General features: G+C 39.3%; 4 protein-coding genes and 1 non-coding gene across 9 annotated transcripts; all 5 read left to right on the top strand.

The window, feature by feature from the left end:
* The first annotated feature begins 15,033 nt into the window (after positions 1–15,033).
* LOC125110987 (ubiquitin-conjugating enzyme E2 L3-like) lies at positions 15,034–15,812 on the top strand. The gene is made up of 3 exons (XM_047752706.1): positions 15,034–15,060; positions 15,156–15,291; positions 15,565–15,812. Exons 1-3 carry the CDS (start codon positions 15,034–15,036, stop codon positions 15,810–15,812), a joined length of 411 nt encoding a protein of 136 aa, XP_047608662.1.
* Positions 15,813–29,903: 14,091 nt separating this feature from the next.
* APOD (apolipoprotein D) lies at positions 29,904–48,695 on the top strand. 2 transcript variants are annotated; one of them, XM_047789238.1, is made up of 5 exons: positions 29,904–30,160; positions 33,682–33,831; positions 42,339–42,460; positions 46,336–46,424; positions 48,206–48,695. In XM_047789238.1, exons 2-5 carry the CDS (start codon positions 33,709–33,711, stop codon positions 48,442–48,444), a joined length of 573 nt encoding a protein of 190 aa, XP_047645194.1. In that variant the 5' UTR covers positions 29,904–30,160; positions 33,682–33,708; the 3' UTR covers positions 48,445–48,695. The 2 variants fall into 2 exon arrangements, with proteins under 2 accessions (XP_047645194.1, XP_047645185.1); XM_047789229.1 differs by lacking the exon at positions 29,904–30,160 and adding an exon at positions 30,311–30,389.
* Positions 48,696–75,663: 26,968 nt separating this feature from the next.
* On the top strand, positions 75,664–104,243 carry PPP1R2 (protein phosphatase 1 regulatory inhibitor subunit 2). 2 transcript variants are annotated; one of them, XM_047789209.1, is made up of 7 exons: positions 75,664–76,099; positions 90,965–91,072; positions 93,970–94,047; positions 94,576–94,670; positions 99,753–99,920; positions 100,317–100,363; positions 102,712–102,830. In XM_047789209.1, the coding sequence occupies exons 1-6, from the start codon at positions 75,978–75,980 to the stop codon at positions 100,361–100,363; spliced, it is 618 nt and encodes a 205-aa protein (XP_047645165.1). In that variant the 5' UTR covers positions 75,664–75,977; the 3' UTR covers positions 102,712–102,830. The 2 variants fall into 2 exon arrangements, with proteins under 2 accessions (XP_047645165.1, XP_047645172.1); XM_047789216.1 differs by lacking the exon at positions 100,317–100,363 and having other exon boundaries at positions 102,712–104,243.
* Positions 104,244–133,861: 29,618 nt separating this feature from the next.
* ACAP2 (ArfGAP with coiled-coil, ankyrin repeat and PH domains 2) lies at positions 133,862–288,015 on the top strand. 3 transcript variants are annotated; one of them, XM_047789177.1, is made up of 24 exons: positions 133,865–134,172; positions 187,411–187,468; positions 198,653–198,772; positions 199,637–199,690; positions 225,898–225,956; positions 227,734–227,917; positions 234,089–234,133; positions 237,331–237,426; positions 242,272–242,346; positions 248,874–248,986; positions 253,775–253,795; positions 257,322–257,373; positions 259,115–259,215; positions 259,882–259,987; positions 265,739–265,947; positions 266,289–266,358; positions 267,964–268,055; positions 269,914–270,098; positions 271,257–271,349; positions 272,535–272,722; positions 273,288–273,397; positions 274,684–274,794; positions 277,426–277,487; positions 283,546–288,015. In XM_047789177.1, exons 1-24 carry the CDS (start codon positions 134,120–134,122, stop codon positions 283,644–283,646), a joined length of 2,358 nt encoding a protein of 785 aa, XP_047645133.1. In that variant the 5' UTR covers positions 133,865–134,119; the 3' UTR covers positions 283,647–288,015. The 3 variants fall into 3 exon arrangements, with proteins under 3 accessions (XP_047645143.1, XP_047645133.1, XP_047645152.1); XM_047789187.1 differs by lacking the exon at positions 253,775–253,795 and having other exon boundaries at positions 133,862–134,172; XM_047789196.1 differs by lacking the exon at positions 271,257–271,349.
* Positions 243,380–243,540, top strand: LOC125114441 (U1 spliceosomal RNA). Its single transcript, XR_007131801.1, has one exon. It is a non-coding gene; the product is annotated as a U1 spliceosomal RNA (small nuclear RNA).
* Positions 288,016–288,358: the final 343 nt, after the last annotated feature.

The following is a 288,358-nucleotide window of genomic DNA, read 5'->3' as shown; positions in this document are numbered from 1 at the left end:
AGGTGCCCTTTCAGCCTCCCAGGGGAGAGAGTGTGAGGAGCAGTTAGGTAACATGTATGCAAGCATTTTGTAAACACTGAAGCACTGCCCAGGGGTAAACAATGATGAGGGAGCAAATGCTTGAAGGAAAGGCATTGTCAGGCAGGAGCACATGGTCACCTTTTTCACTTTTCCACTTCCCTTCCCACATAACACAGTCTGCACCTCACCAGTGGGTTTTCATAAATAATTAGCATCAATGAGGATACTCCACATATAGACCAAGCCCTGCCCACAGTTTGCCTTCATATAGTTGTTAAGTTCCTTGAAGGCAAAGGACCTCCAATTTTCTGTATGCCCATGGTTCCTAGCACAGTGTCTTGCATATATGAGCCATTCAGTGAGTACAGCGTTGCTTTTTTAATTTGTTTGTTTTTTAGAGCTGCACCCACGGCATATAGAAGTTCCCAGGCTAGGGGTCAAATCGAAGCTTCAGCTGCCAGCCTACACCACAGCCACAGCAACACAGGATCCAAGCCACATCTACGACCTACACCACAGCTCATGGCAACACCGGATCCCCAACCCACTGATCGAGGCCAGGGATCAAACTCGCATCCTCATGGATACTAGTTGGAGTCATTTCTGCTGTGCCACAGCAGGAACTCCCAATGTTGCTTTTTAAAAACAAAACATAATGGGCTTGATAGGTGTTTATATGATAATGTTAGCTGGCCATGAGCCTAGCATGAATCAGATGGTTAAACAAGTAAATGTGCAATGACTAGCAAAGGAAGAGATGCACACATGCCATGACTCAGCCATTCCCGTCACAGCTACTGACCCTAGAGAGACTCCCGCACATGCCCACAAGGAGTCAACAGTGTTGACAGTGTTCATGCAACATTGTCTGTATTGGAAAGTTGGAAACAACCTAAATGCCTATCGCCAGGGCATGAATAAACACATTGTAAAAAATTCAACTGATTGCTAAATGGTAGTAAAAATGAATCAAATCTGAAAAGTTATAGAAAAATACATATTGTGTCACAATTTACTTGAGGTTGGAAACTTCATGTAAAACAATGCTATATAGGCATCCTCACTGTGGTTCAGGCAGTAACAAATCCGACTATCATCCATGAGGATGGGAGTTTGATCTCTGGCCTCACTCAGTGCGTTAAGGATCTGGCCTTGCCATGAGCTGCAGTGTAGGTTGCAGATGCAGCTTGGATCTGGCGTTGCTGTTGCTACAGCTCTGATTTGACCCCTAGCCTAGGAACTTACATATGCCATGGTGCAGGCCCCCCCCCCCAAAAAAAAGACACCCTCCCCCAAAAAAAACAATGCTATGTATTATTTTCTGATTCATGCATTTGATTGTACACCAGCATGCATAGGAAAGATTAACAGGGAGTTCTGATAATGGCTTCTCCAGGGTAGAGTGGGAAAGGAACGTGAGAGGGGAACCTAGGGGGCATCAGTTGTAGCTATAATATCTCAAGCACATGTGGCTGAAAAGATGACTTTTTTTTTTTTTTTTGGTCTTTTTAGGGCCACACCCGAGGCATATGGAGATTCCCAGACTAGGTGTTGAATCGGAGCTGTAGCTGCTGGCCTACACCACAGCCACGACAATCCTTAACCCACTGAGCAAGGCCAGGGTCCTTAACCCGCTGAGCAAGGCCATGGATCGAACCTGCATCCTCATGGATGCTAGTCAGATTTGTTTCTGCTGATCCATAACGGGAACTTCTGAAAAGGTGACTTTAAAAATCTGAAGCAAATGTGGCATCATATTAGATGGCCAAAGCAGAGGGGTGGGTGATTAGGTGATTATTTTACCCACTGCTTTTTATATATCTGATGTATTTCCCAATTTGGAAAGTCATTTGTCAACAAAGGTTGGGAGAGCTTTGGATGAAGCTTAGACTGCATTACTAAAAGCCATGTGCCCTAGAAGAGAAATGCTATCAGTTTCTCAACGCTGCCACATGGTGGCACCGCACTCCCCAGGGAGCACTGACAAGCCAGATCTCAAGGGGGGAGTTAGGGAGGGGGTGTGGGGTAGGATGCCTGAGGGCCTGGGAAACTTATAGAGTGAGGAAAGTTAAAGGAACAGGAAATGTTTAACTTGGGAGAGAGAGGATGCAAAGGGACATAGGACCACAGCCTACAAATAACTCAAGTGGAGCAGGCAGCCCACACAGATGGAAATGGGATAGAAGCTGGGAGGGAATATCCCAGCTCATCCTCAGAGCCACTGCTGCCGGACACTGGACCCCCTGCCGGGTGACATCTGAGCATCTTTGTCCCACATGATAAGGTGAAAAAGCCTGTATTCCATGCTCTGGGGATGCTGCAGAGAGGAGTTCTGCTCCGTGTCAGAGGCTGACCGGCTAACCTACAAGATCCTTTCTAGTGCTGAGAACTGTACAGGTTCAAATTTATATGAGCCTATCTGTAGTTGTAAAACTGTAACAGCATTTATTTTTCATGTTGACATTCCAAAAGGTAGCAATAACAAATAGTATTCTATCATTGTTTGTCACCTCTTCTGAGAGTTTCTATTCCTTTTTCCTTTCTTTCCTACTATTTTTCTCTGCATGTCTCTGTTGCTGATTGATTTGTCCCCTGTGTTTATGTGTCTGTCTGCATCTCTGGTGTCTTTGTCTTTCCTTTCTGGTTCTCTGTCATTTTCTCTTTGTTTCCCACTCCTCACCCACCAACGCTCAACCTTCCTCTAGCTTATTTTTTTTCAGGTAGCATTATCTTGTGTATCTATATTTTAATCAGTTTTATTGAGATACAATATACACATGTAATAAAATTCACTCATTTTCAGTTGTCAAATGTATCCATTTGGGAGGCCACCACCAGCCCAAGACAGCATTTCATGTTCCCTGCTGCCCTCTGCAGTGGGTCCCTTCCCCCACCCCCTGGCACTTGGCGACCACTGATTTGCTTGCTGTCACTATTGTTTTGCCTGTTCAAGAATGTCATATAAATGAAACAACAGGTAGTTTTTGCACTTGGCTTCTTTCACTTAGCATAATGTTTTTGAGATTCATCTGTTCTGGTGGGTGTCTGTATTTCATTCCTTTTTGATTGAGTAGTTTTCCATCCTATGGATTTATCACACTCTGTAGTATTCAGCACATTCATCTAGTCACCAGATGATGGCTATTAGGGTTGTTTACAATATGGGTTGATAAAAATAAAGCTGCTGTGAACATTCATGTAGCAAGTCTTTATGTGAATGTATGTTTCTCTTGGGTAAATACCTAGGAGTGGAATTGCTGGGTCATATGGCCTATGTGTGTTTAACCTTAGATGAAATTGTGAAACTGCTTTCCAAAGTGGCTACGCTATTTTGCATTCCCACCAGCAATGTCTAAGACATTCCATTGCTCCACATGCTAACACTTGGTATGGCAAGTCTTTTTAATTTTAACCATTCTAGTGGGTAAATGGTAATATCTCATTACTTTTTTTTGTCTTTTTAGGGCCATACCCATGGCATATGGAGGTTCCCAGGCTAGGTGTCCAATCAGAGCTATAGCCACTGCCTATGCCACAGCCACAGCAACATCGGATCCGAGCCATGTCTGTGACCTACACCACAGCTCACGGCAACGCCAGGTCCTTAACCCACTGAGCGAGGCCAGGGATTGAACCTGTGTCCTCCTGGATGCTAGTCAGATTCATTTCCACTGAGCCACCACGAGAACTCCTCATTGCAGTTTTAATTATATTTTCCTAGTAACTAATGACATTTTTTCATGTGCTTATCAGTCTTTCATGTAACTTCTGAGGAAGTGTTTGTTTATTCTTTTGTCTATTTCTTTACTATAGTTGTTCTTTATATATTTAGTGTATAAGACCTTCATCAGATATATTTGCTGGTATTTACTTCCTAGTCTGCGGCTTGTCTTTCATTTTCTTAACAACGTTTTTTTGAAGAGCAAATTTTTAAAATTTGATGAAATCCAATTGATAATTTCCCTTTTATGGCTCATATTTTTTGTGTCCTAAAAAATTGACCTAACCCAAGGTCTCAAAGATTTTGGCTTAGGTTTTCTTCTAGAAATTTGGCTTAGGTTTTCTTCTAGGAATTCAGCCTAGGAATTCTAAGATTTGATTGGACTAAATCCTGACTCTCTCACATGGACGCATGGGCCTCCCTCCACAAGAATTGGGAATTTCAGGTTTCCCATAAGCCACAGCCCACAACACCTGGCGATACTCCTCTTTCTAAATCTGCCAATCTAATCCATGTAAAGTGATGTTGCTTTGTCATTTTAATTTGTCCTGCTCTGCTGACTTATTTTAAGTCAGTGTGCCTTTTATCAGTGTGACTCCCAGTTGATTTTTTTTTTCTCGTGTGTCCTCAATTGAAAGTGTTTCCCAGGCCCTTTTATAGAGCTTCCCACAGGTATCATTTGGTCCTTCTGCCTTGTTTATTGTCATCGCTGATGGCAATCAGAGGTAACCAGAGGCAAACTAATTCTTTCCTGCAGTCATTAGCTCACACGGTGAATGGTGTCATGAACATGCAGGTGCCTGAATTTTAGGACGAAGCTTCTGTCAGCAGGGCTTTTGCTGCCATAGCATTTGTTTTACTTTTAATTGCCACAAGTAACTAAGTAGCCAGACTTTTTTTTTAGTCATCATATTGGGGGCTCTGTACTCAAGAAGGGAACCCATTCCTTTCTCAAAATGTTTGCTGCTTACTAATAACATCAAAAAATCATCTGTGAGAAAGACAGATGTGGCCACATGAATTATCTGGTTTAGAGTCCAAGGCTATATCTTGAATATGCGTGATTCTGTGAGGAGGGTCAGGCCTATGCTGTGGAAAAAAATTGGCTCAAAGTAGAATTTGGAAAACAAATCATATTCTGCCCAAACATTCTCACAATAACAAGCCAAATAAAAAAATGCTATTAACTTCTTCTAAGTACACTAACATTTCTAGACAGCATTTTAAGTATCATTCTAAAATGCCAGTGCTTATAGCACTGCAGGCTAACTGCACAAGTTATGCAGGGTCAAGATCAAGCTACATAAACCCCTCTAGGGGTGGCTTCTTCCAAGATCAAAAGTGTAGTCAGATTTCCTTTTGACAGTCTCTGGGACTCCTATCACACAACATCTCAGAAACTGTCGCAAGTATGGGCCATCAATTTCTCTGGTCATCTGTCAACGGCATTTTCACCCTGGATATTTTCTAGTTCTACCTACATTTTCACAGTATGGTCTCCTTCTCCTTCTGGTCTGGTCTCCTCCCCTGCACAGATGGCCACATTTTGCTACTAGATCAACTACTTGTGGCAAGGACAACCTAATGCTTTAAGAAGCAAAAAGGTGCCTCTCTACACCTCATCCCCATGGATGCACATCACCTCAGCTATGGATACATTGAGAGGAAAGGGCTGTCTTGGTTTCAGAAGAATAATTCATTGGCCTCCATCCGTGTTTAGTAGCCGAAAGGAAGTGTGTGTCCAGGGCTACCATATATGGTTGTATGACTTGTGCACTGCACATAAAGGTCCAATAGAGCTGATGAATGGGGACTGAAATCCAAGCTGTGTGTCCTGACTTAGAGCTGGCTCTTCCCAAAAAGGGTTACACAAAGTTGCCCAGAGGCCCCCACAGGATCGGTGTTGATCCCAAAGGGCAAGACCCAGAGCTTAGGGAAGGATGAGAACATGCTAAAGTTGTGGTTCTCTTGCACCCTGTAGAAATGAAAATGCTTAGGAGGCTGCCAGAAAGATTGCACATGAGTGCCTTCAGATCCTGGGGGAAAAGGGCTGCATCCGTGGTTTTCGATGGAGCAAGGCGGGGTTGCCCCAAATGGACACTCAGCAACATCTCAAGGTGGTTTTGATTGCCATGATTGTGGCTACTGGTGGTCAGAGGCCAGAGATGCTGCTAAATATCCTGCAGAACTTACAGGACATTCTCCCACATTAGAACAATCTGACCCAAAAGATAAGTAGGGCTGATGTTGAGAAACCCCGGGCAAGGTCAAGAGAAGAGGAATGGGTTTCCTCTGTCAGTGGATTGTCGGTAATAATGTGGTTCTTTTAACCTATATTTAAGCATGGCCAGTTCCTCCTCCACCCCAATCCTATCCCATCCCTTCCTCGTTTCCTTCCCACCCGTGCCCCTGGGGCCGTGGGAAAACATAATACTCAAAAGAAACTCCCACATAATGATCGTGCGAGTGTCCATGTGCACAGGTCTGCGTGTATGAGAGACACCGAGGCACACAGAGAAGCAGAAAAAGACACTTAGAAAGACAGTAAGAGGAGTTCCTGTTGTGGCTTAGTGGGTTAAAAACCAGACGTAGAGTCCTTGAGGATGTGGGTTTGATCCCTGGCCTTGCTTAGTGGGTTGAGGATCTGGCGTTGCTGTGGCTGTGGTGCAGGCTGGCAGCTGTAGGTCCAATTCAACCCCTAGCCTGAGAACTTCCATGTGCCTCTGGTGTGGCCAAGAAAGACAGACAGACAGACAGAAAGAGGTGTGTAGAGAAAGATAGTGAGGGAGTCAGGTGAGAGGTAGTTGGAATGAGAGGACTGACCTCCAAAATTTTTTTTTTTTTTTCAACAAATCCTACCTCCACTATGCCAGAGCCTAGGAATTCAGTGATAACAAGACCAGGTCCCTGCATGCCACAATCTCTCCAGGAGACAAAGGCCACCAGCTGTCACACGTGTGGAAAGTGGAAAGCTCACGGTGAGTCATAAACAAAGCTGGAGGGGAGATGGAGAGGGGGTGGAATTTCTGCTGGGGGTGGGGGCGCGGGGACACTTCAGGGGAAGGTGACCATTGAGGTGAATGGGGAGGAGAAGCATTTGTGGGAGGAACAGAAGGAGGAGTGAGGATTCTGGGGTGGGTTTGGGACATGGCGGAGGGCTGGGAGGTGAGGATGCAGGGCAGACCCAGGCAATGGAGGGCAGAGGGAAAATGAGGTTGAAAGGGCAGGTATGACCCCTGTGATCCCCCAGGGCAGGATTAGACCTTGGATCCATGCTTAAAGTTGTAGACCTGAACGATGCCTGGAGTTTCTTGTGTAATATTTCCTCACCTCTTTCAAGCCTCTGCTCAGGTCTTGCCCTTTCAGCGAGGTCCACCCTGACAACCCTGTGAAAAGTCTCACCCTACCTCCCCAGCATCCCCAGCCCTCCATCCTTTCTGTACTACTCACCACCAGGTAACATGCCATGTATAAATCATTTATTAATTTTTTTATTTTTGTATTTTCTAGGGCCACTCCCATGGCATATGGAGGTTCCCAGGCCGGGGGTCTAATCGGAGCTGCATCTGCAACCTACACCACAGCTCACGGCAACGCCAGATCGTTAACCCACTGAGCGAGGTCAGGGATCGAACCCACAACCTCATGGGTCCTAGCCACAACAGGAACTATTCATTTATTGATTTAATGTTTGTATTCCTTGACTAGAATATAAGCTTCGTGAGAGCAGGGATTTTCTTTTGTTTACTAGTATGCGTAGTAAATGCTCCACAAATATTTGCTGAACGAATGAATGAACATGGGAGCTGGAAGCATACCTCCAGCCAGCAGCCCCTTCCCAGAACTTTACCTTTCTGACAGCTGCTCCTCAAGCAGTATAATAGTTTTCCAGTGTTGTGTAACAAATTACCACAAACTTACGGATTTGTTTAAAAATCCCGTGGCATGTGAAATTTTCCAGGCCAGCAATTGAACCCACATCACTGCAGCGACCCAAGCCGCAGTAGTGAAAATGCTGCATTCTTTTTTTTTTTTTTTGTCTTTTTGCCATTTCTTGGGTCGCTCCCGCGGCATATGGAGGTTCCCAGGCTAGGGGTCCAATGGGAGCTGTAGCCGCTGGCCTACACCAGAGCCACAGCAACATGGGATCCGAGCCACGTCTGCAACCTACACCACAGCTCACGGCAATGCTGGATCTTAATGAATTCCTAGTCAGATTCATTAACCACTGAGCCACAATGGGAACTCCAAATGCTGCATTCTTAATCTGCCGTGCCACAAACTTAACCTGCTGAACTCCAGACTGAGGGACTTAAAGCAACGCATGTGTTTTATCTCACAGTTTCTGTAGGTCAAGAGTCTCAGCAAAGCTTGCCTGGGTCCACTGTTAGGGTCTCATGAAGCTGTGACCAAGGAGGTAGCTGGGACTGGGTCTCATCTGAGGCTCTGCCGGGGAAGGTTCCGTGTCTAAGCTCCCTCAGGTTGTTGGCAGAGCTCACTTCCTGAGTTACAAGATAAAGAGCTTTGGTTTCTCGCTGCCTGTTGGCTAGAGGCTGTCCTCAGCTCCCGGAGCACTCCTGCAGTTCCTTGCCCCATGGGGCTCCCCAGCGTGGCCACTTGCTTCTTCAAAACTGGCAAGGGAGGAGTTCCTGTTGTGGCGCAGCAGAACCAAATCCAACTAGTAACCATGATATTGCAGGTTCGATCCCTGGCCTTGCTCAGTGGGTTAGGAATCTGGTGTGGCTGTGGCATAGGCCAGTGGCTGCAGCTCTGATATGACCCTAGCCTGGGAACCTCCATTTGCCACAGGTGCAACCCTAAAAAGAAGAAGAAGAAGAAGAAGAAAAAAAAAACTGGCACGGGAGACAGAGACTCTAGGGAGATGACACTACAATTTTATGTACAAAATAATGTAATCACATACACGTATAATCACCCACATTCCTGTCACCTCTGCCACATGATAGAACTAAGCAAGTCACAGGTTCAATCCACACTCAGCAGAAGGGGGTTGATCATACAAGGGCATGAACACCAGGAGGTAGCATCTGTGGGGCCATTTTAAGAGAAAGTCCACCACAGGAGGTGACAACTGGAAGTGATACTTCTGCTTTGAATGCAGGCAATCCCTTGGTCTTAGGCACACCTCAACCTCTGTGCCATATTAGGGTTATTTCCATATATGTCTGTCTCTCCCATGAGATTTTGGGCAAGAATTGCTCCCAATCCTCTTTAGAGTCAGCTTTGAGCACCGAGCCTGGCACATAGTAAGTAAGCACTTTGGAATGAATGGGTAGAAGGATGGATGGATGGGTGGTTGGGTGGCTGGCTGGCTGGGTGGATGGATAATGGATGGATTTAGGATGGATGGATGCATGAACGGAAGAAAGGCAGAAAAGAAGGGGACATGTGGTAATAAAACAAGGTGAAGGCAGAGCATCTGGACAGAAGGTGTGTGGCCCTCACCTGACAGCAGGCCACACACTGTGAAGTGAGGAGATATAAGCATCAAGGGATGGATCTGCCTATAGATCCAGCCTTATTCCTGGAACTGCCACTTGGAGTCTTCCTATCTGGGCAGCCAGGAGAGCAGAAGCAGACAGCCCCCCTTTCCCAGATATTCTGTTTTCTCTTCAGGAAATAGGAGTAGAAAAAAATCATGAGGGATGTCCAAGTGTTCCATGTGTGAAGACACCAGTGACATCCTGCAGCTCTTTGTGACTTTGCCAGGTCTGGAGGTAATTTCCTAAGAAATAAACTGAAGGGAGAAAGCATTACTTTGTAATCCTCTCTGAGGCTCAAGGGAAAGGCTCTTGATAACAAAGGATTTTATTTTATTTTTTTTTAGGGGCGCACATGCGGCATATGGAGGTTCCCAGGCTAGGGGTCGAATTGGAGCTACAGCTGCCATCCTACACCACAGCCACAGCAATGCCAGAGCCGAGCCACATCTGCCACCTACACCACAGCTCACGGCAACACCAGATCCTTAACCCACTGAGCGAGGCTGGGGATCAAACCCACAACTTCATGGTTCCTAGTCGGATTCGTTTCTGCTGTGCCAGGACGAGCGAGACTCCTGATAACAAAGGATTTTTAAAGTGCTTCACGCAATAAACATTGTGTTTTGAGTGGAACATCTTTGAGTTCCCTCTACAGTAACAGATGGTAAATCCAGACCTTGGCCTCTGATCTAAGAAAAAAGCCACAGGCACTGCTGGTGCTGGAGGTGGGGTCTCAGGCTGCAGTTCTGCTGTCAGAACTGTGAGCCGGCTGCCCCTGGGTGGGTTCACCTCATGATGCTTAGTGTTTTCCACCTGTAATGCCTCTTGGGAGGAAAGACTATGACACATGTTCTGGCTGAGAGCTTTGGACTGGGTGACTTTGGGTTAAACCTTTACATATGCATACATTTTTCCCACTTTTGCTTGAATTTCTATGATTTTTTTGTTGTTGTTGTTCACCTGATCCATGACAGGTAATTTGTTTTATGTCAGGTAAAGGCCATTAATAGCCAAGGTGAGTAAATGGTGACAAGGTCACACCGGAGGCTGTACTATTTATGTCTTTGCCAATCAGGGCCAAACAGTAAGGCTAAGGTGGCAACTGAGCCTTTGCATGGGTCCATGCTTGTAAAAACCTGTGTGAGAGAAATCTATGAAATGTTTGGGGCTCCGTCTCCCAGGGGTTGATAAACCACAGAAACTCTGCATATTCTGACCCATGTAAAGAGAGTGTCACATTCCAGGTCAAGGCACTAACATTTTTTTTTCTTTTTTAAAATCTAAAATGGAATGTAATGCCATCTAGGAAAGGGTAGATATTTATGGGTGTTTTGAATTTATTTATGTATTATTTATTTTTTATTTATTTTTGTCCTTTTTTGCCATTTCTAGGGCCACTCTCGCGGCATATGGAGGTTCCCAGGCTAGGGGTTGAATTGGAGCTGTAGCCACCGGCCTACGCCAGAGCCACAGCAACTCAGGATCTGAGCTTCATCTGCAACCTACACCACAGCTCACGGCAACACCGGATCCTTAACCCACGGAGCAAGGCCAGGGATCGAACCCGCAACCTCATGGTTCCTTGTTGGATTCGTTAACCACTGAGCCATGATGGGAACTCCCATATTTTGAATTTAGAAATAATGGGATATATGGAAAGATATATAGAGACTGAATCAAATGGTAACCTCAAGGACCCTAACTTTTAAATAAACATTTTAGCCTGGATTTCTCTTCCTGGGTTTTCTTTATAACCTATCAGCCCAGCACCACCAAGCTCGAGGAGCTTAAAGCAAATCTAGAAGAGCTGATGAATAACAGTGGGGTCTTGGAGTTCCTGTTGTGGCTCAGTGGTTAACGAATCCGACTAAGGACCATGAGGTTGTGGGTTTGATCCCTGGCCTTGCTCCGTGGGTTAAGAATCCGGCGTTGCCGTGAGCTGTGGTGTAGGTTGCAGACGTGGCTCGGGTCCTGAGTTGCTGTCGTTCTGGCGTAGGCCAGCAGCTACAGCTCCGATTAGACCCCTAGCCTGGGAACCTCCATATGCTGTGGGAGCAGCCCTAGAAGAGGCAAAAAAAACAAAAACAAACCAAACAAAACAAAACAGTGGAGTCTTATTTGCTAAAATTGCCCTGAGAGCAAAACAGTAAGGAGACCTCAAAATTTCCCAACACAGTGTTCATCCTTGTTTTCAAAGCAGTGTCCTCATTTGAGAAGAAAGGGGCTTTAATCTGTGCCTCATCACATGGGCTCATCTCCTGGCTCCTTGTTTGAGTTCTTCCTCGCATCTGTAGAATTCCAAACAGGAGGAACATCGTTCCCCTGGATCTACAATCAGGAACTTGACCTGGAAGCATCATGAGAAACATTAGAAGACAACTAGTTCCCTGCTGAGGTCTCTGAGCCCTGAGTCCACACGTTAGGCCCCGACCTTTAAAAAGCTCTAAAAGCTGATGTGGCGCCGGTGGGAAGCTTTCATATAAAGGCATCCGTTAAGTACCCATTTTCCTGCTGGATACATAGCATGTCACTTAGCATGCAGAAGGGACACAGAAGGATTAGCATCATGGCTCTTACACTCTGGTGACAGATGTGACTTATTCCAGGGCCAGGGGACTGACTTAACTGGGGAGCATTTCCCATTCAGGTAGCACCAGGTGTTCACAGCCTGTCTGAGTGGATTCATCCTGGTTTCCTGGGTGGCTTCAAAGAAAATACAGAGCCATCACCTCATTTCCCCAGAAGGGGCTGGCCTGGCAGGTTTTCTCTGTAGGAAAATGTGCATCACATCACACACACACAAACATACAAACATACCCAGTTGTTCATCCCAAGCAAGTCCTGCATGTTCTCTCAGGGTCCACCTTGTGTCCCATCCTCCCCCCGACTCCTGCCTTAATGGAGGGGTTTTTGATGGCACAGCCTGGGCTCACTCTCAGTAGCTCATGCTTAGTAAATCGTCTCTGTTAGAATGAAAGACTTGCTTTCCATGTGGTCCCCCCCTTTCAACATCAGATCAAAAGGAAAGAAAAAGTTGGGACTCACCATCTCCTCTTCTCCCACTGAATCACATATGACTCTTTCCTCCTCTTAGTTTTCCATCTCTACTCATATTTCCTCTTAAAACATTTAATCTCAGTGGAGTATTTTCCAAATGAATGAACACTTCTGACAAAAACTGCTTTCTTAATGGGTGCATAACCTCTTGACCGTCCAATATTTAAAAATGCATTTGGATACAAAGGCTTTCCCCATCTATTTTACCTGGAGCAGGTTCTAACCTCCTGCTAACCCTGGCCCACTTTCTTCTACTTATGCAGCCCCATTCATTCATTAAAAATTGAATTTGTTTGTTTATTTGAATTTTTGGTCTGTCCTCCGTTGGACTGTAAACTTCATGAGGATGGAGACCACATCTCTTCTGCTCTCCAAGGTACCCCCAGCACCCAGCAGCTTGTTGGCCATAAAGGAGAATCTTGTTGAAATACCTGTTGAATGGATAAAAAAATAAAGTGGAATGTTCATGATAAGTGATATAGCATTTAGCTAATTAAACTTAAGGTTAACAATTTTAAATACATTCCCTTAGCTAATTAAAAGTGAAAAGGGAGAGTTCCCATCGTGGCTCAGTGGTTAACGAATCCGACTAGGAACCATGAGGTTGCAGGTTCGGTCCCTGGCCTTGCTCAGTGGGTTAAGGATCCAGCGTTGCTGTGAGCTGTGGTGTAGGTCGCAGACGAGGCTCTGATCCTGTGTTGCTGTGGCTCTGGCGTAGGCCGGTGGCTACAGCTCCAATTCAACCCCTAGCCTGGGAACCTCCATATGCTGCAGGAGCGGCCCAAGAAATGGTAATAAGACCCCCCCCCCCAAAAAAAAATAGTGAAAAGGGGAGTTCCCATGGTGGTTCAGTGAAAATGAATCTGATTAGTATCCATGAGGACACAGGCTGGATCCCTAGCCTTGCTCAGTGTGTTAAGCTTCGGGTGTTGCCGTGAGCTGTGGTATAGGTCGCAGACACAGCTCGGATCTGATGTGGCTGTGGCTGTGGTGTAGGCCAGCAGCTACAGCTCCGATTGGACCTCTAGCCTGGGAACCTCCATATGCTGCAGGTGCAGCCCTAAAAAGACAAAAAGACCAAAAAAAATTTAGTGCAACTTGTTAGACATGCAAGTCTCTTGTGACCCACCCAGTCCAAAAACATACAGGAAAGGAAAATGTAATGCAGCCTAACCCAGTTAACACGTTACAAAGCTACTATAGTAGACACTATTTATAGAATGAATGCTTGAATGAATGAATGATTGGTTGAATGAGCTGGCATAGCTGCAAGAGGCATTTGGCCATCTGGACTCACCAGCATGAGTGCACCATAATGAGTGCACCATTTTTGCCTGTTTCATTCATGGTTGAATCCTCAGTACCTAGAGTGGTGCCTGGCCCATTGGGTGCTTAGGACAATTTTGTCGTATGAATATTGAAGGGGTCTGGCCCCAAATCAAAGGGACTTTTATGGAGTCATTAGAAGACACAACTGGGAGTTCCCGTTGTGGCTCAGTGGGTTAAGAACCCAACTAGTATCCAAGAGGATGTGGGCTCAGTCTCTGGCCTCACTGGGTTAAGTATCTGGTGTTTCAGTGAGCTATGGTGTAGGTCGAAGATGAGGCTCAGATCCTACGTTGCTGTGGCTGTGATGTAGGCTGGCAGCTCCAATTGGACCCCTAGCCTGGGAATTTCCTTATGCCACGGTTGTGGCCCTAAAAAAAAAAAGAGAGAAAAAGACACAACTGAATGAAGAGTTTTCTTTGGTACAGAGCGTGGGAAATACATGAGGAGCCACTTTATACATTTGGCGTAGATGGGCATGAAGTGAAACAAAGGAAAAAACACATTTCCTTCTCTTACAACATATCAAGAGAGTACAATATAAAACCACTGTAGTAACAATGAGCAAATATCATAAATAATAAACCAATTACAGAGAAGCTTGGCAACTGAGAGCCAAGCATCCTGGCTAAGGGGAAAATAAGGGGAAAGGAAAAATGAGTTAGAAGCATTTTATTCACAGCCTTCCTCCAGGTCCTTATGAGAAATTGCACAGCAAAGTCAATCCTAGAAGGGGCCTTGACCCAACAGGCCATGGATACCCCAGGGCCAGAGCCATTCAGTTAAAACCAGGCTGTATCCTGAGACAGCTTCCTAGTACTTAGTCCTGGGATGGTTCAAGGTTTAGCTCAAATGTTCTATTCCTCTGTTGGAAGGTCTCTATCAGAAGGTCTCTCATTAACTCTTAACAAAACTGCAGCATCTTGTCTGCATTTTTGTCTCCTTACCCCTCCTACAGATTTCATTTTTGCTTCAAAAGATATATGCCTCTCTATGACTCTTCTACAACTCTGTCTCTATATATCAGAAGTACCAAATGTTAACCATGGTTCTCTGGCTGGTGGAATTACTTTTCTTCTTTGTGCTTTCTTGCGTTTTCCACTTTTTCTGAACATGAATTGCTTCTATAATCACACACCCAAAACAATTACAAAAGTGCTTGTAATTGGTACTGAATTTCACCAGATGTAGCACCTTGGGGAAGTTTATTCTTAGCCAAATGGTTTCCAACTTGAATTAGACTTTCTTTGATCTGCATGCCTCATATAAACTAAGAGACTCTATACTTGTCCATCAAAATGCAATAAATAAAATAAAAGATCACTTTCCATAATATGAAAAATCTGCAAAATCGCATATCTAAATGTTAAAGATGTCAAGGAGCCAATGCCACCAAGATCCAAGATGGCAGCCAGCAGGAGGCTGATGAGGGAGCTTGAAGAAATCCTCAAAGTGGGATGAAAAAATTCCTTTACATTCAGGCTGATGAAGGTAATTTATTGACTTGACAAGGACTTATTGTTCCTGACACCCCTCCATATGATAAGGAGGCCTTTGGAGTTGAAATCATTGTTCCAGCAGAGTACCCATTCAAACCACCGAAGATCACATTTAAAACGAAGATCTCTCACCTGAACATCAATGAAAAGGGGCAGATCTGGAGTTCCTGTCATGGCTCAGTGGTTAACGAATCTGACTAGGAATCATGAGGTTTCAGGTTCGATCCCTGGCCTCGCTCAGCGGGTTGGGGATCCGGCGTTGTGGTGACCTGTGGTGTAGGTTGCAGATGCGGCTTGGATCCTGTGTTGCTGTGGCTCTGGCGTAGGCTGGTGGCTGCAGCTCCGATTCGACCCCTAGCCTGGGAACCTCCATATGTCGTGGGTGCCGCCCTAGAAAAGGCAAAAAGACAAAAAACAAAAAACAAACAAAAAAAAGGGCAGATCTGTCCACTGGTAATTAGTGCTGAAAATTGGAAGCCCACAACCAACACCCACCAAGTCATCCAGTCCCTCATAGCACTGGTGGATGATCCCCAGTCTGAGCGCCCCTTTGGGCTGACCCAACAGAAGATTATTCTAAAGGACTGTAAAAAATTCTGTGAGAACGCTGAAGAGTTTATAAAGAAAGAATGGGAGAAGGTGACCTGTGGATTAAAATTTGCCGCGATTGATTCCTGCATGTGAGCATAATCTCTCAGCACATTCAGACAACCTGCCCACAAAACAGGACTCTGTGGAAAATTGATCCGTGCCATGGCCTGGCATCCACTTATGGAAGTTGCTAATTTTCTACAGTTTTCTTAAACAAAAGTGGTCTAGGTAACCTATAAAGAAAGGGTTAAAAAGTTAAGATCTTAAAAAAAGGAAGGAAAGAAAAGATATCAATAAATGGTGTCGATAAACAAGAAAAATGCAGTTACCATTGTGTCATGGATCTAAATTAGTATAAAGGAAAGAAAAAAAAAGGGGGAAAGAAAAAAAACTGAACTGAATATTTGGCTTTAAATTAAAACCAGGGCGTATCTGAGGACTAAGCTTTATGATTCATCCCTGTTTTCATAGCTGGATAAAATCCACTGACAAAAAGTATCAAAGTTTCTCCATCCACATTTCTTCAAACAAATCACTAGAGGTGTCCTCACTAAAGTAGATATGGAAGATTCAGGGAGTTCCCTTCGTGGCTCAGTGGGTAATGAACCCGACTAGGAGCCATGAGGTTACGGGTTCGATCCCTAGCCTTGCTCAGTGGGTTAAGGATGCAGTGTTGCTGTGAGCTATGGTGTAGGTCGCAGATGCGGCTCAGATTCCACATTGCTGTGGCTGTGGTGTAGGCCTGTGGCTTCAGCTCCAATTTGACCCTTATCCTGGGAACCTCCAAATGCTGCAAGTGCAGCCCTAAAAAGACAAAAAATAAAGTGGATATGGAAGATTCAAATCATTCTAGACTTTGGAGAGATAAATTTTATATTTCCTCCTGTCCTAATTCTTGGGAGAAATGAGTCAATAAGAGGAAAGCTCATTTCTGTCCCCAAGTCATAGCCCTGGTCTTCCTCTGCCTCTCTGCTTCTCTCAGACTTCCTTATTTTATCCCCGAGTTCAGTGGTTCAGCCAAGCAAGGCTCAGGGTCCTCTTAAGGGATGAAAGCTTAGAGTGGGGACAAGTTCACTGCCTTCTTCTGTCATTTGTGTCCAAGCAAAAGTAGGTGCAATGAGCATCAAGGGCAGCTTTGGGCAGGGTGTGAAGGATGGAGATGGACGGAGAGTCACAAGAGGGCCGGGCTGCCAGAAGCATGAGGAGGGGGATGAGCAGCCCTCGTGGACAGATGGGAAGAATTGGGGGAACGCTGTGTCTGTGTCTTCGTTCTGAGTTTGGTTTGCACTAGATGAGAGAGTGACTTTTTTCCCCACAAGGAAAGCCTGTCCAAAATTAGCCAGATACGGGAATACCCTCATGGTGCAGTAGGTCAAGGATCCAGCCTTGTCACTGCTGTGGCTCTGGTTACTGCTGTGGCATGGGATGGATCCCTGGCCCAGGAACTTCTGCATTCCACAGGTATAGCCAAAAACCAAAACAAAACAAAACAAAATCAGCCAGGTATTTTGTTCTACCCTTTCTAGATCAGCTCAGGACTCTCACTAACTTCCCAAACCTGGTCTGATCTGACCACCAGAGGCTTATCATAAAAAGTCTGCCCTTCTCCTGGAGTCCATGGACCTCAGCTCTAAGCCACACGCTTAGCCATATACCTACAATAAACCCTCCTTCTCAATCACTTCTTCAATTTGGTGGAAGAACCAACCAGACCACTTGGGTCCTGCAAAGAAACTAACTCATGGAATCCTGGAATGTTTCATTCTCAGCCAGTTCTTTTGTGCTGGAGAAACAGACTTTATATTCACCAAGTGTCCCCTAGACTGGAGCGCTAAACAAGTTCATAGGGGTAAGACCGTGAGAACAACACCCAGAGGAAATTCTTCTGGTGTCAGAACAAACTCCGTGAGAACAAAATGTACTTGCAGTTCAACCCCATCTCTTCTGTCTCATGGTGGGTTACTACAGTTCATCAGGAAAAGAGTTTGGAATTTGCAAAATCTCCCAATCCTGCCTCAGGGAGTCTCTGCCTCTTGGCTTTCTCACTGCTCTTTCATGACTGTAAGAGAGCTTTAATAATAACACTCTGGGTTGCACAACTGTTATTATACCCATAAGAGAAACATAATGCAGAAAAGCAGAATCTGTGTTTCATGTCCTGTTTCAGATAAACAATCTCATCTGAAGGGAATAGCAGATGCTATGGACCCATGATGCTAGTCCTCTCCTGGTGCTCAGGCTGGAGGGCCTGTAGCAAATGGCTGCAAAACAGAAGCATCTCCACATGCCCTCCTTTCTCACCTCGTAGCCTATGTCTCTGGCTCTCTGCCCCCATGGCGGGTGCATATGTGGAAAAGAGAGGGGGACCCAATGAGTCCTGGTGCTTGTTAGAAGGCCCACAGGTCCTGATGAGAGCTGACAGTTTGGAATCTATGTAGAGTGTAGACTTAAAAACTCAGAGTTATGCAGGGGTCCAAGGATTTTCTTTCTTTCTTTCTTTTTTTTTTTGTCTTTTGTCTTTTTAGGGCCGCACCCGCGGCATATAGAGGCTCCCAGGCTAGGGTTCTAATCCGAGCTGTAGCTGCTGGTCTATGCCAGAGCCACAGCAATGCCAGATCCGAGCCGCATCTGTGACCTACACCACAGCCCACAGCAACGCCGGATCCTTAACCCACTGAGCAAGGCCAGTGACCGAACCCGCAACCTCATGGTTCCTAGTCGGATTCGTTTCCTCTGCGCCACGATGGGAACTCCAGTCTAAGAATTTTAATGGTTCCTAAGTTAATACGACCTCCCCTCACTTCCCTTTCTGGCTCCCCTAACCTGCCTGGGGTCCTGTCTTCTCTCCATGCTAGGTACCAAATCCCAGTCATAGAATGTTAAAGTAGCAGGAAAGGACGGACTTTGATCTGGGCAGAGGCAGTGCCTTGCCAAAGTTAGCCACAGACTGATGACAGAGCTGAGCCTAGAACCCTCCGGTCTTGATTCACAGACCTCTGCTCTTTCCAGAAGCCCCAACATGCAGGGGATTCTTTCACTGAGCTGTTATGGAGAGTCTCACAGATTCTTGGCTATAAATAATAATGACCTGTCAAGACACCAAAACCACAGTAAGACAAAGCAGGAGCAACCTTCACTGGCTATGACCTCATTGAGAGCTGACTACAAACTCCCTCATCCTGAGAGTCTCAGGGATCTGAGTGGGGTCCAGTGTCACAAAGAATAAATTCGGTCACATGAATCCTTCCTTCTCTCTGCTGTTCTACCCAGGGACCAGTCACAGCATGCCTCATCTCTACCATGTTTTGCTGCAGGTCTCTGTAAAATTATAGACGCTAAGGAAAGGAGGGGGCCTTAAAGAGCATACAGAATAATGCACATCTGTGTGCCTGGAAGATCATGTGTTCGAAGCAGCTGCAGATTTGAAGGCAGCCAACTGTGCCTGTGCCCACTGATCCTGGTGGGACTTGAAAATTTGGCGGGCAGCTGGTTGGTTCATCTGAACAGGTAGCAGTTAAGCTGTATATTTCAAGCCAGAATATTGACTATGGCACTTGCCTTATCCTATTTGGCAGCCTACATGGCAGGACTCCTAAGAGGAAAATAGAAATTCCCCTCCACTTATCCAATTTTCCTATCTAAAGTCCTGAGGGTATCCCTGTGCTCTGCAGGATGTCCTAATGTAGCCATTTATCCCCTGGGCCATTTCCTTGGCCCATGCTGTCCCTGGACCAGAGACGCGCTTCCTCCCAACCCAACACAGATGCTGTGGGAGGCCTGGTACAGCGACCTGGGCTGGGCTGACTCCGCCACTCCATCTGCTCACAGGAACAGTGCTTCCTTTGTGCCATTGTTTGGTGGTTTTTATGTTTGGGTTTTTTGTTGTTGTTGTTGTTGTTGTTGTTGTTGTTTTTACTTTTCCTTGTCCCCAGTTTCAAACCCAGTCCCTCAGGGCCTCACCTGAAGTCATCCCTGCCCACGCACATCCCCACACCAGAATTGGTACTTCTTCCCCAATCAGGCCCTGGGTAGCTTTTCAAATGACCATCCTGAGGTGGGAGGGTCCTAGGAAGTCCAGTCACTTTCCCTCAAATGGAGGCACTGGGCTTCTGGAAAATTCCACAGCCCTGAGCCCTGGCAGGTGAAAGAAAAGGGGAAATGATGAATTAGGTTGATGCCTACATCTTTAGGTCATCTGTGGGGTTCTTTTGAGTGAGTTAGGGTGAATCACAAGACAGTGAAATTCTCAAGCTGGAGTCGTTACTCTGACAACATGAAGATCATCTCAGGCTAAACTGTAGAGAAAAAAAGGCAAAAGTGTGTGTTCCTGCCTTAGGGTTGTGAGGCGGGACCCTCCTTCGGGCCCAACAGACTTTCTTTCAACCCCCCTCCTTGGCCCTTTTAAGAAAGTCACAGGCCTTCTGGTCATGATTGAGATTTCCCAATTTGAAGCAGATTTGATGAGCCAGATCCTTCACATATTTTTCTTTTAAAAGCTGAGTTTGTTTTTCTAAATTTTTCTTATTCTAACTACCTCAAAGCAGCCCAGTCTAAAGACACAGAATGTACCAGGAAGGCAGACACTGGATCGTTAAAGGCAAGTGTATATAAGGCATGTTTACCTGAGAGTTCATGATGCCAAATATAAAAGGAATCCTAGCTGACAGGTCAACAGGCATTTTTCCCTGGCGACCAGGGGTCCCCTGTGGTCCCAAGGTACCCAGGGTGGTGTTGCCACTAGGGAAGGAGAGAGTGAGTGAAACAGAAATTTAGGAGGCTGGGAGTTCCCATCGTGGCTCAGCAGTTAACGCATCTGACCATGAGGATGCAGGTTCGATCCCTGGCGTTGCTCAGTGAGTTAAAGATCCGGCATTGCCCTGAGCTGTGGTGTAGGTCGAAGACGTGGCTCGGATCCTGTGTTGCTGTAGCTCTGGCGTAGGCTGGCAGCAGCAGTGCCAATTCGACCCCTAGCCTGGGAACCTCTATATGCCGCAGGTGTGGCCCTAAAAAGACAAAAGACAAAAAAAAAAGATATTTAGAAGGCTGGATGGAGACAATTTGGAAACTGAAAGTACGTAGGTGTGGAAGGAAAGTGACTCAAAGTGAAAATCATGTAAAGACAATATCTACTTCACAGGGTTGCTGTAAAGACACAGAGTCCCTGGAATAGTATTTGAGCACCATTGGGTAGATTCTTTTGTTTTTTTAAATTTTCTTGCTAATGTATTTTTTACATTTTTTAAATTAAAGTATAGCCGATTTACAATGCTGTGCCTATTTCTACTGTACAGCAATGTGACCCGGTCATACTTATATATACATTCCTTTTATTCTCTTATCTTCCATCATCGTCTATACCAAGAGATTGGATGTGGTCCCCTTTGCTATACAGTAGGACCTCATTGGGGTAGATACTTAATAGAAACAGCTTCTCTCCTCTTCATCATCTCTCTCCACTTTCATTAAAGGTAAAACCTTCCCATCTGGAAACCTCAGAGGGCCCACCCCAAGAAGGCTCTGCCAGTGGTGTCTTTATCTGAATCTCATGACTAGAGGTCACAGACACACCCCTGCCCCTACTGGTCCCCATTGAACAGATAGAAATAAAAATATCTCTCCAGAGCCGCATCAGGAAAATCCTGAAAGGCATTCTCTTCCAGTCAGAATGTTTTCTTTGTTCCTCTGAGACAAAACCAACATCTCTGTAAGGGACAAAGAGGCAGCCTGACTCGTAAGCCATGCAGACACTATGGGTTGAGTGATGGCTGTACAGTGGTAGCTGGAGCAGAGCCCTTGAGATTTCAGGACTTGTTGTGATGTATGTTGTAACAACCTGCAGGAGATCTTTTTAAAAACCAAACACACGTATTTCTGAATGTCAGGTTCACATTCAGTCTCAGACCTTTCCAAACACACTCATCCTATGCGCTCCTGATATGTCTTCAGGGCCTTCAGGGAACTGGGACATGTGGACTGGACATGTGTCTGGCCACATTTCTGATTCTTTTCCCCCAAATAGTTTCATCCTCTCATTTATTCAACAAACATTTACCAGGCTCCTACCTTGTGCCAGGCGCTGTGCTAGAAGCTGGAGCTTCAAAGAAATATGGCCACATCCTTTCCCACACACAGCCTTGTAGGGAAGACAGACAAACCACAGACTAGAGTGTTAGGTGATGTGTTGCAAGAGTTGGTGCAAGCAGCCCTGGGAGCACAGAGGAGGCCACAGAACCCAACCAGGGTTTCAGGGAGGACCTCCTAAAGGACCACAAGAGTTGGCCAGGTGAAGAGGGCAGGGAGACCTTCCAGGTAAAGGAGCATCAAGTGGCATAACCAAAGAAAAGCAAGGCCGTGGCTCGGTGATTCTCACTTCCCTGCACATTGAGATCATTGGCAGAGCTTTTAACAGTTACTGAGGAATCTTTGGAGGTGGGGCCCAGAAAATCAGTCTTATGAAAAGCACCCCAGTATATATAACCAGAGTTAAGGATCACTGGTCCAAGGAGGAGTCACTAACACAAGTTGTTTGGAAAAGAAAAACACAAAGAATACTATAATAGGTCACTCCATCAATAATTCTAAAACAGTAGCTCTTAGACCTCCGTGCAAAGGATGCCAGACCAAGGGATGCTTTGATCTAGTCTCAGGTCTGTAACAGGTGGACCATACAGCCCCCACTCAAATCCAGAAACCAATGAAAATCTGTGGTTCTGAGTCACCTCCTTTCCCCCATACCCATTCCTCTGCACGCCCACTTGCCCCCTCCAGGAGATGTAGCCCATGCAAAACCACTTGCCCTTCTTAATGGAGTGTGCTGTGGTTTTCAAAGCCTGTAATACTCTGCTCATCGCTGTAATGAGGATCTACTTATAAATACTAATTTCAGAAAATTTTAAAGGAGGCTTCCAGGCCAAACACAGAACTCTAGACACAGTACAACAATACCACTTCTGACAAAGTAAATAATGAGTTAATGATCAAACATGGCCATTTTCTTAGAGACTTAAATGAAAGTATAGAAATCCTATTCTCTGAAGTGGGGCATGGTTCAGTCTGGGAGGGAGAGGGACTACCTTGGACCAAGAGACTGGCCAATGGCTCCCATTTACAAGAAGAATTCACAGGTGGGTGTGGATCCCAGTTCAGCTGGTCACTGCACCATGCCAGGCAAGATATTTAACCTCTGTGAGCCTCCTCTCTGCTCCACAAAATGGGCTGTAATCACATCTACGTGTTGTGGTTGCTCTTGGCTTAAAGGGGATAATATTTGTAGAGTACCCAGCATAACAAGTGTCCAGTATCCAAGAGCTGGCTCCTCCGTCAGGGGTAACTCTTCACCAGAATGTCTTCTGGCATCACTTTATTATCAGGTACCGTGTTACAGGAGAGAAGGAACGCAGGAGGTAGAAGGATGGGCCAGGGTGTGGTTGTCCTCCTGCTGCCACTCTCTCCCTCCCTCTAGCTTCTCTCTCGGGGCAGCACGTGGCCCCTGGGACAGCTCAATCTGCAGGCTGCTTCTGCCTCTTGGGGTGCAACGCCTGAGTGTGTGGATGGTTCAGCCCCTCTCCCCAGATGACGATAGCATGTGAGAGCCTGAAGCCTGGGTCTCTCCTCTGCCACCTGGGCCCCCGCCTGTGTGTGATGCTTCATCACTTCCTTTACTGGCCCCTCAGACCAGCTTTGGGAAACCACCCTTCGCTCCTCCGCACTCAGCTGGACCTTGTGAAAAGAAACTTCTCTCCTGGAAGGTAGGTTAATAGCAAGTATGTCAAATCAAGCAGAGACCCCAGAGATCCTCTGGCAGGGTTTTGTGCCTTGGACCCATTGGCAGTTTGGCAAAACTGTCCATAAACGCATAAAACAAAACAGGATCACAAAGAATTCAATTTTATTGAAATGTAATTCTACCAACTTCCCATGGAGATCCATGGAGTCCATATCATAAACACCCACCAGTCAAACCCCAGACTGAAAGCCTGGGAAACTCTCCAGGGTCACCCAGCTAAGAACTTAGAGAGCCAAGGCAAGTCCCCCATCTCCTGATTCTTGGACCTGAGCTCTGTCCTCCGATCTATTTATTATCTTAGAAAGTTTAGGGGAAAAAAGAGAGAGAGAGATTTTATTACTTCCACATTAAAAAATCCTGAACTTTGGTCACGTTGGAAGACATGGAGGTGGCCCTGAGTGCCCTGTGTATATTCCTAAGAACTGGCCTCACTTTATGCTGGATTATAAAACTGGACAAAGATTGTTTTTCCAGCAAACATCTGGAAAGGCTTAAGACCACAATAACTTGACTGAGAATTCATTTAGTGCACAGGTAATTGGTAGCAGATGTCCCAGCTCCTGGAATATGTTGGACGACAGTGTTGGATTGTGGACAAGATAGATATGTTCAATTCCTCTGCTTTCAGGCGGGCTTCATCAAGGAGCCCAGGACACTAGTGCAGAAAACTCAGCCCTCCCGCTTGCCTCAACATTTCTCTGGAATTAATAAGCAGTTGGTATCATCCTTCTCTGCTAAGAAGTTTGGAAAGTATTAAATTCCCAGCCAATCTCCTTGTGAACCCTTTCACCCATTTCTGTTGCTGGGGCCATAGAACATGATGGTTACATGTATGGGTTTGGAGTCACACATTTGATGTTAAATTCTTGCTTCATTACTTTACAAAGGTTGCATGACCCCCTCTTCCCACCTCGGTTTTTTCATCTCTCTACTGGGAACAGTACTAATGTCTGCCTTGCAGGATGTGTAACAATCAGCACTAATATATGGAAAGCACTGACACAGACCTGGCGTTGCAGTGTTCAGTTGTCAGGAGCTTTATGACAATGAGTGCTCCACCTTCCCCACTATGGCCCTTAATGAATGAAGCCGGTGTGAAGGCAGGTGTCATTAGCAGAGTGACTCTATTCAAAGAAGCCCATTCACCATAGTCAGGGCAGACCTGTTTAGTTTCTCCAACAGATCTCAGCAAGAGGAGTGACTCGACCACAGTCACACAAAGAGAAACCCCCAAATCTTACCACCAAATTGACATACCTCTCCGCCTCTGTTTTCCTCCCCTCGGCCTACCCTCCTGTTTCTATGGACCCAGAACCCTTGCTCCTCTCAGAAGCCAGCCTCTCCACCTGTGCTCTGGATCCCAGCCCCCCCTCCTTCTCAGGATTGCTCTTGTCTCTCCTGCCTGGTCAATATTCCTCCTCTACAGGATCATCCCCAGGCGCATGCTCTGAGCATCTTCCTCAACCTCCATGTCTCCTTTCAGCTGCTAACTCGTTTCTCTACTATCCTTCAGCTTCACAAGAGAGTTGCTGTCTCCATATCTCTTTGTCAACACACTCACATTACCATAGAGACACCACTGACCTCCACTTACTAAACCTGGGGAGTTCTTATCTTCTTTGAATTTTCAGCAAAAGTTGATTACCTCCTCCTTCTTAAAGGAAACATTTTCTTCCCTTGGCTCTGTGATAGCCCATTTCCCTCTTTTTCTTCTGTCTGCATGATTGGCTCCTTCTCCTCCTCTCAGTCTCTCTAGGTTAGAGGGTAGCAGGGATCTGCCCTGAGCATCCTTTTCTCCCATTACCGTGTGCTCTCCTTTTGTAACTCCATCCAACCCAATGGCTTTGAGGACCATCTATGTGCTCACGATTCCAAAATCTCTACCTCCAGCCCTGGCTTTTCCCCAGATCTTGACTTGAATACCCAGTTATCCTCTTTACATTTTCACACAGATATCTAACAGGCAACTCAGACATAATTTATCCATGAAGAACTCGAGTTTTCCTCCCAAACTGGCTCCTTCCACAGACTTCCTAGCTTTAGTTATTAGCATGAGTACTCACCCGGTTGTTCAACCTGTAACTCTAAGTCAGTCTATATTCCTTTCTTTCTTTATATTCAATGTACACGCAAGTCTTGTCCGCTTTATCTCCAAAGCATATCCCAAATTCATTCACTTCTCTCCATTTTCATTACAATCACTCTGGTCTAAGCCACCGTGACCTGAGTGACTACAATAGCTTCCCAGCTCAAGCCTCTGCAAACATTCTCTAATCCAGTCTTGACAGGGCATTCTGAATGATGTTGTCACACTCTTGCTGAGAACCCTCCAATGCCTTCCCATTGTTCTTGAAATACAATCCAGATTCCTCAAAGCAAGATGTAACATGGCTTCTCCTACTGCTCCAAACTCATCTTGAGCCACTTTCCTCCTCACTCTCTCCACTCCAGCCACACTGGTCTTTCTGTTCCTTGAAAATGTGAAATCTGTCCCCACCCTAGGACTTTTGCACTGGCCGTTCTTCCTGGAATGCTCTTCCCCATGATCCTCGAATGACTCTTTCCTTTTGATCATTCACATCCTCAGCTGAAAGTCAGTACTCAGAGAGGTCCTTCCTGACCACAACACTGAAGTAGCCCACCAGTCACTCCCTGTCACATCACCCTAGTCTCTTGGATAAGATTTCCTGTCTGTGTGTCTGACTCTCTTCCGCGTGGTAAACTCCTCAAGAGCTTGGACCTTGTCTTCCTTCTTCACCATTACATCTGCAGAACTTAGAGCAGTGTTGAATGTGGCAGTGCTCAATATATATTGTTGGAAGAGTAAACCAATAGATAAATGGATGAGTAACAAGGCTAGGATCAGAGCCCAGGACTCCTGCCGTCCAGTTCCGTGTTCCTCCCCCCATGCCATGTCAAGTTGTAATTCTTACCGGTTTGATTGCTTTCATGCTGTCTACCAGATGATTGGCATCCTTCAACTCTCAACTGGTTCAAAGCTCCTGGAGATAAAGGAAATGGCCACAGGGAGCAGGAAGGCGAGAAAAGAGGGCATCTGAATAAATCAGAAAGTACATGGTACTCCCCACAAATAATGAGAATTAGTCAATCACCCAATAACTTTCAGTAAACACTTATTCTGTGCCGGGCATTATGCAATTTACCAGGGACAAAAAGACACACCGACTCTGAAGGACCTGACAATCTCCAGAAGGAGACGGTGGGCTTTGTGGCGATGCCCATCATGGTGTGATGGGCCTGAAAACAAAGTAGCACGTGCTGTGGGAACACAAAGCAGAAATGCTGGGGGCTGCATGGCGTGGGCAAGAAATCAGGAAGACCACCAGCCAGTGGAATTTTTGAACTGAGTCTTAAAGGATGAATATGTGTTATCAAATCTCTTAGTCTGAATTTTCACCTGACAAGTACTGTTGTGTTTCCCCTTCATTTTATTTTATTTTTTTAAATTTTTTTGTCTTTTTAGGGCCACACCCATGGCATATGGAGGTTCCCAGGCTAGGGGTCAAATCAGAGCTGTAGCCGCCAGCCTATATACACCACAGTCACAGCAACAGCAGATCCGAGCCGCATCTGAGATCTTCACCACAGCTCACGGCACCACCGGATCCTTAACCTACTGAGCAAGGCAGGGGTGGAACCCATGTCTTCATGGATGCTAGTCAGGTTCATTTCCACAGTGGAAATTCCACCCCTTCATTTTAACTGACAAAAGAAAAAAATCGCTTTAGAAGGGCATACAGAATGACTCTGGCAGTTGAAAGATCCACTTATTAGTAAAGAGAGAAATGTCTATTAGGGAAACTTTTTTAGAGATGGAATAGTTCTCTATTTCTTGCTATAAAAAATCCACCAAACAATTTCATCTTCCCTGAGGGTCTCAAAGTGAAAACACTGAGGCAATTACCTATATGATGAAAGATCACCCAACTGCAGAACTACTTCCCTATAAAACCACAGGCCGTCTCCTTGAAGAAATGTGCTGTCAGGTAAAAGCAAGGTTTCCCATCAGGTGAAATAATGAAGTGGATCTGTGTGTACTGATACAGAGAGATTATTACCTGAAAACAAGCAAGTTTCAGAACACTGGATATTGCTATTATTGTTATTATGTTGGAATCCGTTTAGGAATACCTAGAAGAATAAATGCGGGAGTTCTCACTGTGGTGCCTCAGGTTAAGGGTCCAGTATTATCTCTGTGGCAGTGTGCGTTCAATCCTGGGCCTGCTGCAGTGAGTTAAGGATCCAGCATTGCTGCAGCTGTGGTATAGGTAGCAGCAATGGCTTGGATTCAATCCCTGGCCTGGGAAATTCCTCATGCTGCAGGTATGGCTGAGAAAAAAAGAAAAATGCAAATGTAACAATCTCTGAGATGTGGGATTATGAGATACACTTTCTGAGGCCGACATTTTGGTACTATTTTCATTGTTTACAACAAATGTGCACCATTTTGGAATTAAAAAATAAGGACTTGCTCCCCGGCCTTGCTCAGTGGGTTAAGGATCCGGCATTGCCGTGAGCTATGGTGTAGGTTGCAGACACGGCTCGGATCCCACATTGCTGTGGCTGTGGCATAGGCCAGTGGCTATGGCTCCAATTAGACCCCTAGCCTGGGAACCTCCATATGCCGCGGCAGTGGCCCAAGAAATGGCAAAAAGACAAAAAATTAAAAAATAAGGACTTGTTTAGAACACAGGTCCTATTCGTTTTATGATGCTTAAGAACTTGTACGTGGCTCTACATTCCAGAAACATCTAAAGAGAGGATTTCTCTAAATTATATAATTTGCCAACATTTACAGGAAAAAATAAACCGAGACCCAAGAAGGTAAAGTGATGTTTTTTCTCATGCTGTGACTCCTAGGCTAGTACCTTCAGCTCTAGAGTTCTTGATTTAATGCTGATGATTCCAATATACAAATAGATCAATCTTAACTTACACATTTGGAAATTTAGCAGCATTGCTTTGTGGAAAACCGTGCAACTATTTAGAATAATAGTTACAGGCTGGCACTTTCCCTGGAAAACGGTTCAAATAGAAGTCGCTTGAATATTATCTCTATCTCTTTTTGCACGTCTTAGAAGACTCAGTAAATTCTTTGAATAGCTAGGTCCCTTCCATTAAGTTTACAAGTGGTTATTGAGCACTTATTCCATGTTCTGGCCACTAAGGGTATAGTCGTAAGTCAATGAGACAAATCCTCCGCTCTTGTGGAGCTTAGATCCCAGTGGGGAAAATGATAAGCAAGAAAAAGCATAAATAAAGGATATAATATCAAAAAACAACATGGAAAGGATATAAGGAAGCATGTAAAAGGATAGTGCTATTTTCGAAAGGTCAGAGAGGCCTTTTAAAGGAAGTGACATTAGATCAGGGACCTGGAGGTAGAGAGGGAGCCAGGCAGAGGTCTGGGGGAAAAGCGTTACAGGAATACAGCAAGAGTCGGTGGTCTGAACTGGAATAAGAATTCCTTCTTTCCCTGAAAAGGTAAAAAATATCGCAAAAAAAGAGCTCTCAGTTTGGTATGTGAAGGTTCTGGTATGTGACGGTGTGGTTTGTTGTTGCGTTCATAAGGTCTAGTGCTGAAAATTTCACTCTATGGCTTACAAATGTGAGCGTGAGTTTTATTTAGGAATATAAGTCTACTAGAAAAGTACTGTCTTATTTATATGCCACTAAAGATGCCTCCTGCCTTTCACAAAGGCATAGGCTCCAACTCCTGAGAATCATCTCAAAACTGTTCATTCCACAGAGAGATCAGGCCCAAGCAAAAGTGCCCCTGGGCTGAAATCTGTATCCCTACACACACACACACACACACACACACACACACACACACACTCCCCCACCCCAAGCAAAGCAAGGCTGCCTAGAGTATGTCTCTAGGAGGGTCATCTGAGGCACAGAGAGGGGAGCTGCAGAAGATGCCTTTGGCATTCAGCTTGAGCCCTGACTGTTAGAGAGCTGGTATCTTCCCTACACACCCAGCTCGGGTGGAGACAGAAATGACAGTCTCTCCTTCACAGTGAAGAGGCTGTGGCTCAGAGACGTGGGTGGCTTGCCCAGGACCACAGAGACCACCAACACTAATTCCTAACCTTTGCTCTGTTGCCTGCGTCCCATTCCAGGCCAGGGACCACATGGGTGGATTTCATGCTCTGTTTTCAGGAAGTGGGATTGTTGATTTTTCATTTACACAAAAATGAAAAATAAATAGCAGATGTTTGAAAACATGTTGCCAGTCCTCTTACTGGAACTTAAAAGTGCGTTCTGAGAAAATTCGGTTTGAAAATGCGCAGAGCAAAAAAAGATGTTTTGAATGAAACACACTTTGTCTTTTTCTCTCTCTCTCTCTCACACACACACAAATATCTCCTTGTTTCGTCTTCAGGGAGCAGCTGTGAAGGAAACTGGGGGAGGGAGTTGAACATAACATCCCATCTTTGTGTTTCATACAGAGCTCAGCTTTTAGGCCGGCCTTTCTGAACTGTAAGGGGTGTGGCATGCATTAAAATTAAACATCAGTGACCCCGAGGAAGCTTATAAAATAGCTTGGGAGAAGCCAGTCACCAACAGAAGGCATCTCACCTTGGATGATTCTGCATGTGGAAACTTCTTTCATCTTGATTTAAAAAAGGTATGTACTGTAGTCTTAATTCTCACTTACGATAAATAATGCTTAAAATAGAGACAGTCTTGACTTTTCATTGCCCCCCTTTCAGCTAAAAATAATAACTAACATGACTGATGGCCTTTGCAGACTTGGTCTCATTTTTTCCAAAAACAACCTTACAAGGGAAATGTTGTCAGTGGCGTTTTTCAGGGGAAGAAACCAAAGTCCAGATATCCTAAGCAACAGGCCTAAGGTAAGATCACCCACAAATGCCAGAGCTGGGGTACCAACGTGGTGTTGACTCACCTCAAAGTCTTCAGCTTGCCTTATGCACCCCCTTCTATACTATACAAGACAATGAGGAATTTTTCCATACACCAATACCATGCTAGGTGAATTCTCAGGGGGCCGTTATCTGGTGTGCATGGCAGTAAAACTGACCCAAAAGTGCTTTGGAATGCATTGGGCAAATAGAAAATGCATGTCATATTAATATTAATCGAATTAACTATTAAATTAAAAGTTAATATTAATAGAACATGCAAAAATACTTTCTTCAGAAGATATGTTTTCTTGTTAGATTCCATAGTGAAATGGTTTTTAAGACCCATTTACTTGTGGGAATGCATCTCATTTTATCATGTGTAATCTACAAAGCTCGTCCTTAAGGTTCTGTGGTTCCTGGAGACCCAGGTAGATGCTGAGACACAGATGTGTAGACTCTTAGGAGACTTGGCCTGAGTTCTGGCTTCACAGCCTATTTTACTGAGGTCACAGAGAATGTCAGTGTAGGACCCTTCCAGCGAGGGTGTTGGAGAGATTCAGGCATCTGTGAAATACTGAGGCCAGGGCTTCTCCCTGAAGAAGTTCAATGAGCATGACCAGTGATTCATAGAGTCAATTTTGGCCCAGTGTGGATGCACCAGAACCTTAGTAGAATTATGTTTTAATAATTTAATATTTGGTTAAAATAAAATTGAAGTTATGTCTATTTTTTAAGTGTGTGAGCTCACCTCGTTAGGACCATCTTCTCATACTAGTGGGAAGATGATACAAAAATAAACCATATACACCCACGTTCACAGATATATGTTAATAATGCGATTTACCTTCAGAAGGTGGTAAGTTTTGGATGAGTTAGAATGTAAGGGGCACTAAAAAACATTACGGCTGATAACAGCCCTTTCTGTCACACACAAAAATTGAATCCTAGGAATAAAAGGACTGCAATAAAGAGGCATCTTTGAGAGAGATGCAAGCAAGGGCAATTAGTTGTGCTCTGAAAACCTCCTACAGAGCCCAAGAACATGTTTCAGCCCACAAGAGAACATTTTATAACAAGGTATTTGTCAGAGTAAGACATGGGGGAACTGACTTTTGGTGTAACTGTCACATGGTGAGACAAGATTCATCTGGTACAAAGGTAGGTGTTTGCTGAAGCCACTGAAGGTGGTGCACAGAGGAAAACACGGCTCAGAGGTGCAGTAAAAGGAAGAGCTGGAGATGGGACCTGAGCCCCAGCCCTCTGCTCCTTCTGGGCCTCAGCTTCCCCATCTGTACACCGGAGAGGAGGGTTTGGGTAAAGGACCTCTAAGGTTCTGTCCAGTTTGAGGGGCTCTATGGAATATGCATAACGTGTGGCCTTTATTGAGGTTAGAACTCCTGGGCAAGGTACTGAGCTTGGAGCCTCCTTGGGCCCAAGGGTAGAACTGTAGTGGTTCTGAGAACATCTTAGAAATAGATGCAAATTTTTATGGGCTCAGCCTGGGTTTTGGCAAATCCATCATCCCCCGCAGAGGTTAAAAGACAGCTAAGTATTGTTTACCTGGTGGTAGGGGCTGATGGAGAGTGGAGCCTCAAAGACTAGGAAAGTGGTCCCTCAAGGTGGGGACCCAGAGACCACTCCTCCAACACCCACGCCCCCACGCCCCCAGACCCTGCATCTGCTTTTACTCATTATATAACTGTTCTTTTGAAAAACAGGCAACAAAACCTCCAGAAGAAAAGCTATTGATTATTAAAGGTTATTTTGAGGTTCAGAGATTCCTAAGAAAGTGGCTATAATTATTCCTGTTATGACACATCCTTTTAAATACTCAAATCTGAGAACATCTTGCTTTGAGTCGGTCCTCTTCATCCCAGGGAGAAAGGCAAAGAGCTGGAAATAACTCTTGTGCGGCTCCAGGCAAGGAGTCACAAGGAAGAGAACAGACTGAGAGCAAGTCAGTGAAAGAGGTAGGGAGCAGCCCAGGCTCCCACCCTGCAGCCCCCACCCCTGCCCACTGCCCCTCCTCAGAGCAGCTTCCACACCCAAGGACGCTGGGCTCAAATGCCTGTGGGCACAGTCACAAGTCAGCTGCTGGTCCCTCTTTGATTAAATGTATATCATCTACGAAAAATACCCACAACAAAAAGAAGGAAGGAAGGAAGGAAAAAAGAAAAGGAAAGAAATTTGGGGGGTTCCTGTCATGGCTCAGTGGGAACGAATCCAACTGGGAACGATGAGGTTTTGGGTTCAATCCCTGGCCTCACTCGGGGTTAAGGATCTGGCGTTGCTGTGGTATAGGTTGCAGCAGATCGGATCTGGTGTTGCTGTGGCTGTGGCGTAGGCCAATGGCAACAGCTCAGGTTCGACCCCTAGCCTTGGAACCTCCATATGCTGCCGGTGCGGCCCTAAAAAAAAAGACAAAAAAAAAAAACAAAACAAAAAATGGGAAACAATAATTTGTTTCTGCTTTTCATAGTAATAATAACTAGCATTTATTGGGCATTTTCTCTGTGTCAGACACTGCTCTAAATGTTCTTAATATTTTCTCATTTCTTCTCATGGAACTTCATGAGGTTGGATGATTATCATTCCCACTTAACAGCCAACGAAACTAAAGCACCCAATGGACACAGTTATCCTTAGTATGTGCAGAGCCAGAGTTCAAACCCAGTCACGGGGACCCAGGGAGCGTGGTGCTTCCTGTGCAAGTTTCCAGGCCTGCTCTTGGGTTGATACACAGCCCAGCAAAATGGGGACAGGGTGGAGAGGTGGAGAGAGGGAGGCATTTCTCTGATGAATCACACAGGTCACTAAATGTAGCACATGGGTTGTTTTCCATTTGTTTTTTCCCTCACTGTTCACTTGGTGGCTTCAGTCTCCCCGTTGCCTACCGCGCCCCCTCCCCCACCACACACACATGGTTTCTGTTCTTTCCACAAGTATCTACTGTGCCTGGCACTGCAAGGTTCTGTGGCTGAGTCCAGGGAGAATCAGACAGATATTCATCTTTGGAAAACTCACAATTTGGTGTGTGGGGTCAGGGGCAGCTCACAAAATAAATCCAACAAATGCTAATACCAGGCAGAGTGTGTTCTAACGGAGGTACAGAAAGTTCTAGAGAGGCTCCTGGGGACACTGATGGTTCAGGGGGCCTGCAGGGTGGTTCCAGAGGCAGAGGAGGGGGCTGCTCGTGGAGGGACTGGCCAGCCCTGACATCTTCCTCTGGGGACTCAGTGTCCTCAGAACGCCTCCAGCTGCTTTGTTGTCCCCACGCCAGGTCCATCTCCAGCCACCCAGCCCCAAGATGGTGCCGACGCTGCTGCTGCTTCCCGCCCTGGCTGGCCTCCTTGGAGTGGCTGAGGGACAAGCCTTCCACCTCGGGAAATGCCCAAATCCTCCAGTGCAGGAGAATTTTGACGTCAATAAGGTGGGATAAAGGGCAAACTCCCACTTGTTTTGCTGTCTCTTGTTTAAATAAGCATCCTACCAGGTTCAGTTTAATGATTCCGCTTTGTTGGCCACCACAAGCCTTATGGTAGGTACTTACTGGGGGCTCCCCCAGAGCAGACCCCGAGATGAGAGCTGGGGAGCAGAGAGGTTTTGGAAGCATGAGCGGGCATGTGGGGAAACCGAGACAGAGAAACAGGAAAGCAGTTGAGGGTGAGTTGAGAAGCAGATTGCTCTGGGAATAGCCAAGGTCAGTCCTGCTAGGGATCCTCTGCGGAAATGTATAGAATGTGTCTGACTGCCCACGGAGGCAAGTGGGCAAAGGGGGCTCCCCGGCACCGGCCAAGCGTCTGGCAGAGGAGACACAGGGGCTCGAGGTGGGAAGCTGGCCGTGTGTATGGGAACTGCCCACCATGACGGAGGTGAGCCCAGAGCTGGGCTAAGAGGGCGTGGAACAGGGCATCTACAGCAGCTCCTGCAGATGAAGATGTTGCATGTCAGAGAGCTTGCAACCTATCTGCTCAAGTCACACAGCCGCAAATGTCAGGTAGGATTCAAAACTAGGCTTCCAGGAGTTCCCGTCGTGGCTCAGTGGTTAACGAATCCGACTAGGAACCATGAGGTTGCAGGTTCGATCCCTGGCCTTGTTCAGTGGGTTAAAGGATCTGGCGTTGCTGTGAGCTGTGGTGTAGGTTGCAGATGCAGTTTGGATCTGGCATTGCTGTGGCTCTGGCTCTGGCCAGTGGCTACAACTCCGATTCGACCCCTAGCCTGGGAACCTCCATATGCTGCAGGACTGGCCCTAGAAAAGGCAAAAAGACCAAAAAAAAAACACAACAACAACCTAGGCTTCCCTGTAGGGCAAGACCCCCGTGGGTTACTCAGACAGGGCCTAGAAGAGGACAGAACTCTTCCAAGGGGCTTTCTTGTTACCTACATTAAACAGCAATATAATTAGCTCACCCATATACAGTTCTTCTTCCTCAAATCAGGCCCAGCCTTAACTTTATATGACGAGGAGTGGGGTGGGGCACTGAGTAGCAAAAAGAGGCAGCCTGACTTAGAGGCTCCCATTGCTCCTAACTCATGCCTAGAATTTCCCCATTAAGACATATTCTCTCTCTCTCTCTCTTTTTTTTTTTTTTTTTTTTTTTTTTGTCTTTTTAGTGCTGCACCCAAGGCATATGGAAGTTCCCAGGCTAGGGGTCCAATTGGAACTATAGCTGCTGGCCCACACCACAGTCACAGCAACGTGGGATCCAAGCCGCGTCTGCGACCTACACAGCAGCTCACAGCAATGCTGGATTCTAAACCCACTGAGCAAGGCCAGGGATCGAACCCGCATCCTCAGGGATGCTAGTCAGATTTGTTTCCACTGAGCCACGATGGGAACTGCAAGATGTATTCTCTTTCTGGAAAGTTTGGCTCTCTTTTAAGAAGCAACATGTTATAAGCAATATTGAAGTTGTCATCGGTTATTCACATGCCAGTGTGAATGTGTGTTGTGAGCTCTTGGGGATGGATTAGGTAGGGAGCTTAAAACCTGACAGGGTGGGGAAGGAGCACCATCAATGTAGAACTGACACAGGTGAGGTAAGAAGGGGAGATATGGTACCCTGGAGTCTACACTGACTTACTCCATTAATTCTAAGGGCTGATCCCTTTATTTAGGTAACCTGGAGGTCCACAGGAGACTTTCCAGAAAAACTCCGGGGAACTGGAGCTATGTTTCAGTTTTAGGGTAAAAGTCTCAAGACACTTTGGATATTATAGTTGATCTGCATTTACAAAAGTCCTTTAAGGAGTAATTCAGAATTTTTAAAACAGGAGTTCTTGTCATGGCTCAGCGGTTAATGAGCCTGACTAGCACACATGAGGATGCAGGTTCGATCCCTGGCCTTGCTCAGTGGGTTAAGGATCCAGTGTTGTGGTAATCTGTGGTGTAGGTTGCAGTCATGGCTCAGATCCCGTGTTGCTGTGTCTGCAGTGTAGGCTGGTGGCTGTAGCTCCAATTGGACCCCTAGCCTGGGAGCCTCCATATGCTGTGGGTATGGCCCTTTAAAAAAAAAGATTTTTTAAAACAGTTCTATTGAGATATAATTCAAATACTACGTAACTCACCTGTTTATAGTTGTTTTCACTTTCAAAGGTTTTTAGTATATTCAGAGAGTTCTGAAACTGTCATCAAAATCAATTTTAGGACATTTTCTTTTTTTTCTTTTTTTTTTTTTTTTTGTCTATTCCAGGGCCACACCCGAGGTATGTGGAGGTTCCCAGGCTAGGGGTCAAATCAGAGCTGTAGCCGCCGGCCTATGCAAGAGCCACAGCAATGCCGGATCCAAGATGCATCTGCGACCTACACCACAGCTCAGGGCAATGCCGGATCCTTAACCCACTGAGCGAGGCCAGGAATCAAACCCGAAACCTCATGGTTCCTAGTCAGATTCATTAACCACTGAGCCACAATGGGAACTCCAGTTTTAGGACATTTTCTATAAATCTGAATATCATTCCAGAAAGAAACCCTATGCTCATTAACAGTCAATCTTCATTTCCCCCCAATCTTCCCTGCTCCAGGCAACCAACTTTCTGTCTCTATGAATTTGCCTATTCTGGACATTTCATAGAAATGGAATCCTACAATATGTAGTCTTTTGTGATTGATTCCTTTTACTCAGCATAATGTTTTCAAGGTTCATCCATGTTATAGTGTATATCAGTATTGCATTCCTTTTCATTGCTGAAGAATATTTTACTGTGTGGATTATGCCACATTTTATTTATCTGTTCATCATTTGGATTATTTCCACTTTTTAAAAAAATTTATTTATAATGATTTTTATTTTTTCCATTATAGCTGGTTTACAGTGTTCTGTCAGTTTTCTACTGTACAGCAAGGTGACCCGGTTATGCATACATGTATACATTCTTTTTTCTCACATTATCATGCTCCATCATAAGTGACTAGACTTAGTTCCCAGTGCTACACAGCAGGATCTCATTGCTAATCCATTCCAAAGCAATAGTCTGCATTTTTTAACCCCAAGTTCCCAATCCCTCCCACTCCCTCCCCCTCCCCCTTGGCAACCACAAATCTATTCTCCAAGTCCATGATTTTCCTTTCTGTGGAAAGGTTCATTTGTGCTGTATATTAGATTCCAGATATAAGTGATATCATATGGTGTTTGTCTTTCTCTTTCTGACTTACTTCACTTAGTATGAGAGTCTCTAGTCCTATCCATGTTGCTGCAAATGGCATTATTTTGTTCTTTTTTTATGGCTGAGTAGTATTCCATTGTGTATATATGCCACATCTTCTTAATCCAATCATCTGTTGATGGACATTTAGGTTGTTTCCACGTCTTGACTGTTGTGAATAGTGCTGCAATGAACATGCGGGTGCATGTGTCTTTTTCAAGGAAAGTTTTGTCCAGATACATCCCAAGAGTAGGATTGCTGGGTCACATGGTAGTTGTATGTATAGTTTTCTAAGGTACCTTCATACTGTTTTCCATAGTGGTTGTACCAATTTACATTCCCACCAACAGTGCGGAAGGGTTCCCTTTTCTCCACACCCTCTCCAGCATTTGTTATTTGTGGACTTAATAATGATGGCCATTCTGACTGGTGCGAGGTGGTACCTCATGGTAGTTTTGATTTGCATTTCTCTAATAATCAGGGATGTTGAGCATTTTTTCATGTGCTTGTTGGCTGGCTGTATATCTTCCTTGGAGAAATGTCTATCCAGGTCTTTTGCCGATTTTTCAATTGGGTTTTTTGCTTTTTTGCTGTTAAGTTGTTTAAGTTGTTTGTATATTTTAGAGATTAAGCCCTTGTCTGTTGCTATTTCCACTTTTTGACTCTTAAGAATAATGTTGCTATAAGCATTCATATACAAGGTTTTGTGTGTTTGTTTTTGTGGAGTTTTTTGTAGACATATATTTTCAGTTCTCTGGGATATATGCTTAGGAGAAGAATTGCTAGGTCATGTCATAACTGCATGTTTAAACTTTTGAGAAACTGCCAGCCTATTTTTCAAGAGTCAAACCATTTTGCATTCCCACTGATAGTGTATCATTCTGATTTCTCTGTATTTGACAACACTTCTTACTGTCATCTTTTTGATTGTAGCCATTTTTAGTAGGTATGAAGTGACATCTCGTTGTGGTTTTGATTTGCATTTCCTTAACAGTTAAGGATGTTGAACATCTTTTATATGCTTCTTGTCTATTTCTATATCTTCTTTGGAGAAATATCTTTTCAAGTCCTTTGCCCATCTTTTAACTGGGCAGTGTATCTTTTAAGTATTGAGATGTGAGTTCTATATATATTTTTAGATACAAGTCCCTTATCAAATACAAGATTTGAAAATATTTTATTCCATTTTAAAGATTGTCTTTTCACGTTATTGATGTGTCCTTTGAAGCATGAAACTTTTTAATATTTATGAAGTCCAGTTTATCTGTCTTTTTGTTGTTGTTTGTGCTTTTGGTGTCATATCTAAAAAAATTTTCTGCCTAATCTAAGGTTATAAAGATTTACTCTTATATTTTCTTCTAAGTGATTTATAGCTGCAATTCTCACATTTCATTCTTTGACCCATTTTAAGTTAAGGCTTTTTGTTTGCTTGTTTTTTATGTTTTGGGGGCCACACTTGCAGCATATGGAGGGTCCCAGGCTAGGTCAAATCAGAGCTACAGCTGCCAACCACAGCCACAGCCATAGCAATGTGGGATCCACAGCAACCTATACCTCAGCTCATGGCAACGCCAGATCTGTAACCCACTGAGTGAGGCCAGGGATCGAACCTGCAGCCTCATGATTCCTAGTCAGATTCATTTCCGATGCACCATGACGGGAACACCTGAGTTAGGTTTTGTATATAGTGTGACATAGGAGTTAAACTTCATTCTTTGTCATGTGATGATCCAGTTGTTCCAGAACTATTTGTTGAGAAGATTATTCTTTCCCTATCAAATAGGCTTGACATCCTTGTTGAAAATCAATTGACCATATGTGTAAGAGTTCATTTTCAGACTCTCAATTCCACTGAACTATGTGTCTGTCCTTATACCAGCATTATACAGTCTTGATTATTGTACTTTTCTAGTAACTTTTGAAATCAAAATACATGAGTCCTTCAGATTTGTTCTTCTGGCTATTCTGGCTACTCTGATTTCTTCTGGTTGTCCTTCGGATTTTTATATAAATTTTAGGATTGATTTGTCAATTTCTGCAAAAAAGCTGGTTGGAATTTTGGTAGAGACTGTATTGAATCTGTATGTCAATTTAGAGGGTGTTGCCTTCTTAACAACTCTGTCTTCTAATCCATGAACAGAGGATATCTTTCCATTTACTTAGGTCTCCTTTAATTCATTTCAACAATGTTTTGTAGTTTTTGGAATATGTTTTATGTTTCTTTGGTTAAATTTATTCATAAGAATTGTATTCTTTGGATGCTATTGTAAATAGAAGTTTCTTAGTTTGCAAATTGGTCATTCTGCATATCGAAATACATTTGTTTCCTCTATATTAATCTTGTATCCTTTAACCTTGCTGAATTCATTTATTAGTTTAATAGTTTTGTATGTGTATTTGTGTGTATTCTTTAGGGTTTTCTATATACAAAATCCTGTCATCTGGAAATAGAGATAGTTTTACGTCTTCCTTTCCATAATTATTTTTAAATATTGCATTCTCCTTAAATAGAGAAAACGAGACCCAAAAAAGACAAAAAGATCCTCATAAAAATAATATAATATCATGAGGGAATATGACTTGAAAAGCAATCTTCCACCTCTGAGTTTCCTTTTTTCTGGAAAATCATGCTTCCTCAGTTTTCACTGTGGAGCACTAAAGTCACTTTAACAATAATAGAACTATTTTAAATGCATTGTATATAAAGGAGCTTTTTCTGATGATGCCTTTGAAACGAGTTGACCTCTAACCTTATTCTTTGGTGCTTTAAAAAAAATAAGTCCAGATGAAAACTATTACATTCAGAATGGATAAGTAATAAGATCCTACTCTATAGCATAGGAGTCTATATCCTGTGTCCTGGGCTAGACCATGATGGAAAAGCATATTTTTTAAAAGGAATGTGTATAAATATACACTTTGCTGTACAGCAGAAATTGGCACAACATTATAAATCAACTATACTTTAATAAAAATTTTACAAAAGAAAAAAATTTTTTAAATAAGTCCAGGAGTTTGCACTGTGGTGCAATGGGATTGGCCACATCTTGGGAGCCCTGGGATGCAGGTTCAATTCCCAGCCCAGCTCAGTGTACTGGGGATCCAGTGTTGCTGCAGTTGCAGCTTAGGTTGTAACTGCAGGTGGGATCTGATCCCTGGCCCGGGGACTCCATGTGCTGTAAGGCAGCCAAAAAAGAAAAAGAAAGAATAAGCCCAGTGATTTCAGTCGAAAGCTATGCTTTAATAAATGAGTGGAAAACTTATGTCATAAAGGTGGGCATATATTCTAGCAGAGAGCCATGTGACCGAAGCAATACTGCCCCCTGTTTGCAGTATGTTCTCATTTCAAATTCTGACTTTTCCAAAGTGACTGCATCTCCTTGATTTTGTTTGGTTGAGTAATATATTTTCAAATTTCTAAATTATTTCAGTTAATACTTTGACTACATAAATATATTCACATCATTCAAAATTCTGAAGATGCAAAAGAACATGCAGTGAAAACTTTCCTCTCCACCTCTATATCCCAGCCTCAGTTTTCCTCCCCAGTAGCAACCAGTAAAAACAGCTCATAGTGTATTTTTAATGTGTATGTGTATAAACAAGTACTTGTATAAAAGCAGTAGGCAGCATGATGTCCATGCCCTATCCCCCAGAATCTGCAGATATGTTTCTTTACATGGAAGAGGGATTTTGAAGATGTTATTAAAGTTATGGACCTTAGTATATATACTGTTTTGCACCTGGCTCTTTTCCATTAAATATATCTTGGAGATAATTGCATGCATCTCTCTCTCACTTTTTTTTTTTTTTGTGGTCTTTAGGGCTGCACCCGCGACATATGGAAGTCCTCAGGCTATGGATCGAATTGGAGCTATAGCTGCCAGCCTACGTCACAGCCACGACAACTCAGGATCTGAGCCGCACCTGTGAACTACACCACAGCTCACGTCAACTCCAGATCCTTAACCCACTGAGTGAGGCCAGGGATCAAACCCACATCTTCAGGGATACTAGTGGGGTTCGTTACTACTGAACCATGATGGGAATTCCTGCATATCTTTCTTTTAAAAGAGGATGAATGGATGTGCCATCATTTATTTACCCAGTTCCCCACTAATGCTCATTTAGGCTGTTTCCTGTCTTTTGTTATTACAAATAGTACTGCAATGAATAACCATATACGTACATCATTATCAGATACCTTCTCAGAAGTAAAATTGCTGGGCTGGAGTAGAGTATGCATGGTTTTAGTTTTGCTAGATATTGCCTAATTGCCCTCATGAAGGTGGTAGATTGGACCACCATGCAGGGCAGTGTGTGGCAGCAGGAGTGTGCGCCTGTCTCCCCTCACCCTCACCCTTGATGGGGACATGGCTCGGATCATCAGTGTCAGAAAATGAGACACGTGAACACGGGGAGATCTTGACAAGCCTCTTTACTTCTGCAGAAGGGCCCGGGTACTCAAAAAGGGCACACAAAGAAGAAAAGACCCTCCCTATTTATCCCTAATGCAGGTGATGTACCTGTCCCCTTCCCATTGGTCAGGTCAGAGGGCACGTGCTTCTGGGTTGGCTAATTTGAAACAAATTGTTACTGGGAGAAGGGGTGGGGGGTTCTTAGGAAGGTGGTTCAGCCCAAACCATGGAGTAACCAAGATTTCCTTTGATGGAAAAGACATTATGCTACTTTCCACACCCTCACCGCTGCTCACTTCTTTAAAAGTTCACTCTGTGCAGGGAAGATATGACCCAAGAGCAAACCCCAAGGGGAAGAATAATACAGGTCTCCTAAATCCTGATCACCTGCCAAAAGCCTTGGTGACCAACTCCCTCTGTGGTGGTTGGGGGTGGGGGGCGTCTAGCTAGGAGGAAAATTCAATCAACTCTGGAGCCCCCGCTCCCTACAGTAAACATATCTGACTTGGCACATGATTTGAAGATGAGTTGTTGAATCATGAAATATTTGAGGTGGCACCTTACATCATCTAAACCCATCCCTTCTTTTTACGGAGTTTAGAATTTCACATAGATTTTGACTGAAGGGGACACCAAGAGCTAAATAAGGAGCACTTTAGGAATAGACTGTGGCATTCGACCATTGCCTACACATCCAATTCACTTGTTCTCATTTGAATCAATATCTTACTCAGTAGCTGCTGGGAACAATGCAGCCCATTTAGTCTGGTTTCCCCAGGAAAGGGCTCTGCTCTGAAAGACAACAATGGGGAAGAGTTTGCAGGTCCCCAGAGAACCACAAGTTTTGCTCTGCTTGTCGTTGTCTCTGCAGTATCTTGGAAGGTGGTATGAAATTGAGAAGATCCCAGTGAGCTTTGAGAAGGGAAGTTGCATCCAAGCCAACTACTCACTAAAGGAAAACGGAAACATCAAAGTGATAAACAAGGAGTTGAGGTGAGTGGCCATGGTTTCAAAAGTAGTGCACGTCCCAGAGGCAGCCCCGAAGAGAGCTGTCCTGAGGTGACTGGTGTCTTTGCCATGTGGGGAGGTTGCAGACATCGCTGGGTCTGAGCTGCCTGCTCACCATAGGTCCTGAGAGGAAAGCTTTGGCAAATAGGATGGTAGGGACTAGGAGTCACTCATTCACTTCCATGACCACTTGTGAGCCCCTTATTGTGTCCCAGACCCTATGAGGGGACCTAGGGATTCAATGGTAATGCAAACTGCAAGATTCCTGCTCTCATAGCAGAATAGACCCTCTGGTAGCCGAGGACAGCAGGGATCCTCTTGTCTGACCTCCAAACCAAGAGAGAAGTCCTTACTATCGCATCTGCTAATTGAGGACATTTAGCTTAGCTTGAAGCCCTCCAGAAACTGGGAGCTCATCGTTTTCCATGACAGTTTATCTCATCTCTGGACAGTTTTAACTGTTAGAAAACTCCTTTTCTTGTTAAGCAAGAATCAAATATGTATCTCGTTACACTTTAGGTTGTGTGAACGGGAGAGCCTACAGAAATATACTTATCTGTTATTGACGGCTTCTCACAGGTTGATATGTGATCCAAAAATTCATACTTTAGAAAGCATACTTTTATTTTATTTTATTTCATTTTATTTTTGGTCTTTTTACCTTTTCTGGGGCCGCTTCCTGCGGCATATGGAGGTTCCCAAGCTAGGGGTCTAATTGGAGTTGTAGCCGCCGGCCTACACCACAGCCACAGCAACGCAGGATCCGAGCTGCATCTGCAACCTACACCACAGCTCATGGCAACGCCGGATCCTTAGCCCACGGAGCAAGGCCAGGGATTGAACCCACAACCTCATGGTTCCTAGTCAGATTCGTTAACCACTGCGCCACTACAGGAACTCCTAGAAAGCAAACTTTTAAAAAGAGCCCTAGCAAGAACTCCAACCCACCTGCCATCAACAAAGATGAAAGTAACAATAAACAATGGTAGCTAATATTAATAGGCATTCTCTGTGGGCAAGCTTCAGTTCTGTATGTGTATGTATATAGGTGTAGGTATGCATGTATATATATGTATATATTTATGTGTGTATATGTAAATGAACATAGATATTTATTGAATCCCCATAGCAACCTGAGGTAGGTACTATTATTAACCCCATTTTTATGGATGAGGAAACTGAGGTAAAGGAATTTGCTCAAGGGTCATACAGTTTATACACGACGAAGCTGCAAGATTCAAAACCAGGGAGAAGTGAAATGGGGAAGAGACTAGAAGACATGTGAAAGAGGCTGAGAAGGAAAGCTTGCCATTCCTGTTCCCTAGGTTGTCTAAGAACTCTGTTCAACTCCAAGAAAACAACTACAACTCAGCCTGGAAGTTACTCAGACTCAGAGAGGCTTTGTGTGGCCATCCTACTGCCTGTTAAGCATCCTGTGAGCCAAAACACAGAAGGTTGACCCTCTGATCTTGCATAAGCCAAAGCAACAAAGTAAGAATCTTGAGGAGCTGTAAAGGAAACTCCTGCTCATTTCAGAGCCCAGTAAGGGCTGCAGGAATTAAGATGCAGACCCCTAGAAGATCTTGCAGGAATTTTGTAGGCCCCAAAGTTGCAATGACTTTATTTTAAATATTTGTTCCATTCTAAGGCCAAGAGTCAGACAATGAAACAAATCCCCAAACCCATGAGACGCCCCTAGCTCTCCTTCCGAGTTGGCCAGGAGTCTCTTTAACTGTATCCCAAATGTTAGGTCACTCTGCCTCTAAGGTCACTCCTACTTAAGAGCAAGGGCACATGGAAGGTTTGTTTAGTTCAGGAAAATGGTATAGTTTCTCCTCCCAGATGTGCTGCGGAACAAGCAGGGGACATGGCAGGGAATGTAAGCAAAGTACCCTTAGGTAGTGTTAGAATGTGAGGGCCAACGCAGTGGCAGAGGCTGGGGGCTGAAGGACTCAAGCTTTGGAGTTAGGCTGCCCAGTTTCAAAGCCTCATTCTACCACTTACTAATGATTTGATGGTAGGTTGGTTATGACAATTTTCTAAACCTCAGTTTCTTCCTCTGTAATATGGCAATAATTATAGTCCCTCCTTCCATAAGGCCGTGTGAGGGTTAACTAAGGTAATACATGTACAGCACTTAAAACAGTGTTTGGTATGTAGTAATCACTGAATATTACCTATTATGGCTAATCCACTTCTACTGTTGAAAATGCAAATGTGTATTTCCTATGAAGAAATTGTGAGTTTATGATCAGACACCAGTGTTTTGAAAACTGTTCTGGAGCCAAACATAAATGAAGGTGGAAAGGGGAAATGTCTGTTGGGAGGCACCTGGTTCGTTGCTAAGCAATTGCATGCAGATAGAATGAGATAGGTTGAGATCCAGGTGAGAGAGCAGGGCATGGTCTCCAGCTCTACTCAGTAATAAACAGAACCTGTAATCCAGGAGCATCAGAGAACACTTCCCATGCCCCCTAACCTGCTACTTATTGTCTGGTTTCTAGGACATCCATCCCCACTAACCATAGCTGACTTTACTGACTTCCTAACACAGGCCATGGCTTTAGTTTTAGATTGTCTGCCCCTCAGAGGGCTGGTGAATTGGCAGCTCCTCTGCTGGCCTGCTAGGAAGAGCACCCTGAATCCTGAGCGCCCTGCTTCACAGCCTCAATCCTTAGCCCTTTCCACTTGCCCCTATGTCCACGGGGTCTTAGGAAATTATCCAGAAATGAGACTAGCTCCCTTCAAAAGAGTAAAAGAATTTCATCCATGCAAGCAAAGCACATCACTTTTAAGACACACCACCACTGGGTGTTTCCTGGTGGCTCAGCAGGTTAAGGATCTGGTGTTGTCACTGCTGTGGCATGGGTTCAGTCACTGGCCTGGGAACTTCTGCATTCTGTAGGCTTGGCCAAAGAAAAAAATTAGACACACCACCATTTTATATACCACTGAGAAAGAAATGACACTAACATTTGTAAGGTGGCATTAATTGTAAGATGCATATTCACATTTAATGGCTCTGAGATCTGGATGCCTTGGAGAATCCCTGAAGTGAAGTAAATGTTTCCTCACTGCCTGCTTTGAGGAAACCTGGCCTAAGTCAAAACCTCCCACCCTCAATCAGGAGTTCTCTTCTGGCACAGCATGTTAAGGATCTAATGTTATCACTGCAACAGCTCGGGTCACTACAGTGGTACAGGTTCGATCCTGGGCCGGGAACTTCCATATGACATGGACGTGGCCAAAACAAAACAAAATACCTCCCACACTCAATCAGAAGCTTGCTGAACTGGAATAGGTCTCAAGGCTCAGGCACATGAACCCCTTTATGGGACAGATGATGTCACATGATCTCACTGAGGCCCAAAGAGGGGGAAAGTTTGCATATCTCCAGACTTCATGTTTTGCAAGATTTTCAGTAATCTAATCAGTCCTTATTTTTCCCTTTGGCCCCTTCTCATTTTTAAAGAAGTGAGTCTTCTCTCTGTGTTAGGTTGTTTCATCTGCTTGCTTTTGCCTTCCTTTTCCTCCCTCTTGATTTGGAGGCCGGGAGCAGGAAATGGCCTTGCAGGCCACTGCACACACTTGACGTGCCAGGGCCTCACATATGATCCAGTCCTGGGACACTGCAATTGTTGCTTCCTATCACCCCAAAGCTGCCTGCCTTCCCTTCTCAAGACAAGAAGAAAGCAAAGGGGAGGGAATGGAACTAAGACCCAGCCAGCCTTCAAGAAGCCCCTGACCAGAAATTGTAATGTTGGCCACCATGGTCATTCGTGTCACAAATCTTGCCTTTCGCTGATTTTTGGCTTTTAATGAGTTCAGGTTTTTGGTTTTTTTTTTTCAACCCATTGCAGAGCTGACGGAACTGTGAATCAAATTGAAGGTGAAGCCACCCCAGAAAACATCACTGAGCCTGCCAAGTTGGGAGTTAAGTTTTTCTGGTGTAAGTATACCGGTCCCTCAGGAGGTTATCAGGGACAGGACATATCCCAACTGAAGGCTAGCGCCCTGGGTCGGAGCACCCCTGTCACATCTGAGTGTCACCCATAGTGAATCAATGCATACTTATTTGTTCTGCACCTACTACCTGCCGTGTGCTGGACTAGGCACTGGAGATATAAAAATGAGCAAGACAGAGCTGGCCCTTGTCCCTACAAGGCTTACGTGTCAGTGTGGATACCAAGAAACACCCAGGGATTTACTATAAAATTACAGTAAGTGTGTCCATAGAGGAAGCGCAGATTGAAGCACATTGGGCCTGAAAACCCAATCCCCCCTTATTTCCCAGAGGAAACGAATCACTGAAAAGTTTGTAGTTATTAGCAGAATAGCTAGCATTGTGAAAGCTTGGAGGCCAGCAATAAGAGAGAAGGTAGGTTGGAGTCCTGGCTCTGTCTGCCACTTTCTAGCCACATTGTTGGGGTCTGATGTGGGTCCATCTTCCACTTAACTTGAACAAGCTGTGCAATGAGGTTTCCTAGGTGTTGGGAGGTGGAGTTATTGAATAACATCCTCTGAATGGAAGGGGAACTTTGAGACCAAAAAATGAAGGCAGCTTCATAAAGTACAATTATGAAATCTATTGTGGGTACCTTAGATGCAGGCAGAATCAGGTGAATAACCATAAGAGGCATTCGCAGCTGCACCGCACATCACGAAAGGGGTACAGGGGACTTAAAGGGCAAGGCTAAAAGTGGAGTCTGATTACGAGGGAGAAGCACATCCACACTAATTGGAACTAAGGGTTTTTCCCCCACCCCACCCCCATCCCACCCCCAGGGTCTCATGACCATGAACCATCTGTGTCAGCAAGTCATTCTTCCGTTTTCATTATCAGATGAAGTGTAAATGTTGATGGGGAAGTTATCTGGCTTGGGTGCATTCTTTGTGAGTAGATTTCAGCTCAGTCATGCAGACAGGGAGAGGTGTGGTGGGACTGGGGGCCTAAGAAGGAGCTGACAAAATAGAGTCAGCGTGGTTCAGCCATACTTTTGGCTTGGACCCTGACTGTGGATGTCAGATTCACAGAGGAAGTTTCTGGATTCAGATGGAGAAAGTAAATCCTCCATCTTTCTTCTCAAGGACCCTTTTAATGTTGAGTTTTTGATACTATACAGATATCAATGGATGAATCTTTATAGCTCTTTGAGAGGAAGTGTTTGTAACCTGTTACCCCCTGAATTACTATAGTCTTAAGCCTGGAAGGATTTTCGAAGGTCAGGTGAGAAGAAAAACAAACAAACCAATTTAGCTGCTTCGTCCTCCCTTAGGCAAGTTCTAGAGGAAGCTGGGTGGCACAGACTTGGAAAGACCTTACATTCTTGATTCTGCTTCGCTAAGTGATGGCTTCATGTGCACTAGCGTTAAGGGCCGCCTGTCAACCCAGAGGGTCCAACCAAACCCACAGCTACTATGGGCTTTCAGGCACCAACCTGCAGTCAGGGAGTGGGGATCCAGAATGATGGCTCTGAACTCTGGCTGCACATTCAAATCACTGGGGAGCTTTCTAAAGTACCCACACCTTCCAGTTCAGAATCTAGGAGTTAGGGGTTGGGGAGGTGGGTTTACTGTTTTTCAAAATTCCCATGTGATTCCCACACGAAGCCAGAATTGAGAACCACTGATGCAGAAGAACTAGGACCCCAGAGCCTAGCTCCCAGGATCCTGGAGAAGAAGGTGTCTCTTGCCTGGTCCCTCCTAACACTGCCCTCCTCTGGTTCTCAGTGATGCCATCAGCTCCATACTGGGTCCTGGCCACCGACTATGAGAACTACGCCCTTGTGTACTCCTGTACCACAATCATCTGGCTTTTTCACCTGGATCATGTTTGGATCTTGGGAAGAAACCCTTATCTCCCTCCAGAAACAGTGACCTATCTCAAAGATATCCTGACCTCTAATGACATTGACATTGAGAAAATGACTATCACAGATCAGGTGAACTGCCCCGAGTACCTGCAATGAGGCTTTAATGGGAGGATCCATGTTCTTTCTTTTGCTTTGCGTCCCCCTACCCCACCCCCGCCCCCCAGCCACCCCTCACAAGGACACACCAACCCACCACGGCAGATCTGTGCAAACACCAGAAGGGAAATGTGACAGCAGAAGCTGGTGGAGAGGAATTCAAGGCAAGTTGACCCAAACACTTAGCCGTGCACCACCGTGTTCCTTTGCAAGCCTGATAATAAACTTGCTGCCGACCTGCTGTTCTCACAGTAGATTCCAAATTGGACTAATTATTATGGGGTTTTAATTACAAGCTTTTGTTTGAAAATCCTTAAGCAGTTGTGTTGAAAAAAAAAAAAAAAAAGCTAAGCACTGAACAATTTAAAGGTAACAGTCCCGTTTCTGGAAAGGGAAAGCTGATGGCCAAGACACATTCCAGGTGACCTGAATCCAGGTGTCCCCACCCTGCAGTAGGCATTCCTTGAGGGGAATCATTTGGAGTTTTTGAGTCTCTGACAGTCAATTTCCTGGAAGCATTTACTTTCTCATCAGGAAATCTGCAGAGTCAGGCTGAAGAATAAGCCATCTTGGGTCTGTGCAAGGAGGAAGAGAATCCATAAGGGAGAAGCTGTGGGAATATTTTTAAGAAAATAAAATTTACTGGGATTTACTGGGACCCAGTTGCATTCCAGGCACTGAAAAAATACAGAATCCCTGTCCTCCCAGAGAAGCTTACAGACTAGAGAGGGAGACTGACAAGTAAAGATGCAATTTGGGAGTTCTCATTGTGGCTCAGTGGAAAAAAATCCAACTAAGAACCATGAGGTTGTGGGTTCGATCCCTGACCTTGCTCAGTAGGTTAAGGATCCAGCATTGCTGTGAGCTGTGGTGTAGGTTGAAGACCCGGCTTGGATCTGGCATTGCTGTGGCTGTGGCGTAGGCCAGCAGCCTTAGCTCCGATTTGAACCCTAGCCTGGGAACATCCATATGCCACTGGTGCAGCCCTAAAAAGCAAAAGAAAAAAAAAAAGAAAAGAAAAGACACAATTTGAATCCAAGCTTAGGGGTGCAAAGGTGGAGGCATGTGAAGGGAGCTGTGGGAGCTTTGAGAAGATTTCTACCCCTGCAAGGCACAGGTACCTACAGGGTTGTACACGCACGCCTTGGTGTGTTCCAGCTTCATGGGGTCAGGAACCTCCTGCAGTTTGTTGTTTTGTTTTGTTTTGTTTTTCACATGTTGGCTATTAAAGTCAGAACAGCCTCAGAATTATCATCCTGCAATTGCTCTTAGCTCACATACCGTTTGTAATTGACGAATGTTTTGGGAAATGAATAGAAAATGAAGCCAGTTGATTACATTTTTGCATTTTCAGCATGAATATAAAATATTAATTTCCCCGAGCACTTGAGACTCTTTAATGCTTTATAGTAAAGGCTACAAAAAGTCAGAGAAAACTGAATATGTATAATTTTCATTTTACTAAATAAACATGACCTCAAAATTTTGAATTCGAAATTCCTAAAGGCTGGGGTTCCTGTCATGGCTCAGTGGTTAATGAACCTGACTAGCAACCAAGAGGATACAGATTCGAGCCCTGGCCTCGATGCAGTGTTGCCGTGAGCTGTGGTGTAGGTCGCAGACGCAGCTAGGATCCCAAGTTGCTGTGGTTGTGGTGTAGGCTGGCAGCTACAGCTCCGGTTGGACCCCTAGCCTGGGAACCTCCATATGCATGGGTGCAGGCCAAAAATACCAAAAAAAAAAAAAAAGAGAGAGAGAAAAAAAGAAAAGAAATTCCTAAAGGCTGAAAACCACTGGACAAAAAGGCAGGGAGGAGAAGGTAGATGTTGAAGGAGAACCTCTTCCCACAGGTTGGCCTGCTGTTGCACCCAGCGCTCTACCACACCGCCCGCTCCAGCAGAGGACACCGGGCTCCTCTTCTAAAATACATTTCTTTCCAAGAGCGTTAAGATGCCTATCTACCTCTTTCTCATGGTACAAGATAAGTTTTGATTGTGTTCCTCGTAACAGTTGTCTGGTAGCATCTAAGACAATGAACATGGAGTTCCCTTCATGGCTCAGCAGAAACAAACCTGACTAGCATCCATGAGGATGCAGGTTCAATCCCTGGCCTCGATCAGTGGGTTAAGAATCCGGCATTGCTGTGAGCTGTGGTGTAGGTTGCAGACAAGCCTCGGATCCTGCATTGCTGTGACTGTGGTGGAGGCCAGCGGCTGTAGCTCAGATTTGCCCCCTAGCCTGGGAACCTCCATGTGCCGTGGGTGCAGCCCTAAAAAGACAAAAACAAACAAACCAAAAAAATTTAAAAAAAAACAAAAAATAAAAATAAAACAATGAACATGGTTATAATTAACCATGTCTTGTCAAATATATAGGCTCACATTTCTTCTTCGAATGAATTACTGAATTGGTGGATAGATGGATGGACTTGAGATTTGGAGAAAAGGAAGCTATGAAGCAGGTATTGGGGTAATTGCACCTGAAAGAGGGAGGGGCTCAGAGGGCAGCATGGTGACCCTGGGTCTCTAGAGGAAACATGGGGGAAACAACCAAAACGTTCAGAAGGGAAAGCAAAAGAAGGGAAGGGGAAGTAACCAGCAAAATAGAGACAGAAGTAAATGCCCCTGTGCCCATAAATAAATGAACCCCATGGCCCCATCCTCAGCTCCACCAGTCATCAACATAGCACCAATTTTCTTTCTTTTTAGGGCCGCACCTGTGGCATATGGAGGTTCCCAGGCTAGGTGTCGAATCGGAGCTGTAGCCACCAGCCTACACCACAGCCACAACAATGACAAATCCGAGCCGCATCTTCGACCTACACCATAGCTTACAGCAACGCCGGATCCTTAACCCACTGAGCAAAGCCAGGGATGGAACCCGCAACCTCATGGTTCCTAGTTGGATTCATTAACCACTGAGCTACAAAGGGAACTCCACCAATCTTCCTTCATCTATCACCCACCCACCCACCCACTCACCCCCTTTTTTTTTCCTAGAGTGGTTTTGAGACAAATCCTAAATAGCACATCTTATTATTTTGCCTGTTGACGATCTAAGGATAAATCTCTAGCAAGTACAGACACTTTTTAAACAAACAAACAAAAAAATGCAAGTTTATGTTTTATATTCTGAAGGTGCTCAGAGAATGTCATTTAATCTATGTAATTAAAAAAATTTATTATCCAGATGAAAGGGAAGATAAACGTACAAAAATGTCATCATATTTTTATTCGTAGCAGCCCCCAAACTGAAAGGAGCTAAACTAAAACTAACAGCAGAGCGGAGTTCCCGTCGTGGCTCAGTGGTTAACAAATCCACCTAGGAACCATGAGGTTGGGGGTTCGATCCCTGGCCTTGCTCAGTGGGTTAAGGATCCGGCGTTGCCGTGAGCTGTGGTGTAGGTTGCAGACGAGGCTTGGATCCTGTGTTGCTGTGGCTGTGGCATAGACCAGTGACTACAGCTCCAATTAGACCCTAGCCTGGGAACCTCCATATGCCACAGGAGTGGCCCAAGAAACGGCAAAAAGACAAAAATAAATAAATAAATAAACAAATGATGCTTGGTTATAATCCACCTTCTTCCAGAAACTGCCTCATGCATAGAAGACACTATAATACATTGGTTAATGGAAAATGTAGATATAAAAAAATAAATAAAACTAACAGCAGAGGAATGGGATCATAAATTATGGAACAGCCCCTTGATGTAATGTGGTGTACTCATTAAAATTCGTGGATATGGGGAGTTCCCTGGTGGCCTAGTGGTTAAGGATCCAGCATTGTCACTGATGTGACTGGGGTTCAATCCTAGGCCTGGGAACTTCTGCATGCTTTGGGCACAGTCGAAAAAATTCGTGGTTGGAGTTCCTGTCGTGGCGCAGTGGTTAACGAATCCGACTAGGAACTATGAGGTTTTGGGTTCGATCCCTGCCTTTGCTCAGTGGGTTAAGGATCCAGATGTTGCCATGAGCTGTGTTGAAGGTTGCAGACTCGGCTCGGATCCGCATTGCTGTGGCTCTGGCTCTGGCCAGTGGTTACAGCTCGGATTTGACCCCTAGCCTGGGAACCTCCATGTGCCACAGGAGTGGCCCTAGAAAAGGCAAAAAGACCAAAAAAAAAAAAAAATTTCATGGTTATAAAGACTGCAAGGCCACTTGGGAGCTGATACCTGCCCGCCCACATTCACCCCTTATGAGGGGAGGAGGTTGCAGCGGGGAAGGGCAGAAGGAAGAGGAGGGGTCCCTGCTTGTGACCTTGCTGCTGAGATAGGGTCTGGAACACCATCTCCCCAGCCACATCTGATAGGACCAAGGTGTGTCCACCTGAGCTAGTGACAGCTAATCCATAGGCTGAACAGAAACTTCTGATTTTTGTGGCCTACCTGGACAGAAAAGATAAATTAGGCCAATCTAATCAGAATCTGACTTTAAAGGATCTAGAGAGAGGATAATGGAAAACTCTGCAAGTCATGAGGTCATGTAGTTTGGGGTGGCCATTTTTTAGCAATGCACAACTGAAGTTATGAGACTGCAGATCAGAAATGCAAAGATAGGAGTTCCTGTTGTGTCTCAGCGGTAACAAACCCGACTAGTACGCATGAGGATGCAGGTTCGATCCCTGGCCTTGCTCAGTGGGTTAAGGATCCGGCGTTGTCCTAAGCTGTGGTGTAGGTCGCAGATGCAGCTCAGATCCACCATTTCTGTGGCTATGGTGTAAGTTGGTAGCTACAGCTCTGATTAGACACCTAGCCCAGGAATTTCCATATGCCACTGGTGTGGCCCTAAAGGATGAAGGAAGGAAAGGAAGGAAGGAAGGAAGGAAGGAAGGAAGGAAGGAAGGAAGGAAGGAAGGAAAGAAAGAAATGCAAAGATAAGCTCAGACTCTACCCAAGGCCCCAACAGAGCAGCTTTAGTAGCTGACAGCTATCTGAATCCTGGCTCCAATTCCTGTAGAGCTTAGCTGGCTTAGGTTCCTATCCTTGAATTTCTGTGAGATTAGCCTCACACACACACACACACACACACACACACACACACACACACCTTTTTTCTGAGGTAATGTAACTGAGTGAATGTTCCTTGCAACCTAAAATAGCCCCAAGACAAAAGCGTTCACAATATAATATTGAGTGAAAAAAGAAGGCAACATAAGTTGTAGTTACATAAAACGATGGCATAAAATCAAGGACTAGAAATGAAAGAAATATGCTAGAATGGGAGAATTACAGAGAGATTTTTCCTTTTTTATTTTTGCTGCTGGTGTTTGTAGTGTAGGCCCTAAAACTTTAGGCCCTAAAACTGCCTCCTAGTTCAGCCTGACCCTCTGGCAAGTTGAGTGCCAAGCCCCAAAGAAATCGGCTTCTTCCAATAATTACCTCTGGCTTCGAGACCTTTCTGGATTCCCATCCCACTGCACTCCCATCACATCTGAGATGATGGCTTGATTTGTGAATATAGGACATGTTATTAAAACAATTTTTATTTAGTACCAACAAGGTCCTCTGTACACCTGCTTCTAGGAGACATGAAGGGAGAGAAGTCTTTGAGAAAGTTTTTATTTTCACAGTGGGCTAAACATCGTGTTCTTTTATTTTAAAAATTCCTCCAAAGCAATGGTTTTCACCTTGATAATTAGGAGCGACTATTACCTTTTTGAATATCTGTTAAATATGGTCAACTTTTATGCTAAAATCAATATTTTGACTAAATACCTAATACAAGACAAAAATAGGTTTATCAAATCTAAGAATCTCCAGCAGAATAAAGTGATCTGAACTAATTGGCGGTGCTAGAGGCAGTGTGCTGGAAAGCTCTGGAAGGGGACCCGGCCCTAGTCCCTGCTTCAGACCGTCAGCCCAGCTTCCCCCTCCTTCTCCCCCGCCCCCCCCCCACCCCCACCCCCCACCTCGCCCAGCCTGTCTCCGCACCTGCAAGCCTTCAAAGAACTGAACCAGATGAGGTACCTCTAAGGACTCTTCCAGGTCAAACATTTATAGTCCTGTACATCATATTTTGGGAGATTTTTTTGTTTGTTTTTTGTCTTTTGTCCTTTTAGGGCTGCACTAGCGATATAGGGAGGTTCCCAGGCTAGAGATCAAATCAGAGTTGTGGCTGCCAGCCTACGCCACAGCCACAGCAGCATGGGATCCAAACTGCGTCTGCGACCTACACCACAGCTGAGGGCAACGCTGGATCCTTAACCCACTGAGCAAGGCCAGGGATGGACCCCCAACCTCATGGTTCCTAGTCGGATTCGTTTCCGCTGCGCCACTAGAGGAACTCCAATCATATTTTCATACATGATTAATAAAGTTAACGGCGTATGTGTACCTTTATAAAGAAGCCCAATCCTTTGAATTGTTTTGTGTCTCCTAACCCTTAGCAATGTACACACACACACAGACATACAGGTTATACATTACTCTTTTTTAATTGATACATATATCTTTTTCATACTATACAGTATTTGCATACATTTGTCTATAGGGATATAAACACACATTACTCACATAATGTGTTATGTTCTATAAATGCATTAGGAGTATTATATTTAACTCTCTTGAATTAGGCTGCTAATTATAATTCAAGTATAAAGATGCCAATATGAAGTTAACTTTTTTTTTTTTTCCTATTTTAGGGCCACACCCGTGGCATGTGGAGGTTACCAGGCTAGGGGTCTAATCAGAGCTACAGCTGCTAGCCTATGCCACAGCCACAGCAATGCGGGATCCCAGCTGCTTCTGCGACCTACACCACAGCTCACAGCAATGCCAGATCCTTAACCCACTGAGCAAAGCCAGGGATCGAACCCCCATCCTCATGGATATTAGTCAGGTTCATTAATCGCTGAGCCACAAAGGGAACTCCCTGAAGTCAACTCTCAAGCCTCTTCAGTGACCCCAGAGACCCAGGGAGCAATAGCTCATTGAATTATTATTATTATTATTATTATTATTATTATTATTATTTTGGTCTTTTTGCTATTTCTTGGGCCGCTCCCGCGGCATGTGGAGGTTCCCAGGTTAGGGGTCTAATCGGAGCTGTAGCCACCGGCCTACGCCAGAGCCACAGCAACGCGGGATCCGAGCCGTGTCTGAACCTACACCACAGCTCATGGCAACGCCAGATTGTTAACCCACTGAGCAAGCGCAGGGACCGAACCCGCAACCTCATGGTTCCTAGTCGGATTCGTTAACCACTGCGCCACAACAGGAACTCCTGAATTATTATTTTTTTAACCTTGCAATTTATTTTATTTTACTTTATTTTTTATAAAGATTTTTATTTTTTCCATCATAGCTGGTTTACACTGTTCTGTCAATTTTCTACTGTACAGCAAGGTGACCCAGTTACACATACAAGTATACATTCTTTTTTCTCATATTACCATGCTCCATCATAAGTGACAAGACTTAGTTCCCAAAGCTATACAGCAGGATCTCCTTGCTTATCCATTCCGAAGACAATAGTTTGCATCTATTAACCCCAAATTCCCAATCCATGCCACTCCCTCCCCCTCTCCCTTAGCAACCACAAGTCTGTTCTCCATATCCATGATTTTCTTCTCTGTGGAAAGTTTCATTGATTATGAAGTGACCCTTCAATGAGCAAGGTTCGAAGGGGATTTGAGACAAGCAAGAAGCCAAAGCTCGACACACATGGTCAGATGTGCAAACGTTTATACCCAAATCTCTTCACCCAAGCTTGCTGAAGCCCCACGATGCCTCTGGATACCTGCAAAGAGGTAGGTGCTCGGCTTCTCATTTTCCACGCCCCTCAATCTACATGCACCCTCCTGGCCTGACATCTCAGTCTCCCAGTGGCCCCCCAGCCCAGCTTTCCTGTCTCTCTTCTCTTTGCCCCTTCTCAGGCACCCAGTCTACTGGCTCTCAACCAGAGCAAGCCACAATTTCCTGAGAGAATACAGGCATCCCTTGGGAAGAGAAAGTGGGCAAAAGAGAGCGAATTTTACAAAAACATTCCCCCAAGCAATTCAGATTTGCTTTCATGCCTCAACTGAGAGCTCTTGCTCTGTCAGAACTAACTACTTACCTACCCCTGTGTCTCCCATCTCAGCCCTTTTGGTATACATTATTCCCCTTTCTGAAATCTCCTGCTGTCAAAATCCCACCCACCATGTGTGCATCAATACTTTTGCAGAGCAACTTGGCAATAGCTAGCAAAGTGGAGGAGGACACGACCTTTGGCCTAGTAAATCTATTCTCTAGTAAATATCCTAGAAATACTGCTGCCCATGAGTACGAGGAGACATGCAAAAATGTTCACTGCACCCCTGCCTGAAAAACTGAGAAACTGAGAACAACTTCAATGTCCACCAATGGAAGAATTTATTTTAAAATTATGGTACTGACACACACAAACACATACACACACAGAGAGAGGAATAGTATGCAACAGTGCAAATGAACTAGAGCTACATGTATCAACACATATCATTTATAAAATATATATTAACATATGTATAAATTTAAATATGCAGAAGGAGAAAAGCAAAAAGCAATGTGCAGAAGGATAGAGTATGATACTATGTATATAATGGCATATCATTTCAGAATATATACAAATGCAAGAAAAGTATAATGAAGTTCAGAGAACATTAAGCAACAAATTCCAGGTTACCTCCAGAGGTTGCAGAGAGGGGATTACAATAGGGTAGAGCAACACAAGTAGCTTCCATTACATTGGTAATTGTATTAGTTTCCTATGGCTACTGTAACAAATTGCTACAAAATTTGTTTAAGACAACAGAAATTTATTCTCTCACAGTTCTGAAAGCCAGAAGTCCAAAATATGAAGATGTGAGCAGTGCCATGCTCCCTCTCAAGGCTCTAGGGGAAACTCTGTTCCCTAACCTCTTCCAGCTTTGCAACCTCTGGCATTCCATGGTTTGTAGCCACATCACTCCAATTTTCAAATCTTTCTGCTCTGTCGTCACAGGACCTTCTGGTGCAGACAAGGGTGTGTGTGTGTGTGAAATCTCCCCCTGCCTCCCTCTTGAGACACTTGTAATGGCATTTGGGGTCCATCTGGATAATCTAGGATAATCTTCCCATCACAAGACCCTTAACTTTTGTTTGTTTGTTTGTTTGTTTGTTTGTTTTGTTTTTAGGGCTATACCTGAAGCATATGGAACTTCCCAGGCTAGGGGTCCAATTGGAGCTGCAGCTGCCAGCCTATGCCACAGTAATGCGGGATCTGAGCCATGTTGGGATCTGTGGGATCTGCGGGATCTGCGACCTACATCACAGTTCACAGCAACACCAGGTCCTTAACCCACTGAGCAAAGCCAGGGATCAAATCTTCATCCCCATGGATACTGGTTGGGTTTGTTACTGCTGAGCCGCAACGGGAACTCCACAAGACCCTTAACTTAATCACATCTGTAAAGACCCCTTTTTCCAGATTTAACATTTACAGGTTTCAGGGATTCGGACCTAATATGGTTGGGAGGGGGTGCATTTTCAGCTACCACAGCAATGTTTTATTCTTAAGCTGAATGGTGGGAAACAGCAAACTTGGGCTCATGACTCTCGACCTTGATTACGGTTATCCGTGCCTGTGCCTGACATCAGACACAGATCATGAACCCCGGATGGAAGGAAAGGTCTCCAGGAGGCTGAAGATCGGTTGTAGTGGGAGTAACTCAGCGAGAAGCTTAGAAGACTAGGAGTCATGCTCTAAGAGTAGGGTGTATGAATTTCATGTTAGGGGCGGGGCAGTTCTTGCTAAGAAACCCAGGGTATGACACCTATAAACTGACTCTTGCCATTTTTAGAATTTTTGTGAGTCTCTTTTAAGATGTTAAATTAAAATGTTTAAAGAGTGAGCCCTCCTCCAAAAATTAAGTCTTAGAGTCCTACAGGCTAAGAAAGAAAGAAAAAAAGAGAGAAAGAGAGAGAAAGAGGGAAAGAGGGAAAGAAGGAAAGAAGGAAGGAAAGAAAGAAAAGGAAGGAAGGAAGGAAGGAAGAAAAGAAAGGTGCGGGGAGCCGAGAAGATGCAGGGACTCAAAAAAAGGACCTTGCCTGATGGCAGAAAAACCTAAAGACAGGTTCCTAACCAAGAAAGGGAGCTCACCTGAAAGGTACAAGCCGAAGGTGGGCTTCTGGTCAGGATGAAAGCCTGCCTGCACGGTACAAGCCGAGGGCAGGCCTCAGGTTACACAGCTCTCACTTTGATGTTGATGGGGAAGAATTGGGGCTTTCCTAGGAAAGCAATTTCCATGTTTGCACCAGAGAACATGGATTGTTTCTCAGGTGACCTAGTCTTTCCTGCTGTTTTATTTGTTATTCAGTTTTCCTCAGTCTTTCCTGATTATTTACTTATTATTATTTTCCATTCTTATTTTCCTGTGGTGATTTGTGATTTAACAAAATTACAACAATAATATAATAAGAATTTCATCCTGAAAAACTTTCCCCTATTTTAATCCAACTTAGTTAAAACATAGTGTTTATCTATTAACTAGTTATATAGTAAATTTTAGAGTTAGGATCTTAATGAGGTTCATAGAAGTTAGCCATATATTATCCAAAAACCTAGCTGTGAGTTTTGTCTTTGATTTTAAAAGCTTTTAAGTGAGAGCTAGTTTAGTTAAGTTGGTTTATATTTACTTACACTATCTCCCTGCCATAACGCTTTGAAGATAAGCACCCGTCTACAAACAAGGTTTGTGAATACCAAATTCTTGTGTCTATGGCCTCTTCAAAGTACTCACTAAGTTTAGTTAAGATAGAGACCTTCAAACATGATGTATAGCTGCTACACCACGTAATAGTTAACCGATGTACTTTTAACACTGGGATGTAATCTGTAGTGAAAAACTGTCTATATAATCAATCACTGTTGCCAATAAACTTTGAGCAGTCCAGCGCCCTGAAAGAAGGGACAAAGAGGCTGTCTCTGTTGCAAAAGCCGACGTCCATCCATCTTCTTCGGGAAAGTGTACACTCCCTGGCCGCCGGAGCTGGCCTCCGGCAACAGAAAGGAAAGAAAAGAGAGAGAAAGAAAGAAGAAAAAAGAAAGAAAAAATGAAGGAAGGAAGAGGGAGAGAAACCTTTCAAAATCTGAGTGGATTAGATGCTAACTTCTAGCAGTGGAATTTCCGGCATCAAGGACAGGTCGAGGAGAAAAAAAATCCAGTCATATTACATGGGCAGCCATCAGCTCCACTTGCTTTTAATCCAAGCCTTTTGTCTCCAATCCTTCCCAGGACAAAAGAACTACCTGTGCTCTGTGAGTCTGCTCTGTTGAGGTGACAAATGCACTCAGGAGCTCCCTGGCCAGAATGTACAGTACTGGAAAAAGCAGGGGGCCACTCCTTTGTCAGCAGAGTTCAGCTGTGACTAAGCACATGTTCATTCTTTGCCAGCAGCCTGGTCAGAACAGGACTGGTGAGGCCAAAGCCTGTTCCACGGAGTCAGAGCACTCCTTCCATCTGCCCTCCCTAAATGGGGGAGTGGTTGGTAATGACCAGGACCAACTCTAGTAGAGGATACTATGGAAATCTTCAAAACTGAGGCTGACATGGCTGTCATTCTTGCTTGGGGCATTGTGTCAACAAAGCATTTTGCGCATGGGAAACAGTCCAGATGGGTCATTTTTGCACCTATGAGTTACTAATATAAATAACCTCTCTACCTTGGCAGGCTTAGAAGCTAAGGCTGTTGGCATTTCATTTGGCATTCATTTCTCAGCTCAGATGGCATCTCTGCAGGCATGTACCTAAACGGATGGCCCCAATTACCATCCATCCCATTATACTTTTTTCTTTCTTAGCACTTTTCACAATCTGTGTTTACTCATTTGCTTATACATTTATTGTCTATTTGTCCCAAAATGTAGGCTCTCTGAAGATAGGAGCCTTGCTGTTTTATACATTCTTAGATTCTCAGAGTTTAGGATAATGCCTGACACTCAAGAAATTTTTATTGAATGAATGAGTGAACAAATGAATGAATAGATTCAGAGGCTGAATAAATGCCCTAGGATACAGAAAGAATCAGTCATGGAAGTGAAAACAGAGCCCAAATAAATAAATTTGCTACTTTCATATTCATGTTCATTTTCCAAATGGGGAAACAGATGCCAGCGAAGTGAAATGACTTGAACAAAACTATGTGGCTAGTTATGGTTATGACTTGTACACTAATGTCTATCAGAGAAAGAATTTACTCATAGGATAATTTGGGGGGTTTCCCTCATTCTGTTTCCCCACCTCCCCCCAAAAAACCAACAAAACACTTGGGAAAAAACTGTTTTTGTCTCTGTGAGACCAAAAAAAAACCCAAAAAACCACAACAACAAAAACCTGTGGTACAAAGTCAGTATTACATTTGGCGAGTCAATAACTCTACATAGGAGGATATAGTCAAGGAATAATGACTAAGGGGGTAACTTTGGCTAGGCTTGGTGATACTCTGTGTTATGAAAGATGAGTGAGAGGAGGACATCCTGCTCCCCAGGACTACCAGACACATGAGATGTCAACAAGGTCTTGGACTCAGACTCTGGTTATTTTTAGCATTAGGAATATGATTTCATATGGCTAAGAGGCAACTCTACCTGGATGCAGGGGACTGACTGATTTCATGAGACTTCACAGCGTCTAGAGCCATCTGGACAAGGACAGTACAGGAAGCAGGAAGAATAGGAGCTTTTAATGCCCCTCCTCCCATGAAGACTCTGCTGCATCCTTCTGATTTGAGGGACAAATGCAGATTGCTTGTACTTAATGCATTAATTGAGAGACCAATTAATTTCTTACTAAGTGTGAATGCTTTATCTGTGTCCAGTTCTCATTTTCCCTTTGGGTGTTATAGAACGTATATCCTAGTTCATTCATTTATCCTTACTTTTTTGTCTTTGAAAATGTCTCCCGTTCTGAAACTTGTTTTCATTTATAATGGAAAAGTATCACTGTCATTGAAAAGAGAAAGAATTTTTTTTTCACTTCAAACAAATAAAAGCCTTGAGGTATCATAGCTTCTCATAAGTTCACTGCCAACTGACAGCAAAAGAGTTACCCATAGTAAAGGGAGACTCTAGAAAGACAAGATTTACCAAAAAACAGCCTTTCTTGGGAGAATCTTTCTTAGCTCTGAAACCTCATCATTAAACTGATGTTGTTTATTAATTATGTCTAGTATGGTGACAACCACTTCAATCACCATCTTAAAGAAAGGCATCTCTCTTAAGTCACAAAGAACAGCCAATGGGTAGCTTCCTGAGAGACAATTTTCCATATAGAATGACGGTAACCCTAAATGCTAAATACAAAACTGAAAAAACAAATTGCAAAGCAGTTTAAAATGAAAAAATGTATTATTTCAGGACAATAAAAGAAAGCTAAAAGGAAACTCTTCAAGTAGTAGATCACCTCTGTTTAAACAGGATCCAGAGAACATCCAAGAAGACATTAGAGGAGGCCAGCAATTTCAACAGGATCAAGCAACAATATGATAGTTTTCTGCCTGAGGGACAAAGACTGGTAACCTGTGCAATCTTTCAGTTCTCTGCTCTGAGGACTGGTTTGACTCATTATCTGAACTATGCCTAAGAATGCCAACAGCTCACATATTAGCTTTGGCAGGAAGGCAGTTCTTCTGTCCTTAAAATTACTGCCTCCAAAGATAAATGCATCGTGTCAACTCTAAATCTCCTTCACTCCTAGCTATTGGTTGGTCAGCTGATCTTTCCCATTAGATGATGAGGACCTTAGGGCAGGAAAAATGTCATTCATTTTTGTAACCCCCACGTCTAGTACAGAGAAAGGAAGTTAACATACTAGTAGGTGTGGTGCCTGCCTCAAAAGTCAATCCCCTTTAAAGTACTTTTACATTTTTATCTGTTCTACCCTTTATTTCTATTTTTTTTTTTTAGTATTTTAAAGACTTTTTAAAGTAGTTTGACCAAAAGCACTTGGGAATTTTTACTCCAAATTAGCTTATAATAGATTTGCAACATGTTAAAAAGGATGGCGTGTTAGTTCCTTTGTGCCTGTTATTTTTCTTTTATTTGCTATAAATCAAGATCTTAAAATGGCTAAATAATATTTTGGATTCTGAAGCACTAATTATAAATCCTACAAATTATAAAAGCTAACTTGGGAGTTCCTGTTGTGGCTCAATGGGTTATGAACCCAACTAGTATCCATGAGGACTCGGGTTTGATCCCTGGCCTTGCTAATTGGGATCCAACGTTGCTGTGAGCTGTGGTGTAGGTCAAAGACCTGGCTCAAATTCCACATTGTTGTGGCTGTGGCGTGGGCTGGCAGCTGCAGCTCCAATTCAGCCCCTATCCTGAGAATTTCCATATGCCAAGATGAGGCCCTAAAAAGCATTAATTAATTAATTAAAGCTAACTTGTGGGAGTTCTCTGGTGGCTCAGCAGGTTAAGGATCTGGCATTGTCACTTCTGTGGCACAGGTCTGACCTCTGGCTTAGGAACATCTGCATGCCATGGGTATGGCAGGAAAAAAAAAAATTGTGCCAAATATTGAGTGACTGAGAAAGCAAGTTATTTTAAATATTTACAATTGGGAGTTCCCGTCATAGTGCAGCAGAAATGAATCCAACTAGGAACCTTGAGGTCGTGGGTTCGATCCCTGGCCTGTCAGTGGGTTAAGGATCTGGCATTGCCATGAGCTATGGTGTAGGTCGCAGACACCCCTTGGATCTGGTGTGGCTGTGGCGTAGGCTGGCAGCTATAGCTCCGATTAGATCCCTAGCCTGGGAACCTCCATATGCCTTGGTGCGGCCCTAAAAAGACAAAAAATAAATTTTTTTTTTTAAATCAAGTATTTACAATTGGGATCAACTTACAGACAAGTCTTTGAGTCTCCATATGGTCTCCACATCTCATCCACAACAGTGTTCTAAGTGCCCTATCCCCGTCTCATTCAGGCTCTGCTGCTCAGCTTCCATCATGGGTAAAGCCAACATTACCCATTTGAAGGGGGTTGCCTTAGAGTCCACATCTGATGTCTGGAAATCTAGCAATTCTATCAAGAGAAAGTAAAGCAAAAAGGCCAAAAATTAGGGCCTCCCCATAAAAAGCACAGGAAGCCCCCAGAGATGCCAAAAGGGCAGTACATTTGTTAGGTACACTGCTATTAGGAGAACTGACCTGAAGTCCGCTCACCTTCTCACAATCTAGAGGGGAAGATAGACAAGAAAATCAACCATTACAAAGTGGGATTCAGAGGCCGCACAGGATTAGGAGATGCAATTGAGGTTAGAATTGGGCACTATGGGAGCGCCAAGGAAGCTCACCTGATGCCAGTCTAAAGAGTCAGGGAAGGTTTCTCTCAGGATCAAATCCTGATCTGCATTTGGAAGCGCAAGATGAAGTTAGCCAGAAATAGAAGGGTGAGGAGGCGGCATCCAAGACAGAAGAAAGACTGTCACACAAAAGAACTCAAAGGATTCAGTAGCATCCGGGGTCCAGGATCTATAGAGGGGCTAGGTAGGTGGCCAAAGTCAGACCACCCACAGCCTCATAAACCATGACAAGAAGTGCATCTGAAAGTGGAGGGGGGGTGATCGAAGGATTGAAATTTAGGAAGTAATTTAATTTGCATTTAATAAATAAAATCAGAAGACCAACTTATTAATTGGCAGTGAAAAAGGTCCCTGAAGAGTAAAGGTCCCCCGCCTTCAGTTGGTTGCAGGGGTGCCAGGGTCTGACGAGGAAGGGGCTGGTGAAATTCAGGCAGCAGCCACCTCAACCATGACCAAGTGGGCATCCACCTACCACCTGTCCAGACACCTTCCCCCCAGGGAAGGGTGCTGTCCTGAGCTGAGCGATGGCTCTGGCAGCAAAGGAAGGTGCAGGGGAGCGTGAACGTGGGAGCATCCACGAGGTGGCTGTTGCGCTAATGTGTGATGACAATGCCCTGAACTAAGGCAGTGGGGATGGGAAGGGCAAGGCAGATGTAGGAGATTCTGAGGCAGCGGAGTCCGGTGAGCTTAAGGACCAGCTGGGTGGAGGAAGTTATGAGGGAGTACGAATCTAAGACAAATGGTTACCAGGAGCCAAAGAGGGAGAGCGAATATGTGAAGACGTGTTTGTGTGGGAAGATAATTGGATTCATGACCTGCTTCCCACCACATTTCAGGATTATCTCTTGCCACAGATGAGCCTAGATCCTTCACACCTGCCAGACTGGACCACTTGTAATTTCCCAACGGTGCCTTGGTACCTTTGTACGCATCGCTCCGGATGACATGACACTGTCGTCCTCTCCTGCTCTACCTGGATGACTCCAATTTATCAGCTCACCAGTGCTGTCCAACCAGCCTTCACTGGCCCTTCTCTTGCTTTCCTTGCCACCCAACTGTTATAGATTGAATTGTGCCCCCGACCCCAAAGATGTGTGAACATCCTAATCCTCAGTACCTGTGAATGTGACTTTATTTGAAAATAGAGTCTTCGTGTAGCCATTCTCACTGTGGCAAAGCAGGTTAAGGATCCGGCATTATCTCTGGCTGCACGGGTTAGATCCCCAACCCCACACAGCTGTGGCCCGTATTTGCTCCCTGACCCGGGAACTTCTACCTGCCACGGTACAGCCAGAAGAAAAAGAAAAAAGGGGGGGGGGGAAGGAAAATAGGGACTTTGCATGTTTAATCAAATTGAGATGAGGCTATTAGGGTGGACCCTAATCCAACATGACTGCTGTCTTTATAAGAAGAAAATGCCATATGAAGACAGAAACATGCGAGGAGAACCCCATGTGACCACAGAGGCAGAATGATGCAGGGGCCATTAGGGAAGGCCAAGGATTAACAGCCAGCACCAGAAGCTCTTCCTTGGAGGAGCCAACGAAGGATTCCACCCAGAGTCTCAGAGGGAGCATGGCTGACACCTTGATTTCAGACTTCTAGTCTCTAGAGCTATGAGGTATTAACTTCTGCTATTTTAAGCTACTTGGTGATACTTTGTTATAGCGGCCACAGAAAACTAATATACCAACCACTACCATGTACCCATGGTTTCATGTTTATATGCTGTATGTTCACTCAGGCATTTGCCATCTAGTCTGCTGAGTGTTTGTTTTATATTTGTTCTTTAAATTATGACCTTATCTTCAAGGACAAGGATCATGTCTTACACATCTTTGTGCATATAGCCCACTGGCACAGTGAATGTTTAATAATAACTTTTTTTAAATTTTATGATTTTTATTTTTTCCACTATAGTTGATTTACAGTGTTGTCAATTTATACTGTAGAGCAAAGTGACCCAGCCACTAATATTCTAAATATTCTTATGTTTCCTATATGAAAGAAAAATGAGCCAAAGTCTTGATGAAATTTGAGACTGGCAGGAACTTATGAGGTGACAGCAACTGAAAGGGGCAGACTGGGATACATAGTAGCTGATGGGAGCCTTAAGAAGCAGTTTTTACCTTGGGATGTGAGTCAGGGTAGGGGGAGTGATGATTGTAGAAGTAGTCTTGAGAGTCAAGGGGAAAGGCCCACCCCTTCCCAGCCCTGGGCTCCAGGGCACAATGGTGAACTGCCAGCCATGATTTCTAAGAGCTGCATGGGTGAGAAAAACCAGAATTCTCGTAAGGTGAGGAATGCAGGCAACACTCTGGGGAGTCCTCTGCAATGTCGGGCTGATCCTTGGCCTGTGTGCCATCGCAACAGCCCACTTGGTAAGGAGCCACTCTTCTGAGCCTCCAGAATGCTCCCCATCACTTGGCCATCCTTGGGTCCCCCCATTGAGCCCAGAAACTAAAGGAGAAACACTCAGTACAGCAGAGGCCTCCATGAATTATATGAACCCACACCTGAGTGATGGCCACTTTTCTTTCTGCTGGGTTGGGGCCAGCCCATGCCCTTTTGGTTACTGAATATTCTGAATGGTTTATTTGGAGGAATGGAGGCTGGAGCGCCAGCAGAAAGGGCTGAGGAGGACTGAGATGCCTGATGATGGCAGTAAGGAAAAAGGTCGCATGTCCAGGGAGGCTGAGGGTGAGAGGGTAGGGAGGCCTAGTGAGTGGAACTGGCCTTAGGTGTGAAAGTGCTGATCCGTCGAGCCACTTGAACTCTCTGAAAGCTGCCTGAGCTAGAAGAGAAGCACAGTTTCAGCTGTGACCCTGAAAAGAAAAAAAAAAAAAGTATGCTAACTTGATTAATCAGAAAATTTTATTCCCGCCCACTCTGTATAAGTTTTCTTTATTTCTATGTCCATCTATTGAGCGAGATGAAACGTGAAACAAAAGCAGTTAATGTTTTATGTGTTCTGTTTAACCCTGAAAGAGTTGGAGGGAATTTATCCTGCAGCCTTAATTTGTTGTTTCCTATTTAGAGGGATTTAGCAAGATCAAAGTGAGTTTCAGCTACAGTCATCCAGGAAGGCCCCCAATCCTGCCCTGCAGCCATTTTAGTATAGAATCAAATATGCTTCTGGACTCTCTTCTGAGATGTGGCAAATAGAATTCATTGCCTTTGACAAGCACATCTGAGTAGTGTATTAAGAATGTTGGAGTGTTAGGGATACAGTGGACTTTCAAACAATTAAGATTAAAATTAATGTTTGCTAAGGCCTATCTCAGACACAGTTGGGTTTCCAAGTAGGCAAACCATTCATGACAGGCAATTAGAAAGAACATTCTAGTTAGTTGCTAAGAATACAACAGCACAGGTGCCACAGTTAAAAAACAAAAAAATTCTAGGGACAAAACTAGTATTCACTTTGGCTTCATTTTTTGTTCAATTCAGTTCAAGAGGCTGGCTAGAAAACCTCATATATGAGAAAATATGAGGAGCAAATTCCTTTGGGCCCTAGAATGTTCTTGATAGGAGATAGTAAAAAAAAAAAAAAAAGATTATTGGAAACCTTCAGCATTTCTTCCTTTGTTTCATAGATGAGTATACATGCGCTGAAACCACCCACCAACATGGCACCCTGCTGCTGGTTTCCCAAGCCTGAGTTTTTCTCGAAGTCTCTCCTAATCTGCTTTCTCCCGGCGACCAAAACAGCTAGACCTTAGTTGCTCCTGCGAGAGCTTTGTGGTTCTAGTGAAGGTTCCTCCCACCTGCCTTAGCCACAGGAGAAGGCAGAGGGTCTGGACTCTTATCGAGAGCACAGGCCCGCTTCATAAGAACGCCTGATGGCACAGGTTAGACTTACCCTTCATGAGAACAGCAACACTGCTCTCACACAACACAGACCCAAAGCGCAGAGAGACCCCATTAAAACTGGATGTGTATGTGTGAAATTTTTTTTTTAGAAAGGGTTCTGAACCCAAGATGAACAGGGAATGGCTGTTTTAGTTTAATTTATGAAACCAAGCAACCTGTGGTAACTTGAAAAGGACCTGGTGCATAACAAGCCCTTCAGTGAAGATTTTTGACAGACTGTTGTTGACAGACACTGCTACTCCCTGCCTTTAATGCCTCCTCTGCTTTGTTCAGCAGGCTTTCTTTCTTTCTTTCTTTCTTTCTTTTTTTTGTCTTTTTGCCTTTTCTTGAGCCGCTCCAGCGGCATATGGAGGTTCCCAGGCTTGGGGTCTAATTGGAGCTGTAGCCGCCAGCCTATGCCAGAGCCACAGCAACGCAGGATCCGAGCCGTGTCTGCGACCTACACCACAGCTCACGGCAATACCGGATCCTTAACCCACTGAGCGAGGCCGGGGATTGAACCCACAACCTCAAGGTTCCTAGTCAGATTCATTAACCACTGAGCCACGACGGGAACTCCTCAGCAGGCTTTCTTATTTCTCCTGTTTCCTCTTCCAGGGTTACAGCTGGTTAATAACTCACCCTGCCACGTAGAAAAAGATATACAAGCTGATAGTTTTCCAAGAAGTTGATGTGTTTAAGGGAACCATTGATTGGGAAAGGATTTCAGAGGTGCTTATTTATTCACTGATTTGACCAACACTAATCAAGGGCTTTTCATGGAAAGACACAGCATTCATTCATTTTATGCTGTTGGGGAGCTGAGAAGAGAAATGCACCAGCTGCCAAAGAGGCCACCGTGGGACAGACAGACAGAGAGAATTATGATACCATGATACAAACAGTTCCTCAGGATCCCAGTGGAGGAAAAGACTAACTCTGCCTGAGTGGAGTGGGAAGGAGATGACCTTTGAACTGGGGTAATTCCAGGGCACAAATAGGGGACAGCACTTCACACAAACTAGAAAAGCGTGAAACGGGAGTTCCTGTCATGGCTCAGTGGAAACCAACTAGGAACCATGAGGTTGCAGGTTTGATCCCTGGCCTCACTCAGTGGGTTAATGATCTGGTGTTGCCATGAGCTGTGGTGTAGGTTGCAGACACGGCTTGGATCCTGCATTTCTGTGGCTGTGGTGTAGGCCAGCAGCTGTAGCTCTGATTTAACCCCTAGCCTGGGAACCTTCATATGCCACAGGTGCAGCCCTAAAAAAAGCAAAAAGAAAAAAAAAGCATGAAAAAAGTGAAAGAAGAACATGGGGTGGTCTTTTTATCAAACCAGATTTGTCTTGCCTGATGCACAGCAAGCTAAAACACAGAGACCCTGACACTTGCAGCAGAGCGGCTTTATTTACAAAGCAACCAAGAGAGAACAAGTCTCAAATCTGCCTCCCAAATGCATGGGGCTCAGGGTATTTATGGGATAAAACAGCAGGGTGCCTTGAACTGTGGGGAGCATAGGGTAAGGTGATTGAAAGAAGGTACAGTAACTGTCATTCTATGAAAGTGTAAAAAAGCCACAGGCTTCTGTAAGGTCAAAAATGGAGGCTCAGCAGGATCTGAAGGTAGACGTTTTCAGCTCTCTGATGTCAAAATGTCACCAAATGGACACTCCCGCATGCCCATTTGGAGGGTTGGTGGTCCTATCCAGTCTCAACCAGCTCAGCTCAAACTAGACACAGCTGACTCCAAGTTCCTGGAAAACTACTCAGGCAAACATCGTATTAAGCTTTTGCTCCTTGGAGGTCATGCAAGTCTTAAAATGACCTTGATTAGTGAAGGCAGGTGAAACAGATTTGACTCATGGCCCATGGTTTCTCTCTGGGACCTTGAGAATGCTATGGGACTGGCCTGATGAACATGGGAAGAGAGAAAGTGGATGTGAAAAGACAGGGAGCCTAGAATAACAGATGGGGCCATATTGTGAAGGCCCAAGGTGTCTGAAATTTATCTTGGGCAGGGAGCAGTCACTGAAGACTAAGATCCTTGAGTAAAAGATGAAAAGGCAGGAAGGGTCTAGTTAACCGTTTGCTTCATACCTAACATCGCATCTGACAAAGCAGAGTTGATTTTATAAATTAAGCTTCATTACATAACTCTGGTTTTGTTTTGTTTTGTTTTGTTTTCAGTACAAGAGCAGTATGAAGACAAATGGACAGTGAGAAAAAATGAGATTGTTCCCTAGGCCAATCTAGAGATTGTTACAGTCAAATGAAAATAGTTAGGTTAGGAGTTCCCGTCGTGGCACAGTGGTTAATGAATCTGACTAGGAACCATGAGGTTGCAGGTTCAATCCCTGGCCTTGCTTAGCGGGTTAAGGATCCGGTGTTGCTGTGAGCTGTGGTATAAGTTGCAGACGTGGCTCAGATCCCCGAGTTGCTGTGGCTGTGGTGTAGGCTGGCAGCTGTAGCTCCGATTAGACCCTTGGCCTAGGAACTTCCATATGCTATAGGTGTGGCCCTAAAAAGGAAAGAAAAAAAAGAAAGTAAGAAATCTTCCTATTGTAAACAATTGCTATATAGTCTTCAAAATCCATTTAGTGTTTTCCATAAAGTACCACAGCACATGTACTCTGAATCAGTTTATACTCCTTATTCCATTATGGGTTCATAGAATAGTGAAATGCAATATGCAATAGAATCTGGCAATATTACAATGAAATTACAATATATAGCATTTGCTTACTTACTACTTGCAATAATTTACAAACTAGACCAGTTGACACTTATGGAAAATTTACAGTCACAAAAAGCTGAGAGATTTTTTGGCAGGCACAAGATAAATTTGTAGTTTAGCCAAGAAAATAATTCACATTTACTACTTACGATTCCAAGGCTCTTCACACTATTTATCCTGCCTTCTTTCCATTTTTTGACTGATAGATTTTGAAAAGAGTGCTTCTCTAGATTTCCTCAATTTAACTAGTTTTTAAAGGGTCAAGAAACATCTAGGAAATAAACCTTTGTATACCTGACAGGAGTACCTATGCTCTGTGGGTCTTCTCAGAAATGTATTTTGGCAGTGTTTTTGGGGGGAGGGTAAGGAATCTTTTTTGGTACGTGTCTTTGAAGAGAAACAGTGGAGAGTTGCAAATCAAAGCCATTTTTCAAACAGAAAATGATTAATCGGAGTTCCCGTCGTGGCGCAGTGGTTGTGGGTTCGGTCCCTGCCCTTGCTCAGTGGGTTAACGATCCAGCATTGCTGTGAGCTGTGGTGTAGGTTGCAGACGCGGCTCGGATCCCGCGTTGCTGTGGCTCTGGCCTAGGCCGGTGGCTACAGATCCGATTTGACCCCTAGCCTGGGAACCTCCATATGCCACGGGAGCGGCCCAAGAAATAGCAACAACAACTACAAAAAGACTAAAGACAAAAAAAAAAAAAAGAAAATGATTAATCTTTGTCCTTGGCTTTCTCTTTCTCTTTTTAATACGTTTGTATTTTTGTTTAAATAATCTGTCCCTTGCTACCATGAATTGCCACCTCGTACTATAAAATCTGTGATTTTTCTTGTTCTATGGAGGGATTACCTAAAAAGGGAAAGAACAATGGCTATTCTTGGCAAGCCAAGAGCTGCTGCTGACTCAGTAGTCATTAAGTTCTAAGCTTTGGGTATTTTTTAATACAAATCTTATTGGAGTATAGGTGACTTACAATGTTGTGTTGGTTTCAGGTATACAGCAAAGTGAATCAAAGTGAATCATACATACACATATATGCCCATTCTTTTTCAGATTCCTTCCCCATATAGGCTAGCAGAGTATTGAATAGTTTCCCCAGAGCTATATAGTAGGTCCTGGTTACCAATGAATTTTGTGTATAGTGGTGTGTAAATGCCAGTCTCAACCTCCCAATCCCTCCCCTCAAGGTTTCCCCTTTGGTAAGCATAAGTTTGGTTTCAAAATCTTTGAACCTATTTGAGTCTTTCGAGTCTGTTTCTGTTTTGCAACCTTTGGGTATTTTTCCAGAGACTGGGGGTGGGCACTATAACTTCTCTGCTCAGTAAGCCCTGGCTGATGACTTAGGTGGACCAGCCACGGAAGCCATTTCTCACCTGTTCTTGGTGAGCAACGAAGTGATGTTGCCTACTCCAAAGAGCAGAGAGCCAATTGGCTCAGCCACATAAGGAGGTACAACTGATGTCTCTTCTCTTCCTCTCTACATGTAGCATTGAATCAGGCAGCCATGATGAAGTCTTAAAAAGGAGAGCAGAAACACAAATAATTCTTAAACTTGTATGTATTTTTAATATTATGATTTGCCTTGAGCTCAATATCTACCTCCAGAAACTGAAACCGGAATGGAAGATTCCATCCACAATCCATCTCTTGGCAGCCAAACCCTCAACACACAGGAAATATAATACAAATTCAGCCAAATTCAATGCTTGGGCTGTTTGGTTCAGACGACTTCCTGTAAGAGAGGATCTTAGCAGAGGTATAGGAGAGGAGCTGTGTTTAGAAGCATTTGGAAATCTTCTTTGGGCAACAGTAAGTTTTAAAGTGACTCAATTCTTCTTCTTCTTTTTTTTTTTTTTGGTCTTTTTAGGGCTGCACCCATGGCATATGGAAGTTCCCAGGGTAGCGGTCAAATTGGAGCTGCAGCTGCCAGCCTACACCACAGCCACGGCAACTCCATATTCAAGTCGCATCTGTGACCTACACCACAGCTTACAGCAATGCTGGATCCTTAACCCACTGATCGGAGCCAGGGATTGAACCCACATCCTCATGGATACTAGTCCACCTTGTTACCGCTGAGCCACGGCAGGAACTCCCTCAATTATTCTAAAATGCAAAGAAAAGGTGTACTGGCACTCATAATCTTGCAGTCAAACAAATATTTCATTCATTTTTTTACATATTAAGACAGTCCTCTTCATCTACATTCACTTTTAGTGGGGCTGGGAGTGGAGAAATAATATGAGGCAAAAGTTTGACTTTTGATAATGGAAATTTTTTTTCAAAATTCTTCAGAGAACTCTATACCACTCCCTGTTCTGATGCTTTTTATTAACTGTAACAAAACACATTATGTCATACTCTGCTAGCGCCTTTCATTAGCACCTCAAAGCAAGGCAGTGCTTAATTGAAAGCCAAGTCACAGTTAGGTCCAGGGAGATGACTGCTGGCCCCAAGCAGGAACCAAGCAAATCTGCCCAGTAATTTACAACATGAAGGGAAGTTTTGTGTATTCTCTTGAAAACAGGATTACTGCCACTGAACTGGGCTCCTGCTGACAAGGCAGAAGAGGCAATGCAGGTGTTGGAAACTTGGATGGAAAGAACTCAGGAAGGGAGATGGCCGTCCAGCTTCCCCCTCAAAGAGAACCCTCTCTCTGTCCCAGGAGCTAGGCAGGGACTGTCAGGGTATGACATCAGAACCACTGGGCAGTGGAAGACCTGTGGCTAGGAACAGAAGTGGGGCCAGGAGGAGGAGGGGCCGAGGGGGGCTGTGAAGGCCTCTGCCTGGGGAGATCCTTGGAAAACACCTGCAGTGCTGACTAGCAAAGCTGTCGCCCTCCTGCACTTCCTGCTCACTTCCCCCTCCATTGTCTCCATTCAGCAATCCTGCCTTTCCTGAGGCCTTGTTCCATGCCAGGAACTCAGCTACAAACCGGGGGCCAGGCAATAAAAACAGAGGAACCTGCAATCGTTTTCAGGAACCCTGCAATCGTTCCTGAGGAGCAGAGTTCTAAAGCAATGAGCTGAGTGTTGCTCAAGGCACAGACCCTGTGTTAAGGGAGAGGACATTTGGGGTGCAGGAGTAGGAGATTTTCGTGAGATCGCTGCCATGGGGGGAAGTTAAAGTACCTCCACCTTCTCCTCTCCCACCCCCTACATCAAAGGCCAGACCAGGCTAGGAAACAGGTGTCAGTTCAATCTAAGGAAGAACTTTCTTAGTCAGAGCTGTCCAAAGATAAAATGAGTTGTGTTGTGGGGTCGTGAGCTCCTGGCCACTGAAGTTGTTGGAGAAGAGACTGGTTAGCTACCTGGTAGGATTGACAAGGTCCCTTCCCAAAATGGTAGTCTGTGAATCCACCGGGGCTGGTCCACCGGAGGTGGCAATTCTGGATGGACTAGTCTGCTCTGCTCTGGCCTGTCATGGCCAAGGAAGGGGTGATGGGAAAGAGCCTGGTGATGAGGGGGTTGGGGACTAAGGGTAGGAGCTGGGGGTGGGGGTGGGGAGGTGGGTGGGTATATAAAGCTGCCATCACAGAACCACACATTGGGTGGTTTTAAACAATAGAAATGTAATGTCTCTCAGTCTGGAGACTAGCAGTCCAAGATCAAGGTGTCAGCAGGATTGGTTCCTTCTGAGAGCACTAAAGGAAGTCTTTTCCATGCTCTTGCCACCTTTGGCTAGCCCCAGGTGGCCCTTGGCTTGTAGATGCATCACCCCAATCCTCTGTCTTCACATGGCCTTCTTCCTATAGGGACATCAGTCATTTTAGATTAGGGGCCCACCTTACTCCAGTACAGCCTCATCTTAACCAATTAGATCTGCATGGAGTACCCTTTGTGGCTCAGTGGAAACGAATATGACTAGTATCCATGAGGATGCAGGTTTGATCCCTGGCCTTGCTCAGAGGGTTAAAGATCTGGCATTGCAGTGAGCTATGGAGGAGGTAGCAGACACAGCTTGGATTCCGTGTGGCTGTGGCTGTGGCGTAGGCCAGCAGTTGCATCTCCTATTCAGCCCCTAGGCTGGGAACTTCCACATGCCATGGATGTGGCCCTAAAAAAAAATATATATATATATACATTGACACTATTTCTAAACAAGTTTACATTCTGAGGTACTGAGTGTCAGAGATTTAACATAGCTTAATTTTAGGGAGACATGATGCAACCCATAACAGAAGGCGACTTGCTTAAATCTCTGAGACCTCCACATTTCCCACCTGTACAACTTCAGTGTGAGTGCTGCATGCAGAGAGCCTGGGTGGCTGAAGTAAACACACACACACACACACACACACACACCCCAGCTTGACTTTAGATGCAGCCTAGTTCTGAGATTGTTCCCAGAGCTTCAAATTCCTGTCCTTTTCAAGAATCCACTTCTCCTTACTAGAGCCACAGCACCCACAACCAGGAAACCAACACATCCTGACACCCTAGAGCCTGAGGTCTCTTCCCTTTCATCAAAGTCTTCCCTGGTATCTTTCATTCACACTCAGGCAGAGAGAACTTGGGGAGAGTGTGTGCCAGAGAGTTGTTGCCTCTGCCCCCTTTTTCCTCATTTGGGACTCATTAAGAGCTAGATAGTTCCTAAGGCTTCTGGCCTATTTCAGCCAGTGTTAGACAGCTGGTTATGCTACAAAGAGTTCCCAAGATGTGGGGGGAGACAGGTTATAAACCACAATTCTAGGAATTCCTGCCATAGATACCTTCCATGGGATTACCAACATAGAGGGAGAAGGTGGTAAAATGGGGAAATATCAGACTAGAAGCAGAAGTCTCAAGTTCTATGACGACACTTTATGGATAGGTTGTGTGACAGCAGTGGTCACGTCACTTTCTCTATCCTTCAGCTTTTCCAATGGTAAGAAGAAGTTGGATTATTTCAAAGCTGATGTTCTATGACTTCACAAAAGTCAATACGATCTCACAATAAGTCTCTAAGGACCAATCCAATGCTGATATTTCATGAGTTTATAATGGAGGGTTCAGTTTTTTATGCTAGTTAAACGGAAAGAAACTCCATTTCTCTCAAAGTCAATATTTTGGGAGAATGATGTCACTTTCGAGCCTCAATTTTCAGATCTATAAAATACAGAAATAACAATATGAACCTCATGAACTTGTGGGAGCGAGGGCGCTTCAGAGAGATGCACAACTCTGTAACGACTCACGCCAGAAACCTCTCCAAGGTTCTTTGAAACAGCTGCTGGGTTCAACTCCGCGGAAGGGGCGAGCCCACCCAGCGGACCAGAGAGGGCGGGGCGAGGAGGTTGGCATTGTTCTAGCCCCGCCCCCGCCCCGCCCTAGATATCGCGAGAGGGCGGGCCCGCTTGGCTTCGGCGTCGGCGTCGCTCCGGCGCTGTGGCGCTAGGCCGCCTTCGTTCCGCGGGCCGCGGATAAAGTGCCGGTGGACAAGGGCGCGCGGAGGGCCGCCAGCCACGCGGTGTCGGCGAGACGCCTGAGCGTCCGAGTCGTGTCGTGACAACGATTCTGGTGGGTGTTTCCGCGACAGCAGGTGCAGCCGCTTCAGCCCCAAGCGGGCTCGGCGGCTGCCTGGCGAGTCTCTGCTCGCGCCCAGCCCTTTCCTTCCTGGACCCAACGCTAAGCAGCGACGCTGAGCCGACTGCCGGAGCGGCGGGCAATGGCGGCCTCGACGGCCTCGCACCGGCCCATCAAGGGGATCTTGAAGAACAAGAGTTCTACGACTTCCTCTATGGTGGCCTCGGCCGAACAGCCCGGCAGGAGTGTTGACGAAGAGCTGAGGTGAGAGCCGCGAGGGACGGCCGCTGGTCGTCCGGGGCAGCCTGGGAAACCCCTCCTTCCCGGCCCGGGCGGCCTCGCCCTCCCCCTGCCGCCGTTGCCGACCCGCAGACCGACCCCGGACGTAGAGTTCGAGTGCGGGCCAGCAGGCGGGGCGGCCCGGTAGGTACGGCCCCGGCGCTGCTCTGGTCTCCCTCCGCCGGCCGGGCAGATGGGTGGAGTGATTTTGAATCAGGCAGGGGTTGTGGCATTTACTGGGTTTTTCTTTCTCTTTTTTAAAGTATGGACCCATATATAATATTTTTAAAACGTATGTCATGATCTTTGAGCTTTTGGAAACTGGGAATATTAAAGAATCAAACGGAAGTTTCAAAGCTTCACCTGTTAGGCATTTATTATTTCTTCACCTCCTAACCGAGTGTCTGAAAGTCCTCAGTAATCAAAAAGTGTTTCTTGGCTTGGGTACCCTTTAAGATCTAGTCTCAAGCTAATAAGAGACTCTCCGAAAAAGAGATAATTTCTCCATTTTCCTAATTGCTCTTCTTCCACAGTCATTCCTTTTTAGGTGAACATTATCAAAAGCATCATGCTACATGCACTCTCTTGGGTCCTGGTTTGTCATTATCTCCGCACTAAAAGAAACCGAAATTTTGCTAGTCCTTGATCTGTATTTAATGGAAGGCTACTTATTGTTAACTGTTTTGCATCGGCAACAAGAGCTTGAGCACTTTCTAGTCTTTGTTCCTCTTGAAAGACATTTAAGCTCCGAACAGTTCTGAAAGTACCAACTTAAAATGATCCAGTGATTGTTTAGTTGCTCTTACATACTTAACACACACGTGTGTGAAAACATGTTGACTCATAGCATTGTATGTAATAGTAAATAATTGAGAACAACCCAAGGTCCATTAAGAAGGACTGGTGAAATATTAATTACGGTACATTAGTATAATGGAAAAAAAGACCAGCCTTTTAAAAAGAATATAATAGGTGTTAATGCGAAGAGAAAGCTATCGTAGGTGCAGTCATTGGATAACACTGAGTTAGAAGTCCTGGGGGGCTTGGGTGTTTTAAGATAGGAAATTCATAAGGACTCCACATTCTGGAAATGAGCCTTAAGAAAAGTTATTGTTGAAATCTGTGAAGTCATAAAGCTAAAATGAGGATGTTCATGAAAACTTAGAATAGTGGAACTAGGGCACACCTGTTTGAAAGGATCATTTTAGGGCTATAAAAGGAACTACAGCTTAGTGATGGTAAATTTATGGGGATTTGTGTTACCTCGAAGAAATCATTAGGTAGGATCACAGCTCAGAATCATGGCCTTTGGGGGCTTGAAAGAACCTTAATTTGTTTAGCAACTAACTCCCCTACTCCCACCCTCTTTTGGACTCTCTTATATTCTCCACTTGATTTTCCAACCTCTGGGGTAAGCCACTTCAAATGTTGTAGTTCATGGGATTAGGAAAACAGTGTCGCCAAAAGAAAACAACCTCATCAGCACACAGCTATATCAGGAGGACCAAGATAGTCTTAAAAACAAAAATTATGGAAGGCTTTTCTGTGACTTCAGGATATTCAGCATAGGAATATGATTCTCACTGGCATCTAAGTTATTTAGCTATTCTCCAGTGTGAGCTTCTTTTTGTTTGGCTACCATGTAGCTTGTTATTTTCTTCTATCTTCCTGTGCTTCCTTATCTTCTACTTACTCTCAGCCTTAGCCTGCTGTAATTTCCGGTGGCCCCACTCTGTGTGTTGGCCTCTTTTATGTAATTGACTGGGATTTATCTCCAGATCCTTCTTCCTTGAAAGCCACTATGCTACACTGACTCACCTAAACAGGGCAGCTCCTTTTGCAGTAGCTGCTAGCAGGGCAGGTTCACTTAAAAGGGGCCTTTTTCCAAAGGCGGTTGACTTAGATTCACTTGACTAAATAAGAAGGTTACAGTCTTTTCTTCAAAGGAAGCTACCAAACCCTAATTCTTTGAGGTTTATGATGTTTGGTTCTAAGTAGTAAAAGGGGATGGGTTTTTTCATGATAGGTGTTATATGACTGTAAAGAAACTAATTCTTTTGGTAATACAGTATACATTAGCATTTATGTCACAGCTCATGCAAACAATATTAGTGACTTTATGAGCGCCTCTTTGAACAGAAACACAGTAAAGTTGAACAAATTTGAAACACATTTTTTGTAGCATTTAATTGAATTACACACAGTATTTTCCCTTTCCATAAAAAGGACTGAAAAGAAATAGCACTTTAAATTACAATGCACTTAAAATTCAGAAACTAATAATAATGTTGGAACCAGAGTATAAGGCAAAAAAATCTCATATTAATATGGAAATGATTAGGGATCTAAGTCAATTCTTACTATTCTCAATAGGTACATTCTATAAAATCATCACAAACACTGAGTTAGTGAATACTGAACTGTTGCTTCTGGGGGAAAACAGACTTTGTTTCCTGCAAGCTTCTGGTCACAGCGTTTTCATCAACCAATCAATCTGTAACCTTTTAAAATTTCTGTTTCTGTTTAAAGATACCTAATAAATATATCGTTGATTCATTCATTTGAACACCTGGCCAGCAGCACTATTAAGTTTATCTAACGTATTTTTTCCATGAGACACATAATAGCCTTCTTGGGCTTAGGAACACTAGATAGCACTTAAACACCATCCTCGGCAGCCATTTTGAACAGCCAGTTCACCCAAAAAGCAAAACACATGGTTCTAAATAGACACTTGTTACAGTAAGAGCTAAAACAAAAGGTGAAGTATCGCCCTGTTTAACCTAAGCTGGGAACCTGTGCATAGGGCCACTCAGATATGTTTGAAAGAGACCGAGAAAGCTCCTCAAGTTCTGATTTTGGAGTTAGAGGTAAATTTTAGCACAAGTTCCCATTGTGGCTTAGCAGGTTAAGAACCCAACTAGTATCCACGAGGATTCGGGTTCGATCCCTGGCCTTGCTCAGTGCGTTAAGGATCTAGCATTACCCCGAGCTGTGGTGTAGGTCACAGATGTGGCTGGAATCCTGTGTTGCTGTGGCTATGGCCAGCAGCTGCAGCTCTGGGAACTGCTAGCCTGGGAACTTGCACATGCCCTAAAAAGAAAAAAAAAAAAATTTTAGCAAGCAGACAAATTTGCAAATACACAATCTGCGAATAACCATACCTTTTATCGATGCCTTTATCATGTAAAATACACTGGTGGCTTCCCTTTTCTGCACAAACCACTCCCCTACCGCGCAACACCCCATCAGTTGAGAGAGGGTATTATTTAACAGAACATTATATTTAACATAGAAAGGTATTACTAAGGGATTTTTCTTTTTTTAAGTCCTGAGTTATGTTATTCCAGTGGTCTCTAAACTTTTTGATTGTGTCTTTTTAGTAGGAAGAAATTGAAATATGTTCCAAATATGTTCATTAATGTTTTATATACATATACTATTACTGTTAGATAATACATCTCAAGGTTCAGTATACACTTAATGCCATATTTTGAATAGTCTTTAGAATTTTTTAAATACAGTTCTTGTCAAACCATCTTTTTTTTTTAATGTCTTAGTGCTGTTATTTTTTTTTCTCTTTATACTTTGCATTGGTACTGTTATCTTCAGTGATTGGTTTCTTCAGGTACCACTTTTTGAAGGCTAGTTCAATTAAAACTGGATAGGATCTGTAATCCACATTATTAGGCATTGATAATCTCAGTATATTCCAGCACACTGCTCAACTAATTAGCTTTTTTTTTTTTTTTTAAAGGCCTCACCTGTGGAAGTTCCCAGGCCAGGGGTTGAATCCAAGCTGCAGCTGCAGCTGCCAGCCTATGCCATAGCCATAGCAACATGGGATCCAAGCTGCGTCTTTGACCTACACCACAGCTCACAGCAACGCCAGATGCTTAAAGCACTGAGCGAGGCCAGGGATTGAACCCGTATCCTCATAGATATTAGTTGGCTTCGTTACTGCAGAGCCACAATGGGAATGCCCATTGCTCAACTAGTTAGAACACCACTGTCATCCCTATGATTGTGGAATTCCCATTCCTTCTGGATATTTTGAATATAGTGAACAATCTGTGAAGGTCAGACATAACAGATCTAATGAGTAGGTATGTATTTCATCAAAAACAAGATACTGTTGATTCTGAGATGCACCATGATTTATGTAGCACCAAGGAAAAAAAAATACTGCCTCTAAGACACCATCCATTTTAAGATATATTCTGTTTTCAGAAATATTAAAGTGAGATAAATGTGTGCTTGGAATTGTTGAAATATGATAGTAAGTGTCACTAAAGCCTATTTTATGAGAAGTGTTAAAGGTTTGTGATTAATCTGGGGCCACATTGCCTAGGTTCAGAGCCTGTTTGCTGCTACTTTTTTTGGGGGGGGGGCCTTTAGGGCTGAACCCGCAGCCTATAGAGGTTCCCAGGCTAGGGGTCGAATCCGAGCTACAACTGCCAGCCTTCACCACAGCTGCAGCAACTCTGGAACCCAGCCGCATCTGCAGCCTACACTACAGCTCATGGCAACACCAGATCCTTAACCCACTGTGCGAGGCCTGGGATGGAACCTGCATCCTTATGGATACTAGTCAGATTCATTTCTGCTGAGCCAGGACAGAAACTCCCCTGTTTGCTACTTATTAATTCTGTGACTTACCATGAGTTATTCATAATATCCCTACCTAGTTTAATTATTAAATGAGTTACTAAATGTAAAGTGTTTAATCCAGTACCTCCCCCTCAAGTGTAGTCTTATTCAAATAAAAATATAGGGATCTAATTTTCTCCACATCTTAGGGGGTCGTTTTACACAGCATGCTTTGGAGTCACTATATTCAATTCAAATTTTGTAGTAGTTTTAGGTAATATAGGCAAATTCTGCTTGGAAAAATTGTGCTTGAATTAATTTCCTTTAATTTTATATAAGCATGCTTCAGCTTTATCTTTTTCTGCCTATAAGGGGATTTGGAAAAATGTCACGGGCTCACTGAACAAAAATTTCCAAAAGTAACCTTTTCTTTACTAATTGCTTTTATTGTTAAGTCTTAATTAACTGTTAAGCACTTTAATTGTTCAAGCTTCAAATTCTTGTAGTTTGTCAACCTATGTAAGTTGAATCTTCATTTAAGAAAGAACCATTTCTTGAAATGTGTGGTTAAAGTTTAACACATTGAAGCAAAATCTTGCATCCCACTCCAGGCTTGGCTAAAATTGTAAAAAAGAGCAGTTCACAAGCAATAAGAAGTATGAGCAGGCCTTTGAGAAATCATAGGGGCTATCAAAGCAAAAGTGAGAAGCTGTAACTTTTTCTGGTGCAGATCTAGGCTGCTGGGGTAGGGCGGGGAACCATCACCCAAGAGAGAGCGGGAAGCTGAAACCAGCATGTGCTTTCACCCTTACAGCAAATGTTCATGTAAGTGGCAGTGCCCCTGTTTTTTGTAGGTGGAAGTAATGACCCAAGGAAAATTCACACAAGTTGTGATAGTATTGGTATTAAACTTAAATTCACTCCTAGGGTTTTGTTACTCAGCTGATGTGTTAATTCTACCTAAACTTAAGATATGCTAATTTCCATATCCATTGCCCTCTGCTCAGTTTCTTCTACTTCATTGCGTTCCTCCTAAGAATTCCTAGCATTCTTTGGAGTCTATGCCCTTATTTAAATCCATGGTTTTACGGGATACTTATCTTCTTTGGATCTTGTCAATTGTAAGGATTTCTTTTTCTCTTAGTATTGTGTTGAGGAAGTGGACTGAAGCTTTGGGTATATAAAATATTAATTCTGTTTAGAGTGGGAGATTAAATGGCAAGCTAACTAGGAAAAAATTGGGTTATATATAATGTGTTTTATGTAACATGGTTTTTACCATACATATGTATATCTTTGAGTTATATGTAATGTAATTTAAACCTTCTAATAAATTTGAGTGAGTTTTTTACATTTATGTAGAGAAAACTCAAATTAATGAGAATGTTTCTAATAGATAAAGGATGTCAGCATAATTCATATAAGGAAAGTAAAATAACAAGCATTTTTCATATTATTTACTAGGTAGTGAGCAGAGAAACACAGAACAGGTTTAAATTCCACCTTATACCTGCTCAGGTGGAAAAAAACACACAGATACACACCCAGTCCTGGCAAAGTTTTGATAGTTATTTGGGAACATTACAAATTCTTTTTAAAAAGCTATGTGGCGACATGGAGTGAACTATAAAGCTCTTGATAAATTTAACCCAGATATGCTTGTCCTAGCAAATTATCCTAAAAACATCATTGACTAGACTATGCACAAGTAGGAGTTCCTGTCATGGCTCCATGGAAAGGAATCTGACTAGCATCCACGAGGACGTAGGTTCAATCCTCGCCTCACTCGGTGGGTTAAAGATCTGGCGTTGCCATGAGCTGTGGTGTAGGCCGGCAGCTACAGCTCCAGTTTGACCCCCTAGCCTGGGTACTTCCACATGCCTCGGGTGTGACCCTAAAAGACAAAAAAAAAAAAGAATATGCACAAACATTCATTTCTGCTTTATTTATTTATTTATTTTTGCTTTTTAGGGCCACACCTGCAGCATATGAAAGTTCTTAGGCTAGGGGTCAAATCAGAGCTGCAGCTGCTGGCCTGTGCCACAGCCACAGCAACATGAGATCCGAGCTAGCCTACATAACAGCTTAGGGCAACGCTGGATCCTCAACCCACTGAGTGAGGCCAGGGATTGAACCCGAAACCTCATGGCTACTAGTCTGGTTCATTACTGCTGAACCACAGCAGGAACTCTCCATTTCTGCTTTACTTTAAATAGGAAAACAATTGATTCAATCTAAAAAACTAACATTAAAAAAAACTAACAGGTGTTAGATATTTAGATTGAATATTATGCACATAGTGTTAAAGAAGTGAAGACTAGAAAATACAAGCAGCTTATGATAAAATACATTTATTGATAGCTTCTGTATCAGTAGATGTATTTTTATATATACTAATAGCTTGTGTGTTTTTTTCATATGTGTTATACAGAGTGGAAAGAACATGCAGAAATCAAAATTATTAGTGGGTTAAAGTGCTTCGATTGTGATTATTAACTTTTATCTCCAATTTTAAGAAAATATCCTCTCTGGAGTTCCCACTGTGGTTCAGTGGGTTAAAAATCCAGCTGCATCAGCTTGGGTCACTGTGGAGATGCGGTTTGATCCCTGGCCTGGTGCAGTGCGTTAAAGATCTGGCATTTCTACAGCTGCAGCATACATCACAACCGTGGCTTGGATTCAGTCACTGACCCAGGAACTTCCGTATGCTGTGGTGCAGCCATAAAAGTGAAAAATAAATAAATAAATAAATAAATCATGTCTTCTTGTATCCTACAGTTCTTTTTCTTCCATAATTATGTCACAAAACAGATTAACAAGGGTGTTGGGGACAGGGACTACCCTTTTAACTCCAAAGGGCTATCTTCATTCTTCTATCTTGATGATGAATTGTCATTTTTAATTCAATGTTGTTAACATCATTTAGGAAATATATTTGTTTTACTTTAAGATTAGGAAGCACCTGGAGTTCCCGTCGTGGCACAGTGGTTAACGAATCCGACTAGGAACCATGAGGTTGTGGGTTCAATCCCTGGCCTTGCTCAGTGGGTTAAGGATCTGGCATTGCCGTGAGCTGTGGCGTAGGTTGCAGACGCGGCTCGGATCCAACGTTGCTGTGGCTCTGGCTTGGGACCCCTCCCAAGCTTGGGAACCTCCGTATGCCGCGGGAGTGGTCCTAGAAAAGGCAAAAAGACCAAAAAAAAAAAAAAAGATTAGGAAGTACCCAACAAAATCATTTATTTTATATATATTTATTTCTTAAATTTTATTGTGAAGTTTCTGTTGTGGCTCAGCTGGTTAAGAACCTGACATGGTGTCTATGAGGACTGCGGGTTTGATCCTTGGCCTCACTCAGTGGTGCAAGAATCTGTTGTTGCTGCAAGCTGTGGTATGGCTTGGATCTGGTGTGGCTGTGGCATAGGCCAGTGGCTGTAGCCTCGATTTCACTCCTAGCCTGGGAACTTCCATATGCTGCAGGTGTGCTCATTAAAAAAAAAAAAAAGAAAAAATATTTTATTGTGGGAGTTCCCGTCATGGCGCAGAGGTTAACGAATCCGACTAGGAACCATGAGGTTGCGGGTTCGGTCCCTGCCCTTGCTCAGTGGGTTAACGATCCGGCGTTGCCATGAGCTGTAGTGTAGGTTGCAGACGTGGCTCGGATCCCGCGTTGCTGTGGCTCTGGCGTAGGCTGGTGGCTACAGCTCCGATTCAACCCCTAGCCTGGGAACCTCCATATGCCGCGGGAGCGGCCCAAGAAATAGCAACAACAACAACAAAAAGACAAAAGATAAAAGACAAAAAAAAAATTTTTATTGTGATATAGTATACATATAGAAAAGTGTGTTAAATGTAATTTTAAAGCTAAAGGGATAATTATAAAACAAAGGCCTCTGTAAGTACCATCCTAGTCAAGAAAGGAGTGTTTCCATCACCTCAGAAATGTCTTCTGCTCTTTCCAGTCACAGTCTCCTTCCCTGTAACATAATCACTGTCCTGACTTTTTTTCTTAACAGCCTCCCCTGTGGCATATGCTAATGCCCAGGCTAGGGATTGAATTGGAGCTGCAGGCATATGCCACAGCCACGACAACACTGGATCCTTAACCTACTGAGTGAGGCCAGGAATTGAACCCACATCCTCACAGACAACATCAGGTCCTTAACCCGCTGAGCCACAAAGGGAACTCCTGTCCTGACTTTTATGGTAATCCCCTAAGTATATATCCTTACACTCTTGAGTTTTTATCTGTCTTTGAAGTTTATATAGAGATGTGCTAGTTATCTTTTAATATCTTTTTTTGAAATTTTATTTATTTTTTTACAGAATTAAATACATATATTTAAACACAATTACATTCACACAGATTATTATATCATGGCTCTTAAGAAAGAGATTAAGTGACTCCCTCTGGAGAAGTGGAATGGAAAATATGCTGAGACAAATAGGAAATTTATTCTATACTTTATCCCATTTTGTATGGCTTTCATCTTTACTATTTAATATTATCTATTAATTTCAATTTTTCTTTAAAAATTAGCATTATATTAAAATTGTCTATATTATGCAACTAAAATTTATAAAGAAGAAAGCCTTATTGTATACCATTAAATATTTTACATAGCATGATAAAAAGAATAACTTAAATAATAGTAAAAATAATACACCCTCTGAAAATAAGTAAAATATAAAATGCATAAATTGGTTAAAAAATAGTATAAATATATAAATATGTCCTCACAATTTGTTACATCTTATTGATTCTTATTGATTCTTCAATATAGGCATTACACCATTCTAGGTGATGTGATAAACAAGACATTATAGACCTTACATTGTACCATGGAGGGAAATGGTTATTAATAATACAATTGTAGAACTGTATTATTTAATTGTACAGTGGCATTTTTTAATTATAATTATCATAAATTCTTTGATGGAGAGGAAATCAGAATCAGATCTAAGAAGACTTCAGCATTCCAAGAATGATGTCAAATGACCCCCTTCATGGTGGATTATGCACTTATTTACTATGAGATATATTTCTTCTGCAGAGTTTCCTTGTTTGTGTATCAATTGTAGATTTTTGGTGTGCAGTTATTCTGAAGTTTTGATATGAGTCTATATGTATATGAGATTGTTTTAAGTTGTTGTTCTCTTAATTGCAAGTGCATCTCCAGTGTCCTGCATTTGTACCCACCTCTTTTCATGATTTCTGATTTTGGTGGTATAATTGTGCATGGATGATTTCGTATCTTTAATGTATATATGCCTTTACTGGTGAGCCTTGTCATTTGTGGAATTTTTGTTTCTGGTTGCAGCCTTTTCTTTTCTGCCTAGAGAAGTTCCTTTAGTATTTGTTGTAAGCTGGTTTAGTGTTGCTGAATTCTCTCAGCTTTTGCTTATCTGTGAAGGTTTTGACTTCTCCTTCAAATCTGAATGAGAGCCTTACTGGGTAGAGTAATCTTGGTTGGAGGTTTTTTCCTTTCATCACGTGAAGTATATCATGCCACTCCCTTCTGGCCTGCAGAGTTTCAGCTGAAGAATCTGCTGATAACCTTATCGGAGTTCCCTTGTATGTTACTTGTTTCTTTTCCCTAGCTGTTTTCAAGATTTTCTCTTTGTCTTTAATTTTGGTCAGTTTGATTAATGTGTGTCTCAGTGTATTCCTCCTTGGGTTTATTTTATATGGTACTCATTGTGCTTCCTGGATTTGAGTGAGTGGTTCCTTTCCTATGTTAGGGAAGTTTTCGGCTGTTATCTCTTGGATTGTTTTTTCTGTCCCCTTCTCTCTCTCTTCTCCTTCTGGCACCCCTATATTACAGATGTTGGAGCGTTTAATATTGTCCCAGAGTTCTCTGAGACTCTCTTCATTTGTTTTCAATCTTTTTTCTCTTTTCTGTTCTGCATCCGTAATTTCTTCTAATCTGTCCTCCACCTCGCTTATTCGTTCTTCTGCCTCCTGTATTCTGCTGTTAGCTGCTTCTAGTGAGTTTTTTATTTCAGTTATTGTATTTTGCATCTGTCCTTGTTTAAGTTTTTTTTGTTTTTTGTTTTTTGTTTTTGCCACTTCTTGGGCCGCTCCCACGGCATGTGGAGGTTCCCAGGCTAGGGGTCGAATAGGAGCTGTAGCCACTGGCCTACGCCAGAGCCACAGCAACGCGGGATCCGAGCCGCGTCTGCAACCTACACTACAGCTCACGGCAACGCCGGATCCTTAACCCACTGAGCAAGGGCAGGGATCGAACCTGCAACCTCATGGTTCCTAGTCGGATTCGTTAACCACTGCGCCACGACAGGGACTCCCCTTGTTTAAGTTTTATATCTTGTATCTCTTTGCTCAGTGTTTCCTGTAAGTTATCCATCTTTGCCTCCAGTTTATTTTTGATGTCTTGCATCATCTTCAGGATCAACAATCTGAAGTCTTTTTCCTGGACGCTGATTTTCTGGGGTTTTTCCTTTCTCCCTCATCTGAGTTATAGTCCTCTGTCTTTTCATTTTTATAGGTTTTTGGTGTTGTGACCTTTTTACTGATAATAGAGTTGTAGCCTCTCTTACTTCTGGTGTCTGCCCCCCTTGTGGCTGAATTCAGTGTGGGAGCTTGCTGTAGGCTTCCTGATGGAAGGGGCTGATGCCTGCCCACTGGTAGGTGGAGCTGATTCTAATCCCTCTGGTGGGTGGGGCTTAGTCTCTGGATGGGATTAGAGGTGGCTGTGTGCCTGAGGGGTCTTTAGGCAGCCTGTTTACTGAGGGGCGGGGCTGTGATCCCACCTGGATTGTTGTTTGCCCTGGGGCTTCTTCAGGGCTGACTGATTGGTGGGGCCACATTATCCCAAAATGTCCATCTCCAGAGAAAGGCAGCTGCTGAATATTCCCTAGAGCTTTGCTTTCAATGTCTGTTCCTCACAACAAGCCACATTCACCCCTGTTTTCCCAGGATGTCATCCAAGAACTGCAGTCAGGTTTGACCCAGATTCCTATGGAGACCTTGCTCTGCCCTGGGATTTAGTGCACGTGAAAGTCCGTGTATGCCTTTTAAGAATGGGGTCTCCGTTTCCCCCAGTCCTGTGGATCTCCTGTGCACAAGCCCCACTGGCCTTCAATGCCAGATGCTCTGGGGGCTCCTTCTCCCAGTGCCAGATCCCCACAGGTGAGGGTTTGATGTGGGGCTCAGAACTCTCACTCCTGTAGGTGAGTCTCTGTGAACCAGTTTTCAGTCTGTGGAGCTTCCCACCCCGGAGGTATGGGGTTGTTTATATCGTGAAATCGCCCCTCCTGCCTCTTGATGTGGCCTCCTCTTTTTCTTCTGGAGTAGGGTATCTTTTTTAAGGTTTCCGGTCCATTTGGTTGGAGATTGCTCAGCCTTTAGTTGTGAATTTTGTTGTTTTTAGGATAGAAGTTGAGCTCCAGTCCTTCTATTCGCCATCTTAATCCTCTCTCCCCTCTTTTAATATCTTTAATAGGAAATCTTATTAGGACTATTTGTTAATACAGGTTTTATGAAATTTTTACCTGTGCCTTTGTTTCTGATTCAGACTTAATTCTGGCTTCTCATTTCAGAGGCATTGCCAATACTTCTCTTAAAACTTGTCTGTGTCTTTAATTATCCTTCTAATCAGAAGCTTCCTGATCATTTCTGCTATCTGAAATCTTTAGAAGTATATCTCTTTTTACTGTCGGTTTCCTCACATAGGATATGACCATGGGTAGACCTAATCGTTTACTTTCTAAACTTATAGAAATTAGTAGAAAATAGAAGTATTTAGCAAAATACCTGAAACTATAGATTTAGTCAAATAGAATACTGATTGCTTCTTAGAAAAAACTCATTCTATAGAAAATTATAAATTTTTCAAAATCATTTAAATTTTGAATCTTGCAGGGCAATCACAGAAAGCATTCAGTACAAAAGCAATTTAAACATCTTTTCAGAATGCCCTATCTCAAACCATTCTCCCCATTGCTAAGTGATATATAGTTTCAGGACTTTTAATAAAACTTTAGATTTAAAAATCATAAAAACTCCATTTTATTATAATTTACATGTAGAGTAAATATCACCCAGGAGAGAATGTGTGTTGAACTTGACTGTAGTAACAGTAATGAAGCATAACAATATATACTGACAAAATTTAAGTTTGATTAGTTGGAAATTCAGATGAGTACCATGCCGAATGAATAAAACAGTTCTTTAAAGAAGAAATTTTATTTCTGTTCTATAAATTGAGTCATTATTTTTAGCTTCTCATAAGCTCTTAAGATTTTGACTTTTTCCTGAAGACATTAAATAAGCCATTTACAGAACAAATAGTGTTTGAATGAGTCCACTTATATGAGATAGCTAGAGTGGTCATAGATACAGAAAATGGAATGGTTGTTGCTGAGAAGTGGGAGTAGCGGATTAGTGTTCAATGGGCACAGAGTTTTAGTTGGGGAAGATGAAAAAGTTACAGAGATGGATGTTGGTGATGGTTGCACAGTAATATAAGTGTATTTAGTGTCACAACATTTAAAAACTGTTAAAATGGTGAATTTTATGGTATGTATATTTTATAGCAATAAAAATATGAAGGAAAAAGGTGCTTAGTCTTAAATGGGGACACTGTGGGCCCTTTTGGGTAGAAAGCAAGAGAACATAAAATCAGGCTCACCTGCCACGAGTGGGCACATACAATTTTTAAGGTGACTCAGAACATGGAGAAGAGATAATGATATTAAATTTTTAAGTATGTCATTCTTCAGGAGCATTTCAGGATCTGGGAATTGGTAGATTTAGAAATTGAAGATATCTGCATTAAAACTTCACCAATGTGGAGCAGATATGGAGAGAATGATTTGAATCTGTGTAAAATCAACATTAATTCTTTTGAAAGTAGTTTTATTTTCAAGTATATAACCAAGTTATACATTGTATATGTTAACAGAATATTGTTGACTGGCAGAGAGGTCTTTGATGTGCTTTTAAATGAGTAGATAAACGTTTAATTATGGAGCACCGTAATAGTTGTATAAGTATTTTGTTAAATGGATATTGACGGGTGTTCATAAAGCACTTACAAAGCATTTCTGTTTCTCTTAAGTAGATTTATCCCAGGTGATCTGAATACATCATTTCTCAGCAAACAATTATTTTTCTAGATTAAAAAAATCTAAGCTATAATTATGTGTACAACCTAAGTCTTTATTAATGGTATTTGAATTTAATGAGGTTTTCCTGATTCTTTTGATTGTTGTGAACACTGCTAAAAAAAAAATTAGGCCAAGGAAAATACTCCTGTTGTGTTTTTTAATCAAACTATTAAAATTTTATAGTTGATCCCAAATCCTTACTGCAATCAGGCAATGTGTCAATTCCATTTTTTGCTGTATTCTATAGGCCAGATGAAGATTAAATGCATAATATTTTTTGAATGCCTGGTGAAGAATCTGAATACCCCTCCTTATCCATAGGTTCCACATCCTCAGATACAAACAACCATGGATAAAAAAATTTTCAGAAAGTCTCAAAAAACAAAGCTTGAATTTGCTGTGTGCTGGCAACTACTTGTATAGCATTTATGTTGTATTTACAGCTACTTACATGCCATTTACATTGTATTAGGTATTATAAGTAATCTAGAGATAATTTATACAGGAGGATATGTGGAGGTTATATGCCATTTTATAGAAAAGATTTGAGCATCCTTGGATTTTGGTATCTTCGCAGGTCCTGGAACCAATCCCCTGAGGATACCGAGGGAAAACTGTGATGTGGGTTTTTTTTTTTTTTTTTTTTGTCTTTTGTTATTGTTGTTGCTATTTCTTGGGCTGCTCCCGTGGCATATGGAGGTTCCCAGGCTAGGGGTTGAATCGGAGCTGTAGCCACCGGCCTACGCCAGAGCCACAGCAACGCGGGATCTGAGCCGCGTCTGCAACCTACACCACAGCTCACGGCAATGCCAGATCGTCAACCCACTGAGCAAGGGCAGGGACCGAACCCGCCACCTCATGGATCCTAGTCGGATTCGTTAACCACTGCGCCACGACGGGAACTCCTGTGATGTGTTTTAATGTGTGGGCACTAAGTATGCTATAAAGTATTTACTGACATTTTATTATAGTTATAGCTTTTACGCAAGTCAGTTTCTATTCCAAGAACATAGATGTAAAAATAGAAGTCAGATAGAAATTGAAATATGAGATTTGGGTGTTTGTGAATTTTAGGTGTGTACATGTTTTTAATCTTTCACTACATTGAGGAAATTTTTTTTCTCTTTCTTTTAGTAAAAAATCCCAGAAGTGGGATGAAATGAACATCCTGGCGACGTATCATCCAGCAGACAAAGACTATGGTTTAATGAAAATAGATGAACCTAGCACTCCTTACCATAGGTAATATTTTGTAGAAACCTTTCCTTTTTTGATTTGTTTCCATTTTGCATTTGACATGAGCTTCTGTATAACAGATGATTTGAATCTTTGTTTTTAAAGTAATCTATTAATAGAAAGGAAAATGAGAATTGGGCTTGTTTGCTTTCTAAATAGGTATCAGGGGCTTATGGAGTCTCTTTGCAAAAAAAAAAAAAAAGGTAACTTCATATATGGTAACTCATTTTTAACCTTTTCAAAGGTCCTGGATATTTCTATGGTTTCATGTCTTTTTTTTTTTTTTTTTGGCTGCATTAGCAGCATGTGGAAGTTCCCAGGCCAGGCATCCAACCTGTGCCACAGCAGCAACAGCACCAGATCCTTAACCTGCTGAGCCACCAAGGAACTTTCCCATGTTCTTATTAACTCACATGATATTATAGTTCATATAATTGCATTGTAATGGTTGGCAGTTTTGAGTCTTCCACAATTTCTTTTTGGCTGAGTCCACAGTGTGGAAGTTCCCAGGCCAGGAATTGAACCTGTGCCACAGCAACCTGAGCCACAGCAGTGACAGTGTTGGATGGATCCTTAACCTGTTGCACCACAAGAGAACTCCCACAGTTTTTTTTAACGCATTGAGAAATGATAGTGTGTGGCAGTAGTTACTATGAAGACAAAAATAATGCACCAATAAATACGAGAGGATGGAGATTCTAAGTAAGGAGAAATACCTAATTCAGATCATGTCCTAGACTGTGTTGAAAAAATGCAGATTCTCAAGACTGAAAAATCTTATATTTGTCATTGAAGTAAGACAATATAAATACAGAAATTACTATTAAAGTAAAGAAATTCTGTTTTAAGTCAACAGAGGAAACTTTGGAAGGTAATGAATTAACTTCATCGTAGCAAAAACAGTAAAAACAAGAATAAACGTGAAGATCTTGACAAGGGGAGGCGTTCCTGTATGGCTCAGCAGGTTAAGAACCCAGCTAGTATCCATGTAGATACAGGTTCAATCCCTGGCCTTGCTCAGTGAGTTAAGGATCTGGCATTGTAGGTTGTAGGTTGCAGATGTGGCTCAGATTTGGCATTGCTGTGGCTGTGGTATAGGCTGCAGCCACAGCTCCAATTCAGTTCAAAATCCCTAGCCCAGAACCCTATGTATGCCACATACAAGTAAAAAAAAAAAGCTACAAAAAAGAAAAAAAAGGAAAGAAAGAAAAAGGATATGACAAGGGGAGTAAGAAATAATGAAATAGGTGATATAGATACTGAAACTCAGTACTAATAAAACTTGAGGGAAGAAATAGAAATAGATACAGCATTTATGTAAATGATTTTTTTTGGTCTTTTTTTTTTTTTAGGGTGGCACTGCAGCGTATGGAGGTTCCCAGGCTCAGGGTTGAATTGGAGCTGCAGCGGCCGGGCCCAGCCCCAGCCACAGCATTGGGATACTAGCCGCATCTGTGACCTACGTACACCACAGCTCAAAGCAGCACCACATCCTTAACCCACTGATGGAGGCCAGGAATTGAACCCGCTTCCTCATGAATACTAGTCGGGTTCATTACCACTGAGCCATGACAAGAACTCTGAAAATGATTCTTATTTTTCTTCTAAGTCATGGATATATACTTTAAAACATATCCTAAAACTTCTGTTATACCAGAAGCCAAAGTCAGTGCTTGCTTTCTTTTCAGTAAAGGTAGTAGACATTGTTGTCTGTGTTGGTTGGAGATAACCATCCTAAAAAAATTAAGATCAAACATGATTCAAAAAAGTACCTGTTGCCATTATTTTAAACTGTTTATATTTTAGGAGTTCCCATCGTGGTGCAGTGGTTAACGAATCCGACTAGGAACCATGAGGTGGCGGGTTCGGTCCCTGCCCTTGCTCAGTGGGTTAACGATCCGGCGTTGCCGTGAGCTGTAGTGTAGGTTGCAGACGCGGCTCAGATCCTGCGTTGCTGTGGCTCTGGCGTAGGCTGGTGGCTACAGCTCCTATTCGACCCCTAGCCTGGGAACCTCCATATGCTGCAGGAGCAGCCCAAGAAATAGCAAAAAGACAAAAAATAAACAAATAAACTGTTTATATTTTAAAATAAATATAACAATTTTTGCATTTACGTGGGGAGCAGATTTTTCATTAGAAGGCAAATTGGGAAAGCTAAATAGCTTTTAAACTTCCTCAGGCCTTAGGATCTAATTTTGTTATTTTACCTACATAGATTATTTGTCTACATAGATTATTTGTCTCTTACCTTCAGGTTGATGTACAAATACACATTCTAAAACCATACAAGGGTTTTTTTTGCATTATTTATTCCCTCCCACTGGATAGAATAATTGAAGTGTGTTTCCCCTACCCCCCCCCCCGATTATTCAGGTTTTCAGTATTTATGTATTTTTTCTTTTTTAATCATAGAAGACCTTTTTTTGTTTGTTTGTTTGTTTATTTATTTATTTGTCTTTTTGCCTTTTCTTGAGCCGCTCCAGCGGCATATGGAGATTCCCAGGCTAGGGGTCGAATCGGAGCTGTAGCCACCGGCCTACACCAGAGCCACAGCAACGTGGGATCCGAGCTGTGTCTGCAACCTACACCACAGCTCACAGCAACGCCGGATCCTTAACCCACTGAGCAAGGGCAGGGATCGAACCCGCAACCTCATGGTTCCTGGTCGGATTCGTTAACCACTGAGCCACGACGGGAACTCCTAGAAGGCCTTTTTAAAATTGATGCTTTACTTTTAAATATTTGCATTGAATAGAAACTATTTAAAATTAAACTTCAAAGATGATGGTAGAGTCATAAATATATTGATAATTTTAGTCAGTAGAATTTTGTTTCTCTACCTCTTTTTTCTACTTGAAAAATTGTAGTTCAGGTATTAATTTATAATATGCTTGTCATCCTAGTATGGTAGGTGATGATGAAGATGCGTTGAGTGACTCAGAAACCACTGAAGCCCTGTCCCCAGATATCTTAGCTAAGAAGTAAGTATTGATGATTATAAAGCATTTCCCTCATGCTGTTTTTAATTGTGCAGAGTTAAAGGCATCTTACTTTACTTGTATAAGTGTACATAAAAATAATGTGCTAAAATGAAGTTTATATAGATTTTTCATTGCAACTTTTATAGTCTTATTTCTAGGTTAAGATCAAGGTATGTAGAGGGCAGAACCTGGCACACAAATTCCCTATGTCATTTCCCCAGCAGGGGGAAGGTGTTGTTTATTGGTTTTAATATCCTCCCACCCGGGTTTTTAAGATGGAAGTGAGAAAGGCAAAAATAAGTTGAAGAAAACTATTCCTTTTCTGTTCATTGATTCTGCTACTTTCCACTCTTCCTGTTGTTTATTGGTTTCTATACCCATTCCAACTCTTTTTTTTTTCTTCATCAGGTTAAAGCCAGCATATTCATGATATATAGGTGTTTTTATGAGACTCAGAAATTGAATAAGACCCACAACTAATAAGCTTATCATTGTGTTGATTTATTTGTAAATTATTGTTGTACATAGATTAATTGCTGCTGAAGGCGCAGAGCCGAAGTACCGGGTTCATGAACAAGAAAGTAGTGGCGATGAGGATACTGACCTCTCACCTGAAGAACAAGGTAGGTTATTCTTTTACTGTTCTTAGCTAATAATTTTTGCTAAAATAAATCCATTATTTGAAAGATTATCAAGTGATTTTCCTTTTGAGGAAGTGGATGGTGGGATATTAGGGAGCAACATTTTTATAATTCAGATTCTGTTTGTGTGGGTTTATTGTATAATAAGTTTTGTTCCCCTGGTTTCAAGAAAATTAATTATATTGGAGTTCCTTGGTGGCTTAGCTAGTTAAGGATCCAGCATTGTCACTGCTATGGCATGGGTTACACTCTGTTGTGTAAGCATAGCCAAAAAAAAAAAGAGAAAACTGTAGGTATTCATTTCTTTGTACCAAGTATTTACTCTATACCAGGAAGATGCTTAGTGAATATTTATTAAAATGTTTAGAGTCATTTAGTGTTTGGATGATCTTAAAGCGGATAGCAGTGAGACCTAATTTCCCATTTGCTTATGCTTTTTCTATATTAAGACAGTGGTGACACTTACCAAATAAATCAAGATGGTCAGACTTGGAGTAAATTTTTTTATTAGGTCCCATTGAACAAAACAGTAGTGTCACAGGAAAGGAGATAAAGATAACCCTCTAAACAACGATAGAAGAGGCTCTTTTAGCCATTATGGGGCATACATAGTTAAGGCATTGCTACCTATTCATTGTTTCTGTTTTTACAAGTAATAATGGTTATCTGCAGAGGTAAGGAAAGAAGGAAGATATTTTACCCTCTTGCTTTTTTTGAGCATTTTGAACCGTGTGAATGTATAATCTCAAGAATTAGGAGTTCCTATTGTGGCTCAGAGGGTTAAGGACCTGATGTTGTCTCTGTGAGGATGCAGGTTTGATCCCTGGCCTTGCTCAGTGGGTTAAGGATCTGTCATTGTCACAAGCTGTAGCATAGGTTGCACGTGTGGCTATGGCATAGGCTGCAGCTACAGCTCCAATTTGACCCCAGCCTGGGAACTTGCATATGCCACAGGTGCGGCTATAAAAAGAAAAAGGAAAAAAAGACAATTAAAAATTGTCCAAGCCTTTGTATAGGAAAAAAGATGCAATAAAAACACCTTCACAAAAAGGAAAAAGAAAACAGACATTCGTGTACTTGAAGCTTTGAAACGTCAGAACTACCTATACTGTAAAAGAAGTTTAGAAACCTTAGAACTAAGATTCTGAATGTTTGCTGGTTTACTGTCAGGATCTTTGTCATGTGTAGCTGCAGAGGTACAATTTGCTGTTCTTTCCTCTTTAGAATATAGTTTATTGAATAAACTGAGAAATTTTACATATAGCGTGATCTCAGATTGTATTATATAGATCTTCTACCCTCGGTGACTTCCTTATTTTCCCCAAATATACCCCAAAACGGCTTTGAAAAGGGTTTCAGATAGAAATTGTTTCTAGAGTTTAATTCATTATTCTCTAAAAACGTGCTCTATTTGCGAATGGGGATTTTTTTGTTGTTGTTGTATTTTTAAGTTCATTGAAGTATAGTTGATTTACCATGTTGTGATGATTTCTTTTGTACAACAAAGTAATTCAGTTATACATATACACACAGCCGTTCTTTTTCAGATTCTTTTCAAGAACAGGGAATTTTTTTAACTTCTTTTTCTGTCTTCATTAGGTATTTTTCCCTCAAATTTTAGTTCCATGAATTAGCCAGCAGGGGGAGCTGTTTCACTAGTCGGAGTTTTCATTAGTTCCGTGCCCACTAGTAGAGTTCCTGATACAGGTGTTTGTTGTTTTTAAACAAATTGCATGTTTGAGCATCCTTGTTTATTGACAGAAATTCTTAGAAGATTTTATCTTGTAAGTAGCAGCATAACAAAATACTGACTATGGAGTTGGTATAAGTTATGTCACTTCAGATATATCACTTACCTAATTGCTTGATTTCTCTCTCAGTTTCCTCATTTTTAAATTTCGGGGCTATAAAAATATTTAGAATCATTGTTGAGCATTATGAGATAAAGAATTTAAAGCACCTTAGCACTGATTCTGGCATATTATAAATACTCAATAAACATTAACTTTTAATAACTTAAAATAATTGGTATATTCTCCATTATATTATCTTGTATAACAGTACAAGAAAGTATAAAAAAGATAATTCACTTGTCAAGTTCACATGGGTAGTTGGTTATTATTAGAACTGAGCCTGAAGCCTGAGTTTTTGGACTCTATGCAAGAAGGTTGAGACCACTTGTGTTAACAGCTTTCTACAAAATGAATCCATTGCATATTTTTAAGTTATATAATAAATTTTGAGTATTAAAAAACTAAAATACAGCTATAACAAGCAAAACCAAATTTAATATCACTGAGAATTAAAAACAAGTAATTTTCTTAGGCTATAAGTATAATTGACAAAAGAAACATATTGTAATAACTCCTAGGAATAAGAAGCTGCAAATTAAAAGTACCATGGTGCTTTTCTTTACTTTCAGATCAACAAAAATTAAAAAGAATGAAAATTTCCCTTTTGGTGTGACTATGGAGAAATAAGTTATTCATATATGGTTGCTGGGCCTGAAAAATGTTTTGACTTTTCTAGAGGGCAATATAGCAACTATATAGCAACCAAAGCCAAAAACTTTAAAATGACACCCTTTGATCTAGAAATTCAATTTCTTAGGGTTTATTTCAGTATTTCTCAAACATTTTTGACCAAGTCCCACTCAATATACACGCATAGATAAAATTACAAAAATTAAAATTTCATGAAACAGGACTGTACTATTTGTAATACATTCCACTTTATGTCATTTCTTTAACATGCTGGTTATGACTTACTAAAGGGTTATAAGGCACATTTTGAAAAGCAGTAACCAGTTGTTGAGAAACTAATGGAACAAAGCACAAAAGCGTATATACAGTTGACCTTTGAGCACCCTGGGTTCGAAGTGTGTAGGTCCACTTACACATGGATTTTTTTTTTCTTTTTCACTGAACACCTCCGACAGCACTATATGATTTGTAGTATCTGGTTGAATAACAGATTTAGAACTGTGAATATGAAGGGCCAACTATAGAGTAGATTTCAGCTGTGAGGAGGGTAGGTGCTCCTAACTCCTACATTGTTCAACGTTCAACTGTATATTGCATCATAAAACTATGAAAATGCAAAGAAGGAAACTGGAAACCTTTGACAAAGATAGGGGATTTTATAACTCATTACTTTGTAACCTTTTTTTTTTTAAACACCCTTTTATTTTTATTTTATTTTATTTTATTTTATTTTATTTTATTTATTTTTGTCTTTTTGCCATTTCTTGGGCCGCTCCCACGGCATATGGAGGTTCCTAGGCTAGGGGTCAAATTGGAGTTGTAGCCCCTGGCCTACGCCAGAGCCACAGCAACGCGGGATCCGAGCCGCATATGCAACCTATACCACAGCTCATGGCAACACCGGATCCTTAACCCCCTGAGCAAGGCCAGGGATCGAATCCGAAACTTCATGGTTCCTAGTCGGATTTGTTAATCACTGCGCCACAACGGGAACTCCATGTAACCTTTTAAAAATTATATAAATCTGCTATGTATGTGGCAGAATTTTACTATATCTTTATATATTTAATTGTGTAAACTCTAGATCATTTTAAGAGTGGGAGGGTCACTATTATAATTCCATCAGACAGTAGATATAAACCGAGACTTCCAGGGACATGGTCATTCTAACTATATAGTAAGTGAGAAAACAGCATACACAACAACATAAGATTGATTTTTAGAAAAAAGTCTCGAGTCATAAAATATTAATGATAATTTCTGAGTAAGGAAATTGAATGTTTTAAGTTTCTACCATTTTTTCAGTTGTGTTAGTTTGTTTTGGTTTGGTTTGGTTTTTGGTTTTTTTGGCTGCACCCAAAGCATATGGAAGTTCCCAGGCCAGGGATCGAATCTGAGCTGCGGCTGCAGCCTATGCCACAGCTGTAGCAACATCAGGTCCTTAAAATCCACTGTGCCACAGCAGCAACTCCTCTACCATTTTTTAAAAGTTTCATTAAAAAGAGTGTGTATTCTTTGTAATGACAAAAAGTCTTACCTTTTTAGTAAATATATCTGGTATCAGAGGCATGTAGAAACTTTTTTTTTTTCAGGTCCGTACTTGCAGCATGTGAAAGTTCCCAGGCTAGGGGTTGAATTGGAACTGTAGCCACCAGTCTACACCACAGCCACAGCAATGCTGGATCCTTAACCTACTGAGTGAGGCCAGAGATCAGATCCGAATCCTCATGGAATACTAGTTGCGTTCATTGCTGCTGAGCCACAATGGGAACTCCTTTTTGGCTCTTTTTTAATATTGGCTTTTGCATCATCTGGAAGTCATCACTAAAAATTTAGTGATGAAGATTTGGTTTTTTTATTTTAATTTTACTTCCTTCTACAATATGGTACTCTGAAAGAATAAAACAAATCACAAAATTAACTTATAAATCGGGATGAAGACAGGTGCCTGGCAAGATCTTGGTAGTTTGAAACAAATGTTTATGAGATGATGATATGGATGTTGATCTTGGAACTTTCCTTCCCCCAGCCCAAATAGAGGCTGAAAAGTGACTTGATAGGTAGTGACAGTATGACTGTAAATGCTTGTTTTTAAAACATAAATAAGTATAGATGATAATAAAAGCTTAGAAATATTGAGAAAGTACTTTGAACAGCCGTATTCTGAGAAATTTCTCTGTGCCTTTTTGGCCCTTTTTTTGGCTGTACTTGCAGCATGTGAATGGTCCCAGGCCAGGGATCAACCTCATGCCACAGCAGCAACCATGTGCATGTACGTACATGCAGGCTTTGTATATTGTGATATTATAGTTTGCCTTTTTTTCCATTCAACTCTTATCTGGAGGATTTTCCTGTATTTTTAAGTTTTCTTCACAAATATAACTACTAATGGCTCTTACTTCTAGTCTCCCATTAGGATGTACTTGAATCATCTAAGGCAAAGTTTGGTAAACCTTTTTCTATAAAGGGCCAAATAGTAAATATTTTAGGTTTTGTGGGCCATTATGTTCTCTATTGCATCTATTCAACTCTACCATTGAGCACAAAAGCAGCCTTAAGACCTATTTTTTGTATCTTGTAGAAAAAAAGCGACAGTTTGAAATGAAAAGGAAACTTCACTACAATGAAGGACTGAATATTAAATTAGCTAGACAATTAATTTCAAAAGACCTACATGATGATGAGGAGGATGAAGAAATGTCAGAGACTGCAGCTGGAGAAAGCATGAATACAGAAGAATCAAATCAAGGTTAGATGTTTTAAAACTATCATTGAGACTCTTGTGATCCTTTGTGCCTAAATAATGTACTTTATTTTGCTTGAAACTTTTAAGAACCATAGAAAATTTTGCTAAAATTTAGTTTTTATGCCAAGAGTTTCAAAAGTTTCAGTGCCTTTTGGCCAGTTTCAAAATAATAAGGTTTTTGTTCTCAAGAGTTGATTTAAGACCCTACGTTAATGTTATATGTCTATGTTGTTTGGTTTACTTGGCTTTAAGCAATGATGTTTTGTCTTCATATTAAGCTGTACTTTGTTTTTAATGTTTCAGATCATATTTTATCTGTCATAACAATGTAAATTAAAGTTTAAACTTTTTAAAGAAACGTGTTTTTAGTATGAAAGATTTGTTTTACCTTCCCTTTAGGTATAAGTACGTCGTATTTCTCCGGTGTTGATTCTGTTGACTGTTAGGTAAGACAGGTTACTTGGTCGATTTTGTTTGCTTTGTTTTTAAGTCTCAGACAGCCAGCCCCTGCAGCCTACCAGTCCTTGATCAGTCATAGGAAATTGATTTTATTTATTTGTTTTTAATAAGCTGTTATTCTGGCATTGGATACAGGTGGAGCTTCTATACCACGAACACAAATTTTTTTGCCCATCTACATACCCTGGGCTATAAACTTACGCTTTTTAGGAGAGACGTAACTCTCTTTTATATGTTGTGGCTTGGATGGTTAAGTCTTATGAAAGTAAATAATTATTATTGTTGTGGTAAACACATGAAATATAAGTGATTTTATGGTAGAACCTGATGACTGTCTTACTATGTCAGGATTACAATATTTTTTGTTATTCCATGTTATGCTTTTGCCTTTCAGTTTGTTTCATACTGCACTTCCTTTCCATTTTTTTCACTGTAGTCTGTTTAGCTTATATTTAACTTGAAGAAACTTTATCTTGAGTAATTATTATTACATGTTTCTCTTCTCTTTCTTTAAATTTATTATCCCTTTTTAGGTGACCTGTCTCCTAGTTGGTCCTTGTTTCCCTATAGCTCGGTAACTTCTTTGAATGTATTCAATTTCTACTCAGACTTAAGAGTGACTCTTAGCACTGGGAATACCATTCATTTGCCACTGGAAAGGGGATTTCTTTTTAAGCCACAGCTTTTGAAAAATGATTCTGGCTTTTGTCTGTACCTCTGCCTGTAAAAACATTAGATTTCACAGATTTAATGCATAAATACATTTTTTTCGTTTAAGTATAATGGTTAAAATTTACATTAGCTCAATGCCTGATTTTTTTTTTCTTCAGTAGAGATGAAGTGCTCCTTACAGGTAGAATGTATCCTATTTAGCTTCAATAAAGTCCACAAAGGAGTTCCCATTGTGGTTCAGCAGTAATGAACCCGACTAGTATCCATGAGGACATGGGTTCGATCCCTGCCCTTACTCAGTGGATCCAGTGTTGCTGTGAGCTGTGGTATAGGTCGCAGATGCAGCTAGGATCTGGTGTTGCTGTGGCTGTGTGTAGGCCAGCAGCTATAGCTCCAATTTGACCCCTAGCCTGGGAACTTCTATATGCCACAGGTGCAGGGCCCCCCCCCCCAAAAAAAAAGGTCCACAAAGGATCCAGTGTTGTCACTGCAGTAGGTTGGGTCACTGCTGTGGCGTGGGTTTGACCCCTGGCCTAGGAACTTCTACATGCCATGGGCAGGGCCAGAAAAAGTCCACAGAGACAGAAAAGACTACATAATAGAGCATAGGGAAGAAAGTCCCTTATTTACATTCTGACTTTTTTGGAACCTTAAAATTTTTTTGCCAGGTTTTGAAATCTCCAGGTTCTATAGAACCCATTACTTAGCTCCCAGGCTAGGGATGGTATCAGAGCTGCAAATGCTGGCCTATGCCACAGCAGCAGCACTGTGGGATCTGATTCATATGTTCAGCTTACACCATAGTTCACGGCTATGCCAGATCCTTAACTCACCGAGTGAGACCAGGGATTGAAACCATGTCCTTATGGATCATGGATGCTAGTCAGGTTTGTTACCGCTGAGCCATGACAGAAACCTGGAACCCATTACTTTTTCATCATTGTCTTTCTCTTCTCTCCTATACTCGTGCCCAGCCTTTCCTTTTTTGTTTTTTTTATAAAAAGAAATGTGGCATGTTTAGACTCTGAGGAATATTTTATAATTTTGATATCATAAATGCAAATCTTTTTATAGCTTTGGATTTTTGAGTTGTAAAAAACTCATAGCTATCCACCTGTGATTTATTCACAGAAGTGTTCAATCTGAAACCTATTTGGTTTTTTTTGTTTGTTTGTTTGTTTTTGTCTTTTTGCCATTTCTAGGGCCGCTTCCCTCGGCACATGGAGGTTCCCAGGCTAGGGGTCGAATAGGAGCTGTAGCCTCCGGCCTACGCCAGAGCCACAGCAATGAGGGATCCGAGCCGCGTCTGCAACCTACACCACAGCTCACGGCAACGCTGGATCGTTAACCCACTAAGCAAGGGCAGGGACCAAACCCGCAACCTCATGGTTCCTAGTCGGATTCGTTAACCACTGCGCCACGACGGGAACTCCTGAAACCTATTTGTTCTACCACTAAGTAGATGCACCTCTTCAGAATTTTTAGAGGGTATGCAGATTCTTTCATATCATACTAGTTAGTCTGCATGGAATATACCTTACCTATTTTTTAGATCTTTCTATTTATCATCCATGGCAGTGGGAGGGAACTTTAGCTCAGGTAGTTGGTTTGGCAGTACTCAGCAAATTATGTTGCCGTTTTGTTTTTGTTTTTATCTTTGCAGGATCTGCAAGTGACCAACTGCAAAACAAATCACAGAGTTCATAGAAGAGATTTGCTCAACACTGTAATTGCCACATACAAACCCTGTTACTATAATATACTGCTTCTTGTTCTCTACAATTCATGACTTAAGTACCAAAATGCATACCAGTTATTATATATTGCCAATAATTAAATAACTTTAGAGACTAATTAGACTGAAAATGCCTAATTGATACATATATTCTTGTGCCTAATACTTCACCACAAATACAGTAGTGTCATCAGTCCAGTCCAAAACTATATTACTTTTGTAAGAACACTGGTTAATTTGTATCAGATATGTAGCTTTTTATGTTTTAGAAGTTAAATAAAATCTTGGGTGGTGAGGGGATCTAATTTATTTTCTTCACTTCTAGATGTGATAGCTCTTATAAAAAGTTGAGTTTTTTTAAAAATCAAAATCCATTTGGAACAACCGATCATACGCTGATAGATATTCAGTTTGAAAAGTATTTTAACACATGCCCTTCTGTTTAATTGAAAAGGATTATAAGAGTTACCGTTGCATTTCTGGCATACTGTCTTTAAAGTTCCTGTTGAGTTTCTTTTATGTTTAAAGGAAAGGATTAAACTTTATCTCATCAAAACTAGCTGTTTCCAAAAATAAATTAGCAGGTTAAACTTGCACTAACGTCTGCTCTTACTTTTTGTGTACACTCCATGGGCAGACTTCAGATCAGTTTTTAAATACATATGATATAGTCTCCACATTCCCTTTGTATACCTGTCTAAATCTCCCACCTTTGTTTCTTACTCCTTTCCACATATACGCACACAATCCTTTACCTTTATAAAGGGTCATAAAGATTGTCATGATTTTAGTAACTTTTCCTTCTCTCACATATCCTGTCATTTGCTACAACAATGAAATCTTATTTTGACTATCAATGCCTATTGGTTTTTCTAATACATGGAGAAAATAGATTGAATAGCAGCAGTACTATAGATGGGAAATACAATTCAACTGTGGATTTCTACAGTTCTCTGATTTACAGCTTGCTAGTTGAAGTGCTATTATTAGTTTATTGTTTGACTTAATTAGACCTCAGAAAAACAACTGAGAGTTTTTATTTTTTGCATGATGAGAGAATTGTGTGTAACCAGTGATGATAGTTCCTAAATGTATAGACAGAAGTAATTCTGAACACATTTTTATTTAAAAACTTTAAATAGTCCCTGCTTTAAGGGAATATGATAATGTATACTATGACAAATGTACTTTATTCTTTTAACACAGTAAGATTTGGACTTTTTCCCCTGAAATGAAGTGCAGTTCCTATAATTCTTGGTTTAGTGATGGTTTCATTTCCAGTCAATTATTTGTGTCTTAATTTTTTTGTTAGTACCAAAAGAATTCATTATATGAACAGACTTTTAAAATAACTTCTGTATATTGTATATATGAATTGGCTTTTATTCAACAGCTTATCTTCCACTTGCAAGTTTATGGAAATATCAATATGTCAAAATAAATAAAAAGTGGGAGAATTCTTTGCTGTTAGAAGAATGTTTTTATTTTGAATGTCTTTTTTTTAAAACGGGATCCAATCAGTACTTCTGAACTGCAGGTATAGTATTCTAAAACATATTAGCTAGTAATACCACTGATTTATAAAGAAAGCAGTGTTTATCTCTGCTTTCTGAATTTAGAATGTTGAGGTATTCTTACCTGTTTAAACCTATTTGGGGGTATTTAAGCTCAGAAATGTGTGTATGTATGTTCATGCACACAGACCTCTGTTTCTAGTTTTCTCATTTCAAGTTCTTAGACTGTATCCACATGCTCTTTAGTTGTAGAAATAGCTGCTGTACATTGAAGGAAAGGTAAGACCTTTAACAACTGATCCTTTTGGTGTACAAACTCTTTCTTGAAAAATCACAGGTGAACTCTCATTTCTGCTTTCAGGAGGTAGGTAGTTATCTTAGAGGAATAAGACATGACGTATAGCATGCTCAGTAGGATTTTAGATGGTTACATGTAACTGTTTTCATTATCATGAGTTCTTAATTGATATGGTATTGAACTGTACCCAAAAAGATGAACTTTGGAGTTCCCATCGTGGCTCAGTGGTTAACGAATCTGACTAGGAACCATGAGGTTGTGGGTTTGATCCCTGGCCTTGATCAGTGGGTTAAGGATCTGGTGTTGCCGTGAGCTGTGGTGTAGGTCACAGATGCAGCTTGGATCTGGCGTGGCTGTGGCTGTGGCGTAGGCCGTGGCTATAGCTCCGATTAGACCCCTAGCCTGGGAACTTCCATATGCTGTGGGTGCAGCCCTAAAAGGGACAAAAGACCCAAAAAAAAAAAAAAAAGAACTTTTATGACTCAAGTTAGGTTTTTCTGTGGAAAAAGCTGTCAATGTTCAATTCTAGCCAAAGTCGACTTAACTTTTAAATCAGTAGCATTTTTCTGCTTAACTCTTTCGGTGTCATCTTTTCTGTTTATTCATTTTTCAATCTGAAACTCAGCAGTGATGCTCTTTATAACCTGCTACATATAAGGGTATTAAAGTGATTGTAAAAATAATTTTAAATTGAAGATTAAAGGAAAGTGCCGCTTTTCCCTAGACTTTTTGTTTTGTTTACACTTTTTTCCTTTTAAATTAGTACACTAACCATATTGTAATAAAATTCAGTCATATGACAGTTGCTTGTGTGTGGATTTTATTTTCTTGTTACCCAGCTACCTCAGGAGTATCTCATGGGCTAAGTGTTCTGGATACCAGGGGGGATCTTGGACTGCATTGTGGAAGAGTAGTTTTTTTAGTTACCCGGCCTTGTGTTAGGTGTCTATTATATAATCCTCAAAACAGCTATCTAATCAGCACTTTGGAAGTGAGGAAAATGCTCTTGGCCAAGTTCTTCAGTCTCAATGTCTCATCCATGCCTTTTTAGATGTAGAAATTCCCACATTTTTGAAGTTGCACTTGACAGGCAAACTTTATTCGGATTATGGTACACATCACATGCTTTAGGAGAAACATTTTTCAGGTGTTTAGTTTGAGTGTTTTTTAGTTTAATCTTAAAAAAATTGTTAATTTTGTTTGGGCTTTATATACCATTTAGGAAAAATCGCAAAAGCACAATTGTGCAGTGGCTGGAGATGTCTAAAACATGTGATATGGTTGTGTTCCACAAGTTTGTTTCTAAACAGGATGTTTTAACTTGAAACATGATTTTTTAAATAAAAATCTGTGTTATAAAGAACCGAACTAGCTTGTATGTACCTAAGGCAGCATTTCCCAGTGTGTTCGATGAAACCCTCAATCCTACCTGTTCCATGGAAAGGATTATAAAAATACATACATAGCATATCCTATTAAAGAGTCTGAGACATTCTGCATAAAGAACCTGTCTAAAACTTGGTTTAACCTAGCATTTTTCAACCATTTCACAACCAGCCCAGTCCCCTTTTCCCTCCAGTAGCACCCTAAATATGAGTAGGGGAATAGGCTGGGGTCTATAATATATGAAATCTGAACTTCTTCTAAAATAAGAAAACAGCTTACCATTGAAAGAGGAAAAACATGGTAGCAACAACTGCACATTATAGATTGTGTGAAATTTGCCAATCAAAGACTTTAATTTTTGGTAATTTATGCAAGAAACTGAAATACATACCCAGGGCACATAAGGGTATGGCTGATGTGGTTTGTTATAAGCTGCTGTGGTTTAGTATTGATAACAACTATTGCTCAAAGACTTGCTGCTTTAAGCAAATTTCCAAAATGCCTGTCCTCCCCATTAGCTCACATAACTGATTGACAAGAGCACATCTGTTATTGGGAAAATCAAAGAACAGATAGTAAGTTTCCTCCACGCCTTGGTTACTGCCCCAGTGTTTAGTGGGAGATGTTGGGGGTTTGGGGCTCCTACACTTTAAATTTGGGATTGACTCATTTAAGTTTATTTGAGGAATTATTTGGGGGAGGTAATGCTGAGAGGTGGTAAGTGAGGGTGGATTTGGCAAGTGTATAGTCATGATTTTATCTCAATTGCCCAACCTGAAATTTTTTTCGGTAAGTCTGCCAAGTGAGTGTTTAGCATTTCAGTCCATTAATGGAATTGGAAGAAAACTATAAATTTTTGTTCTCTGTTTAATTCTTTTGGATTGATGGCATTGTTTTGACTAGAAATAGAAGAGGATTGTGCAGGCTGATCTTAGGCATCTTAATATTATTTGACCTCACTTTTTAGGCAAAGGAATTATAAGCAACTTTGCAGTATATCTTAATCTTAATAAAACAGTTCAGCCTGAAAAAGTGTTAACCAGTAATGCACCTAACAAATATAGGAAGAAGAAAGTTTAGTTATGTTCTTGTCCAGTTTTACTCTGGTATCTGCAGTGTCTCTTACATAAAGCAGTTACTTAAAAGAATATATTTTCATCTTCCTTTCTAAGAGATGCTTGTGTGAAAAATTAGGCACTTTATCATAGGGCATCATGCCAAAGTAATTGGGAAATATGGGCACACGACTTGCCCTGCCTTTAAACATTTTTAAAGTTACATGAACCTAAAGAGCATATCTTTGGGGGAAGAAGGAAGGAGTAAGCTACATGCTTCTCTAGTCGTTCTGAGAAGGCCTTTCTGGTAGGAAAGCCTGGGCTAATTCTAATTAACAAAACTGTTATTTAGCAGATTTTTATGTAATTTTCCTGAAAACCAATGTAAGTTCTCCAGTGACCCATGACAAAATTGTTACTAAGCAAGATATCCTGCAGAAATAAATGTCATGTGACCATTTTTAAAACAAATCCAAAATGTTGGATTTCAAAAGTTGAAGCAGATTTGTGGATTGTTGCCAATATAGCCTCTGCTACCATTTTAGTAATCCCTAAATCAGCTTATTAGGAGAAGTGTTGGGTGAGAGGGTCTGTGTCAAGACCACATTATGGGAGTGCCGCTGTAGTTTGAAACATCAGGAAATGTGCTCTGGTTCAGTGCTAACTTTGAAAGGCAAAGTGGTCCCTGCTTCCACAAGTGGGAGTATGTTGAGTTTTTTATGGTAAATCACAACGTATAGAATTCCACCTAGGAATTTTTTAAGCAGCCCTGGTTTGGGGGTGGGGGGATTAGCCAGACTGCAAAGTGAATTGGACCCAGAATAGTAATCTCTATTCTAAGTTTCAGGCACTGTTCTGAAGACCTAGACTGGAGTCATCTGAAATTTTAGTCTAGATGAGACACATTAATAAATGTAAAGTTGAAAGATGTTTATTTTTGAGATGATTCTTTTTTTTTTTTATCTTTGCCCCACCCACAGTATATGGAGGTTCCCAGGCTGTAGCTGCTGGCCTACAACACAGCCACAGCAACTCGGGATCCGAGCCACATCTCCGACCTACAGCACAGCTCACGGCAACGCCAGATCCTTAACCCACTGAGCAAGTCCAGGGATCAAACCTACATCCTCATGGTTGCTAGTCAGATTCGTTTCTGCTGAGCCCCGACGGGAATTCCCTAGACAATTGTTAAATATTAAGGCCAACTGTTTGCCCAGGAATTTGCTGGGCAATGTACATAAAAAGGTAAAATAGAAGTTGGTTCTTAGAAAAAAAGGTAAGGTGTTACTGTGACCAAAATCAAAAGATAGAAGAACAGAGGGTTCAGATGTCTATTGGTTACATCATGTATCTCACACATTTCTAAACTGAGCTCTTTTATTTTTCCTCCAATTCTTAGTGGCATTCTGCCCATATCAGTTAACTTAGCACCATATTATTTCTCAACTTTGATTCACTTTCTCAAATATGCAAAAACAGTCTATTAGTAAACTCTTTTGATTCTACCTCCATGATAAATCTCTCCCCTTCCCTAATCCTCACTGCAGTATCTTAGTCAAACAACCATCATACTTGACCTGTAACTACCACAACCTCCTAAGTGATTTCATATTTCGTAAGTGATTCTATCCCTTTCCAGTCCATTTTCTACAACAGCAAGTATTGCTGCCCTACTTAAAGTCCTTCAGTGATTTCTCCACCATCTTCTATGAATGAGTCCTGATTTCTTAGAACAGCTTAACAAGACTGTCCTGACCCCTAAATACCTCTTCAGACCTTCTTGTGCCACTTTTCTGCTAAATTATTAGGCATACTTTTCCTTTTTTTCAGTTTCTCCAGTTCACTAAGTTTTTCCCTTTTTTTTAGGGCCTAGGCACTAGAAGGTTACTCTGCCTGAAATGCTCTTCATATGGCTTTTTTCATTATTTAGGTTCAGATATAACTTCTCCGGAGGTGCCATTCCCTGACTATCTTATCTAAAAGACGTTTTTCCTATGATTCTTAGACTCTTGTTTCTTTGTCTGGTTGTTTGGTTGTTGCCTGACTTCCTCACTGGTAGGATCTTTCTTACTCTCGTATTCTCAGAGCTTGGTATGGGTCAATTCAGTAGAAGCCTCAGTAAATGTTTGCTGAATGTATAAAAGGAAGACAGTTGTTTATAATGTGATTTACCTTTCCCCCGTTACTCTTTAACATTTTCATATACTTAACGTTTGAATATTAGAAGTGGAAAGGGTTTTATCAACTAGTCTAATGGTCATTGTTTTTCAGAGAAGTCAACCAAAGCAAAGAGAAGTCAAGATTACTCAGCTGGTTTTTGGCAGAGGAGAGGCTGGAATCTAATTCCTCTGACTATTTACACAATAAATCTCTCCTTGGATTGACCAACTGTGTGCTGCTGTCTTGTCTTAAATGGAGGGAGTTAAGAATTAACTCATATGGTGTTTCCTTCATGGCTCAGTGGAAACGAATCTGTCTAGTATCCCTGAGGATATAGGTTTGATCCCTGGCCTTGCTCAGTGGGTTAAGGATCTGGCGTTGCCATGAGCTGTGGTGTAGGTTGCAGATACAGCTCAGATCTGTCGTTGCTGTGGCTGTGATGCAGGCTGGCAGCTGTAGCTTGGATTCAACCCCTAGCCTGGGACTCTCCATATGCCACTGGTGCGGCCCTAAAACACCCAAAAAACACAAAAAAAAGAATTAACTCATTATTCAGGATTATCTGAAAATGAGTTCTTGCATTAGAGTAAAATTTCTCAAAACTGTATTCAAACTCTGACTTCTTTTTTTTTTTTTGTTATAATTAACATACACTATTATGCTATTTTCAGGTGTACGGCTTAGTGATTCGTTATTTTTATACACCCTGAAGTGATCACCATAATAAGGCCAGTTACCATCCATCACCATTCAAAGCTGTTACAGTGTTATTGACTGTGTTCCTTATATATACAAGATATCTCTGACTTGTTTTATAGCTACAAGTTTGCACCTATAAGCATGTTGGAAGTAGATCTTGCTAAAGGATGGTGCATCTTGCAATATTCAGATACCAAAGACCCCAGACATCATCTTTATTTACCGACCGTGGTTTGTTCTTATCAACATTGCTTATTATACCGTGTGAAAGACAGTCTTGCCCTCAAGAGCGCATTGAAAGGATTTTTCCCAATCCTTAACATGCTGATCTCTTACAAAAGTAAGACATCTGAGGGTAGTTACCAACTTCTGGATGTGGCCTTTGTGGCTGATTTCCTTGATGCCAAGAGGCTTGTTTCACTTCCAGCTTCCTGTCTTTGTTTCTGGCTGTAATTGCCAAAAAGCTCACAATGGGTGAATAGGTTGCTACTATAATACTCCCTACTTGCTTTAGGAAGGTCTTTAACATTTCTGAAAAGATAATCAGTTGCTGGGTTCTCTGGTCCAACCAGAACATGAGTCCAAAAAGTTACAAATTTTGAGAACCAGACTTTAAATACTTAGCTTTCTCTTCTGCCCTAATTCTGGAAAATTATATTACATGTGTTGACAAGATTCTCCTGAAGAATTAAATGGAAGGGCATGTTTTGCCTTATTCTTCTTGAAAGCTATTTTTCTCAATTATCTAAATGCAAGTGAGTAAAACTGAGAGGACTTTTCAGTTACGTTAAATGATGAGGAGTTCCCATTGGGGCACAATGGAAACAAATCTGACTAGGAACCATGAGGTTGCAGGTTCAATCCTGCCCTCGCTCAGTGAGTTAAGGATCCATCGTTGCCGTGAGCTGTAGGTCACAGGTGAGGCTCGGATCTGACGTTGCTCTGGCTGTGGCAAAGGCCGGCAGCTATACCTCCAATTAGACCCCTAGCCTGGGAAACTTCATTTGCCACCGGTGCGGCCCTAAAAAGACAAAAGACAAAACAAAAACAAAAACAAAGTAAATGATGGAAAGGTTATTTGCTGAATTTACATAGTCAGAAGGTACCAAGAAAAGATAGAAGAGTGGGAGTTCCCGTCGTGGTGCAGTGGTTAATGAATCTGACTAGGAACCACGAGGTTGCGGGTTTGATCCCTGGCCTTGCTCAGTGGGTTAAGGATCCAGCGTTGCCCTGAGCTGTGGTGTAGGTTGCAGACACAGCTTGGATCTGGCATTGCTGTGGCTGTGGAGTAGGCTAGTGGCTACAGCTCCGATTCGACCCCTAGCCTGGGAACCTCCATATGCCCTGAGAGTGGCCGAATAAATGGCAAAAAGACAAAAAAAAAAGTGTGGAGCCTATCTTGTATATTTCAGATACTCTACTACATATATTACATGAATTAACTTATTTCGTCCTCCAAACAATGGCTAACAGGGTAAAGTCTTCATTAAATTTAGGGTCACCTAGAGTATGTTTATCTTGGTGAGAATTGATTTCATTGGCCTCGTGAAGGTGGAAGCCACATTGCAAAGGGCTGAGGAATGAGTACAAGGTGTGGAAACGGATATTGCATGTGTAGGCAACTTGTTCAAGAACTTGAGTTGTGAAAGGGAAGATGGAGAAGTGGTAAAGAAATTTGTATATTTATATTTTAGAAAATGTTTAAACTCAGGAGATGAGAACCTTCATCCTTTGCATATAGGTAAAAGCACATATTACCAGATAAAGTTTCAAATAACGTTTGAAAAAGAAACCTATGAAAGTACCTGATGAATTACCCTGCCTTGCCATTCTTTGAAGTAGTTACCTCCCTATCTATGCACGTTATAATGTACACATAATGTTCATTCAGCATCTCATTGTGGTGTCATCTCAGCCTGTTCTTTTAATGCAGTGCCTACAGCACATCGTTTTGTGCAGTGTATGTTTATGAGATCTATATTAATATCTTCCATTATTTTCATTTGCCTTCAAAAGATCATCTATTTTAAAACCATTAATTAGTCTGTAAACAGATGGCACAACAATTAAGAAATCTTTTTTAGAGTCAGAGGCTTTAGTTTATATTGTTAGAATCCCAAGCTTTATGTTCTTTTGTTCACACATTAACAAAAGTTATTGCATCCAAAATTTAGTTAGAAAAATTTAAATAGCTACTGATGGCAAAAAAAAAAAAAAAAGCTGCTGAGAAAAACATTACGTTTAAAATTACCATCCTTTATCTTGTGTTAAATGAAATTTTGGACAGTAAAAACGGCAGGTCTTAGAGAAGGGGGATATTCCAATGCCCCAAAACAAAACACTTGAGCACAGACCTAGACAGCTTGGAACTAATTTTGGAACTCAGTAGTCAAAGCAAAATTCGTCCAAAGGATATCTGAGAAAAAAACAAGTTTACATTCTTTTGTTTAAACTCAATGTGTACAAAAACTAAACTCATAAAACCTCCCTACCAAACAATGCCATCTTTGTGGAGCAGTGTCTGCCTGTCACCCAATGCTCTGCAAGGCCCTCTTTGATGCCCTCCCTGCCCTCACCCTTACATCTCGTAGGTTACTAAGCTCTGTCAATGTTACCTTCAAAATAGCACTTGAATCTGTCCTTTTTAAAAAACATCTTTGTAACTCCTTTCAGTCTGATCCTTCATTACCCACCCTCCAGCTAGTCTCATTCCTTCAGTCCCTCCTTTGTCACCCTTGCTAGTATACATCCATTCTATTCCTGGATGTTAATTTCCTTTTTAAGACAAATGTAATCATATCTTAAAATATTCCGGGTTCCGAAGACCCTGGTTCCCTACAGCTTACAGGATAAAAATCACAACTCATTTCGCCCTTAGGTCCTTTATGCTCTGCCGCTGGTCCATCTTTCCAGCCCTATTTCTTTCTCCCCTCTGTGTGTCCCCTGGGTTTGTGTGAAACTGGACTGCTCTTTTTTACAGCAGCACAGCTCTTGCGTTCTCACCTTTTTCTTTTCTCTATCAACTCTGTCATTCTCACCTCTTCTGTCTCTTGGGTCAAGACTCACCTCTTTCATTAAGATTTTTCGTATGTCATTTTTTCCTTTGGGTCCCTATTACATAATGCATGTTTTTCCCTTCCCACATTCTGCTCTGTGTTATAATTATTTGTGTATCTGTCTTCTCTTCCCTTGACCTAATTACATCTTTCCTATATTTTCTAACACATGGGAAGGTGCATGACAGATGTTTAATTATTCTTGAGTCTTGAGGTATATTGACTAGTGAAGCATTAGCATGTGATTCCAATCTGTAATGATGGAGCCCTAGGGTCAGTTTACAAGAGGATGTAGGCAGAAGGACCAAGAGGAAACGTGGCATAGGTTCCAGTGCCTTGGACCTATTTCTTTATCGGATGTAAGAAAACATTCCAGCGGCACGACTCTTAATTCCTCTATAGATCTGGGCACCAAGCAAACTTGCTGGATTGTGAAGGTATTATCTATATGCAGATCCCAACACATCAGGCTCTCCCAGACACATCTCTTCAGCTTAGTTTGAGCTTTTATTCACCCTGTGCAAGGCCTTACAATATTCAAAGGAGATAAAGATTGGCGATGACATGGTCCCTCTCTCACAGGACTAGAGTAGATTTGGCTTGAACAGCTGTCTGCTTCTAAATCCTGGTTAGCAGAAAAACATAGTGATATTTTATATTTCTCAGTGACATGTGGGTCCAAGGAGATAAAAATGTTAATTTCAGCAGATGTGCCGGTTTTACTCAGGGAGAAGGTGTCAGAATACTGCACCATCACCAAAAATAGCTTCTTGAAGGCACCGGGTGCCTGAATTTAGAAAGATTAAAAATAAAAACAAAAACATTTTGGAGTTCCCGTTGTGGCTCAGTGGTTGACGAGTCCCACTAGGGACCATGAGGTTGCGGGTTTGATCCCTGGCCTTGCTCAGTGGGTTAAGGATCCAGCATTGCCGTGAGCTGTGATGTAGATCACAGATGTGGCTCAGATCCCAAGTTGCTGTGGCTCCCACGTAGGCTGGTGGCTACAGCTCCAATTAGACCCCTAGCCTGTGAACCTCCATATGCCGCAGGAGCGGCCCTAGCAAAGGAAAAAAAAAAAGACAAAACATTTTAACATACTTTTCAAATGGTGGTAAAATATGCTATGCTTTATACAAGGACATGTTCAGTGTGCTTATTTATTAGGACAGTTTCTTGCATAACCCAAATGATAAACATCTCTGCCAAGTTTTTATAAATTCCCAGAGATTTTTCATCTGCCTCTTGCAAGTTATTTACTGATATGGGAAGACTTGTTTAACAGCATTTTGTTATCCACATGTATCTTAATCCAGTTTTGAAGAGAATTTTTATTTTGGCTGCTATTCAGTTCCAAGAGAACAAATTAAGTTAAGGTGGGTGACTGTAGCTGGTTGGCAGCTGGGTTTTAGAATAGCTTTGTTCTTAGTCTAGTGTGCTTCAATTACACATTACTCCAATTTCCTTCTTAGATTCAAACAACAAAAATAAGATTTTGCTGGAGTTCTTATTGTGGCCCGATGGGTTAAGGATCCGACTTAAGCAGCTCAGGTCACTGCAGAGGTGGGGGTTCAATCCCCAGCTCAGCACAGTGGGTTAAGGATCTGGCATTACCACAACTGTGGCTCAGATTTGATCTCTGGCCCAGAAACCTGCATATGTCAGGGGTCTGCCCAAAAAAAGAAGAGGAAGAAGAAAAGATTTTGCTAAATACTGTGAAAGTAAGGGAGAAGTTACTAAAATATGGAATAAGGTGATTTTGTGGACATGGAATCCCATTACACTGTGGAAAATAGATGACACCTTTTTATTATCACACAAGGACGGCAGAAATGGCATGACTGTGATACTACTACATGTATTTGGTTTTACCGAGATCGAAATCACTTTTCCTAAAAGGTAACAAATATAATGAAATTTCAATATGACGTAGGTCATAAGGTGCCTCCCATAACTAGCATGAGATCCTCTGTAGATCTGAAAACAGGGGTTACCAACAATATTGACAAAGTCTGTGCCTTGGGTTATTAGCTAACCTGACAACTGTAATCCTTATACATTATGTAACATCTGTATTGATTTTTCTTTATTTGTCAGGTTCTTGAAGCATCTTATAAAGAATATTGTGTTGATACAGACTATAATATATCTTAGAAGATCAGAGACTGTCTTTCATAGAAAATATGTACATCAAGAGTCTTTTGGTGAAAAGAAACAAAATCCTTAAGCAAATGGGAATTTATGGCTCTCATAACTCTAAAGTCCAGAGGTAGATAGATCTGACTTTAGAGGTGGCTCTGTTTCCAACTTTTTTTTTGGCCATGCCTGAGGCATGCAGAAATTTCCAGGCCAGGGATGAAACCTCTGCCACAGCTGTAACCAGATTCAACAGTTGTGACAATGCCAGATCCTTAACCTGCTGAGCCACAAGGGAACTCTTCCACCTTTGACTCTGCTTCTCTCTGTGCTGGCCTCACCCTCTCCACCTGGTGGTCGAGTTGGCTGTTGCTGCCTTAGAGCCTCTCACTCACAGAGACTTGAGATGCCAAAGAGAGAGCACCTTCCACTAAGTTCAGCAAAAATCCCCTGGAGAACTATGATTTGACCCAATCTGGAGCTTGTGCTGCTCCTTCCTGGAACAGTCACCCTGTATGTACATGGTGGGAATGGAGATGGCAAGAGGGCAGATGGAGGACTCCTGGCAAACCTGGATCTCATCTTCACTCCTCACCCAGACTAAGGGACCAAGAAGAATCACAAGGGAAGAGGGAGGGCTGGTCCCCCAAGGAAGGAACCACAGGCAGATGAAGGCTTGTAGTGTGCTTATTCAAACCCTGTATATTTAAGCACATTCAGAATATTGGGGAGGCTAATTTCATGTATTGCCTAAACTCTATAATATTTTATTTAAAAGAACATTTATGTAAACATTTATATACATTTCGTTTTTCTGTTTAAAAATGTTTTTTCTTTACAGGTGAATTTTCTGCTTAGAAAATAAATTGCAGTTTCTGAATTAGTGAAGTCTACCTTAATGAACACAACTGGTTGTCCAACTTGGTAACTGATCGTAATAATGACTAACATTTACTGAGCAGTTTAGTTCTAGAAATTATTCTGTTATATATGTAATGTTTCATTTAATCTCCAAAACAACCCTAATGTGGTAGGTAGTATTACTGCTACTATTTTACAAATGAGGAAATGAGGCACTGAGAAAGTACATACCCTGTCCAGGGCCACACACAGTAAATGGTGCACCCAAGAGGCCAACCCAGGCCATCTCTAGAGCCCGGGCTCTTCTTAACAAATGTACCGTATTGCTGCCTACGTCCATGTTACACCTCCGTTGCCTATTGTTTGTGTTGGTCTTTGCATATTTTTGCTTTCATTATCTTCTTACCGAATGCGTCATAAAATCCCAGCTCTCTGCCATGGCCTGCAAAGCTATGCCTAACCTGGCTTCTGCCACCTCTCTAGCATCAGCTACCACCATCCCCCCTGCTCACTCTTGGCTATTCCTCAGATAGAAACACCACACTCATTCTGACTTCAGGACTTTTTTTTCTTTTTTTTTCTTTTTGTCTTTTTGCCTTTTCTAGGGCCCCTCCCACGGCATATGGAGGTTCCCAGGCTAAGGGTCTAATTGGACGTGTAGCCACCAGTCTACACCAGAGCCACAGCAATGCGGGATTCAAGACACGTCTGTGACCTACACCACAGCCAGATCCTTAACCCATTGAACAAGGCCAGGGATTGAACCCGCAACCTCATGGTTCCTAGTCGGATTCATTAACCACTGAGCCATGAGGGGAACTCCCTGACTTCAGGATCTAAACAAATTCTTTTCCCTCTGCCTGGACTGCCCTTTCCCCAAATTACTGCCTAGCTTTCTTTCTTTTCATTCAAGTCTCTGTCTGATGTTACCTCCTCTCTGCTCACTCTATAACCCCACCCTATTTTATTTTTCTTCATGGCATGTACCGCTCTTGCAGTTACCTACTATTTGTTCCTGGGCTTGTCAATCCTCCTTTCCACTAGAATGCAAACCCCATGAGGGCAAAGATTTTTGTCTATTTTGTTCACGATGTGTTCCTGGTATCTAGGGCAGTGCCAGGCATACGTAGTAGGTATTCTCTGTTTATTGAATGAACAAATCTAGTTTCTCCCAAGACTCTAAGAGATAGACTCTAAGAGATAGTTGAAATGATCTCAGAAAGATGAAATAAATGCCTCAAGTGTATTGGCTATTGATTGGATGGGACTAAAGTGAGACTAAAATCCCTCCCTCTTGACTCTCGATCTGGACAGCTTTCACTGTGCCCCCATGGTCTGCCTGATGTCATCTGTTTTTCTCTTCTCTGCGTCCAGACTGGTTGCAAAACATTTCTGAAATTACTGTCTACATAACTCATCACAGTAACCAAACCACAGCTAAGATGGACTATAGTTTGAGAATTCTTAAGTTAGTGGCCCTAACTTTTGTTGTTTCTTGACTTGGTTTTTCTACCGTTAACACTTTGAAATATCTGTAAATCTGTGTCCTTTTCTCCATCTCCTGTTCCATATGTGGTTAGAATATTTAGCGAAACCCAATGTTCGCATAACTTGAGTGAATTATTTCACTTATTCCATATGGACTTGAATTCCACTCTTGTGTTTACTGATATACGTCATTTCATCTCTCTGGGTCTCAGTTTCCTCCTTTAGTAAATGAGGATAATAATAGTACTTACCTCATCAGGCTGTTCTGTGGATGAAATGAGGTTATGTAAAGTGCCTGACATGTAGTAACAGCTCAAGAAATAGATTCTGAGCTGTGTCGCTATGTTCTATGCAGTCATTGTTGTGAGAATACAATGAACAAGCCAAATCTGCTCCCGTCTCCCTCAGAACTTTCAGTCTAACAGGGAAGATAGTTAAAGAAATAAACGCAACACATGTCAAGTACTTTGGTGGGGGGGGGTGCAAGGGTGTCAACCTTGGAGTTACCCTTGACTCCTCTCCTCTCATACCCCCACATCCAATCCATCAGCAAATCATGTCAGCTCTACCTCCATAAAACATCCAGAATTTGGCCTCATCTTGCCACCTCTTACTGCTGGCACCTTGACCCAGGCCTTGATTGGCTCTCACCTGCATCAATCTAATAACCTCCTACTTGGTCTCCCTGCTTCCACCTTTGTCTCCTCCAGTTTGTTCCCCATAGAGCACCCAGGCTGGTCCTGGTAAAACTTGAGTGAGAGCATGTCATTTGTGTAGGCAGAATAATGCCGTCTCCAAAGTTGTCTATGCTCTAATCCCTGGAACCTATGTCTATATTGCCTTATTTGACCAAGGGAATCTGCAGATGTGATTAAGGACCTTGAGATGTAGAGATTATTCTGGATTATTCAAGTGATCCCAGCCTAGTTGCATGAATCCTTAAAAGTGGATAACCTGGAGTTCCCTTTGTGGTTCAGCGGAAACGAATCTGAGTAGTATCCATGAGGATGCAGGTTCAATCCCTGGCCTCGCTCAGTGGGTTAAGGACCCAGTATTGCTGTGAGCTGTAGTAGGTTGCAGATGCGGCTCAGATCCCGAATTGCTGTGGCTGTGGTGTAGGCTGGCAGCTGTAGCTCTGATTCAACTCCCAGCATGGGAACCTCCATATGCTGCGGGTGTGGCCCTAAAAAGACCCCCCCCAAAAAAAGAAAAAGTGGGTAATCTTTCCTGTCTGTGGCCAGAGGGAGACATGGCTACGGGAGAATGGTCCCAGAAATGTATATTACCAGCTTTGAAGATGGAGGAATAGGACCTTCCACAGAGGACTAACTGTACTCCTATTTTCAGAAAGTTTTACTATGTACGTAATTAAAAACGGGCTAGGTCAGAGATCTCATTGTGGCTTAGCGGGTTAAGAACACGACTAGTATCCATGAGGATGTGTGTTCGATCCCTGGCCTCGCTCAATGGATTAAAGACCCAGGGTGCCAAAAGCTACAGCTCAGATCTGGCGTTGCTGTGGCGGTGGCTGTGGCCGGTAGTTGTAGCTCCAATTCGACCCCTAGCCCGAGAACTTCCATATGCTGAGGGTGGGGCTGTAAAAAGAAAAAAAAAAAAAAAAAACCATGAGCTAGATGGTTCAGAATGCAAGATTTTGCTTATGGGGCTCTTCAAACTGCAGATTGTGACTCATAAGTGGGTCATAGACCAATATGGTGGGTCTAAAGCAGCTTTTAAAAAACAATAACAGACAAGAAAACAGAACATAGCATTTGGAAAAGGCAATACTTCATGTGTCTTGCCATTTCTGTTTCAATCACACATACGTCTACATTCCACTCGCACTCCTTGGTCATGAGGTTAAATATATATCTGACCATGGATCCTGGTTTCGCAAGTTTGAGCCACCCTGCAGCAGAAGACCTGTTCTAACTCTTGTTCTGCAGGCTAGCTGTGTCACCTGGGGTGAGTCCTTTCCAGGATCCCTAAGATTTTTATGGCTCTGTAAGAGCATGACACTTCATACAGGAGATCCTCCCTGTTGGTCGTGTGGCCAAATGTCTTGCTGTGACCTACAGTGAGCTAAAAGGCAAAACCCAAGCACTCCTTAAGGGACAGCCCCAAGGAAGCAGTTGGCAAAGCACGAGCCAGAGCAGAGCAGCTGCAGGCGGCTGATTTCAGATCCCAAAGTACCTTGTGTTTCCAAGTTAGGCAGTGGGCGGAAAGATGGGGAAGTGTGAATTGCTTATCTCCATAGTGCCACCCACCTCGGCTGCCTTCAGGAGTCCCATCGACAAGCTGCCGACAGCTCTGTGGCAATGCCCCGGCCCACCCTGGCCCCTTTAAGCTGCCAATTATAGGGTCAGCTGAAGAGAACAGTGAGGGCTGGTATGTCCATCAGAAGACCAGGGGGGCTCCGAGTGCCCGATAGTCATCTCTGTGGAATTTCTTTGTAAGAAGTTGCTTGGCAGGCCAGCTGTTCCCTGGGCGGAGGGGAGGGTTGGCTCTGGCTAATTATGTGTATGTAGCAACTTAACCAACGCCAGTGGTGATACACATTCCCTTTGTCAGTGGCCGCAGGCCCCTGGCACTAGCCCACCTCTTAGTTTTGCTCTAACAAGTTTTCTGAGTTTCTGAGAGAGGTAGGAAAGCCAGAGTCAGAGCTCAGAGGAACTGCAGCCCTGGGGACTGGGGCCAGGGGAGTTAGATGTTCTCTGTTCTTTGAATGTAGTGATGTAGTGACCAGGTGGAAGCCAGAGTTCACCGAAACAGCATTACACTTAAGGCTCTGAGGGCCCAGGGTGGGCATGGGGTGGTTAACCCCTCGTACCCCTGGCCTCTGCCACTTCTCTAACAGTTTATTCCTTGTTCTCGACATTTTACTAGCTTGAAACATCATCCTTCCCTCTTGCATTTCCAGAGTGCGCACATCTGGTGATTTGAATGTGTAGTTGTGTATTTATAGCATTTGGGCAAGCAACTGTTTTGGTGCAAAAGGCCATTAGGAATGTCAACACTACAATGTTTTAAAAAAGAATGCTTCCCTCTAGTGAAACAAGACCTCTTTTAAAAAGTTTTTTGTTTTTTGTTTTTTTGTCTTTTTAGGGCCGCACCCATGACATTTGGAGGTTCCCAGGCTAGGGGTTGAATCAGAGCTGTAGCTGCCTGCCTACACCAGAGCCACAGCAACTCGGGATCTGAGCCATGACTGCGACCTACACCACAGTTCATGGCCATGCAGGATCCTTAACCCACTGAGGGAGGCCAGGGATGGAACCGCATCCTCGGGGATGCTAGTCAGATTCGTTTCCTCTGAGCCATGATGGGAACTCCTAAAAAGACTTTTTTTGAGGTCAGTATTGTACTGCAGATCTGTACCATGATATTGGACAGTGCGTTCAAAGGAACTAACAAAGAGGTAAAATTTGTGAGCTCTTCCTCCCTCTTTTTCTTTTTTTAAACAACAAGCCACCTTTTCGTTAGGAGGGATTAAGGAGTGAGGTAGATAGCTTTTCTAGTAAGGAGCATATTTGGCTCTATTCCTACTGTTGATAAAAATTGAAAAAAAAGTTTTTAATTTCAGCCATGCAGGTCAAAATCTTGGTTTTCTCTATCAGTGCCAACTTTAGCACATGAAGGAAGAAGAGGAAGAAGACAAATTTATTTCTATTGCCTTCTACATCCCTAGCACCTCCGCCAAGAAGCAGTTACGGGAAAAGCCAGATCTTCAGAAGAAAAGCAGTACATGTTCCTCTGAAGGCTGTGGGTGGCACAAGACTCGCGTGCCCCTGGCATCAACTGCAGTGAGAAAGGAGGCCTACTCTTCACTGCATACCCCTTTGTACATGCGCAAACATTTACAATATTTTTATCATAGGAGTTCCAGTCATGGCCCAGCGGAAACGAATCTAACTAGCATTCATGAGGACGCAGGTTCGATCCCTGGCCTCACTCAGTGGGTTAAGTTTCTTGCGTTGCCGTGAGCTGTGGTGTAGCTCGCAGATTCAGCTCGGAACTGGCATGGTTGTGGTGGTGGTGTAGGCCGGCAGCCGTAGCTCCGATTCAACCCCTAGCCTGGGAATCTCCATATACATCGGGTGCGGCCCTTAAAAGACAGTAATATAAAATAAAATATTCATATCATAAACAACATCAGAAAACTAAAGTCAGAGTAACTGCCGTGGTGCAATGGGACTGGCCACATCTCTGGAGCACTGAGACACAGGTTTGATCTCCAGCTCCAGCCCAGCACTCAGGTCACCACTACAGCTTGGATCCGATCACTGGCCTGGGAACTCCACGTACCACAGGGCAGCCAAAAGAGAAAAAAAAGCAAAAAAACCCATAACGTCCCCTAATATTTGGATTAAACCTTCATTTTCATAACTTTTGAAAAGAACAAAAGTAAAGAAAACAGGGACTGTGTTTTGAGGCGCACTGAAAGGAAGTACCATGTCCTTGTGATAATACCACATCCTCATGTGTAAGCACTTTTAAAGTCATGAATTCAGCACTACAGAGAGGGTTTAGTGGAATTGCACGTTAGTTGGCTAACAGGTAGTAGGAACAGAAATTAAATTTGTATACATTTCTCTTAGAATGCAGGAAAATGTTTGTCTTTGCTGACATACTGGTATAAGTTCTTTCCTCATTTGATTAGAAAAACATAAAAGTATCTATATCTATATATCTATATCTATATTTTCAAACCTGTCCACAAAAAAAAAAGCCTAGGTTCTTAGCATAACTTTTTATTCTCTTCCCTGTAGTCTTCATTTTTTTAAAAGAAAACTCATTTTCACTGCCATAGTATTTAATATTTTTTAAATTTGAGAGACATGCAGGATATAAATCATTAAAATGAAACAATTAAAATCCAAAACACTTCAGAGTCCACTTTTCTTGGAATAAAAGGTCTGAAGATTTTTTTTCAGATTATAAAAGCAATATGTATATTTACAAAAGGAGGAGACATGACAAAGGAATAAAGCAAAACAAATAATCATTGCAAACTTTGGATTTATTTCCGTCTCACTCTCTTCCCCCCTCCACCCAAGAATAACTCATATTACATAGTATTCTACTGTATGGATATATTATAATTTATTTAACCCACCTATTAATAAAAATGTAAGATACATCGCTTTTTTTCTCTAGAAACAACATTGTAGTAAACATGGCCATGTACATATCTCCTAGCCTTTTCCAAGATAAATTCAGAAGATACACATATTTAGCTTTGAGACATAGTGCCAAATAGTCCTTCGGGAACGTTTTGTGTTCCTACAGTGTTTGAGAACCTCTATCCACACAGTCTCACCAATGTTTACTTAATTTTCCTCCTTATACATGTTTCTGATTCCTTTTTTTAATTTTATTATTATTATTTTTTTATCTCTTTGTCTTTCTAGGGCATATGGAGGTTCCCGGGCTAGGGGTCTAATCGGAGCCGTAGCCACTGGCCTACACCACAGCCACAGCAATGCGGGATCCAAGCCGAGTCTGCAACCTACACCACAGCTCACGGCAACGCTGGATCCTTAACCCACTGAGGAAGGCCAGGGATTGAACCCGTGTCTTCATGGATGGTAGTCAGGTTCATTAACTGCTGAGCCATGACCTTTTTGAAGGTAGTTTATCTTCTCATGCACCAGAACTTTCAAAACTCTGGGGCATAGCCGGCCATACTTCTTTTGAAGAACAGGTATTTTCTTACCTGTTGTGTGTGGCCAAGGGAAGCTTGCAGGGCTTGGATTTTCTCACCTCCTTCTGCAATAAGGAAAGCCCATCTCTTGCAGGTGTGCTAGTCACTTATTTACTATTAAATATTAAGTGGCCCTCAACCATCCGCTTGGCTCTGTGCCATGTGATAGGGGCACAGTGGAAGGCAGAACAGAAACCTCTGCTCTCAGGGAGTTTACATTCTAATGGGTTGTTTTCCAAGGCATTCTTTCCATCTCTACTATCTGAGAGGAGAAGAAAAGTATAGTTTTCTAATTTGCATATGTTTGATTTCTGAATTCAGTAATTTCTTTGTTCATTTGTGTTTCTTCCATTGTTTAATATGACCAATCTTAGGTTTTGTTTGTTTGTTTGCTTGTCAGGGTTAGGCACGTTCATCTTTTGCCATTGTAGTGGACACCAGTGCCCCTCTTTATTCCTGCTGACTGGCCCCTGACTGCGTTCAGGTGCTGGGTGACCTTGGGAAATGGAGCTGGACTTGGTGCCTGGGTTTTTAGGAACAGTGTGCTGAGCCTCGGCTCTGGCACAGAATCCCCGTGCAGTCTGATAAGTGCACAGATTACTCTCACTGCACCTCTGTTTCTTCACCTGTAAAGGAAAGGGGCTGGACCAGACAATTTATTTTCAGGTTCCTCTTCCTTCTATGACTTGAGACTAAGTCTGGGGTGGCTGCTTCTCACTGGCAAAGCCTGGGTCCCAATCTCTCCATCTCTTTGTGAAGAGGGCTGGGAAAGAAAATGAAAGCCATCTTCCAGCTTTGCTGGTGGCAGGTTGACTCTACTGTGTCAAGGGGAGGATTCTCCAGACATTTGGGGTATTCAAAGATAGAGTGACTGCATTCGTTTGCTAGGGTTGCCATCACAAAACACCACAGGCTGGGTGGCTTAAGCCACAGGTATTTATTTTCTCACACTTCTGGAAGTTGAATGCCCAAAAGCAGGTTTCTCCCGAGGCCTCTCTCCCCGCCTTGCAGGCAGCAGCCTTCTCATTGTGCCCTCACTTGGCCTTTTTTCTGCGTGCCTGCATCCCCGGTATCCTTTCCTCTTTTTACAGGGACATCAGCCATACTCTAAGAGGGTCCCATCCTTATGACCTCACTTAACCCCAATTATCCCCCCCCAAAGGCCCTATCTCCAATACAGTGCTATTCTGAGGTCCTCAGGGTTAGGGCTTCAACATATAAATTTGGGGGGAACACTGTTAAGCCAATAAGAAGTAAGGAGCCCAGTCAGGATGCTATTTAGAATAATTCTGGCAAGGGATATTGAAGGCCTGAACCAAGGCAATGATACTGCGGTTTGGAAGGTGGGCACAAATTCAAGAGCTATTACACAGGAAAAAGTTTATAGATCTGAGGATCAATTAAATGAGGTGGTTATGAGAGAGGAAGCCTTTCAGGAAAGCACACAGAGATAGACCATAGCCAGAGCAAGCAGTTCGGAAGCAAGTGCTTAGAAACTTTGGTGTTTTGGGGAGTTCCCATGTGGCTCAGCAGAAACGAATCTGACTAGCATCTGTGAGGATGCAGGTTCCAGCCCTTGACCTCATTCAGTGGGTTAAGGATTCGGCATGGCCATGAACAGTGGTGTAGTTTGAAAACTCAGCTCAGATCTGGCACTGCTGTGGCTGTGGTGTAGGCTGATGGCTACAGCTCTGATTCGACCCCTAGCCTGGGAACCTCCATGTGCCACGGGGGCAGCCCTAAAAAGACACACACAAAAAAGAAAGAAAGAAAGAAAAAAGGAGTTCTCATTGTGGCACGGTGGAAACAAATCCGACTAGAAACCATGAGGTTGCAGGTTTGATCCCTGGCCTCGCTCAGTGGGTTAAGAATCCGGTGTTGCCGTGAGCTGTGGCGTAGGTCGCAGACTCAGCTCAGATCCTGCGTGGCTGTGGCTGTGGTGTAGGCTGGCGGCTACAGCTCCAATTAGACCCCTAGCCTAGCTGCAGGTGCGGCCCTAAAAAAAAAAGACAAAAAGACAAAAAGAAAAGAAACTTTGGTGTTTTCGATCTATGGGGATTGTAGTTGGCAGAGAGTGAGTCTTCTTACTATGCAATAAAGGCAGGAAGGTGGGAAGGGGGTGGAAAGAAGGACAGCAGCAGAGGGTACAGGTGGTACTGAAGCATAGACCCAACAGGACCTGTACCAGGTCCTGGAGGTACAAAATGAACATTAGGTAGCATTTATTGAGTTTCAGTTATGAAGGCTGCGCATCAGAATTGTCTGTAGGGCTTATGCTCCAGCCCCACCACTGGAAAATCTACTTTAGTAGGTAGGGCCCACACATTCAAACATACACAGAACAACTCTAAAGGACTCTGTTATATAACCAGGATGAAAAGCTACCAATGAATCAGGCATTGTTAGGCCCTTTGATGTATATCTTATTTCTCATAATCACCCTAACATAAAAGTATCATTATCTGAGCTCGTAATCTGGTGGGGAAATACATGTGCACAAATAATCATGGGAATTTGAATAAAGAAAAGATCATTTAGGGGTTCCTGATGTGGCATGATGGGGTGAGAATCTGACTTTAGTGGCTTGGTCAATGCAGGGGGAGGTAGGTTAGATCTCTAGATCAGCACAGTGGGTTAAAGGATCTGGTGTTGCTGCAGGTGTGGCTCAGATTCAATCTCTGGCCCGGGAATGCCTCATGGCACAGGTGTGCCCATTAAAAAAAAAAAAAAGACAAAAAGACAAAAAATAAAAATAAATTTTTAAAGAAGATGATTTTGGGAGAAAAATACATCCATTTATTCAGCATTTATCAGACACTTAGTGCCAGGCACTGGGCAAGGTTCTTGAGCTACAAAAAAGGAAAGAACATAATATCACCACACCCAGAAGTTCCAGGTCTGAAGAGAACAGGGGTAAAAAAATCTCAGATTGCATTACTGAGCTGAACTCTGTGCTAATGGAGTTTGCATGCAACAGGTGACAGAACAAGCAGAGCACAAAGAAGTCATGTCACATGACGGGGAAGCACCTGAGGAGATTCCATTTAAGCCAACTTTCAAATAATCAATTGGTGCTCACCTGGCACACAGAGGGGAGGCCCGCTCAGGCAGAGGAAACATAACGTACCAAGATGGGGCTGAGAAAAAAACACATGGAAGTAGCTGGAAGAATTCCTTTGTGGATGGCTGAAACTGGAGTAGAGAGATGGGCAGCAAAGAAGGTAGGAAAGGTTGGCGAATTGAAGGGACCTTACTTATGAAATTAAAGAATTTGGAGCTTATCCTACACATCTGTGGTTTTCAAATTATACCCAGTAGAGCTGTGAGTACTCCTTGGAGCCCCCTGGTTGGTCATCTGGAAATAGGTGGGCAGGATGCTGGGTCTCCCTCTCTAGCCCAGGATCAGATCTGAGCTGAAATTGCAACCTACACGGCAGCTACTGCAGATTCTTTAACCTACTGTGCCAGGTGGGGATTGAACTTGCGTTCTGGCGCTGCAGATATGCCACAGATCCTCTTGCACCACATTGGGAACTCCTGGGCCTCCCTTTCCTGATTCAGCCACGATAAAACCAGCTCTGCTTTTGTCCATTTAATAGTGGGCACTGGTGAAGGACTTTTTTCTTTTCTTTCTTTCTTTCTTTTTTTTTTTTTTGTCTTTTTAGGCCTCCACCCGCAGCACATGAAGTTTCTCTGGCTAGAGAATGAATTGGAGCTGTGGCCTACACCACAGCCACAGCAATGCGGGATCTGAGCTGTGTCTGCGACCTACACCAGAGCTCACGGCAATCCCGGATCCTTAACTCACTGAGTGAGGCCAGGGATGGAACCCCCGTCTTCGTGGATATTAGGTGGTTTCCTTAACCACTGAACCATGATGGGAACTCTGGGCTTTTTCTTTTAAACAAAAGAACCCATGATTAAGGAAAGTTTAAAAACCATAGCTTTAGGTTATGATAAACCATTGAAGAGTTTTAAGCAGGAGAGTGCTAGGAATTTCCAAGGTGAAAACAGTTGCCAACCGTACGTATCAAGATATCAAGAAAAATAGGAGTTCCCGTCGTGGCTCAGTGGTTAACGAATTCGACTAGGAACCATGAGGTTGCAGGTTCGATCCCTGGCCTTGCTCAGTGGGTTAAGGATCTGGCGTTGCCGTGAGCTCTGGTGTAGGTTGCAGACTCAGCTCAGATCCCGCATTGCTGTGGCTCTGGTGTAGGCCGGTGGCTACAGCTCCGATTGGACCCCTAGCCTGGGAACCTCCATACACCGAGGGAGCAGACCAAGAAATGGCAAAAAGACAAAAAAAAAAAAAGATATCAGGAAAAATAAGCACTGAAGTTCTTCTGGCTTGGCAATTGGCAAGTAACTTTGTTGAAAACAGGTGATAGGGGTGGACTGGGCGTGGAGAACAGAGTGCAGTGGAGAGTGGAATGAACTGGAGGAGAAAATGCAGTGACTACACTATTAAGATTCTTAGAGGAGTTCCCGTCATGGCTCAGTGGTAATGAACCTGACTAATGTTCATGAGGACACAGGTTTGATCCCTGGCCTCACTCAGTGGGTTAAGGATCCAGCATTGCCCTGAGTTGTGGCATAAGCTGGTGACTACAGCTCCAATTCGACCCCTAGCCTCGGAACTTCCATATGCCCTAGGTGCGGCCCTAAAAAGAAAAAAAAAAAGAATACTTAGAAAGCAATGAAGGGGTGTTCCCATTGTGGCTCAGTGGATTAAGAATCTGACTAATATCCATAAGGATGTGGGTTCCATCCCTGGCCTTGCTCAGTGGATTAAGGATCCGGCCTTGGCATAAGCTGTGGTATAGGTTGCATACATGGCTCAGAACCAGCGTTGCTGTGGCTGCGGTATAGGCTGGCAGCTGCAGCTCTAATTTGACCCTTAGCCAAATGTGGGTTTATCCAACCCATGTGTCCCCCTTTTTGCTAACCATCTCCTATCCACGTGGTCACAGAGGCAAGCTTCTGGAAGCTATTGTTTGTACATGGCTGTCCCCTTGGCTGTGGTCAATTGGCCCTTGATGAGGTACATCATCCGAGCTGGGCCAATACTTCCTCCAAGATATTTAGATATTGGGTCAAGGGAGAAAACCCTTTCTCTGCTGTTGGTTGGTTAGTCTCGGGAGCTGGGCCTGGACAGTCAGATAAAGTGAGCTTCAGGTATACAGAAGAACAAAGCAGATGTATGGGAAGGCCGGGTTGGGGGGTGGAATATTCAGCCTTTACAGGCTCTAGTTCCAACTACTTCTCATGGTCTACAGAAAGCCTGCCATCCCCATTCGGGATGAAATCATCCTATTTTACCACGAACTCTTTATTTTTGCCGTACTCAAATAATTTTTCTTATAACAAAAATGATCCTTTCTGATACAGAGGATATATGCTTCTACTTATCTGTTCTTCAAAAAGAAAAGAAAGGTCAGTTGAGAGAAGGGGTGAGGATACCAAGAAAGACCATTTCTCAGAGGAGCATGGAAGGGGTGAGGTCTGGAACACAACGAAGAGATATGCTTTCCTCTGAGATAGGTAAGTGAGACGTAAGGCAGATGAGAATGGAGATGAGTTTGTAGGGCAGGGTTGGAAAGAGTATTCCTGCCTAATGACTCCTATGTTCTTTGTGATGGGGCAGAATTATCTACAGATCATGAAAGGGTGGGCCACAGCTTGGGTGACAAGGTTTGCGAATAGCCATTGTGTCAGGACACCAAGGATCTGCAGCAGATAAATAATACAAAGACAGTTGAAAATCCTAAGTAGTACCCAGGTCTTGTGATACAGTAATGGAGTGATACAGAGTTGCAGCCCTATAAGCCTGCAGCCCTTGCCTAGCTAACCCCCTTGAAAATACAAACTGGATCACATCATACTCCCCCACTAAAACTTTTCCAATGACTCCTATTGCTTTAAAATATAAATTGTCTCCAGTATTGCTCAATTAGGGAAGTGGCATCATGAAGGAAATCTCTGGATGCTGGGTGTGTGAAATAGCCAGAGAATAAACCTAGGGAGAGGTATGGGGCATGGTTAAAAAAAAAAAATGTTGGAGTTCCCGTCGTGGCTCAGCAGAAACAATCTGACTAGCATCCATAAGGACACAGATTCGATCCCTGACCTCGCTCAGTGGGTTAAGCATCCGGTGTTGCCAAGTGCTGTGGTGTAGTTTGCAGACATGGCTCAGATCTGGCGTGGCTGTGGCTGTGGCTGTGGTGTAGGCAGGCAGCTACAGCTCCACTCTGATTCGACCCGTAGCCTGGAAACCTCCATATGCCATGGGTGTGGCCCTAAAAAACAGACAAAAAAAAACAAAACAAAAACTTGTTCAGTGTAAATCAACTATAATTAAAACACACACAAAAATTTAAAAAAAATTGTTGAAATGATGGAGAAAGACATCTCCATCCACTGTTGGTGGATACCAACAGCCTGAAAGAGAGTCTGGGGGTGTGAAGTGAATATGTGTGAGTGAGACAGCAGGAAAACTGAAGGTTGAGCTTGTGCATAGAATGTTCCGGGTGAGACAAAATTTAACGTGGGAACATTTAAGGACTTTTGGAGTGACAGATTTTGAGACAAAGAGATAACCTTTCTTCTCTCTGTGTGAATGGCACCACCTTCCACCAGTCACCCAAACCTGAAACTGGAGTCATCCTAGGAGTTTGGTCTTTATTTCATCCCTCACATTCAGGTGGCTCCCAGAACCTAAACATCTCTTGACTGCACTTTCCTTGACTGAAAACCTCAAAGTTGCTGAGCCTTTGTCCTGAAAGCCCTGCTCTCCCTTAAAATTCTAATCAGATCTCACTCCCAGGCTTAAATTCTTCTAATGGCTTCCCATTGCCCTAAGGTACAAATTCCTTCATGTGGCAGACAAGGTCCTTAGTATCTGGCCACTGTTTACCTCTGTGCTTTAGTCACATAGTTCTCTGTGATTAAAGGTCCTTGGAAAGATCTTCCTCGTCTTCTTTTGGATCTTGTTCAAGATTCCTCATATCTGCAGAGGTATGAGAAACCGTATTTCCTTCCCTAGGTGAAATGACCATCAGAGTAGGAGTAGCCCCCGTGCATGCTCCTAGTCCAGAACACATCCCATGTTCCCAGCTCCAGTCTGACAGCCCTAGATGGGAAATGCTGCTTATTTCACCTGTAAACCTTACCATAGGGTTTGGCCAGAGCACATGCTCAGTGGATGTTACTGAACAAAGAAAGAATGAGCGGATGTTGAAATCACCTGAGCTGAGGATAGGAGTTGGGGTGGAGGGCTGTGAGTCAGAGGCCAAAGTCTTAGAGGAGAGTTTACTAGCTGTATTTTATGGGACCTGACCGTTGACACCTTCTTTTAGGGAAACTGCCTTGTCCAGCAGTCAGCTGTCCTGCATTCCCCATCCTGACCCTATTCCTGTACAAATGACTAAGTTGAGTGGTCCTGGTCTTCTGTTGGCTTCCCAGGGACCTGTGTGACCTGTCATGAAAAGACGACCTGGGTTCATCAGATTTTCTCCTGGGATCTGGGAACTGGGAAACAGATTAAAATGATAAGCTCGGGGAATGTAGGTGGAAAGGCTACATCAAGAATTGTCGAGAAATACATAGCAGAAGTTGCAGTGGCCCTGAAACCTTTTTGTGACCTGTGCAATGTTTTCTAGTATTTTGAATGAGTTACCAATATTTGAAAATTGGAAGGTTTCATATTGCAATCTGGCTATTTGGCTTCTTTTATAAAATTTGAAGGTCTGGTATGGCAAAAACTGACTGACACTGAGTGGAACACAGGGCCTCCTCCCCCACGCCATATGCTTACACCTGGCCAGTTTCACTCATTTACATTATCTGCTTGGCCCCTGTAGCTATCTGACAACCAACTTGTTGAAGCCCTAATGAGGGCTTGCATAAAAGCCAGGTTCATAGGGGAACAGAACCCCTAAGGGAATAGAGAGGATACTTGGTGGGAATTGGGGAATAGGTGAGAAAGAGAGCAGATACAGCTGCTAAGAGAGGGAAACCAGTGCTCAGAGATGCCTGGGTTCCTGGGCCTCCCAGTTCCAGTAACTCATGGTTACCCTCATCATAGCTCCCTTTACTTGAGATAATTTTCAGTGCAATTAGCCAGGCTAATGCAGGGAGTTACTAGAAAATTGGTGGATAACAGCAATGAGGAAAGGAAGACAGCAGTTTAGTTAGATGATAGTAACCTCGATGAAAAAAATTCTTACATGAAGGTAGAATATAAATTGTGTTTGCTGTCAAGAGTTAGACTCTTGCAGACTATGTATCCTGGCCCAGAAGGATCAGGGAGCGGGTACTGAACAAGCTCTGCTTGAGGGGGTGTATAGTCAGAAGTATTCTCAGAGGAAATCAGAAGCATTCTGGGAAGGGCTATGAGTATGCAGGATTCCAGAGGCTTTGGAGGAAGAAACTGGGATCTGGGGAGAAGAATTTGGAAGAGATTTAAGTTTCGATCATTTACATCCTTTAAGAGTGTAGACTGGGGCCTGGTAACAAACTTTCACTGTGTGTTGAGAAGAGAGGTCTATATTTCAGCAAGCAGAGAAGGCTTCCTAAGAGATGGCATTTGAGCTGCATTTTAAAGAAGAGAGGAAAAAAGGAAGTGCTTCAAGAGCAGAAAGGGCCACAACTGCAAAGGTCGAATTCTAAAGGGAGAGTGGGCAGTTGTAGTCAGAGTCTGGCATCATGTGGCTTGAGACTCCTAGCAGGTTATTTCTAGATCTTGAGGTTTCCATTATTATAATAAATAATATTATTATAGTTCTTCTACTCTAAGACTCAGTATTCCTACCCTGTCTTATTTTTAATATTTCTCAATTTAGGACCTATCTTAAATAAGCTCCAAAGGCTTGCTTTACCAGAGGGCAAAGGAAAATTGTGACAGTGTTATCACTGAGTATATGTAAACTGAGCCATCCACAGAAAGATGTTCATTTGATAATTAGCTTAGTTGAGTTATTTGCATTGATGTTGTCATGCAGTTGAATTTTAATTTGAATCTCAAAGTGTCATTTTAGGTGTCTTTACATTGTGTTCAATCATTGTAACAATGTTATTGTGTGTGTGTGTGTATATATATATGATATATGTAGTATATAATAATCTGTATTATTGTATATATAGATTAGTTGTCATGCATTAGGAATACAATTTAATGTAGAAATGGCTAACTCCCTAAACTTGACATAGAAGTTACAAATCTTGAAAAGGTTGTCTTGACCAACTGAAGTGTCTGAGGACATTGAAGATTTAACTGTCAATAGTTTCTAGTTGTTAAGAGAAGCTGTGTAGATTCTAGGAATGTGGAATTCAATTAAAAAAAAGAAACCAAGTTCATAACCCAAGAAGAAACATAACGCTTGTATGTTATTTGAAATGTCTCAAAATTATGCTGTTAATTTCTAAAGGAGATCAAGATATAACCATGGGTTTTGAAAACAGCATGCCATCATGCAATACTTAGCCAGATTGTCAAAAGGGTTATATGACTTCAGGCAGTGGAAGTGAGAAGACTTAACCTTTGGTTATTCTACTGAAGAAGAAAGTGGTCCAATTATGATAACAGCCAACATTTACTGAATGATTACTATGTGGCACTGTGCCTTTAGTGTTTATATCTATTCGGCCTCAGGACAACTCTATGAGATTCGTGGTATTACCTTCATTTTGCAGTGGAAAAGCTAGTAGACAAATCCAGGAAGTTTACCTCCAGAGCCACTATGCTGTTTGAGCACCCTCCCTGTGTATACTTATGGATATGCTTTTTAGGTTGGGTTTAAAAGTATATACTTAAATAAAATATCTCCATGGTACTTCTTACAATTGATGACATCTAAGAATCAGAAGTATGAGATTGTGGGATTATTGTTAGGATCAGATGATAATATCTGATTTTTCTAGCAGTGGCTCATAGAAAAATCGTGGATCAGAGGGCAGGTGCTGCAGGTTGGAGTAAGTGAGTCTGCAATTCTCACAACCCTATCATCTTGGAACTGGCAAAGGCTACTGAGAAAGGCGTCAGTAAGGAGGAATGTCTTCTGTGGTTTTGAAAGTGGTTCCTCCACACGAAACGCCCTACCTTTCATACCTGTCTAAATCCTTCTGATCTTTTCATGACTACTCCAAATAACCAGAACCTTCAAAAGTAGTCTCTGATTATATGAAAATATATACATGGGTGATACTTCCAAATTATTAAGTGATGAAGCCAGTAAGTGAGAGATGTATTTTACCGAGGGAGTTACCCTCGCGCCTCTCCTGGCTTCAGTTTCTCTAAAGTGACAGGAAGTAGTGGCCCAGCCAACCTCTTCCTTTTATAATTTATACTCTTAACCTTTTCAGATTTCTGCCAAAGCTGCCTTAAAAAGCGACTCTCCTTCCTCAGACCTGCAGGAGGCGGCCCCTCCGCGTCAGCAGCTCAGCAGGGCGGGGCTGGAAAAGCTGGAGAAGAGGCGGGGGCTACGGGGGAAGCTCCGCGCGCAGCCACGTGACTTCCTTCCCTAGGAGCCTCAGCCGCCGGCCTCCCAGCAACCGGTGCGTCCCGCCTAACGACGCCTGGCCCGCCGGGACGTAAGTGGCCAGAAGACTCCCACGGTCGCGCTGCTCATTGGCTTTCGTTGCCGTCGCTCAGGCGCGTTGCCCCAGCGCCCGCAGGCGGTGCTACCGGAAGCCCCGCCTACTGGCCGCCTGTTCGTGGCTGGCTGGCGGAGGCTGTCACTCCCAGGCGGTTTCCCTGAAGACAGGGCTCTGCTGGGGGCGGGAGGAAGAGGGGCCGGACTGGGGCCTGAAGAGCCTTCGCTGAAGCCGCCGTTTTCGCGGCTGCTATGATCAGCGGGCTAGGCGCCCTCCGCAGTTCCGCGCAGCGCTAGTCGCGGCCGTGCGCTCGCCGTCGCCGTTTGGGTCCCCAGTGCGGCCGCTCCGGCGGCTCCCTCGGCTCTTCCAAGGCTAGGCGAGGCGGAGTCAGGATGAAGATGACTGTGGATTTCGAGGAGTGTCTGAAGGACTCTCCCCGCTTCAGGTAACCAGCGCGGCCGCCCAGCTCTGGGTCGACGTCACCCGGAGCTGCCTTCCCCAGCGGTGGGGGCGTGAAAGCCGACCCTCGAAACGCGCAGTGGGGCCATTCAGTCCGCGCCCTCCGACGGGGCGGGCGGCCGTTGCGGCCGCTCCCGACCCTGGTGTGTGTGTGTGTGTGGGGGGGGGGGGGGGTTGGTGTGTGGCGGCGGCACTACAGCCCCGACCGTCCCTTAGCAAGGGGCGAGGCTGGGCCGGGAGGGGGACGTCTCCTCTTTATCCCCCTTCCTCGCCCTCTGCCCGGGGCGGAGCACCGGAGAGGCAGAGCGCACCGCCTCGGAGGAACTGGGGTGCAACCGCGTCCCCGAAGACTCGTGCCCTTTGCTGGTGCGCGCTCTCGTCCTCTTCCTCTTGCCTCTCATCCTTTCCCCTTCCTTCCGCTCCTTTTTCGTTTCCACCCCACCCCAACCCCTCTTTGAGGGAGCTTGCTGGGCACCCTCCTGCAGTTCACTTAGTTCCTCTTTGCGCTTTTCCGCTCCCCTTACCCCGGGGAGTAAGGAGTGGGGGTCAGTTGGGGACCTCGACTTCTGCTGCTGGCGTGTCCCCTGCCTGGGGGACCCTTAGGAAGGCGCTGGCGGTTGATTTGCACGGGAGTCCAAGGGTGGGAGTGCTTTGACCAACGGCATTCTATCGACCGCGGTCCGAGACTATAGGCTTTTTTTTTTTTTTCCCACTTAAGCTCTTTGAAGGTGGCACCGCTGCCGAGAGGTGCTGGGCTCTGAGGGGTGAAGACTAGGAGAAAGAGTGCATATCTGTTTTGAAAACGGAAGTAGGAGGACCCTGAAGATTGTATTTCTGTTCCTCTTCCAGCAGCGTTGGCTCGAGAGGGCCGGGATCACACTCGGATGCTCCCAGTGGATCTGTCACAGAAACTGACGTGGTGGCACTCTGATTCACTTGGGCTGGCCTCCCTCCCTTGAGAGGCGGCGGTCCTGAGTGAGAGTGTCTACAGAACGGGCTCTTTCGGTTTCGTGCATCGTAGGAAACTCAAGAATTGTTTTGGAGAATGGAGTTTTACTAGGTTGTCTTTTACAGCGCTTTCGTAGGGTTGTCCTTAGGCCTTAAAAATAAGGCCTTCAAACTTCCGTTAGATTGTGACATGTCTTGAAAGCGTCCCTTGAACGTTGATGTGTGTGTGTGCCCGCTGATCTCTGGGCCAAGCCTCGGTAGTAAATTCCTGCATCCTCTCCCTGGGTACTAGCTGTTTTCATCGTTATCTCTGTTAATTTGATTTGCCATTTTCTTTTCCGTGAAAAGGAAACTATTGTGAAGCTAAGGAACTCGTATGTCTAAGAGAATGGCCTTTGTTTTTCGTTTTTTAGTGTTAATATTATTTGGAGCTTAGGGCTATTGCTTGTAAAAAGATGCACCTGGTTTGATTGCTGTTGTTGGCATTTTAAAAACTTGTATGTTGGACGTGATTTGACTGGACTCAGAGGAGTTACAAATGGATTGTTTAGGACAGCTTTGCAGTTTAGATTCCAGGACTGTGTGGCCAAGGAAGTAATTTTTGAAGTGTACCTTAGGAAGTTTTGCTTTTTTTGGTGAAATTTTTATTAATATGACCCAGCTATTACTGGGTAATGATATAATCGCAGCATGTTTTTGTCTGGAGAGTGTGGCTTTGTACTCTGTTTCACATGTTAAATTTCATGAAAAGAAAAAAGTTGAGAGAAGTGATTTGGAAATGCTTCTAACCACTGGTGTTGGTCACAAATCACGTGCTATCCTTGTTTTTGAAATAAAGGAATCATTGAATATAAAATAAGAGGAAAAGTACTGATTAAGTTGTATGGAATATTATAGTGAATGTTACACTTGAGTATAATATCTCTTCTCTGTTAATTAAGATGTTAGGGATTTTTTCAAGAGTTGTTTCCAGTATTCTGTTTACCTTTGGCTGCAAATTGGGAAGAGAAACCAAGATTCAGGAGCCTCCAGTATCTTGTGTACATTTGTGGGACTAGATTAGTTTTGCATCAGCCGCAAGAATGCCAGGAAATAAAAATCTTCATTATTCATGTTCTTAATTTTTAAAATTTCCCTATAACCCCATTACAGGGTATAGGTTTCTATTGCATTTGAGAATAATATTTCAGAAGTCTTTTTATTCACATGCCTTATGTGTAAGAGAAACTTTTATGAGCATTGTGCATGTTTATGAGTGATACATTGAAATATTTGTATCAAAAGAGAAGATTTGTGAGGGCTGGGCTTTTTTATTCCTTGTAGTGTCCTGATCTATTTGCTGTTTTTAAAACTAATTCCTATTTTTATTCTCCTTCACAAATGAATTTTGTGGCATTTAAGTCTGGCATGTGGACATAACTGCTTTGAGTATTGTGGAATTAATGTAAATGGCAGTTCTTGCTGAAGAAAAATTTTGCCAGTTTAAGCTTTAAACATTAATTTTCCTGTTGTATTGTTAAGGAAAAGAAGAGGAGGACTGGTTGAAATAGGGAGAAAAGGATGTTGCAGTTGCAACATTGTCTCTAGTAATTTGAATCAAGTCAGTGGTTACTTTTACATTCCTGTAAACATTTTGTTTTGTTTTTAGATTGGAAAGCACATATCATTGTGTAATTTGGGGCTCTCAGTTTTTTAAAAACTAGTCTAAAGGTCAAAATCTTGTTCATTTAAAATCTACAGGAAAGTAAATGTGTCCAAGAGTACTTTTTTTTTAAGTAAGGAATTTTCCATTTTGACCAACATTTGTTTGGGCCCTAAATTGTGTGTGTGGTTGCTCTTTAACATTTTATAAAATTTAATAAAAATTGTGCTTTTCCTATGTATAAACATATGGCTCACTCAGGAAGTGAATATTTTGTTTGAAACAAAAAGTTGAATTAATTAGTGCTTTTTGAATTGTGAAAGATTTTTGCTCTAATTCAATCCTCAGATAAAAAATTGAGTCTTTATCTGATGCATTTATTTTTTTTAATCCTTAAACAATGTTTATCTTGCATCATTCTGAAGGTTTTTTTTTGTTTGTAGATTGTATTTTAGCTGTGGTCCTTGTTCAGTAACTTAGGATAAACATCTTAAAAGATGTTTTAGTGTGAAAGGTTTTAATGGGTGAGAGACATTGTAATAAAAAATATATATTTTAAAATATATACTTTAAAAATATATACTTATATTCAGGAACACACCATATAGATATAATGTTTTGCTATTAAGCTGGTGCCAATCCTGGCTGGTTTTCCACTTTACCTTCCTGCCATCTTCAGAACATGTATATACTCTTAATAACTAGTGCTGTATATAGGAAAAATGTAGTGAGCAAGAGATGAAGCAAAATGTGTTTTTATCTCAGAAGTGGTACAATGGAATTATAAAATAGTCTTTGGAGTTCCTATCGTGGTGTAGTGGAAGTGAATCCAACTAGGAACCGTGAGGTTGAGGGTTCAATCCCTGGCCTTGCTCAGTGGGTTAAGGATCCTGTATTGTCATGAGCTGTGGTATAGGTCGAAAATGCTGCTCGGATCTTGTGTTGCTGTGGTGTAGGCCAGCGGCTGCACCTCTGATTTGATCCCTAGCCTATGAACCTCCATATGCCTCGGGTGTGGCCCTAAAAAGACAAAGACCAAAAAAAAAAAAAAGTCTTTTCTTGAACCAAAATACAGGAACCCAGCTATTTCTTATTGCAACTTTTAATTAATCATTTAATGTAGTATCAACTTAAGTTGAAATAGGAAGAACAAATCTTTATAACATGCCAGACCTCATACTAGATGCTTTTATAGCTTCAGGTTATCTCATTTAACTTTAAAATATATTATGAGGAGTTCCCAATGTGGCGCAACGATGGTGGTATCTCTGTAGCACTGGGATACAGGTTTGATCCCCTGTCCAGCTCAGTGGGCTAAGGATCTGGGATTGCCACAGCTGTGGCATAGGTCGCAACTGCATCTCAGATCTGATCCCTGGCCCAGGAACTCCACATGCCCCAGGGCAGCCAAAAAAGAAAAACAATATATATATGTAGGAATTATTATCTTCATTTAAAAATTGTTAAAAAAAATCCCAAAATGGATATTTTGAGGAGTTAAATTGACTTTCTTTTTTTATATGGCCGTGCTGGCAGCATGTGGAAGTTCCTGGACCAGGGATCAAACTGGCACCATGGGCAGAGACCTCAGCCACAGCAGTGACACCATCAGATCCTTAACCTACTGTGCTACCAGGGAACTCCTAAATCAACTTGCTTGACGGTGGAGTTTGAAGTGGTGGACTTGGAAGTGAATTCACTCTTGTACTCCTTCTCTCAAGCCATAGGCTTTAATTGCATTAATTTAATGTTGCATCAAGTTTATGTATGGTGTCTTTTATCATACAGAAATTTAAAAACTGACTTTTGTGTGTTGCCTAGAAAAATCTTCCCATTGTCATTATTATAGGTTATGTTTCTACTATTTTATAGCAATTTTTAGTTTCATTTAATGCAGCTAGATTTAGTTTTGACTGTGGGAGGTAATCTTATTTTATTTTCTTCCAAATAGAAGCCCTTGTTTTAATACTTTTTATTGAGTAATCCATTCTTTCCCCATTGATTTAAAATTATACACATACATGCATCTATCTTTATCTATCTATCCATCCATCCATCCATATGAACATGGGTCTTTTTCGGGATTCTCTTCTTTTTTTTACCAATGTATTTGTCTGTTCTACAAATACTGTTAATATATTAGTTGTAAAACTTTATGGAGTTTCTGTCACGGTGCAGTGGAAATGAATTCAACTAGGAACCATGAGGTGGGGGTTTGTTCCCTGGCCTTGCTCAGAGGGTTAAGGATCTGGCATTGCCATGAGCTGTGGTGCAGGTTGCAGACGGAGGCTCGGATCTGCTGTTGCTGTGGCCGTGGTGTAGGCTGGCAGCTATAGCTCTGATTAGACCCCTAGGGTGGGAACCTCCATATGTCGAGGGTGTGGCCCTAAGAAGCAAAAAAAAAAAAAAAAAAACTTTATAATTTGTTATGATATCTGATGGGATAAGTTTTCCTTTTTTTGAAAACTTAATGGCTGTTCTTAAACATTTTGTCTTTACAGTAGCTTCTTCAGTATCTACAATATGTCTTTCTATGTATTTTGGCCTTATTTATTTATAACTTTTTATTTAAGATTTCAATGATAAACCAACTGTATGTTGTTTATAAAAGATATTAGATTCAAGGACCCAAATCAATTGAAAGTAAAAGGATAGAAAAAGATGAACAGTGCAAGCAGTACTTAAAAAAGAGTTGGAATGGCTGTACTAATATCTGATAAAATAGATTTTAAGACAAAAATTACTAAATATAAAGGACATTTTATAAATATAAAAGGGTCATTCCATCAGGAAGACCTAGATTTATAAACATGCACTTAGCAGAGCTTTAAAATACATGAAGCAATTGACAGAATTGAAGGGAGAACTAGAAAATCCAACAGTAATAGAGACAAATGCTTTTAGTAATGGACTAGAACAACTAGGCAGATGGTCAACAAGAAATAGAAGATGTGAACAATACCATAAACAATAAGACTCAATACATATCTACAGAAAACTTCACACAGCAATAGCAGAATTCATATTCCAGTATACATAAAAATATTTTCTAGCACAGACCGTACATTAAGGCATTAAATAAGCTTCAATAAATTTAAAAGTATTGAAATAATACAAAATTTGTTCTTTGGCCACAGTGGAATGAAATTAGAAGTTAATAACAGAAGAAAATCTGAAAAATTCGCAGTACATAGAAATGAAGCAAAACATTCCTAAATAACCAGTGGATCAAAGAAGAAATCACAAGGGAATAAGGAAATACTTTCAGACAAATGAGAACAAAAATACAGCATAGTGAACTTCCAGAATGCAGCTAAAGCAGTGCTTAGAGGGAAATTTATATCTGTAAACATCTGTATTAAAAAAATCTCATGAGTTCCCATCATGGCTCATTGGTTTAAGTGGCCTATTATACATGAGGATTCGGGTTTGATCCCTGGCCTTGCTCAGTGGGTTAACGATCAGGCATTGCCGTAGACAATGGCTATAGTCACAGATGAGGCTCGGATCTGGTGTTGCTATGGCTGTGGCATTGCCCAGCAGCTGCAGCTCTGATTTCAACTTCTAGCCTGGGAACTTCCATGTGCCACAAGTGTGGCCCTAAAAAGAAAAGACAAAGCAAAACTCAAATCAGTGATATAACCTTACATCTTGAGAAACTATAAGAAGAGCAAACTAATCTGAAAGCAGGAAAGGGAGGAAATAAAAAAGACTAGAGCAGAAGTAAATGAAAATGGAGAATAGAACAACAATAGAGGAAAATCAATGAAACCCAAAATTGGTTATTCATAAGGATCAACAAAAGTGACGGCCTTTATTTAGAACAGGAAAATACAAGAAGACTCAAATTTCTAGACTCTGGACTGAAGTAGAGGACATCACTGCTATCTTACAAAAATAAGAGAAATTATAAGAGAAAACTTGAATAATTCTCAGATAATACATTAGTTAAGCTAGATGAAATCGACATATTCTTAGAAAGATACACTACTAAAAATGACTTAAGAAGAAATAGAAAATCTGAAAAGACATGAAAAAATAGATTGAATTAGTAATCAAAAAGCTTCCCCAAGAGAGAAGTCCAGGCCAAAATGGCTTCACTGATGAATTCTATCAAATGTTTAAAGATGAATTAACAATCCTTCTAAGAAATAGAAGAGGAAGTGTCGCTTTCCAACTCTTAACTCTGAGGCCAGTATTACTCTGCTATCAAAATGAGACAAAGATATCACTAGAAAACTATAGGCCAGTATCTGTTATGAATACAGCTACAGAAATCCTCAACAAAATAATTAAGCAAATATAGCAACATATAGGAAGTATCGTATACCATGACCAAGTGGGAGTGCAAAAATCAATCAGTGTAATGAACCATATTAATAGAACAAAGGATAAAAAACACAGTCTTGTTAATGGATGCAGAGAATGCATTTGACAAAATGCAACCCACTTTGATGATGAAAATACTCAATAAACTAGGAATAAAGAATTTCCTCAACCTGTTAAAGGACATCTATAAAACATTCTCAGTTAATATCATACTTGCTTTTGAAAGACCAAAAATTTTTCTCTAAGATTAGGAGAAAAAAGTCTTTTTCTGTTTCTGTTCAACAGTGTAGTGGAGGTTGTAGCCAGTGCAGTTAAGCAAGAAAGAAAAGTAAAGGCATCCATATAAGAAAAGAAGTAGTAAATCCATCTTTACTTTTGGATTATATACAGTTGCTTCTTGGTATCCGTGGGAATTGGTTCCAGTGCAATATCAGTTTGATATCCCTGCAGATATCAAAATCTGTGGATGTTCAAGTTCTTTGTATTGAGTAGTATAGTATGTATGATCAGCCCTCTGTACCTGTGGGTTCTGCATCCAAGGACATGGAGGAATGACTATCTTGTATGTAGAAAATCTTAAGAAATGCACAAAAATCAATTAGATCTAATAAGCTCAACAGAGCCACAGGGTGCAAAACCATTGTCAGGACACCACAGTTTATTTATCCATTCACCTACCAAAGGACATCTTGATTGCTTCTAGGTTTTGGCAGTTATGAATAAAGCAGCTATATATATCTGTGTGCAGGTTTTTTTTTTCTTTTTCTTTTTCTTTTTAGGGTCACGCCTGCAGTATATGGAAGTTCCCAGGCTAGGGGTCGAATTGGAGCTACAACTGCCGGCCACAGCCACAGCAGTGCCAGATCTGAGTCTCGTCTATGACCTCCACCACAGCTCTTGGCAGCACAGCACACTGAACTGCTACGCCACAGCCCAAGGATTGAACCTGCATCCTCATGGATACTAGTCAGGCTTGTTGCCGCTGCCACAGTGGGAACTCCGGGTGGAGGTTTTTGTGTGGACATAAGTTTTCCACTCATTTGGGTAAGTACCAAGGAGCACAATTGCTTGGTTGTATGGTGAATGTTATAAGAGTATGTTTAGTTTTGTAAGAAATGCCCAAACTATCTTCCAAACTGGCTGTGCCAGTTGCATTCTCAAGAGGAATGAATGAGAATTCCTATTGCTCTACTTTCTTACCAGAGTTTGATCAGTATTGTGGAGTTTTGCCATTCTTTTTTTTTTGTTTTTTTTTTGTCTTTTTTTGCCATTTCTTGGGCCACTCCCGAGGCATATGGAGGTTCTTCTCAGGGTAGGTAGGGGTCGAATCAGAGCTGCAGCCGCTGGCCTACACCAGAGCCAAGGCAGCTTGGGATCTGAGCCACGTCTGCAACCTACACCACAGCTCACGGCAACGCTGGATCCTTAACCCACTGAGCAAGGCCAGGGATCGAACCTGCAACCTCATGGTTCCTAGTCAGATTCATTAACCACTGAGCCACGAAGGGAACTCCGAGTTTGGCCATTCTATTAGGTATGTAGTGGTTATCTCACTGTTTTAATTTGCATTTCTCTGATCATCTATGATATAGAGCATCTTTTTATATGCTTATTTGCCATCTGTATATCTTCTTTGGCAAGGTATCTTGTAAGATCTTTGGTCCATTTTTTATTTGGGTTGTTTGTTTTCTTGTTGAGTTTTAAAGAGCTCTTTGTATATTTTGGATAACAGTACTTTATTAGATATATATTAGGAGTTTTTTCTCTCAGTCTGTGGTTTGTCTTTATTTTCTTGATTCCAGTATTTTTGGTGTGGGAATTGTGTCCTTCCTATATTGAGTTTACTTTCTTTTTTTTTTTTTTTTGTCTTTTTAGAGCTGCACACTCGGCATATGGAAGTTCCCACGCTAGAGGTCCAATCAGAGCTGTAGCCACTGGCCTACACCGCAGCCGTAGCCATGGGGTATCCAAGCCACGTCAGTGACCTGCACTGTAGCTCATGGCAACGCTGGATCCTGAGCGAGGCCAGGCATGGAACCAGAGTCCTCATGGATACTAGTCAGGTTCATTAACTGCTGAGCCACAATGGGAACTCCTTGAGTTTATTGATTTGTATTATTATGTATATATTTAGCTTTTTAGGGCCACACTCTTGGCATATGGAAGTTCCCAGGCTAGGGCTCAAATTGGTGCTGTATCTGCTGGCCTATACCATAGCCACAGCAATGTGGGATCCGGGCCGTATCTGTGACCTATACTGTAGCTCGCAGCAATGCCAGATCCTTAACCCACTGAGTGAGGCCTTCGTCCTCACGGATAATAGAATTGTTGCCGCTGAGCCACGACAGGAACCCCCCTTGATTTTCATATCGTTGTTTTTTTCTATTTACTTATTTCGGCAGAGTGCAATTTGCACTATCCTCCCTCAGAAAGATGCGTTTTTTATTCTTTTAGATCTTACCTGACTGAAAATATAGGATTTTAGAATGAAACCATTTTATCTCAGATTTGCAGGCATTGCTTTTTATTTTCTGGTTTTGTGTTGCTGTTGACATATGGTGTTATTTTTATGTCTTGATTCATTCTTTGTCCCTGAGGTATTTTTAGTTTTTAATATTGGTATTTTGAAATTTCATAACAATGCGCCTTTGGGTAGGTCTTTTAAATTCATTGTTGTGGACACTTTTTTTTTTTTGTCTTTTTAGGGCTGCACCTGCAGCATATGGACGTTCCCAGGCTAGGGGTCAAATCAGAGCTGTAGCTGCTGGCCTACACCACAGCCACAGCAACTTGGAATCCGAGCTGGGTCTGCGATCTACACCAGAGTTTATGGCAATGCTGGATCCTCAACCCACTGAGCAAGGCCAGGGATTGAATCTGCATCCTCATGGATGCTAGTCAGATTTGTTTCCGCTGAGCCATGATGGGAACTCTGACACTTAACTTTTAATCTAAAAACTCACATCTTTTAGTTCTGAGAAATCGTATTATTTCTTTAATAAATTTTCCTCTTTTTTTAATGTTATTTTTATATTTTGAATGAATCCTCTAATTTTCTTTTTTCTCTCCTTTTCTATTTCTTTGCTTTTTTGGCCTACCCTCTGGTTGATATATCCTACTTATTTTCCAGTCCTAGTTCTCAAGAATTCTTTCTTACTTTCTGAATATCCCCCCCCCCCCACTTATTTCAAATGGCCATACCTGCGGCATATGGAAGTTCCCAGACTGGGGGTTGAAGAGGGGCTGCAGCTGCTGGCCTACACCACAGCCACAGCAATATAGGATCTGAGCCATGTCTGCAACCTACACCATAGCTTGTGGCAAGATGGCATCCTTGACCCACTGACCGAGGCCAGGGCTCAAACCCACATCCTTCAGGACACTATGTCAGGTTTTTAACCTGCGGAGCAACAGCAAGGACTCCTGAATATTCCTTTTAATGTCAACTCATTCTTCAAGAGCTTTCCTTTTCCTTATACATCTGAAAAAATTAGTCATAATTAAAAATTTTAATCTCTGAATTATTTCTCTTTCCTCCAAGGTTTTTGTTTGGGTTTTTTTTTTTTTTTTTTTTGGTTGGTGTTTGCTTTGATCTCTGATTTTCTTTTAGGAAGTTTTCCTCAAGTGTTTTCTGTTGATCCTTAACTCTGTTCTTTTTTTTCCACTCTTTAGGGCTGCACTCGCGGCACATGGAGGTTCCCATGCTAGGGGTCAAATCTTAGCTACAGCTTCAACCTACACCACAACCACAGATGCAGGATCCAAGCCACGTCTGCGACACAGCTCAGGGCAATGCCAGATCCTTAACCTGCTGACCGAGGCCAGGGATTGAACCTGCAGCCTCATGGTTCCTGGTTGGATTCGTTTCCACTGCACCACAATGGGAATTCCTTTAACTCTGTTCATATTAAAGAATGAGGCACATAAAAAGTCACTGAGGAGTTCCTGCTGTGGCACAGCAGAAACAAAATGCAGCAGTCCCTGAAGCAGCTTGGGTTGCTGCAGTGTCTTGGGTTCAGTCCCTGGCTGGGTACAGTGGGTTAAGGATCCAGTGTTGCCACAGCTGTGGCTTGGATTCAGTCTCTGGCCTGGGAACTTCCATATGCTATGGGGCAGCCAAAAAAAAAGTTATTCAAAGTGTGGTGTATTTCATTATGGCTTGTTGACTGGTGGTTTTCACTAGAGGATAGTATTTTCATTAGGACCACTCCAAAATGTCAGTGTCTTTAGGTTTTATTTTCCTAATATGTCCTTAAAGAGCCATCTTCTGCCTGCTAGATTGAACCTTAGTATTGGATTTCAGGGAGCTGAGCTAGGGAAGGCCTGGAGAAGGGCTGTGGGGTGAGATTTCCCACTGGAGTTTCTCCACTTTGTTTTTTTTTTTTTTGTCTTTTTAGGGCCGCACCTGTGGCATATGGAAGTTCCCAGGGTAGGGGTCGAATCAGTGCTGCAGCTGCCGGCCTACACCACAGCCACAGCAGTGTTGGATCCGAGATGAGTCTGTGCTGCAGCCTTTAGCATTGCCAGATCCTTAGCCCACTGAGCAAGGCCAGTGATCGAACTTGCATCCTCATGGATACTCATGGATACTAGTCAAGTTTCTTACACTGAGCCACAACAGGAACTGCATTCACCGAGTTTTACGTAGTATTTTTGATTTAATTCTGTTAACCTTTACGGAAATACAGCTCTCATCTTTTGTCTCTGGGGGAGGGGTGGTCATGTCTGCTTGGTGGAGTGGAGTGAGTATCTGAAGAGTCTAGTTGCTCCTTATGAATATAACATTTCAGCTAATCCTGTTTTTACCCTCTGACCCCTCCTACCTCCATCCCTGTATTTAGAGACATGTGACATCTTCATGTCTCCAACCATTTTGGGATTCTATGTTGTGAATCATCTTGCTTGAAGTTGGCTGAGTTGGTCCGAGTTACTGTTCTTTTTATTTGCCAAAACTGTGTTGCTACTGTTTTGGTCCGAGTTACTGTTCTTTTTATTTGCCAGAACTGTGTTGCTACTGTTATTGCCTCTCTTCGTTTCTTTGTGCATTAGCCGCCCCCCCCCCGTCATTTTAGTTGGATTTTTTGAGAAAATGGAGATAAATGGGTGTATATGGTTTGTGATTACCTGCAGGTTTCTGTGCTTTCAGTAGGCAAAGTGTAATTTTCACTGGGGAACAACACTGTTAGGGTAGTGAGTATGAGTGAACCCAAGAATGTAGGCTCTGAAGGTTGATTACCAGTTTGACTTCTTTTTCACTTACTGGTTGTGAGACCTTGGGTAGGTTTCTTAATTTTTCTTAGTCTCAGTAGGAACAATACTGCCATAATGAGAATTCAGAATGCTTTTCGAAGAAGTAGGTGGGGAGTACCCACTTAATAATGCTAATCCTTCCTCTTGTTTCTTTAAAAAGAAGCTTGAATGATTTAGTTAGGGATGCTGGAATCCCGAAGTGGAAACAAACTATTGGTTGGAAGAATCTAAAATTCATGAAAGATTAGGCATGTTGTTGGTAAATATGAAAAATGATCTATGTTGTGGATTATGAAACAGTAAAAGTAAATGGACAAACTTCACTTTGTTGAAGGGGAGCAGTAAAGGTCTTTAAAAAGGGCCGTATGTAGATTTTATGGATAGAGTATTTCAAAAGGTAGAGTGAGCAAAAGAATAATAGAAGGAAAAAAAACAACCAAGGACACAATGTCTTAAGGATTTAAATCTAGTGATGGCAGAGCAAAGGATAAGTGAACTGAAAGGTTATAGAAGAAAACTACTGTGAGAAAATGTATGTGTTTGAGATTACAAGAAGTCTTTCTCCATTGAATTGTATCTTCAGGAATTTGGAGGTTAGACAGACGAGAAGCAGTACAAATTAAACCTCTATAAAGATTTAGGTAAATGAAGGAATTTATTCTAATCTTATAGTAATGTGTACCTGAAATATGTTAGGCTTCTTTATTGAAATATAGTTTTTTTCTTTAAAGTTTTTATATTTTCTGTGATGCCACAAACATATATTTAAATATAAGTTTTTTCACTGCTTAAAAAGTTACAGTTCAGGGAGTTCCCTTGTGATGCAGTGGATTAAGGATCTGGTGTTGTCACAGCAGCTCCTTGGTTCACTGCTGTGTTGAGAGTTGAGTCCCTGGCCTGGGAACTTCCACATGCCTTGGTGTGGTCAAAAAGAAAAAGGTTACAGTTCAATACTGAATTGTAAAAATGGTAAATTAGTTTAACTAAAGGCAGGCAATGGAGAATGGGCACTAGGACACAAGGATTTAACATTTTTTTTTTTTTCCATTTTTGGTCACCCTGAGGTATATGGAGTTCCCTAGCCAGGGATCAGATCTGAGTTGCAGTTGTGACCTAGGCTGCAGCTGCCTCAACACAGATCCTCAACCTACTGTGCCTGGCCAGGGATTGAACCCACATCCCAGTGCTTTCAAGACTCCAGTGATCCTGTTGCACTACAGCAGGAACTCCCTAACTTAGTATGTATTTTAGGGTCACTTTTACACAAAGATGTGAGCAGAGTATGTGTGCTTTTTAAATTGATTAATACAAAATTAAAGTTGATGGAACTAATGATTTTGATTTTTTAATTCTAGCCAGATGTTCATTTTTTTAAAATGAAAATTTTTTGGGCAATATTTTAAATGATTTTTACTTTTTCCATTATAGTTGGCTTCAGACATGTTCATTTTTAAACAGATAAACCTTTTTGTGTTGATTCTTTTTTTAAAACATATTTTTTAATAGTAGTATGTTGTTTTACTTTGATTTTCAGTTTTCTGTTCAAAAGAGACCATTATATATAGTAAGTTAAAAATTCATCTCTGGATTTTTAAATCAAAGTATTTAAACTAATATAATAATAAAGAGACTAGATTTTATTGGTTTTGGTCAGGTAATGTTTTATGTGAATAAAATAAAGATACTTCCTAGCACATTTATCATTTTATTTGAAGACCTTTTTTGACGTTTCTTCGAGTTTTATCTGCTGGCTAAGTGCCATCTCCATTTGTCTGAAAAAGCCTTTGTTTTTCTTTGATGTTTGAAGGCTGTTTTCCCAAAGCATAGAATAATTGTTTTTTTTTGTTGTTGTTTTGGAGCACAATGTCATTTCATTGTCTTTTGTTTATGTTATCATTTATTTTACAAGTTTGTTCATTTTATTGTTGCTCTTTTAAGGATAATGTGTCTGTTTTCCTCTGGCTGTTTTTAAGATTCTTTTTCTTTGACTGGTTTTCAAGCAGTTTTACCATGATATATGTTGGTGTGGTTCCTGCTGTATTCATCCTGCTTGGGGCTTGTAGGGTTTCTTAATAGGTGGGGTTTGTAGACTATCTTTCATCATTTGTAAAATCTCTGGCTATTATATCTAAATATTGCCTCTGCTGCAGTTCTTCTCTTTGGGACTCAATTCCATATGTGTTAGACTTTTTTTTTGCTGTGTTCTGTATATCTCTTGTTCTTTTCTGAAATGTTATGCTTCATAGAGAAACAGGACATTTTTTATTGACTTGTATTTCATCATCTGCTGTTTATAAGCGACTATTAAACCTATTTGTGGCATTCTTCAGTTGTGCTTTTTCACTTTTGGAAATTTTATTTGATTTTCTTTTTTATAGATTCTTGTTCTCTGGTCAAAATTGGTAAATTTTCATCTGTTTTGTGCAGGCTTTTTTCCAATTTTTGACTATATTGCCACTTTTAAGTCCCTGTCTAATAAAACCAGTTTGTAGATCATCTGTATTTGTTTCATATTTTATTGTTGTTATTTAGTTCTTTCTTTTGGTGGACGTAGTTTTTAATTTTTTTTCTTTTTAGGGCTGCAGCCATGGCATATGGAAGTTCCTAGGCTAGGGGTCAAATTGGAGCTGCAGCTGCCAGCCTGTGATACAGCCACGGCAACACGGGATCTGAGCCGTGTCTGTGACCTGCACCGCAGCTTGCGGCAACGCTGGATCCTTAACCCACTGAGCGAGGCCAGGGGTCAAACCTGCGCCCTCATGGATACTAGTCAGATTAGTTTCTGCTGAGCTATGATGGGAACTCCAGAACTTCTGGTTTTTGATTTAATGCTGTACATTGTATATGAAAAATTGTAGATGCTCTGAATGATACTATCTTTCTTCAGAGAGGGTTCACTCTTTCCTTTGTTTATGTAGACAGGGTAGCAGATGATCATCCTGGTCCAATCACTGAATAAGCTTTGTTAGTTCTCTATTGCTGCTCTAATAAATTACCCTAAATTTTGTGGCTTAAAACAACACAAACTTATTATCTTACAGTTCTGGCTGTCAGTTTCAACACAGGTCTCACTCAGCTAAAGTCAAGGTGTTGGCAGGACTGCATTCCTTTCTAGACGATCTTAGGAAGAATCTTTATTTTTTGACTTTTCTAGTTTCAAGGGGCTGCCCATATTTCTTGAATCATAACCCCCTTCTGTCTTCAAAGCCAGGAATGATTGTGACACTCTCTCACTCTCTGCTTCCCTCTTTCACTTAAAAGGACTCTGTGGTAATTTTGGGCTTACCCAGATAATTCCAGGATAAGAAATTTGGATTTTATGATTAGTGCAATAGGAAGCCATTAGAAATCAATGGTGAGAAGTGATAAGGCTTTTATTTTTAGAATATTTTGACTTGCTGTTTGGAAAATGAATTGTCTCTGGGTGGACAGAGGTATTGTTTGCTGATTAGGGGAAGGCAAGGAAAGAACAGGTTTTTGGTAAAAAAATCAAGAGTTCAGTTTTTTGTTTTGTTAAGTTTGAGGTACTTAGTAGACACCCAGGTAGAGCTGTTAAGTAGAATTGGCACAGAACTGTAGCCTTTTGTAATTTTACTTTACAAACTGATATGATCTTATTCCATACTCCTATATAGATTATAAACTCTTTGGGACAGGGACTACCAGTGTCTCTTTCCTTTCACTCTTTGCATAATTCCTTGCACACAATAGTTAGGCTACACACTGTTATTGCCAAAAATTACATTCACATAATAGTCATACATTCTCCATTTTCACATATCATACTGTTTTTATTTTAGAAATGTTTCTATTATTGTACTGTTGATGAATTTGTAAAGCTGTTAAGTAATACATGACAGCTGCCAGGACTTGTTTAACTTCTCTTTCACAACTTCGTAATTAAATCAAACCAAAATCCTTAGGTACTCATGGGTAGTTGCTGTGATTCTTGAGAGCCTAGTCTGTTTCTAGGCTACCAGAATATTTATACATGTGGTTTATAAGGAAATAGTTAATTTTACAAATTGAACTATTCAGAGAAACAATGCTTATTGCAGTTGTATAGAAAAAAAATATCATATGCCGTCACCTTGATAAACTCTTAATTTTTCATTTGGATGTCTGCTTAGACTATCTATAACAGTCTTTCAGAAATTGTCGTTACTGTATAACCTGAATCAGAATGAGATATTTGAAAGAAGTAATTAAGGCTCCCTAAGTAATTATAAAAGTTGTTCTTAGGATGATGCTCTTAGTAATAGTGAGATCATTGGAATAAGCATTTTTCTTTAAGATAAGCTTTGAAGTAAATGTTGACTTGAAAGTAAATGATCTGAAAATTTTTATCAGTTTTTACTTTAAGTCATGTTCTGGTTATTTATTGCTCTATAACAAACCAGTCTAAAATTTAGTGACTTAATATGACCATTTTATTTTGCTCATGATTCATGGGTCAGAAGTTTGGAAAGGTCTTGGCTAGAAGGTTCACCTCTGATGCATGTTATAACTAGATGGTTGAGGCTGGAAGATCCAGTTCCAGCATGGCTTCTTCATTCTGATGCCCTGGTGCTTTGCGGTCATGTCCTTTCTTCACATGTCATCTCATCCTTGTGGGCAGTTAAGCTACCAGACCATTAAGGGCTAAGACTGGAACAGGTTTAGCATTATTTCTACTTGTCCTGTTGGGGCAGTCACAGGAGTCACCCAGATTCAAGGGAGTGGAGAAATAGACTTTGTATCTTGATGGGGGAATGAATGGCAGGGTCATGTTCCAGATGATTGTGTGTGGCCATCTTTGGAAAATATAATCTGTTATGCATTATGTCCAAAAGTGCCTTGGCAGTGATGATGAGGAAAATTATAAAAGTGCAATAAGATTGCATATTTAGAGCTAAAGTGAGCTATTTTTGTCTGTCAAATTGACAGTTTTAAGAGTTCCCATTTCTAGGAAAGTTATAGGGAAACAGTCCTTATACTGTTGGAAGAGTGTGGTTTGGTAGTGCTTTTGTGAAAGAGAAAGGAATAAAATATCTCTGAATTTAAAAATACGTATGATTTGAGGAGTTCCCATCGTGGCTTAGCAGAAACAAATCTGACTAGCATCTGTGAAGACACAGGTTCGATCCCTGGCCTCCCTCAGTGGGTTAAGGATGTGGCGTTGCTGTGAGCTGTGGTGTAGGTCACAGATGTGGCTGGGATCCTGCATTGCTGTGGCTGTGGTGTAGGCCAGCAGCTGTAGCTCTGATTGGATCCCTAGCCTGGGAACCTCCATATGCCTTGGATGCAGCCCTAAAAAGACAAAAACAAACCCTAAAACACTTTTTGTGGGATCCCAGCCGTGTCTGCCACCTGTACCACAGCTCACAGCAAAGCCAGATCCTTAACCCACTGAGTGAGGCCAGGGATCGAACGTTTGTCCTCAGGGATGCTAGTAAGGTTTGTTTCTGCTGAGCCACAATGGGAACTCGACTCAGCTTTTTTATATCTAGGAGTTTCTCCTAAGGAATAATAGGAAATATGTGCAAAGTTATATGAACAAGGATATTTTTCACATACATTTATCTGGTTATTTATAAGAAAAATTGTGCAAATAGAATGTTGGTTAAGTAGAACACTATTCAGCTATTAAAATATAATGATAACTGGAGTTCCCATTGTGACTCAGCAGTAACAAATCCAACTAGTATCCGTGAGGATGTGGATTTGATCCCTGGCCCCACTCGGAGGGTTAAGGATCCAGTGTTGAGCTGTGGTGTAGGTTGCAAGCCATGGATGTGGTGGTGTCGTGGCTGTGGTATAGGCTGGGAGTTGCAGCTCTCATTCGACCGCTAGCCTGGGAACTTCCATATGCTGGGGGTGCAGCCTTAAAAAAAAAGATAACTAACACTTAAAAGTACTTTATGTTTACTAGGACCATTCTTTGTAGTTTATACAACTTGTGAAGTCATGTAGGCCTCACTCTTAGAAGGGCCGTGGGCTTGGTTTAATGCTCTACTGTCACTTTTTTGAAATTATTTATTTAAAAAAAAAAAAGTCTCAGAGTTCCCATTGTGGCTCAGTGGTTAATGAATCTGACTAGGAACCATGAGGTTGCGGGTTTGATCCCTGGCCTCGCTCAGTGAGTTAAGGATCTGGCATTGCCGTGAGCTGTGGTCTAGGTCATAGATGCAACTTGTATCCCGAGTTGCTGTGGCTGTGGTGTAGGCCAGCAGCTGCAGCTCTGATTGGACTCCTAGCCTGGAAACTTCCATATGCTGTGGGTGTGGCCCTAGAAAACACACACAAAAGAAGTCTTGTTTATTTTTTTTCCAGTGGTCTCTGAGAATTATGCTGTCATTTCTTCTTGTGAACTAGGTTTTTGCTTTTTTAAAGTTGAAAAAACCCAAAAGATAATTTCATGACACAGTGAAAGTTACACAAAACTTAAATTTCAGTGTTCATAAAGAATGTTTTATTGAAACACAGCCGTGCTTATTCATTTACATATTATCAATGGTAGGTGTTTTTTTTTTGTTTTTTTTTTTCCCTACAACAGCAGAATTGAGTAATTGGAACAGGGACTATATGGCCCTCAAAGCTTAATATTTATTATTATCTATATGGTAAATTTGCCAATACTTGTTCTAATTTGCTGATGCTTGGTTTATATAAACCACTTCTCTACTCTGCCTTTCATAAGAGAATGAGATACAGATCTCAATTTATGGGGATAATGTCCATGTTATATTATGTGAAAAGAAAAAGAATTTAGAGTAAAATTTAGAATGTGTAATATGACAGTGTGTATGTCAAAGGGCTAGATATTAAAAAGTCTGAAAAACCATTAACTTATTTTATCTCTGGGAAGTGGGAATATTCTTGTCAGCCATTATTTTTGAAGTTTTGTTTACAAAAATAAGTGCTATTAGTAAAAAAACATTATGGGGAAAAAGAAGCAATACATTCTTCGACTTTCCCCTCTGCCCCCTACAACTTTTTATTTTAAAAATGTTCAAACTTACTGAAATGTTGAAAGGATGTACAGCAGATACCTAACTCTTCTAGATTCACCAGTTGTTAACATTTTGGCACATTTTCTTCCTCTATCTGCATTTCTCTCTCTCACATACACATACACACGTTTTTACAGATTGCATGTACATATTTTTTAAAAAAACTTGAAAGCTCAGCATGCATCTTCTAAAAACAAGGACATTCTCCTTAATAGTCACATTTATAACACTAACAGTAATTACACATTTGAATTTTCCCAGTTGTGCCAGTATGTCTTTCATAAGTAGGTTTTTTTTTCTTTGATTCAGCATCCAATTAAGGTTCATGCAGTGGATTGCTTTTTGATTACTTTTATCCGACTGTACATTTTCTATTCATCATCTCTCACTGGAGCAACTTAGCATTAAGAAAATATTAGATTACTATGGTGCTAGATGAGGTCTCATTCATACCTGAGGCCTTGATTTGGGTAAGGGCCAAATTGTGCAAGACTTTGTGTATATCATGTAAAGGATTTTGGTGGATCGTCATAGAAGTATTGTAGGAAGCTTTTATAAAGATATGACATGTTCAAATTTGTATAGTATATAAAAATAACTTTTGAGGGAAAATATTTTAGTATATTACAGTTTGCTACAAAATGATATACATAGCCTTGAACAAAAGTATAAATACATTTTTGAGATAATCTGGGAAAGCCAAACATGAAGTGATTATTGGTTATTATTAAGGAATTATTGTTATCATGTGTGATAGTGATAAAGAGGTTCTATTAAAATTCTTTTAATCTGTTAAAGGTCAATAAAATAATATAACATCTGGTGTTTTTTTTGAAGTGCATCAGCAGAAAAGTAGCATAGGATTACATGAAACAAGAATGGCAAGTTTTGGGAGTTTGTCTTGTGGCTCAGTGGGAACAAATCTGACATCCATGAGGACGCGGGTTTGATCCCTGGCCTTGCTCAGTGGGTTAAGGATCCGATGTTACCGTGAGCTGTGGTGTAGGTTGCAGATTGTGGCTTGGATCTGGCATGGCTGTGGCTGTGGCATAGGCCAGTGGCTACAGCTCCGATTGGACTCCTAGCCTGGGAACCTTCATATGCTGCAGGTGCAACCCTAAAAAGACCAAAAAAAAAAAAAAAAGAATGACAAGTTTTGGTAATTATTGAAACTAGGTGATGGGAAAGTGAGAGTGTATCATATATTCTCTCTATTATGTGTGTTTGATTTCATTAAAAATGAAAAAGATATAACCACTGATACTTCACTTTGGACTTAAAAAATGAACTCTAGGAGTTCCCATTGTGGCGTAGCAGAAACAAATCTGATGAGGAACCATTAGGTTGCAGGTTCGATCCCTGTCCTTGCTCAGTGGGTTAAGGATCCGGCGTTGCCATGAGCTCTGGTGTAGGTGGCAGACGTGGCTGGGATCTGGCGCTGCTGTGGCTGTGGTTGTGGCTGGCAGCTGTAACTCTGATTGGACCTCTAGCCTGGGAACCTCCATACGCTGTGGGTGCGGCCCTAAAAAAAAACAACCTTTAGAGCGCTGACTTGTGTGTGGAAGTTGTCTAGTATACAAAACTTTTATTACTTTCCAGAGGAGTTCTTTAGTATCAAATAAACATACCAAAGAGACACTTTTTTTTTTTTTTCTGCCATTTCTTGGGCCACTCCCGCGGCATATGGAGGTTCCCAGGCTAGGAGTCAATCAGAGCTGTAGCCACCAGCCTACACCACAGCCACAGCAACGCGGGATCTGAGCCTTGTCTGCGACCTACACCAGGCCTCACGGCAATGCCAGATCCTTAACCCACTGAGCAAGGCCAGGGATGGAACCCGAAACCTCACGGTTCCTAGTCAGATTCGTTAACCACTGAGCCACGATGGGAACTCCACCAAAGAGACACTTCTAAACACTTGATTAGGAAAATAATTCTGGAGTTCCCTGGTGTTTCAATTGTCACTGCTGTGGCTTGGGTTGCTGCTATGGCATGCGTTCCATCCCTGGCCTGGGAACTTCTGCATGCTGTGGGTATGGCCAAAAAAAAAAGAAAAGTATTTCTTAGTAAAAATAATTTATTATGTTTCTGAATCTCTTGAAAAGAATTCAGCATTTTAAGGTATTAAGAAATAATTTTGCTCTTACCATATTTGTTTAAAAAGTGCAGTCTTTTTAAGAATGACAGAAAGCTAGCTATGACAATAGAAAAAGTCTGTACAAATTACAAACTGTTGAATTCAAGCCACAACTCACAATTGTAGAACACTGTTGTGGAGATTTCTTATCAATCAGCTATTGTGTTAAGTTCTTTGTAATCTTTCCTATGATTACAGCACTAACACATTACTAGTACTGCTTTTCTATGATTCCAAAAGATGTCAACAATGGCATCTTTTTTGATTTGAATCCAGCAGCTGTATTCTGGCCACCAGTTCTAGTTGTAGTCATTGAAGTAAGGATATGACAATGTTATGAAGGTAGAGTTTGATTCTAAAAAAGTAAACAGATTTCACCGTCTCTATTAGCAATGTATTAGTTTTCTCTTTATTTTAATGTCTTATTGAGATCGATGCAGTCAGATAAGCAATTTTAAACCAGAGGGACACATCAAAATCACCTGGGGAGCTTTACCCACAATACCTTTGTTTGGACACTGCTCCAGGCCTATTGAATCAGAATTTTCTGGGAGAAAATAGGCATGGATAGTTTGAAATAGGCATAGATACTTTGAAAATGCCTTTTTAGGTGATTTTGATGTGAACCTTTATTCAAAGACTGCTGCTTTAAGAGCGTCAGAATTCTTCTTTAACATATGTAAACAGATAATAAAACGGTGATTTTCAGTCTTGTCTTTTTAACCTAATGATTATGATGGCATGATTCCCTACTGGCTGTCTCTAAGTTCATTCCTTATTCTTGCGGTAGTTCTTAATGACCTGATAGCCATTAAAGTGTTTCTAGCAAGCAGGTGATGTGATAGCATTTATAACAGTTAGTAACAGTTTATTAATATTATTACTAACATTATTAATAACAGTTATTTTGTCACACCTCGTATTGTTCTCAGTAACATCCCAGGGTAGACAACTTCATTGTAGTTTTTCCCTAGATAACCTATTCTCTGCCCAACCCAACAGTACCTATTATTATATTAACAATAATTTTCCTGAGATATTAATTTCATCATTTTTACTTTTATACATAAAAATGCTCAGTGTCTCTACACTGCCTTTGAGGTAAACTTTGCTGAGGCCTTCTTATTTATCCCTCTTGTATGTCTTCTACTCTAATTTTTTCTTTTCTTGCCACATAAAAACTGCTATAGAGACCACTTACAGACTTCTATATGCAGTGCCCTTTTCTTTAAAAAAAATTATGAAGCTCTATTTTTTTCTCATCCAAGTTTTAAAAACAATTTATATGAATTGGAAAAATAATATGAATTGGAAAAACATTCAAAATTAATTCTAAGTGCTAACAACTTAGTGTATATGCTTTCAGACATCTTGCTGTATTTATGCTAACATGCATTTTTCTTGCATGAATGAGATCAGATCATATTCAATCTGTTGCACTTGGCTTTTTTTTTCACTTGATGTAATATTCATATTTCTTTGTCAGTACATAGAGATCTGCCTTACTCTTTAAATAGCTCTTACTAATTCTTGAATGGTAATTTGAATATCCCCTGATGAGTTTTTTATTTTCAGTTTATTTTTCCCGTGAGCTTCCTTCTTTACTCCTGGTGTTGTCTTACTCTATTTGTAGTATAAATACCTAAAGGGATCATAATAAGTTGTATAAAAGAGGATATACACTTAAACTTTTAGAAGCTACTGCTGCATTTTTCTCCAGTAAAAGAAGAAAAATGAGGGAGGAATAATTCAAGAAAATATTAATGCTGTCTTTTCTGTTTATGTACGTGTATATCATCTTAAAGAAGTAACTTTCTAAATAGATTTATACATCAGGAGTGGATGTTTAATTCTGTCAAATGCCTTTTATTATCTGAGATGGTCTTAGTTTGGACTGCCATATCAGATTATCATAGACTGGCTGGCTTGGATAACAAACATTTATTTCTCACAGTTCTGGAGGTTATAAGTCCAAGTCAGCGCTGGCATGTTTGAGTTCTTGATGAAGGCCTTTTTCCTGGTGTATAGAGAGAATTCTGATCTCTTCATCTCTTTATAAGGGGGTAATCCCATCATTCCCCTTATAACCTAATCTTATTCTCACTAGTTCCCCAAAACTCTACCTCCAAATATCTGGAGATTGGGATTTCAGTATATAAATTTTTGGGGGGAAACCAACATTCAGTCTTTAGTGGAGATAATCATGTTGCTTTTCTTCTTTGACCTATTAACATAGTGAATTAATTTAGTGGATTTCCTAATATTTAAATATTATTACAGTACTCTAAGTAATCTTCATTTGGTCAGCATTTTTATAAACACAGCTGGAGCTTATTAAATTTTATTTATGATTTTTCATTAATATTCAGAATTTATAACGAGCCATTGTTCTGTTTTAGGTTTTGGTGATATAGTAGTCTCCCCTTATCAGCAGGGTATATGTTCCAAGACCCCCAGTAGGTGCCTGAAACCTAGGGTAGTACTGAATTGCCTATGTACTGTTTTGTTTGTTTGCTTGTTTTTGTTTTTTAAGGCCACACATGTGGTATATGGGAATTCCCAGGCTAGGGGTTGAGTTGGAGCTGTAGCTGTCAGCCTATGCCACAGCCTCAGCAACTTGGGATCCAAGCTGTGTCTACAACCTTTAGCCATTGTCTATGGCAAAACTGGATCCTTAACCCACTGAGCAAGGCTAGGGATGGAACATGCATCGTCATGGATACTAGTCGGGTTCATTACCACTGAGCCACAACAGGAACTTCCTATACTGTTTTTTCTTATACGTATACACCTGCGATAAATTTTGATTTATAAATTAGGCACTGTAAGTGATTAGCAACAATTTATAACAAGATACTGTAATAAAAGTTATGTGAATGTTATCTCTCTAAATATCTTATTGTAATGTACTCACCCTTTTTGTGATGATATGAGGTGATAAAATGCCTTCACGATGAGATGAATTCAGATGAATGACTTTGATATTGTGACAAAGCATTACGCTGCTGTTGATATTCTGATTATTTGTCAGCAGGAGGGTCATCTGCTTCAGATGATCCTGGATCATCAGGCCATGATGATGTCAATGGTTGAGGATCCAGGGCAGGTTGGAGCAGGGTGGCTGAAGCATTGCTCAGGATGGTGTGCAGCTTAAAATTTGTGAATTGTTTATTGGTGGAACTTGCCATTTGATATCTTTGGCCTGTGGTTGACCATGGGCAACTCAAACTGTGGAAAGTGAAATCATGGATAAGGGGGGACTACTATAGTGTTATGTTAACTTTTTTAAATGAAGAAAAACAAAAAACAAAAAACAGCAACCCAACAAGTACCCATTTCTTTCTTCATTCTCTGGTGTAATTTGGCCTTCACATTTGTTCTTAAGGTTGTTACATAATTCACTTAGATATGGGACCTTTCTGACTGTCACTCTTTGGCAGTTTTTTCTTACCCAGAAGTATCTGTTATGGGTTAAATTATGCTCCCCTCCCCCGCCTCCCCCGGAGGTATGTTGAAGTTCTAACCCCAGTATCCCAGAATGTGACCTTATTTGGAAATAAGGTCATAGCAGGTATAATTAAGTAAAGAGGAAGTCATGCTTGAGTAGGGTGGAGTTTTTAATCCATTATAACTGGTGTTCTTATAAGAAGGCAGAAGGTAATATGTGAAGGAAGACAGATATACAGGGAGAAGACCCTCATGTAATGACAGAGGCAAAGATTGGGGTGATGCTGCTGCAAGTCAAGAATTGACCACCACCAGAATCTAGATAGAGGCAAGGAAAGATCCTCTTGTACAGGTTTTCAGAGGCAGCATGACCCTCCCAATACCTTAAACTATACAGTTGTGAGAGAATAAACCTATTGCTCTAAGGTACTCAGTTTTTTGTAATTTGTTATGGGAACCCTAGGAAACTAATATACTATGTATTTCACTCAGGCTTTCAATTTAAAAAAAAATTTATTTACTATAGTTGATTTACAATATAGTATACCTTATAGTTTCAGGTATACAGCTTTAGATTCTTTTCCATTATAGCTAATTAGAAGATATTGAATATAGTTCCATGTGATACACAGTAAATTATTGTTGTTTATTTTATATATAGTGGTGTGTATCTTTTAATGTGATATTCCCAATTTATCTCACCCCCTACGCTCCCCCCTTTGGTAACCATAATTTTGTTTTCTATGTCTTTGAGTCTGTTTTTGTTTTGTAAATAAGTTGATTTGTATTATTATTTTTTAGATTCCGCATATAAGTGGTATCATAGAATATTTGTCTTTCTCTGCCTGACTTACTTCATTTAGTATGATAATGTCTAGGTCCATCCATGTTGCTACAAATGGCAATATTTCTTTTTTATGACTGAGTAATACTCCTTTGGGTCACATCTTCTTTATCCATTCATTTATTGAACGGCCATTTCGGTTGCCTCTATATCTTGACTATTGTGAATAATGCTGCAATGAATGTTGGTGTGCATGTATCTTTTTTTTTCTTTCTGCACTTGTAGCATGTGGAAGTTCCTGGGCCAGGGATCAAACCCACACCACAGCTATAACCAGAGCTACGGCAGTGACAATGCAGGATCCTTAACTGGCTGAGTCATAAGGTAACTCTTGCATGTGTCTTTTTGAATTAAATTTTTCATCTTTTCTGGATATATGCCCAGAAGTGGATTGCTGGATTATATGGTAACTTTAATTTTTTAAGGAACCTGCATGCTATTTTCCATAGCGGCTGTACCAGCTTACATTCCCATCAGCAGCGTAGGAAAGTTCCCTTTTCTGCACATCCTCTGGCATATGGAGTTCCCAGGCCAGGGATCAGATCTGAGCCACAGTTGTGACCTGTGCCACAGCTCTGTGGTAGTGCTGGATACTTAACCCACTGTACTGGGCCAGGGATTGAATCTGCGTCCCAGTGCTCCAGAGACACCACTGATCCTGATGTGAAATTTTTTTTATCATTATTTATCATATATTGTTACTGTGTAGTTTTGATTTTCTCTTTGAGTCTGTACTCTTTAGGAGGAAAATTAAAAATACCTAAGATTGGATTTTTTTTTTTTTTTTTACTTCTGCTTTTTGAGTTTTCATTACATACTGGTTAATGAGTACGATTAGTTGTATTTCTGCTTTATGAAACTTATGAATTTTCTTTGTGGCTTAATCAGTTTTTTAAAGTGATCCATAAATGTTTAAATGGAAGATGTATACTCTTTTTTGCAGAGGACAAATCTTGGTTGATAGCTGTTATGTCTATTGAATCATATTAATAATCTTACATAGTTCCTATCAGAGGTTATAAACTGGCTAACGTGGTTTTATTTGGCCCACAGACATATATTTGCTTGCCATGCATTGTGTTGGTCTACATAATGTTAAAAATTAAAATTGATTAAAAGTACCAACATTTAAAAATTTGGAGATTTCATATACACATGTAGATTTTTGGTTTCTTCAGAGGTCTTATTTCAACTCCTCAAATAGCTCATACTCTGTCCTGCCTCCTCCTCTAGGCTTTGAATAGACTGGATTGTTTGTTCCCTTTGTCTGGGAGACTTTTTCCACTCCCCTTTCCTAGCTGATTGTTCATCCTTTCTCAGTGTCAATCTCAGAAGTCTTCCTTCACCTCTCACGACGAGCTTAAGAAAGATATAGGATAGCAAATAAGCTTATGAAAAGATGCTCAGCTTCATTAGGGAAAGACAGATTATTAACACCCACTGAGATGCCACTGCACACTTTGTATAATGGCTCAAATGATACAGACCAATCATACCAAGTATTGGCAGGTATGTGGAACAACTAAAATTCTCACACACTCTAGTGGATATGTAAAATGACAAAACCACCCTGAAAAGCAATTTGGTAGTTTCTTAAAAGGTTAACGTACTATGATGCAACTCTTTCACTTCTAAGCATTTATCTATGGGAAAAGAAAACATAGATCCGAAAAACAGACTTGAACATGAATGTTTATAGCACCTTTATTTGTATTAGCTGAAAATTAGAAACAACCCAAATATCCATCAATAAGTGAGTGGATAAACTAGTATATCCTTAAATTATTACTCAGTAACAAAAAGGAATGAACTATTGATACATCCAACAACTTGAATGCATCTCAGAATAGGCATGCTGATTAAAAGAGCCCAGGTCAAAGAGTACATGTTATATTAATTTATTTAAGTTCTTGGAAATTTTGGAGGGGGAGGGAGTGGGATAGACTTGGAATTTGGGGTTGACAGATGCAAACTATTGCCTTTGGAATGGATAAACAATGAGATCCTGCTGTATATAGAGATCCTGCTGTATGTAGCACTGGGAACTGTATCTAGTCACTTACGATGGAGCAAGATAATATGAGAAAAAGAATGTATGTATGTGTGACTGGGTCATCTTGCTGTACAGTAGAAAATTGACAGAACACTGTAAACCAGTTATGATGGAAAAAATAAAAATCATTAAAAAATAAAGTCAAAAAAATAAAATTATGGAATGTCCTTAGGGAGGGGAGGGGCAGGAGGCAGAAATTACAGAAGGGCATGAGGAAGTTTATTATATTGATTGTGGTGATGGTTTCATAGATGTGTGTGTATAGATCAAATTGTACATTTAAAATGTGTGTACTGTCTGTTATACCTCAATAAATCTGTTTAAAAAAGAAACTAACCTAGAGAATGTTATTACTGTTACTTCCTAATTTGTCATTGTGGATCTCTAACTGCTTTTCTCTTGTCACACATAGGCCAGTGCTTCTTGTTATACTGGTTATTTACAGTATTTCTGTCCTTGGCATCTGGTGGATAGTTTAGCCTCTGCAAAGTTTTCCTCATTCTAGGATATAAAACAAGCCCAAGACAACTCTTAAGTGCCTTTTCAAGTGGTTCACATTTTTTACATGGGAAACACTCACCTTGGCCTGTAATCAGCGACAGTGCTACTGCAATTGTAGTCTCCTATTCTAATGGATCTAATTAAATGCTAGTTTTTAGATTTCTCAAGTAGAAGTCAGATAAAACCGGTCCACAGAGTCCCTAAGCTCCAAAAGACAGACACCCACTTTTCAGAATGGTATCCCTAAAACCTTCCTTGTTAGGTGATTTGAAAGTATTATTGATAGCTTACTCTAAATCTCTCCTCCCAGTTTCCATCTCCTCTTTAGATCTCTTCAGATCCTCCCTACCTCCACCCTTTTAAAAAATAGCTGTAGGAGGGTGATCAGCTAAGTATTGTGAGACTACATTTTTTTTTTTTTTTTTTTGCCACTTCCTTTGCAGATCTTGTCTGTGTGGTCTAGCACTTCTTTTTGGATAGTGGAAATAAGGGCTTGGTAGATAAGACTCAGCTAAGACTGAGACAGTGGTTTATTTGAGTATCATGTTATAGCTTGTTAATAGGACTTTTCTGAACTCTGTTTTAATTTAAAAATCTATACTTAAGATTCTGAAATTGTGGGAGCTCCACTCTTCATTTTGTCCAGATTTCATAGTATTGGATGTATACTGTGGTATGGAATTGCAGCTATTCCCTAGTTTTGTAGTAGGCGAAGTTTTCTATAGTAATTATTTACTTGTTTTTTGTCTGCACCCATGGCATATAGAAGTTCCCAGGCCAGGGATTGAATCTCAGCTGCAGCTGTGACCTACCCCACAGCTGTGGCAACACAGAATCCTTAACCCACAGTTCCACAGTGGGAACTGCATAATTTTTTACTTTTTGTTAATGTTTGTAAACATCAGGGAAAGAAATAATCATGCTCTTACAACTTTATTTTTAAAGTGGTCAACTCTCCTTGTTAAAACAGTCATCTCTTCATTCCCTCACCGACTTCCATCTTCATTAAATTTCTGTAGAATGTATTTCTTTGTAATAATTATTCTTAATATTTATTGTTTTATTCTTTTTTATTTATTTCCTTTCAGGTGCTTTAGTGGAATTCATTTGTTTTCTATATTTTTGAAACAATTCTGTATTTCTGTATTGAATTTCTAATTTCTTTATTTTTGGAACAATTAGAATGGGTTATCTTTGATCTCCCCTGATTCAGAGATTTTAGGATTCTCAGAGCCCCTTTGGGAGAAGTCAGGTAATTATATTATTTGGAGTTTTGTTTTTTTCTTTTTCTTTTGGCTGCCCCACAGCACATGGAGTTACCCAGGCCAGGGATCAGATCAGAGCTGCAGTTGTGACCTAAGCTGCAATTGCAACAATGCTGGATCCTTAACTCACTGGGCCAGGCCGAGAATTGAACCTGTATCCCACTGCTCCTGAGATGCTGTTGATCCTGTTGCATCACAGTGGGAACTCCTATTTGGGTTTTATAGGTAATGAATAAGTCATATTTGAAGTGACTGGCCAATATAACATAGCAAATTAATGACAATAAGGATTAGAACGCAGATTATACACACTCCATTTTGTTGTCTGGGTTGTCTGGAAATTTTAAGATTTGATTTCTGCTAAGGAATGTGTACCCCCTACCTCTGCCTCCCATAATTAGTTATTACTGCTAGAGTAATAGGTAATGTGGGAATGGGGACTACATTTAGTAAAAGTCTCATTTATTAATCGTTTTATTCTCTTCTTTGTCATGCAGTAGGGAGTTATCAAAGTAATTGATCAGAAATGACTGTTGTACTGATAAATTTACTTAAGCCACAGGCTAATTGCTTAATTTTATGTTTTTTCCTGCTCTTTTTTTTATTTGTTGTAACAGTATAGGCTGCAAAAATATAATTCGAATAATAAAAAAAGGAGATTTTCAGTACATTGCCTGTGTTAAGAGGTAGTATGTCCTCATGAAAGTTCCTCTGACATAGACCTGACTGTGGGGTCAAGCGAAACATTAAGGACATAAAAGAATGTTGTCAGAGTAAACAGGAAGAAAAGCAATAGGATGCAATGCTGTCTTTTTGCTCAGCCTACGCTAGTGCTAGTCAGCCTTTAACAGTCTTAATCACCAGGAAGCCATTGGTATAGTAAGATTTATTGTGATCAATATAATTAGGAGGTGATTTATTTTGATCTTGAGTCTCTGACAACATAACCAAATGCCTAAGAGAAGGAAGAGCACCATAGTCACCCTCTTTATGAAGGTGAAATCATTCTGAGCGGTTCACCACTAAAGAGATTTTCATGGTTTTTCTATCATATCTTATTCCAGACTTAGTGAGATTCCTCTTAAACAAGGATATGTTTTTGTGGCATGACAATAAGTCCTCCCCCCACCCCCTGGAAAACAAAAATATGTTTGTGAGACACATTTATTTTTATTTTTATTTTATTTTATTATTCTTTTTTTGTCTTTTAGGGCCGCACCTGAGGCATATGGAGGTTCCCAGGCCAGGGGTCCATTCAGAGCTGTAGTTCCTGGCCTACACCACAGCCACAGCAAAGAGGGATCTGAGCTGCGTCTGTGACCTATACCACAGCCACAGCAAAGAGGGATCTGAGCTGCGTCTGTGACCTATACCACAGCTCACGGCAACGCTGGATCCTTAACCCACTGAGTGAGGGCAGGGATGGAATCCTCAATTCTCGCTCTCATGGATGCTAGTTGGTTTTGTTAATCACTGAGTCACAACGGGAGCTCCTGTGAGACACATTTAACAGTTACGTGGTTAAGTCACATTTTTAGATTGAAAGCTGTGTCAGATGGATTCTGAGTAGAACAGCATTCTATTCCTTGTACTTCTATCCATGGTCCTCTTCTCCCAAGTTATGGCAGTGTAATTCCTTTCTGCTGCTTATTTCTCTGATCTTTTTTGAGAAATTTAGCTTGTTGAATATAGCCAGAGATAAATCTGTTTTCTCTCTTTCTTAGCTTTTGCATTATAAAATAAGATTATTCTGTTTTTAACACCCTCAAAAAAAAAAAAAAGTAAGCTACAAAAGTAAAACGCTTGAAAAAAGCAACGTACAGAACAGTGTACACTGCTCTTAAAGGAATGGCTAGGTAGTATACATTGTAGAACAGTGTCTGGAATCATGTGTAAATGTTACTCTGAATCTCATACATTTTCTGATCATAATTTTTTTCAGCTTAAAATGTTTAGATTTGATTAGTATAAGGCAGATATAATGAAAAATGAATAAAACAATTCAAAAAGGGGAGTTCCCATCAGAGCTCAGTGGTTAATGAACCCGACTAGTAACCATGAGGTTGCAGGTTCAATCCCTGGCCTCACTCAGTGGGTTAAGGATCCAGCATTGCTGTGAGCTGTGGTGTAGGTCGAAGACGTGGCTTGGATCCCGAGTTGCTGTGGCTGTGGCGTAATCTGGCAGCTAGAGCTCCGATTTGACCCCTCGCCTGGGAACCTCCATATGCCATGGGTGCAGCCCTAAAAAAAAGACAAAAAGATAAAACAAACACAAACAGAAAATTCAAAAAGGACTTTGAACATGTTTATGCATTAAAGTTAGGACCTTTCCTGTATCCAGATTAAGCAGATTGAAGTAAAGACATGTTTGGGGAGATCTCACTCAAGTTAATGAAAAAAAATACATAAAATGAATAGAAATGAAGTCAACAAAAAATATGTGGGACTTTATACAACAACGAAAAACTTGATGACAGAAAGGGAAAATATGACTAAGGAATCATATCTGTTGCTTGAAGACTCAACATTGTAAAAGTATAAATTTTTCCTATAAATTTAAATTTCTAGATTTAAATAAATTTAAATGTAAGAACGAATGTTTGTGACTAGCCAAGAAAATTTTGGAAAATAAGAGCAATATTAGAGTACCAAGATTAAAATAGTGATGTGTTTTGAACTGACAGATGAAAAGGAACAGAATTTTTAAAAGTTCTGTTACAAACTCAAATGTATATAAGAGTTTAGAGTATGATTAAGGTGATATTTTAAATTTATGCAAAATAGTTATCTGAGAAATAAAGAGAAACAACTGGCTCACTACTTGGCAAAAAACAAGGTAGGGTACATATAATTCTCCAGAATAAATTTAGGTGGAGTGGTGATTTTGCAGTTAAAATTCAAGTTGTGAATGTACTAATGGAAAATATAGATGAGATACATATTAATTTATGATCAGGACAGTTTTTCTAAGCATGACACAAAAGACAAAAGCCTTAAATAGATTTGACTATATAAAAATACTAACTTCCCCTCCATAAATGGAAGATGGGAAAATATTTGGAATATGTGAAGTAAGTTTCAAATCCTTTATATTTAGGGAGTTCTTTGAAGTGTCTTGCAGGAGCTACTGGATTGGTGAACACAGGGCTGTTTGGGAGAGAGTGGCATGCTGTGCCCCTTCCCACATATCTTGCCCATTCTCTTCTGTCTGGCTGTTCCTGAGTTGAATATATTTCTACTGGGTCATAGGAATGCCTTTGCTAATCTGTATTCTCTTTAGATTAGACCTGATACAGATGTATATAACTGGACTCAAGAATGTGGTTGGAAATGCAAGTAATCTGTAATTAAAAATTGGAAACATAATACCTAGCTTGGATATCTGAAAATGTCTCTGTCAACTTCTGATCTGCGAGAGTAGACTCTAATGTAACAGTTCTTCCCTGTCTTCTCATCCAAGGCCATTCAAATACGTTCAGAATAATATCCTGGGGGAAAAAATCTTTTTTCAGTTCCATTTATGTGACGTGTCCAGAATAGGCCAGTCTGTGGAGATGGAAAGTAGATCAGTGGTTGCCCAGGCCAGGGAGCAGGGGAAGCAGGAATGGGAAGTGACTGCTAATGGGCATGGGGTTTCTTTTTGGGGTGATGAAAATATTCTAAAATTAGTGTTGATGGGTACACAACTCTGTGAATATACTAAAAAAAGATTGATTTGTATATTTTAAATATTTTTTTGGCAGTGTCGTGATGTGAAGAAGTTCCTGGGTCAGGGATGGAACCTGTACCACAGCAGTGACCCGAGCCACAGCAGTGACAGTGTGGAGTCCTTAACCACTAGACCACCAGGAAACTCCTAATTGTATATTTTAAATGATTATGATATTTGAATTATATCTCAGTAAAGCTGTTAATTTTTTTTTAATTTATTTTATTTTATTTTTTTTGGTCTTTTTTGCTATTTCTTGGGCCGCTCCTGCAGCATATGGAGGTTCCCAGGCTAGGGGTCCAATCGGAGATGCAGCCACCGGCCTACACCAGAGCCACAGCAACGCGGGATCTGAGCCGCATCTGCAACCTACACCACAGCTCACGGCAACGCCGGATCATTAACCCACTGAGCAAGGGCAGGGACCGAACCCGCAACCTCATGGTTCCTAGTCGGATTCGTTAACCACTGCACCACGATGGGAACTCCGCTGTTAAAATTTTTAATTGTAAATGTGCGTCAGTAGAAAATAGGCTAGTATCAACTCAGCCATAAAAAAAAGAATGAGATAATGTCATTTTTAGCAACACGAGTGGACCTAGAAATTATCATATTAATTGCAATAAGTCAGAGAAAGAAAAATACCATATCACTTACATGTGAAATCTAAAAGAATGATAGAAATGAACCTTTTTACAAAATGGAAGTAGGCTCACAGACATAGAAGACAAATTTATGGTTACCAAAGGGGATATTGGGAGGGGGAGATAAATTGGGAGTTTGGGATTAACACACACACACTACTATATATAAAATAAACAGCAAGGACCTACTATTATATAGGCCAGGAAACTGTATTCAATATCTTATAATGGAAAAGAATCTGAATATATGTATGTATATATAACTGAATCACTTTACTGTACCCCTGAAATTAATACAGTATTGTAAATTAGGAGTTCCCATTGTGGCTCAGCAGGTTAAGGACCAGCATAGTCTCTTTGAGGACACATGTTCGATTCCTAGCCTCTCTCAGTGGGTTAAGGATCTGGCATTGCTGTAAGCTGTGGTGTAAGTTGCAGCTGCAGCTTGGATGTTATGTTGCTGTGGCTGTGGTGTAGGCCTCAGCTGCAGCTCCTATTTGACCCCTAGACTGGGAACAGGTTTCAGACCTAAATAGAAAAAAAAAAAAACCCAAACACAATATTGTAAATTAACTGTACTTCAGCTAAAAGTGGTTAAAAAAATAAAATAGGCTAATATCATAAATAGAAAAGAAATTGCAGGTGGCTAGGAAACCTAAAAGTTACTCACTTTTTAAAATTAAATAAATGGTAATAAGTCTGCATTAAGATAGCATTATTTAAAGTCTTTCAATTGACAAAGATTTGAGTATACTCATATATAGTTGGTAGGAATGTAAATTGATTAGTCTTTGTGGGAGGCTGTGTATCACTGTGTAACAACAACAACAAAAGCCTTTAAAACATTTATACTCATAAAACATTTATTTTAGCAATTCTACTTTTAGAAATTTCTTTGAGGCTTTTTTCACTTAATAGTCTATTGCAAGTATCTCCATGTTACATAGTGTTTTCAGTATTTTGAATAGCCCTGTGTGTGTGTGTGTGAGAATATTCCCTGCAAACATTTTTACAGGAATGAATGTCCCCCCCCCCTCCTTTTTCTTTTGCTATACCTGCAACATATGGAAGTTCCTGGATCAGGGATCAAATCTGAGTTGCAGCTGTGACCTATGTCACAGTTGCGGCAACTTGGGATCCTTAACCTACTGCACTGGCCAGGGATTGAACCTGCCCCTCAGCAGTGACCTGAGCTGCTACAGAGACAACTTGGATCTTTAACCCACTGTGCCACAGTGGGAACTCCAGGAATGAATGTTCTTATCTAAACTTCTTGTTTATCTCTTTGATTGTTGAGAGTTTATAAAAGAGAATCTTTTTTTTTTTTGTCTTTTTTGTTGTTATTGTTGTTGCTATTTCTTGGGCTGCTCCCGCAGCATATGGAGGTTCCCAGGCTAGGGGTTGAATTGGAGCTGTAGCCACCGGCCTACGCCAGAGCCACAGCAACGCGGGATCCGAGCCGCATCTGCAACCTACACCACAGCTCACGGCAACGCTGGATCGTTAACCCACTGAGCAAGGGCAGGGACCGAACCCGCAACCTCATGGTTCCTAGTCGGATTCGTTAACCACTGCGCCTCGACGGGAACTCCTAAAAAGAATCTTTAAGATGGGTTTCAGGCAGACTAAGCAACCACCCAAGAGCAAGTTAATTGTAAATTGCATGAAATTGCAGTTTCTTGCTTTTTAAAGAAAGTTAATCCTTTAAACTAGGTTTTGAAGCTTTTTGCTGGTGAGGAGATTCAGTTTCTAACTCATGGAGCAAATGGACGCTTAAATTACAGTGTGTTAAGTGACACAATTGAATTGAATCTTAAGAGCAGATAAGAAAGATCTCTATTGTGCATGGGCAAGTAAAACTTCCTAAAATTAGGAATCTTTCAACTGACAGATGAAGGACAAATGGGGAATTACCAAGGTGAAGAGTTTAAGAAGGAGAAGGGCTTCAGGCAGAGAGCTGCCAGTGCCATCATGTAGAATGGTGAGGATGGAGACACAAGTAAGGGCCACATTATGGACCTTTTGAGTCACATTAAGGATAGTAGCGAACCATTGAAAAATATTAGGTAGGAGGTTGATGTATCTTGATCACATTTTTGCTTTTTTTTTTTTTTTTTTTTTTGCTTTTTGGGGCCAAAGGTACTGAATATGGAACTTCACAGGCTGGGGGTCAAATCACAGCTACAGCTGCTGGCCTATACCACAGCCACAGCAATGCCAGAACCTTCACCCACTGAGCGAGCCAGCAATCAAACCTGTGTTCTCATGGATACTAGTCAGACTCGTTTCTGCTGAGCCACGATGGGGACTCTTAGTTTATTTATTTGCACAGTTTTCATGGTGTTTTGAAATCCATTGTAAGAAAATGCTTAATTGTACTTATCCCGTTTTCTGTGGATAGACATTTGTTACCTATCTTTCTCAGTGCTATGTTCATAATTAGTGTTACTGTGGAGTTCCTGTGCATGTCTCTGCACATGTGAGAGCTGGGGGTGAAACTACCAGGTGGATTTTTACCTGATGTTGACAGATTGCTTTATAGAGGGGTTTTATCAGTATGTACTCCTTCTAGTTATGCATGAGCCTGTTTCATATCCTCTCCTATTGTTAGGTATTGTCAGACTTTAACATTTTTGCCAGTCTGTTGGTTGTGAAATAGTATCTCATGATTTTAAATTTGTTTCTTAACTGCCTGTGAGGTGGAGCATCTCTTTTGTGTCAGTTGTCCACTCATGATTTCTGTTCGTGTTTTGCCCTACTGTTTGACCTTTTCTTTCTGATTTGTGGAATTTTTGAACAGATGTACTAATCTGTTATCAGTGAAAATCTCTCCTTCCAATCTGTGGATTTTCACTTTTTAATTTTTTAAAACTCTAAAACTTTATCTTCTGTGACTTGAGACTTTTAAAAATTTATTGCTTCATTTACCGCTTATTTCAAATGTATATATCTATATTATTTTTTAAAGAAAGTTACTTTTATATTTTATACATAGAAAATTTATCAAATCCATGGTATTGAATGGTCGTATATTCGAAAATATTTTAAAGTTATAAATGCTGGAGTTCCTGTTGTGGCGCAGCAGCAACGACTAGGAACCATGAGGTTGTGGCTTCAATCCCTGGCCTTGCTTAGTGGATTAAGGATCCGGCATTGCTGTCAGCTGTGGTGTAGGCTGGCAGTTGTAGCTCAGATTCGACCCCCTAGCCTGGGAACCCCCATATGCCATGGGTGCGGCCCTAAAAAGCAAAACCAAAACAAAATAAGAGTTAAAAATGCTGATGATACAGACATCAGCAAATGCATTTTTAAATAAACTTTATTTTTTAGACTAGTTTTGGGTTCACAGCAAACTTGAGCAGAAAGTACAGAGAGCTCCCATAACCCCCTGTCTCCATATACCTCCCCCACTGTTGACATCAGGCACCAGAGAGGTACCTGTCACAATCGAAAAACCTACACTGATACATCATTATCGCCCCAAACCTGTAGATTACATTAGGGTTCACTCTCAGTGTTGTTCGCTCCGTGGGTTTTGACAAATGCACCCACCATGATAGTGATATACAGAATAGTTTTGCTGCCCTGAATATTCTCTCTGCTCTGCTGATTCATCCCTCCCTTCCCCTTAATCTCTGTCAACCATTAATCTTTTTAATGTCTCCATAGTTTTGCCTTTTCCAGAATGTCATATTGTTGAAATCATACAGTATGTAACCTTTTCACAGTGACTTCTTTCACTTAGTAATATGCACTTAAGTTTCATGTCTTTTCCTGGTTTGGTAACTCATTCCTTTTTAGCACTGAATAATGTTCCATCATTTGGATATACTACAGTTTATTTTTCCATTCACCTACTGAAGGACATCTTCATTGCTTCCAGGTTTTGGCAGTTGTGAATAAAGCTGCTGTATACATCAGTGTGCAGGTTTTTATGTGGACTTAAGGTTTCTGCTCATTTGGGTAAATACCAAGGAGCACAGTTGCTGGATTGTATGCTGTGTATTCTAAGAGTATGCTTAGTTTTATGAAAACAAACTCCTGAACTGGCTCCTAAAGTGGCTTTGCCAATTGCATTCCCGAGAACAGTGAGTGATTAAGAGTTCCTGTGCTGTACCTTTCACTGGATTTGGTGTTGTTAGTATTCTGGAGTTTGGCCATTGTAATAGGTGTGTAGTGGTATCTTGCTGTTGTTTTTTAAAAATTAAGTAATTAATTGAGGTATAATTGATTTACAGTATTATATAAGTATCAAGTGTACAACACAGTGACTCATGATTTTTAAAGATTGTATTCTATTTATAGTTACTTCAAATATTGGCTGTATTCCTTGTGCTATACAGTATATCCTTGTAGCTTATTTATTTTATATATAGTAGTTTGTATCTCTTAATCTCTTACCCTGATCTTGTTCTCCTCTCCCCATTATTATTTTAATTTGCATTTCTCTCATCACATACGATATGGCACATCTTTTCAAATGTTTGTCACCCGTATATCTTATTTAGTGGAATGTCCAGATCTTAGGCTCTTTTTTTTTTTGTTGTTGTTGCTGCATACACAGTACATGGAAGTTCCTGGGCCAGGGATTGAAGCCATGCCACAGCAGCAACCTGAGCCACTGTAATGATAAATGCTGGATCCTTAACCCACTGTGCCACAAGGGAACTCCCTTTAAGGCCCTTTTTTTTTTTTTTTTGTCTTTTTGAGGGTGGCACCTGCGGCATACGGAGGTTCCTAGGCTAGGGGTTTAATCAGAGCTGTAGCTGCCAGCCTGCACCACAGCCATAGCAACACCAGATTTGAGCTGTGCCTGCGACCACAGCTCACGCAACATTGGCTCCTTAATCCACTGAGTAAGGCCAGGGATCGAAGCTGCAACCTCATGGTTCCTAGTCGGATTCTTTTCCGCTGAGCCACGACGGGAACTCCTAAGGCCCATTTTTTTAATTGGGTTGTTTGTTTGCTCATTGTTGAGTTTTAAGAGTTCTTTGTATATTTTGAATAACAGTCTTTTATCAGTTGTATATTTTGCACATATTTTCTCTCAGCTTATGGTTTGTCTTTTTATTCTTTTAAGCGGTATTTACTTTTTTTTTGAAATACATGAACCCAATATTTTTTATTGATTGGGGGGTTAAAATATAGAATGATGATAATATTCTCCGGGTTTTCTTTTATACAGTATAGTTGATTTACAGTGTTGTGTCAGTTTCTGCTGTGTAGCATAGTGACCCAGTCATACATATATATTCATTCTTTTTCTCATACTATCTTCCATCATATTCTACCCCAAGAGATTGGATATAGTTACTTGTGTTGTACAGTAAGACCTCATTGCTTATGTATTCTATATGTAGTATTTTGCATCTACCAACCCCAAACTCCGCCCCCCCCCCCACCATATGATCCAGCAGTCTCACTCCTGGCTATATATCTGGACCAAACTTTCACTCGAAAAGATACATGCATCTTTGTGTTCATTGCAGCACTGTTCACAATAGCCAAGACATGGAAACAACTTAAATGTCCACTGACAGATAAATGGATTAAGAAGATGTGTTACATATGTATAATGGAATACTGCTCAGCCATAAAAAGAATAATTCCATTTGCAGCAACATGAATGCAGCTAGAGATTCTCATATTAAGTGAAGTAAGTCAGAAAGAGAAAGACAGATACCTAAGTTATCACTTACATGTGTAATCTAAAATATGGCACAAATGAACCTATTTACAAAACAGAAACAGATCCTGGGCATGGAAAGCCATATTTACTTTTACTTAGACATCAGGCATTCTTGTTTGTGGACTATACTTTTCTAATTAATTGATTTGTGTCCTAAGATAGTAAATCAAGTGGTGGTGTTACCCACCAAATAAGGTAGAATCAGTAAAATTTTAAATCAATAAATAGTTCCAATCAGTAAATTTTTTTTTTTTTTCCTTTTCTAGGGCCACTCCCGCGGCATATGAAGGTTCCCAGGCTAGGGGTCTAATCGGAGCTGTTGCTGCTGGCCTACACCACAGCGACAGCAATGCAGGATCCGTAATGCACTGAGCAAGGCCAGGGATTGAACCCTCATCCTCATGGTTCCTAGTCAGATTCGTTAACCACTGCGCCATGACGGGAACTCCAATCAATAAAATTTTAAGTTGATTAATACTTCACTAAAAATTTAAATCAATAAATAGTTATGAAAAGAACAAAGTTTTAGTGCTTTAAGGTCTAAGTTTATGCAGAACTCCCCTCTATGGAATATAATAAAACATTTATTCAGCTATTTTCTTCACTATTTATATGGTTGAAGCAATTTCTTTCCATTCTTCAGTATATTTCAGCCATGAATATTTTTTCTTAAATATTTAAATTTGAAACCCCCTTCCACCACTGTATTTTTATCCTGTTTTTTCAAAAAAGTGCTTATACTACCTGTTATTTGTATATATTTGTTTATATTTAACAAATATTGTTTGTTGTCTTACCCTCACTTAGATTTCTTTATTGTCTTAAGCCCAGTAGATTCCATGAGAGTTGAGATTTATTTTGTTTATTACTGTATCCTAAGTCCTATATATAGTTTCTGATAGCCAGTAAATGCTAAGGAAATATTTTTTGAATGAATAAAAAAATCTTATATTTTAATAAGCAAAGCTTTGATATTGTCCAGTGGCATGGCTGTAAATACCATGTGCCATGATTCTAAATTTGTACCCTTAGCTCAGACTTAGAATTCTAAAATCCAAACTTTCATATTTATTCACTTATTTGATATCACTACTTTGTACATCTAATCAATATTTCCGAGTCAGGTCCAAAACAGCTCCAGATCTTTTCTCCCCATACCTGCTCTGCTCATAGTCTTCTCCATCTCAGTTGGTTGCAACTCTGACCTTTTGGCTGCTCCAGCCAAAAACTTTTGATCCATCTTTGATTACACATCTACCTGCTCACTGGTGTACCTGTGCATGCATGCACTCACACTCTACATCCAGTCTGTGAAGGAGTCCTCTTTAGTTTAAGCCACCTTCCAAATCCTGTATTATTGTACATTCTAGAGAATTTTACTATTAAAAAAAAAATCCCATTTCTCTCAACTTGAAATTATAGGACTTGCAATGGTTCAATAAAGGTAGTATAGGCTCTTCATTATGTGCGGAAATAACTGCCTTTTTTGTTGTTTCATTGTAAATCTATTTTTGAGGTATATGTGGTTATATTCTTTTTTATTTTTCTTTAAAGACTTTTTTTTTTTTTTTGGTCTTTTTAGGGCTGCACCTGCAGTATATGGAAGTTCCCAGGGTAGGGATTAAATTGGGGCTGTAGCTGCTGGCCTTTATCACAGCTCCAGGTAACACTGGATCCTTAACCCATTGAGCGAGGGCCAGGGATCGAACCCACATCCTCATGGATCCTAGTTGGGTTCATTACTACTGACCCACGACGAGAACTCCTGTTTTCTCTAAAGACCTTTAAAGTTACACTTATATGAGGCTGGAGGAGTAATGGCAGATTGGAATCATTGAAGCCTGTAATTTGTAATTGTAGTTGTAAAGGGAATCGGAAGGTTACGCATAAATACATGTGTACTGAGATGCAGGTTAAATCATCATAAGTGGCCCTGGGCCCCAGATTACATAATTGTTTTAAAAGCTGCATCTTTCCATATGTCCGGTAAACAGATGTTTTACTTGCTAACAACTGAACTAGGGATATATAGTTAAAGGAACCATAGACTCTGCTCAAGGCACCTCTCTTGAGGCATCTAGACCAATAGATGAATTATCATCTAGCGTGCCAGTGCACTATTTGAAATGAACATAGGGTGCTTTGTGGAGGAGGTGGTGGTGTTGAGGTGCTTATTTCACTGGGGAGTAGAAGGGGTCAGTGTCACAGGTTTACTGTCCAAAGATGGTTTTGGTGTGAACATTGTGGAACTCTGAGCCTGTTTATTAGGCTCTTGAATTTATATTTTTCTGCATCCTGTTTATAGATCTTGTAAAATTGCATGGATTTAATGGAGATAAAATACTCTGTGAAGTGCTTTTCTAAACACAGCTGCTCTACTTTGATTAAACAGTTTTGACATTCAGCAGTTTGCTAAGATTTCTTCCTTTTCAATTCTGTGATTCTGGGGTTGTTGCTTATTTCCTCTTAATATTTTTTCTTTTTTTAAATTTAATGTACATTATATTGGTTCAAAGGGTGTATAGGAGACAGTTTACAAATAATCTTGAAGCAATTCTGTACAATATTCTGTGTTGGCAATTCCATACAGCCACGGCCTTCTCTTAGAGGTCCTTTTTAAAAAATTTATTGTTATTATTATTATTATTTTTTGTCTTTTTGCCATTTCTTGGGCTGCTCCCATGGCATATGGAGGTTCCCAGGCTAGGGGTCGAATCAGAGCTGTAGCCGCCAGCCTATGCCAGAGCCACAGCAACACGGGATCCGAGCCACGTATGCAACCTACACCACAGCTCATGGCAATGCTGGCTGGATCCTTAACCCACTGAGCGAGGCCAAGGATTGAACCTGCAACCTCATGGTTCCTAGTCAGATTCATTAACCACGGTGCCACGACGGGAACCCTGAGAAGTCCTTTTTCACTGACCTTTTTTGTTATTTTTATAATTTTATATTAATTGTAGAATTAATTGTATTAACAAAGTAATATATAGTTGATTTACAGTGTTGTGTCAGTTTCTGCTCTGTAGAAAAGCGACCCAGTTATACATACATATACACTCTCTTTCTCATATTGTCGCCCATCATATTTTAATCACGAGAGATTGGATATAATTCTCTGTGCTATAGAGTAGGACCTCATTGCTTATCCATTCTAAATGTAATATTTTGCATCTGCGAAGAGTGTTTTTTCTGTTTACTATTTCATATTACTGTTTGATAGTCTTCTCTTAACGTAACAAATGCTGTGTCATGCACAGAGTTTCCACCCAAATTGTAAAACACAGAGAAGATGTAATAAAATTGTTTTTATTGTGTATTAAAGTGGATTTTTTTTGTTAATGGAGGAGACTGGGAAATTTATAGATGTGATTTGTCTTGTAGCCTATAATATGTCACAGAGGGAACCTTGAAAGGCCCAGTAGGTAGTTACCTTACTTACCTGCTCTGATTTTTAGGATGTCTTGTATCTTAAGTACCATTTCTAGTTCTTAAAAAGGGTGAAGGGGGGACAGTCATAAACAAAGGAATATGGAAGGTCTCTGATCATAAGAGTTGACAATTTTATCTGAGCCTGGCCCTAGATGTCTCTACCATCTTGCTGCTTTCTCTCGTTGTGAGTCTGCTGATAGTCCCATCTTACTTGAAGTCCTTAGTCATCTTGACAGTATTATCAGTCACAGTGTTCTTTTCTCACAGAAATCTCCTCCCCCCCCCTCCCCGTTATGAACCTTGAAGTTTACAGAGCTTTGTCTCCTTAAAGTTATCACTTGTGGCACTCCACTAATATAATAAGTGTTGCAGTTTAACTGCTTTGGTTGAACATTTGATTTTAATCCTGTAAACAGTAATGGTCACTATCTTATTTTCCTATACATCAGCACCTACTACAGTAATAAGAACTCTTGGGACTGGATTGACTTTATAAAAAGTCAACTTAATTTTTTTTTTTTTTTGGACGTACACCTGCCTGAGTTTGTTGTGATTTCAAGGCAGAAATACTCTTCAGCTTTTTTTTTTTCTTTTTTTCTGGGCCAAGCTGAAGGCAATATTCTTTGTTTGTAGTTGTTTTTTTCCTTAATCTTTTTTTCTCATGAAAGTGACCTTACCCTTCTTTAGAAGACTAGTGCTTTCATTCTAGCTTTACATCCTCTACTGTGAAAATTGAAAGGGACTGTTAACCAGTCATATGTTATTTACTGATCCTAACATAATAGATGGACCATCTCTTCTTCTACTACCTTCTTTTATGGCACACTAGAATGGTGTTAACTCCTGCTGTAATTATAGTGCAATTTCACCTGTGCTAACTCCTTGGACAAGAAATTCAACCTGTTGGATGAGGAGGGTGAAATGGAAATAGAGCATTCTGAACTAGTACTGTTTTTTGTGTGTGTGATAAAAAATATCATTTCTTATCTGATCAAAATAAAGCATTATCAGTATTTCCTGAGAAAAGTTTCCTGGAAATAGTGAGTATTTGCCACTGCATATGATAAAAATACAAGGTTGTGTATAGTTCCTCTCTGCTATGCAGAGCAAATTCTGGAAGTGATTATTGAAATCATACTCCTGTTAAAGAAAGAATCTGGAGCCCTAGGAACAGAAGATCCTTGTACTTTTCCTCCTTCTCCTACCCCCTGTTCTCTGTGTAGGATGATCTGGATAATATTTTACGAGTGTTACCTTTTTCTTTTTTTTATGATGGGCTTTGACTCATAAAATTATTGACATCTGAATAATGACTTGAGAGTGTTGTATTCACTTGGACCTGGTGCCTTACATCTAGACCTTGGGCTGTGGTTTGGTTGCCTTTTCAATTACCCTCTTCTCTGGCCTCAATGGTTTTACCTTGGCTGCTGTTATCAACAGGGGAGAACTTGAGAGGAGAGGAAGTACATGTCCCTTTAACTATCCTCTGAGAATGGCAGAATAATGTTTACAATCTTTAAAAATGAAATATAATGAAGCTCACCCGGAAGACACATGTTTGAACAGAAGATACAGTTTTTACCCTAAAATGTTAAGCTGAAAAAAAGGAACTTTAAAAAAATCCGACTATTTTCACCTGTATTTATTATCTTGTCTTTTAAGAAGTATGTAGAGGAGACTTTTGAAAGGGATGAGTGAAACTTAATACTATAAATTTTGTTGAGGTTTTAATGGCTTACTTATATGTTTTTCCTTTTTATCTGACTCTGTTGAAAGCATGAGTGAGGGCCTAGAGGAAATCCTGCTTGGGAGAAGATAATCAAATCCAGGTTCTAGCTTTCCTTTGAATGTTTATTCCAGAATAAAAGAATGTGAAGATGTGGAAGTGATATTAAAAATGATCCAGACTATCCTTCACTTTTTATGGGATGAGAGAACTGAGGTCTAGAGAGATTCAATGATCTTTCAGGGACTTATTTGGTAGAATTAGACTAAAATTTGGCTTCCATGTCTTTTCCATTACAGACTTGAATTTGTCATGGATCTTGCCAGGTTTGCTTAAGTTGACAAATCTGAGTGAATAGGAGCAGTTACAATATTTTCTATGTAATATTTGGAGAATGTCCCTTTTTTTTTTTTTTTTTGGTCTTTTTGGGGCTGTACTCACGGCATATGGAGGTTCCCAGGCTAGGGGCTAATCAGAGCTGTAGTAGCTGGCCTAAGCCAGAGCCACAGCAACACGAGATCTGAGCCGCATCTGGGACCTACACCATAGCTCACGGCAATGCTCTGGATCCTTGACTCGCTGAGTGAGGCCAGGGATCGAACCTGCAGCCTCATGGTTCCTAGTCAGTTTCATTTCTGCTGTGCCACAATGGGAACTCCTAAAAAATGTCCTTTTAATTTCACTGAAACTTCTCAAAAATAAAGACAGTTTTTTTTTTTTTTTTTTTTTAAATAAAGGTGGCTTATTGGAGTTCTCTTGTGAAGCAGTAGGTTAAGGATCTAGCGTTGTCACTGCAACAGCTTGGGTTTAGTCCCCGGCCTGGAAACTTCTACATGCTATGGGCACAGCCAAAAAAAAAAAAAAAGTGGCTTATTGTTATTGTGAAATAAATGCATATTCAGGGTCTTAACTCCACCTGGTACTGATTGCAGTGTTGATTTTCTTCTGTTTATGAGCGCTTAGAGAGTCAGATAGAACTGACCTTGATAACGTTGGAAGGGATTTTTCAGACAATATTTTATCATATTATACAGAGCAGTGGCCTAGATTGAAGTTATGGAGAAGTTAGGAGAAGATGAGATTGTGTGTTAACATATGATTTTTGTAAAAGGGCAAAAGTATTGAAGTAGTTTCTCTTAAAGCAATTTGGACTTGCTGTTTTATTTGCTGATCATAGGCCTACTGTAATTTTTTTTGTTCCTTTTTAAACACCACTTCAAATTCTTGTTGGAACTATGCGATAGCTTAATCTTTTTTTTTTTTTTTTGTCTTTTGTCTTTTTAGGACCAGACCTGCAGCGTATGGAGGTTCCCAGGCTAGGGGTCTAATCGGAGCTGTTGCCACCAGCCTATACCACAGCCAAGGCAACGTGGGATGCAAGCCGCATCTGCAACCTACACCACAGCTCATGGCAACACCGGATCCTTAACATGCTGAGCAAGGCCAGGGATTGAACCCACAACCTCCTGGTTCCTAGTTGGATTTGTTTCCACTGCTCCATGACGGAAACCCTGTGATAGCTTACTCTTAATACTGCTTTCTTTCCCTTTGGCCCCATAAAATGAAAATGAAAAGAGATTGTGTGTTTTCTTTAACAATATAGATAATTATAGCTGATATTCACTGGTTACTTACTGAGTGTCAGGCAATGTGCTAAGGTTTTTTAATATATATTATAAAATGTAATTCTCATACATCTCTGTGGGAGATATGGTTTTTATTGTCTGCATTTTATAGGTGAAATTGAAACACAAAAAACCTGTTCACTGTTACATAACTAGTAAATAGTAAAATATGGATTCAAATAAGGCAGTCTTTTAAAACTCCATTCCATTGCCTCTCAACATAAAAAGTGTTACAGATACCCAATTATAAAGGACTCAGAACTTATTGAACAAGATAAGGGGAGGCCATTCATATTACAAAATGATCTAATTAGGGATTTCTCTTAAAAAGTAAGTTTCCAGGGTGTGCAATCTCTGTGTTCTCTGCTCAAAAACCCAGAAGGAGCCATCTCATAATATGGGGAGTTTTGGTCATCTAGTTTTCCCACCTTTTGAGTTATAGAGCTGTTCTTGGGTCAGTGAGCTTCCTGTGATCCTGCTGTTTTCCTTTCTTTGCAAAGATTAACCCAGCATTGCCCAGAATAGATAAAGCCATTGAACTGAGAGAGTTGGTTGGGGGTGGTAGGTCATAGAGATGTATGGGCAACTACTCTGAGTATCTAACTGGTTATTCAATTTATATGCAACTTTTAACAATATATCTCTTATATAAAACAAAGACATAGATGTTAGTTTCAAAATGTGTACATTATAGTTTGAGTATTTGATCTCTTTTATAATTTTTTAGGAGGTGGTTATGGCTCAAATCCTTCTTTAATTATTTGAGGATATTTATGTACTTAATAAATGAGCTTGAATATGCTGTTAGTTGCATTTTAGATTGCATCATCATGTGACCTAGTCTTAGATTATCAACTCTATTTTAAGCATATTGCCAGAATTGAGGTGGAAGCTTTTTTTTTTTTGGTTCTCAAATGGGTGGGTAGAATAATTCTTTATCATATTTCCTGTTTTTTTCAAATAATTTTCTTTTATAAATGCTCATGCTGCACATACTATTTAGTTATTTTTATGGATAATCTTGTAAAATACAGTGGTTTAAAAAATTTATTTTCTACATCAGGGGTATGCAATTATCTGGGTGGGGAAGAGTTCTATTTTTGTGCTTTTCGTAGAGATTTACTTATTTCAGAGCCCAAAGTAACCACCATGTGATTAGAAATGTCTCAGTGTTAATACTTGTGCTACATTTTTTCCTTTTCTAGTTTCATGTTTTTATTTTTAGTTAACTATTTTGTGAGTTGATCGTTAAAACTGTGACGCATGAATAGATGAAAGAATGAAGTTGTTACTATTAAAAATGAAGTTACTCTTTCCCTGAAATCTGGGCCTATTAGGGTACAGCCAACTAGAGCTGAGTCCTAAAAATTATTTTCTTGTATATAGTTCATATATATGAAAAAGCATTTTCATCCATGTTCTTGTATTTGATATTCATAGTAAGGAGTCAGTAAACGTTTCCATAAAGGACCAAATCATAGTAAATATTTTAAGCTGTGTAAGCTGTATGGTCTCTCTTTCAGCCACTCAACTCTTCCATTAGAGCGTGACAGCTTATATAGACAGTATGTAAATGGATGACCTTGACTGTGTTTCCATAAAACTTTATTTATAGACATTGGAATTTGAATTTAATATGATTTTCATGTGTCATTAAATATTCTTCTTTTGATTTTTTCTAACCATTTAAAAATGCAAAAACAATATTTAGTTCATGGACTGTGTGAGAATAGGTTATGGGCCAGACTTGCCTGAGAGACTGTCATTTGCTGACCCCTGCTCATAATCCTTTGAGACTTTGCTGACTGCCTTCTGTTTTTTTTCCCCTTTATGTTAACATTTTATGTTTTTCTCATTTTGCTACTTAATCGTAAGTTTTCTTTCATTGTTAATGTATGTTTAATGTTTTAATTTTAATAATCTTAAAAAAATCCAGTCATTATTATTACATTTTAAGCTATGGAGGGTAGGATCTGTAATACTGTCTTCTTTAATGCCTTGCACATTTATAAAAATCATATGCTCAATAAATATTTGAGAGAGTTACAAAGGAGTAATATTATCTTTCAGTAGTTGGATTGTTGTGTAGATTGTTTACTGACTCATTTATGAATTAAACGTGTTCCAGGATGGTTCTCTTGCATTATTGAGTGGAAGTAATAGGCAAAACTCATCTCAGAAAGCAGGGAAGAGCAAGGAAAGAATAAAGCTCTTATTGATTGTATTCTTTGTGTTGTAGTATGTATATATTATGGTCAGTGATATGGACAATCCCTTATTTAACCTTTACAACTCTTTAAAATAGGTATTTCTTTACTCACTTTACTGGTGAGAAAAACTTAGGTAAAATACGTTAGAGTTAGGTAAGTGAGTGGTGGAGCAGAATTTGAACTGAGGCCGTGATCTTTTCCATATACTTTTCTTTATGTACTAAGGAATATTCAGCAATTAATCAGGCTGCTGTAAACACTAGCTACTTACTTACTGCTACAGGTATTCACACACATCTTAGATAACTAAGAACAGAGATTTTTTTTTTTTCTTTTAAGAAGGTGAAATGTTGAAGAACCTACATCATAAAATTTCAGATTCTTTGAATGTGTGATTACAAAGGGCTTTATTTTAAAATGACAGGCAAACACACATTTTCCTGCTTATTTTTGTATGTAAACTCTTACATCTATTTAAAGATAGGTGTTTAAAAGCATTTGTTTCACAAATTAGTAGAGTTGCACAATGAAATAAGATTGAGTAATGTACATGCAGTTTCTATCAAACTGTATGCTTAGTAGAAACCAGTGATTAAATCAGATCTTAAGCTGGTCTTCAACTAATTTTCTAAGTTGAAGATTGAGTCAAGCTAAATTAAATGAAAATGAAAGTATAACTGAAGAAAGATTTTGGCAGGGTCAGTCATTGTGGAGTTTCTTTCTTGACTCAGCAAACATTTTAAGTATCTGTACTGCTATTGGAAGCTCAAAGTAGTGAGAGAAGAGGATAGTGATAAGATGTGCATGAGATGCTGTACACAGTCCACCTTAGTGGGTAGGGGAAAAGGTTCCAAGAGGATCTACCTCCTGGGAAGGTGATAGCTGAACTTACTACTATTCCTTCTTTATTAGCTTTAAAGATTATTTAAAAACACATAGTCATTGAAAATATTAAAACAATTCAGGAGTTCCCGTTGTGGTGCAGCAGAAACAAATCTGACTAGTCTCTGTTTGATGCAGGTCCGATCCCTGGCCTCACTCAGTGGTTCAGGGATCCTGGTTGCCGTGAGCTGTGGTGTAGGTTACAGACACGGCTTGGATTTGTTGTTGCTGTGGCTGCAGCTACAGCTCTGCTCTGATTCAACCCAAGCCAGGGAACTTCCATATGCTTTGGGTGCAGCCCTAAAAAGCAAAAAAAAAAAAAAAAAAAAAAAAATCCAGAAGTATAAGATAAAAAAGTATAAATCCTTATTTTCACTTTCTTCTCTCCAATACCCATTCTTCAGATATAAAATTGGCAGGTTGGTAAATATGCTTCCAGATTTTTTCTTAAAAATATTTTTTAAAATTACAGTTGATTTACAGTGTTCTGTCAAATTCTGCTGTACAGCAAAGGAACCCAGTTATACATATATATACATTATTTTTTTCATGTTATCCTCCATCATGTTCCATCACAAGTGGTCAGATACAGTTCTTTGAGATATACAGCAGAAGCTCATTGCTCATCCATTCCAAATGCAATAGTTTGCATCTACTAACACCAAACTCTCAGTCCCTCCCAGTCCCTCCCCCTCCCTCTTGGCAACCACAGGTCTGTTCTCCATGTCCATGAGTTTGTTTCTTTTCTGTAGATAGGTTCATTTGTGCCATATATTAGATTCCAGATACAAGTATATCATACGATATTTGTTTTTCTCTTTCTAACTTACTTCACTTAGTATAAGAGTCTCTAGTTCCATCCATTTTACTGCACATGGCATTTTTTTGTTCTTTTTTTTGTGGTGGAGTAGTATTCCATTGTGTACATGCACATCTTCTTAATCCATTCATCTCTCCATGAATATTTAAGTTGTTTCCATGTCTTGACTATTATGAATAGTGCTGCAGTGAACATAGGGGTGCATATATATATCTTTTTCAGTGAATGTTTCATATGGATATATGCAAGGTTTTTTTTCTTAATGCATGTACCAAAAGGCTTCCTCCCCCTAAAATTTTGGCTCACACATAATTTCATAACTTTCTTTTCCCTCTGTGGGATAGTCTATAATGTATATGTTTCCATCTCAGTATATATAGATCAGTCTCATTTTAAAATCTGCTGTCTCACATAATGGGATAATTTATTTACATTACTTTCTATTTTTGGATATGTAGGTTTCCAACCTTTTTTCAAACAATGAAAATCATTGTACGAATATGTTTTCTTTTGTGAATTAAGTTTTAAGTGATGAGTAGCATATAGGCAGTTGAAGAGAGTGAGGATTAATGTGAAGGGGAAATATTTTCTAGGTTAAGGGAACAATGTATAATTTGAAAAACACTGCTGAAGAAAATGACAAATTTTAGTTAGGGGAGAAACTTTTCTGTTTCTATGAAGTGTAACACCTCATGTTTTCTTGAACTGTATGCTAGAATATGTCATTTTGTGAAATAGGCATCTCGTTACTGAATAATTTATAATTCATAATTTTATTACTTTGAAGATTAAAAACCATTTTTTCAATAACTGTTACCAGGTAGAGAAGTAGAACCACAAGCAGGTAAAAATGATTGAGAGGTAACATGGACGTTAAGTGGGTAGTTTTAGGAATAGAGCTTATATCTCAGCTGTTTTCCTCTTCTTAACTCTAATTGGGAATTTCTTCAGAGTTCAACATAGCTTTTTGGATGACTAGTCACCCACTATTATGCAACTGAACAAATTTAGCTTGATTCAAAAAATATGTATTACAGAGGTGCTAGCTTATCAAGTAGTTATCTGAAAATGGAATAGAGAGATGGCTTAAAGTAGATGAATGGCATTTGTCACTCATAAGTATAAAAACATGTTATCATCTTTAAAGTTTTAGTTGCTACTGTTTTTGTTCCAAATTTTCAGTTTTGGAATGTTGCGTTACAGGGGGTCATATCAAGTACAATTTAGTGTTAGAATTTTATTATTCCCTTGACAAGGAAGAGCATCTGCCAATTTAAAAAATACATGGGAGGAGTTCCCATCGTGGCTCAGCAGAAACGAATCTGACTAGCAACCATGAGGGCACAGCTTCAATCCCTGGCCTTGCTCAGCCGGTAAAGGATCCAGTGTTGCTGTGAGCTGTGATGTAGGTCGCAGATGTGGCTTGGATCTGGTGTTGCTGTGGCCATGGTGTAGGCTGGCAGCTACAGCTCTGATTTGACCCCAATCTGGGAACCTCCATATGTGCTGTGGATGCAGCCCTAAAAGCAAAACCAACCAGCCAACCAAACAAACAAAAATACATTGGAGGAGTTCCCGTTGTGGCTCAGGGAAAACGAACCTGACTGGTATCCATGAGGATTCAGGTTCAATCCCTGACCTTGCTCAGTGGGTTAAGGATCCAGTGTTGCTGTGTGGTCTGATTAGACCCCTAGCCTGGGAACTTCCATATGCCATAGGAGTGGCCTTTGTGTGTGTGTGTGTGTGTGTGAGAGATATGAGTAAAGTAAGTAATTTTCTTTCTTTTTTTTTATTACTCAATGAATTTATTACATTTGTAGTTGTACAATGATCACCACAATCCAATTTTATAGGATTGCCATCCCACAACCCCAGCTCATCCCCCCACCCCCTGAACTGTGTCCTGTGGAAACCATAAGTTTTTCAAAGTCTGTGAGTCAGTATCTGTTCTGCAAAGAAGTTCATTCTGTCCTTTTTTCAGATTGCGCATGTCAGTGAAAGCATTTGATGTTGGGGTCTCATTGTCTGACTGACTTCACTTAGCATGATAATTTCTGGGTCCATCCATGTTGCTAAAATTGCTGGTATTTCGTTCCTTTTAATGGCTGGGTAATATTCCTTTGTGTGTATGTATCACATCTTCTTGATCCAATCCTCTGTCGATGGGCAGTTAGGTTGTTTCCATGTCTTGGCTATTGCAAACAGTGCTGCAATGAACATTGGAGTACATGTGTCTTTTCAAGTCATGGTTTTCTCTGGATAGATGCCCAGGAGTGGGATTTCTTGGTCAAATGGTAGTTCTAAGTTTAGTTTTCTGAGGAATCTCCATACTGCTTTCCACAGTGGTTGTGCCAATTTACAATCCGACCAACAGTGTACTAGGGTTCCTTTTTCTCCACACCCTCTCCAGCACTTATTGTTTGTAGATTTATGGATGATGGCCATTCTGGCTGGTGTAAGGTGGTACCTCATGGTGGTTTTGATTTGCATTTCTCTAATAATGAGTGATGTTGAACATCTTTGCATGTGTTTTTTGGCCATCTGTATGTCTTTTTTGGAGAACTGTCTGTTTAGATCTTCTGCCCATTTTTTGAGTGGCCTTTAAAACAAACAAACAAAACATTTGAAACAAAATGGTGTGTTAAACAAGGCAGTAACATCTTTCTGAACTATTTCTAAAAGTAGAAGCCTTTCTTTTTGGTTGCCAGGGATTCTTTGCTGTTTAGTTACCTTTGCTTTATTGACGAGAAGTATGGGTCTTTGTAAGGCTCAACTTTTTAAAATTTCATACTCGTTTTAAAAAACATATGCTAGTTTTAATTACTATTATTAGTTTGAATAATGTGAGTGCTTTGATTAAATTAGCCTAATTTAGTGTCCTCTCATTACTTTAAACAACAATTGTATTATCTGTTGTATTACATGATTATGAAGAAATCATACCTCATCTTAAGGTAGTTACTACTCTGTGTGAAGTGTAATTGTTAAGCATTCATATCTGTATTTTTCATTTGGAGTTATTTTTCGTGAATAAAGTATACATTTCAACACAAAATAATTTTATGTTTCATTTTTCTAGGGCTGCTTTGGAAGAAGTAGAAGGAGATGTGGCCGAATTGGAACTGAAACTGGATAAGGTAAATTTTACCTTAACTTTTTAAAATATTAGTTCTTGTTTTCCATAATGTGTGCCTATGATACCAGATAGTTCATGTGACTTCTTTTATCTCCATAAGGGTAAGTGCTGATATTATCCTGATTTTATAGATGAGGAAACTGAGTAGTTTGTTGAAAATTTAATCTAAGTGCCAGAGCAAGAATTTGAACCATGTCTTACTAGACATTTTTTGTATTGTTGCAAGTTTGTTTCCTTCCCCATCAAAAAGATTGTAGTCTGTCTTTTTTGATGCTTAGTGGATTTCACATATAACCTGACCACTGTTTTTTATACTTTTGGGTGTGGTCATGTTCAAGTATAAAATTTTAAATAATCTATTTTTTTAAGCTAATGGCAGAAATGAGGTATACAAATTCAATAATTGATATTAAATGGTCATATTCCATGTAAGGGTAAATGTACATTGATTCCTATTTTCTGTACTAATTATTGATAATTTTTTTTTTTTTGCCTCTACCCAAGAAATGTCATCTGCTGTGTAGTGGGGAGAAATATGAGAATGAGTAAGACATTGCTTCTGATCTTAAGTGAAATGTCTCTCTTAAAATTTCTGGAGATAAATCAGATGCATATACTTGAGATAACTTTTCTGAAAATAATTTGCTATTTGTGTAATTATTATTGTAAATTAAATTGTTATGTAAAGCATTACTTCTCAAACTTTACTGTGCAGGAATACATGGGGCTTTTGTGAAAATATAGATCCATCCAGAATCAGTAAGTCTTGATATCTGAGATTCTGTATTTCCAACCAGATTTTAGGTGGTAGCAATGCTATTGTTCCATAGATTGCACTTTGAATAACCAGGATATAAGATATATTAAGTAGACTGATGGTTTTCAAATGTTTTAAATGATGAAATGTATGTATATAATATGAATAGTATAAAAACTATATAAAGTAGTAGAATTAGTTATATATGTAAAACAAAATAATTTTAGAAAATGTTTAGTAGTAAATTATTTTTTTACAGCACTCTGTAGTTTTCAAAGCACTTTGATATATATAATGTTTTGGGATTTTTACAATATTCTGTGAAATAGGTAAGACAAGTGGATTATTCTCATTTTGTAGATGAGGATACCAAAGCCCAGGAAGTGAAGAGGACTTATTTCAGATCACAGAGTTAGAAAAGGCAGATCCAGGGTTAGAACCCATCCGTTTTATTCTTAGCTCAGTGTCCTTCTTGTGCACCACTGTACTTCTGGATCCATGTTGAGGGAGCCCATGCCACTTGGAAATTTTCTGAGCAACACTAGCAAGCTTCCAGTCAAGTGTTCTTTACAAACTAATGTTACAGTTTTTGGTAAGGATTTTATTTTCAAAAACTTTATTTTCTATTTAAAATTATATATGTGAGAGCATTGTTGTTGTTGTTGTTGTTATTTTACCCCAGGTATTACATTTATTTTTAAGGACTCTGTGAAACAAAGTTTTTAAATCCTTAAGGCAGGCGGCAGAAGATGTAGTTCTGATTTTCTGGTAGATTTATGGGAGAATATGTAGAAAGGCAAGGCTTTTTAAAGAATCACAGAGTGGTATAATAACGATATCTATTCTCTTAGGGTAAAACTGCATCTAAATCAAACAAAACACTTTGCATTGGGGACCTCAAAATTTAAAATATCAAAACAGAATCCACTGGCAGCATTTTTGTTAATGATTTTGCTTTTATGAGCTGCTGAGCAGCTCCCTCATCCCCCTCTCCCCCTTTATAATTTGGTTAGAGTTGGGAGACTGGTAGAATCTTAAAACCGAAAGATTCAAATGTAAAGCAAGTTATCAAAGTATTGATGTTCAGTACTTAGAACTCTGAACCCTTTCTAGAGTCTGTATTACCTGAAGGGCTCCTACTAAGGGCATCAAGGAAACTTTGACGTCTTTTAAAATACCATCTTCTACCCAAATAGAATTTCCATAGTTACTTTTCTGTTTCTCTAGTTTAAGATCTTGATCCTTTGCATAATGTACCTTTCCCCAATTCTTAAGCTGTTATTGATAATTTTTACTTTAGCATTATGAGGAGTTACAATTAGAGAAGAGAGCCTGAGAGGAGAATGAAATAGTTGTTGTTGAAGGTGGTGGCATTTAAGGGACCAGTGGAGGGGAGGGGTTGCTTAAGACTAATTTAGTGACTTCATAACTTTTTGCAGGGCAAGTTGTACCTGTAATATCATTGCAAATCGTGCTAGAAACAGGTTTAACTAGCTTGATGGCTTAGCTTATATTTATTTTGCTTATAATGTATGCCACTAGTAGTTATACTCTTTCTGTGAATAATGCCCCATGAATTGATGGCATTGTTTTACTTGGTCCAATTGTTTATTCATTCTGCCTGGTATTCTGTCATTGGCAGCATCATAGAGCATCATAGTTACCATCTAGATATAGTTTCTGTATCTATTATATCTTCTTACTGAAGTGCTTCCTCCTTGTTTGCTAAGTAGACACCGCCCCCCCCCCCCTTTTTTTTGGTCTCTTTAGGGCCACACTCAAAGCACATGGAAGTTCCCAGTCTAGGGATCGAATCAGAGCTGCAGCTGCTGGCCTACGCCACAGCCACAGCCACAGCAGCGCTGGATCCGAGCTTCAACACTGCTTATGGCAACGCAGGATCGTTAACCCACTAAGCGATGCCAGTGGGATCGAACCTGCATCCTCATGGATGCTAGTCAGGTTCATTACCCCTAAGGCACGATAGGAACTCCAGGCATGTACCCTTTAAATCACAACTCAAATACTACCAAGCTTAGGTTCTTTTTTATGTATTACATAAAATTTTTTTTTGCATTTTTATGTTTCTTACATTTTAAAGTTATACTTCAATTTAAATTATTACAATACTATTATAATTTTTGGTTTGAAGCATAGTTTAGTAGTTAAAAAGCACAAAGCCTGGAGCAAGTCTGCCCATATTTGAATCAAGCTTTACCACTCACTATGCCTTATGGCCTTGGTCAAGTTCCTAAACCTTCCTATGTCTCAGTTTCTTCATCTTCAAAATGGGGAAAATAAGAGTGTTTATCTCATAGAGTTATTATGTGAATAAAAGGTGTTAATGCATGTTAAGTACTTTCTACATAGTAAGTTCTAAATGGATGTTGGATGGTGGTATCTTTTCATTAGAGCTCCTTGAAGATAGATTGTCATTAAAGTGAAAAGATTCTTTTTTTAAAAAAAATTATTTATTATTATTTTTTTCCCACTGTACAGCAAGGGGGTCAGGTTATCCTTACATGTATACATTACAATTACATTTTTCCCCCACCCTTTCTTCTGTTGCAACATGAGTATCTAGACAAAGTTCTCAATGCTATTCAGCAGGATCTCCTTGTAAATCTATTCTAAGTTGTGTCTGATAAGCCCAAGCTCCCAATTCCTCCCACTCCCTCCCCCTCCCATCAGGCAGCCACAAGTCTCTTCTCCAAGTCCATGATTTTCTTTTCTGAGGAGATGTTCATTTGTGCTGGATATTAGATTCCAGTTATAAGTGATATCATATGGTATTTGTCTTTGTCTTTCTGGCTCATTTCACTCAGTATGAGGTTCTCTAGCTCCATCCATGTTGCTGCAAATGGCATTATGTCATTCTTTTTTATGGCTGAGTAGTATTCCATTGTGTATATATACCACATCTTCCGAATCCAATCCTCTGTCGATGGACATTTGGGTTGTTTCCATGTCTTGGCTATTGTGAATAGTGCTGCAATGAACATGCGGGTGCATGTGTCTCTTTTAAGTAGAGTTTTGTTTGGATAGATGCCCAAGAGTGGGATTGTGGGGTCATATGGAAGTTCTATGTATAGATTTCTAAGGTATCTCCAAACTGTTCTCCATAGTGGCTGTACCAGTTTACATTCCCACCAACAGTGTAGGAGGGTTCCCTTTTCTCCACAGCCCCTCCAGCACTTGTTATTTGTGGATTTATTAATGATGGCCATTCTGACTGGTGTGAGGTGGTATCTCATGGTAGTTTTGATTTGCATTTCTCTTATAATCAGCGATGTTGAGCATTTTTTCATGTGTTTGTTGGCCATCTGTATATCTTCTTTGGAGAAATGTTTATTCAGGTCTTTTGCCCATTTTTCCATTGATTGATTGTTTTTTTTGCTGTTGGGTTGTATAAGTTGTTTATATATTCTAGAGATTAAGCCCTTGTCAGTTGCATCATTTGAAACTATCTTCTCCCAATGTGTAAGTTGTCTTTTTGTTTTCTTTTTCGTTTCCTTTGCTGTGCAAAAGCTTTTCAGTTTGATGAGGTCCCATGGGTTTATTTTTGCTCTGATTTCGATTGCTTTGGGAGACTGACCTGAGAAAATATTCATGATGTTGATGTCAGAGAGTGTTTTGCCTATGTTTTCTTCTAGGAGTTTGATGGTGTCCTGTCGTATATTTAAGTCTTTCAGCCATTTGGAGTTTATTTTGGTGCATGGTGTGAGGGTGTGTTCTAGTTTCATTGCTTTGCATGCCGCTGTCCAGGTTTCCCAGCAATGCTTGCTGAATAGACTTTCTTTTTCCCATTTGATGTTCTTGCCTCCCTTGTCAAAGATTAATTGACCATAGGTGTCAGGGTTTATTTCCGGGTTCTCTATTCTGTTCCATTGGTCTGTCTGTCTGTTTTGATACCAGTACCTAAAGTGAAAAGATTCTTATTTTACTCTTAGGTAAAAATCTTCCCTCTTTGTAGGCTTATATTATTCAGTTATATCTGTCATCACTTGTCATAAGGACTTTGACAACTGGCAAAGTATCTGTCACCAAGTCAGTCCTTGCCCCTCAATAGCTGCTGTGTATGTGCAGTTTAGCTATATGACAATTTCATTTTCTTAGCAACTCCTGTGACAGTGACCTCTGTTCCAACTCTGAACAGAAAGTAAGTATCTTACTTTATGAAGTGAGTCTCCAGTCTTTCCAGTTTGCATCTTCACTCCTCCTGCTTCTGTTTTTCAGGCTTATCTAGATCTCTAGTCTTTCAGTCTGTCCACTTCCAATATTTCAGATCCCTTTTATAATCACTTCCCTTTCAGTGTCCTTTTTAAAAAAATACTTTTTTATTGAGTTAAAATTCACCTAACATAAAATTGATCTTTTTAAATTGTACAGTTTGGTGGTTTTTAGTATATTTGCAGTGTATGCCACCCTTACCATTGCTTTGTTCCAGAACATTTCCATTACCTTAAAAAGAAAATCTGTACCTGTTAGCAGTCACTTCCAATTTCCTTCTCCCTACATCCTCTGGCAACCAGTGATTTACTTTCTGTCTCTGTAAATTTGCCTATTCTGGACATTTCATTTAAATGGAATCATGCAATATTTGACCTTTTGTAACTGGCTTCTTTCATTTAGTGTAATGTTTTTAAGGTTCATCTGTCTATGTAACATCTTCCAGCATTTCCATTTTATGGCTATTGTATGGATGTACTTATTTTGTTTACCCATTCATTGATTGATGGACATTTGGGCTGTTTCCACTTTTTGGCTATTATGTATAGTACTGCTATGAACTCTTTCAGTCAACTCTTAATTTTATACATTATTTTATTACATTAATGGAGACCTTCATTTCCCTTCTAGAATACCTACTCTGCAAAATTCTGACTGTATTTGTGTAACCATCTGTATTCTCTGTCCCATATCTGAGCTATAAAGCCCTGCAGGAGAAATTACACAATTGCTTGGTGAAACTAAATTGATGGAGCTAAACATTCCTGGAGTTGTTGATGCAAAGTAATTTTTCCAAGACTCAATCTGGTTACCTTACTTGCTATCTTTAGCAGCTCTTATACTTCACTGTTTCCTCAAGACTTACCACCTTGCTCTTCATTCTTAGTAGAGAACCTTGACTCTTCCTTCCTTTTGGTGGGAACACCTTTATTTCTTGTTTTTATTCAGAAACTTAACAGAATGTGTCCTTATTCCATTTTTACCCCCATTTGAGTGGTAGAAGTATCCCATTCCTATGCAATTCCAAATTCTAGTTCCTCAGGACTTTGCTTTGTCTCTCCTTTCCTTTCTCTACCAACTCTTTAGGTAGACAGACATGTTTGTTTCTCTTGAATGAAAACAAAAGAAAATCTCATCTCTGAGAAGGAGTTGCAAATCTTTACCAAGAAGTTACCATGTGCCAGTAACAGTTTGTGCTAAGATTTTGTGTCTTATCATGACTCTTTTATAGTAACCTTATATGGTTTGGTACCATTGTTAATATATCATGCAAAGAAACTGAAGCTTCTTGAGGTTAAGGTCACTCAGAATCACTTAGAGTGTTAAGTATGTCAGCAGAATTTGAACCTAAGCCAAGTGAACCTCTGTTTTTGTTTGTTTGTTTTTTCTTTTTGCCTTTCCTAGGGCTGCTCCCACGGCATATGGAGGTTCCCAGGCTAGGGGTCAATTGGAGCTGTAGCCACCAGCCTACACCACAGCAACGTGGGATCCGAGCCACGTCTGCAACCTACACCACAGCTCACGGCAACGCCGGATCCCCAACCCACTGAGCAAGGCCAGGGATCGAACCTGCAACCTCATAGTCAGATTCGTTAACCACTGAGCCACGACGGGAACTCCAATGTGATACATTTCTAAAAGTGAAGTTGCTACCTTAGAGGGAATATGTTTAAAATTTTGATAGTCTTGCTAAGTTGCCTTCCATAGAGATTGTACCAGTTTACATTCCTACCGACAATGTGTGAGAGTGCCTAGTTCCCCATACCTATGTACTCTAACACAGCATGTTATTATACTTTTTGAGCTTTGCTGTTCTGTAAAAAATAGTAATTTACCTTTCTTTTATAGTGAGTGAGATTGAATTTCTCACACTCTAGGTGTATTTGAATTTCCTTTTCTGGAAATTACCTATACATGTCTGTCAGCCAGTTTTTTTCTAGTGTTGATTGGATTTTCAAAAATGAATTGTAGGGAGTTCCCATCATGGCTCAGTGGAAACAAATCTGACTAGGAACCATGAGGACACAGGTTCAATCCCTGGCCTCACCCAGTGGGTTAAGGATCCTGTGTTGCCGTTAGCTTTGTTGTAGGTTGCAGACATGTAGGTTCTGATCTGGCATTGCTTTGGCTGTGGTGCAGGCCCATTAGAGCTGCAGCTCTAATTCGACTCCTAGCCTGGGAACTTCCATGTGCTGCAAGTGCAGCCCTAAAAAGACAAAGAAAAAAAAGAAAAAATGAATTGTATACCCTTTCTTATAGTAGGGAAATTAGTCCCTTGTGATTTGTTGCTGGTATTGTTTTCCGATATTGTTATTTGACTAAGTTTTTTTGACTAAGTTTTTTTTTTTTTTCCTCTTTAAATGTTTTGTTGCTGTGTATTTTAATTGATCAGTTTCTTCTATGGCTTTTGAGTTTTGCATCCTCCTCAGAAAGACTTCCTACTTCGAGATTACAAAGAATATTACTTCCTGTTTTCTCGAGGTTTTTTTTTTTTTTTTTTTTTTGCCTTGTGGCATTTGGAATTCATGGATCAGGGATTAGATCTGAGCCACAGTTGTGACCTTTGCTACTTCTGTGGCAGTGCTGGATACTTTAACCCACTGTGCTGGGCTGGGGATCGAACCTGTGTCCTGGTGCTACAGAGACATCGCTGATCCCATTGCTCCACAGTGGGAACTCTTGGTTTTCTGATTTAATATATTTGTTTAAATTTGTATTCCATGTGAAATTAATTTTAAGTTCTGGAATACAACTTAGTTTCCTTTTTTTCCCTTTAGACAGCTAGCCAGGGTCTGTATCATTTATTTTTTACCCCTACTGGCTAGAGTGTTATTTTAATCAACTATTGCATATTTGTATCATTCTTGACTCTGTATTCTCTTCCACTGACTGGTTTGTCTCTTCACATCCATTATCAGACTTTTAATTACTGTACCTTTATATTTTAATAACATATGGGGTAATGTCCCCACCTCATTATTACTCTTTTTCAAATTTTTTCCGGCTCCTCTTGCGTGTTGGTTACTCCATATGAATTTTAGAATTAGCTTCTTTGTTTGTTTGTTGGAACACTGGTCCTATGAGAATGTTTCTCGAAATGTTTCATCAAATGCTTTTGAGAAATGCTGCGTATTATTCTCTCTTTCTAGAATTCACAGTACACATTTATATTTCAAAAGCTCTCAAAAGTTTAGTAATAAAGGAATCTATTTGAATTTACAAACTGAGTTTCCCAGACTTATGTGATCACAGAATCCTTATTTTGGTACAGAATGTTCCTGTGGGATAATCTGTAGAATATATAATGGGGAAGAAATGGTCTATCATTATGTCCTCTTTTTTTTTGTCTTTTTGCCTTTTCTTGGGCTGCTCCCATGGCATATGGAGGTTCCCAGGCTAGGGGTCTAATTGGAGCTGTAGCCACTGGCCTACGCCAGAGCTATAGCAATGCGGGATCCAAGCCACGTCTGTGACCCACATCACAGCTCATGGCAACGCTGGATCCTTAACCCACTGAGCAAGGCCAGGGATCAAACGTGCAACCTCATGGTTCCTAGTCAGATTCGTTAACCACTGGGCCACGACGGGAACTCCTGTCATTATGTCTTCTTCATCTACAGTCCATAATGCACTGTAATCTGGCCACAGACCTCTTAGAACAATTCTTGCTAGAGATGCTGGTAACTCTTTTTTACCAAACTCAAAAGACCTTTTTTTTTAAAGGCTTTTAAAAAGTTTAAAAAGTTATAAAGTTTTTAAAAGTTGTTCTTTATGGATTTTCAGTCTATTCATCCTTTTTTTGTGTGTGTGTCTTTAGAGCCACACCCACAGCATATGAAGGTTCCCACGTTAGGGGTTGAATAGGAGCTGTAGCTGCTGGCCTGCACCACAGCCACAGCAATGCCAGATCCGAGCCATATCTGTGACCTGCCTACACCAGAGCTCACGGCAATGCCAGATCCTAACCCACTGAGCAAGGCCAGGGATCTAACTTGCATCTTCATGGGTGGTAGTCAGATTCGTTTTTACTGAGCTTCGATAGAAACTCCTCATCCATCTCTTGATAATTTGTTTTTTCTTGACTTTGATGATATTAATCTCTTGGTTTTCCTCCTACCTTTCCTTCTTCCTCTTTGGTCTCCTTTGTGGTCACACTCTGACCTCTGCTTTTTGTCTAGGCTGTGGTGCTGTAGCACTGACACTGTCTATTTGCTGATGACTCATGTGTTTGTATCTACAGCATCCTTCTCTTTTTTGAGCTTTAAAAATCATTTTTATTGGGTTTGATAGACTTTCCACTTAGCTTGTTTTACAGACCCATCTAGTTCAGGCCTACTTCACAGACCCAAAGCTGTTAAAACAAGTCTCTGATGGACAATACAGCATCTTTGGGCAAATTAGCATCTTGTAGCACATGTAGTCTTCAGCAAGCAGGGCTCAGGCTGAATTTCAGCCCCTACTTTTCCTTTTGGTAGGACACTGTCTGCATAACTGTACATGGGTTCTCCACTAAGTTTTAAATTTGTCTCTCCTCTTTTCTATCTGCACACTACCTTACTTTAGTCTCTCATTGTTTTTGGTCTAATCTCCATATCTTTATTCTTTCTACTTTAATTTTTGTTCTTCTAGGACATCGTTCTAAAATGGAACTCTGGTCAACTCATCCATTTAATATCTATTATTTCCCATTTTCTTTGATATAAAATGAGAACACCTTAGCATTGCACACAAGGCTTTTCTTGATCTGGTCCTTGTATATACATTTTCACACTGCACCAAGCAACTTAGTGTCTCTGGTTTGCCCTGCCCTCTAAGCTTCTAGGCATGATTTTCCTAGAGTAGTGTCTTCTTAATACCTTCTTCTGATTGCCTAATTGCTGTTGGTCTTCAAGACTTTTTTCGAGTGTTACCTTTTCCGAGAATCCTTCCTGGATCCCCATAGTCCTGGTTAGTAGATGTTCTTCATTTGTTCCTTCTTTTTTTTTTTTTTTTTGTCTTTTTTTCTAGGGCTGCACCCACGGCATATGGAGGTTCCCAGGCTAGGGGTTTAATTGGAGCTGTAGCTGCCAGCCTATGCCAGAGCCACAGCAACGCAGGATCCAAGCTGCATCTGCAACCTACACCACAGCTCACGGCAACGCTGGGTCCTTAGCCCACTGAGCAAGGGCAGGGATCGAACCCGCAACCTCATGGTTCCTAGTCGGATTCGTTAACCACTGCGCCATGACGGGAACTCCTCATTTGTTCTTTCTTGCGTGCTTTTGATGAGCATAGCAGTTGTGTTTGTGCTGTAAAGAATTTATCTGCTTGTCTAATGGTTTCAATTAGAACAGAGTTAATATTTTTTATTTCTGTTCCTCAGGGTCCCTGAGTAATAGCTTTAAATTATACTTCTGAGATCCTTTAGGTGTTTTCTCAAGTTTTTCTGTGCTCTTTATCCTCTTGGTGGTCCCTCTTCTACCCTCACGTTAGCCTTCCCTCCTTCATCTAGAGCAGCTCCATTTTTGTCTTTTTTTATATTTGACCTTCACCCATGATTTTGTTTACTTACAGAATATGTTCTGTGTCTGAGTTAAAGAAAAAAAAGAAAGGAAGGAATAGAAAAAAGAGGGAAGAAATGAAAGGGAAAAAGATAAAGATGAAAGAGAGAAAGAAAAAAGGGGAAGATTGGGGGAGGGGGAAAGACAGGGAGGGAGGAAGGGAGAGAGAATCTCAGTCCTAAGATTTAGCACAGTGCCCACAATGGTAGGTACTGGAGAAATATGTTTAATTAATCAATTCTCCTTTGATAGTCTGATATTAAAATAACCAGCATGACTAACCCACCATGCCAGTTTACTTCCCTTTCCTCTGACATACCACAGTTTTGTTTTTTAAAGATCTTTTTTCATACTTCTTGCTCTGCCTAAAGGTTCCTTTTCTTCCTTCTAAGAGGTGCTTACTACGTTTTTATGGAGTTAATTTGTGGATTGAATTTCGCTTGATAAAATGATTGGTTGTTGTTGTTATCAGACAGCCTCTGCTTCCTGAAAGGTCAGCTTTTTTGGTACAACTCTCAATTTTCAATTAAGTCTCTGGGGTTTTCTGATGAATTATGATTTATCTTAACTAGGCTGACTCATGTGGTTATTGCTAACACTTGTTCAACTAAGTAATTTGTAAAATTATTTTCAATGATACAATGTTTTTCTTTTTCAGCTTGTGAAACTTTGTATTGCAATGATTGATACTGGAAAAGCCTTTTGTGTTGCAAATAAACAGTTCATGAATGGGATTCGGGACCTGGCACAGTATTCTAGCAATGATGCTGTAGTTGAGGTTAGTATTATTAAAAGTAGTTAAAATGATAAAGGCAACAAGATAAGAATTATGCATCCATTTACCTAACAGTGGTCCTTAAAATTAGAAGAGCTATCAATGGTTGGTACTGTCTTATAAAATCCTGTTTTCTAGGACTGTTAGAAGTTGATGGTTGATTTGCATTGTGAATGTGTTTACTGTACTTGCCATCAGGTGAGCTGAAGCATCCACAGGAGGACCTGGGCAGAGGGAGCAGGGTTATACCTATTAGTAGCTGCTTCTAGGGAGAAGCAGAGAGCATTAGCCTAAGACTAGTATCTAACTGTACATATGGGGAGGTGGGGGCTGCATAGAAAAGTTCTGGTCACCTGGCTATGCTGTGTTAGCTATCCCATGTGGTATTATGACATTTCTTTTATGAGGAATGATAACTGGTGAAGAAGAAATGGGTATGGTTTGATGGTTATTTGATCTGTAGATGCCTAAATGGGCATGGTCTTGATACACTCAATTTTACCTTTAGGTTTATATATGCCACTTCAGTTTGTTAGTGTAATAGTATTGATAGGTTTAGTGTAATAGTATTGATAGGGCAGTCTAATTCTTTGCTTGTTCTAGGGTTTTATGTTACTATATGTAGATCTCTATAGAGTGTGCCTGTGAGATAGTGAGATTGTTTTGAGAGATAAATGTTAATGTTTATAATGTGATTTCATCTTTCTGTCAGAAATGCTGAGGTAACAGTTATAGCCTATTTTAGTGGCTCTTAAATGACTTGGCTTTCTTTTTTCTTTTTTTTAAAATGTTTATCGAAAGATAGTTGATTTACAATGTTGTGTTACTTTAAAATGACTTGGTTTTCTTTTGGTTTCTTTCTCATAGACAAGTTTGACCAAGTTTTCTGACAGTCTTCAAGAAATGATAAATTTTCACACAGTAAGTGTCAGTAAGTAGGTGTTATTATGACCAGGTTCATGTTTTAGCACTTTTTCTTTAGTGGCAGTCTTTTATAAAATTACTTAAGTAGGAGTTCAATGACTTTGATTTGTCAACAGACTTTTTAGCTGGGTGGTTCTAAAATGTGTGTGTGTGAGAGAGAGAGAGAGAGACAGAAAGGAGAGAGAGAGAAAGTTATTTATAATCTTCCATTCTGTAATAGTGAACCTTAATGCCAGTGAAGTATACACCCATAACAGTTAATTTTTTCCCTTAAGTTGTGCTTTTGTAAGTTTTTAAGCAATTATTTCAAGAATGAAGACATACAAGTCATCATTCTAAATTTAGCTATTTCTTTTGTGATATAAATATATCCCCTTTGTGTAATCAGTTGCCGGTATTAAAGGCTGTTGTATTTTTTGAGCAATTTAAATGTGTGTTTAAGATTTGAGGGCAAATCTTCAAGAATAAAGGATATATATTTTGGAATGTCATGATATTCCTTTATACATTTTGTAAACTTTATTAAAAATATGGTACCTTGTAAGCTATATACTTGTAATTTTTAAAAAAGTCTAATGTGTATGGCTGTCATGTAACACTTCAGTGTTTCAAAAGTTGTTAACAGCTATTCATAACAGGAATATCAACACATATTCTTTGTAAAATATGCTAATTTTCGGTTCTTAGTTAAGTTGATTTTCTTAATTTTTTTGCCAACATATTAAGGATGAAGTTATCTGATAATACTTATTTTAATTGTGGTTTGCATTTTAACAGCAAAATTATCATGAACAAGTATTTGCTTCAGCTTTTGCTTTCAGTTCTCTTGGGTATATATCTAGGTGTGGAATTGCTGGGTAATATGGTAATTCTGTTTCTCTTTTTGAGGAACCATCAAAATGTTTTCCACAGAGGCTATACCATTTTACATTTCTACCAGCAATGTATGAATGTTCCAGTTTTTCACACCCTTGTGAACGCTTGTTATTTTTCTTTCTTTCTTTTTAAAAATTATTATAGCCATCCTAGTAGGTGTGAAGTGGTATCTCATTGTGGGTTTTTTTTTTTTTTCTTTCTACTTTTTTGGCCACCCTGCGGCGTATGGAGTTCCTGGACCAGGGACCCGATCTAAGCTGCAGTTGCCACAATGCCAGATCCTTAACCAACTCCGCTGGGCTGGGGAGTGAACCCGTGCCCTGGTGCTGCAGAGATGCCATGGATCCCATTGCCCCACAGCAGGAACTCCTTCATTGTGCTTTTGATTTGCATTTCTGTAATGCACTGGAACGTCTTTTCATCTGCTTATTGTCCATTTTGTATTTTCTTCTGACATTGTTACTCTTGTTGTTCATTCAAGTCCTTTGCCCACTTTTAAGTTGATTTTTAAAAATTGAATTCCTTATATATTCTGAATATTAAACCCTTATTAGATATGTGATATATAAATAATTTTTCTCATTCTGCAAATTGTCTTTTCACTTGCTTGATAATGTCCTTTGATGTATAAAAGTTTTAATTTTTAATTGATGTATAGTTAATTTACAATGTTGTGTTAGTTTCAAGTGTACAGCAAAGTGATTGTTAAACTTTTCAGATTCTTTTCCATTATAGGTTATGATAAGATATTGAGTGTAGTTCCCTGTGCTGTACAGTAGGTCCTTGTTGTTTTCCTGTTTTGTATTTAACCGAGTGTATATTTAATCTCAAATTCCTAATTTATCTCCCCTCCCTGCATCCCTGCTATCCCCTTTGGTAACCATAAGTTTGTTTTCTATGTCTGTGAGTCCATTTCTTCTGCTTTATAACTAAATTTATTTGTATCATTTACAATTTTTTATTTTTTTATTCTTTAAAGTTTAGTTGAAGTATAGTTGATTTTTATTCTTTAAAGTTTAGTTGAGGAGTTCCCGTCGTGGCGCAGTGGTTAACGAATCCGACTAGGAACCATGAGGTTGTGGGTTCAGTCCCTGCCCTTGCTCAGTGGGTTAAGTGTCCGGCGTTGCCGTGAGCTGTGGTGTAGGTTGCAGACGCGGCTCGGATCCCGCGTTGCTGTGGCTCTGGCGTAGGCTGGTGGCTACAGCTCCGATTCAACCCCTGGCCTGGGAACCTCCATATGCTGCAGGAGCGGCCCAAGAAATAGCAACAACAACAACAACAACAACAACAACAACAACAAAGAGACAAAAGACAAAAAAAAAAGTTTAGTTGAAGTATAGTTGATTTACAAGGTTGTGATAATTTCTACTGTACAACAAAGTGTTTTCAGTTATACATATGCACACAGTCCATTCTCTTATCAGATTCTTTTCCCACATAGATTATCACAGAATATTGGGTAGAATTCTTTGTGCTATACAGCAGGTTATATTGGCCAGTCATTCCTTATACCTTAGTGTGCATATGCCACTCCCAAACTTCCAGTCCATACCCCCCCTCCCTGTCTCCTTTGGTAACCATACATTTTATAAAGTCTGTGAGTCTGCTTCTGATCTGAGAATAAGTTCATTTGTATCCTTTTTTTTTTTTTTAATGATTCCACATATAAGTGATATTATATGATATTTATCTTTATCTGACTTCCATCAATTTGTCTGGTAATCTCTAGGTCCGTCCATGTTGCTGCATATATCATTATTTTGTTCTTTTCTGTGGCTGAGTACTATTCCATTTTATCTATCTGTCTGTCTATCTATATCATATCTTCTTTATCCATTCTTCTTTCAGTGGACATTTAGATTGCTTCCATATTTTGGCTGTTGTAAATAGTGCTGCTATAAACATTGGTGTGCATGTATTTTTTTGAATTAGAGTTTTCTCTGCATATATGCCCAGGAGTGGGATTGTAGGATCACATAATAACTCTATTTTTAGTTCTTTGTTTTATTTATTTTCATTTTTATTTCCATGTGTGTAGGAGAAAGATCCAAAAAGATACTAGTGTGATTTATGTCGAAGAGCATTCTGCCTGTGTTTTCCTCTAGGAATTTTATAGTATTGTTCTTACATTTAGGTCTGTAATCCATTTTGAGTTTGTTTTTGTGTAAGGTGTTAGAGAATGTTCTTTTTTTTTTTTTGTCTTTTTGCCATTTCTTGGGCCGCTCCTGTGGCATATGGAGGTTCCCAGGCTAGGGGTTGAATCGGAGCTGCAGCCACCAGCCTACGCCAGAGCCACAGCAATGCAGGATCTGAGCTGCGTCTGCGGCCCACACCACAGCTCACAGCAACGCTGGATCATCAACCCACTGAGCAAGGGCAGAGATCGAACCCGCAACCCCATGGTTCCTAGTTGGATTTGTTAACCACTGTGCCACGATGGGAACTCTCTTTAGTGTTAGGTTTGGATTCCCTTTTTTTGTATATGCCTTAGAGATATTTGTTTTGCAGTTATCATGAAGTTTTTGTATAGGAGGCTATATTTTTACATGCTAGTTTTAAGTTTCTGATTTCTTAATTTTAAATGCATTTGGATCCCCTGCTTTTGCAGTCTCCTCCCCTCACAATTACTGTTTCTGATATTATATTTTACATCAAATAGTTTTGCATATCCCTTAGCTGCTTATTGCGGATACAAATGATTTTACTACTTTTGTCTTTTAACTTTCCTCCTAACTTTGTGCTTGGATATTTCCTACTTTTTTGTATGTTTGCCTTTACCAGTGAACTTTTCCATTACATAATTTTCTTGTTTCTAGCTGGGCCTTTTCCTTTCTGCCTAGAGAAGTTCCTTTAGCATATGTTGTAAAACTGGTTTGGTAGTGCTTGATTCTTTTAGCTTTTGCTTGTCTGTAAAGGTTTTGAATTCTTTATCAGACCTGAACAAGAGCCTTGCCAGATAGAACATTCTTGTTTGTAGATTTTTCTCTTTCATCCTTTAAGTATATTGTGTCACTCCCTTATGGTCTGCAGAGTTTCTGCTGAAAAATAAATTGATGGTATTGTAGGAGTTCCCTTGTATGGTATTTGTTGTTTTTCCCTTGTTGTTTTTAGCATTCTCTCTTTAATTTTTTCATTTTCATTACACTATGTTGTGGTGTATTCCTCTGTGAGTTAATCCTGTTTTGGTCTCTGTGCTTCCTGGACTTAGGTGACTGTTTCCTTCCCCACTTTAGGGAAATTTTCAGTTATAATGTCTTCAACTATTTTCTTTCTTTCTTTTTTTGGTCTTTAGGTATTTTATTAGGGCCTGTCTCTTCTCTCTGAAACCCCTATGATGCAAATATTTGCGTATTTGATGTTGTCCGAGAAATCTCTTAAACTGCTCTTTATTTTCATTCTTTTTTCTTTTCTTTTTCCATTGGCAGTGATTTCCACTACTATTGTCTTTCAACTCACTGACCCATTCTTCTGCCTCATTTAATCTTTTGTTGACTGCTTCTAGTGTATTTTCATTTTGGTTATTGTGTTCTTTAATTCGGTTTGGTTGTTCTTTATCTTTTCTAATTCTTTGTTAAAAACTTCTGATTTCTCACTCTGTGCATCCATTCTCCTCCAGGGTTCTTTGATCATTTTTATGATCATTACCCTGATCTCTTTTTCAGTAGATTGCCTGACTTTGTTTCACTTAGTAGTCCTTTTGGGGTTTTAATATTTTCTATCATCTGAAAAATATTCCTTGGTTGCCTCATTTTGTCTAAACTGCTGTTTGTGGAGTTCCCACTGTGATGCAGCAGGTTTGGTGGTATCTTGGGAGTGTGCTGGGACACAGGTTCTATCCCTGGCCTGGCACTGTGGGTTAAGGATCCAGCATTGCTGCAGCTGTGGCCTGGGTCTCAGTTACATCTCAGATCTGATCCCTGGCCTGGGAACTCCATATGCCTCAAGGTGGCCAAAATAAATAAATAAATAAATTTCTATTTGTATTTTTATGTAGTAGCTTATGTATGTAATTATCTTCCTCAACCTTGGAGAAGTGGCCCTCTGTAGGAGACATCCTGTATATCTCAGCACTGTACTCCCCTCTTGTCACCCAGAGGCTGGTTCCAGGGAAGTGTCTGGCCTGCATTTGCAGACCTGGTCTTCAGTCTTTAAGACTCTGGTTTTCTTGCTTGCCATGTCTGTCCCCTGGTGGGTGAGGCTGGTCTAGAGGTTTGTGTAGGCTTCCTGATGGGAAGGGCCAGTGCTTGCCCCCTGGAGGGTGGAGCTCAGTTGCAGTGCTCTGGTGGGCAGGGCTATGTCTAGGGGTGTATCTAGAGAAGACTGTGGGCTTGCGAAGTCTTTAGGCAGCCTGTATCCTGATGAGTGGAACTGTGTCCCAATTCATTGTTTGCCCTGAAGCATCCCAGCACTGAAGCCTGTAGGCTTTTGGGCGCAGCCAGGTCTTGGTGCCAAAATGTCAGCCTCCAGGAGACCTCATGCAGATGAATGCTCCCTGAGTCTCTGTCCCCACAGTGGGCCACAGCTGCTTCCTGCCTCCTGAGGAGATCCTCCAAAACCAGCAGGTAGGGTATGGCCCAGCCTCCTGGCAAATTAGTGCTTTTATGCTTAGTCACAACATGTGTGAGACTTTGTGTGTGCCCTTTAAGAGAGAGGTCTCTGTTTTCCCCAATACTGTGGCGCTCCTTTAATCAAGCCCCACTGGCTTTCAAACCAAATGCCGTGGGGACTCCTCTTCCTGAGGACTCCCCAGGCTGGAGAGCCTGGTGTGGGGCTTAGTACTCTCACCCCTGTGGGAGAACCTCTGTGATATAATTATTTTCTAGTTTGTAGGCCACCCACAGTGGGGGGTGGGACAGAGTTTATGAGATTTGATTATATCATGAGGCCATCCCTTTTACCTGTCTTGTGGTTCTGTCTTTATTTGTAGAGGATTTTTTCTGGTAGGTTCCAGTCTTTTTCAGCAGTGGTGGTTTGCAGATTGTTGTGATTTTGGTGTGCTCCTCAAAGGTGGTGAACTTAGAACTCTTACTCTGCCATTTTGGCTGCTCTCTAAAAGCTTTCATTTTAATGAAGCCCATTTATCATTTTTTCCCCCTTGATATTCCTGCTTTTGGAGTTTTATCCAAGAATCCGTTGCTAAATCCCAGATCATGCCAATTTATCCTTTTTTTTTCTTCTAAGAGTTTTGTGATTTTAAGCTGTAATGCTTTGCGTCAATTTTTTTTTTTTTTCTTTTTGGGGCCGCACTTGCGGCATATGGAAATTCCCAGGTTAGGGGTGGAATCGGAGCTTCAGCTGCCGGCCTACCCCAGAGCCATAACAACGCGGGATCTGAGCCATGTCTATGACCTACACCACAGCTCACAGCAACACTGGATCCTCAACCCACTGATCAAGGGATTGAACCCGCATCCTCATGAATCCTAGTCGGGTTTGTTAACCACTGAACCAGGAAGGGAACTCCTACACCAATTTGTTTTTAATGACCTCTTATTCTCTTTTTGCTTTGTAGTGAATTTGGATGCTACTGTATAGTATGTTTGATTTCTCATTAAATCAAGGGATTTGACCTTTTGTTTCCTTTTTCTTTCTTTCTTTCTTTTTTTTTTTTTTCTTTTTAGGGCTGCACTTGCGGCGTATGGAGGTTCCCAGGCTAGGAGTCCAGTTGGAGCTATAGCTGCTGGTCTGTACTGCAAGCCACAGCAATACCAGATCTGAGCCAAGTCTGCAACCTACACCACACCTCATGGCAACGCCCGATCTTTAAGCCACTGATCGAGGCCAGGGGTTGAACCCGCAACCTATTGGTTCCTAGTCGGATTCATTTCTGCTGCGCCACGATGGAAACTCCAATTTGATCTTTTGGATTCACACTTCTTAAAAAATGTAATATAAGTATTAAGAGTTTGTTCAAAATTACTGATTATAAATTAATGTAATAAATATAGTATCCTTTGTAATAGTCCTAGTCTCTAATATTTTCTTTAGATTATTGACTTATTGCTTTATATAAGAATGTCTTGCTTTTGTTATAGTTTTATATGTGAAAAGTTACGATTAAGATAAACTTTTGCTAAATAAATAGTTTAAATGTATGTTGTAATTTTTCTTGCTAAGAAATCTTAACCTTGGAGGATTTTATAAATTATTCTCTTAGAGTAAATTGAGTCTTTAAATATTAGGTTTGTTTGAAACCAACTTTTAGGGAGTGGCCAAGATGGCAGAGTGGAAGAATTCTGTATAAGCAGAGTTTGCTTAAAGAGGATAGAGATTGGTCTTTATAGTGCTAGTGCAGCTAGCTTCCTGACCTGATTCCAATATTTTTTTTTTTCTGAAATTGAAAGCGAATAATATTTTTTTATTTTAACAGTGTGAAAAGAATATAGTATTGTGATAGAAACAACTTCGATTGAGTTAGGGCTCCACTGTTATTAGCTGTATTTTGGTTAATTTGTTTAATCAGTTTAGTATTCTATAAAAAGTGAATTTGCCATGCCAGTATGTAAGGGTGTTGTGATGAAGAACAAAATATGTGCAGATGTCACCCTAGAGAGTGTTATTTCTTCCTTTACCATGTTGGTTGGTATCCATTTGGGAATATAGGAACCACATAGAAAGATTTTAATACAGTGAATGATTACACTGTATTGTAAGGGTTAGAGGAATGAAAAAAGCCATGATGATGCCACCTAGAGATTAGTCAATGTAGTAGGAGCGGATGTCTCTAGGGTTACAGGGAACACGGGTGGAAGTGGTGGTACCAGAGCCCCTCCCCGCTGCACTGTTGAGAACTCTTCCATTGTTCTTGAGCCAGGAAGCTAGAGCTTGCCTTTTTGTTGCTGCTGCAAGAGCCACAGAGCCTGCAGTCCCATTGACATGCCCCGATTGGTCACTGAAGCTGCTGAAAGTTGGAGTAGCTCAGTTGCTCACTGATGGCTCTTTCAGCACAGAAGCAGGAAAACAGGTGGCCTCTCCTTACCTCCTGACTTGGAATTTAACGTCAGCTCCCATTTGCAGAACCTAACCTCTTATCCTGAAGTGGGTTTGGGAAATATACTATGCAGATTTTAGTTCCTGGTAGTACAGAAGTGATGTAATGGTGAAAGCCAATAAACAACCAGCACTCCAACCATGAAGGCTGTGATTTTGAAAACTTTTTAGTAGGCAAATTATTGTACAACCTTGAGTTGATTTTTCTTGTTTGTTTATCAGTTGGAGATTTTTGGTTTGCAGTTACTCTGAAGTTTTAATATAAGAGTCTATATATATACGAGATTGTTTTAAGTTATTGGTCTCTTAATTGCAAGTGCATCTCCAGTGTCCTTCATTTGTACCCTCCTCTTCTCACGATTTCTGATTTTGGTGGCATAATTGTGCGCGGATGATTTCATATCTTTAATGTGTATATGTCTCTACTGATGAGCCTTGTCATTTGTGGTATTTTTGTTTCTGGTTGCAACCTTTTCTTTTCTGCCTAGAGAAGTTCCTTTAGTATTTGTTGTAAGGCTGGTTTAGTGTTGCTGAATTCTCTCAGCTTTTGCTTATCTGTGAAGGTTTTGACTTCTCCTTCAAATCTGAATGAGAGCCTTACTGGGTGAAGTAATCTTGGTTGGAGGTTTTTTGCTTTCATCACATTAAGTACATCATGCCACTCCCTTGTACAACCTTAACAGTTTTTATCTTTGAAACTTTTTTCTGTGTCTTTTTTTTTTCTGCATACTTCGTATCCCACACATTACCAAAATATGCCCAAATCAAACTATAGTTTCTCTGTCACCTTCAAGTCTAAACTACTACCACTTTTTGTTTAGCACTATGCAACTTGTATCTGTTTCTCTTTCTGCCCTTTTATAATGAGTTCTGTAACAGCAGCCAGAATGAACTTATAAAAACACAAATTAATTCACAGTATTCCCCTGCTCTAGCTCCCTATCACACTCAAAATAAAATCCTAACCAAGCCCTGTATGATGAGCCTTTTATTGATAACTTCTTGATCTCATCTCTACTCTCTGCTTGGCTATACCCACTTGGACTCTTTATTGTTCTTTGAATATGCCAAAGTCATTCTCATTTTAGGGCCTTTGCACTTGCTATCTGTTCTGTGCAGAATGTTCTTCCTCCACATCTATGTGTGACTTTTTACTTAGTATATTCTTTCTCTTTCTATAGATCTCCTCACTTTATTTAGATCACTGCCTCTGAGAGAAGCCTTCCTTCACCACTGTATGGGCACTTTCTATCAGTTTACTCTGCCTTTATGTGTGCGTGCACCCCCCCCCCCCCCCCCCCCCGCCACATACACGCATCATATATATGTATATGGTCTGGTTCTTAAATATATGTAGTTATGTAATTATCTGTTCTTCTCTATGTTCTATGATTTCAGGCACTTTGTTATATTCATCTCTGCTTCTACCACTTAGGAAGAAGTTACTCATGGCAGGATTGAGGAGATAGGTTATGAACTTATGACAGCTCTTGTATGTTGTTTTATTGTCTTTAAATGAATAAAGATTTGTTAAATCAGTGACAGCTCAGTGAACAAATAGTTAAAAGTATTTAATATTCCTTTAATTTTTCTTTTACTCTTTTATGTACATGATCTCAGATTTTGACTATACAATTTATGTTGCTTTAGAAAGATATTTGCAGGTTGAGAAGAGATAGCTGTTTGCTTGCCTTTCTGTCTGGAGGTCTAAAGGCTATAGGTTGCTAAGCTTGTGTGTATTTACATGTATACTGGTATGTGTATATACAGAGAGAATTCTTTGTTACCTAGAGGTCTGGTGCCTTTCTAATTTTATCCTCATATTCCTTTTATAGCATCTCAGAAATTTTCCTAGTAATAGCTACATATATATGAAACTAGAAGACCTTGATTTACTTTCTTTTAATTTTCTTTCCTTTGACAGTTTTTAGGCTGTCTACTTTACCTGGGTTTTTTGTTTCTTGTTAACAAATATTTTTCTCTTAAATTTTCCCAGTAGAAGTACCCTCTGTGTACATGAATCAAGATTCTTATATTTGTGGCAAAGGTTCTTTCCCCATCATAATGCTATATACCTCACTCAACTAGATTAAAGATAGGAAGGGCATATATATTCTTTGCTGTTATATCCCCAGTACTTGCATAATTCTTATCCTGGGAAGTCATTTAATTTTTCTAAGCTTTATGTTCCACCTCTGTAAAACAAAGAGGCTCTACTAGATGACTTTTAGTTATAAAAATTCTAAGATTATAAAGTATTATTATAAAATTTAAATATGATCTCAGAGCCCTTTGTTAAAATGTGGGAAAAACCTAGTTTTATAGAAAATATTTTAGTAGCATTCTTCACAGTGATATTTTAATTACATAGCATTACAGGATAAAAGAGGCTTTATAGGATAAGACAAACTGCTTTCTAAAAGATAATAAAACTGAAATTTGCTTTACATGCCATAGCAGAACTCATAACACTTGAGTTTCAGTGTATCAGTTTGTATCAGGATAAAAGGGTGGATGTTCTAGAGATGGCATTTATGAATAACTTTGTGGGCTTAAATAAATGTTTGAAATAATAGAACCATTTGGGTCATTAGCCAAGATTAAACATAGATTAGGTTTAGATTATCCAGTCATTTTAAAAATATTTTTTTTTGGATTCTTTTGTGATTTATTTCCTTTGTAAAAATGGATAGTACTGTTCCTTTTTCCTTATAGAATGAGAATTTTGTAGGGTTGTTTTTAATTCATATGTTTTTATAAGATACCAACTCATGACTTTTCCAGAGCACGTCATATATGCTACATTCTGTTACATACTAGAGTTGGTTTGACTACTTACTTGTTTTCCTGAAACTTAGAGCTCTGTTACTATAATGTCACTGATCACTCTTTTGAATTCTCATTTGCTTTTGGTATAAGTAACATGGAATATTTATTTGATTATTTGCTGAATTAAGTTTTAAAGTTGAATTGGGAGTTCCTCTTGTGGCTTACAGTAATGAACCCAACTAGTATCCATGAAGATGCAGGTTTGATCCCTGGCCTCATTCAGTGGGTTAAGGATCCAGTGTTGCTGTGAGGTGTGGTGTAGGTCACAGACGTGGCTGGGATCCCGCATTGCTGTGGTTCTGGTGTAGGCCAGCAGCGTAGCTCCAATTCAACCCCTAGCCTGGGACTTACCACATGCCACGGGTGTGGCCCTAAAAAGACAAAATAAATAAATAAAGTTGAATTGTTACATAAAATTCTATGAACATGTGTAGCCTTTTTCTTTTTTGTAATTTTGGTTTTGCATATTATAGCTTCCTATTCATTTGCTCAACAAATGGTTTAAGTTAATAAGAATATAGTAGTTTAGTATTTCCCAGCTGTTTCTTATCTCATGTCACAGGTAGAAATTGATGGTTGTATTTTTATGGGACGCTGTAGAAAACTGTAGGGGAATGTAAAGATGTCATGTCCTATCTGGTGTGGGTGAAAATGTTTAAATTTATTTTGTATGGAATTATAGTAAATATAAATAAATATTTAATAATTTCTTTTTAATAAAATTATGTTAACATACAATATATAGTGTTAGGGAAGGTATTATATATTGAATTATATAATACTTTAATATATTTAAAAAATATCTTAATGAGAAATTTGCACTAGCTTCTGTGAACATTGAAAAAAAGGTCTCATGAATGAAATGGTTTCAAGCAATTTTTTTTTCTTTTTGTCTTTTTAGGGCTGCACCCACGGCATAATGGAGATTCCCAGGCTAGGGGTCAAATCGGTGCTGTTGCTGCTGGCCTACGCTGCAGCCACGGCAACACCAGATCCGAGCTGTGTCTGCGACCTGCACCACAGCTCACAGCAACGTTGGATCCTTAACCCACTGAGCAAGGCCAGAGATTGAACCTGCATCCTCGTGGATGCTAGTCAGATTCGTTAACCGCTGAGCCATGATGGGAACTCTGGTTTCAAGAAATTCTTGATCAAGATTTAAAAATTGATGATCTTGGAGGATCCACCATTGCCATGAGCTATGGTGTAGGTCTTAGATGTGGCTCTGATCTGGCATTGCTCTGGCTGTGGTGTAGGCTGATAGCTATAGCTCCTATTTGACCTCTAGTCTGGAAACCTCTGTATGCTGCAGGTGTGGCCCTAAAAAGAAAAAAAAAAAAAAATCTATGATCTTTTTAAATTCTTGGCAATTGTCATTGATGACAACTTCATCCATGTAGGTAGACATATTAGTGAAAATCAGGTGAGCATTTGTTTGCACTTTCCTCCTGATTGATGGGAGCTCTTTATCACTTATACTTAGAATTTAAATAATTCCATGTCTTTATATTATACTTTATTTTTATTTATTTATTTATTTTTTTGCTATGTCTTTGGGCCGCTCCCGCGGCATATGGAGGTTCCCAGGCTAGGGGTCGAATCGGAGCTGTAGCCACTGGCCTACTCCAGAGCCACAGCAACGCGGGATCCGAGCCATGTCTGCAATCTACACCAGAGCTCACGGCAACGCCGGATCGTTAACCCACTGAGCAAGGGCAGGGACCGAACCCGCAACCTCATGGTTCCTAGTCGAATTCGTTAACCACTGCGCCACGACGGGAACTCCTATATTATACTTTAAAGGAGCAATCATTTATTTAGTGGAAGTGCTCTTACTTTTCTTTCACTGATACATGTAATGCTTAAATTTTTCTGGGATTAATTGAATGGATTTTGGATTTTGAATAAAATAATAATGAAACTTTTCTGTAGGTATATGTAGAAGTTGCTCTACCTATTACCCCTTCTACCCACTCTCCCAGCCCTCCCCCGGCTGCACCTGTGGTATATGGAAATTCCAGGGCCAGTGATAGAATCCAGGCCACAGTCATGACTTATGCCATAACTGTGGCAATGCTGGATCCTTAACTCACTGCACCACAGCGAGAATTCCTCTACCCACTTTTAATAATGCTCTTTATAATGTAAAAAAAAAAAAAAGAAAAATAATGCTCTTGGTAGATTCAGATTATAGCACTGACTTTCCAGTGACTCATTCTCAGCCTCTTGTTACCAACATTCTGAATCCATAAAGATTATTTGTACTTGTTAATTGTCAAAAATATCAGGGATTTGGAGTTCCCATTGTGGCTCAGCAGTAGTGAACGTGATCCATGAGGATTCAGGTTCCATCCCTAGCCTTGGTCAGTGGGTCTCAGATGAAGCTCAGATCTAAGTGTTGCGGTGGCTCTGGCGTTAGCTGGTGGCTACGGCTCTGATTCCAGCCCTAGCCTGGGAACCTTCATATGCCGTGGTTGTGGGCCTTAAAAAGACAAAAAAAATTTACAAGGATTGCTTGAAATGAGATCATCAGATTGCAGAACTTCAGTTAGGTAAGCCATCTTTTAAAGTTAGTAACTAGCACAAAACACACCTGCAAGTTGAAAGTTGTATGTCTGAAACCTTTTGAATGCTACTTATAAGTCATAAACTTAGACAAAAATTCTTCTGTTGGACAGTTGCTTAGTACGAAACAGCAGAGCATGATGTCCTCATATCATTTCTATACAAAAAGCTGGAAAATAAACTGTTTTGAATATTTTGTGTAGATTCATGCATCATTTTGATAATTTGAAATTTATATCTGCATATAAGAAATCTTTATTGAAATAATGTATTACTAGATCTTCACAGTTTTCTAAATGAATGCTAGGGATTGAATCGGAGCTGTAGCCACTGGCCTACGCCAGAGCCACAGCAACGCGGGATCTGAGCCGCGTCTGTGACCTACACCACAGCTCACGGCAACGCCGGATCCTTAACCCACTGAGTAAGGGCAGGGACGGAACCCGCAACCTCATGGTTCCTAGTCGGATTCGTTAACCACTGCGCCACGATGGGAACTCCCCTAAATGAATTTTTAATGCAGATTTACATCTTGCTGTCTTTGTGGCTGCACTGTCAGTATGCAGAATTGCAATGTTTCCCAATTTATCTTCTCTATTTGTTTTACATTTTTCTTTTAGCATTTGAGTATTTCATCTCTAGAAGTTTGTTTTGATACTTTGACAGTTAGTGTTCTTCCAAGTAATCTCCTATTCAGAAAGTTTAACTGTTGCTGTTAATTTAAGCACAGTTATTAACATGTAGAATCATTATTCAGCAATGAATACTTTTGATGCAGCTGTCTTCTGGGTTAGTAATTATTGCTGTGTTTATCTGGCATGTCACCAAACGCATCTGTTAATTCTGTATTTGAATGTGGCATGTTTTCTATTTCTTTTGCTTCTTTGGAAATTACAAAGTTCTGACATTTTCCTTGTAGGCTGGAATATTATGCAATTTTGCAATTGTATGAGATACTCTAGGTCTTTAATTGGCTAACCTTTGAACCATATTTTTAATCTGATATTGTTATAACTAATCTCATAAAAGAATTTTGTTTAGTATTTTGTGTTTGCAGAATTTTAGATTACAGATGTTTTTCATTATGAAATGGATATTTTGTGTCAAAGTCCTGTGTGATTCGCATCTGCCATTGCTTTTTTAAATAACTTTCCTATAAAAATATATTTTAGTTGCAGAATCTTGGAACATTGTGTTTGCCTTCTGAATGTAATGACTTTCCAGCATCATTTAATTAAAAAGTTGTCCATTATGGTGGGAAAAAAAAAATCAGTAAAAAGGAATTATATTTAAATGTGAAATTAAATAGGATTTTTTTAAAAGGTCACACCCATGGTATATGGAACTTCCTGAGCCAGAGTTTGAATCCAAGCCACAGCAGCAGCCCTCACTGCAGTTGTGGCCTCACTAGATCCTTGAACCCACTTCACCAGTGCGGGAATGGAACTTCCACTTCTACAGCCACCTGAGGTGCTGCAGTTGGACTCTTAACCCACTGCACCACAGTGGGAATTCCAAAATAAGATAAGTTTTAAGGTTCAAAAATTGGTAATTTGTAAAATTTTCTGAATTCTTAAAATGTTAAAAATTAGATCATATTGCAAGGTTATAAAATTTGGCATTTTAGTAAAATAGAAAATATTCATTTTAGTTACTTCAAGATATGTTACACTCATGTATGATCACAAAACAAATTTTCAAAATGTTTTTGAATCTGCAAAAGCATACAATCCCATTTAAAATGATTTAATTATGTACAATTAATTTCATTTTCAAAATGTTTTTTATTTTTTTATTTTTTATTTTTTTAAAATTAATGAAATTTTATTACATTTATAGGTGTACAACGATCATCACAACCAAATTTTGTAGCATTTCCATCTCAAACCCTCACTGCATCTTTAAAAATTATTTAAAGTAAAACAATGACGTTTCATCAAGAGTCAGACTTTGGCTAATTAACATTAAAAGTCAAGAAGTAAGAGCTCCCCCACTCCCCCAATCAATTAATTTAATAGGAATACCTCATAGCAAATAATGATGATGCTAAGAAAGCAATCATGTGTATTTTACTAGTAAGAAAAATGTAAAAAATAAGAAATAAGAGCAGTATTTGTGAGAAATAAGCCAAAGAAGGATGCGGTATTTGACATGGGGTACAAAACATAGAAGTGATGACAAACAAATTGTGATTAAAAGAGTTTTGGATGATTTCAAATGGTAATGGCAAAGGAAAAGTACAGTTTTGCCAAAGTAATGCTTATTGCATTTAGTCCCTTAGCAGAGCAAGTCATACAATTGATACTAAAATATAGTTTCAGCAGTTGTTAATTTCTGAATGCTTAAAATCACTATAAAAACTTTCAAACATCAATACCTTGTGCATGACTATTGATATCTTCTCAGTTTTCTCTGTTTAACAGCCATTGCTAAATTTAGTGACTTCAAACAGCCACCATCATTTATTTGGGTAGAGCTTGGAGGGGCTTGTCTCTGCTCCTCATGGGGTTTGCTGAGTGGCTTGTCTGTGGCTGGAGGATCTAGCCGCAGCTAGATGGCTAGAGTGTGTTGCTGCAGCTGAGGTGGCTAGAATGGCTGGGGTTGGTCAGTCTTCTCCAGCCTGCTGGAGTATCTCATCCTCTAGGATTTTTCTCTTACAGTGTGGCCTCTGTCTTCAGCAGGGTAGTCAGACTTCTTAATGTGATAGCTGACCTTCAAGAGGGTGAACTTAGTGGGTGTAAGACTTCTTAAAGCCTAGGCCTAGAAGTCACACAGGATCACTTCTGCTGCATCTTTTTGGTCAGAGCAACACTTGGGGCCTCCCCAGATTTAGAGTAAAAGGAAATAAACTCCACCTCTTGAGGGGATAGTGGCATGCACATGGAGGGATGAGAGGAATTGTTGGTGGCCATCCATATAGACATTCTACCATATCTTTCAGCACACCTGTAATGTGTGCCATGACCCAAGCATTGAGAACCTTTATAGTAGTAAATTGGTCCTTGTCCTTAGAGATTTTTATTTATGTCCTTTGGAGTATGGCATTAGAGTTAAAAAAATCTCCCTAGGTAATTCTGACATACAGTAAAATTTGAGAACCACTGCTTTAGATCAGTGATTCTTAAATTGTGGTCCCTGGACCAGTAGCATTAGCATAATCTCGTTAGAAGGTCAGATTTTTAGAGCCCATCCAGATCTACTGAATCATAAGCTCTGAGGGTGAAAGCCAGCAATCTGTATTTGAGTACACCTTGCAGGTGATTTTGATATATTCTAAAACATGAGAACCACTGTTTGAGAATAGGAGTTGGCAAACTACAGCTTGCAGGCCATTTTCAGCCCACTGCCCCCCCCCCCCCCCCCCCCCCGCCCCCCCCCCATTTCCCTTTTCATACAAATTTTTACTAGAACACAGATAGCTCATTTGTTTCTGTATTGTCTTTGGTTACTTTGGCACAGTGGCATAGTTGAGTAGTTGTGACAGAGACCACATGGCCCATAAGCCTAAAATACTATCTAGCTCTTTACAGAAAAAAAATATGCTGACCTCTGTTCTCAAGACTATTATTGCCCATTTCCAAGGACTGTATCTGCTATAATACCAACTGGAAAGAGGCCCTTTTCTGCTTTAGTGAAAGTGATTTAGTGATTTAGTTGCCTTGATGAATTCTTCTTAGTGAAGAAGAACCAAGGCTATAATCCAGACTAGTTAGAATTTCTGGGAGTAAGAACCAGGCTTCAGTAATTTTCAGAGCTCTCCAAATCATTCCAATGTGCAGCCCAGTTTAAGAAACAATGCATTGCTTCCCCCAGTCACGCCACTTGGAAATCTTGATAAATGCAGATTCTGATTCTTTAAGTCCGGGGTGGGTGTGGAGATTCTTCATGTCCAAGAAGCATTCAGGTGATGTGGATAATGCTAGTTCACACCTGGGGAACTTTAAAAATACTGATTCCTGAGTCTCATTGTTCTCTCTAGTTATCTTAGCATCAGAGTATTTAAAAGTTCCCCAGGTTATAGTGCTGCCCAACCAATTGAGAACCCTTGGGTCAGAGCAGTTGGTCTCAATCTTTGAGTAACAGAATCACCTAGTGAACTCAGTAGAAAAATACAGGGGAATTCTGTCCTTCTTTAGCAAACTTGGACTGTTGTATTTTCTGTTAGTTTTGCAAGTAATTTTGATTCACACCCAAGGCAGTTAAGAGCCACTACCATAGAGGAATGAAGAAAGGGAGAAAGAAGAGTTTAAATAAATGTATACGTTAGGACAGGCAAAGATGTAGAAAAAAACAGGAACAAAGAATAAATATTCACTTGTATACTGGGACCTGTTTCTGATGATAGCAAAAAAGAGTCTTCTTAGTTATAGGCCTATTTATTATAGGCCTCATGAAATTAACTAAAACAGTGAATCCATCGTGTCAACAGCCACATCCTTGTGCCCTTCTGTAGATTCTGGAAAGGTCAGGAATGATTGTATTACGTAAAACTGTAAGAAGAGACTACTGTGGTAGCTCAGTAATATTTACATGGACCACAAAGACTTTAAACTACAAAATTTCTACTCTCAGCCAATGAGACTTAAGTGGTAAGAACTGGAAATAGTTCAGTGCTATCTATGGATGTGTAGCCTTTTCTACTAAACTTCCTAGCGTATGTGCCATCTGTGTAGTGTTATCTCAGCTTTCATTCTTTCTTTATCACAGCAGAGAGAGTGTTGCTTTAACTGGGTGCAAACATGAATGGGGAATAACCTGAGTGTAAGGCCTTGGTTTTAATCAGCCATAAATTTATGCACTTTAGTAAGATCCTTATATAACAGGTCAAATGACATTGTTGATTATTTGTCATACACATGTTTCTAGGAATAATGCTACTCATTTCCAGAAAACCGAACCTTAGCTTTTGTGTTGGTAGCTTTTTCTGACGCGCCCCTCACCCCCAATCTGTCATTGTGGCTTTATTATACCATCCCAGGTTTTTGTGGTATATACGTGGAAGAGAAGACCTGAGATGCACTTGATTCTGAGGATGAAACAAAATTTTTTTTTTTTTTAAGTCTAAAGCCTAGATAAAGTCATGGATGGGTGTTTGCTGAGCACTTTGGGTGAGATCTGGATCAGAACCCCCATCTAGTCAAGATAGTAGAACTTTACACAAGGAAAATGGGAAAAATTTAGGCAAGAGTCTTGCAAAACTTCCTCTGGTACCTAACTTCCAGGGACATTGACAAGGCTGCTTTTATTTCAGTCCTTGCTTCTTCAGTCTTACAGCTTTTTACTTTCACACATCAAAAGAAATGTTGTGAATTCTCTCTTAGTGGGCTATAGATTAGTGACCTGGGTTATGAGACTGAGGCAGCTCAGTGCAGTAGTTCACCAGAGAAAAGAAAGTTAGTTGGGTAGTTTGTAATTGGCAAATGGGAGACAGTTTTTCTCACTTGCCTTTGCATTAGCAGCGTATTTTTCACTCTAATGGAGGTGTTTAAAATAGGTAGGCTAGCAGTTCTCCTTGTGGCTCAGTGGGTTAAGAACCTGACTAGTATCCATGAGGGTGCAGTTCCATTCCTGGCCTTGCTTAGTGGGTTAAGGACTTGGCTTTGCAGCAAGCTGTGGTGTAGGTTACAGATGTACCTCAGATTCAGTGTAATTGTGGCTGTGGTGTAGGCTGGCAGCTGCAGCTTCAATTTGAAACCTAGCCAGGGAATTTCCGTATGCCACAGGGAGGTGCCATAAACAGAAAAAAAATAGGTAGGCTAGATTATTGACAATCTCCTGAAATACTTCTCATTCTGTCTAAATATATGCAAAGGTTAGGTAATGCTGTATTTTGAAGAATTTAGATAGTAATGTTTTTATAGCTTTTAAGGAACAGTAATAATACATAGAAAAATATTCTGTTTTTCTGGAATATATTGATTTTTCTAAACTGAAGAATAATTGATATAAACTGCCTATTAAGATGTGCCATTTCGTAAATGTTGACATATGTATACCTCCGTAAATGTCACCTCAGTTAATTTAATGAACATACCAATTATGCCTCAAAAACTTTCTTATGCCACTTTATAATTCATTCTCTAATTTGCCACCTTCTCATTCCTAGTCAGTCACTGATCTACTGTCTCGTTATTAATTAGTTTGCATTTTCTAGATTTACATGTAAATGTATTTTTTTTAGGTCTGATTTCTTTCAATGTACTTATTTTGAGAATCATGGTCTGTATATCAATAGTTTATTCCTTTTTTTAATGCTTAATGGTATTGTATTATATAGGTATATCACAATTTATTTATCCATTCGTCTGTTAATGGATGTATTAGTTACCTATTGCTATATAACAGATTACCCCAAAACATAGTAGCACAAGGAAATTTACTCAGTACTCTGTTATAACCTATATGGGAAAAGAATCTGAAAAGGAATGGATATATGTATATGAATTTACTTTGCGTATGCCTGAAATTAACACAACTTTGTAAGTCAGCTGTATTCTAATAAAATTTAAACCTCCCCCCCCCCAAAAAAAAACCCCCAAATGACAATAAATATTTACCATCTCATAGTTTCCAGGCCTCAAATTTTTCTAGAGACTAAGCTGGGTGGTTTTGGCCCAGTCTTTATTTTATTTATTTATTTATTTATTATTATTATTTTTTGGCTTTTTATGGCTGCACCTGTGGCATATGGAAGTTCCCAGGCTAGGGGAGCTGTAGCCGCCAGACTTTGCCACAGCAACTTGGGATCTGAGCTGCATGTGTAACCTATACCACAGCTCACAGCAATGCCAGATCCCCAACCTCCTGAGTGAGGCCAGGAATCCAACCCATGTCCTCATGTATACTAGTCAGGTTTGTTCTGCTGAGCCACAATGGGAACTTCTGGCTCAGAGTCTTCAATTAGATTTCTGGTCAGATATCGGCTGGAGCTTCAGTCATTTGAAGGCTTCATTGGTGCCTCAAAGAATTTGTGGGCATATTTTAAAGCTAATACAATGAACATTTGAGTTTTTTCTCCTGGTTTTGGCTATTACAAATAAAGCTGCTTATAAAAACATACATAGGAATTCCCATTGTGGCTCAGCGGTAACGAACCTGACCTAGTATCCATGAAGACGCAGGTTGGATCCCTTGCCCTGCTCTGTGGGTTAAGGATCTCGCATTGCCGTGAGCTGTGGTGTAGGTCACAGATGCGGCTCGGATCTGGTGTTGCTGTGGCTCTGGCGTTGGCCAGCAGCTGTAGCTCCAATTCAACCCCTATCATGTGTAGTAGAAGTGATGAGAGCTGACATCCTTGCCTTGTTCCTGATCACAGGGAGATCAGTAAATATGATTTTACTAGTGATCTTTCATTAGTAACTATGTCAGCCCTAGGTTTTTCTGTGTGCCTTAAGGATAGAGGAAATTCCCCACTGTTCCTAGATTCTTGAAAATTTTTATTAGGAATGGATGTTGGATTTTGTCAAATGCTTTTTCACATCTGTAGAGATGGTCGCACAGTTCTTCTGTTTTAGCTTGTTAACATAGTAAATTGGTGGATTTTTGAATGTTAACTTAGTCTTGTAATTGGTCATGATATGTTGTCCTTTTTATGTGTTGTATGTCATTGTAAGAATTTACATGTGTTAATGAGAGATACTGGTTTGTAGCTTTCTTTTCCTGCAATGTCTTTGTCTAGTTTTGTCCTTCCTAAGAATTTTCTCTTTGAATAGATTTTCTGATAGAAAAGATTTTAAGGGGAAAAGTTTGAGTAGAATTATTATTTTTTTCTTAAATATGTGGTAGAATTTACCAGTGAGGGTATCTTTGTGGAGGGGTTTTTCCCTTTTATTTATTTAGTTTGGGAGTGACTTTTTCTGATATTTTATTAGAAGTTGAAATAGCTACTATAAATCTTCATATAGTCATTTTGTTATTGATACATTTTAAAATAGTTTATAAAGAATAGTAGATTTTACTCCTAAACATATTCCCATACATAAATTAAGAATTTTAATATTTTTAAAAGTTAAAAAAATTTCTTGAGGTAGAATTCAAATATAGTTAAGTGCATGCCTTAAGTATACCATTCAATGAATTTTGACAAATGCACACACTTGCATAACCTAAGTCCCTTTTAAGACCAAGATTGTTACCACTACCTAGAAAATTCTCCCATACCTTATTTTTAGAGAGTCCCAACTCATACCCTAGAGCAAGTACTGTTCTGATTTTTTTGCTTCTTCTATAACTTCATGTAAATAAAATCATAGTATTTGTGTGTGTGTGACTTCTTTCACTTGGCATACAATTTTTTGGAATTGATCTATACTGTTACATTATCGCTAGTCTCTCCTTTTAATACCTTGTAGTGTTACTTAATTTTACATGAGGTCAGAGAACATGTTCTATATGATGTCACACTGTTGTTTTGTCCCCTGTTATACAGTCTGTTTTCCTAAATGTTAATGTTCCTGAGAATGGAATTTTCTTTCGGTTGGTTTTATGTTTATCTGTCGTTTTAGTAAACCTCATTAGTCATGGTATTTGTTTCTTCTTTTGTTTTTCAAAGTGTAATTCTTTTTTTTTTTTTTAATTTAATTTAATTTAAAATTTTTTTTTTTGTCCTTTTGCTGTTTCTTGGGCCGCTCCCTCGGCATATGGAGGTTCCCAGGTTAGGGGTCCAATCAGAGCTGTAGCCACTGGCCTACACCAGAGCCACAGCAACGCGGGATGCGAGCCGTGTCTGCAACCTACACCACAGCTCACGGCAACGCCGGATCGTCAACCCACTGAGCAAGGGCAGGGACGGAACCCGCAACCTCATGGTTCCTAGTCGGATTCGTTAACCACTACGCCACGACGGGAACTCCTCAAAGTGTAATTCTTCCAGCTTTACAAAGTTTGGTTTTACATAGGTAAATTCTGGAGTGTTTTCCATTTCTCTTTCATAGAGATTTAACATTTACCATGGCATTTTCTAATATTATAAATATTTTCAAGCATACAGCAAAGCTGGATTGTACAGTATACATCCCTCTATGCATCATGTAGATTCTACCATTATTTCTATACTTGCTTTGTCATGTGCCTGTACACCTATCCATCAAGCTATGGTAGCATTTTAATTATTCTTTAAAAAACATTTTATACTTTGATTTAGACAAGGAAGTCTATGTAAAAATAAATTCTCCTGGATATTATCTCTTTTTTTAATTACTCAAATGAATTTAATCACATCTGTAGTTGTATAATGATCATAACAATCTGATTTCACAAGATTTCCATCCCACAGCCCAAGCACATCCCCCCACCCCCCAAATTGTCTCCTCCAGAGACCATAAGTTCTTCATTGTCTGTGAATCAGCATCTGTTCTGCAAATAAGTTCAGTCTGTCCTTTTTTCAGATTCTACATGTCAGTGAAAGCATTTAATGCTGGTGTCTCATTGTCTGACTGACTTCACTTAGCATGATAGTTTCTACGTCCATCCATGTTGCTAAAAATGCCGGTATTTTGTTCTTTTTAACGGCTGAGTAATATTCCATTGTGTATATGTACCACATCTTGATCCACTCCTCTGTCGATGGACATTTAGGTTGTTTCCATGTTTTGGCTTTTGTAAATAGTGCTGCAGTGAACATCGGAGTACATGTGTCTTTTCGAGTCATGGTTTTCTCTGGATAGATGCCCAGGAGTGGGATTGCTGGATCAAATGGTAGTTCTATGTTTAGTTTTCTGAGGCATCTCCATACTGCTTTCCACAGTGGTTGCACCAATTTACAATCCCACCAACAGTATACTAGGGTTCCTTTTTCTCCACACCCTCTCCAGCACTTATTGTTTGTAGACTTATGGATGATGGCCATTCTGGCTGGTGTAAGGTGGTACCTCATGGTGGTTTTGATTTGCATTTCTCTAATAATGAGTGATGTTGAACATCTTTGCATGTGTTTTTTGGCCATCTGTATGTCTTTTTTGGAGAACTGTCTATTTAGATCTTCTGCCCATTTTTGGATGGGGTTGTTTGTTTTTTTGGTACGGAGCTTCTTAATTCTTTTAAAAATCTTCATATCTGTTCTCTTGTTCTTCATATTTTAAAGTTACTTTATTATTTTTTTCCTTCACTTTGTTGGGTATAATTGGAATACAGCACTATATAAGTTTTAGGTATATAGCTATAATGATTTGATTTATGTACACATGAAATGATTACTGCAGTAAGTTTAGTGAACATCTATTATATAGATACAATATTAAAGAAAGAAGAATTTTTTTTTCTGGTGATGAGAACTCTTATATAGCAGTGTGAATTATATTTATTGCATACATTACGTCCCTAGTACTTATTTATCTTATAAGTGGAAGTTTGTTCCTTTTGACTGCCTTCATCCAATTCTCCTTGTCCCCATCCTCTGCTAGCTACAAATATGATCTCTTTTTCTATGAGTTTGTTTTTGAGGTATAATTGGTTTATAACACGTTAGTTTCTGGTATACATCATAGTGATTCAATATTTGTATACATTTCAAAATATCCACTATGATAATTCAATTTGTCATCTGTCATTGTACAAAGATATTATTATATAATTATTAACAGTATTCCCCAGACCATATGAATTGTGACTCATTTATTTTGTAACTGAAAGTTTGAACCTCTTAATCTCCCTCACCCTTTTCTCTCCTCCCCCCACTCTTCTCCCTTGTGGTTCCCACCTGTTTGTTCTTTGTATCTCTAACTCTGTTTCCCTTTATTATGTTTGTTCGTTTGTTTTGTTTTTTAGATCTCTCATATCAGTGAAATCATATAGTATTTGTGTTACTCATTTCACATAGCATAATAACCCCTAGGTCCATGCACGGTGTCACAAATGTCAAATATTGGAAGTCCTTGCCACAGCAGTCAGACAAAAATAAATAAAAGGAATCCAGATTAGAAAGGGAGATGTAAAACCCCTTGCAGATGACATGGTACTATATAGAAAATCTTAAAGATGCCATCAAAAAACTATTGGAACTTGTCAGTGAATTCAGTAAAGTTGCAGGATATAAAATTGATACGCAGAAATCTTTTGCATTTCTATACACTAACAATGAAGTAATCAAACAATTCCACTTATGGTTGCATCCTAAAAAATCAAATACCTGGGAATAAATCTAATCAAGGAAGTAAAAGACATACGCTTGAAAAATTATAAGACACTGATGAAGGAAATTGAAGACAACAAAAGTAGATGGAGAGATATACTCTGCTCACAGATTTGAAGAAATAATATTTTAAAAATTACGACCTGAGGCATTCCAGAGATTCAGTGTAATCCATATTAAAATCCCAATGACATTTTTCAAAGAACTAGAAAAAATACTTCTAAAGTTTGTGTGGAAATGCAAAAGACCTCAAATAGCCAAAACAATCTTAAGAAAGAAAAACAAAGCTGGAGGTATCATGTGCCCTGATTTCAAAATGTATTGCAAAGCTACTATTAATCAAAACAGTATGGTACTGGCATAAAAACAGACGCATAGCTCAGTGGAACAGAATAGAGAGCCCAGGAATGAACCCACATTTATATGGGCAATTAATTTGTGACAAAGGAAGTAAGACTACATAATGGGGGAAAGGTAGCCTCTTCAATAAATGGTTTTAGGAAAACTGGACAGCTATATGCAAAAGAATCAAGTGATTACTTTCTCACACAATACAGAAATAAACGCAAAATGGATTAAAGACTTAACTCTAAGACCTGACACATTATAAAACTTCTGAAAGAAAAATAGGCAGTATGTTCTTTATTCATTTGTTTTTGGGCCACACCTGTGGCATGTGGAAGTTCTCAGGCCAGGACTCAAACCCTTGCCACAGCAGTGACTCAAGCCACTGCAGTGACAGAGCTGTATCCTTAACCCACTGAATCACAAAAGAACTCTGGCAGTATGCTCTTTGACATCTGTCTTAGCAATGTTTTTTTAGATGTGTCTCCACAGGTAAGGGAAACAAGCAAAAATGAACAAATGGGACTACATCAAACCAAAAATACTTTTGTACAGTGAAGAAAACCATCAACAAAGTGAAAAGGCAGAGCCTACTAAATGGGAGAAGATATTTGCAATGTCATGTCCAACAAGGGGCTACTATGTAAAATATACAAGGAACTCATACAACTCAACATCAAAGCAACAACAACAAAAAACCCCCAGTCTAATTAAAAAATAGAGGACCCGAGTGGACATTTTCCTAAAGAAGATATACAGATGGTCAGCAGGCACATGGAAAGATGCTTGCCATATCAAAACCACAATAAGATACCACCTCACACTTGTCAAAATGGCATTTATCAAAAAGATAACAATAAGTGTTGGTGAGGATATGGAGAGAGGGAGACCCTTGTGTGCTATTGATGGGAATTAAGTAACCATATGCAAGCTGTGAGAAATGAAGTTTTATTCTTGTCTTTAATCTTAGCAACCATTTAACTTAAAGGGCCATATGATACTTGAATTCAGAATACTTGAATTCCACAGATCTTTCCAAATGATAAACCTCTCACCAAGGTATAAGGCAGGTCTAGACTTGTTTTCACTTGTTGTGTTTAATGTATTGGAGTTAAGAAATTTCTGTGGTGGCTAGAGTAGAATTTGTACTACTCATTTAAGTTGTCTTCCAAAGCCTGAATTAGGATCAAGGAAATAAATTGCTCTACTGATTGAGCATTGTATTTAAATATTAATGTAGATTTGAATTCATTTCTAAATAGAACTAATTTTGTTTTTTAAGCAGAGGATATTGGCTTAAAAATCAGTTTGTTTCTTTTAAAAATATTTATTTCTTATGTAGTCTTCCCTAAGAAATATAAGTGTTATTAGGATTGGAATGTTGTGGGAGGAATATAGTATTTTCAGAACTAAATGAAAATTATTTTCTTTATTTCTTATTTTTCTAATTGTTTAATGTTCCTTCTTTTAGATCCTATTTGACCAAACTCAGAGATCAATTAAGGCACAGCTTCAGAACTTTGTTAAAGAGTAAGTCAACTGCAATGAAGACAACAGAAAAGCAACTAGTTAATTATCACATCTGGGAGCTGGTATCTTTTGAGAGAACTTATGAACCATGACTTACTGAAAATATTGAAATTATTGTTTATTTTTTTGCTTTGTGAAATTTTTGTTGCATTTCTTTCCAAATTACTTTGTAAAAGAATCATACTTCATGCCTTTCAATGAATCATTATACTATGAACCTTGTGTTCAGAATATATAGCTCAAATTGTTATAGATAAAACATTTTTCTCCTTTTTATGGTCACACCTGCGGCATATGGAAGTTTCTGGGCCAGGTTGAATCGAAGCTGTAGCTTATGCCACAGTCACAGCAACACTAGATCTGAGCTGTATCTGTTACCTGCCCTGCTGTTTGCAGCAACACCAGATCCTTGTCCCACTGAGCCAGGCCAGGGATCAAAACTCACATCCTCACAGAGAGATTTATCAGGTCCTTAACCCACTGAGCCATGACAGGAACTCCAAAACATTTAAAAAAAATGTAAATAAATAAGTGGTTGAAATACTATCAGTTATTATAGTTGTCTCACTATGCTATTTTCTTTAAAGAGAAGATAATAGAATATATAAGAGTGAGTAATGAAGTGCATAATAAGTAGTGAAAGTGAACCTTTTTTGTCACATTCATCACATTTGGTATGTACACTAAAATGAATCTAGAAATAATCTAGGAAAGTTTTCCTTTTCCACCTTAATAATTCAGTTTTTCTCTATTAACTCCTGCCTGAGAATATATTAAATTATAAAGTTGATTATGATATAGTATTCAGATATTATAAGCTGTAAATAGTGGCAGATCTTATGAACATAATGCATTGATGTTTTAGTTGGTTAGAATTTGTTGTCCTGGGGGTGATGTCTTGCAGATTGTTTATAAATTACTTTATAATATACTAATATTGAGAATGTCCTTATAGACTGTATACATGAAAATTTATGGTTTCTTAGAAAGAGTTTAAAGTCTCTGCTAGGTGTACTTTATTGTTATTATTTTAAAATCTTTTGTCTTCAAGTTATTTTGCCTAGTTCCTTGATAGAAAAAATAAAAGCAGAGGGATGTTAGATATTTACCTAAGATCATTGATGAATTGAGGTTTCAGACTTTCAGGCTATTGAAATGGATACAGTTGCCCTTTATTGGTACATAATTCTTTTAGAGAGCATTATGTGTGTGTTTATTAAGAATATATTCGTGTCCTTTGGCCCACTGATTTTCTTCAACAAGAAATGAATATTATTTCTTAAAGTGTGGTCTATAGGCTACCACAACAATATAATCAAGGATGTGTCTTAAGGAAACCCCTCAGGCTTCTAGGATTTATCCCAAAGACATGAAGAGTTATAATCTTTGGGAGAAGACCCTTGGAATTTATATTTTAAACAAGTTCTCTATGGTATATAAAACTGTTGAAAAATCATTAGGTTAAATATTGGTTCATGTCCCTGAATTTGTCTTTAGAAAAATAACTAACTTAGCTTCTTATGTTTCTGTAATGTTAATTTGATAATTTATTTTTACCTCAAATTGTATAGATTTAAGTAAGGAAGTGTCAGCTGACTATATCAGGAATAATATGTACTTAGAAATCAATATACATGTTAGTTGGAAGAGCTATTGAGGGTCATTGCACAGTGAATCAAATAAGTAGAGGAACATAAGAATTAAATTTTAAATGTTACTTGGCTAAAGTTTTTGATTAAGAAAGTTTTATGAAAGTTTCACTATGTTAATATTTTAGAGATCTTAGAAAATTCAAAGATGCCAAGAAGCAGTTTGAAAAAGTCAGTGAAGAAAAAGAAAATGCATTAGTGAAAAATGCTCAAGTACAAAGAAACAAACAGCATGAAGTTGAAGAAGCCACAAACATTCTGACAGCAACAAGAAAATGTTTTCGACACATTGCCCTTGATTACGTACTGCAGGTATAGTTATTATATTTTTTCAAAAAATGCTTACTGAATATGTCATTGCTTTTGAGCAATTGGACTGGAGGGACTAAGTAATACTATTTCTTTGAGTTCAAGATTGAACCATGACCTTTTGTGAAAAATTTTCATGTGTCTGTGTGTCATCTTTATGCACATATATGTTTGCAGATGTATGTACCTTTGGTTCTGATTTCTTTCCCTATTCACTTAACATTGTATTTTTCCCCTTTCTGTATTTTGCGAAAAGCATTATTAATTACTGTATTTGCTTCCGTGGAGATGCTGAGTCAATTAATATCCAGTTATTAGATGTAGTGTTGCCAGTTTTTACTGGCAGTAGTGGAAATAGCATTTTCAATGATTATAAATGATAACGTCTTTGTATACAGATCTTTTGCCTCATCTCTGGTTATTTCCTTCTCTCTCTCTTTTTTTTCTTTTTAGGGTTACAGGTGTGGAATATGGAAGTTCCCAGACTAGGGGTCGAATTGCAGCTGAAGCCGCTGGCCTATGCTACAGCCACAGCAACGCCAGATCCAAGCCGTAACTGTGACCTATACCACAGCTCACGGCATCGCCGGATCCTTGATCTACTGAGTGAGGCCAGGGATTGAACCCGCATCCTCATGGATACTAGTCAGATTTGTTTCTGCTGCACCACAACCAGAACTCCCTGACTGTTTCTTTAGAAGGCTCACGATATTGCCAAATGAAAAAATCTTTCTAGAAACAGTGTACTCAAACTTGCATTTGGTGCTGCTTTTGAAAAGTAGAGACCAGTATTTGGTAGGTTGCCATATGATCTGGGACAGGGGAATCCCCCATAGATTGTTGGCTTAACAGTGGTCACAGAGTATTTCTTAAAAAAATACTTAAGTAACCATATGCAAATTAGTGATTAAAAACTATTCAGATAGTTTTGCAGAAGAAGTTGACTTTTAAGATTTTTTTCTATTAAGTTTCTAGTCAGTAAGTGGGAAATTAAATTTTTGAAAATGAAATGCACTCCATTTATTAATGAAAGGCTTCTGGAGTGGAGTGGTCTCTTAGCTACCTCACCTTTCTAGCACTTCTGCAGTAGTATGAGTACTGAGTCTGCCTACCCCATTCTACTGAAGTGGCTCATGTTAAGGTCTTATTCATGAAATACATTTTGCTTTTTAACCGACTTCACTATTGTGTTCCAATGAAATGGTAGACCATACTCTTTCTTGAAACATAACTTTCGTCTCCATGTATCTTAAACCACTTTTAGGTTTCTTAGCTACTATTTCTTTTCAGTTTCCACCTTGGGTTTCTATCTTTTGTCTGCCTTTTCAATCTCTTTTTAGGGTTTCATCTTTGGTTTTGTTGTTTTCTGATTTTATGATTTCTCTTACAGTTTCATTATGCCCTTTGCTTGAATTACGACCATATATAGGTGAAAAAAAGCTGTTTTCCTCAGAAGTACTTCACTCTTTTTGTGTTGGGAACGGAAATGTCTTCTTCTCAAATGGCTTCTTATGGCTGTTACCTAACTGAACGGTGTCACCCTCTTAATCATAGAAGTTCAAAGTTGGAGAATCACGTCATATATTCTGCTTTGTTCTCAGCTTCTATATCTGTCAGTCAGAATTGCCTTGAAAAGTTCTGTGTACCTCTTAAATCTGTTGTTCCTCACTCTTTTGCAGCCCCAACACAGTTCTTGTCTGAAGTATTAAGATGTTCTTATAAAAAGATTGATCTTTCTTGCCTTGCTTTTACCTACCCATTAGCAGTTCTTTCTCTGTTCTGTGATCAGAGTTACTCAAACTTCTCCAGGCGGAATGAATCATTCTTGCTTCTGCTTCTTCTGTGCTGCCATAATGTTGTTATACACATTGCTGTTAGAACACTTATTGTAATTATTTACTTTCATGTCCTAGATGATATCCCTTTCCTCTACACCAATGATTAGAAAATAGGTAATGTTTTTTGAAAGAATGTACAGCTTAATTTAAAATTTTATTTGGGGAGGGTGAAATTAGCTAAAATAGTCATTATTACCCAACTTACACACTATAAACTATCCATTTTCTTTGGTGTCCATTCATCAGTTTCAAGTTAGGACCTTACCTCTCATAACTATTAGCTCATTTGATTCTTCTAATGAGAACTGTTGTATTATTTTATTATATGGCAAAAGTATCTATTGAGGAGAATAGTAAGTAATAAACATTCAAATTTATAGTTTGTTATGCTTTACTAGAAATATTTGAATATACTTTTGTTTTTTCAAATATATGCTATTTTTCACTTCTAAACAGGCATTTTAAACATTTTCCTAAGGTTTTCTTTAGGACATTTGAAAGTTAATATATTTATTCCTTAAAACTGAATGGGGAGTTCCCGTTGTGGTTCAGTGGAAACGAATCTGACTAGTATCCCTGAGGATGCAGGTTTGATCCCTGGCCTTGCTCAGTGGGTTAAGGATCCGGTGTTTCTGTGTGGTGTGGTGTAGGTCACAGACGCGACTTGTATCTGGCATTGCTGTGGCGTAGGTCAGTGGCTACAGGTCTGATTTGACCCCTAGCGTGGGAACCTCTGTGTGCCTCAGGTGCAGCCCTAAAAAGGCAAAAAACCCCCCAAAATCAAAAAACCCCGCACAACTGAATAGGCCTTGAAACAGATATGCAGAAGAAACTAGTGCTTAATTAAGCAAAGTTATTTAAATTTTTATTTTTTTTAATTCAATGAGTTTTTTTACATTTATAGTTGTATAGCAATCATCACAACCCAACTTTATAGCATTTCTGTCCCAACCCCCCCCAGTCCAGCCCCCCAAATTGTCTCCTTGAAAGCCATAAGTTTTTTAAATTCTGTGAGTCAGTATCTGTGTCCACTGTATCCTTTTTTAGATTCCACATATAGGTGAGAGCATATGACGTTGGTGTTTTACTGTCTGACTAACGTCACTTAGCATGATAATTTCTGGGTCCATCCATGTTGCTGCAAATGCAATTATTTATTTCCTTTTTTATGGCTGTGTAATATTCCATTGTGTATATGTATCACATCCTCTTTATCCACTCCTCTGTCAGTGGGCATTTGGGTTGTTTCCATGTCTTGGCTATTGTATTTAGTGCCGCGATGAACATTGGAGTACATGTATCTTTTTGCGTCGTGGTTTTCTCTGGATAGATGCCCAGGAGTGGGATTGTTGGATCAAATGGTAATTCTATTTTTAGTTTTTTGAGGAATCTACATACTGTTTTCCATAGTGGTTGTATCAATTTACATTTCTACCAACAGCGTAATAGGGTTCCTTTTCTCCACACCCTCTCCAGCACTTATTGTTTGTAGACTTATGGATGATGGCCATTCTGTCTGGCATAAGGTGGTACTTCATAGTGGTTTTGATTTGCATTTTTCTAATAATTGGTGATGTTGAGCATTTTTTCATGTGCCTGTTGGCCATCTGTATATCTTCTTTGGCGAATTAGATCTGCCCATTTTTTGATGGGGTTGTTTGTTTTTTTGGTATTGAGATGTAGGAGGTATTTATAAACTTTAGAGAGTAATCCCATGTCAGTCGTTTTCCTTTGCAAGTATTTTCTCCCATTCTTTGGGTTGTCTTTTTGTTTTGTTTAGGGTTTTCCTTTGTTGTACAGAAGCTTATAAGTTTAATTAGGTCCCATTTGCTTATTTTTGTTTTTATTGTCATTACTCTGGGAGGTGGATCAGAGAAGATATTGCTGTGGTTTATGTCAGAGGGTTTGGTCTATGTTTTCCTCTAAGAGTTTTTCTAATTTCATTCTTTTACATGTAGTTGTCCAGTTTTAGATTTTTCTTCATTTGTTTTTATTTTCTGATCAGTGCTTTAAAATTATCCTATTAAAAAACAGGCAGAGTATTCAGTGGGAAGGACGTGCTCTAAAGGCAGATATTCTATAATCTTTTGACAGTTTTTAGCAAAAAGTGAATAGGTCTTTTTGTATGTAAACATTTTATTCATTAAGTGTATATGTAAGAACGGACAAAAATAAAATGATTTTCTAAAATGAATTTCTAGAGTTGGGAGAGATAGTACAAAAGGCAACTTTCATAATTTAGTGATCTTTCAATAGTTTAGTCTAATTAAAATATTTGTTTAAAGTCCATTAATTTATTTAATAAACACTTACTGAGTACTTAACATAGACAATTTGGCATGTACAACTGGGAGTAAGGCAAAACCTTGCTCTCATGGAACATATGTTTTAGCTGGGGAAAAGACATAAGTATATAAGAAAGTATAAGATAGTCATGAAAACTACGAAGAAAATACATAGGGTTGATATACTAAAGAGTGCTTAAAGGCCTACTTTTTTAAAAAGTTTTATTTATTTATTTATTGGGTGGCACCTGTGGCATATGGAAGTTTCTAGGCTATGGGTCAAATTGGAGCTGTAGCCTCCGGCCTACACCACAGCCACAGCAACACGGGATCCTTAACCCACTGAGTGAGGCCAGGGATCGAAACGGCATCCTCATGGATCCTAGTTAGGTTCGTTACCACTGAGCCACAATGGGAACTCCCTTAAAGGCCTACTTTAGACCTTTGTGAAGAAATGCTATTTAAGCTGGTACTTGATAGATAAGAGCCTGTGCCCATCTGGGCATAAAAACCATGGCATGAAGACAGAACATATAGAATGTAGGCATTGAGGTGGGAGTAGTTTTGGGTTGTGGTTGGAGCGCGGGAAGAGGGAAGAGGGAAGGTTGGAGTTCCCGTTGTGGCACAGCGGAAACGAATCCGACTAGGAGCCATGAGGTTGCAGGTTCAATCCCTGGCCTTGCTCAGTGGGTTAAGGATCCAGCACTGCCGTGAGCTGTGGCGAATGTAGGTCGCAGATGTGGCTCGGATCTGGCATTGCTGTGGCTGTGGTGTAGGCCGGTGGCTACAGCTCCAATTAGACCCCTAGCCTGGGAACCTCCATATGCTGTGGGTGCGGCCCTGAAAAGACAGAAAAACAAAAACAAAAACAAAAAAAAACAAAAACAAAAACAAAGGGGGAAGGTAGTAGAAAATTGGGTTGGAGAGGTAATCAGGAGCCTCATCACAAAGGGCCTTGGAGGCTGTAGTAGGGAGTTGGGAGATTTCAAGGTAGATGTAATATGATCTTATTTATTGTTTAAAAAGATCACTGTGGTTGCTATGTGAAGAATGGAGTAAGGAGTCCAGAGTAGAAACAGACTGGTTCATAGATTGTCGCAACACTCAGGAAAAGATGTGGAGATTGGTGGTAATGGTGAAAAGTAATGAGTATTTGTATTAAAGATAAGTATTGAAGGATCTCCTTTTTTTGTGTGTGTGTGTGTTTTTTAGGGCTGCACACACAGTGTATGGAGATTCCCAGGCTAGGGGTTGAATCAGAGCTGCAGCTGCCGGCCTACATCACAGCTACAGCAATGCGGGATCTGAGCTACGTCTGTGATGTACACCACAGTTCATGGCAGTGCTGGATTTCCAACCCCCTGAGCAAGGCCAGAGATTGAACCCAAATCCACATGGATACTAGTCAGATTCGTTTCCCCTGTGCCACAATGGGAATCCCTGAAGGGTCTTTTTTTTTTTTTTTTTTTTTCCCCCCGTCTTTTCTAGGGCCACACCCATGGCATATGGAGGTTCCCAGGCTGGGGTCTAATCAGAGCTGTAGCCGCCGGCCTATGCCAGGGCCACAGCAACGCGGGATCCAAGCTGAGCCTGCAACCTACACCACAGCTCACCGCAACACTGGATCCTTAACCCACTGAGCAAGGCCAGGGATTGAACCCGCAACCTCATGGTTCCTAGTTGGATTCGTTAACCACTGAGCCATGATGGGAATTCCTCCCTGAAGGATCTTAATGACTGGTTAAATAAGGAGGGTGGAGAAAAGATGGAATTATAAGAAATTCAAGTATTTATCAAGGTAATGGTTTAATCAGTACAATTTTATGGTTTTAAATATGGCCAGTTTTTCCTTTGAGTTGAAAAATGGAATGAATTTTGTTGGTATGTTTTTCTTAACTGTTTTTGCAAAAAGCAGGTCAAAAGGTTAACATTTTTGTTTACTTTTCTGGAAAAGTATTAAACTGTTAGAATAAGCAAATTTTACAATGTTTCATTCTGGGTTAGTTTTTAGAATAATGCATAAGTGATTAATCAAGTGTATTTTCCCTCAGATTAATGTTCTTCAATCAAAAAGGAGATCTGAAATCCTAAAATCAGTAAGATATTTATTGTAATGATGGTTTAAATATTTTAGTATGGAATTAAATGTATGTATTTAAGTATTTTAAAATAGCACCTTATATGTATGTGTATGTGTGTATATATGTATATTTATTGACTTATTTATTTATTCCAGGTTCATAATTAATCTTCTTAATGTTTTTGTATTTCCTATGTGTCCCTTAGCTGCTTTTTTGTCTCCTTTATGTTACAGTTATTTATATGTGTCTCATCCTCTAATACACTGTAAGCTCCTTAAATCAGAATTTCAATATTTGAGATTGAGGGCACACATAAATAGTATCATTTTACAGAGTTTTTCCCTTAGGATTGTTGATAATGTATTAGCCTTTTGGAATGAAGTTAGAAAACAAACAAGATGAAATGTGAGGATCACTTTTATTCCCTGAGCCTTTACACAATCATGGCAACAATGATTTTTTAATTTTTTTGTCTTAAAGCTAACAAGGAAGTGGGCAGAAGATGGTAGTGGTATGGACATTACATTCTTTCATATTTTGAGAACCTTAACAATAATTTCTCCTCTCTGATTTTATTCACTAAAGTTTTTTTTTCTTCTTTTCTCAAAGGGTCTCCTGAAATTGCTTTTGATCCTTGTCCCCACCTAGCTTTTTCCTAAATTCTCTGATAATACTTATGTTATTTCTTATCAGATAAGTACATTATACTTCCTTTTTACCTCCACATCCTTTCTAGATTGAGAGTAATGTGTGTTAATGGCAGAAAATGGGAAAATAAAATGTATGAAGAAAGAACGAAAATATTTATAAATGCTACTACCAAGAGAGAACCATTGTTAATATCTTGGTGTAGTCTGTGTGTGTGTGTGTGTGCATGCATGCCTGTTTGTGTGTGTACATGAACGTGTATATGTACCTTTTAAAATTACATTTAATTTTTGAAACAAAATAGGTATCATTACTGTATACTGTTTTATAATTTTCTTTTTTCACTAATACACTCCAGAATCATCATGTGCCACCAAACATTTTTTTTTTTAATTTAACAGTGACTTTTGTGCAGGTAGAATTCTACCATATGAAAATAGTAGAAGTAGGCACACTTTTTTTTGAAGGGTTGGATAGTACATGTTAGGTTTTGTGGGCCATATGGTCTGTGTTGCACCTGTGCTATTGTAATGAGAAGGCAGTTATAGGCAATATGTAAATGAATGGCATGACTGTGTTCCAATAAAACTTTTTTTAGGAGCATGGAAATTTGAATTTTGTATAATTTTCACATGTTATGAATTACATGTCGTCTTTTCATTTTCTTTAACCATTAAAAAATGCAACAATCATTGTTAGCTCATAGGCAATCTAAAAACAAGTTGGAGGTTGGGTAGTTTGTAGGTTATAGTTTGTTGACTTTGAATATACCTTATATTAATTACTTATTGATGGTTTTTTAAGTAATCTCCCTGTTTTTGACATAAAGGATAACATTATGAGGTCATTCTAATGAATAATATGATTATGTCTTTAGAATAGAGTAAGATGAGATTACTTAGTCAAAGGATTTAAGCATTTATTGTTTTTAAAATATATTGTTGAATTTTCACTGATAGTGTGTGAGAATGAACGTTTTCCCACATTTTACCAACATTGGTTGTTAATTCCCTCTACTCTAACTGTAATTTGGTAGATAGGAAGTATCATCTCATTGTTAAATTTTGGATTTCTTTGGTAGAAATGAGTATGAACATCTCCTCCCCCCCCCCATTTCCGTTTTCTGTTTCCTTCATCTCATTTTCTGTTGGTGTATTCATGTTTTTCATATTCATTTGTAACATCTCATGTCTATTAAGACTATTAACCCTTCGTCATTTGTTTTTTTCCTAGTTTATCTTAACTTTTAATATGCTTATTATGTGTTTTGATGTGTAGGCATATTTAAAATTTTTATGTAGTTGTAGCTATTAGTTTCCCCACTCTTTTAAAAAAATAATTGTTGGGTTTTTTAAAAGTCATGGTCACAAAGCTGTACAACTGCTGTTGACTGATTCCATAATAATATTTTAGTGAGCTGTCATTGTGTTTTTTCATTGGTTTTTCTCTTCCAAAAAAATTTCTTTTGAATGATTCTTGAGTATTAAGGACCTTACCACCTGTTTTAGATTTCAGGGAATTAAACAGATGTCTCTTCTTGATAAAATTGTATGGATGTTTGAAGGATTCTTTCAGTGTTGTGATTGAATTATTTTAGTTCTTTCTCATGTAAAAACTTAACTAGTAAAAATAAAAGTGATTTTTCTCTCATGAAGAGATAAAATATAGAAAAACTTAGTAAAAAATCTTAACTCATTAACAATAGTTATGGATTTTTGGAATGAGTATAGCAAAATCTCCATATTGACAAAAATCTCTTGCCTCATTTTATTTTGGTAGCTTGAGAAAAAAAAAATTCTACTACTTTGTGTTGTGCTTAGTGATCTCGCAGGTTGTAAAGTGTTTGTGATTGTTTTGTTTTGAAAAGCTTTGTGGAGTTCCCATTGTGGCTCAGTGGTAACGAACCCGACTGGTATTCATGAAGTTGTGGGTTCACTCCCTGGCCCTGCTCATTGCGTTAAGGATCCACTGTTGCAGTGAGCTTCGGTGTAGGTTGCCGGTGTGCCTTGGATCTGTTGTTGCTGTGGCTGTGGTGTAGGCCGGCAGCTGCAGCTCTGATTCTACCCTTAGCCTGGGAATTTCCATATGCCATGGGTGTAGCCCTAAAAAGAAAAAAAAAAGAGGGAGAAAGCTTCATATGTCCCCTCCTAGTTTTTTAATGTTTTATTTGTAATTTTAGGTATTGCCAGTGTGTTTGGTTGAAAGACAAACCAATATTTTATAATGTACCTTGGGAGATGTTGAAGCTATTGAAAACTTGATTCTTTGCATTATTGCAATATGAATTTTGATCATTTGGATATATTCTAAACAACTGTAATTTGGGACATTGTTAATTTTAATCCACTCAGAAATTTCTTTTGTATAAAATTCTTATATTTGCAAATATTTTTAAAGTATTCTCTTAAGAAAAAAGACTCAGTTTAATTTTAAATAGATTTAATATTTCAGGCTCTTATAGATTCATTTTTAAAGAGTAAATAGGATCAGAATTTTTAAAAAAATTTAGAATATTTATCTAAGAACTGACTTTTAAAATCCTAACCTTCGTTTCCTCCTTTTAGATGCTATCCTTTATGTATGCACATTTGGCCTTCTTTCATCAAGGATATGATCTATTTAGTGAACTTGGGCCCTACATGAAGGATCTTGGTGCACAGGTAATGTTCTCTATTTCTTGATTCTGTGTTATATACCAATATATGTGTTTTTTTCAGTTGAGATGTAATTGACATGTATTTATTTCAGGTATACAACATAATGATTCAGTATATGTATATACTGCAAAATGATTACCCCAGGAAGTCCGGTTAACATCCATCACCTAACATAGTTATAACTTTTTCTTTCTTCTGGTGAGAACTTTTAAGATCTACTCCTTAGCAACTTTCAGATATACAATATATTATTAACTATAGACACCATGCTGTATATTACATCCCCAGGATTTGTTTATGTTATAACTGGAAGTTTCATACCTTTTGACCTTCCTCACTCATTTTGCCCACTCTCTAACCTCCACCTCTAACCATCTCCAATCTTTTCTGTGAATCAGGGATATTTTCTTTTTTTTTCCTTTGGATTTCACTTATCAATGAGATCATACCAAAGTTATCTTTCTCTTTCTGACTTAGTGTAATGCTCTCAGACTCCATCCATGTTGTTGCAAAAGACAAAATTTCCCCTTTTTATGACTGAATAATATTCCTGTGTGTGTGTGTGTGTGTGTGTACGGCACATTTTAAAATCCATTCATCTGCTGATGGACGATTAAGTTACTTCCATATCTTGGCTAAATAATGCTGCAGTGAACATGTGGTACAGATATCTTTTCGAGTTAGTGGCTTCAGTTCCTTCAGATCAGTACCTAGAAGTGGAATTTCTGGATCATGTAGTAGTTCTATTTTTAATTAAAATTTTTTAAAATTGTAGTTGATTTACATTATTCTGTCAGTTTCTCCTATACAGCATAGTGACCCAGACATACATCCATATCCTCTCTCTTTCTCAAATTATCTTTCATCATGTTCCATCACAAGTGGTTGGACAAAATACTCTGTGTTATACAGCAGGACCTCATTGTCTATCTATTCTAAATGTCACAGTTTGCATCTGTTAACTCTCAACTCCTAGTCAGTCCCACTCCCTCCCTCTCTGCCACTGGCAACCGCAAGTCTGCTATCCATGTACGTGAGTCTGTGTTCTATAGATAGGTTCATCTACAGAGGAATCTCCATACTGTTTTATCATGATGGCTGCACCAGTTTCATTCTAACCAGCAGTGCTCAAGGGTTTCCTTTTCTCCATGTCCTTGACACTCATCTCTTGTCTTTTTGCTGACAGCTATTCTGACAGGTACGAGGTGATATCTCATTGTGGTTTTGATTTGCATGCCCTTCATGATTAGTGACATTTGGCCACCTGTTAGCCATCTGTATGCCTTCTGCGGGAAAATGTCTTTTCAGATCCTCTGCCTGTTTTTTAATTGTATTGTTTAGGGTTTTTTTTTTGTTGTTGTTGTTATTAAATTGTCTGAATCCTTTATATATTTTAGATATTAATCCCTTATCAAATATGTAATTTGTAAACACTTTTTGCTATTTGGTAGGTTGCCTTTTCATTTTATGGATGGTTTCTTTTGCTGTACAGAAGCTTTTTGGTTTGATGTAGTCTGACTTACCTATTTTTGCTTTTGTTGCCTTTGTTCCAGTATATGTATTTTTAAAGAAATTTAACATATTGGGAAATTTGACATTTCATGGAATATGTTGATAGGACATCCAACCCAGATTTGGAAAAAGGCAAGACTTTCTCATGCTCTAGGTATTCCCCACATCTTATCGAACATTAGATTCCACCCTCATCCTACATTAAATATAAATTATAAAAAAAACACATTGGTTTGTAATTGGCTAATTTCAATAACTGCATATGATGACATTTATTAACTTCAGTTTTGCAGTTTTTAACCTTCCTGGGTCTCAGGTAATTTTGCAAGTCCTTGAAAAGCATCTAAAACCCCAATGCCTTTAGTGCCTAGTGGGTAAAATGGCTTGGTTGGGAGTGGCCATTTAGGATATTCTTTCAGTAATTCAGTTATGAGATGATGGCATCTAAAACTAGGGTCATGGCAGTAGGGTTGGAGATAAATAGATATACTTGGGGTATATTTAGGATATAGCTAATTGGAGGATGGAGAAACATGATGAATTCAGGTTTAAATGTGTTGATTTTTGAGGATAGGACATCTAAGTGGATGCATCTGGAGCTCAGGAAAAAGCTAGACTAAAGGAGTTAATAATTGCTAATGTAATTGCTAACATATAATTGAAACCCTAAGAGTGGATGGATTGACCCAAGTGGAGTTAATAGGTATTTCAGAACTGTGGAGCCGTTTTAGAAAAACATAAGTGCTCAAACCTAATAATTTTGATTTATGTAAGTGAAAGTCAAGGTCTACTAGCATGGAATAAAAAGAGAATCTAGCTCAGTACAGAGCCCTAAAAATGACCTACTCTTAAGAGATGGCTGGTTAAGAAGGGCTTGATGAGAACATAGATGAGAGAGGACTTGGAAAACCAGGAGACGGTGATAGCATAGGACAAGGAAGGAGTGTCTCAATAAGATAGGGGTGGTTGTCAGTACAAATATTGGAAAAAAGTTGAAGTAAATCTAAGACTGAGAACTATCTCTTGGGTTTAGCAGCAAGAAGCTTATGTGTTACTTCTGTGAGAGTTGAGGGTCCAATTACAGTGGGTAGATGAATAGGAAATGGGCAAGTGGAGAACAGGGAAAAGTTTTCAAGAAGTTGTCTTGCGAAGGAGAGAGAGAGAAAAGTGGTAGCTAGAGAGGAATAAGCGTTGGAAAAAGGTTTTATTTAAGATACTATTTTATGTATTAAATTTCCACAGATTTAAAAGCAGATAGGAGTGGGAGAAGTTGAAAAGCAGAGAAGTGGTAAAATCGTAGATGGTAGGAGTGGAAGGGATTCAGAACATAGGTAGAGGATTGGGGTCACCTGGCTAGTTAGAGGAGCCTATTAAACTCGTGATGTCCAACCCTAATAGAAACATGAGACACATCCTCCTGGGCTCCAGACTCTCTCTTCCTGATAGAGTACCCAGAATCTGGGAGAGAAGACTAGCAGTCTTCACATCTATGTCCTCCAACACTCCACCATGTTGAGAAATTTATTTTTCTTTATGCTTCTCCCCCAGCAGAGGGAGGGGAATCTTCATTTCTGCTGCAATAGCAGCGGGGTGGGATACAGCAGAGAGATTTACTTACCGATGTGACAGTTTTACTACCAGCACTTGCATTGAAGTACTGGTGTAGAAGAAGGTACATGCATGCAAGTTTATAAATACTAATTTGAACCTTGGCAGCTGCCTTCTACTGCATTTCAATCTGAATGTATGAAAAACATCAGTATGCCATTCAATTTAAGGCTATGAAACTGTGGTATAGTGGTTATTCCACTCATTCAGTATAAGAAGCTGTTGAGGATAAACATTTTTCTAGTGCACCATGTACTGGAATTACCCATTAAATCAGTGTGATATGTCATTAAGGTATGTGTGCATTAGATCCTAAAGTGGAGTAGTATAGTTGATATCTAAAAAAACACTTTGTAATAGTGATACTTCTATTTCGGTTCTTTTTCTTTTAGTTCTTTATAATTGTTCAGTGATATTAAGATTCTCTGGCTAGTACTAGATTCCTGTAGAGAAAAAAATACCATTTGTGATAGTGAATAAAGGACCACATAGTATTTTAAGAAGGCCTTTTTCAATTTAACTTCTAAAGGATTTCAGTTAAAACATTTGGATGCTTAATAGTTTGTTTCTCCATATTCTGTTGATATTTACATTTTTATTCATTTATCACACATTAGAGATTGATGGCTCTTCAGAGTTGAAATGACATCTTGATCTAGAAGAGTGGGTCCACATAATATTTTATAACTTCATCGTTTGTCATTCCAGAAAGAGGAGTTCAGAAAGCCAGAGCTTTTGTTATAATACTGGAAATCATATAATTTTCTTCTGATGGAAAGGAACAAGAAAGAAATGGGGAAGTTCCTTTTGTGGCAGAATGGGTTAAAAACCCGACATAGTGTCTGCAAGGATGTGGGTTTTATCCCTGGCCTTGCTCATTGGGTTAAAGATCTGGCATTGCTGCAAGCTGTGGCGTAGGTTGCAGATGAGGCTGGGATCTAATGTTGCCGTGGCTGTGGCATAGGCTTGCAGCTGCAGCTCCGATTTGACCTGTGGCCCAGGAACTTCCATATGCCTCAGGTGTGGCCATAAAAGGAAAAATATAAAGAAAAAGAAAAAAAAATAAATGGGATTTTATGATTTCATAATTCTTGGTTTTTAAAAAAAAGAACCTTAAAAATTGCTGATTTTATTTCCTGGCTTAATGAATGATTACTATTTTATTATTATTACTATTAGTAATTTTTGTTTAGCCTTTTCTTTTATCTGTTGAATTATTTTTTTACTTTTTATATCTGATTATAACATTAGGAAGCTAACTTGAAAACATACGCATCTTGAGTGGTTGGAAGTGTCTGTGAGAACTTGTGAGAGCTGGCACACACTAGCTTAGTGGCTACTTTTTGTTGTTTGGGGGAAAAGTCACCAGTGTATCTTTTTTCTGTTTTGTTGGTGACACTCAGAATTGCTGAGTAGATCAGCAGGCAGCCGTCTAGAGGCATTCTCTTTATTCAAGGAGTGAGTGTATTATCATTATTGTGCCCTTGACAAGGCCTTCTGTCACATTTGCTTGGCACCATGATTGTTCATAGAAACATTTTCCCTAGTGGAGTTATAGACCTTCTCAAAGAGGATATGATACCAGAGGAAAAAAAAAAAAGAACTTCCATTTTTAGCCAAAGTGCCTTTATAGGTAAACCTAAATTGACTGGCTTATTTTGAATATGATTTTTTAAAAAATAATCATGTCTTTAACTTTTAAGTCTGTACAATTTTCTCCTTTTATAGTTGGATCGACTGGTTGTGGATGCAGCAAAGGAGAAAAGGGAGATGGAGCAAAAACATTCCACAATTCAACAAAAGGTACTTGAGGAGAGAAGTTAAAAGAGATTAATTGCTGTATTACACAATTGTTTGATTATTGGTTTCAGCAAGTTATTTTTGTGTTGAAACAAATCCTTTGAGTTGCTTTAATAATTAAATTGTATAGATAAATTCCTCTGTTTTTTGTGAAACATAAAATGTTTTTCCAGTGTTCAGGTATGTATTTTATTGTTCTTTTATATCAAAATATTTGATAGTTATGCTCTTGCACCAGTTTATAACAACCTCAGTATGTTAGGGCCTTAGGGCCCTAACTGATTAAAAGACTACTTATAGTTTCAATTAGGATATCAGCAACACATACCCCTGTAAAAGTATGTGTGTGTGTGTTTGAGAGAGGGAGAAAAGGGGTGTGTGTTTGAAAGAGAGAGTGCAGGGGTGTGTGTTTGGTGCTAGACGTTTCCAGCTGCAGTCACTCTAGGCAGCACTTACCCTCTCAAGTCATGCTGAAATTTCACTTGTATTTCTTTTTTTTTTGTCTTTTTTTGCTATTTCCTTGGGCTGCTCCCGAGGCATATGGAGGTTCCCAGGCTAGGGGTCCAATCAGAGCTGTAGCCACCAGCCTACACCAGAGCCACAGCAGTGCTGGATCTGAGCCGCGTCTGCAACCTACACCACAGCTCACGGCAATGCCGGATCGTTAACCCACTGAGCAAGGGCAGGGACTGAACCTGCAACCTCATGGTTCCTAGTCAGATTCGTTAACCACTGCGCCACGACGGGAACTCCTCACTTGTATTTCTTGTTAGTTTGCCTAAGCCTAGCTACACTGATGTTTGAAAAAATACATTTTTAAAAGTGAAAATATAAGTGTGAAACCCGTTTTTATTTCTGTGTGCTAAAAGCTTTGAATATGCCATACCTGGAATTTAGGCTAATAATATTTTATCTCTATATAGTCATTGATTTTGTGTGTGTGTGTGTGTGTGTGTGTGTGTGTAGTAATCTGAAAATAAAGGGAGAGAACTGGGGGTTGAATGTAATAATACTAGTATGTAAAAAGATGCCTTCTAAACTTACCTCATAGAGGAGATACCATGATCATGAAGGTTGTTTTCCCAGGATTATCCGTCAAGGAAGCTTAACCATGTCATTCCTGAGATTTCCCCAAATGTGGGAAACTTAACTGTGTAATATTTTAGTAGTGGGCAACAATAGTCATAACTTTCCTCTAAAAGGACAAAGAAAAAAGATGCCTTCTAGGATTTCCTGTTGTGGCACAGCAGAAACGAATCCGACTAGGAACCATGAGGTTGCAGGTTTGATCCCTGGTCTCGTTCAGTGGGTTGAGGATCCGGTGTTGCCGTGAGCTGTGGTATAGGTCACAGATGTTGCTCTGTTCTGGCATGGCTGTGGCTCTGGTGTAGGCCAGCGGCTACAGCTCCAATCAGACCCTAGCCTGGGGACCTCCATATGCCACGAGTGTGGCTCTAAAAAGCAAAAAAAAAGAAAAAAGCCTTCTAGCATTGTTTTAAGAAATCTGTTCCCTTTGTATTAAGCAGTCAAATCAACTTTAGTTATGGCTTATTTATTTAGAATTTAAAATATCAGTCTGAAATATCATTTAAAACAGATTTGGCATAGATGATATTACCAGAAAAAAAGTGAGAGTGAAATCAGTAAAAAAGTAAGGAAAATGTTACTGGTGATGTTATTAATATTCAAAGAGAAACATTATTTTAAAAGGGTAAGATTTTCTACGAGATCACATTCAATTCATTACTTCTGACTACAGTCAGGTAAGACGTACCTCCATGATTTGTTTTTTGTTTTGGTCTTTTTAGGGTCATACCTGTAGCATATGGAGGTTTCCAGGCTAGAGGTTAAATTGGAGCTATAGCCGCTGGCCTACGCCACAGCTACAGCATTGCCAGATCTGAGCTGCATTTGCGACCTACACCACAGCTTACACCATGGCTCACAGCAACGCAGAATCCTTAACCCACTGAGTGAGGCCAGGGATCCAACCTGTGTCCTCATGGACACTAGTCAAATTTGTTTCCACTGAGCCACAAGGGTAACTCCTGATTTGTGTTTTTTTTTTTTTTTCTTTCTGATTTGTTTTATTTAAAGTTAGAATCACTTTTCTGAGTTCCTGTTGTGGCTCAGCGGGTTACAAACCCGACTAATATCCATGAGGATGCTGGTTTGATCCTTGGCCTTGCTCATTGGGTTAAGGATCCAGCATTGCTGTGAACTGTGCTGTGGGTCTCAGATGCAGTCTGGATCCTGAGTTGCTGTGGCTGTGCTGTAGGCAGCTGCAGCTTAGATTCAACCTCTAGCCTGGGACTGTCCATTGGCAGAGAATGTGGCCTTAAATAAAAAAGCAAAAAAAGTGAGAATCACTTTTGGTTGGATGACTTGTTTTAATGACATTACTGTGGAAAGATTTTTAAAAATTTGCTCGAATCATTTTTAGTTAAAATGAGAGGTGATGATTTTAGAAACATGTGACTGTTTGTTTAAATTGAATTATTTAGTGAATATTATGCATCTTTTAGTTTCTTACCCTATTATGTACACAGCTTAATGTCCAAAAGTAGTAGATTATTAAATCTGATTAATTTAAGTAACTGTCAAATTATTGTTTTCCTTTGAGAAAGTAATGCTATTTTTTTGCTCATTATGAATACTTAACCTTTTTTTTTTGCTGTTTTTGCCCCTAAATGCTGACACAAGGCTGCATTACAGGTAAAAAAAAAAAAAAAAAAAAAACGGAAAAGAAAAAGATCCATCAATTCAAAATTAAAGTGTATCTAATGTAATTATTTAGATTTTTCAAGAATTGAAATTAATCAGTTGAAGAAACGATGCTCTGCATATTCATGTACATGCCTTTGGATATATGCACATATTTCTGATAGATTTATACCCAGGAATAAAACTACTGGGTCAGAGGGTGATATATGTTGAGCATTAGTAGATAATGCCAAATTATTTTTCAAAATGTTAACGCCATTCCCAGTAAGCAGCACTGTGTGAGAGTTCTCAATGTTCCTTGCCACCTTGTCATATAGTGAGAGTTTTAAACTTTTGGCTAATTTTTGTGGGTAGGTATTGACATCTCATTGTGGCTTTAATTTATGCTTTAGTCACAAATGACCTTCCATATAGGGGCACTTAGATATCTTGTTTCTTCAATATCTATTTGTCTTTCTCTTGTTTTTCTATCAGGTTGCCTAACTACCTGTTGATCCTATCTTCAAATGTTCTAAATATTAGATCCCTCTTGGGAGATAGACACTTTTAATTTTCACATAGTTGTAAAAATGTCTTTTCTGTTTGGTACTTTTTGTGTCCTTCCCAGCTCATATGTATGATGATATATATCCTGTATAATTTTTTTTTGCCACACTTGCGACGTGGAAGTTCCTGGGCCAGGGATCCAATCTGAATCACAGCAGTGGCCCAAGCTCTACAGTGACAGTGCCAGATCTTTAGCCCACTGAACCACCAGGGAGCTCCTCCTCTATTATCTTCTAAATGTTTATAGATTGGCCTTTTATATCTAGATCTTTAATCAATCTGTAATTGGTTTTTTTTTGTGTGTGTAATATGAAGTAGAGATCCAGTTTCATTTTATTTTCACATTGGTTGCTAAATGACCTGGAATCAGTTATTAAAAAGTGTGTTTTGTAGTTCTCTGGTGGCCCAGTGGGTTAAGAATCTGGCGTTGTCACTGCTGTGGCTCTGGTTACTGTTGTGTCACAGGTATCTCCCTGGCTGGAAACTTCCACATGCCGTAGGTATGTCCAAAAAAAAAATTGTTTTTGCCCTGATACTCAATGCTGTATTCTGCTATACATCACATTTCCATACATAAGAGGTTTGTTTCAGGCTCTCTATTCTGCTTTATTGGTCTTTTTGTCTTAATTATGCCAATATTATGCTATCTTAATTATTTTCAGTTTATAGGTTATCTTGATATCTGGCAAGGCAAGCCCTTCTACCTTCTCTTCTTCAAAAGTAAATCACCAGAGTTCTCTGTTTTCATATAAATTTCAGGAGCAGCTTTCCACGTTGCATAAAAATAGCTTTTGAGATTTTATTTGGGATCACATTGGATCTCTGAGTCAATTTGGAAAAGAATCGCTATCTTTATTTTATAATATTCTCTAGTCCATGAGCTTAAAATATTTCTCTGTTTTATTTAATGTCCTTCATAAAGTTTGATAATTTTCTGGTACATCTTTTTTAAGATTTATTTCTAGATGCTTATTCTGCAAGTGTTATTATAAATATTTTTTTAAAAAATTTCTTTTCTTACTGTTTACTTTTGTCATATGTTAGAATAAAATTGGATTTTTCTGTATTGATTTTGTAGTCTGTAGTCTTGTTAAGCTCTCTTTAGTACTCATTTATCTCTGGATTCTTTTGGATGTTATGTATACAATGTCACATCAATTTGCAAATAATCTTTTCCTTTACTTTTTGTTTGTTATCTTGCTGGCTAGGACTTCCAAAATAATCTTGAGTCAACGTGGTAATAGTGGTCCTTCTTGTTTTGCTTACAAGTTCAAAAGAGAAAGCTTCTATGAGAGTCCCCTCACTGGCCAGTCTTGGTCTTGCGTTCTATTCCTTGGGCCCCACACCAAAGCTACAAGTTCTCCTGTGAGGCAAATTCCCTTAAAGTGAAACTTGGCTTCCTTGCTCTGTTTACATTCATGGCTTCCAGTTTTCACTTATTCTTTTGCCTTTGAGTATTCCTTTCTAATTTGTCAGCTCACCAGTGTATTTAAATTATAATATATGTTTTATTCAACATTATTAGTTGCTTTCATTATGAAAGTCTATCTCACATTTTAAGTACTATAAAATATTAATTTATATTAATAGTAATTATATTTAAGATTATATCAAGAATATAGTTGAAAATTATAATACTTATAATGCACTGCAATTTCAAAGAAGTCTTATTTTATGTTTTAAGTGGCTTTGGAATTATTACAAAACTGCTATTACAGTTGCTATCTTTAGAATGCTGCCAAACTCAGTTACTTCTATTGCTGCCTTAATTCTGTCTACCTGATTAAATAAATTTTAAATGAAGGAATTAAAGTTTTGCTGATTGTTTTCGCAAAAGTTAAGGTAGAAAGAAACATAGCAATTTATTTACAGATTGTTTCATTTGATTATTTTGGATTATTATGTCTTTTATGGTTAAATTTTGACAGATGTCAGCAGTTTTTTTTTTTATATATAATGATTTTTATTTTTTCCATTATAGCTGGTTTACAGTGTTCTGTCATTTTTCTCCTGCACACCAAGTTGACACATACATGTATACATTCTTTTTTCTCACATTATCATGCTCCATCACAAGTGACCAGATATAGTTCCCGGTGCTATACAGCAGGAAGCAGTTTTGTTTTTAATTCTTAAGTTAGTCTGTTTCCTTTTCTCACTGTCATAAACAGAGATTTGTAAAGTCCTTAGATTATTCTCACTTTGCTTCCCTTCCAGTGCAGGGCCCCCACATCCCAGCATTCTTGGCATGTGATCTCTGCCACATTGGCATGCCAGTCTCTGCCAGAATCATTATCAAGACAGAAAGTCTACTGCTGTCTAATAGGATGGCATTCTAATTTTGATCATTGCTCCAGAAGTAATTTTGAAAGTTTCGAGACTGATTTTTAATTTGGGGATTGCAGCAATATTGTAGTTTTATTGAAATTACTTTGGAAGCTCACCAGGAAGTATTTTAAATATAGGATTTATTTTAAAACTCAATGAATCCTTGGAGGAAAATTGATAGTTTGAATCGCGTGCATGTGAAGACTAGGATGATTAGAATGACAGTAGTAGATGACTGTGTCATTCTATAGTCCTCATAGAAAGGTGAGCTTGGAATGCCCACTCAACACTGTGGTGCCTCTCCTTTGCAAAAATAAAGTTTATTTTAGGAAAAAAAATGTCTTTATCTTTTTCTGAACTGCAAATAGTGGAGTTATTATTCCTACCTGATTAAGAAAACAACCATAACATATTTAGACAATAGTGGTAAATTTAAATAATGACAATTAAATATACCCAATTACTTTTTCATAAAAATTGTTAGCAGGCATATCACCATAAAATGTTGGGATTAATTGAAAACATTTTAAGTATAATACCTGTAGAATATCAAGTTGTTTTCTTTGTCTATTTGTATAAATTTTTTTTTGTGCTTTTAACCACAATGTATGTACAATTTATTGTACAAGTTAGATATTTTATAAAATTTATATTGCTTTTTCTCTTTTAATGTGTATTCTCTATAATCATCTTTGTTTTTACACATCATAATAATTATTGCATAATAGTCCACTAAATCGAAATACATTATTATGTTGAAGCATTTTTCTGTTAATGAACATTTAGGTCTCCTCCTTTATGAATATTGTTGATAATAACTGTCTTAATATGTAAAGCTTTTTTACTGTATAAGCTGTTTTCTTAGGATAGATTTGTTGTCTAGGGAACTTAGTAAAAATTATATGGACTTTTTAATATGTTGTTTTGTCTAGGATTTCTCCAGTGATGATTCTAAGTTAGAATATAATGTAGATGCTGCAAATGGCATTGTTATGGAAGGATATCTGTTCAAACGAGCCAGCAATGCCTTCAAAACTTGGAACAGGTAATATATTTCAAATCCAGTCTTGCTCTTTCCATATTCTCAGTTTTCTGACTTACCCTGTGGTTTGGCAACTCTTTCCTTCATAATTCTCAAAATTCACAGCCCATAGTAACTTTCCTGAACCTAGTGCATTGAAGATACGATGCCCTTCTAGAAAATGGGCTTTAAAAGCAAGTGAAAAATAATAGAAACAAGTGGAAAATAACAGTAGTAATTCTAAATTCTAAAATTTAAGCAAAGTTTAAACCAGGAAGCAAGGAGAATTTTTGTAATGCTTTGTCTGTAGTGACTCGATGGTTAAAATGAGTACATTTTTAAATGTGAGCTACCACCCAAATTTGTTGTGAATGAAATAGATCGGATCGCAAATTTTATGTAGAGTATAATGGATGAATGAGACAAGTGAGCTTTTTTTCCCCTTTGGGTTCTTCCCCTATATGATATTTATACACATTTTTACTTAATGTTAGCTTGTGAATCTTTAAGCGAGATGATCCTGATCTTTTGATCTTTGCAATAACTTTAACCAGGAGTTTTAGGAAGTGGGATTGTTCTTAAATGTGAAGTGTATGTGGCAGCTGGTGCTCCTTTATTCTAAACTTGATGGCTATCAAAGCCTTGGAATTTTTTTCTAATTTTTTAAAAACATTTTTACTTTCTAGGGCCACTCCTGTGGCATATGGAAGTTTGCAGGCTAGGGGCCTAATTGGAGCTACAGCTGCTGGCTTACACACAGCCACAGCAATGCCAGATCTGAGCCGCATCTGTGATCTACACCACAGCTCATGGCATCGCAGGATCCTTTCCCACTAAGCAGGCCCAGTGATAGAACCTGTATCCTCATGGATACTAGTCGGGTGTTTCTGCTGAGCCACAATGGGAACTTCCACAATTTTTTTTTGAAACTGATTTTTATGAATATTGATCCAGTGAATGTCTTTTGAATAGTGTATAGAATATTTTATTGTATCTTCTGATGTATTAATAAAGTAAAATAATTTCAGACATTAAGGCAAAAAAAAAGATTGGATTGTCTCAGGATCATCCTTCTGAATGACAGTGATTAGTCTTTTATTCAAGGATGCCTCTGTTCTTGCAAAAAAAGAGTAGTCAGAAAAATTTTGTAATAATTGAGAATAATATTTATTGGATTCTGGTTAATTGATTTACTATTTATTGGTTGAATGTGTATATTTTATTTGCTACTTGAACAGGATATGAATTCACTTAATGATAGAGAAGATTGTTTTCTTTTAAAAAAATGGACATTAGCAAAATAAATAGAGTGTTCTTGGTAAGTTTAATTTAGTGTACGTTTTTATTAATTTAAATGGAAACGATTATGCGTAAAAATTTAATGTATTGAAATGGGTTCTTAGTGCACTTATATTGATTTCTTGGTGATGAGGTAATGTAGAAAAAACATTCACTGATATTTTTCAAATATCAGTGATTCATTGAGTATTTCTCTAGCATTTGATATTGTCAGATGTTTAAATGGTACATGGTGTGTTGTATTTGAAATAATTGTTCTTTACCTGAGAATGAACATAAACTGATAAGAATAAGATTATATTTGATATTAAGTCCCTTTGAGTTAGTAAAACTTTAAAAATAATACACAATATAAAAGGATCAACTAAGTTGGTCTGGTTAAGAAGTAATGTTTTAGCTGTTATAAAGTTAACGTGAAAGATTAAAATTCTACTTTTTAAGCTGTAAAAATGAAGCCAATAATCTTTTAAGCCTATCCTGACAGATTTCTATAGCCGGAGTAGGAAATTAAAATAAAAAATAGTGTGATGGTCAAATTTTTATAATAAAGATTTCTCACCCAGTATGGTTTCATGAGATAATGTTAGAATTGAATTTTAACCTTCAGATTTCCAAACAACCTTCCTAAAGTTTTTTGGGGTTTTTTTGTCTTTTGTGTTTTCTATGGCCTCACCTCGGCATGTGGAGGTTCTCAGGCGGAGGTTCTCAGGCTAGGGGTCTAATCCGATTGTACCCCTAGCCTGTGAACCTCCCATATGCCGTGGGAGCGGCCCAAGAAACGGCAAAAAGACAAAAAAAAACCAAAAAACAAACTTAATATGAAATTCCAAACAATCTATATTTTGATAACACAAAATATAACTTCGGCTATAAAAAATAAGCTTAAAAACTTTTTTAAAAAACCTTCCTAATCCATTTGCATTATTAGGAATTAAATTGTGGGTAGCAAATTGATTTTATTTTCATATGCTTTTTTAAAGAACATTTGAATGAAAACACTAGTAAAAAGCAGACTTGTAAGGAATATGGCATATAAACATTACACAAAGCTCTTTTCAAAAACAGAAGTCAAAACCTTGAAGCAAAAGTCTTCAGTATTTTCTAGGTTATAGGTTAGTAACTTTATAGTTACTATAGTACTATAAGTACTATAAGTAATCTATTAAATGTTATTTAGGATTCCCTCTGCTTTTCAATTTGAAATGTATCTTAATTTTTTATATGAGATTTTCAAAAAACTAATCTTAAGAATCCTTCTTTTTTGGCCACCCCAAGGCATATGGAGTTTCTTAGCTAGGGATCAGATCCCAGTACAGCTGCCACCAGCAGCTGCAGCAATGCTGGATCACTAACCCACTGTGCAGGGCCGGGGATAGAACCTGCTTTCCAGCAGTCCCCAAACGCCACCAACCCCATTGCTCCACTCCTAATATTTTAGGAAATATTTGCAAGTAATTTCTCTTTACCTATATATGATTTAGGAGTCTGCCCTACTTGATTCTCTCTCCAGCTTGATTTGATATATTCTACCAGCCTTTGAATAAAAGACTGAGTGTTTGTGATTTTTATGCCTTAACTTTAAAAATCCCAGAATCTGGAGTTCCCATTGTGATGCAGCAGAAAGAACCTGGTATCTTTTCTAGTATCCGCGAAGATGTGGGTTTGATCCCTTGCCTTGCTCAGTGTTTCAAGGATCCAGTGTTGCTGTGAGCTATGGTGTAGGTCACAGACACACTCAGATCCCACATTGCTGTGGCTGTGGTGTAGGCTGGCAGCTGCAGCTCCGATTCTACTCCTAGCTTGGGAACTTCCATGTACTGTGGGTGCGGCCCTAAAAAAGCAAAAATAAGTAAATAAATAAAAAATCCAGGAATCTGAGTTTCCATTGTGGCTCAGCTGGTTAAGGACCTGACATTGTCTCTGAGGATGAGGGTTCAATCCCTGGCCTCACTTGGTATGTTAAGGATTTGGTGTTGACTCACAGATGTGGCTTGGATCCAGTGTTGCCATGGCTCTGGGATAGGCCCCAGCTGCAACTCTGATTTGATCCCCTGGTCCAGGAACTTCCATATACCGCATATGCAGCTGTAAAAAAAAAAAAAAAAAAAAATCCAGGAATTCAACTATTCAGATACAAAGTTTTTTTTCCTGCCCACTGTTGAAGTATTTTTTTTTTTTTTAATATTGTGGATAATTTTAGGGAATAAATTTTTTCATAGTCACCATGAGATAGTAATTATATAATGATACATTTTCTGTTGTTTATAGTTTTATGGAATAGTGGTATATAATATCTTCAAAAATCAACTTTTAAAAAAGATCTCATTCCTGAAGGAAATGTGAATTAGACTAGGAATTCCCAGATGGTTTTAAAACCTGACACTGTACTTCATAAAATATAAGTATATCTTGAAAGCATCATTCTATAATTAAAATTTAACTGAAAAGATTTTATTTTATGTGATATAATTAAAATAGTGTAGGAAGTGAAACATTTCATGTCTCATGTGAATTGTTGAGCTTGTTTCTGATTGGTTTCAGATTTCCGGTTTGTGATGTTTCTTAAGATTTTTATATGTTTTTTGTATTGTATATATAATATATATTTTTTGAAGATATGATATATACAAAATAATCTTTTCCTATCAGGCCATCTTCTCAGTGTGGCAGCTTCACTTCAGGCTCAAGTCGGTGCTAGATGGATTGCTAATACCTATATTTCTTTTCTGCTTTTCATGATAAATTTAGAAAAACTGAAGGAGCAAGGAAAACAATTAAATATTAACATTATTTAGTTATGAACTGTTAAAACTAATAAAGAGGTTGAATAATTATGTGCTCAGTTTTTGTTGACCTAGAAAATACAGCTAAACTCATAAAACGTATTATTATACAATATCTGAAAGCAATGAATTCTGTATACTGCTAGAACAGATAGAAATTTTAATGTCTATGGGCTTTTTAGTTTAAGAAATGTATGCATAGATTAAAGATAAACTACTTACGTGTGGCCAAAAAGTCTGCTATCATTTGATGAAAAGAGAGTAAGCAGGTGGGGGGAATTTTTCCATATGAAACATTCTCATTTGTTTCAGGTTTATATAGATATTTCTGTAGTGATTATTTCCATTAATTCTTTAGGATGAGGAAAGGTACTATCTATATTTCATAGCTATGATCGTAGTGGCAGAAAATGATAGAGTGTACTTAGTGCTATCAGAGCCTTCTGTACCATAATGCTTGAAGAAAATTGTGAATATTTTTGGAATATTAGCGATTCAGACCCCTAAGAGTTGGAATTAATCATATAAATGCCTGTACATAAAATATGTGAGCGAAATACAACAGATATTTTTGATTATTTCATTAGGTTATGAGCTTAAGCTGGTTCCTTTAATTCTTGCTTTATTTTCATATCATGCTAGTCTTTTGCTTATTTTGCACATTTGCGTTTTCATTCTTTTACCACCTTTCCCTTATGTTTTAATCCTGCCCCATTTTTTCACATGACAGGAAAAAGCCCGATCATACCAGGTACCAAATGGCCTCCCTCCCCTCACCCCTACCTTACTCCAGTTTCCTCTTTGGCACGAGAAAGCTCATAATTAACCTGCATTTATTTGGATTACTTGCAATGGATATAAAGTCTCTTGTGTTTTAAATCGGGAAGAAAATGTGAACATCTGATTTTAGGAATGGAATTGTACCTTTTTATTGCTTATCTCCTCAATTTGTTTTAATCTGGAAAAGAACATGTGACATGTTTATAGTTATCCAAAGCAGATATAGATTGAGTAATGCAAATATCTTTATATATATATATATATTTTTTTTTAAGGGAAATAGGATAGTAAATGTTTTTTAAAAATTTTAAATAGTAACGAGGGGTTAGTCCCTTTGTTAATAACCCTATTAATTATGTTTAAAGGAAACATTGTCAGTTCCTAGATTTTGTTGTTTTACTATTTTGATGTTTTTCTCTATGAAAAATTAAAATGAATTTTAAACAAAGAGGCATGTTCAAGCTTTTAACTTTGTTAAAGTCTCACCATTTGGCACCTATATGAAAGTGTACATGAATCCATCAACTGTATAGTTTTAGTGATAAAGTTTCTACAGATTTAGAGGTTTTAACTTTTTTTTTTTTTTTTTGCTTTTTAAGCCTGCCCCTGCAGCATATAGAAGTTCCCAGGCTAGGGGTTGAATTGGAGCTACAGCTGTCAGCCTATGCCACAGCCATAGCAGTGCGGGATCTGAGCTGCATCTGCGACCTCTATCACAGCTTATGGCGATGCCAGATCCTTAACCCACTGAGTGAGCTAGGGATCGAACCCTCAACCTCATGGTTCCTAGTTAGATTTGTTAACTGCTGAGCCACAAAAGGAACTCCTTAACATGTTCTTGATTTCAAATGCGTCTTGGAACTAGTGATTGAAAATTGTAAAAGATACTTGAGTTATTTTTAAATGTATTCCCCTCCCCCCAATTTTTGGAAGTGCTCACTGATATTTAAAAATTAATAATGTTTACTTGCTTATTAATGTAATATTTTGGTATGAAATGTTTATTGAGTTATTTCAATTTGAGATAGAAAGTGATGTCTTACCTTTCTTAAAACCAAGAAATTTTCCTTCTAAAAACTTTGTTTTGATTTTGTGATCACTTTCTGAATCTCATAGAATATAGTGTAGTTGTCAGCACAATAATTTCCAACATTTGTCTTTTTATTATTTAATTACCTTTTAAATTATCTTCAAATTGAAGGTAGCATGAGCTTGAAAAATTAAGTACTTTTCTATAGTCCATATATTATGAACCTTTCATTTTCCCTTTTATTAGAAGTGTTATTAGCAACTAAGGTTATTCTATAGGAGCAGTTAAAAATTACATTTCATTTTACTTGCCTGATTAAAGTTTTGGTCAGTGTACATGAGTATAGTTAGCTCTTTTTCCTTTTTTGCTTTTTAGGGCCATACCTGCAACATGTGAAAGTTTCCAGGCTAGGGGTCAAATCGGAACTGTGTCTGCCAGCTTGCACCACAGCAGTGCCAGATCTGCACTGCGTGCGGGCCTACACAACAGCTCACCACAGCAGCTGGATCCTTAACCCACTGAGGGAGGCCAGGGATGGAACCCACATCCTCATGGATACTAGTCAGGTTAATTACTACTGAGCCATATGGGAACTCCCATCTTTTTTCTTTTTTTAGTTACAGAGGAGGGGGTATGGTATCATAAGACATACAGATCTTAGTTATTAAAATTTTTTCTGCCTAAGATACATTGTGATTTTTTTGTTTGTTTTCTTAGGAGGTGTCAAGTAAAGATGAATTTATAGTGTCTTGAGTACACAAAAGCTGGTGAAGTGGTAATGCCATTTAGAAACAGATCGATGTCAGGGGAATTAGATTTCAGAAGTATAAGTGATCTACGAAGTTAATAATAAGAGGAAATGGTCTCTAACAAAAAAAACCAAAATTTTTAGTATTTTATTCTTATATTTAGAGGCTGTTATTCTAAGATTTATCAGGTCAAACAAAAATTATTTTTTCAAGACCTCAGAAGCATGAAAAGTTGACATGGATGTTTTTCCATTGTTCAATAAAATTCTTTGTAGTTTTTCATCAAATTATATAATTACTATATATGAAATATAAGAATTTTTGTTAATATAGTTTATTTCAAGTGATTTTTAAAAACACTTTAATCAACATCAGAGATTGTTTCCATTGCATGTCATCCCATATGGCAGGGCTCACCATTTTGTATGTTTGTAGGTATTTCCTTTAACACTTCTAACCAACCATGTGTCTCAAAGCAAAGAAACCCGGAAGTTCTTCCTTTTCTAGCCCGCCTCTTGATGATTTGCATTTAGAGGCAACCCACTTGGTTTTATCTAGATGCTTATTTAACAGATCTCTGTTTTAATGGTAAAGGTGATGCCTGTTTAAATAGCAAGAAAATCTAACAATCTGTCTAGTTTAAAAACAAAAGCATCTAATCATTTTCTCAGCTTTGGAGAATTAATTTTTTAAAACAAATTCTAAATATGTCTAAATATAATTTTTAGTGCTTTGTGTTAGTTTCAAATGAAAAGGTAGAATCTCTATCTGCTAATAGATTAATTACTAATGTTTATACAGTAGAAATCATCTCACATGAAACTAATTTTAAAATAATGACTCAAATATTGTTTTACCTTTCATGCTTGATGAGAATTTTTGCTTCCTTTTATGAATGGCTTTTGGCTGTGATTTTTTTTTTTTTTGTAAGCCTTTAGGTCCTTTTACTGTTTTAATAAATTAGAATTAGTAAATATGCCGAACATAGCATAGTTGTTTCTTCTAAAGAAGATTGCAAGTAAAGAGTTTGTCAGTTAACTTAGAATAATGAGCAGAACAATATAAATAGTTGGGTGAATCATTTTTGGTAATAACTTCAATTATTCTGCTTAGAAGTATTTTATATGAAAGTAAGTCCAAGTAAATTGGCGACTATCTCCTGTTTGATATTAATTCTAAAAGAATGATATAATTTTTTGTTTTGCTTAACCAATCAAATGCTTGCCGGATTAGCTGCGGAAACGTTGAAAACAAAGCACCCTTTATTTCAGTCTTTTATTGTATGCAAATGGATGGTCTTATTTATAATATAAATTTATTTCTACTTTATAACAAAAAATTTTAAAGCAAATGATTTTGGGGAGAAGATTTATTTTTGAGGAAGATCAAAACTAAATTTTTATTTTAAAACAATTTATTTGATAATAGCATAAAGGATAACAACTCTTGTTGGGATATAAATTTCTGACATAAAAATGAATCAAAATACAGTAATCTTACTGTCCTACTCTGTGGTTTTAAAATTGTTTAAAATTGTTATTTACCTTCAGTAGTTATTTCATTGACATCATCAGTTTATATAAAGCAAGCCAAAACAATGCATTTCTAAAAACATAATTACTCTAAACTGATTTTCTAGTGCTTTCCCAAATATTTCATCTCTAACAACTGAAATAAATTATATTTGTGAAAACTTAATCTATTTTGTATTTATTTAGACGCTGGTTTTCAATACAGAACAATCAGTTGGTTTACCAGAAAAAGTTTAAGGTAGGTGCTTTGTTAAGTAATTAAATGAAAACCCATTGAGTCCTCAGTTTTACTTTTTTCTTCTTCTTTTTTTTTGTCTTTTGAGGGCCACACCTGCGGCATATGGAGGTTCCCAGGCTCGGGGTCCAATCGGAGCTGTTGCCTCCAGTCTCTGCCAGAGCCACAGCAACACCAGATCTGAGCCGCATCTGTGACCTACACCACAGCTCATGGCAACGCCAGATCCTTAACCCACTGAGCAAGGCCAGGGATCAAACCCGCAACCTCACGGTTCCTAGTCGGATTCGTTTCCGCAGCACCACGATGAGAACTCCCCCAGTTTTAATTTTTTAATCTGTTCCTCTTGGTAATAAATTGCAGTCCATAAATATTCTGTGCAACATTACTGTTTATTAGTTTTATGTTTGAGTATGTATAAGAGGACTCGAAAGTCAAAAGTATCAACATTGATTCCTGAATTCTTAATTCCTAGCTTTCAGATGAATTTTTCTGTGTCCCAGGATTATTATTTTTATTCCATCACGTTTTTCTTTGTCCAGGTGTATAGCAGGAATTCCTTAGTATTGATTTGATGCTAAAGGAAAGGATGCCCTTTCAGAAATATCACCTTAGGGCCAAAAGCAGTAATATAGAAAGGTTAAAAATGACATTAAAATATAAGCTTGAAGTAATTTAAGTAGAAACCTCTAAGTTTGTTGATATTGCTTTTATGTATTTGTTTTCCTGAACCTTATTTTAAGGGTGAATTGTATTTATTTAGTGGAAGGTCATATTGAGATTATATATGATTTGAAAATGTAAAAATATAATTAGAGAAAAAGAACTATTAGTTAACTCTAGCTTTTATGAATGATACATTCAACAGTCAGTCTGAAATATCTACTTTAATCTTGAGATGACACAATGTGAAATTTTTTTTGCTAGGTTCTTTGTGGCAGGTTTATTTCACACCAAGTTCTTTATTTTTTTTTATTTTATTTTTTTTCTGCCTTTTTTCTAGGGCCGCTCCTGCGGCATATGGAAGTTCTCAGGCTAGGAACAACGCAGCAGTATCCGAGCCATGTCTGCAACCTACACCACAGCTCACGGCAACGCCAGATCCTCAACCCACTGAGCAAGTGCAGGGATCGAACCTGCAACCTCATGGTTCCTAGTCGGATTCGTTAACCACTGCACCACGACGGGAACTCCCAAGTTCTTTATTTTAACTAAATATTTTTTTTCCCTACTCTGATAAACTTTGTTTTGAGTTTATATTTTTATTAAATATTAGAAGTGATAAAAATTTCTTATTTTCTTAAGTATTTTAAGAAGCATGTATATAGTCTTCTTATTTTTCTTATAGTCATTTAAACTTGACTCGCGAAAGGCCTCTCTTTTGGAGGAAAGTAGCTTTTACTATATATGAGTGGGGACCAGAAGAGAAATGGATATGAAAAAAAGTAGAAGAAAGTTAACAAGAGGCTAATATTTATTGAGCACCTGCTAATTAACTACCAAGTGTTGGACTAAGCTCTTTATAGAAACTATCTCATTTAATTTTTATAGAGCAGTTTTATGAGGAAGATAAAATTAACAGTACAGAATTACCTTTATTTATATCTATATTGATAACTCCTATTTCTAATCTAAAACAAGACACAAACCTTTGAAATTAGACCGTTTATTCCACATGCTGTTTTTAAGTGTGTTTTTATTGATAGTAGTTGATAAATGTGGGAGTTTCATTTCCTTATTGTAGGATAATCCCACTGTGGTGGTGGAGGACCTAAGGCTCTGCACAGTGAAACATTGTGAAGACATAGAACGGCGATTCTGCTTTGAGGTGGTCTCTCCAACCAAGTGAGTAGTTCTAAAGAATTTGAGAATGGCTTTTATGTTTCTATAGTTCTGTCTTAAAGAACTTTCCCCAAATACAGAAAGATTTGTGTTTCACTTGTGATTATCTGAGCTAAAGCAGGAAAAATTGTTCTAAAAGTAAATTTTAATAATTAATGATTGTACAAATTGTCAGATATTTATGTAACTTCTACCCTGGTTCATATTCTTTAAATTCTGTAAAGATTATTGATGTGGCCATATGAAAATATTTTTGCTGTCATCGTAATGAACTGAAGTTATATATCAGCTCAATCTCTCTGATAAATGTCATTTCATATTTCATCCCATTGGAAAAATTAGTCTTATTTTATATGTTAAATTTAAAGTTTTATATATAAAGTTTCATATATATATGTAAAGTTTTATATTTATATTATATATATATATGTGCACACACATACATACATACATACTGATCTTTATGATATCTTTATGAACATACATACATACTGATCTTTACTGATATCTTTATGAACTTACTCTGTCCTAAAGTTAGTTGAAATAAAACCAAGAGAAATTACTTTGGTTAAAATATTAGTAAATAGCAAACTGAGCAAAAAAAGTAAACCTTCTTCTTGTTTTGTGAGTTAATTTAATGTCTGAGAAAACAATGTTATTTCCTTTTAGAAGCTGTATGCTTCAGGCAGATTCTGAGAAACTACGCCAGGCATGGATCAAGGCTGTTCAGACCAGTATTGCTACTGCTTATAGAGAGAAGGGTGATGAATCAGAGGTTAGTAAACAATATTGCAATACCAAATGATATACTGTCAAGGTTTTTAATTTTAATTGCAACATTGCAGGATTGTAACTTTTTTATATATATAAGATGATTATTTTGTAATTGAAATAGATTGTTTAAAATTATTGTTTAAAATTTACTTTTATTCCAGTATTTCAATATACATTTAATCCAATATTTGAATGTGTCCCAGATTGACATAAGGTATTCTGATGTAAATATTTTTCCCCAAATATTTTATCATTCTAATAAAATAGTGAATATGAGAGGGATTTAAAATTAAAACTGGGTAAAAAACAATATAGGAAAGCTCATATTTTTAGTTAAAATTTTCCTAGAGAAGATAAGCTCAGCATGGAGTCTTGCCTCATACATCATCTGGCTTCAGCTACCCAGTGAGTTTACAGACTTTTGAGCAAGGCTGGGAGTGAGTCTTGAGCAATGGAACTCACCCCTTTCTCCACTAGCTTCCTAAAAATGTGGCATTTAAGTCTGTGCATGTCTGAAAAAGTCTTTATTCTGTTCTCACATTTGTTTGATAGTTTGGTTGAGTATGGACTTTTTAGGTTGGAAATAATTAACCTTAAGAATTTTAATAGCAGTGTTTTTCTAGTTTCTAGAGTGGCTGTTGGAGTCTGTCTTGTAACTGATCTTTAACATTCCTCCTCTCCAATATCTTTGTTTTCCTTTTCTGGAATTTCTGGACTGGTCTAATGATTTTCTTATTTTTTATTTTTATTTTTTTTTCTTTTTGCTCTGCATTCTGGAAGATTTTATTCATCTTCCAAGCCTTCCATTGAATATTTCAGTTCTGCTAGCACATGTTTAATGTGCAAGGGTTCCTTTTTGCTTGCTGAATGTTTATACACAAACACCTGTTCTTTTCTCATGCCTGCAGTGTTAGAGTTGTGGTTCTTAATCTTGACTGCATATTATGATAACACAGGGAGCTTTAAAAAAAAAAAAAAAATCCCAGCACTTAGGTCCCTTCCCAGAACAACTGAATAGAGTTCAGACCCAGACATCAGTATCTTAAAAAGCTTCCTGGGTGATTTCTGCTTACAGGCAGTATTGAAAACCATTTTATTAGAGGTTTTCCTTGGTTATCTGGTAATCTGTTCATGGTAGCAAATTAAGGACTAACCTTTTCGGAAGCTCTGAGAATGTAGTTAACTATGTTCTTTGACTTTGTTGACTGTGAGCGTCATCAAAATCTGGACCATTTGTTGAGGAACAACCAGAGGTAGGGTCTTTAGAGTCATTTCAGCTAAGATTCACCAGAGAAGACTCACCAGTCTCCTCTTTAGGGGTAAGAGGCTTGCTGGGAGCTAATTGCTGGGCATCTCAGTATTCAGTGTGTATATGTCCATTTAATCCATTGCCTTTCAGGAAAACCTGATCCAGTCACTCTCTGTTTTACTTTCTCAGAGGGTAACACCCTGGTCACTTGCTTGTCTTTGTAGAGAGTAGTCCTAATAGTAATTTCCACACCTAATAGTAATTTATTAATATCATCTATCACCAGTCTATATTCAGATGTCTTCAGTTGTCCTAAAAATGTCTTTACAACCATTGTACAAAGTAGGATCTTTTTATGACTGGGCATTGCATCTGGTCTTAGGCCCCTTATCTTTCAGTCTGGAGCAGCCTTTTTTTTTTCAATGATGATGAAGACTTGCTGAAAAGATTAGGTTAGTTGTTCCTTTAGATTCCTTCTCATAAGAGTACAACATAGGTGATGTGTATATTTCATGTTGCAACAGGAGATACACAGTATTTAGTTATCTAGCCATTGCTAATGCTAAGATCTTTTGTGTGAAGATGAAACAGACACATTGGATCAGGGAGATGAGAATATGATCCCCCTATAGTGGTATTAAATATCCTTTCTTATTCCCAATCTACTTGGTTACTTGTGTAACAAATCTACTTTGTGTTACTTTGACCCTATAAAATCTACATCTCCATCAACCACTAATCTAATGGTTTTATAACTGAATTTGTAATTTCATTAGGAATTACAAAATGATGATTTTTCTAATTCTGTCATCCCATCTGCATTTATTAACCTTCAGTCTTATGTGAAATACAGGTTTTTCTTCATCAACTAGAGCTATTTAATAAAATGCTTAATTTTTTTGCTTTTAATTACCACATTTGGTTGATTTATTAGCTATCTTAAGTGGGGACAGTATATGATTTTGGGGATATCATTATGAACTCATGAATTTTGTAAATACAGTGGGTTCCAATGCATTGCAGTAATTACTCTTTTTTCATGTTCAGATTATCACAACTTTGTCTAATAAGAGCTCTGGGTAATGGCTTTTAAAACATTCTCTAATTTTTAGCAGAGTTTTGAGAGGGAACAAATTAAGGTGTGTATCCACATCATCTTGATGAATAAGCTAGTGGTATTACTGAAATACCAGTGTTAGCCATCATACACCAGAAGTAATAAGGATTATGGGAAAAAAATAGGGATAGGGCCAACCTAAAAATCTGTGTAAATTTGTAACGTGAATACTTTTAGGAACTTAGAATCTCAATAAAAATATAAGCATATTTAAATTCCTAATAAGTGAACACTGTAGTTTAGAATATAGATGAGACTTAACTTTAAGAACTGGTGAAGATGGCTTGGAAGGGTGCAGAAGGTCTGAGGCTTTGGTGACATACGCAAAATACATGAAGATCAGAGAGTATGGTGCAATAAATGCTTTTCAGTCAGAGCACGTGGTCAAAATGAGCTAAGAAGAATAGGGGGATGGGTGTCATGTTCAGTCCCGTGTTTCTTGAGGCGGCCAGCCTAGGTTTTGCTCTGGTAGTGTACTTTGCTTTCAGCGCCTATAAGCTAATGTCTTCGCATTAGCTTAAAAGAGAAAGAACTGGAAATGAACCAACATGATTTCTGCATTATATTGATGTCTTTTCCCTACATGATGATTGCTTATGAGCTAATTCACATTATCAGACACATCCTGGTAAAGCAGATTGTATTTATTTTTTTCAATGTTAAAATAATCTCAAACTTATAGAGAAGCTCCAAGTATAACACAAATAATTTTTTCTCCTGAACTATTTCAGAGTAAGCTGCTAACATATGCCCCATCACCCATTATTACTTTAGTAAGTACTTCCCACAACTAGGACATTCTCCTCTATTTACCATAGTAAAGTCATTAAAATCATGAAATGACCATTGATACATGGCTACCATTTGGTTATTGAATATCATTAAATTTTAATAGTTGTCCCAGTAGTTTCTTTACAGTGAAAAGATCCAGTCCGGGAGCACAGGTCACTTTTAATTGTCATGACTCTTCAGTTTCCTTCAGGAATAATCCCTCAGTTTTACTTTGACTTTCTTAACCCTGATTATTTTGAAGATTACAAGATCCTCCCCCCCCACCTTTTTTTCTTTTTCTTTTCCTTTTCGGCTGCGCCCACAGCATGAGGAAGTTCCCGTACCAGGGATTGAAACAGTACCACAACAGTGCTAGTACCAGATCCTTAACCCACTGCACCACCAGGGAATTCCCTTAAGATTACATACTTTTGTAGAATGTCCCTTGTGAGTTTGTTTGATGTTTACTCACAAGGTTATGCATTTTTGGCAGGAATATTATATAAATGATGCTGTGTTCTTTCCATTGCATTCTCTCAGGCGGCACATGATTTTGATTTGTCTTATTATTGGTGATGTTAACTTTGGTCATGTGATTTCAGGTGGTGTCTGTTAGACTTCTCTACTGTAAAGTTCTCTATGTAATAGTATGGGGAGAACTATTGAGATTGTATAAATATTCTGTTCCTCATTGCACTTTGAAGTTTTAAATTATATTAGTATAGGCCCTTATTTTATTCAATGTATTATAATTCCTTACTATCATTATTTGTTTTGTTGTTCAAATTGACCAAAGTTTGGCTAGTGGAGCCCTGGCTCTGTATCCTTTGGCATATTCCTAATTATCTTTGAGTTTTCTTACTTTCTAGCATGATGAGATATTCCCAGTTCATCTTCTTGTACTTTCTCTGCACAAACCTTGAAGTCAGTTTCTTCAGAGTGCCCTAGTGTTTTTTGTTTTTTTTTGTTTTTGGTGGAGAAAAGTTTTTAGAAACCAAGGAAAGGGAATATACATGATATATGTGTGTATGTGCACTTACACATTTATATCTATATTCCTTTGGGGGGGGGTTGCACCCATGGATATGGAAGTTCCTGGTCCAGGAATCAGACCTGCACCACAGCAATGACCTGAGCTGCTACAGCAACAACACTGGACACTTAACCCACTTTGTCACAGGGGAACTCCATACATCTGTGTGTGTGTGTGTGTGTGTGTGTATTTATATTGAAACCACTAGTATGCCTGTTGATATCTTGCATAAGAAATCTGACTCCTATTTATTTTTTAGCAGATTTACTTAGATGGTCAGTCCCCCTGTATGTGACCAGTACCCTTTCTGCTGCATTACTCCTCCCACACGCCACTCCCCAGGGCCCTAACACCTCACTCTAGGTGGCACTACCACTTGGTAGTTCCTTTCCATCCTCAGGCTCTCATTTCCTTTGTTGGGCTGTCTTGCTCTACAGATATCCTTCTTACCCTGCTTGGGAACCAACACCTGCATGAGGTCGCTCTCATTTGAGCATATGCTCCTCTCCCAGCACAATCCACCTAGAGTATTGTATCCCCCACTTTCTTTGCTTAGCTCTACCTACTAGCTATTGGGTTGAGTTTTTAAGAAGAGCAAGACTACGGCTAAATTATATTTCTGTTGATTCCATACTAAAATACTGGCTTGTTAAAAGTTGCAATGTTTTTAAACTGGGAGACTTTTTAGATAATATCTTTAATTGCTTAGAATCCCCAAACTATATCTTTGTATTTTATCATTATTGGCATAGAGTTTTCTGTGTATTTAAAAAATTAGCTTTCTTGGAGTTCTCACTGTGTTGCAATAGGATCAGTGGCATCCCTGCAGCACCAGGGTGCAGGTTTGATCTTCGGCCCAGCACAGTGGACTAAAGGATCTGGCATTGCCATGGCTGTAGCATAGGTTCCACTGTGGACTGGACCTGATCTCTGGCCTGGGAAATCCATATGCCATGGGGTGACCAAAAAATAAAAAAGAAATAAAATAAAATGGTCAATTTGAAAAAACTTAGCTTTTCCTTATTTGCTACCTTTTGCTTTTCTCCTGTTTTCCTAATTGCCCATGGGATTTTAGACATTTTGCATTCCCTTGTTGATTTCCTTGTAATTATAATTATGTAATTGATCTATTCTTTAGTAAAAGGCCATACCATTTCCAGTAATTCACTGCAGTAATTGAAACACTTTGCCTGCAGTTCAATAAATACCTTTGAAAATACTTGGTATATGATAATATTAATTTTATTCTTGAGTCTTAATAGTCTCATGTTTACTTTTTCTGTCTCTCATCCTGCATGTTAAATTCATGTTTCCTTTTCTCTTTGCCACTATATTCTGTACATACATTCATTATGTTGAGTTATTTTTCAGTATTAATATGTTTCTTCCTATACGACTAAAGGCCAGTTGATGGAGGAAACTATATCTTTTCATCCTGGAATCCCCAGTACTTAGTGCCTAACTTAAGCCCATAATAGGCCTTCAGTTTATTGATTAGAAGCTTTTGTTTGGAGTATGTATTGTTCAACGTAGTATAACAGTCTTCTTTTTTTTTTTCTTAAATAATTCTTAATTCTTTTAGAAGCTGGATAAGAAATCGTCTCCATCCACAGGAAGCCTGGATTCTGGAACTGAGTCAAAAGATAAATTATTGAAAGGAGAAAGTGCACTGCAGCGAGTCCAGTGTATCCCCGGCAATGCCAGCTGTTGTGACTGTGGTCTGGCAGACCCACGGTGGGCCAGCATCAACCTGGGCATCACCCTGTGTATCGAGTGTTCTGGGATTCACCGGTGGGTAGGCATGCCCAGGGTGAGAGACTTCTTCTGATAAACACACATTGTAAATTACTGTGTCCTCTTGGTTAGGGAACCTTGTCCACTTGTGTAATTTGACTGCCAGTTGCTGTCTTTGTACCTTTTGCAAAGTGGATAAAATTCTGCCTTGTGAAGTCTTTTTGAGGACTTTGATTCACTATTCATTATTAACCAGAAAGTCTGTCCCTATTTATATATGTGTTGAGGGCTATGTTGGAGACTTTGTCACGCTAAAAGGGAAAAATAAGTTGCATAATATGCAAATAGAGACTTGATAGTTTTATATATTAATGCAGTCTTTTTTTCCTCCCACTTAGGAGTCTTGGAGTTCATTTTTCAAAAGTACGATCTTTAACTTTGGACACCTGGGAGCCTGAGCTTTTAAAGGTAAAATAAATATTTGCTTAGAAATATTTTGTGTTTTCACGTAAAAGTCAAGATTTTTGAATCTTGGTTCACAAATGTTTGAATTTCTCAGTGCTCACAGTGAACTAAATTGTAGTGTAACAATCTGATACTGTTTTGGCAAATCTGGTCTTTTCATATTGGTTATTTTGTATTGCTAAGCTTATATAGCACTCAACTCTCTCAATTCACTTTTTAGGGAAACAGCATCCCTGCATTTTTATGTTTTCTCAGAAATTACCTTGGATTCTGTACTTTAATTTTAATTTTTTGTAATTATATCAATCTTGCTAAAAATATGCAAGACATTGCTCTAGTGAGCTCCATAATGGATTGGCATAGCATATTATTATCATTGCATTATTTTACCAAAGGCCCATTTGCAAATTTATATTTGTCATGGGTAGTGGTCATCAAACTAAGATATCCTTTTTTCCCTGTTCAAGAATTCATGTACACGAAAATGTCGTAAATAATTTTAAGTCACAACTGGATTTTCAATAAGATTTATAAAATTTATATTGATTAATAGTATACTTTTTTAAATTCCATTTAGTTTACCATATTGCAAAAAAAAGTATTACTTTAAATGTTGCAGTGTATTCTGCATTTACTTCTGTCTGAAAATTGTGTTCTTAATGTGCTTCAGTTTTTATTTCAATTCATAAATAAACTGATAATCCAGTCAGTTATGTAAACTAAAAAGTTTGCTTTGTAGAATTATTGTGTAAACATCTAAATGAAAGTGCTAAGTTGGCTCCTGTGGTAGAGCCCCAGTTTAGATGGCTTCTATCAATTGTTACGAATTCAGTGGAAAAGAAAGTGGGAGGTGAGGGTACAAATCTAATTTCTGCATCAACTCTGTGGACTCAATTTAGAATCTTTGGTTGATACACAAATGTACAGTACATTAAAAAAATACTGAAACTTAAAAAATATTTTGCAATACTTATAAATAAAGTATTAGGAGAAAATAGGTTTGGAATTGGCATAGGCATAGTATTGTCTATGGAATGGATGGTCAAGGGGGACCTGCTATATAATGCAGGGAACTCTACCGAGTGTCCTGTGATAACCTATATGGGAAAGGAATCTGAAAAAGAATGGATGTGTGTATGTTTATAACTGAATCATTTTGTTGTACAGCAGAAATTATCACAATATTGTAACTCAACTATACTTCAATAAAACATTTAAAGATGGGGAAAAAGGGAGATGATAGTTTCATTTCTGAGTTGTTTAAAACTTAACCTGTCTGGACTTAGGCTTCCTTTTTCAGTTAATTTAGCAGACGTTGTGCATAGTATGTAGCCTTCTGCTAGCCATAGTGGATAGAAATTCTGGTGGAATATGGGTGAGGAGAAACCCTTTCTTGAGGAGGGTAAACTTCAAGAGGAGGTTTTCTGGTGAAGAATGGCAAAAGAGTGATATTGCTCTCAGTCCTTGTCTCATTTGGCTTTCACTTTGAATATCTTTGTGACATGAGCATTTGAAGAACATGTAAAAAGAATTAAGAGGCTATATTTGCTTAAAGATCTTTATAGTATTTTTAGGAATTTATAGCTTTTTTTTTCTCCTGTCCAACAGCTTATGTGTGAGTTGGGGAATGATGTTATAAATAGAGTTTATGAAGCTAATGTGGAAAAAATGGGAGTAAAGAAACCACAACCAGGACAAAGGTATTACCTCAGTTGTGCTAATGTGTCCCCTCATTTTCCCCCTAATTAGAAATACAGCTATTACTGTATTTCACCATAATTGATATGTAATATTGAGATAGACTATTCAGAAGAGATCATTACCGCTTCTGTTAAAATGTGGCTGTCTCTTTTTGGATAGGCTAATTAGTTAATTATATTCTATTAATTAGATAATCAGTTATAATTTCCCGATGAGAATCTTAAAAATTAAAGCTCTACATAGGAATGATAAAAACTCTTAGCAGTTAAAGTAGACAAAGTTCTGTTGGTGGCAGACCTTTAAAAAGAGATAAACTGTTCATTAATGTTCCCAAGGATCAAGTTTCCACTACCTACAATGAATAGTTTCACATTGTTTGACTTAGTTCAAATATTTCTTAGTTACATATTTCATACTGGCATTGTTACATTGAAGAGTTAAAGGTGAAAAGGTAGCTTCTTATAGGGAAGAGTATTTATTTAACTCCTGTATGTGAAATTTTACTTCCCAGTTCTATACAGAGAATTCATTGAACGAAGTGGCATAGAGTACTTCAAGGTGGATAATTAGTTTTTGTTGATTTTATTTTTCATCTTTATGATTCTTTTTTTTTTTGTCTTTTTAAGGTTGTACCATTGGCATATGGAAGTTCCCAAGCTAGGGGTCGGAGCTGTAGGCGAGACAGCAATGCAAGATCCCAGCTGTGTCTGCAGCCTACACCACAGCTCACGGCAATGCTGGATCCTTGACCCACTGAGTGAGGCCAGGAATTGAACCCACATCCTCATGGATACTAGTTGGGTTCATTAACCGGTGAGCCATGATGGGAACTCCCTATGATCCTTTATTTTAGGTATTAATATTTTATTTGCCATAATCCTAATTTGGCTTTATGATAATTAATACTTTTAAAAAGTTATTGCTCTCTAAACCAATTCCAGTTAAATTAGATTCTTATTTTTTTTGCTAATACATGGCTGTTTGTTATTTCGGACCTTGAGATATCCTATTTTAGCCAAAGACCTAAGCATTTTAAAAGGATATAAGTAAGAAAAGATACAGAACAAATTGGACATTTTATAATTGTATCATAGATCAAAAGTTTAGAATGTGGAGTTCCCATCATGGCACATCAGAAACAAATCCAACTAGCATCCATGGGGATGCAGGTTTGATCCCTGGTCTCGCTCAGTGGGTTAAGGATCAGGAGTTGCCATGAGCTGTAGTGTAGGTCGAAGACATGGCTTGGATCTGGCATTGCTGTGGCCGTGACATAGGCTGGCAGCTGTAGCACCCATTTGACCCCTAGCCTGGGAACCTCCATATGCTGTGGGTACAGCCCTAAAAAGACAAAAGACAAAAGACAAAAAAAAAGTTTCAAATGTGATACATTTTTGGTTTCCCCACTTAATTTAGAAATGCTCTGTTGTTTTAAAGTAGTTGTCTGATGAAAAATTATGGTCATGAATAGTAGTAGTTCAGTATGTGACGTTATTTATTGGAGTAAAAATGGAATTAAAATTAATTTCTGTAGATTTTAATAGGTTCTTGGTAATGCTTTTCATTCTGTAAAAAAATTGAAATGAATGAGCATAGAAATTAAGAGAATATGAGACGGCCATGTTAATACTTGTGATTTTTCAATTAGTTTATTATTTGTATTTCATTTAAATGCGAAATCACAGTTCATTAAATATTTGGAAGGAATATGTTGCATAATGTCACAAATTCAGTTTTAACTAGTATTACATATAGTGACTTTCTTTGAAAAATTCAATATGTAATAGCTTCGTTTCAGTATTAGCCATGCTAAGAGATTAAGCAAAATATCCTGACATTTTTATATATACCAACCAGACAGGAGAAAGAGGCATATATCAGAGCAAAATACGTGGAGAGGAAATTTGTGGATAAATATTCTATATCATCATCACCTCCTGAGCAGGAAAAAAAGATTGTCTCCAAAAGTAGTGAAGAAAAGAGGCTGAGCATTTCTAAACTTGGACCAAGTGAACAAGTCAGAGCATTTCCCCAAAGTTCAGGTATTGCAGTCAACTTGTTGTCTATATGAATATTTTCTTAAGCTGAAGTCACTTTGTTAATCTCTGAATTAGTAGGTCTTATAGATTTTTTTTAAATGGTAAAAAAAAAAAATCTGTTTACTTCTACATATCCTAAGGAAAATTGGCTTTCTCTGTCTTTAAAACAGTTGAATTTAAATAGTGTCTTGGTAATTCACATTTCTAGGTACAGTTGACCCTTGAATAGCTCGGGTTGGGGCATTGACTCTCCCCTCAGTTAAAAGTTCACATATAACTTGTAGTTGGCCCGTTGTACATGCGATTCCTTGTATCTGCTCTGCAGGTCCTCTGTATCCTTAGTTCCACATCCGTGGATTCAGCCAGCCCCGGATTGTGTGGTAGTGTAGTGTTTACTATTGAAAAAATCCATGTCTAGGTGGACCCACGTAGTTTAAACCTTTGTTTGTTCAAGGGTCAACTGTGTGTATATGCTCAGGAATAAAACTGCTTAAAATGCAACGGGAGATGGGAAATACAAATCTATCATGCAAAAAGCCCTAAATATCTGATTAACCACCTAATATCCTTCCTATTTTTCCCTCCTAAATTTTTCCCAATAACGTTTTTTCCTGCCCTTTTCCCTTCTTATGGCCTGCTTTGTGCTTTGCTAACTTGCATGTCCCCAGTGGTTGCTGTAAATAGCGACGAGGCCAGGCGAGAGTCTCTGTTCTGTCCTGATGAGCTAGATTCACTCTTCTCCTACTTTGATACTTCTTCAAAACTACGTAGTAGTAAGTACTACTCTTGTGGAGCGTTCCAAGTCTGTGCCGGTGGTCATTGTGCGGTGTGGCCATTTCTCTAGCTGTTACCCATTGTCTCAGAATTCCACATTACTTAGAGTGATACAATAAATTAAGCTCTTTCCTACCCCTGACACATTATGGGGTAATGAGATATGTAACGACTCTGAAAATAAGTTTATTTTCAGGATTCATGATTAATTCATATTTTGATAAGTGAAGCATTCCATAAGCTTAAAATTGTGATAAATTTATTCCACTGGTGGTGGCTGAGTTCACCTTGATGTCTCAGAGCTCATTTTAAAACCTCGTTGTTTGTGGGACATTTTTTCCTTAATGGTGTGAACTTTAATCACTAGCTGGTTTTTCTCTAAAACAGTCAAAAGTAATGACAGTGGAATCCAGCAGAGCTCTGATGATGGAAGAGAATCTTTACCTTCCACGGTGTCAACGAATAGTTTATATGAGCCTGGTGAGTTTGCGTGAAAGTCAATGTTAATTGGTATTGTTGGCTGAAAAATGCATGTGGTAAATGCCAAGTTTGATTAAATAGTTTCTAAAGGAAGTGGTGAGTCTTTTAGGAGGTACTAAGGGGCAATTAATTCTGCTAAATGAGAAAGCAGCTATTTCTTTTCAAATTTAGAAGTCCTCTCCTAGCTGTACATTCTTCTAAGCCTCATGATAAGTGCTAAAAGTGACTTGTCAATAGCTAAGGATAATGTTTAATCCACATGAACTGCACGTCTTATTACCTTTATCTTTTTTTTTTTTTTTTGCGGCTGTTTTTTCTTAGGAAAAAGGTCAGAAAATCCCCCTCACCTGCCCTCCGAAATAGGTTTTTCTTCTGACCTGTGCTTTCTTCCTATATTCTCTCCTTTATGATTTCAGTGATTTTTGGTCTTGTACAATACACGGGGTCATTCTTTAAATTATTTGGACTGCTTGTACTGCAAATTGCGATGGTATTAGACCATCCTAGGAATAAAGTAAAGTAGTGAAATTCTGTAGGGATTCTTACTGCCTCTTCTGAGTCCTTAAGTCCTGGCTTACAGTAATATACCTAATTTTAATTTAATACCTACCCATCACATACTGGCAAGAGCTTTGTTTATCACAAAGACCTGGTGAACTAGTTGATATCTTTATTAAGAGAAGTTCACTGGGGAGTAATTCATCTACAGGAAAGAAGATAACTTTGTGAAAATTTCCATTATCTCATTTTGTTAAACTAGTTTCTTATGTCCCAACTTTCATATTGTGATGCAAGTAAGAATTCATTTTAAAAATTTTAATTTATTTATTGTATGTACATTCTTTTTATTTTTATTTTTTATATATAATGATTTTTATTTTTTTCCATTATAGCTGGTTTACAGTGTTCTGTCAATTTTCTACTGTACAGCATGGTGACCAAGAATTCATTTTTTAAAGACGTTATACAATATGCATAAAATTTATTCATTATAACCGTTTCCAGTGTGCAGTTCTGTGGCATTAAATCTGTTCGCATTGTTATGCTGCCATCACCACCATCCATCCGCAGAACTCTTCCTCTTACAAAACTGAGATTCTGTACCTATGAAACAATGATTTCCCATTCTCTCCCTCCCTGCCCAAGAGCTCATTTTTTATTGTTGTATTTGTATTTGCTTTTCAGAGGGAGAAAGGCAAGATTCTTCTGTGTTTCTCGACTCTAAACATCTTAATCCAGGACTCCAGCTTTATAGGGCTTCATATGAAAAAAATCTTCCTAAAATGGCTGAAGCTTTGGCTCATGGCGCTGATGTGAACTGGGCTAATTCCGAGGAAAACAAAGCAACACCACTTATTCAGGCTGTATTAGGGGTATGAGTTTGTAAATTCAGGATTTCAGTGGTAGTATAAAAAAATCATAGTTCATTCTGAGCATAGCATTAGCATTATCTTTTGCTTTAAGAGGTGGGTTGGAAAATAGAAGCAGCAGTTAGTAGTAACTTCTGAATACCACTGTGTGTAAGCTTAATTTCTTTTTCTTAAAGAATTTTAGTATTGAAAGTATGGGCTTTGCTAGATCACAGACTACAAATTGAATTCCAATTAGAAGTTGTTCTTGGGGGGAGTTCCCTGGTAGCTCAGCAGGTTAAGGATCCAGCATTGTCACTGTTGTGGCTTAGGTCATTGCTGTGGCCTGGGTTTGATCACTAGTTTGGGAACTTCTGCATGCCATGGGTGCCCCCCCTCAAAAAAAAGCAGTAGTAGTTGTTTTGGGGAAAAAATAATATAGTTTATCATTTCTCTTTTTTCTGGGGGGCTATTTTCTCTTTGAGGGAAAATGCAATAGAAAGGCTGTTAAAGTTTTTGATAGAAATATATTGTTGTTCACTTTTTGTACATCACTATTTTTTTCACTATTTTTTTTTTTTCCTCTAAGGGCTCTTTGGTGACATGCGAGTTTCTCCTACAGAATGGTGCTAATGTGAACCAAAGAGATGTGCAAGGGCGGGGACCACTGCACCACGCCACCGTCTTAGGGCACACGGGGTAAACTGTAGTGCTTATATGTTTAAATAGATTTTATCTGAAAAAAAGTTTTTGCTTTTTCTCAGGTTAAGATCATTAGGTAGAGTTGTAAAGTACTTTCCTGTGACTTACAGTGTCACAATGGAACTTGAAATTTTAAAAAATTTCATTCCGAGAAAAAGATACTTTTACTTCTCAGATAAGAAAAGTGCCAAGCTTATTTTGAACTTTACTGGTTCTTTATATAGGTCTGTTTTTGTATTTAAAACTGTTACTGAAATTGTGGGGATTTCATCAGACAGCTTAAGTCTATGTGTGTATTTATGCATGTACAGATAAATTATATACATAGCACACACATTTTGGGAGAATTTTGTAAGTTGATAAATTTTGGTTTTCCCATGGGGTAAAGTCAAATTCTAAAGTAAATTCTTATTCTGTGCTATTGATGTTATCATTTCTGGAACAATATTCACATTCACAAAATAGTGAAGCTATAAAAGTGGGCTTCTGCTAGAGGATACAAATAGAAATGTTGGCCTTATATGAAAAGTTTGTGTCATAGGTGATTGTTTTTCAGTAAACCTCTCAAGATCTCCAGTTCTCATTATCTGGACAAGCAAGAAGCTGTCATTTTTTATGTTTATTTTATCGCATCTTCTAATTTTATCATAGCTAATTTTCTTTGCCTATATTAGCAAAGAAATTCATTTCAATAACTTTATCATAAAACTTTTTCTGTACTTAAAAATGGTTGTATTTAATTCATCCTGTGTATTTTCTTCTTTGTAATAAGTATTCCCATTTGACATCATAGACTCCATTTATTCATTCTTTAATTATTTTTCATTTTTGTTGGTTTTTTTTGAGTTATGGGTATTTGTGGAATACAGTGGCGAGATTGCCTCCCATTCTTTGTGGTTGAATTATCATTAATATATTATGCTGTTAACATTACCTTGATTTCCTTCTTTCTCAGATCACGACCTTGAATGATTTTTGTCTTATTTAAGTGTATAGGTATCTGTGTACATACATCTTTTTATATTTTTCCAGGGTAGGGACCCTAATTTATATATCCCGCTATGCTATGTATTATCAGGTTAAATATGAAAATACCTTGAGATTTATAAAATGTTGATCATGATAGATTTTTATTATTAAAGTTAGTATTCAATAAAGCCTTATAGAATGAATTAAGAATTCCTAATAAAATGTTATTTCTATAAGTGTTACTTTTTTTTTTTAGGTGAATACTAATTTTTTTCTTATTAGCAATATCTCTAAAATACTGTTTCCTTAAACAGGCAGGTATGTTTATTCCTAAAACGAGGTGCCAATCAACATGCCACTGATGAAGAAGGGAAGGACCCTTTGAGTATAGCTGTAGAAGCAGCCAACGCAGATATAGTGACCTTGTAAGTCTTTTCTTCTCACTTGATTATTGTCCATACAGTGCATTACTTGTACAGAGTTTTGTGCATAGGTGTGAAATTTAAACTTGGTTATTCACTAAAAGCCACACTACTTCTCTGACCATGCTAAATGTATTTATTAAGCACTTTGCATACATGAACTTACTTGCCCACCTCAACCCTATGAGGAAGGTTTTATTATTATTATCAGCTTCATTATATAAGGAAGCCACACCACAGATAATTTGAGAAACTAGTAAGTAGTGAAGCTAGGGTTTGAAATCAAGAATCTTGGCTCTAAAACCCGTGTAATAGCTACTTCTCTTATTCTTCCTGGTCAGTAAGAATAGAAAACCAGAGACTTTACTGAGCTGGATTCTGTAACTCTTAGTACAGTACTAGGGTGGGAATTGGATTGATATGGTAACCAGTAATTATACTACTACCAAACGAATTAGAGGATTATAAACAGGGAAGCCAACTGCATTGATGTTAGTAACTTTTGCAGTTGCATTGCCTTTGGTCACCACTCCTTAGGAGACCTGTTAGGGCTTATTTTTTGAAAGAATTATTTACATGAGTACTCTATTCTGAGATAAACATTGTTCTTGAATGTTTGGATACAATTTAATATGATCTATTAAAGAAAGAATCTTGAAGTCTTAATTTGATTGTCATCTTAGATCACAGTTCTTTGTGACACTTGGAATCTAGGAATGTGATTGTCACCTACACTTTACTGTCAGGTAGGAAGTCTCAAGCTTAAGTTGTATGAATGAAGCCTGGGACTGTTGATTCTTTGTTTCTCTTTGAAAGCAACTGAAATTCATGTGGATCGCTTTCAAAGAGAAACTCCCTTGACTATCTTGAACTGAGCTCCCACTGGGAATTCTTTTTTTTTTTTTTTTTCTTCTTTTTATGGACACACTTACAGCATATGGAAGTTCCTGAGCTAGGGTGTGAATCAGAACTGCAGCTGCCGGCCTACGCAACACTGGTTCTGACCACATCTGTGACCTATCCTGGATCCTTAGCCCATTGAGTGAGGCCAGGGATCAAACCTGTATCCTCATAGAGACTATGTCCGGCTCCTTAACCAGCTGAGCCACAGTGGGAACTCCCCCACTGAGAATTCTTGACTTGCCATATATCCCTTCTCTCTGACCCCTGCCAGATTGAAACAAAACAAAACAAAACAAAAAAAGAAAAACGTATTTCTCTGTACTCAGCTTCTTTTTCTCACTGGAGGGATTATTGTTATTGTGGAGGTAATTGTAGGAAAATAAAGAACTATTAAAACATTATAGACTTAAAATTGGAGAAGGATAAGTTATTAAAGAAAAGATGAGTGGTGTGGAGAAGTTAACCTTGGCTGCAGCTTCCCAGCCAATTCTTATAGTAATGGCCCTTCCTCCTCAAAAATATGTTCCCAGATTGTCTAAATTTTCTCATTTTGTTTTGTATGAGGATGCCAGTTTCATTTAAAATTCTTTTTAAATAGTCATCCTCTCTGAAAAGTCCAAATACGAAAGGGAGACTTATGTTGCTATTATTAATTCACACAATAGTTAAAAAAGAAATTGGCAAGGAATTGTATTTTGAAGATAGGAAAAGACCATATCAGTTACCAGAGAGAGGACGTTAGAAGAGGGGATAAAAATCTGGGAAGGCCATGAGTATTTGCTGGCCTGACGGACAGGCCAGACGTTCTGAGTAGCAGAGGGGCATCACAGGCATCATTTGCTTCTTCCAAAATGTTACTTATGTTTAGTAAGAAAATGGGAAGAAATTCTTGTTTTCTTAATCCAATGCTGCAAGTCTTCCTGCTACCAAGAAATGTAACCCAAAAAAGAATGTATAATCAGTATGTAACTATGGGAAAATCTTGGTAACCTGTGGTCATTTAGTATAATGTCTATATGTCAGAATATATCCCTAGAATTTATAGGTAAGACATACTGTTTGTATGTCTGGAACTACCTTACTTCAGTGTACACTAAGTGTACTTCAGTGTGAGTTCTAGAATGAACTTATGACAGGCTACTGCTTCCATGCTACAGGAGCAAAATTTCAGCAGTTGGCAGTTACGAGTTTGACAGTTGCTTTAGAAGCCAGGAATTCTCCGTGTCTGAAGGAAGTAAGCTGCTGGTGGTGCTGCAGGGAACCTACTTAAATGGAGCTGAAATGTAATTTTTTGAAGTCTTTTATTGTCTTCTCTCATGAGAATTATATAAAATATACAGTTGTTGCTTTTTTTGTGTATCCTTTTTCAGCCACAGCCATGGTATATGGAAATTCCAGGGCTAGGGATTGAATCCATGCTCCATCTGCCATCTGTGCTGCAGCTGCAGCAACAGCAGATCCTTAACCCACTGCTTTGGGCCGGGGATCAAACTGGCAATGCCACAGAGACAGGCTGGATCATTAATCCACTGTGCCATAGTGGGAACTCCAAAATACAGTTATTTTTGTATTTCAGATTGCTAAGAATGATAAGAGCCCTTTTATTTCATTGGTAGATACTAGTAAGAGAAAAAATATATCAGTACATGTCCTAGCTATTTATATAATTCATTAGCTTATGAATATTTATATTGTATAACTTTATCTGAAAATCCTTTTATTTAATTTTAGGTTACGTTTAGCAAGAATGAATGAAGAGATGCGGGAATCAGAAGGACTTTATGGACAGCCAGGTCAATATTCTACTAATAACCATACTGAAATGCAGTATAAGAAATGTATCCAAGAATTTATCAGTTTACAGTTGGAAGAGTCATAGTTCTTTAGCAAGCTAACCTAATACTATAGAGTTTTTATAAATTACTTATAAAATGTGAGTTGTTAGTTATGTACTGTAACTACTGAAATCTTGAGAGTGGCTCACTCTCAAGCCTTTAAAAATCTGTAACTATTCCTCCTACAGTACACATTTCCTTGCTGTATTTAATTCTGGCTGCTGACTTCTTTATCTGCTGTACAGATGTCTTCCACATACATTCCAGTAAAGTGAATGGAATGATACTGTATCTTTCTACACTTACAGCAGCACAACAGTCATTTTCTTTTTGGCTGTCAAGTGAATACAACAAAATTGTTTTCTTTTTGTCATTCAGGGAATTTCTATAAATTGTGTTCAGGGAAAAAACCAAATCACTATGTGTTGACATATAAAAAGTCAGTATGGAAAATACCTAGAAAAAGTTTATTGAAGTAAGAGTTCTATATTTGACTTAAAAATGAGTTGGAGGTTTAGAAATAAAATTTACCAGTAGGTTAAGAAGTCCATAATGAGAATAGTTTATAAGGTATAGGGAAGAGGTCTCATTTTATCTTGTAGCTTTGCCCCAAGCAATTGTACAATATCTGTTGGATAAATGGAAGTATTTAGAACAATAATTTGTGAACTTGATGGCAAAGTAGACTTATTAGAGAAATCTCAACTCAAGATCAGCTCACATCTCCTTTTGAGCAATTTTTAATCTTTGAGTTGAGATGTTAAAAATAGCAAGAAATGTTGCTGATCAGATTTTTCTTTGATGAATACATCCTAATTAGACATTCTTCACAAAAGACAGTATAATAATTAGATCTCTGGTTTCATGAATTTGAGTATATGAATTACTGATTTATCTGTTTTAAATTCATATACATGCTGGTTAAAAATTTTAGGAATTCATGACTGAAATAATTGAGACTGTTCAGTTTTCAGTGAGTATATTTGACTTTTTTTCAATGAATATTATTTTAAAAGTGGCTTGTGATTTCATCTATTTTTCCTGTTTAAGTATGTTTTGAGATTTTTGTACTTTATGCTAGTATCAGCCATTTACTTTTATTTTACCAGATTAATATGTAATTAATATAAATATGGGGCCATTCCTTTCTCAGAAGACTGTATTTATTACTTAGTTTTGGTCTAATTTAATAGGGAACAAGTAAGACCTTTGAGAATAGAGGCACTTCAGCTAGATACTTCTAATCTAGGGTGTCCCACTTTAATCCTATGGATCAAATGATACTACTGACTCATGATGTACCAAGATGTAAGAGTGCTGATTAAGGGTGAAGTCTCAGCATTAATTCTGAATTTCACCCATTTGTTTTAAACTTGAATGTTAGATTTTAAATAAGTTATAATTTTGTAATAGATATAAAGTGATAGTATTACTAGGCCATTTTTGAGGCCTTTGTGTTTAAGCACTTTAAAATGAAAATTATTCAAAGAACATGACCTGATATGCGAGATAAGAGTGAACGTCAAGATTTTAAGTTAATTTATTTCCCCCCTGACATTTTAAACATATGCGTCTGGTCAGCTGCTCTCTCCTTAAGGTGTTTGCCGATGAAGTTGCACCCAGCTGAATAGTCAGAAGGTCACTGGTCGACTTTGCCCTGGAGCTGGGCATGTCCTTTATGTTCTTGCAGCTTCTAGTTCCACCCAAACTGCTTGGGCTTCTGCCCCCATTTAAGAGCATTTCACTGTCATTTTACGTATTAGTTTATGAGTGTATACTTTCCATTCATCAGTAGAAAGATTTTTCCAATTTATGGGAATGAATTTTTTTTTAAAGCCTCATTTAGAAAAACAAGCTTTCCTACTACCCTCAAATTTTAGTTTAGAAAAGATTAAAAAATAGAAGTCTAGAGATGGTATATCACTAGAATAAAATGAGATTCTGCTTTGATAATAATTAGGTTTTAAATTCATTTAGAGGGCCTCACATTTGAAGCAGAATAATTTTATACAGGTTACATGATGAAATGGCTTAGCAGTTGTTCTCTGGCTCCTTTTCCTTTATAAGTTTTTGGAGGGTAGATGTTTTTGCTCAGGCAGCAAGTCCTTTTTCCCCTCTCTGCTTATCACTGTAAATTGCTCTGTCATAGATTTTGGTTGGTTGTCTTATCCAGATCCTTTTTTTTTTGTTACCTAACAGTAGAAGGGAAACCTCAGAATTCTGGGTAGTTTTAAAATGCAAGTGGAGTTCTGTGCTGCAGTGGATTAAGGATCCAGCATGGTCACTGCAGTGGCTTGGGTCACTGCTATGGCTCAGGTTCAATCCCTGGCCTAGGAATTTCCACATGTTGTGTTTGGCCAAAAACAAAAAAACAGGTATTTTCATTATGAAGAGCCCTACCATTTAAAATATTCAGATATAATCTTCAGATATCATGAACCTCTTTTTAGGAAATCCCACTTTTGAACTATCAACAATCCTGAGGTCCTGAAACTCCCTATTTCTTTGCAAGGCGATGTAAGAGCACATATTTCCTAAACAGAAGATGTATTCCCCTTTCAGTTCCCACAACTCTTAGGAGGACTGGGTAGGTGGGTGCAGTATCACACGCTGCTCTCCACTGTTGGAAACCAGGTTGGTGCTTCCCACAGTTTCTGGCTCTGTGACTACTCTTTTTTTTTTTTTTTAATTTTATAATGATTTTTATTTTTTCCATTATAGCTGGTTTATAGTGTTCTGTCAATTTTCTACTATACAGCAAGGTGACCCAGTCACACATACATGTATACATTCTTTTTTTTCACATCATCATGCTCCATCATAAGTGACTAGATATAGTTCCCAGTGCTATGTAGCAGGATCTCATTGCTTATCCATTCCAAAGGCAATAGTTTGCATCTGTTAACCCCAAATTCCCAATCCATTCCACCCCCTCTCTCTCCCCCTTGGCAACCACAGGTCAGTTCTCTATGTCCATGATTTTCTTTTCTGTGGAAAGGTTCATTTGTGCCATATATTAGATTCCAGATATAAGTGATATCATGTGCTGTTTGTCTGTGACTCTTCTTGATTGTTGGCAGAGTTTCTTAGCCAATGAAAATCACCTCTTTAGTGAACCACTGGTTATGTGAGCATGTTACTGGCAAAGACTGATTGTTGATCTAATCAGTTATAAAAATGAAGCTGTAATCAACCAAGAAAGAGCAGGATCATACACTGATCACCTAGGGGTGGGGTCATACATGCTGCCAAATCTTGCAGGGGAGTACATTTAAGAGAAAATCAGCAAAATCTTGGATCATAACTGCTTTTGCAGTGCTTATTCTGAATACCAAAAATCAAAAACCTTTTTAAACTATCAGTGGAAATTTAGCAGTCCATTTTTTAAAAACTCACATCTGTCCAGGCATATAGGAAAGTTAACCTTCTGAAGAGAAACAGAATGTGATTAAGTAATTTAAAGAATATAACTTAGTATTACAAATATTGGGTGGTTGTTTACTGTTGATAATAAAGTATTAAATGTACTTATATGAACTTTCCAGGGCAACATATTCTGGGTTGTGGTTTATGTATTCTAGTGTAGAACAAGTTATATTTGCTGTGGGAAACATTTCAAGTGATTAAAATTGTATTTAAAGAATCACATTGAAGTTCAATTTGTGTTAACTATATTAAATATCTTAGTCACTATTGTTATTGTAATGTATGCTTTTTGACAATATATTTTGAGGTCTAAGAAAGGTATTATATTGATAGTCTATTAATTAATGTTTGGTTAGAAACTGAATGTTAACAAAAAGTTTTGTGTATGTGTGTGAAGGTGAGACTTCTTTTTGTATTGTATTAACTCTTCTAAAATGTATTCAGTAAGTGAAACCAATGATTAGTGTAGCACCAACACTTTCCTTCAAGGAAGCATTTAATTCAGTGAATAAAAAGTCTTACAATTTATTTTGCATGGTACAATGGTACTACTAAAATGTACTTGTGGACTGGATACTAGATAATTTAAAAACAAAAAACTGGAGAACCACAAAAAGAAAAAAATCCCATAGCTTGTTATGCAAAATATGCATTGCTAATAGTAGAAGCCATATATTGCCATTGTACTGTTGTAATACTTAAGAATGCTCATCTGGTGCTATCTGTAAACTATTTGGCATTAGTGTCTGCTAGATCCTTCTTCCTACTTTTTCTCGAATGTATAATGTGTGCCTTTTAAGTTACTTCTGGTGTTGAATGGTACAATCAGTGTGGTATTTTTGTATTATAATCTGCACTTTACACTTTCTTGGAAAGTAAAATTCCAGACTCTCCAGTTCGAATAGTATTTTTAAAATATTTATAATGTTTACAATAAATATTTTAAATATTTTAATTCATCTAATAATAAGAAAATTTTTAAATATTTTGTATGGTTTGTTAATTGATATTTTCATGTTTGTCTCTTCTTAGTTTATTTTATATCTTTTAGATTGGCTAAAAACGGGAATAGATTGTAGTTTGTCTTTTAATGTAGGGTAAACTTTTATGAAATCATGGGTATATTTGGATTGTCTCACCAGTTGTTCCAGCATATCAACCTTTATTTTTATTGTTTTAGTAACAATGATATGAGTTAGATCTTACTCTTAGCCTACCTATTATGATTCTCTTCTTACTGTATTTTTTTCTTTTTAAAGTAGATTGATTCAGGTCATGAGAAAATTTCCAGGGCTAAATGAAAACTATCTAGAGATTTTAATAACTTGCTTTTTACATTGACTAAATATTAAAAGCATTAGAATTTTTTATTGAAAATCCTGGGTTATTCTGTTAGACCTTTTTACTAGATCTTTATCCCTCTCCACCCATTTTTTTTTGATTCTCCAGCTTTTGGTATGACATCTGTTGCCTCAAAAAAAAAAATCTCGCTTTTTAAAAGCCGACAAAACTTACTGCACTGTTAGCAACAACTATAGCAATGAGTTTGTAACAAGATGGATGCAAGGTATTTTATGGGAAATAATTATAAAACCATGTTGCACCAACAATCACCTAAAACAGTATTTGAGAGTCTAAATCTTGAAAACAGAACTATGCCAAACATAAACAAATTAATGTGTTTTACAGGAATCATTCATGATGAATGATTCATCTTAAAAATAAGATTTTATTTTATGCAAATCTATTGTCTGAGGAGTTAATCTGTATGTGTGTATATAGTTTTTCATCACAAGAAGAATAGTATTTAATCTGCTATAATATCAGTATCTATACACTTCTCTGCAAGCATATTTGTACGTACATACACATGTATTACTCTAACAAATGTCTGGTGTTTATTATGCTTCTCTCATAGCATCCCTGCTCATATGACTTACCCTTAACAAAAACACTTCTGACTAAACTATGATTTTAAAGTCATTTTCTAGGCTTTATTATTTTATAAGCTTAGTAAACACTGGATTAGGTGCATTAGTTTTAGTTAAGTGTTGAAATTTGAGTACAGGCTTACTTTTTCATATGTGTTTAAAATACCTTTAATGAAAAAATATTAAAATAGGAGGCTTTTTTCTTTCTACCTGGTCTTGTCTTTCTAATAACTTGCATCCATCAGAAACATTAGTATTTGTTTTTGGTCTTTTCTTTGGCCTTGATCAAGGGAAATATTTATTTAAAATATGCCTGGTTTATTATACTTCATTCAGAATGACTTTTATTTCTCATGTGTTAATAAATGTATTTCTTCACATTGCTTTAAAACACTTGCATCTTGCTCTTTTCTAACTCTGAACTTTCCTCTGTGGCTGCATCTGAGGTGCTTTTTTCAGGTATAGTTTTATTTTTTCTTTCACTATATACTTTCCCAGAACTTACGTTTAGTTGGTCTTATTTCTTCCAAAAATGCTCATCTGAATAAAATTTTAATGTAATGAATTATAAAATAGTTACTAATCATAAAAGTGAATGTTGTTTATTAGTACTTTCATTGTATACATTTTAAAAGTCTCCTTATTTTACTTTCATGCAGGTGATGAAACTTACCAGGACATTTTTCGTGATTTCTCCCAAATGGCGTCCAATAATCCAGAGAAACTAAACCGTTTCCAGCAAGATTCACAGAAATTTTGAATTTTTTTAAGAAGGGGAAAATAGTAAATCTGGTTACTCCCTAAAGTATACATCTGAAAACTCACAGATTTTTACTGTTTCAGTGTCTACTTAATTTTAGTAGATACTGAGTGGTTTGAAAAAAAGGTGCCCATTCATTGATATTTTTATAAATCAAAACATAGAGCTCGAATAGTTGGGAGAGGAACCTACCTTAAGACTTGGCTTATTTTTTTTTTAATATCTGTTTAAAGGTCTATTTTTTACAGATAAAAGTTGAATCTAGACTTAGCCCATCTCTAGGTTGCAAGATGGTAAGAGTTTAGACAGATCTCTCTTTGCCAGTGGGTGATAGCATTGATTTTTTTGTTGTTGTTCTGAGCACTGTGCCCAGGGTCGTTCCTTCAAGTACATTTGCATCACATGGGAGCCTGATGTCCTACATGGCTGAAGAGTATGTCTTTGCTTTAGCTCCCTGATGTTGGTGGTTCAGAAATAGCTTTTTTGTTTTTTGGTTGCCTAGCTATCATATACATATTATGTAATTTAACTGTTAGAGCTAGAGAATATGTGTCCCCTACTTGTTCGTAAATGCAGTACTCAGTTATTGTCCAGTGCTTTAACATGCGTATAATGACTGTACAGATTGACATAACTCAGTTCTTTAGATTTATTCCATTTTATGAAGCAAAAAGAAGCCCTTAGCATTTTTTTTTTTTTAAATTACCAGAAGACTCTCATAGAAGTTGTAGTTCTCTATTGTTGGGTTGATTCCTTAAAATCTTGACAAACTTATTGATGTAATAAAACTGTGTTTCAAAGGTTACTTGAATGTTGCAAAATTATGCTTTCATCAGATTATAACCATCAAAGGAAATGTTGATTTATAAGATAATGTGGAACATTTTTATATTTGAAATTTGTCCTTTTCAAGATAGATTTTTGTTACTGCTTCTAGTGAAAGGAAAATCTCCATAAAAGGAGGGGGAAAAAAACCTGTTTTTTAGTTTATCCTAAAATATATGGCAATAAATTGCTTTTTAATTTTTCTAATTTCTACCCTGTGTACTCATACACAGTATATACTTTTTTAAATTATAGCATCTATATTGCTTTAGTATTTAGTTACATGAGTCATAGACCCTTGAGTTTTAAACTATTATGAATATACTAATTTTCCATGTTTATATTACAGATTAGTCTGATTGACACAGCTTGTCAGAAGTATAAAATAATTTGCCTTATGGTTTCTTTCTAATATTGTCAGCAATTAAGTTTAATTGTCTTTTCCATGTTACATGTAATATTACTGATACTCAGTTTCTAAATAAGAGAGGTTTTAAAACTTGAGTTATCAGATAAGTGGAGAAATTATATTGGGTGGATAATAAATTTTCCAACATTTTCCAATGAGAAGTAAGTAGAATTTTCTAAGTTGATTGACCTTCAAATCAGAATTTGTCTACACATGAGTTATACTAAAATAAATTCACATCACAGAAAAGGTTCCATATTTGGCCAAATTGCCTGCATGTGATGCTTAGTTAATAATAATCACTGTGCATTAGATCAGGATAAAAATATATTTAAGGATTATTTCTAAGGCAGTGCTAACTGTCAAAGCCTTGTATGTTAACTACAACAATAACAGAAACATTAAATCTTTGCTGATTCACCTCAGAGTCACAGATCACCTGACTGCAAAAGTTGGATTTGTATAATTTTTATTAGTGTACCTTGAAATTAATTGTCTGAAAGCTCAAGGATAAGGAGATCTGTTGAGAAAAGAAAGAAAGAAGGAGAAAAGGGAAGAAAAGGAAAAGTCCCACTTTTCCTTTGTGGTGTCTCTTTCCTGTTTTGACCCTAGGACTTCAGCTGACCTTTACCTGAGGCAGTTTTTCTTTTGGATCCAGCCTTTGGTCTTCAGGGCACTTTTGGGATCTCTAGTTGTGAAAGCAGTTCTTTATGACACTCTTAACATCTGTGGCTTCAGTCATGAGTTGTTAATGTGGCAGTAATTAGTGTCTACTTAAATTTAGTAATTAGAGATGTACTCACAGTTCACTAAAGATGATCAATGATCATGGTTCTAAATATCTTCAGAGAAAGTGAAATCTTTAAGAGTACAAGGGTACCTGTACATACAAAAATACATTGCTGTGGCTTGATTTCTTGAAGGTGCCAAGACTCAACTTGCATTAAATTTGGCAGAAATGATTCAGTAGTATAACAGCAAGGCTTTAAAGTAAATTAATGGTTACAAGTAGTTACAGAGTAGCTTGGTTCTTAACCAAGGTGAATTTAGCTGTGTCAACTAATAGCTTTTCTATAGTATGTAACAAATCTGAGTTTTCCTATGCTGTGAATTATTAAATACAATATGATATATTATAGTGTAAAGAATGTTAGTCATACTCTTGGACTTCATAAGTAAGTTCATTTGTCCTTTGTTTTCTTACTCTAACTGATCAGCTGGTATTAGTTTAGGATTCCTTATCATTCCATCAACTCATTATAATTAGCTCATTAACTTAAAAATTAGATTAATCTCAAAATAAGAATAGCAGTACTCTGAGGAATTCATAAAATGCAATTTCATGTTAGAACTAGACTAAAGGTAATTGCATGGTTATTTGCAATTTTTCATTATAACACTTACATGTTTACGATTTCTAAGGTTTTGCCTTTGGTACAGTCCTTAGGAATTTAGAAGTTTCCAGGGATTCACTACATTACAGTGTTCGCCTAATTGATACTGGTCTTCACTGTGGATTTTAATGAACTTTAGTGTTTACTTTCTAAAACATATAGATTGCACTTGGAATGTTACTTTGGTTCTTCATGAATGCATTTTGTGAAAAAAAAATGATACTTTCACAGTCTGAGCAACTTGTTTGTGACGTGTTAAGCAATATTTAAAAAAATATAATTTTACACATGTAAAGTGTAGTCATAATAAGCCAAATTGTATTTAAGACTAAATTTACTGTCCATTTTGAATAAGACATTCCCACATTACTTTTATATCGTCAGATTAACTCTTCTGTTTGATAGCACTTTCCCCTGTGGACATGAGCTGGAAAAATGATATATTTTTATAGGATTGTTTGTCCAGAATGACTTCAGATATGCATGATATAGTGGAAAGAGCACTGGCTAGTAATTTCTACGCTTTTTGGATTCAGAGCTCCTCACAAAAGGGAAAAATGAGGGGGCGGAACAAGGTGAAACTATAACAACATCCCCTTGTGTACTGTTCCGCTGCTCACAGCGTACTCTGGCATTACTTTCTCTCTCAGGATTCTCACGGTAGGACTTCTGAGATCTTAATCAAGGAGTGCCAGCATTGTCTCTTCTTTGATCCTGGGCTGCGCCTCATGTTTTACAGAGGGGGTCTCTGCTTTGTCCATTGATGGCATAGCTGACACCAGAACCCCTGTACGGCTGACTGCTAGTCAGAGGCACTTTACTCATATCATGGAATGATTTGAAATCTTTGTAAAGCAGCAAAATCTGATAATGACTGCCAGCTTTCCTTGTATACTCCAAGTATTCCGGAGAACCTGGATATAAGATTACTTTGAAGGAATAGATTAGGATTTGAAGACATTACAGTGTAGGGAATTTTATATTTGTGTAGTAACAAACATTAATCAAGGTAAAACGTTGTAAAAGTAGTTTTAATTCACCTTAGGTTTTATTAGTGTCTTGATGCTTCTAAATGAAGACAACTAAAAGGGGCACCAGTTTGTTTGGCTAAATCCTGACATCTAAAAATACAGATTTGTGGGCATCTTTTTCTGTTCACATAAATTTATTGACTAAAATGAGATAATGGGGAGGGGGAAGCAAGGTTCGATTAAATAAAATTTTCTCTGCATTGGTCTTTTCCCTATCTTATCTAGATTTTCTTATTTTTCCTCACCATGCCTCCCACTTTTTGGGTGTTAATTTTAAACAGGGAAAGCTCGCTACATTACAAAGGATGTTGGCACCACTTATTTTACACAAAGGCTAAAGGTTGACTTTTGGAAATGATGAGCTACTTTTCCATATGTGTTTACTTGTGCTTTGTGATATTTCTGGATCATTCCAGTCATAAAGACTTATTACATGTAATATTTCTTGCTACTTGTGAAAAGGTGTATTTTTAAAGAATGTATAACCAACAATCCATTTACTTTTTATTAGTATGTAGAGAATTTATTTGTATCTAATTCATGAATGTAGTTTTACTATAGGATGTCATTGTAAATGGAGCAAAGTACATTATCTTTATAGTTATTCTAAAATGTACATTATGTAAGAATTGTAAATATTACACCTGATTAAATACTTTGTATACTGAGAAATTATGTCAAGTCAATAAAATCTCACCTCTGGCACAGTTCTTCTATGCTCAGACTTCTACTTTGTTGTGAACTACAGTTGTAAACATACTTGCTAACAACTATCATGTTTAAGATCCTGAATTCATGTCCAGCCCTATCAGATTGGTCCAGATTGCTTCAATCATCAAGTTCATTTTTATCTTTTAAATATTTTTTTTCTGCCTGATTATTATGATTCCCAGTTCTTTAGCCAAAGACCACAAAAGGCTTTCTTGGCCCTCGTTCTTATTTTTTTCCATTTATGATTGAGATATCTGTTGAAGTTTCTAATCTAGGCAACACATTCACACTTGATCCTTTTAGCAAGCAAACAAAAACATGTTTTTGCATGAATTGAAATTA

This window comes from Phacochoerus africanus, chromosome 1 (assembly GCF_016906955.1).
Source record: "Phacochoerus africanus isolate WHEZ1 chromosome 1, ROS_Pafr_v1, whole genome shotgun sequence".
Taxonomy (NCBI): domain Eukaryota; kingdom Metazoa; phylum Chordata; class Mammalia; order Artiodactyla; family Suidae; genus Phacochoerus; species Phacochoerus africanus.
Note: the sequence above shows the minus strand (reverse complement) of the source record. Positions and strands in the feature narration are given on the sequence as shown.

Bases quoted from the DNA above. Each gene is read 5' to 3' on its own strand.
- LOC125110987 (XM_047752706.1), top strand. From the start codon at position 15,034: ATGGCAGCCAGCAGGAGGCTGATGAGG. The intron at 15,061-15,155 runs GAGCTTGAAGAA...CTTATTGTTCCT, and splicing joins CCAGCAGGAGGCTGATGAGG to GACACCCCTCCATATGATAA. The intron at 15,292-15,564 runs GTTCCTGTCATG...AACAAAAAAAAG, and splicing joins TGAAAAGGGGCAGATCTGGA to GGCAGATCTGTCCACTGGTA.
- APOD (XM_047789229.1), top strand. From the start codon at position 30,324: ATGTTGTCAGTGGCGTTTTTCAGGGGAAGAAACCAAAGTCCAGATATC. The intron at 30,390-33,681 runs GTAAGATCACCC...TCCCCACGCCAG, and splicing joins TCCTAAGCAACAGGCCTAAG to GTCCATCTCCAGCCACCCAG. The intron at 42,461-46,335 runs GTGAGTGGCCAT...AACCCATTGCAG, and splicing joins GTGATAAACAAGGAGTTGAG to AGCTGACGGAACTGTGAATC.
- PPP1R2 (XM_047789209.1), top strand. From the start codon at position 75,978: ATGGCGGCCTCGACGGCCTCGCACCGGCCCATCAAGGGGATCTTGAAG. The intron at 76,100-90,964 runs GTGAGAGCCGCG...TCTTTCTTTTAG, and splicing joins AGTGTTGACGAAGAGCTGAG to TAAAAAATCCCAGAAGTGGG. The intron at 94,048-94,575 runs GTAAGTATTGAT...TGTTGTACATAG, and splicing joins CCAGATATCTTAGCTAAGAA to ATTAATTGCTGCTGAAGGCG.
- ACAP2 (XM_047789177.1), top strand. From the start codon at position 134,120: ATGAAGATGACTGTGGATTTCGAGGAGTGTCTGAAGGACTCTCCCCGC. The intron at 134,173-187,410 runs GTAACCAGCGCG...TCATTTTTCTAG, and splicing joins AAGGACTCTCCCCGCTTCAG to GGCTGCTTTGGAAGAAGTAG. The intron at 268,056-269,913 runs GTATTACCTCAG...TATACCAACCAG, and splicing joins AAACCACAACCAGGACAAAG to ACAGGAGAAAGAGGCATATA.